This window comes from Pocillopora verrucosa, chromosome 8, assembly GCF_036669915.1.
Source record: "Pocillopora verrucosa isolate sample1 chromosome 8, ASM3666991v2, whole genome shotgun sequence".
Taxonomy (NCBI): domain Eukaryota; kingdom Metazoa; phylum Cnidaria; class Anthozoa; order Scleractinia; family Pocilloporidae; genus Pocillopora; species Pocillopora verrucosa.
The window spans coordinates 22,899,012-23,168,172 of record NC_089319.1 but is presented as its reverse complement, the minus strand read 5'-3'; the positions used below and the strand labels follow the sequence as shown (position 1 = coordinate 23,168,172).

General features: G+C 38.3%; 27 protein-coding genes and 2 pseudogenes across 51 annotated transcripts in view; 18 read left to right on the top strand and 11 right to left on the bottom strand.

Moving 5' to 3' along the window:
- Positions 1-4,489: 4,489 nt before the first annotated feature.
- On the top strand, positions 4,490-5,458 carry LOC131792456 (carbohydrate sulfotransferase 11-like; annotated as a pseudogene).
- A 1,036-nt stretch (positions 5,459-6,494) lies between these two features.
- On the top strand, positions 6,495-11,633 carry LOC136282945 (leucine-rich repeats and immunoglobulin-like domains protein 2). 4 transcript variants are annotated; one of them, XM_066171092.1, is made up of 7 exons: positions 6,495-6,636; positions 7,608-7,725; positions 8,180-8,518; positions 9,291-9,617; positions 10,018-10,314; positions 10,433-10,581; positions 10,721-11,633. In XM_066171092.1, exons 2-7 carry the CDS (start codon positions 7,632-7,634, stop codon positions 10,838-10,840), a joined length of 1,326 nt encoding a protein of 441 aa, XP_066027189.1. In that variant the 5' UTR covers positions 6,495-6,636; positions 7,608-7,631; the 3' UTR covers positions 10,841-11,633. The 4 variants fall into 4 exon arrangements, with proteins under 4 accessions (XP_066027189.1, XP_066027192.1, XP_066027190.1 ...); XM_066171095.1 differs by having other exon boundaries at positions 6,619-6,636; positions 8,127-8,518; XM_066171093.1 differs by lacking the exon at positions 6,495-6,636 and adding an exon at positions 6,712-6,841.
- A 985-nt stretch (positions 11,634-12,618) lies between these two features.
- LOC131792455 (fibroblast growth factor receptor 4) lies at positions 12,619-23,754 on the top strand. Of its 2 annotated transcripts, none has more exons than XM_066171090.1 (16): positions 12,619-12,881; positions 14,686-14,765; positions 15,434-15,551; positions 15,995-16,333; positions 16,614-16,889; positions 17,678-18,004; positions 18,430-18,578; positions 18,955-19,273; positions 19,799-19,909; positions 20,396-20,583; positions 21,007-21,129; positions 21,619-21,686; positions 21,776-21,816; positions 22,497-22,596; positions 23,007-23,106; positions 23,530-23,754. In XM_066171090.1, the coding sequence occupies exons 2-16, from the start codon at positions 14,748-14,750 to the stop codon at positions 23,584-23,586; spliced, it is 2,334 nt and encodes a 777-aa protein (XP_066027187.1). In that variant the 5' UTR covers positions 12,619-12,881; positions 14,686-14,747; the 3' UTR covers positions 23,587-23,754. The 2 variants fall into 2 exon arrangements, with proteins under 2 accessions (XP_066027187.1, XP_066027188.1); XM_066171091.1 differs by lacking the exon at positions 12,619-12,881 and adding an exon at positions 14,159-14,217.
- Positions 23,755-27,007: 3,253 nt separating this feature from the next.
- Positions 27,008-36,146, top strand: LOC131792489 (fibroblast growth factor receptor 4). The gene is made up of 15 exons (XM_059109859.2): positions 27,008-27,089; positions 27,814-27,931; positions 28,375-28,713; positions 28,995-29,270; positions 30,057-30,383; positions 30,819-30,967; positions 31,344-31,662; positions 32,180-32,290; positions 32,777-32,964; positions 33,388-33,510; positions 33,957-34,024; positions 34,114-34,154; positions 34,835-34,934; positions 35,403-35,502; positions 35,926-36,146. The coding sequence occupies exons 1-15, from the start codon at positions 27,072-27,074 to the stop codon at positions 35,980-35,982; spliced, it is 2,334 nt and encodes a 777-aa protein (XP_058965842.2). The 5' UTR covers positions 27,008-27,071; the 3' UTR covers positions 35,983-36,146.
- Positions 36,147-36,808: 662 nt separating this feature from the next.
- Positions 36,809-39,980, bottom strand: LOC131792528 (dynein regulatory complex protein 10-like). The gene is made up of 5 exons (XM_059109916.2): positions 39,413-39,980; positions 38,873-39,090; positions 38,046-38,279; positions 37,730-37,801; positions 36,809-37,081 (listed from the first exon to the last, which is right to left on the bottom strand). The coding sequence occupies exons 1-5, from the start codon at positions 39,978-39,980 to the stop codon at positions 36,809-36,811; spliced, it is 1,365 nt and encodes a 454-aa protein (XP_058965899.1).
- Positions 39,981-44,803: 4,823 nt separating this feature from the next.
- Positions 44,804-45,742, bottom strand: LOC131792454 (uncharacterized). Its single transcript, XM_059109817.2, has one exon. The coding sequence runs from the start codon at positions 45,740-45,742 to the stop codon at positions 44,804-44,806; it is 939 nt and encodes a 312-aa protein (XP_058965800.2).
- A 5,980-nt stretch (positions 45,743-51,722) lies between these two features.
- On the top strand, positions 51,723-53,069 carry LOC131792453 (uncharacterized). The gene has a single exon (XM_059109816.1). It carries the CDS (start codon positions 51,723-51,725, stop codon positions 53,067-53,069), a length of 1,347 nt encoding a protein of 448 aa, XP_058965799.1.
- Positions 53,070-54,052: 983 nt separating this feature from the next.
- On the top strand, positions 54,053-80,638 carry LOC131792516 (histone-lysine N-methyltransferase SETDB1). 4 transcript variants are annotated; one of them, XM_066171404.1, is made up of 41 exons: positions 54,053-54,281; positions 55,680-55,720; positions 56,611-56,692; positions 56,851-57,534; positions 58,150-58,260; positions 58,649-58,725; positions 58,994-59,031; positions 59,199-59,313; positions 60,350-60,406; positions 61,040-61,112; positions 61,809-61,882; positions 62,449-62,522; positions 63,106-63,164; positions 63,597-63,639; positions 63,818-63,895; positions 64,348-64,498; positions 65,322-65,389; positions 66,107-66,401; positions 66,494-66,670; positions 67,086-67,204; positions 67,781-67,831; positions 68,538-68,760; positions 68,858-68,963; positions 69,367-69,436; positions 69,905-69,932; positions 70,047-70,135; positions 70,482-70,532; positions 70,624-70,755; positions 71,280-71,398; positions 71,967-72,071; positions 72,501-72,594; positions 73,068-73,116; positions 73,528-73,657; positions 74,224-74,356; positions 74,786-74,817; positions 75,280-75,351; positions 75,662-75,855; positions 76,355-77,230; positions 77,963-78,177; positions 78,463-78,551; positions 79,090-80,638. In XM_066171404.1, exons 1-41 carry the CDS (start codon positions 54,172-54,174, stop codon positions 79,205-79,207), a joined length of 5,502 nt encoding a protein of 1,833 aa, XP_066027501.1. In that variant the 5' UTR covers positions 54,053-54,171; the 3' UTR covers positions 79,208-80,638. The 4 variants fall into 4 exon arrangements, with proteins under 4 accessions (XP_066027501.1, XP_058965887.2, XP_066027504.1 ...); XM_059109904.2 differs by having other exon boundaries at positions 75,277-75,351; XM_066171407.1 differs by lacking the exon at positions 60,350-60,406 and having other exon boundaries at positions 75,277-75,351.
- A 2,561-nt stretch (positions 80,639-83,199) lies between these two features.
- LOC131792514 (homeodomain-interacting protein kinase 2) lies at positions 83,200-97,465 on the top strand. Of its 2 annotated transcripts, none has more exons than XM_059109903.2 (13): positions 83,200-85,348; positions 88,001-88,124; positions 88,413-88,538; positions 89,184-89,326; positions 89,742-89,870; positions 90,050-90,296; positions 90,710-90,838; positions 90,969-91,046; positions 91,722-91,778; positions 92,138-92,223; positions 92,502-92,595; positions 93,347-93,376; positions 93,964-97,465. In XM_059109903.2, the coding sequence occupies exons 1-13, from the start codon at positions 84,528-84,530 to the stop codon at positions 95,536-95,538; spliced, it is 3,639 nt and encodes a 1,212-aa protein (XP_058965886.2). In that variant the 5' UTR covers positions 83,200-84,527; the 3' UTR covers positions 95,539-97,465. The 2 variants fall into 2 exon arrangements, with proteins under 2 accessions (XP_058965886.2, XP_058965885.2); XM_059109902.2 differs by having other exon boundaries at positions 90,707-90,838.
- Positions 97,466-98,077: 612 nt separating this feature from the next.
- Positions 98,078-124,311, top strand: LOC131792521 (streptococcal hemagglutinin-like). 5 transcript variants are annotated; one of them, XM_066170551.1, is made up of 22 exons: positions 98,078-98,316; positions 99,671-99,780; positions 100,056-100,358; positions 101,233-101,517; positions 108,843-108,968; positions 109,284-113,983; positions 114,802-114,951; positions 115,462-115,653; positions 115,804-115,950; positions 116,189-116,395; positions 117,011-117,169; positions 117,464-117,682; positions 118,148-118,350; positions 118,702-118,954; positions 119,096-119,257; positions 119,625-119,860; positions 120,445-120,577; positions 121,078-121,325; positions 121,764-121,988; positions 122,109-122,208; positions 122,652-122,720; positions 122,955-124,311. In XM_066170551.1, exons 2-22 carry the CDS (start codon positions 99,717-99,719, stop codon positions 123,186-123,188), a joined length of 8,415 nt encoding a protein of 2,804 aa, XP_066026648.1. In that variant the 5' UTR covers positions 98,078-98,316; positions 99,671-99,716; the 3' UTR covers positions 123,189-124,311. The 5 variants fall into 5 exon arrangements, with proteins under 5 accessions (XP_066026648.1, XP_066026647.1, XP_066026649.1 ...); XM_066170550.1 differs by having other exon boundaries at positions 108,843-113,983; XM_066170552.1 differs by lacking the exon at positions 108,843-108,968 and having other exon boundaries at positions 122,955-124,310.
- Positions 101,579-105,753, bottom strand: LOC131792522 (protein NLRC3). Its single transcript, XM_059109910.2, has one exon. It carries the CDS (start codon positions 105,479-105,481, stop codon positions 102,173-102,175), a length of 3,309 nt encoding a protein of 1,102 aa, XP_058965893.2. The 5' UTR covers positions 105,482-105,753; the 3' UTR covers positions 101,579-102,172.
- Positions 124,312-124,766: 455 nt separating the features above from the next.
- Positions 124,767-127,954, bottom strand: LOC131792517 (uncharacterized). The gene is made up of 3 exons (XM_059109905.2): positions 127,793-127,954; positions 125,839-126,011; positions 124,767-125,443 (listed from the first exon to the last, which is right to left on the bottom strand). The coding sequence occupies exons 1-3, from the start codon at positions 127,848-127,850 to the stop codon at positions 125,174-125,176; spliced, it is 501 nt and encodes a 166-aa protein (XP_058965888.2). The 5' UTR covers positions 127,851-127,954; the 3' UTR covers positions 124,767-125,173.
- Positions 127,955-133,104: 5,150 nt separating this feature from the next.
- LOC131792524 (carbohydrate sulfotransferase 11-like) lies at positions 133,105-137,479 on the bottom strand. Its single transcript, XM_059109913.2, has 3 exons — positions 136,384-137,479; positions 135,464-135,504; positions 133,105-135,246 (listed from the first exon to the last, which is right to left on the bottom strand). Exons 1-3 carry the CDS (start codon positions 136,487-136,489, stop codon positions 134,368-134,370), a joined length of 1,026 nt encoding a protein of 341 aa, XP_058965896.2. The 5' UTR covers positions 136,490-137,479; the 3' UTR covers positions 133,105-134,367.
- A 150-nt stretch (positions 137,480-137,629) lies between these two features.
- Positions 137,630-141,583, bottom strand: LOC131792498 (uncharacterized). Its single transcript, XM_059109880.2, has 3 exons — positions 141,436-141,583; positions 139,048-139,271; positions 137,630-138,839 (listed from the first exon to the last, which is right to left on the bottom strand). The coding sequence occupies exons 1-3, from the start codon at positions 141,488-141,490 to the stop codon at positions 138,561-138,563; spliced, it is 558 nt and encodes a 185-aa protein (XP_058965863.2). The 5' UTR covers positions 141,491-141,583; the 3' UTR covers positions 137,630-138,560.
- Positions 141,584-143,530: 1,947 nt separating this feature from the next.
- Positions 143,531-145,418, top strand: LOC131792450 (dynein regulatory complex protein 10-like; annotated as a pseudogene).
- Positions 144,506-158,338, bottom strand: LOC131792527 (fibroblast growth factor receptor 4). Of its 2 annotated transcripts, none has more exons than XM_059109915.2 (16): positions 157,196-158,338; positions 156,279-156,359; positions 155,361-155,479; positions 154,684-155,022; positions 154,153-154,428; positions 152,466-152,789; positions 151,883-152,031; positions 151,184-151,502; positions 150,492-150,602; positions 149,806-149,993; positions 149,260-149,382; positions 148,074-148,141; positions 147,943-147,983; positions 147,179-147,278; positions 146,584-146,683; positions 144,506-146,175 (listed from the first exon to the last, which is right to left on the bottom strand). In XM_059109915.2, the coding sequence occupies exons 3-16, from the start codon at positions 155,452-155,454 to the stop codon at positions 146,113-146,115; spliced, it is 2,295 nt and encodes a 764-aa protein (XP_058965898.2). In that variant the 5' UTR covers positions 155,455-155,479; positions 156,279-156,359; positions 157,196-158,338; the 3' UTR covers positions 144,506-146,112. The 2 variants fall into 2 exon arrangements, with proteins under 2 accessions (XP_058965898.2, XP_066026651.1); XM_066170554.1 differs by having other exon boundaries at positions 158,172-158,338.
- Positions 158,339-159,298: 960 nt separating this feature from the next.
- Positions 159,299-163,729, bottom strand: LOC131792449 (roundabout homolog 1). The gene is made up of 8 exons (XM_059109812.2): positions 163,528-163,729; positions 162,425-162,542; positions 161,995-162,324; positions 161,569-161,844; positions 161,103-161,411; positions 160,625-160,921; positions 160,358-160,506; positions 159,299-160,223 (listed from the first exon to the last, which is right to left on the bottom strand). The coding sequence occupies exons 2-8, from the start codon at positions 162,531-162,533 to the stop codon at positions 160,104-160,106; spliced, it is 1,590 nt and encodes a 529-aa protein (XP_058965795.2). The 5' UTR covers positions 162,534-162,542; positions 163,528-163,729; the 3' UTR covers positions 159,299-160,103.
- A 2,167-nt stretch (positions 163,730-165,896) lies between these two features.
- LOC131792508 (uncharacterized) lies at positions 165,897-177,711 on the top strand. Its single transcript, XM_059109895.2, has 9 exons — positions 165,897-166,019; positions 167,176-167,461; positions 168,144-168,318; positions 168,826-168,938; positions 172,677-172,741; positions 174,770-175,052; positions 175,632-175,902; positions 176,241-176,368; positions 177,232-177,711. Exons 2-9 carry the CDS (start codon positions 167,210-167,212, stop codon positions 177,439-177,441), a joined length of 1,497 nt encoding a protein of 498 aa, XP_058965878.2. The 5' UTR covers positions 165,897-166,019; positions 167,176-167,209; the 3' UTR covers positions 177,442-177,711.
- Positions 177,712-179,725: 2,014 nt separating this feature from the next.
- Positions 179,726-187,315, top strand: LOC131792507 (uncharacterized). The gene is made up of 6 exons (XM_059109894.2): positions 179,726-180,639; positions 181,807-181,940; positions 183,497-183,776; positions 184,802-185,072; positions 185,422-185,549; positions 186,291-187,315. Exons 2-6 carry the CDS (start codon positions 181,831-181,833, stop codon positions 186,498-186,500), a joined length of 999 nt encoding a protein of 332 aa, XP_058965877.2. The 5' UTR covers positions 179,726-180,639; positions 181,807-181,830; the 3' UTR covers positions 186,501-187,315.
- A 590-nt stretch (positions 187,316-187,905) lies between these two features.
- LOC131792460 (fibroblast growth factor receptor 2) lies at positions 187,906-205,130 on the top strand. Of its 7 annotated transcripts, none has more exons than XM_066170556.1 (14): positions 187,906-187,975; positions 195,270-195,452; positions 195,952-196,254; positions 197,220-197,390; positions 197,909-198,057; positions 198,787-199,405; positions 201,220-201,330; positions 201,709-201,890; positions 202,388-202,510; positions 202,766-202,836; positions 203,518-203,558; positions 203,958-204,057; positions 204,177-204,279; positions 204,501-205,130. In XM_066170556.1, the coding sequence occupies exons 2-14, from the start codon at positions 195,332-195,334 to the stop codon at positions 204,552-204,554; spliced, it is 2,148 nt and encodes a 715-aa protein (XP_066026653.1). In that variant the 5' UTR covers positions 187,906-187,975; positions 195,270-195,331; the 3' UTR covers positions 204,555-205,130. The 7 variants fall into 7 exon arrangements, 6 of the variants coding, with proteins under 6 accessions (XP_066026653.1, XP_066026655.1, XP_066026654.1 ...); XM_066170558.1 differs by having other exon boundaries at positions 187,953-187,975; positions 195,275-195,452; XM_066170557.1 differs by lacking the exon at positions 187,906-187,975 and adding an exon at positions 189,136-189,652 and having other exon boundaries at positions 195,275-195,452.
- Positions 205,131-205,585: 455 nt separating this feature from the next.
- LOC131792458 (uncharacterized) lies at positions 205,586-209,347 on the bottom strand. Of its 2 annotated transcripts, XM_066170560.1 has the most exons (4): positions 209,209-209,347; positions 207,262-207,369; positions 206,228-206,590; positions 205,586-205,796 (listed from the first exon to the last, which is right to left on the bottom strand). In XM_066170560.1, exons 2-4 carry the CDS (start codon positions 207,365-207,367, stop codon positions 205,717-205,719), a joined length of 549 nt encoding a protein of 182 aa, XP_066026657.1. In that variant the 5' UTR covers positions 207,368-207,369; positions 209,209-209,347; the 3' UTR covers positions 205,586-205,716. The 2 variants fall into 2 exon arrangements, with proteins under 2 accessions (XP_066026657.1, XP_058965802.2); XM_059109819.2 differs by lacking the exon at positions 209,209-209,347 and having other exon boundaries at positions 207,262-207,415.
- On the top strand, positions 208,815-211,954 carry LOC131792459 (uncharacterized). Of its 2 annotated transcripts, none has more exons than XM_066170561.1 (4): positions 208,815-208,944; positions 210,162-210,353; positions 210,583-210,716; positions 211,384-211,954. In XM_066170561.1, exons 2-4 carry the CDS (start codon positions 210,218-210,220, stop codon positions 211,576-211,578), a joined length of 465 nt encoding a protein of 154 aa, XP_066026658.1. In that variant the 5' UTR covers positions 208,815-208,944; positions 210,162-210,217; the 3' UTR covers positions 211,579-211,954. The 2 variants fall into 2 exon arrangements, with proteins under 2 accessions (XP_066026658.1, XP_058965803.2); XM_059109820.2 differs by lacking the exon at positions 208,815-208,944 and adding an exon at positions 209,556-209,727.
- Positions 211,955-213,526: 1,572 nt separating this feature from the next.
- Positions 213,527-220,665, top strand: LOC131792447 (uncharacterized). The gene is made up of 3 exons (XM_059109810.2): positions 213,527-213,952; positions 215,127-218,304; positions 218,594-220,665. The coding sequence occupies exons 1-3, from the start codon at positions 213,535-213,537 to the stop codon at positions 218,976-218,978; spliced, it is 3,981 nt and encodes a 1,326-aa protein (XP_058965793.2). The 5' UTR covers positions 213,527-213,534; the 3' UTR covers positions 218,979-220,665.
- Positions 220,666-221,778: 1,113 nt separating this feature from the next.
- LOC131792546 (platelet binding protein GspB-like) lies at positions 221,779-244,837 on the top strand. Of its 3 annotated transcripts, none has more exons than XR_010718412.1 (22): positions 221,779-222,174; positions 224,407-227,061; positions 227,607-227,705; positions 227,981-229,548; positions 230,106-230,282; positions 230,757-234,068; positions 234,198-234,356; positions 234,796-234,999; positions 235,390-235,493; positions 236,061-236,259; positions 236,474-236,692; positions 237,359-237,454; positions 237,999-238,142; positions 238,531-238,565; positions 238,782-238,959; positions 239,144-239,254; positions 239,839-239,904; positions 240,128-240,263; positions 240,758-241,173; positions 241,292-243,153; positions 243,396-243,430; positions 244,189-244,266. XR_010718412.1 is itself a non-coding variant. In XM_066170548.1 (22 exons), exons 1-22 carry the CDS (start codon positions 221,913-221,915, stop codon positions 244,418-244,420), a joined length of 10,824 nt encoding a protein of 3,607 aa, XP_066026645.1. In that variant the 5' UTR covers positions 221,779-221,912; the 3' UTR covers positions 244,421-244,837. The 3 variants fall into 3 exon arrangements, 2 of the variants coding, with proteins under 2 accessions (XP_066026645.1, XP_066026646.1); XM_066170548.1 differs by having other exon boundaries at positions 241,292-241,708; positions 244,189-244,837; XM_066170549.1 differs by lacking the exon at positions 237,359-237,454 and having other exon boundaries at positions 241,292-241,708; positions 244,189-244,837.
- An 86-nt stretch (positions 244,838-244,923) lies between these two features.
- LOC131792545 (ferroptosis suppressor protein 1-like) lies at positions 244,924-249,396 on the bottom strand. The gene is made up of 7 exons (XM_059109953.2): positions 249,183-249,396; positions 248,133-248,315; positions 247,297-247,532; positions 246,869-247,073; positions 246,278-246,427; positions 245,676-245,879; positions 244,924-245,304 (listed from the first exon to the last, which is right to left on the bottom strand). The coding sequence occupies exons 1-7, from the start codon at positions 249,280-249,282 to the stop codon at positions 245,144-245,146; spliced, it is 1,239 nt and encodes a 412-aa protein (XP_058965936.1). The 5' UTR covers positions 249,283-249,396; the 3' UTR covers positions 244,924-245,143.
- A 261-nt stretch (positions 249,397-249,657) lies between these two features.
- Positions 249,658-250,347, top strand: LOC136283062 (putative nuclease HARBI1). Its single transcript, XM_066171229.1, has one exon. The coding sequence runs from the start codon at positions 249,658-249,660 to the stop codon at positions 250,345-250,347; it is 690 nt and encodes a 229-aa protein (XP_066027326.1).
- Positions 250,348-253,188: 2,841 nt separating this feature from the next.
- LOC131792443 (uncharacterized) lies at positions 253,189-254,393 on the bottom strand. The gene is made up of 3 exons (XM_059109808.1): positions 254,373-254,393; positions 253,660-254,116; positions 253,189-253,457 (listed from the first exon to the last, which is right to left on the bottom strand). The coding sequence occupies exons 1-3, from the start codon at positions 254,391-254,393 to the stop codon at positions 253,189-253,191; spliced, it is 747 nt and encodes a 248-aa protein (XP_058965791.1).
- A 1,193-nt stretch (positions 254,394-255,586) lies between these two features.
- On the top strand, positions 255,587-262,126 carry LOC131792526 (endoribonuclease endu-1-like). Of its 2 annotated transcripts, none has more exons than XM_059109914.1 (6): positions 255,587-255,698; positions 259,040-259,221; positions 259,885-260,045; positions 260,511-260,613; positions 261,013-261,146; positions 261,769-262,126. In XM_059109914.1, exons 1-6 carry the CDS (start codon positions 255,616-255,618, stop codon positions 261,988-261,990), a joined length of 885 nt encoding a protein of 294 aa, XP_058965897.1. In that variant the 5' UTR covers positions 255,587-255,615; the 3' UTR covers positions 261,991-262,126. The 2 variants fall into 2 exon arrangements, with proteins under 2 accessions (XP_058965897.1, XP_066027482.1); XM_066171385.1 differs by lacking the exon at positions 255,587-255,698 and adding an exon at positions 257,727-257,832.
- Positions 262,127-267,942: 5,816 nt separating this feature from the next.
- Positions 267,943-269,161, top strand: part of LOC131792494 (isatin hydrolase) — a 4,040-nt gene continuing 2,821 nt past the window's right edge. Inside the window, exon 1 of the mRNA XM_059109875.2 lies at positions 267,943-268,045. The gene's annotated coding sequence lies outside the window, so the exon portion shown is untranslated. The remainder of the gene's footprint in view (positions 268,046-269,161) is intronic.

The following is a 269,161-nucleotide window of genomic DNA, read 5'->3' as shown; positions in this document are numbered from 1 at the left end:
CTAAACTAGAACAAAGTCCTGGCCGTGAAACTAATAACCTGTCATTAACCGTACCTTCGTTCAAAGCCACTAATATGAACGACAAACAGCACGTACGTTTTCGCAAATAAAAACACCTTTTAAACTTTCAATGTTTAAAATGGATTTTGCCAATAACAGACCACATCCTATTAATATCAGGGACCGTATTTTATTTGACATTAAGATTTCCCTCAGCAAACTTTGCGTTGGAAAAGGAAGTCGGTTTTTTGATATGAGACACCGCTTATATCGGACCCTTCGACCTTGCTTGTGGGCAAATGTTTCGATATTGGACCGGTAGATGTAATCAAAAAGTTAAAGAACTATTGCTTTCTGGGTTATATGGATTATGAAAAGCACAGTTGTGTAATAAATATCGAGGAAGCATGCACAATATCTCCCACCTGTTCTTGTTCTTACACTTTGTACTAAAATAGACTCTGAATAAAAGGAGAAATCGAATAGCAATTGCTTAAAAAGATATGTTTTTATATCGAAGATTCTCGATCACATGATACGATGGCTTAAAGTTTGATAAAATATCGACGATTTTCAAATCATCGCCAAGTATTCAGGATTTCTAATGGAATTTTTCATTATTTTTTTAATTTCCCTCTTCACTTTTCGTGAAGAAAAAAGTTTTTTAAGTTTTGTGCCATTAAAATACGTCGAGGAAATGACAAGGGAAATATTAAAATCAATGAAATTACGCGTAAGCATCAAAAATTTTTCGCGAGTTTTTTCAATTTGTGTCTGGAGAAGATTAAAAAAACATTCTTCATATTCATTTTGGTCCAGATTATTTATACCCACTGCGTGAACTCGATTTTAAAGCAACAGATAATTCCTTAAGGTAGTAAACCTTGAAATTCTTAGATCGCAGAAACAAAATAACGAGAGAAAGAGAACACATTGTTGGTAAAAGTTTGGTTTTTCCTTTTACACTGATTCAATAACATTCACATACCTGAATGCAATTTCGTGTCTGTCTGTCAGAGGATGAGAAATTTTCAGCCTAAGATCCCCGGTTATTCCTTGGAAGAGCAGAATTCAGAAGGCAGGGCTTGAATTTAAAGGCGATTACTAACTGCTTTGGATTGGCCCAAATAACAAACTGATAGCCATTCAGTGTTTATTTAGACAATTGCCTTTTAGAAGGTGTTATGAGACCAACGTAGGAGAGCTGTCAATATTGCATAATTATTCTATTATCTCCGTACCACAGCATCAAAAGCGCAAGAATTGATAAATTTTATGTTTCCTCCCAGATCCATTTTGCTGTCAAAGGCTAAACAATTATTGAAAATGGTTGATGTGAAAAATGATCCAAAATTGCCCAACCATCTCAGCTGGCAATAACAGTTTTAAATTAGAATCTAAAACGCGTATGAACAAAAACGTTGGGAAATTAAAGTTTTATTTTGTGACAATTGTGATGTTGAACGTTTAACGACGACACATTGACGAGGTTGTGGCTTTGTGTGCAATAACTCCAGAAAGTGTAGAAAAGACTCCTTTCCGCAGCTGTTAATTTTCGAATTAAGAAGGAAAGCAGGTGTTTTTTTTTCATTTCCTTTTTTCATTGTGCATTTTTGAAAACATGGAGACAGATATAATTCGTTCAGCCAACAAACATATCTTCTGATGGAGATCTAATTTTTTTGGCGATCCTCGTGATACTGGTTTAGCACTTCTAGTGCCGTTCACACACAATGTATTGAGGAACCTTTGAATGCCTGGCCTTTGATAAAATATGAAAAAAAAATTACTACATGCTTATCACATATTTGCTCGTCAGCACTTCGTATATATTCCTCCAGGATAAAAACTCGCAATCGCATTGATAGATAATCCTCGATAATGTGAATATCATACCCTAAAGTCGGCAATCACAAACTTTCAGAAAGTTCCAGTTAAAATTCGACCATGAATGTTAACGGGTTAATTACGAGCAACTTTGAAAGATTATGGACTAGCATGTACAATTTCACAATTCATGGCCAATTTTCTGAAAATTCAACCGAATATGGCATATCAATAGCCATTACTACGAAAAAGATAATTTCGACCCAAATTCACAAGCGAATATAACTATCTGCGGTAAAACATGATCAACTGCTGTTAAAAATCGTTCTTCAGCATGTTTACCTCAGTAAAATTAGATTTCTTCTCTTTAATTTTCGTTCTGTAAAAAAAAAAAGTCGGAGTATCTGTAATTAGCGTTGGCCTGTCCCATAATCGTAATGCCACTTTGCATTTTTGAATAGGTGCGAGAAGAACAAAAGGAAGAAATCTCATTGGTGCTTCGACTGTCCCGAAGACTTCCATGAGTTAATTTCAAACAATTGAAGTCGAAAAAATAGAAATCCGATACCAAAATTGCACTCCGACAGAGAATACAACATATCTCGGGAATAACGATATATATTTCTTTAAGGTCGGCCTTAGTGCTGCTCTCCCATCAGTTTCATCTTGTTGTTGAAAGCTTTCGCTTTTCTTCATATCGGTTCACTTCAATGTGATACATGTTTTAAATCAAGATTCTCAAAACCAATCAGCATGTTTTTCTTTTATCATTCATTTGATATTCGCAACTGTATACATATTGGAAATTTTGGTGCGGTAGAAAACCAATTGCATCATGTTTCTCAAAAATTATATTGAATCGAAATTTCTCTAATGCAGTGAAAATTACCAATTACTTTGCTAGATATGTGTGAGGCTTCCGACGCATTCCTATCTTCAATATTTTGAAACGGTTTCTGCAAAGGTTGAACCTACCTTTTTGGCGACACTTTTCACTTTCTTTAGATTTAGACCCTTGCCTCCCCCTTCGCTGGAACATCCCGGACTGTATCCTAACCATCACGGTTTCAACTCCTCTTTAAGTCCGAGGGATAACTTGCAAATTATGCATACCAGATGAGAAGACTTTTAAAATCTGCGACAAAGCGTCCGAACAGGTAGAGGTAAACTGTGATGCTCAACCTCCACCAGAGATTCTGACCCAGCTACGGGAAAACCGGATCATATCAAACTCATGGGGTACAAATAGTCTTAACATGAATGTAGTGACCACGCCCACTTCAACACCCCACTCATATCGAGTGTAATTTTCGAATGTTTTACCATCGTGCGGATTCTCTACTGAAAAAGCACTCAATGTACCTCTGAAATATTGAACTATAATATTGTGGCTTTCTATTTCGCTAATTTTCTAACTTGAAGATAAAGTTTTTCCCTCGTCATTTTTACCTTTTCTACGAGCGGTTGCCTGAAATTAACAAGGCGTTTTTGATCAAAACACGACCGAGCGAAGGGTCTCAGGCGATATCTCTTTTACGCAGGCGCACATTAAAAATGTACCGCCAGAAACAAAAAGAGGAACAAATTTCCTTTGTTTTGATATGTAAAGTGTCGAACAAAAAGCAGATTTACCTTCGTCAAATGGCGTTTCAAAACAGCTGTATCTTCCTCCTTTTGATTTTTTCCTGTTTTTTAAGCGTGAAAGCAGCAGGAGAGGGATCGGGAAACTCAGAAAGCGCTTCGGCAATTAATCTGCCATCGTTTACTTACAAGATTAACAAGTAAGATTTGTGAAGTTCGTTGAAGTATGAAGTCTAAATAAATGCCTTTTTTAAAGCTTGTTTGCTGGATTTTTCGTAAACTTCCCTAATTAATTTTTCGTTTCAGCTTACTAATCTATACTATTTCAAAGCAATGTAAAGACGAAGACGGAGAACCATGAGTCGGTCCTTTCAACAATCGTAAACAAAGTGTTTGAGCAATCAGGTATAAGAGGTGTAATAATCAATAGCCGCATATCAGAATTCTTCAGAAAGAAAGTATTCTGTCTTCAGAAAGCTGTCAACAAGGCTAGTAATCGTGGCGGAAGGCACTTCTTAGCAAGTTGGAAACGGGCCCTCGGTATCGATTTAATATCATATCGATCTTAATATCATACAGTCTGGTATCTTTCTTCCGTAGATTCGCCTTTCTAACGAGGGTGTATGTTGAGTATTGATTGGAAAATCGCTTTGTTTTTTTTATTTACCTCTTTAGCCTGTCCGCCATTTTAACGAAGGCCTATTACGATGCAAGTCGTATTATATCTTTCAAAATTTAAAAACATTAGGATAAAAAAGAAAACATTTTCATAGCTCTAAGTTGCATGAAGAGCAACAATTAGCAATTAGATTTGCACCCAGGACGTGTAAATCTGCATTGTCAACTTTAACTGTTTTAATTGAGTTATTTCTGCAGTATTTTTCTTTTTCTTAAGTTTGTAACGAATATTTTTTCAATTTTGTTGAAATAAGAAAAAAAAAATCTTAAAACATAAGTCTGGCCATGATGAATCTTCTTAGATAAATTCTTAGTTCAAATGTTGATGCATATAAGTGAATAAAGGGAAACTGAATTAATTCTCCAACACTCGCGTTGCCAAGGGAAAGTGAAACTTGAATAAATGGAGCGTGGTACCAAACAGTTTGTCGATCCCTCTGGTCAAGAGGAACGAACCCATTTCATAATATTATAATAAAATATAATATACAAGCGAGCCCATCGACAAGATTAATGGAGGTTAGTTTATCCCATTGCAGGAAACGTTTGATGGGTAGAAATCAATATCACGAACTCCTCACGACACTCAGGAAGCAAGAAAATGATCAATAAAATTTTACTGCCTCAAACATCCATCCAACAGGAGACTAACCGACCAGGAACTTAGATCTGTGATAATGGAAGATGCACATAAAATCATTTTCTGTTCTATTCCGAAAGTGGCTTCCTCAACGTGGAAAAGGGTGTTGGTGGATCTTCAGGAACTCAAACAAAAAGTATATGTTCACCAACCAAGGTTATGGCGTCGCCTTGGCGAATACAGTGCGGAGGGACAGTCACATCGACTTAAGAACTATTTCAAGTTTATGTTTGTTCGGGAGCCACTACATCGGATCCTTTCTAGTAAAAATATTTGAAAAATGATCGTCAATAGCCTTCATTCTGAGGATTCTGTCAGATATGGACAGGATATGAAGGAGTTTTCGTGGAAGCCAGCATTTGATAAAGATAACAATGTAAGTTTTCCTGAGTTCATCCGAAGATATACCACGCAACCTACACTGGCGGCAATTTAAAGATCAGTGCCATCCGTGTTTCTCTCTTTGATTACGATGTCATAGGTAATTTGGAGACTTTGGCAGAAGACGCCGCCCTTGTGTTAAAAATGGCGGGAATTGGCGACCGTGTAAATTTCCCGCCAATACAAAACGCGACAGGCTCACGTGATATGGAACATTATTATACCCAAGTTCCCCATGAAGACATAAAAAGGCTTGCAGAGTTATATCGAGACGACTATGAACTTTTCGGGTATGAATTTTTTGGTCCTGTGAAGCATTTACTAAATCAGTCTTCGAATATCGGTGTTTGAGAGTACCACAGAGTAAATTATACTTAGTTCAACATTGGAAATTTGAGTTCGGATAAAGCCACACCGCAATGTAAACGTATTGATCAGAAAAATATGCTAAAATCTTTTGGAAGTCCAACTTCCTATGTAATCCTTGAGCGAGCGCCCTGGGTTCGACCGAGAGTTTCCGAAAGTTTCGAACAATTTCGAAACACATGGATTTCACTCGGCCGAAACGTTTTTCATTTTTTATGCAAAACAGAGACAGAAGATAAAATTATGTAAGGGTCAGCATGGCCAGGGCTCTCTGTTAACCAGTGTGAATAATTAATGTGCAACAGATGACTATGCAAAACTAGTTTCCACGATAATTGACAATCCTTGTTCATCTTAGCATTGAAATACATCCCTACGCACTCTTTAGAACTTCCTGTTATGCTACAGTTAATTTGTCCCACTATGATGTATTTTTGTCGGGACCATGATGGAAGGAATCTACACTTCTCAAGAGAACCACGATGGGTTTACCATGGTTCACGAGTAAACTGAATAAATATTATCTTTTCTTCTGGTTATAAAACTAACCACTACAAAAAGGCGAGGAAATTTTACGATATTCATACAGTTTTGCTGCATAATATAAATTTTTGTTGCAACAATCTTGCTGTAACGAGGTAAACGAGTGACGGCCTCGCTGAAAACCCAGCGGAAACAAATACTTTCGTGGATGCACCCTTTTAGTCTTTAGACCTGTGGGAACAAAAGAAGGGCCGGAAGCTTTATAGCTTCAATAACAAGGTTGACACAGGAAGTTTGTGCGGGTTGTCAATCGTGATATTTGCGTCAATGAAACATGAGTGTATGAATAATTCTATCCAGTTGACGTAAATAAAAAAATATTCTTTACATCTCCATATTCAATGCACAATACTCTTACTTGAATTTATGTTAGATGGTTAGAAACTGTTATTTATGGCTATTCCAAAGTCTAATTTTACATGCCACAGGAAGTCTTGACCTTTTTTTAGAAGTAATAATGAAATCCGCATAGCTGACACTGAATAATGATTAAATTTTCAAATAACAATATAGACAGTTCAAAATTATTTTCATATGCTCGAAGAAAAATTAACGGAGGGCATTGTTCACAAGCAGTGAGAGGCACAGGAAGCCAGTAAAACGAGTGAAAGAACTGAAAGGTATTCCACAAAAAACTCATCAATTTACACTCTTAACAGCTTTAACAGATCGACAAGGGATGAGAGCAGTAAAGTGGCTTGTACTTCAGCCCATTTGTGTTTTAGCAATTATAGTGCTGGCATTCACGAACTCGCTTTTTTAATAGTGAACAATAACCTTAAACAATTTGACGGTAAAGCCTTCACAGACAAGAATATTGGGAATGTATGTAAGAAATTTTGTACTTGGAAATTTGTCACTCTCAAGAGCTAGAACATTCCATGTCCCACCAGGGCACAAAACACAAGTTTAATATGAACTTACAGTGAAGTCAAACTCAACCCAAAACCGCATGTGCCATGTGGCCAGTTGTGGTCTGCTTAACATTTATCTCTGAATAGCTGCTTCTCTTCGATGGAAAATGACGTTTTTTGCCTTTTGTGTTTCCTTCCTTCAAATCCAAAGGATTAGAGAAGCTCTCAGTTTTAGACATTTAAATTAAGAGCATGATACCCTCAGGCCATGCCGTGCATGAATCGATAAATGCTATCTTTGAGAATATCTTGCTAGAAAACAAAAAACTTCTTACGCTCTTCAAGGGGAGATAAAACGCAGCTGAAACCGAAAGGGAGCATTTACCTGGGACCCTAGCAAGCCGTGCAGGGGCTATTTACTGACTGACGAGGCTAGGATTAAGTGATTTAATTTCCTTCTATATGTTTATTTCGCAGTTCATCTGTTTGTTGAATTGTTTGTTGCGATATGAGTTTCTCAATTGCAATATAAGTTTACTATAAGTCAAAACTTCACTTCGCTTTTTATAGAGGCGAGGTATCTCGGTTGCAAAGAAGTAAGATATAGAAAATATGCTTAGTAATACCCCAACTTGTACACTACTTTTAACTCGTTGTCGACCACAATTGGTACTACTTTCGTGCTTATGTCTGTGAACCACTTATTACCGAACGAATGTTATCTTTGTGGCTTTCAGGATTTGACCTTAATCAGCTGTAAAATGCCATTGGTTATCTGTGTAGTTTTATTCTTACTTGAAAAACAACTTGGGGCTTTGGGAAGCAGATGCTTATCAGCTGAAGAAGCGACTAAGCGTGAGTACCTACAGTCTAAAATACCCGCCAATTTTTTCAACCGTTCTGAGCTTACTTAAAATCTCTTTGAATTCTCCTCGTTTCGATTGAATACAGCTACTGCTTGATATAATACTGCAGTCAACTTGGAAGAAACATGCTTTGAAATTCTAATGATTCATGTCTAGGTCAGTACTTTGCCTGGCTAAAACGGTAATAGAAAGAAATCAAAGAAATCTTAGTCCCAGTAATTCCTGACTTTATGGCTGGATATTTCCAAGGACTATAAGAGTAACCATTGGCCTTATCCACATATTTATATTCCGTTTATTGTCCATCTGACCATTAAAAGGGTGGTACTGGGTCATTCACACAACTGCAGACCACAACAGTCTTATTCCGTTTTCTTTTATTTTTGGTAGGTTTATCTTGGCATGGAGTCTTGAAATTCTTGTTTTACCTGCTTTTATTTTAGCAACCTCAGTCACGCCAACTGTGGAAATGAACAACTTGGAATTCCCGAATGAGCACGTTCTTCCAACTGGCTATAATATAACAGTCGTTTGTACAAGCAATCATCCAGCTAAATCGGATCATAAATTGTACTTACCCTACTGGATACAGTATTTTTTCAACGATGTCTACAAGAGAGAATTTAGTTGTGGTGGTGGAAATAGTGACTCACATTACGAACGTTCAAAAGTGTGCAAATACTTTATTCAAAACGCCACCGAGGATAACTCTGGGAATTATACCTGCATCTCAGCAAATAGTTATGGCTGCACAATGAAAACTATGGCGTTGATGTTTAAAGGTAACATTTCGTATTAGTTGTTTCTTGTTATACATTATAACAAAATAATGAAGTAGTTCACATTTAGTTTGGTATCTACATGACATTTCATGTCGGGTAAAACTTACATTGTATAATTTTTCGCTAAAAAAACCGCTGATAACAATTTCATATCATATCGGTCTTGAAGGAAAGTGTGTAATTCGACTTGTTTTCTTTAATTTTAAATTTTTAAATTTCTTTTTTTTTTTTTTGTTTCATCATAGAGCCATCACCTCCGCTTTTTACTCATCACCAGCCTCGTGAAGTCGACTTTCTAAAATCTAGTAAAGCCAAACTCAGCTGTAATGCATCAGGTGTTCCCCTTCCCTCCATCACCTGGTCACACCGGATTTCTATTTCTGAGGACTTACCTCCACTTTTTCTTCTATCTCGATAACTTCTTCTCCAAACAATTTCTCGAAGTATACCGATCGTAAAATATTCGAAGTTTGTTTCTGTCTATATCTCAAAACTTTGCCGTAGTTTTTGCAATTATTATTGAAAATGGATCTTGACCAATGAGCGTGCGAGAATTTCTACGGTTGTGGTTAAAGTATTCTTATGTCCCCCCCTCCCCCACCCCCACTCCCCATCCATCTCACTGGCAGTTGAAGTCAACTTTCTATAGTCACCCCCATTAAACTCTGTCGGTGGCAAATGATCCCCCTTCATGCCACCTAAAAGAACTTGATCCTCTGGTTGTCTAGACCGTTCAGTACAATGTTTGTGTAACCGTTGATGTTACTTTTAGTGATGTGGAAGCCAGCGTTCTACATTCATCCCCGAGACACAACTGTATATCTTGACGATGATGCCACCACCGTGACGGTTAATCTCTCGTGTGCAGCAAATGGCTCCCCACTTCCAGTGATCAGTTGGTTAAAAAACAACTCCAAAGTTGATGATGATGCAGTGATTCGAAGTCAAAACATCTCCATCCTCACTGTTGAAATCAGGGAGGGGACAGAAAAGCACTTTAGATATCGTTGCGTTGCTAAAAACTCGTTGGGAAACACATCTTCCCAGGAAGCCACACTGATGATCGCAAAACGCGATGAGGAACGTTTACCAATGGAGGGTGAGCTTACAGCTCTGATTCACAAATAAGATAACGGTCCATAGCGGAAAGTAATTAGAAAAGATCAAACCTCCTCTGTTTTAGTTATAGAGAATGTTTTCCAAATATTTCCTTAAAGCTTAGGCTGGAAAATCGGCTAGAATTAAGTTAGAATCTATTTTTTTTTTTTGCAAAGGCCATAATGCGAATTAAGCCACACGAATATGCCAAAATCAATGCGATCCAAAGCCTCGAGTTTGGATATTATTTATTAGTAGTGGACACTCGCTAAACGACTAATATACTGCTGGAATAATTTCGCAGTTATCTTTGTCTGTTATTCCTTTGTGATTTCGCCTTGTTTCTTTTCTACAGTTGCATCAACCCTAACATAGGCTAAGGTCTTAATTTTTGAAACTAGGTATTGTGGAGGGGGAAAGCCCTTTCTACCTCCAACCCAGAAGCATCAAGGCTATTGCAGGAGACCACGTTGATTTCGTGTGTGCCATCGAGAGTAGTCCTGTCTCACAAATCGTGTGGTTAAAGGATGGTTCAGCAAATGTGGACGGTAACACTGATTACTACTCAGGAGAACAAAGTGCCACCTCTGTGCTCAAGATCTACCCCGTGAGTGAAAGACATGTTGGTCGTTATTCATGCGAAGCAACAAGATTCGCGGGAACTGCAATCTCGCGGGAGGCAGTACTCGTAATAACAGGTAAGGATGAAAAGAGGCTGAATCGTTGTAACTTTTTGTGTACCTAAGGCCGTCATGAACTAGGTAATCCTGCATTATAGTGACATCGCACTCTTAACTTTATTTTTTTCCATTTTAGATAAAGAATCCTCTCGTTCCACATTGTGCATTTCCAAAGCTGTGTGGGTCCCAGTTGCTACAGGAGCTTTTGTACTACTTCTTATTGTCATTTCAATATTTTTTGTTCACGTCAGAAATAAAAATGCTAAATTCAACATCGCGAAAAAGGTAAGATGGTACAAATGTTACTTTCCTGTTGTTGTTGTTTTTTTCTTTTTGTGAAAAACTTATTTACAGAGACTGATTTATTAGATATACACTACAGTGCAGTCTAAAACGGTGATATCTGTTTATATTGGTCTTCCAGATGAGAGAAGATAACCAATTTCCACATCTTCACACTCAAGACGATATGATAAGTCAACAAAGAGGAGACAGTAAAGCCCCGCGATATCAGATGACAAACTTGGCATTTACAAATCTGTGAAATTTTATCCTTTGCACCGTCACATAGTTTGTATCTAACAAAAGTGGAATTGAAGTACTTCGATTCGCCTCCACGATGCCTTCATGTTTTTATTACTTATTTAGCAGACAATTCTTTAGGAAAAGGGACAATGCCTATAACTTGTAAAAAAACTTTTAAGCAGCTCAGAATCATCAAAAAGTGGATTGTCCTTCAAAAATTGTTTATTGGTGAAATTTCCCCAATTTAGGGAATTTACGATCTCCCGACATAAGGCCAGGGAAAACATCACTTAGAAAATGATTTTCTATTAAGAGTAGATCGATGTGTTTACCAGTTTAACGTCTCTAAAGACGCCAAACCTTCCATTCAGCATTAATTGGGATGCGGCCTAGAGTTCTTAATGAATAATACGTCGTCGGCATTCTTTTCTTAGACTGCCCTAAAAATAGGGCGATTTCAGGTTTTTATTTAGCATAGAGCTGTCAGGAAAAGGAAAGAGGTTTTAAGTACAGGCACTGAGCTATTGTTCTGTTCACTAAATCTCTTCTTTCGCCACCTCCCCGCTGCAGTCTGCATCGTGAGGCCCTATCGTGGTTTTTCTACATTTTCGTCATTGTAACAAACAAATGTCTTCGCCACCTTATTAATTGTTCGCTGTATGATATTATACCCTTTTTTGTTACTCGTTCGTTTAGCTGTTTTTGTTTTGCCTTTATCCATGTTCTTTCCTCATGTTTTGCATAATATTCTATTTGTATCAATCAGCTACCTCAAGCAAGCAAATGGTAAATAAAATCAGTTATAGAAGAGAGTTGTGGTTGGTGATTGACTTTAAATCTCAATGCATGTTATACTTAGGTTCAATTCCCTTATAACAAGTCACAGAGTTTTGTTCCTGGATTTTGTTATGAAAACCTTTCTGTTGCTTTGAGTTTTTAAAAGTTATGATATCCTAAACAATTGACAGGAGACCAACAGTCTGGCTGGAATGATAAAATAAAAAGATAATTATAACTATGGTTAGGTTTTGTTGAACTCTGTCTATCTTGAGTCATGCAACTTTTGTGATCCATTTTTAGAATCTTTAATGTATCCCAACGGGTGGCTCAGCCAGGCTGGCTAAATGGAATGGTCAGTTGAAAACAGGAACTTAAAAGTTAAATGGGGAAGGGGGAAATTGTTATTGCACTAGCGTCCGTCTTAATCGTGATGTAGGCTGATAAAACTTGAAATTCAACTGAAAGAGACATATATCACGTTAATCGAGTCGTCATGGTTTCTTCAAGGGATGAAGAGGATTGATATTTTATTAAGTTATTTGAAGAGCACAAGCTGTGGCGCTCTTCCCTTTAAAACATTTCGCTTTTACGCCAGCCAGTTTTATTAGCCCGTAATGGACTCGTAATGCAGCTTGTAAGCCCAATATGACGCGGCCATATTTTAAAATTAATACTTTTTATTTCTTACAAAAACATTCCAAATTGGTTAGTTGTATTTCCGGTCGTTTTATAGTTGAGATGAGGTCACTGCGATTATCATTTAGTTCCATAGTTGGTTTCTACTTCCACTTTATTTATGTTTTTGACAAGGAAAAACCAGCGAGCGTAGCTTGTCTGCAAAGAATATCTAACACTAGACTTCTTCTCGTATTGGCCGACATTTTCCATTTCCTAAATACTGAAGTTTGTTATGTCTATCACATATCATCGTTTTCCGCAATCCCCGTGTATTTCTTTACGTAGCTAAACCGGATGTAAATAAGCATATGTTTTGAAAGTTAACTATTTTCTATTTTCATATGAAATTATCGATGTTGGTCTTTTATTCGAATCCATTATAATTTGCTCATTCAAGTTTATTTAGCTTAGCTCGATATAGGTAACTCTACACTAAACATCACGCAAACCAGTTGCATAATCAAGGATCCGTGCCCGATTAGAGGCTGTGTCAATAGATTGACAGCACCAGTTCATCTCAGCAGCCATTTGCGTCATAAATGAAATGAAACTCGTGGTAGAAAAATGTATATACTGCTTGGTCAATGGAAGAAGAGCGTAAGGTAGGACTTTTCTCAGCTTTGTCACTTTTTTTCCACCTTATTGAAGTTTGTTTACGGTTGAATTCATGAACTTGACTCGAAATTTTAGCTTCCGCTGTCGCACCCAAACGTATGAAGGGCGAAGATTTCATGACATACTAGTTTGTTGTAGATATCCCGATTACCCTTTTCTAGTACTTTAAACCCGACCAGGCATTCGAGATTATTAGGCATTTAGAAAAGGGTTATCATCGTAAGATGACGTTCAACAAATACATAACCCTATGTTTTCCGACACGCTACAACAGTTGATATACTTCTTAGTCTATATAGAATCGTGAATTTTTATTCCCTGGAATATTCTTTACAATTGTGAGCTATAGTTATTCTCCTATGGAAAGCAAAGTGTTGTTTTTATCGATTACATAGTAAAATTAAATGGGTGAGTTAGCCAAGGATAATGGCCGACATGCAACTGAACCGGAACTCGTTGGCACGTAGTGAAGCGTGACGCACGTGAACCACTTTCAAGATTTATCGATTACACGTCATGTTTACTTATGAAAGGTGAAAGAGAGCCGTTAACTGTAATTCTGGAAAGCATTGGCAGAACAACTTTTTTTTCTTCTAACGGAATGAAATAAGTCCAATGATATTTCAAGATCGGTAAATTTCAGTTGGCAAAAAGCCTCACATGTTTACCTCTGCGGTAATGAAAATCTTCGAGGAAATAAAGGGAAATAATAGGACAGATATCAGCGGATTACCGGACTTGCAATAAAACAAATATGATCTGAATAAATAAAATTTTATTATTACGGTGTAATATTCGCTTGGACGGCTTCTAAAATCATGTCCGGACAAATACCTTTTAAATGTAATTTCGGTACCTCTCCAATGGTAATAGTTGCGAGGACCTTTGCGACAATTTTGTATTGAATTTGCTTTATACGCTTACTTTTTTTAAGTGGAGATTTGGCTATTAAGCACTAGCATATTATTTTCTTGGTTAGCTCTGAAATAAAGGACTTTTTCCTTCTAACACACGTCTTAGTTATTTTCAGCTTAAAACTTCTGTACCCGTTTTTCTTTACGCGTCGTTACGAACTATTGTACTGTAGAAAGAAAACATAAACATTTAAAGTTCCTTGATGGGTCTGTAACTTGTTTCGCTTCAAATTGAATTCTGAGAGTGTTAGACAGGTGGTTGGCTGAAAAACAAATAACATCATGGAGTAGCACAAATACAAGTTGATTTGCATGTGTAGTTATGGTCTTTTGTCCTTGGAAATCTCTAAAGTGATGTGTATATTTTCGCAATTTTGCCAATGTCAAGAAGCACATTCAAAACTTAAAGGTAATGAATAATTTTTTTGTTAATGATCCTTTTTTTCTTTTTTCAATTGTTGATGTCAATAAACTTAAATTATTGGATCCTAGAATCTATTAAAAATATATTATATTGTATAATTTTCACTAGTATTCTGCCGAGTAAATTTAATTTGATCTAAGGGCAAATAACTCAATATATCTGTCCATTCTGTTTAAGACAACAACGTTATTGTCTTCCTTTTCGCTCATCAATCAAATTGGGTCCTCCAAAATGTTTGTCGCATGTCTTTCAAAACTTTCAATCGTCAATCTGACTCATTGATCATAGGAAAGAAAGACATCACAGATACTGAAAGTGTAGGTTAACCACAAAGGTAGCCACAGCAATTATGCGCAAGATACCTTGCCAAAATTGCCACTCCAAAACAAACAGATACACTAAAGAGTTTGATGTGGCTGGGGGAAAAAACCGTTTTGTATTCTCTTTCCACAGCGTGAAGACGCAGATACTTGTGGAAATCTGACTAAAGCATACAAAGACAACAAAGCTTTAAGATGCCAATGCGTCAAATGGTAAGTCAAATCGTATTCATTGTGATGCGACCAACTGCAACGGATTAGCAACGAGTGAAGGCTATCGTGGGGACCATATTAATTTGATCCACTTGTTTTCGTTTTCTTTTGCATATTTAACTGACCACCTTTGCCTTAGTAACTTACGAAGCTCAGCTTTTAATCTACATGAAACAGTAAATTGATGGACCCCTGTCCTCACTCTCTTTCTCAATCTCTCTCAAACCTGGTTAGATTCCCTCGGTTGTTTTGCAAAACTCGTATCAATAAATACTTCATTTGCTTTTAGGGAAATGATCTTGACAGGTGTACCCGTATTAAGTGCAACGTCAAGAATTCATTGCTTCTAGGCTTTTCACAAAAAAATTAGACTGACACTTAACAGCTCATTTCCTATCCACTACTTCCTGCCTCAGTGATGGGTCTGAAATGCGATACGAGTTTCTAAACATAAGTTATGGGTTAAAAAATTCACTTCGCTTTTTATAGAGGCAAGGTATCTCGGTTGCAAAGAGGCAAGATACAGAAAATATGCTTAGTAATACCCCAACTTGTACACTACTTTTAACTTGTCGTCGACCACAATCGGTACAACTTTCGTGCTTCTGTCTTTGCACAACTTCATACAGAATGAACTGTATCTCACATCCGTAGTTTGTGGTTTTCAGGATTTGACCAAACTCAGCTGTAAAATGCCATTGGTTATCTGTGTAGTTTTATTCTTACTCGAAAAACAACTTGGGGCTTTGGGAAACCGATGTTATTCAGCTGAAGAAGCGACCAAACGTAAGTTCCTACAGTTTAAAGTACCCGTCAATTTTTTCAACCGCTCTGAGTTTACTTCAAAGATCTTTGAAATCTCCTCGTTTTGATCAGGTCCAGCCATGGCTCGATATGATACTGCAGCAGTCAACCTGGAAGCAACATCATTTGAAATTTTAATGATTCATGCCTAGGTTAGCAAACGGTAATAGAAAGAAATCAAAGAAATCTTAGTACCAGTAATTCCTGACTTTATGGCTGGATATTTCCAAGGACTAGAAGAGTAACCATTGACCGTAACCACATATTTATATTCCGTTTATTGTCCATCTGACCATTAAAAGTGTGGTACTGGGTCATTCACACAATTGCAGACCATAATAGTCTTATTCCGTGTTCTTTTATTTCTGGTAGGTTTATCTTGGCATGGAGTCTTGAAATTCTTGTTTTACCTACTTTTATTTTAGCAACCTCAGACAGGCCAACTGTGGAAATGAACAACTTGGAATTCCCGAATAAGCACGTTCTTCCAACGGGCTACAATATAACAGTCGTTTGTACAAGCAATCATCCAACTCAATCGAGTGATAAATATTACTTACCCTACTGGATGCAGTATTTTTTCAACGATGCCTACAAGATAGAATTTAGTTGTGGTGGTGGCAATAGTAACTCACATTACGAACGTTCAAAAGTGTGCAAATACTTTATTCAAAACGCCACCGAGGATAACTCTGGGAATTATACCTGCATCTCAAGAAATAGTTATGGCTGCACAATGAAAACGATGGCGTTGATGTTTAAAGGTAACATTTCGTATTATTTGTTTCTTGTTATACATTATAACAAAATAATGAAGTAGTTCACATTTAGTTTGGTATCTACATGACATTTCATGTCGGGTAAAACTTATATTGTATAATTTTCACTAAAAAACCACGAAAATGCATCAATTTGAATTGACGGGAAAATTGAAAACCGCTGATAACAATTTCATATCATATCGGTCTTGAAGGAAAGTGTGTAATTCGACTTGTTTTCTTTAATTTTAAATTTTTGAATTTTGTTTTTCTTGTTTAATCATAGAGCCATCACCTCCGCTGTTTACTCATCACCAGCCTCGTGAAGTCGTCTTTCTAAAATCGAGTAAAGCCAAACTCAGCTGTAATGCATCAGGTGTTCCCCTTCCCTCCATCACCTGGTTCAAAGACGGTAATAGCCTTTCCAGTTCTTCTGTGATAGGGTTAAAAAGTTTTTCAGTATTGAATTTCGAATCTGTACACCCTCATGACCAAGGACGGTATTGGTGCGACGCAAACAGCACCGAGGGGCAGAGCAGATCAGCTCCTGTAAATCTAACAGGTATTGAAACATTTCACTTTTTTGAAAGACCATAATAATGTTCAAATAATGAGATGTTTTTAAAGATAATGATCATATCCTGTATGCAGGACATAACTACACGTGTACTTATGAATATAATTTTGCGTTTGCTGACTATCTTCATATCTTTGTAAAGTGGGACAATTACAAGATGGAGTCCCTGATGGATTCTGTGGACCGTCGAATGCTTGGGAACATTTTTTTTCCAGTAGCTTACGGTGGTTCTTAAAACCATGATATAGTGGTAATGCTTCTGAAAGACCACATGTAACGGTTGCCGAGAGTGTGTATGTTAAAATCTCGAGCTTAAGGGACTGGTCATAAGCTATTGCCTAAAGGGGAGGGGGAGAATTTTAGTTGTGTCATAATAAAATTTACCTTATTCACAGGGGACATCAAAATGTGGTAAGAACATCAGTGACACACTCGGCTGCGCCTCGTGTGCCACTTTTTTGTTCTTACCACATTTTGGCGTCATCCGTGATCTATCACTGAACAGACGCACGGCAACTTGGAATCTATTTGTTAAATTGATAATAGCTCTCGGCCAACGAGCGCACATGAATTTCTAAAGTTAAGGTAAAAATATTCTTATGTTCCTCCCTCCTCCTCATTGGCAGGTGGCTCGAGGTGAATTCTCTATAGTCACCCCTCTCAAACTCTTTTGGTGGCAACTGATCCCCCTTCCTGTCAACTAAAAAAATGTGATCCCCGGGTGTCTGGACTATTCAGTACAATGTTTGTGTAACCGTTGTTGTTACTTTTAGTGGTGTGGAAGCCAGTGTTCTCCATTCATCCCCAAGACACAACTGTGTATCTTGACGATGATGCCACCACTGTGACTGTTAATCTCTCGTGTGCAGCAAATGGCTCCCCACTTCCCGTCATCAGTTGGTTAAAAAACAACTCCAAAGTTGATGATGATGCAGTGATTCGGAGTCAAAACATCTCCATCCTCACTGTTGTAATCAAGGAGGGGACAGAAAAGCACTTAAGATATCGTTGCGTTGCTAAAAACTCGTTGGGAAACATATCTTCCCAGGAAGCCACACTGATGATCGCAAAACGCGAGGAGGAACGTTCACCTATGAAGGGTAGGCTTACAGCTCTGATATCGGACCATAGCGGAAAGTTACGAAAAGATCAAATTTCCTTTGTTTTAGGTACAAAGAATGTTTTCCAAAACTTCTTCGAAAGCTTAGGTTGGAATATCGGCTTGAATTAAGTTAGAGTACTTTTTTTTTTGCAAAAGCCGTGACGCTAATTAAGCGACATGGACATACCAAAATCAATGCGATCTAAAACCTAGAGTTTGGATTTTATTTATTCATAGGAGACATCTTGAACATCCTTGTTTTCAGTTTTTTTATCTAAGGGCTACTTCAGTGACTAGGGGCATTTTTTTTTTGAAAGAAAAATCACCACCCTTTTAATTAACCGTGTGCTTTACTTGTGCTTTATATCTAGCATAGTATTTTTTATACAATTGAACAATTTTTGCTAAATCTCGCAATTTCAGCTGATAACGGAACAGTCACCAAAGAAACTTGGTCCGCAATCATTTGGTCCACTGCAATAACCGGGGCTTCAGTTCTTATTTTCATCATAATTCTGTTCGTTATCAAGAGGAGTATGGAAAAGAGATCAATCTACCTACTAGACAAGAAAGTAGGTATTTAAATCGCTAAATCATCGCCTTTTCCTGTTTACCCAATAATTATCCCGAGACTACACAGGTTTTTCCTCACTAAGAGCTGGTCCTGCCATTGATTCGCACCAAATTTTCAATGAAATGCAAAACTGAGTAGACAATCTGGACTTGTTCAGCTTTATTTTCTCGCATTGAGTTTGCACACATTTATTTTGCTCTCTAATAGCCTTCTTTCGATTTACCTTTGTTGTGAAATTTGTTATTAATTTAGTTTCGGTTTTAATGAGGTCAACAGAGATGGGCACGATAAAAAAATCCGCCCTTTGGTGTACACATTAAGGTCTTTTAAAAGCATACTGGTGTGATGTAATCCTTGTCATTTGTCAAATTTAGGTTTTTAGAAGGACACAAGAGGCTTTTGAGATAAAAATCACGAGCACAAACGATACGATAAATCAGTTACGAAACAGCCAGTCTGCATTAACCGATGATGGTCAACACATGGATCCATCTACTTTTGACGAAAACGAAGTGGTTGGAAACGAAATTTATTTGCAATTAATGGCAGTTGACAGAAACTGGGAGATCCCCCGGGATAGATTGACTATTTCAGAGGAGAAACTTGGCAAAGGAGAGTTTGGAGAGGTTAAGAAAGGAGTTTACCTAAGAACTGATGGAAATGAACTTCCAGTGGCGGTGAAAATTCTTAAAGGTTGAAAAATTAATCCATGTATTTGAGATTAAAATGATCGAAGATATATCTTTCAGAGGGTGTTTACGGAAGATAAATCTCACCTGTCCTTAAATTTCCAGCCTAGGATTAGTATTATCGTTAAGCATGATAGCCTATACGAGTAATAATAATAATTAAATATTTTATGAACTTACAAAGCGCATGCTACATGAAATTAAAGTAATTTACAGTAAAGGTCGGAAAATGAAGCGCAGCAGACATGTTGACAACAATCAACCTTAAATTGTGTTAATAATGTTAGTGATGACAAAGGACACGATATCAAACTGGACAGCAAATGACAGAATTGAAACCTAACAAATTGGGGACATTTTTCAAGATTTGTGTTTTGCGGCGTGCCAACTTAAACTTAACGTCCAAGCCCTAAGTGATAAGAACGTCATACATACCTTTTGGTGGAAAAAAACTCTTAGAGCAGAAGGGAACCAAGTATTTGGCCATAATATCATAAAGTTAGTTTTCATACCACGTCTTCTTTGACAGATAACAAAGACAGACAGCAGCGAATGGCGCTAATCAAAGAACTGGAGACACTCATCCAAGTTGGTCGCCATCCGAATATTGTCAGTTTGGTCGGAGCTTGCACCTTTGAAGGTAAGGGATCGGCGATTCAAAAAGTTACGGCGAACGTTGGAGGGCAAGTTGTGTCAATGAAAATTTGTGTAGCGGAGATGGAAATAAGATTTAACAAAAAACAAATTGTACTGTGGGTGCAGAGCCTTCGTCTTATTTCGATGATTTAGGGAAAGTCTTCATCTCTAGCCCAGAGGTTTTAAAAACTATGCAGTAAGATGAATTTCGATAAACCGATTTCAAATTCACTGAATCCAAATTAAACTTAATTAATTCGTTTTTGATTCACCGGCACACATATCTTTAAATGAAAGATATTTCCAAGAGACTAGTTTTTCCATGGTAATGTAAAAAATGATGTATCGATTTATTAATTGATTTGCGTTCATTGATGAAGGGATCATTTTGGGCCATCACAACAAATCCAATGAAGTTTTCTGGAGTCAGCAGTGCAGTGTGATGTTTCAGAAGCACTGTAAGTTTTCAACGTTTCTTTTTCACCTCCAGAGCCTCTTTGCATCGTCATTGAATTTGTCTCTGGTGGAAGTCTTGATAAATTACTTCGAAGCAGTCGCGTCCATAATCAACAAGTTGATCCAACTTATGTTAACATATGGTCAAGGCTGACAGAGAGAGAATTATTGAGGATTGCTTCAGACGTCGCTAGTGGCATGAGCCACTTGGAAAGTAAACAGGTTTGTTCATGGATTCGTGAGTGAGGCACATTTTCTTGCTGGATATACTTTTGGTAACAGTTTTATTTGATATCTTGTCGGGAAATGCAAACTAAATAGTTGCGGACTGTAAGCGGCGAAATGCAGATGGTACGTACATAGAGTGGTGCGAAGGAAAAAAAATCCCAAGAGAAATGCGAGTGAAAGAGAAACGAGATTAAAAAAGGTATAAACGGAACATTACAAGCCAAAAAATGTAAACAAAGTAATACAAAATCCAACTAAGTTAACAGAAATAACAGAAAAAAATGGTTTCGCACAATTGACGGATTAGAATTGAGGAGAAACGATTCCTGATGATGGTTATAGAGATAATGACACTTACATAGGTCCGCATGGCATGACTAGATAAGTAGTACTTAATTTCGTTTATCTGTGATTCAGTGCATTCATCGCGACTTGGCGTGCAGAAATGTTCTTGTTGGAAAAGGGTTGGTAGCCAAGGTGGCTGATTTTGGAATGGCACGTGACGTATCCACAGATGGGCAATACATCAAGACAACAGAGGTATATATTTTACTTATTGCTCAGAACGATCTTAATGACTGGAACTCCGACAGCTGAGTGGAACTCTACAGAATTTTAAACTCACGCATTAACTCACTTTGGGTGGAGAGCTGGTTTGCCAGCATAACTCACAATCCTTAACAAAATATCTATTGGTTCCCACCTTTTCACAACAGTCATAATATAACCGACGAACCACACTGAGAGACTTCACTACATTGATGAATCTTCTCTGAACAGTCAAAAGGAAAGTCAAGTGATTACGGTACTACAACGTTCGATATCACCATTACGACGAAACTGAGATGGGACTCAGTTCTCTCAAAGCAGACTTGCCACAATAAGATTACAATGAATTTTTCTGAGGGTAGCCAAACCGCCAGTCTGTGCTCTCGACAACACTTATCGCGATCAATAAAATTGTATGTCATAAACAATTTCTTCCGAGAAGTAAGCATTTGTTAACTAACTTACGAAACTTTATCTTAGGGACGAGTTCCATGGTTATGGATGTCTATGGAGGCGTTAAGGGGAACTTGTACAATAAAGGGAGACGTGTAAGTTATCGGTATTTCCAAGCTGAAATTGGATTACGATAAAGACTTAAAATTTCCGAGCTTTACTATTATATTATACTCCTTTCTAGGTGGTCATTTGGAGTAACCCTTTGGGAGATAGTTACTCTTGGTAAGTAAAAGCCCTATTGATAAAATTATGTTTAAAATTAAATTATTGATATCGTAACCAGGAAGAAAAAAAACTAGACACTCTCCGCTCTCCCTCAATCCCAATTTTCTAAAATAGTTTAGCCTGCGAGCAGGTCGTCATTATGTGCGCTGCAGGACGCGCCTTTCTCCTTCCTCGAGAATACTTGAGACGAGTTAGGGAGAGGTTTACCGGGGGTACGGCATCAGTGCAAGACAGTTTGTAGACCTCTCGCCGATTTATGTTTCTCAAGGTCTTTAACTTTCCCAAGGGCGAGGAAACGCACGTGCTTAAGTTCTGATAACAAAGGCTTGCCTTTAGGCTAAAATAGGTATGGGATTGGGACCCTAGTTTAATGCCATCGATCAGTGATGCAAGTGGCAGAACATGGTGTGGAAAAATCGAAATAGAATTATCAAGATTCTGTGATAAAATTTTCAAGCATCCAAGTTACATCAAAAAGGATTTTATTACCTAGTAGTTTTACTTAAGGTTGGCCATGACGTTTCTAGGCACGAGAGTATCTTCTTCTGATTTTAGCTGACGTTTTAATTGCATATAAATCCTTAGTTGAAGGGTACTAACTTATACTGATAGACCTTTTTCATCTTATGAGATGGAGGGTATTACCATCCAACTGCATTTGATCCTTCTATTTCTAGGGGAACTACCGTACACGGGTATCAAAGGCATTTTAGAGCTTTACGAATTGCTGGAGGATGGAACAAGATTACCAAAACCACTGCATTGTTCGGATGAGCTGTAAGTCTCTCATTCTGCATCTTGTCTTAATGTAATAAGTCATAATGTGCTTTTATTTCATCTATCATCTTTTTTCCCTTCAAGTGACTAATCCACGCAAAAATTTTATTCTGAATAACTCCTTAGTGTCTTTATCATTCATTTGCGGAAGTGGAGATAACAATCCCCATTTTTGATCATTTCTATGAAGACCACATATAACCATATTTGACTGTCAGCAAATGCTTGATTTCAGTATTTCAATGCAACCACACGATCAAGCGTACTTTACTGAAAACTTCTGTTGCAACTGTAGATTATAAAAGCAAGCTTTTATTTTTTGGGGTCTAAGTTTGGTACAACAAAAATTAAGAACCGTTTTGAGCTTTAAGCCATTAGGTTGATACAGTGTTTTCTGTGTTACATTTCAGTTATAGCATCATGTTAGGCTGTTGGCAGAGGAACCCTGTCGAGCGTCCATCATTTGAACAGCTTTATGAGATGTTGGAGGAACTTTTACAACAAGAGACTGTGAGTGGGCCCATAAAGCTTAGTTGATATTGATGTTTTTCTTCCCGTTTTCTGAATTTCATCGCTGTTTTGTTTCCATTTCCAATAATGAGAGGGGACATACAATAATTAGCAAAATGATAACGATAGCTCATTTGTCTGAGGTTCCTCGAAGGAATGAAGCAAACTAACATGGTTAAGTATTGCTTCCAAAATTTTTGGTTAACCTACGGTCGACTTCCCATTTTTGTCGACAGTTAAGCTACAGAATGTGTTTTAACATTCAATTTGGGCAGTAGGAGCTTCCTTTGATACCATGGGAAAGGCATTATCCTCTCATTCCAGGCCTTGTGTATCGAGGATGAGGAAAAACCAAGTCTGGTCAGTCGGAATAATTTTTAAATCATGCATTTCAGAAAGTCTTTGTTCTCTTTACTTTTTCAGAGAACATACATCAATGTCACTTACTTCGAAGAGCAAAACAAAGAGGAAGCTAATTGAATACGAGTTTACTTTACGTTCAACACAAGTGGAAGACGTTGCCATGAAAGAGCAAAATCGAAGATCGAAGATTTTGTCTCCTATTAAACGTAGATGGACTTAAGGCACAAGCCGCCTGTTAACCCTGCCATTATGGGGAGAGGTGTGTAGTGGGGGTGTGTGTGTGGGAGCGTGTAGTGGGGGTGTGCGTGGGGGTGTGTGTGGGGGGTGTGTGTGGGGGGTGGTGTAGAATGACAGTTTGGCTGTTCGAGTAAACACTTATATGATAACTTTTCCTTGTGATTTTTGGGTTAATTAAAATCCAAGTTGCATAGTTGGCTATGCATATACTTTAAAATGTAGATGTGAGTCAATGAAATTCGGCGATCTTTAGAACAGTCAACCAGTACAGATTTAATCAATTTGGGGCTCCGAACTGATTAAATCGATCTGTTTTGTACTTTGAGGTACCGTCCCTTGGCGATGATAAACTCGTAATTACAACGGTGTATCCTTGTTTTAATTTTAGTTGCTAATTTTGCTCATTATCATACAAAATAATATGAACAATTTAAAATTCAATTTCAACGCTTTATTATCTTCTTTTCTTGAACACATTTTTTTTATATGGGAATCAGAAGTATGACTTATGAAATTTTTATTAATTTACACAGATTATCTTCAAAAAGATGATCATAGCTCATCGTTACATAAAAAGAAAAACGCGTAGATGTGATAGATGATGCAAAATAATGCCTCTTTTTTACATTATTGGAAATTTGACCAGGTGTATTACAATCTACAATAAATCTAAATAAAAATTAAATAACGGTCTGGGCTCTTAGAGGTTAGTTAGTTCAAATCACTTTCCACCTTTGCCTTTCTTTGTGGATTTCTTTGATTTTCCTCGCATGAGTTTTCTGAACTGGTAACTTCTCCAAACAGTTTGTATAACTTCAGCGGCTTGGTTCTGCTTTCTCTCCTCTTCCATCTTTCTCGCTTTCTCCTATTCCGCGACACGTCGCTCCTCGATAATGGCGTCGTATTGTTTTTCTAACATTGCGAACCGCTCTTGCAGTGGCACAAGTTGATCCTTGTCAGCTTCATACATGCGCGTGTAAAGGTCGTATTCGTCCTGGAATGAAAATTCTCAAGGTTATAAGTGTTAGGGTGACGGTTATTAATCAGTAATTTTTATCTTGATCCCCGATACTTAATCTCCATCAAAACCGACGGGAGGTAACCTATCGGCAGGTCTTTTTGCTAAAAAATTGTCAACGATAATAATAATAAAGTTCGGATATAAAGCGCGCTGTCATTGGTTGAAAGGGCGTGCTCTATGAGAGTATAGAGCATAGAACTGAGCTAAAGCTGTCACGCCATTTGCCAAATTATACTATGTTCGACCTTTTCCGGAACTTCTTTTTAGCTTTTTTCCGGTAAATGAAAGTGAAATTTCGGAGCAAGCGGGCCGGCAAGTAGCAACAGAAGAACCAAACAAAGGTTTGTAAACATACCATATATCATGTTCATCAATTCGTCATTTTACAGTTGTAACTTATTTGCTTCGAGTATGGTGTCAGGTATGGGATAATCGTATTGGCCGACATTTTCCATTTCCTCAATACTGAAGTTTGTTATGTCTGTCACATATCATCGTTTTCCGCAATCCCAGTACGTAGCGAAACCACATGAAAATAAGTATATGTTTTGAAAGTTAACCATTTGCTATTTATTTATTCGAATCCATTTTAATTTGCTCATTCAAGTTCATTTAGCTTAGCTCGATATACGGGTAACTCTAGACTAAATATCACGCAAACCAGTTGGATAATCAAGGTTCCGTGCCCGATTAGAGGCTGTGTCAATAGATTGACAGCACCAGTTCATCTAAGCAGCCACTTGCGTCATAAATGAAATGAAACTCGGGGGTAGAAAAATGTATATACTGCTTAGTCAATGGAAGAAGAGCGTAAGGTAGGACTTTTCTCAGCTTTGTCACTTTTTTTCCACCTTATTGAAGTTTGTTTACGGCTGAATTCAGGAACTTGACTCGAAATTTTAACTTCCGCTGTCGCACCCAAACGTATGAAAGGCGTAGATTCCATGACATACTAGTTTGTTGTAGATATCCCGATTACCCTTTTCTAGTACTTTAAACCCGACCAGGCAGTCGAGATTATTAGGCATTTAGAAAAGGCTTATCATCATAGGATGACGTTCAACAAATACATAACCTTGTGTTTCCGACACGCTACAACAGTTGATATACTACTTAGTCTATATAGAATCGTGAATTTTTTATTCCCTGGAATATTCTTTACAATTGTGAGTTAAAGATATTCTCCTATGGAAAGCAAAGTGTTGTTTTGATCGATTACATAGTAAAATTAAATGGGTGAGTAAGTCAATGATAATGGCCGACATGCAGCTGAAGCGGAACTCGTTGGCACGTAGTGAATTCGAAGCGTGACGCACATGAACCACTTTCAAGATATATCGATTACACGTCATGTTTACTTATGAAAGGTGAAATTTGAATTTGAATTTGAATTTGCTTTATACGTTTACTTTGTTAAGTCGAGACTTGGCTATTAAGCACAAGCATACTATTTTCTTGGTTAGCTCTGAAATAAAGGACTTTTTCCTTCTAGCACACGTCTAAGTCATTTTCAGCTTAAAACTTCTGTACCCGTTTTTCTTTACGCGTCGTTACGAACTATTGTACTGTAGAGAGAAAACATAAAGATTTAAAGTTCCTTAATGGGTCTGTAACTTGTTTCGCTTCAAATTGAATTCTGAGAGTGTTAGACAGGTGGTTTGCTGAAAAACAAATAACATTATGGAGTAGCACAAATACAAGTTGATTTGCATGTGTAGTTATGGTCTTTTGTCCTTGGAAATCTCTAAAGTGATGTGTATATTTTCGCAATTTTGCCAATGTCAAGAAGCACATTCAAAACTTAAAGGTAATGAATAATTTTTTGTTAATGATCCTTTTTTTCTTTTTTCAATTGTTGATGTCAATAAAAATTAAATTATTGCATCCTAGAATCTATTAAACTTGAGACTCGACCGAATCTCAAGGATTCGTAGTATTCTGCCGAGTAAATTTAATTTGATCTAAGGGCAAATAACTCAATATATCTGTCCATTCCGTTTAAGACAACAACGTTATTGTCTTCCTTTTCGCTCATTTTGGAATCAAATTGGGTCCTCCAAAATGTTTGTCGCATGTCTTTCAAAACTTTCAATCGTCAATCTGACTCATTGATCATAGGAAAGAAAGACATCACAGATACTGAAAGTGTAGGTTAACCACAAAGGTAGCAACAGCAATTATGCGCAAGATACCTTGCCAAAATTGCCGCCTAAAAACAAACGGATACACTAAAGAGTTTGATGTGGCTGGGGAAAAAACCGTTTTGTATTCTCTTCCCACAGCGTGAAGACACAGATACTTGTGGAAATCTGACTAAAGCATACAAAGACAACAAAGCTTTAAGATGCCAATGCGCCAAATGGTAAGTCAAATCGTATTCATCGTGATGCGACCAACTGCAACGGATTAGCAACGAGTGAAGGCTATCGTGGGGACCATATTAATTTGATTCACTTGTTTTCGTTTTCTTTTGCATATTTAACTGACCGCCTTTGCCTTAGTGACTTACGAAGCTCAGCTTTTAATCTACATGAAACAGTAAATTGATGGACCCCTATCCTCACTTTCTTTCTCAATCTCTCTCAAACCTGGTTAGATTCCCTCGGTTGTTTTGCAAAAATCGTATCAATAAAGACCGAGTTCGAGGGTTTATATCAACTACCTTCTGGTGTGACAGGTCAAGATAGAGAAATACTTCATTTGCTTTTAGGGAAATGATCTTGACAGGTGTACCCAGGATTAAGTGCAACGTCAAGAATTCATTCAAGGCTTTTCACAAAAAAATTAGACTGACACTTAACAGCTCATTTCCTATCCACTACTTCCTGCCTCAGTGATGGGTCTGAAATGCGATACGAGTTTCTAAACATAAGTTGTGGGTTTAAAAATTCACTTCGCTTTTTATAGAGGCGAGGTATCTCGGTTGCAAAGAGGCAAGATATAGAAAATATGCTTAGTAATACCCCAACTTGTACACTACTTTTAACTTGTCGTCGACCACAATCGGTACAACTTTCGTGCTTCTGTCTTTGCACAACTTCATATAGAATGAACTGTATCTCACATCCGTAGTTTGTGGTTTTCAGGATTTGACCAAAATCAGCTGTAAAATGCCATTGGTTATCTATGTAGTTTTATTCTTACTTGAAAAACAACTTGGGGCTTTGGTAAACGGATGTTCTTCAGCTGAAGAAGCGACTAAACGTAAGTTCTTACAGTTTAAAGTACCCGTCAATTTTTTCAACCGTTCTGAGTTTACTTCAAATATCTTTGAAATCTCCTCGTTTTGATCAAGTCCAGCCATGGCTCGATATGATACTGCAGCAGTCAACCTGGAAGCAACATCATTTGAAATTTTAATGATTCATGCCTAGGTTAGCAAACGGTAATAGAAAGAAATCAAAGAAATCTTAGTACCAGTAATTCCTGACTTTATGGCTGGATATTTCCAAGGACTAGAAGAGTAACCATTGACCGTAACCACATATTTATATTCCGTTTATTGTCCATCTGACCATTAAAAGTGTGGTGCTGGGTCATTCACGCAACTGCAGACCATAATAGTCTTATTCCATGTTCTTTTATTTCTGGTAGGTTTATCTTGGCATGGAGTCTTGAAATTCTTCTTTTACCTACTTTTATTTTAGCATTCTCAGACTTGCCAACTGTGGAAATGAACAACTTGGAATTCCCGAATAAGCACGTTCTTCCAACGGGCTACAATATAACAGTCGTTTGTACAAGCAATCATCCAGCTAAATCGAATCATAAATATTACTTACCCTACTGGATGCAGTATTTTTTCAACGATGCCTACAAGAAAAAATATAGTTGTGGTGGTGGCAATAGTGACTCACATTACGAACGTTCAAAAGTGTGCAAATACTTTATTCAAAACGCCACCGAGGATAACTCTGGGAATTATACCTGCATCTCAAGAAATAGTTATGGCTGCACAATGAAAACGATGGCGTTGATGTTTAAAGGTAACATTTCGTATTATTTGTTTCTTGCTATACATTATAACAAAATAATGAAGTAGTTCACATTTAGTTTGGTATCTACATGACATTTCATGTCGGGTAAAACTTATATTGTATAATTTTCACTATAAAAACCACTAAAATGCATCAATTTGAATTGACGGGAAAATTGAAAACCGCTGATAACAATTTCATATCATATCGGTCTTGAAGGAAAGTGTGTAATTCGACTTGTTTTCGTTAATTTTAAATTTTTGAATTTTGTTTTTCTTGTTTAATCATAGAGCCATCACCTCCGCTGTTTACTCATCACCAGCCTCGTGAAGTCGTCTCTCTAAATTCGAGTAAAGCCAAACTCAGCTGTAATGCATCAGGTGTTCCCCTTCCCTCCATCACCTGGTTCAAAGACGGTAATAGCCTTTCCAGTTCTTCTGTGATAGGGTCAAAAAGTTATTCAGTATTGAATTTTGAATCTGTACATCCTCATGACCAAGGACGGTATTGGTGCGAGGCAAACAGCACAGAGGGGCAGAGCAGATCAGCTCCTGTAAATCTAACAGGTATTAAAACATTTCACTTTTTTGAAAAACCATAATAATGTTCAAATAATAAAATGTTTTTAAAGATAATGATCATATCCTGTATGCAGGACATAACTACACGTGTACTTATGAATATAATTTTGCGTTTGCTGACTTTCTTCATATCTTTGTAAAGTGGGACAATTACAAGATGGAGTCCCTGATGGATTCTGAGGACCGTCGAATACTTGGGAACATTTTTTCCAGTAGGTTACGGTGGTTTTTAAAACCATGATATAGTGGTAATGCTTCTGAAAGACCACATGTAACGGTTGCCGAGAGTGTGTATGTTAAAATATCGAGCTTAAGGGACTGGTCATAAGCTATTTCCTAAAGGGGAGGGGGAGAATTTTAGTTGTGTCACAATAAAATTTACCTTATTCACAGGGGACATCAAAATGTGGTAAGAACATCAGTGACACACTCGGCTGCGCCTCGTGTGCCACTTTTTTGTTCTTACCACATTTTGGCGTCATCCGTGATCTATCACTGAACAGACGCACGGCAACTTGGAATCTATTTATTAAATTGATAGTAGTTCTCGGCCAACGAGCGCACAAGAATTTCTAAAGTTATGGTAAAAATATACTTATGTTCCTCCCTCCTCCTCATTGGCAGGTGGCTCGAAGTGAATTCTCTATAGTCACCCCTCTCAAACTCTTTTGATGGCAACTGATCCCCCTTCGTGTCAACTAAAAAAATGTGATCCCCGGGTGTCTGGACTATTCAGTACAATGCTTGTGTAACCGTTGTTGTTACTTTTAGTGGTGTGGAAGCCAGTGTTCTCCATTCATCCCCAAGACACAACTGTGTATCTTGACGATGATGCCACCACCGTGACTGTTAATCTCTCGTGTGCAGCAAATGGCTCCCCACTTCCCGTCATCAGTTGGTTAAAAAACAACTCCAAAGTTGATGATGATTCAGTGATTCGAAGTCAAAACATCTCCATCCTCACTGTTGTAATCAACGAGGGGACAGAAAAGCACTTTAGATATCGTTGCGTTGCTAAAAACTCGTTGGGAAACATAACTTCCCAGGAAGCCACACTGATGATCGCAAAACGCGATGAGGAACGTTCACCTATGAAGGGTAAGCTTACAGCTCTGATTCACAAATAAGATATCGGACCATAGCGGAAAGTTACGAAAAGATCAAATTTCCTTTGTTTTAGGTACAAAGAATGTTTTCCAAAACTTCTTCGAAAGCTTAGGTTGGAATATCGGCTTGAATTAAGTTAGAGTACTTTTTTTTTGCAAAAGCCGTGACGCTAATTAAGCGAAATGGATATACCAAAATCAATGCGATCTAAAACCTAGAGTTTGGATTTTATTTATTGATAAGAGAATTCTTGAACATCCTTGTTTTCAGTTTTTTTATCCAAGGGCTACTTCAGTGACTATGGGCATTTTTTTTTGAAAAAAAATCACCACCCTTTTAATTAACCGTGTGCTTTACTTGTGCTTTATATCTAGCATAGTATTTTTTATACAATTGAACAATTTTTGTTAAATCTCGCAATTTTAGCTGATAACGGAACAGTCACCAAAGAAAATTGGTCCGCAATCATTTGGTCCACCGCGATAACCGGAGCTTCAGTTCTTATTTTCATCATAATTCTGTTCGTTATCAAGAGGAGAATGGAAAAGAGATCAATCTACCTACTAGACAAGAAAGTAGGTATTCAAATCGCTAAATCATCGCCTTTTCCTGTTTTCCCAATAATTATCCCGAGACTACACAGGTTTTTCCTCACTAAGAGCTGGTCCTGCCATTGATTCGCACCAAATTTTCAATGAAATGCAAAACTGAGTAGACAATCTGGACTTTTCCAGCTTTATTTTCTCGCATTGAGTTTGCACACATTTATTTTGATCTCTAATAGCCTTCTTTTGATTTACCTTTGTTGTGAAATTTGTTATTAATTTAGTTTCGGTTTTAATGAGGTCAACAGAGATGGGCACGATAAAAAAATCCGCCCTTTGGTGTACACATTAAGGTCGTTTAAAAGCATACTGGTGTGATGTAATCTGTGTCGTTTGTCAAATTTAGGTTTTTAGAAGGACACAAGAGGCTTTTGAGATAAAAATCACGAGTACAAACGATACGATAAATCAGTTACGAAACAGCCAGTCTGCATTAACCGATGATGGTCAACACACGGATCCATCTACTATTGACGAAAACGAAGTCGTTGGAAACGAAATTTATTTGCAATTAATGGCAGTTGACAGAAACTGGGAGATCCCCCGGGATAGATTGACTATTTCAGAGGAGAAACTTGGCAAAGGAGAGTTTGGAGAGGTTAAGAAAGGAGTTTACCTAAGAACTGATGGAAATGAACTTCCAGTGGCGGTGAAAATTCTTAAAGGTTGAAAAATTAATCCATGTATTTGAGATTAAAATGATCGAAGATATATCTTTCAGAGCTTGTTTACGGAAGATAAATCTCACCTGTCCTCAAATTTTCAGCCTAGGATTAGTATTATCGTTAAGCATGATAGCCTCTACGAGTAATAATAATAATTAAATAATTTATGAACTTACAAAGCGCATGCTACATGAAATTAAAGTAATTCACAGTAAAGGTCGGAAAATGAAGCAGCAGACATGTTGACAACAATCAACCTTAAATTGTTATGTTAGTGATGACAAAGGACATGATATCAAACTGGACAGCAAATGACAGAATTGAAACCTAAAAAATTGGGGACATTTTTCAAGATTTGTGTTTTGCGGCGTGTTAACTTAAACTTAACGTCCAAGCCCTAAGTGATAAGAACGTCATACATACCTTTTGGTGGAAAAAAACTCTTAGAGCAGAAGGGAACCAAGTATTTGGCCACTATATCATAAAGTTAGTTTTCATACCACGTCTTCTTTGACAGATAACAAAGACAGACAGCAGCGAATGGCGCTAATCAAAGAACTGGAGACACTCATCCTAGTTGGTCGCCATCCGAATATTGTCAGTTTGGTCGGAGCTTGCACCTTTGAAGGTAAGGGATCGGCGATTCAAAAAGTTACGGCGAACGTTGGAGGGCAAGTTGTGTCAATGAAAATTTGTGTAGCGGAGATGGAAATAAGATTTAACAAAAAACAATTGTACTGTGGGTGCAGAGCCTCCGTCTTATTTCGATGATTTAGGGAAAGTCTTCATCTCTAGCCCAGAGGTTTTAAAAAGTATGCAGTAAGATGAATTTCGATAAACCGATTTCAAATTCACTGAATCCAAATTAAACTTGATTAATTCGTTTTTGATTCACCGGCACACATATCTTTAAATGAAAGATATTTCCAAGAGACTAGTTTTTCCATGGTAATGTAAAAAAATGATGTATCGATTTATTAATTGATTTGCGTTCATTGATGAAGGGATCACTTTGGGCCATCACAACAAATCCAATGAAGTTTTCTGGAGTCAGCAGTGCAGTGTGATGTTTCAGAAGCACTGTAAGTTTTCAACGTTTCTTTTTCACCTCCAGAACCTCTTTGCATCGTCATTGAATTTGTCTCTGGTGGAAGTCTTGATAAATTACTTCGAAGCAGTCGCGTCCATAATCAACAAGTTGATCCAACTTATGTTAACATATGGTCAAGGCTGACAGAGAGAGAATTATTGAGGATTGCTTCAGACGTCGCTAGCGGCATGAGCCACTTGGAAAGTAAACAGGTTTGTTCATGGATTCGTGAGTGAGGCACATTTTCTTGCTGGATATACTTTTGGTAACAGTTTTATTACATATCTTGTCGGGAAATGCAAACTAAATAGTTGCGGACTGCAAGCGGCGAAATGCAGATGGTACGTACATAGAGTGGTGCGAAGGAAAAAAAATCCCAAGAGAAATGCGAGTGAAAGAGAAACGAGATTAAAAAAGGTATAAACGGAGCATTACAAGCCAAAAAATGTAAACAAAGTAATACAAAATCCAACTAAGTTAACAGAAATAACAGAAAAAAATGGTTTCGCACAATTGACGGATAAGAATTGAGGAGAAACGATTCCTGATGATGGTTATAGAGATAATGACACTTACATAGGTCCGCATGGCATGACTAGATGAGTAGTACTTAATTTCGTTTATCTGTGATTCAGTGCATTCATCGCGACTTGGCGTGCAGAAATGTTCTTGTTGGAAAAGGGTTGGTAGCCAAGGTGGCTGATTTTGGAATGGCACGTGACGTATCCACAGATGGGCAGTACATCAAGGCAACAGAGGTATATATTTTACTTATTGCTCAAAACGATCTTAATGACTAGAACTCCGACAGCTGAGTGGAACTCTACAGAATTTTTAATTGACGCATTAACTCACTTTGGGTGGAGAGCTGGTTTGCCAGCATAGCTCACAATCCTTAACAAAGTATCTATTGCTTCCCACCTTTTCACAACAGTCATAATATAACCGACGAACCACACTGAGAGACTTCACTATATTGATGAATCTTCTCTGAACAGTCAAAAGGAAAGACAAGTGATTACGGTACTACAACGTTCGATATCACCATTACGGCGAAACTGAGATGGGACTCAGTTCTCTCAAAGCAGAATTGCCACAATAAGATTACAATGAACACTCATCGCGATCAATAAAATTGTATACCATAAACAATTTCTTCCGAGAAGTGGGCATTTGTGAACTAACTTACGAAACTTTATCTTAGGGACGAGTTCCATGGTTATGGATGTCTATGGAGGCGTTAAGGGGAACTTGTACAATAAAGGGAGACGTGTAAGTTATCGGTATTTCCAAGCTGAAATTGGATTACGATAAAGACTTAAAATTACCGAGCTTTACTATTATATTATACTCCTTTCTAGGTGGTCATTTGGAGTAACCCTTTGGGAGATAGTCACTCTTGGTAAGTAAAAGCCCTATTGATAAAATTATGTTTAAAATTAAATTATTGATATCGTAACCAGGAAGAAAAAAAACTAGACACTCTCCGCTCTCCCTCAATCCCAATTTTCTAAAATAGTTTAGCTTGCGAGCAGGCCGTCAATATTTGCGCTGCAGGACGCGCCTTTCTCCTCCCGCGAGAATACTTGAGACGAGTTAGGGAGAGGTTTACCGGGGGTACGGCATCAGTGCAAGACAGTTTGTAGACCTCTCGCCGATTTATGTTTCTCAAGGTCTCTAACTTTCCCAAGGGCGAGGAAACGCACGTGCTTAAGTTCTGATAACAAAGGCTTGCCTTTAGGCTAAAATAGGTATGGGATTGGGACCCTAGTTTAATGCCATCGATCAGTGATGCAAGTGGCAGAAAATGGTGTGGGAAAATCGAAATAGAATTATCAAGATTCTCTGATAAAATTTTCAAGCATCCAAGTTACATCAAAAAGGATTTTATTACCCAGTAGTTTTACTTAAGGTTGGCCATGACGTTTCTAGGCACGAGAGGATCTTCTTCTGATTTTAGCTAACGTTTTAATTGCATATAGATCCTTAGTTGAAGGGTACTAACTTATACTGATAGACCTTCTTCATCTTATGAGATGAAGGGTATTACCATCCAACTGCATTTGATCCTTCTATTTCTAGGGGAACTACCGTACACGGGTATCAAAGGCATTTTAGAACTTTACGAATTGCTGGAGGATGGAACAAGATTACCAAAACCACTGCATTGTTCGGATGAGCTGTAAGTCTGAGACATTTAGCCTAGATGTATGTTTGTCAAAAGATGTCAGTTTTTTCTCTCATTCTGCATCTTATCTTAATGTAATAAGTCATCCTGTGCTTTTATTTCACCTATCATCTTTTCTTCCCTTCAAGTGACTAATCCACGCAAAAATTTTATTCTGAATAACTCCTTAGTGTCTTTATCATTCATTTGCGGAAGTGGAGATAACAATTCCCATTTTTCATCATTTCTATGAAGACCACATATAACCATATTGAAGAATTTGACTGTCAGCAAATGCTTGATTTCAGTATTTCAGTGCAACCACACAATCAAGCGTACTTTACTGAAAACTTCTGTTGCAACTGTAGATTATAAAAGCAAGCCTTTATTTTTTGGGGTCTAAGTTTGGTACAACAAAAATTAAGAACCCTTTTGAGCTTTAAGCCATTAGGTTGATACAGTGTTTTCTGTGTTACATTTCAGTTATAGCATCATGTTAGGCTGTTGGCAAAGGAACCCTGACGAGCGTCCATCATTTGAACAGCTTTATGAGATGTTGGAGGAACTTTTACAACGCGAGACTGTGAGTGGGCCCATAAAGCTTAGTTGATATTGATGTTTTTCTTCCCGTTTTCTGAATTTCATCGCTGTTTTGTTTCCATTTCCAATAATGAGAGGGGACATACAATAATTAGCAAAATGATAACGATAGCTCATTTGTCTGAGGTTCCTCGAAGGAATGAAGCAAACTAACATGGTAGAGTATTGCTTCCAAATGTTTTGGTTAACCTACGGTCGACTTCCCATTTTTGTCGACAGTTAAGCTACAGAATGTGTTTTAACATTCAACTTGGGCAGTAGGAGCTTCCTTTGATACCATGGGAAAGGCATCATCCTCTCATTCCAGGTCTTGTGTATCGAGGATGAGGAAAAAACAAGTCTGGTCAGTCGGAAGAATTTTAAAATCATGCATTTCAGAAAGTCTTTGTTCTCTTTACTTTTTCAGAGAACATACATCAATGTCACTTACTTCGAAGAGCAAAACAAAGAGGAAGCTACTTAGATATGAGTTTACTTTACGTTCAACACAAGTGGAAGACGTTGCCATGAAAGAGCAAAAACGAAGATCGAAGATTTTGTCTCCTATTAAACGTAGATGGACTTAAGGCACAAGCCGCCTGTTAACCCTGCCATTATGGGGAGAGGTGTGTAGTGGGAGTGTGTGCGTGGGGGCGTGTGTGGGGGTGTGCGTGGGGGTGTGTGTGTGTGGGGGGTGGTGTAGAATGACAGTTTGGCTGTTCGAGTAAACACTTATATGATAACTTTTCCTTGTGATTTTTGAGTTAATTAAAATCCAAGTTGCATAGTTGGCTATGCATATACTTTAAAATGTAGATGTGAGTCAATGAAATTTGGCGATCTTTAGAACAGTCAACCAGTACAGATTTAATCAATTCGGGGCTCCGAACTGATTAAATCTGTTTTGTACTTTGAGGTATCGTCCCTTGGCGATGATAAACTCGTAATTACAACGGCGTATCCTTGTTTTAATTTTAGTTGCTAATTTTGCTCATTATCATACAAAATAATATGAACAGTTTAAAATTCAATTTCAACGTTTTATTATCTTCTTTTCTTGAACACATTTTTTTATATGGGAATCACAAGTATGACTTATTAACTTTTTATTAATTTACACAGATTATCTTCAAAAAGATGATCATAGCTCATCGTTACATAAAAAGAAAAACTTGTAGATGCGATAGATGATGCAAAGTAATGCCTCTTTTTTACATTATTGGAAATTTGACCAGGTGCAACACAATCCACATTAAATCTAAATAAAAATTAAATAACGGTCTGGGCTCTTAGAGGTTAGTTAGTTTAAATCACTTTCCACCTTTGCCTTTCTTTGTGGATTTCTTTGATTTTCCTCGCATGAGTTTTCTGAACTGGTAACTTCTCCAAACAGTTTGTATAACTTCAGCGGCTTGGTTCTGCTTTCTCTCCTCTTCCATCTTTCTCGCTTTCTCCTCTTCCGCGACACGTCGCTCCTCGATAATGGCGTCGTATTGTTTTTCTAACATTGCAAACCGCTCTTGCAGTTGCACAAGTTGATCCTTGTCAGCTTCATACATGCGCGTGTAAAGGTCGTATTCGTCCTGGAATTAAAATTCTCAACGTTATAAGTGTTAGGGTGACGGTTATTAATCATTAATTTTATCTTGATCCCCGCTACTTAATCTCCATCAAAGCCGACGGAAGGTAACTTATTGGCAGGTCTTTTTGCTAAAAAATTGGCAACGATAAATAAGGCCTGTTGTTTGTCACATGTATATTCAAGATTTACATATTTGGCGTCCTCATATGGGAAATGCATTTTCGCAGTTTCGCGGCGTAACAAATTCTGCCCACAGAAGGGATGGTATGGTGCTATCCAGTTCAAGTCACCACCTATTTCTTTGGTGAATGGAGAGTTTGGATAGGTGTATGATAAGTATGCACACATGTAATCGAAATCATCTACTTGTTAAGCCTTATGTCTCCGAGCAGACGTCTATTAGTCATTGCAATAAGTACGGACAACTCGTTATCAACAACTGAGATCAATAAAGCTCGGTATTCCTCTCGAGATGAGTTAAGAAATGAACGCTGGCCCACCGAATAAATGCAAGGGTGATATCACTAAGGATACATAAACTTCCTTAATTTAGAGCACCTCAAAGATGTGACGAATCTTGTATGGTTAAATAAAGTTGAAGGAAGATCTTTTAAGGAGGCATCTTACATTTAAAACAAAGATCACTCACTTGTCTACTACTTAAATCTGCGTCGTATTTTTGAACCCAGTTGAAGACTTCCGTCGCTATCTTGAATCTCCTCTAATAATCACAAAAGTGAAGGGGTGTCATGAAACAGGTCAGATATTTATCAATAATTTTCTCACAGGAGCTTCCTACTAGGAGTTATAATATCCCTAATATCACGACTTTTGTTACTTCATTCGTCTTATTTCTTTCCCTAATTTCTAACAGTGATCGTGAAAGAGGGAGATTGCAATTGGAAGGGTGAAAGTGAAGTAAGAAACATCCACAAAGGCTCTGCAAGTATACATTAACATCCAACCTTTCTCATGAGGTTTTCATTTGCTCGATGTTCCTTTTTATCTTCTTGGATTTTCTTTCTACACAGGTTTATATCTTCATAACATTTTGCTATTTTAGTCTTTGACGCTTCGCTCTCCTGGGAACATTGTTTAAAGGCTTCTGTCAAAGTTCGTCGCTGTTGTTCAGAATGAATCTTTTCGATCAGTTGCAAGTCTAGCTGAAGCCGCAGAATTGTTGTATCTCGTTCAGAAATCTGAAAGAGTTTATAAACTTTGTATTTACTGTAGAAATTCAAAGAAGGGTAAGAACTCCTAAATCTTGCACTCTACATGTTGACATCGCTGATCCTGACGATATGCGAGACTCCCAAGGAACTCATAGATAGAGCATCCTAATCTGAAGTCGCTAACCTCGAATCTCTAAATGGGCTGAGACTTTTAATCGACCCCTTGATCATGACACGAATTTTACATTTTCGCAATTTCATGACCGAGATAAGGTTTGCCACCATGCTATCCTAATCACCACACAGGACTCTTTCGATATTGCTCGACGATCATAGGTCATCGATATGTATGTCAGGATCCGCATGAGACAAAATAACTCACAATACTGATATGCATTCTAGCTCGCCAAGAGTTCAGTTCGGCGCAAAGTATTGCAATATCACCTTACTGGTCGTCGGGACTTGAGGAAGATTGTTTCCTTAGATTAAACCAGATACATTAAACAACTTTCATTTTTCCTTTTGTGTTACTATTATTATTATTATTATTATTATTATTATTATTATTATTATTTCTGTTTCAATGGACTTACACCCAGTACATATAACCGTGAATTTACCTCAGACTGCTTTGCTTCTACAGCCGCCTGGTAATTTATCTCAAGCTTTTCTCGTAATGCAGTTGTTTTCTTTTCTCTTTCAATAATATCCGTTAACTTTGATCTCATTTCTTGTTCCTCGAATGGTGATGTCATTAGCCTCTCTTTCATGATACTTTCTACCGATGTCAGCTTGTTCAATAGAGCCGTATGCTCTTGGCTGCGGACTGGTTTGCTCTCTGTTTACAAGAAAACAAGCGAATGGAAATCACTGCAGCATGAAAATAATGTTTTAAGGAAAAAACATAGAGGTTTATCTACCTGCAAAAATTAAACATTTATGACTTTACTGAGACGCAAGGCAGTGAGTAAGAGATAAACATATAAAGAAAACAAAAATAACTCAAAGGATTTTTTATTTACAGGTTTCAGAAGGAAGATTAGAATGTAGAAATTAAAACTTAATGGCTTTGGTACGCTACTCTAGGTGGTAAGTGCAAGAAAACACACATCTTGTGGAATTACAAATAACTAGCACCATTATTTACATCCTTTTCTCACCTGTGACTATTTCAATCGCTTTCGGATTCTTTTTAAAAAACCTGAGTATTTCCCTCAATGAGCTTTTAATTCCTTTTTCCAGAAATTCCACTTCCATCTTAAGATCATATCTTAACTGATTTCGATTCGCCGAAGTAATGCTAACAATGAGGTTATTACTAAATTGTACATTGCCTGATCCAGTCTCTGTCTTGGTATCTCCTTCTTTACGAGATTCATGCTCGACATTCTGCCTTAAACTTTCCTCCAACGCGGCAAGTGCCTCTTTGTAAGCATGTTGCAAGTGTAAATGGCTGATTAAACGCGATGTCAAATCCTGGCCGAAAATAATGGAAAATCGGGTTAATGAATTGAGTATATAGGGGAGAGCCGTAGTGATTTCCATTCGCCGAACTGTTTCTCGAAAAACGGTCATAATTCTTTCAGCCTCTAGAGACTGTAATTTCTTTCGTTTAGGCTCCAGGATTCTGCATGGATCTATGCCACTTTTGCGAAGATAATTAAGATTTGACGAAGGCTTTCCTTTAAGCCAAATGTCGGATTGTCTCGGGGTCTCTATTGGCACCATACTTTCCGTTGTTGATAGACTTCAAATGACGAAACAATGCACTGCTCGTCATTAATTGAAATTACGTAATATTGTGTTGCGTGCATAATTTTACGCACACACGAAGACAAATTTGAAGTATTCAAGCAAATGAGGGCTTTATCCATGTTTACATATAGCTTCATCTAGAAAGAAGAGAGCTTGGGGGTTGCTTCTTTTTTGGTTTTGTTTAGTTTTATGTTTTGTGTGTGTGTGTGTGTGTTGTTGTCATTATTTTCTATTATGTAAAAAGTTCGATGGGTCTAATTTACCTCACTGACAGACTTAGCTGCAAACTTTTGGATTATTCTCTAGCCGTTATCAAACGAAACAACAAAATTAATCCCGCCTTGTTGTTACTAGAAATATGACATCGATGACAGTCACAACTGAATGCTGAATCGCATCAATTTCCTTTTTTTGTTATAAACTGAAACATGAAATTTTGAAATTTTGAATAACAAACTTGTTTTGTATCAAGCCAGGATAATTCTTATTCAAATTAACGTATTGTGTTCAATGACGTGGAACAATAACAAACATGGGAAGTAAATAAGCGTTTTTAACAGGGAAGGGTAAGATAAGAAGGGAGTTTAAACTACCTGTTTAAAAACCCCCGCTAATGGAAATTTAGTTCGCGCATGTCAGATTGACATTTTCAAGTTGAAACCGCTGAAAATTAACGGCTCAACAAGAAAGAGCCCACTGATAACTAGGTCAAAAATGTATATGCACAAAGCCCGAAGAAATAGCTAACTTGTGCGCAGACATTGCGTTTTGCTTCCCTAGTAAATGTTCTCACACAAAAGATTGCATTTGCGGGATAGTTAACCATACGACGGCTTAATGGCATCTTGTTTTGACGCGAGATGACTTATCGCCTTTCTGAGTTCTCCTTATTTTTAGGCAAGATTCTGATTGATTCGAATTTTTGTTTCAATAAAGGAACGACTCTGGCTTTACGTCTCTCCTTTGCCCTTAGTTTCTGTACCATGACGTTTTAATCCGAATTGTTTTGAGCGGTGTAATCTGCGATTACACTTCACCACCGATATAGTAAATATGGCGTCCACCTCCACTTTGACCTCGAACTAATACCCCCAAACAGCGCGAATTTATCCTCTTAATGCAATCATGCTTACCCATGGGCTAAACAAAGAATACACGATGTATGACAAACTGCTAAAATGTCCATGGCCTTCTGTTACGCGCAAGAAAGTCGTACTACGCACATGCGGCCCAAGCTCCAGCGCTGTGAGATGATCATCTTGCACAATGACAGTTATGGCGGAATTATAAGAGTTTGTATGAGAATATTTACGACCGCTCCATGGAATAAAACAATACGTCAAATTCACAATAAAAATACCTCACCTTACTTCCACAGCGTATCACGTGTCATCTGACCGCTTTCTTTGATGAAAAGAACCCATTTTAGCGAGTTGTCCATTTCGAGGTTTGCAACGTACATAAGAAAAGCCCTTTTTTTTTCTTTTCACGGCCTTTGAGAAAGCTAATGGACCACTATCAGTGCCTTCGGATGAGGTTCTCAAGGAAATTAATGTCGAGAAATAAGCTTACCATGGAAAATCATTCTTTGGTAACCATGTACACACTTGATGCAGGGTAACACAAATTCTACCCTTAGAGAAGGAATTTGTCGAGTCACAAAATTCTATTAAATTGTTGCGGTTTTTCTATTGGGTAGGAAAGAAACATCTTTAAACTATATAGTACTGTGGTGACAAAAACAGAGGAGAAATTAGTGTTAAATTTAAACAAGTTTTCAAGTTATTTGTTATTGATGGCAAGATTGATAAGCTTGGTAAGAAAAAGAAAAAACTTGACTTTCAAGGAAAACATGAATACATTAATAAGATCATGTCTTAAGTCTGTTCCACCTTTTCTTGTTTTCTTGTTGCAGAGGAAGATATTACAAATTTTCTTCAGCTCATTAGGGAAAAATTCCCAGACATAATGATCACACCAAAGCTCCATATGTTAGAAGAACATGTTTGCACTTTTCTTCAACAATGGCTCATGGCCCTTGGATTCTATGACGAACAAAGGATTGAAGGAATACACTCCTTCAACACGAATTCAACACCCAGTCCCAGCATTTTGACCATGTGAAGAAAAAGGACACGAGATTACGTCAAATCCTTGTTAACCACTACATTGCCACGAATCCGGAACTAGCAGGGAAAGCTCTCACACCTAATGAGAGAAATTTAAAACGAAAAGCGAACGAGTAAATCTCTTCCCTTTTCTTTTGCAATGTATCAGTTCGTTGACTAAGAACGAGGGTAAAATTCCCGCACAGCCCCATACTATTGTTAAACAAGTAATTTAGTGTTAACAACTGGGTTGAAAACGTAAATTAGCCACCGTAAAGAGTAAAAAAGCTGACGTTTCGAGCGTTAGCCCTTCGTCAGAGCGATTGTTATACAAATCTGTTTTCCCAATAGCAATGTATTGTTTTTGTCGTTGTTTTCTCTAGCCAAGAACTGAATGCATAATGAGTATAGGGCTGTGCGGAAATTCTACCAGAACGAGCACTATGTATGTAAATCTAGTGTAATTTATTTGCTCAAGTACTAGTTTAGATGAATAAAAGTGTTGCACCCTTTGGAACCAAAACTAAAGCTCTCCAGTCGTTTACAGACTGTTTTGCTCGATATTCAGTACCTCCGAAATTCAAAACGGAGTCGCATAATGGCCGATCTTAACATATTAAAAGCGCCTCGAAAGGAGCCTCAGACAATTCTGATTAAAAAACTTACCTCTATCAGTTGTTCAGTAACGTTTCAAGTCTTCTCTTGTGACTCTTGCTTTGCTGGAAAAAATTCGGGCCTTTTGCAAATTGAAATCCAAGTTTTCAGTCGACTTCATAGGGTGTGCTTGTTGGACTCCACCATAGCAACGTGTTTTCGTCGAATACAGGCAAAATTTCACCGATTTTACTCAAATTTTCCCCCTCCCCTTTCCTCTCCTCTCTCTCCTCCCGGTAATGTTTTAAAAAAATTTGAAAAGATCACTAGGTCGCATAGGTCAAGAAATGTACTTTCGTTGATGTGATTTGCGTAATAGCACACTAGGAGCAACCTTTCTCTTTTTTTACCAAAGTTTTGACTTCTTTTGTGAAAGTAAATGAAAATTAAGGAATAATTTTGAGCGTAACATCATCCAGATCGGTGTTTTCAATAAAGTTTCCCCTGTTGTTAATCACTCGGGCGTGATCAATGCTGCTTTTCTTGTCCATTTAGAAAATTTAGAGAAGCAAATCATAGCCATTCACTGTGCAACCGTGCAAAAATAATCTGCTTATTCATAAGGTTCTTTCGGTTTTGAATATTTTAGCTCATTGCAACCTATAGGTTGGATCACAATACTTCTAGGTGAAGAAAGCTTGCCATAAACTCTATTCCAATGTCTCTTCAATAGATCATAAGCATGAATTACTCCATCGCCTTTGTAGTGGCTTCGATGTCGTGCTCTTTGCCAGGAGGTGAGTTCATCCAATGTCATTTATATGTTTACGCTGTATTCAACCTTTGTGCACTTCAACACTATCAATAATTTCACACCACAATGATCGCACCATTTCAGTCATGCACATACGTGATTATGCACTTGTTATCCAAACGTAAAGAAACATTATAAATTAAAAAAAAAGACACGGTTAAAACTACATTCAATTATTTTTTATCAATATCTCCGAAACTACCGCAAGGAAATTATTTACTTACCTGTTGACGGTTTCACAACTTGCAAAACTAACCGATATAGATCGGAGCACCTTTTAAGCTTCTCGAGTACCCTGAAATTTGATTTGAAATCTCACTGATAATAGACTTGAATTACATTGCTTTACTTTTATTTTTATCGTTATCTGTATAAGACGAAATCCTCTGCACTGCACGTGTGCAAATATTTTAAATTCCGTATAATATTGTTTTCGTGGTGAGATATGTAATGTTCAATTTTTATGTTTTGTTACAGTATGATCGAACCGACAGTCCCACGAATTCAACTACTTCATCAAACAGTGAGTAATGTTCTTAACAAGGAGCGACTTCTAAAAGCAGTACAATACTTATCGTTAATAAGGAACAAGTCATCATTCCGACAACAACTCTGTGACCACTACATAAGTGACTCTACATATATTCACAAAGTGTTCTGGAACGTTCCAGATGCTTATATAAGTACTATTTGTATAGGAAATCACAGGATTTCGAGTGCAATTTGGAATTTACAAGTGCTTATTTATTCCAAATCGTACGGAAAAATTCGTGTGATTACGTACTTATAATAGACATGAAAAATACGATGTAGCTTATCATAATTATGCAGAAGCAAAGCGCACGCAAGTGCACAAACAGTTTATTCAAACCCTGCAGGTGACATTGTGCGTTCGGTCGAAACAACTGATAAGATGAAATGAAAAAATCAAAGGTCAAAGTCCAGCTAAACAGTTCAAGAATTTTCAGTCTGGTTTGCTATTTCTTTCCACTGAATTAACCCTTCTGCATTTAATTACCTGAAATTTATCTTATTATGGTAGTAATATATAATAAATGTGTGACTCGATGAAATGTTCTGTCCAGCAGTCTGGAAATTTCTAGAAGCTTTTATTTACAATAATAACTAATGACAGTTTGGATAGTAAATTAACGCTTGCCAAGAATAACATTTAAGTCGTAAACTCCTGATGTATGTGATACGTATATACATTTTAAGATAGCCACACACGAAGGCAGATGAGGCATACAGTTACAAGCACCAATCATGAACCTTGGACATCACGACCTTAAAGTTGGGAATTTGGACCTTTCAGAGCAAATGCTTTCAACTGCCTTTTCTAGGAGACTCGATGATACCCCCTTGGGAATTTTAGTCGACTTTGTAACTTTATTTACCGCTCTACGATTACTGTTTGCCCAATTGATGTAGGAATGATCTGAAAGAGTTGCTATTTTCCTCATGTGCCAGTTAGCTGATTGTAAATCATCATTAAACATCTCTACTACTGCTCCGCCTGGTTCCATGAAAATAGAGAATGCATGAGCCGCACCATGCATTCCAAATAATATGTCTGTATTGGCAATTGTTTCCAACTGTGCTTTTAGTGGCCATAGATCTATCTGAGCAGCAGTAATGTTTGCATGAATGAAGCTGGTCTTAATTTCTCGTAAAACTTCTGCCTCATTGGCAATTTTTCTGTCTATAACTCCGGCCAAATTCCGAGGATGACTCTTGTAGTCTCTCCTCAAGATGATTAACACATTCAACTTTTTCTGATTACAATTTCGCAAATGTCTACTCGTTGAGATTCCAAACTGCCCTAATACAAAAGACCTAAATGGTTGGACATGTCTTGAAGACTTTAGGTTAATGTCTAATAAAGGACACTTCTCGCGTGAATATCTCCAAATAAGATTTTCGAACACAACGCTATTTGAGTTTGTAAAAAAATGTTTATCATTTAGTTTTATTAGCCTTTGGAACAACACAGTCCAGAAAGGGTCCAGCGAGGACTTTGGATGAGCATCGATGAGAATGATGTTCAAATTTTCAGGTTGTATACCCAAACTTTGAGACGAGATGAAAATATCCAACAGATCAATGATAGTCCAATAAACATTGGCAAATTCAACCCTTTGGATCGCAAAGTAATGGCCATCTTTAAATGATTTCCGCCCTCCAATTTGCAAATATTGCGAAGGACTTGCAACGTCCATGGCCGCCTTCCATTTCATCAATGTGTTGTCCTTGTCTGCAAATAGTAACTGCCTTTCGATCTCGACAATATTCCCACGGCAATATAGTGTGAAGAAACCTTTATCTAAGACAAAAAACTCATCCTCTTCGCTAGGGAATTCTAAATGGGCCTCGAGAACCCTGGCGTGTCCAAACTTTGGTTTAATGAGAATAGACCTGAAGACCACTACTCCATCTTGCGTTACTTGAACTCTTCTAGTACATGAACTGTTTACTAGCGGAAGTTTCCTTGCCTCAGAGGAAAGGAGACTTGTAACTTTCGGTGGATTTGCCAACGTTGCAGGCTTTTTTATCCGGTTAAACGATTTCGTAACAAATGCCTAATCCTTGGGCCAATGTGTTTTGTTATTTGCTCATCATTAACTGTTCTGGTTTTTTCAATCGTTGAATATGAGTTTAGAAAATATATATTAATGGAAACTACTATTATGCCAAATAATATCATGTGTGAGTATTTGGTAAGGTTTACTAGTTTTGAGGCAACGAAGCTTTTTCCAAGACCGGCCATGTGATACTTGACTCGTTTTTGCTGTACTCGTTTTCGCCAAACTGGAAGGGAAATGCAAAATTTTTCATAATATGATAATTATTACTCTCATTATTATTAATACCATTTTGATTTTTATCATCTTTTTTTCCATTAGTAGTCTAAGGCCCCTCATAACTTTGTATTTTGGTCAGGTACAAAGCTCTTGATTTTAAATGCTCGTTCTATTGATGCTCATGATCAAATGAAACAGAAACATTAATCCCACCTTGTTGTTACTAGAAATATGACATCGATGACAGTCACAACTGAATGCTGAATCGCATGAATTTCCTTTTTTTTGTTATAAACTGAAACATGAAATTTTGAAAGTTTGAATAACTAACTTGTTTTGTTTCAAGCCAGGATAATTCTTATTCAAATAAACGTATTGTATTCAATGACTTGGAACGATAACAAACATACATAGTAAATAAGCGTTTTTAACAGGGAAGGGTAAGATAGGATTTAAGAATTTAAACTCCCTGTTTCACTCTATTGGTACCATACTTTCCGTTGTTGATAGACTTCATGCGTTGCGTGCATAATGTTACGCACGCGTGAAGACAAATTTAGAGTATTCAAGCAAATGAGGGCTTTATCCATGTTTAAATATAGCTTCATCTAGAAAGAAGAGAGCTTGGGGGTTGCTTCTTTTTCGGTTTTGTTTGGTTTTATGTTTTTTTTGTATGTGTGTTGTTGTCATTATTTTTTTATTATGTAGCGTCTTTTTTCAAATAAACATATTGTGCTCAATAACGTGGAACAATAATAAACACGGGAGGTAAATTAGCGTTTTGAACAGGGAAGGGTGTTTCTTATTACAGATTTAAGCCAAGCACCGTACTCTCATTCATTGATAATTTAGTTTAAACACGAGAGAAAAACTCTATATTACCCTCGAAAATTTCGTTTGAGGAGGATGGAACCTCCTCTCTACCCCCCCTGCTCTCTCCACTCTCCCCTCCTGGTGATGTTTTGAAAATTTTGAAGAGATCACTTAGGCGCGTAAGTCACGAAATGTACTTGCGTTTATGTCATTTGTGTAATAGCACACTAAGAGCAACCTTTTTTTTTTTTTTACCAAAGCTTTGACTTCTTTTGTGAAAGTAAATGAAAATTAGGGAATAATTTTGAGCCAAATATTATCAAGATCGGTGTTTTCAACAAAGTTTCACTTGATGTTAATCACTCAGGCATGTGAGCCATTAGTAGTCTAAGATCCCTTATAACTTGGTAGTTTGGTCGGGCACAAAACTCTTGAATTCGAATGTTTGTTCTACTGATGCTCATAATCAATCCTGAACCAGACAGGATGAAGGTTGTACATTCTATCAAATAAGCTTTGTTGCTCTCTGACACTTGGTGTCTATATATGAAGCGACTCTTTAACAATCTTCACCGAGCCTGTGAAGACTCACAATTAAAAGTTATTGTTTTTATGATCATGCACATTGCGTTCATCGGCTTTCTTACCGGCGTCATCCTCTCGAGAGGCTTGCGTGGTAAAAGAGGGCTGCGATCATTGTTTAAGAATTATTTGACGGAAGTTGAGCGAGTTTTAGTCTTCTTTTGTTTGTTTCTTTATTTGTTTTGTTGAGTCATTAGAACTGAATAGGAAATGACACACGAAGTATTTTTTTGCTTCGAAGGGAAAGCTTCAAACATCAACTAATCTTTATTTTACCGCAAAGTACTTCAAAACTTCAAAAGTGATACAGTCCAATCAACTAAGACCCATTCCAGCTTAGGGCTGATCACTTGATTTGTGAAATGTTCTCGATTAATGGAAGATGTGACGTTCGTTTGGCTAAGGTTTGAGAAAATGTTTTAGAGATCTACTCATGAGATCCATTGACAACTATCTGACCATTTGAATTCAAAACGTTTGAGCGCCAGAAAAGTGTTGAATCGCTTGTTGCATCTTGCGGTCAATGAAGAAGACAATATCACTTAAATTTCCACCGCTCTTCTGGCCTGCCACAAAATCGCTTTAGTTTAGATAGTCTGTCACTCAAGACTAGATCAAGATTAGACACTCAATTCCAAGAGAGGGTGGCGAAGGTGTTTTTTAAGGTCCTCGTTCATGTGCCATTAACAGGCTTATGTAAACTTACACCCATTCATTTTCTGCCCGATGAATAATTTATTTCGCACTAAAAATGGTTCCATCATGCACTGAAAAAATGAGTCGTTTTTGTTTTCGTTTTCGACGCACTTCATGCACTGCAAGTATTAAAGAGGTTTCTCAAACAATAGCGTCCGAAGCTAAGAATGTAGAGGTACGTTTGTTCTCCCTTTTCCTTGCCTCTTGGCTTAGACATACAGGACAACGCCTGCTAAGCAGGCCAAGATTCATGGTAAAGAAAAAGTGATCAATATTAGAATAGAGTGAATTGTCACGAAGCTTAATAATAATTACTCAAAGCTCCCCTCTCCTAACCAAAAATCTAGGAAGCAATCCATATGCAGCACATTCCTCAGGTGTATGAACCTTGGGGGGTTAAACGAAGAGGAAACTTTCTTTCTGGAGATGCCTCTAGCGTTTTTACTGAGTAAACGCGGAAGACCTCATTTCGGTCGATTGGCTGCCAACTTTGACTTCAAGGTCGATTTTCAAGCACTCTGCCCTCAAGTTTACTGAGTTCGACGTACAGATCTTAATGAAGTTACCTGGGTTTTTACAGGTAGAAGTTAACTGAAAGCGTGACATAAACTAACCATTTAGGAAAGCGACTCTTAGATTTTTTAGTACGAAACTTATTATTCTAACAACCTTTTTAGTCATTAACTTAATTTTCTTCTGAATTTTGAAAGCTTACCTTTTTCTATTTCCGCTGGTCTGTGCTTGGATCTCGGTGAGTTAAAAAGAGCCACGTGAATTATAGCTGGGATCAGGCAAAGAAAAATTAAGAAAGAGAGATTGTAAGAATTATGTTGAATAAACCCCGTTCCACCCAGTGATCTCTCCACCTCCGGAGAAGCTATCTTCTTGTCAACATGTCAAACACGTTTACAACTCGAGGTATTGTTGAGAAATTAAACTCTTTCCTATTCCACCCACTTCCAGACAACCTTTTATGTTGTTGACACGTCAAATAATTTGACATTCTTTTAAAAGCATAACACGTCAACGAAACGGGGAATAATTGAAAAATTGGACCATTTTTCTCGACCTATCCCAAGAGGAAGACACATCGTCTACTGTCTTAACTCGCCTTAACACAACTCTTTTAGGGATGGAAAGTCAAAAAGACATTCAACAATATTTTTGGTAAACTTTTGAGTTGGAGAGACTCCAGTTAAGTAAATACCATTCTAGCTTCGTTTAGCCTCCGCCAAGTGAAGGCATGTGATTGACTAAAATGCCAGTGTTGATGAAAACTGTCAATCAAACAAGTCTTCCGAAACCACTCCTTCGGGCTCTCATTCCACAACCAGTTCCCGGGTTTGTCTCTCATTCGTTCTGCTGATCTCTTGTCACCACCAATAGAGATGTCGGATTAAAGAATTAGCGGACTGAAAAAAAAAAAAAAAGGATTCAAACCTTTGGAAATACAGCAATTGGTATTTCGCTAAACATTCTTCAGTTTCCATTCCATTGGGAAGTCCAAAGCTGAAAATTCATTGCTATTTTCCAAAGTGGACTTGGACTGACGAAACTAATATAGTCCAGTAACACGTTCATCCCGCTTTTGATTTTCGATCTTTCATTCGACCTTCAACTCTTACACGTGTACGTTGTTTCTAGTTGTGGCTCAAATAACTGCAGACATAAAACTGATAAATAAACTTGTTACTCGAGTGAGTTTATGTCCAAGCTACAATGGGCACGCACGCACACATGAGGAAAGACGCCATTCATGTAGTCTTACACTCATCTTTTAGCGCCCTGAGAAGGGAGAGTTTTGGAGGGAATCACTCGGTTTTCAGGGGGAAGGGAAGATTAGTCGTCACAAACAGAATATTAAGGGGGGAATTACAAAATTGACTACGAACGAGGGGGAGGGGCATAAGAATGCTACAAAACCCTGTGGGGGGATCAAATAAATTTTATCGTGACACGACCAAAATCCTCCGACCCTCCCCTCCCCCCCAGCGCCTCAAGTGACAACATTTAAAAACGAATAGCAAATTTTCCAGAAGTACGAAACTTAAGGTAACTCCCTCCAACACTTTACTTTGTGCTTTTAAATACGTGAATTAGTAATTGAAAACTTCGCGCTTCAGTGCAATGTTTACATGGTAACGTTCAATGATAGTTGAGTGAAGAGGTTCAGGTTTTTCAACTTATAACATCGCCAATCGTAAGAATTTGTAGTACTTGAAAGTCTCTATTCAATAATTTGGTTCCTCTGGTGGGATTACTTTTCGCTACACTGTGATCCTTAAAATATTATAAGATATATATACAGATGATTAACAAACAGCGTCAGTCCAAAAAGGTCACAGGCTCTCTATAAAGTTTTTGACCACATGCATTGTTAAAGCAGCTGCTTGAACTGAGTTAAATCTATACATATGTTAAAAATTGACATAAATTATTTGAAAATAAACCAATGCAATGAAAAGGGCAAAAAAAAGTATTAAAAATGCTAGAAGTTTCATAATTTTCTGAAATTTGAATAGATACCACATCAGTCAATATCTTATAGCACGGTACGTTTTTGCAGTTTCTTCGTAATTCATATCTGTAATCAACCAACGTTAAATGTAAGGCTGTAAGATAAAATTTTGAATGACTTGAAAGTAACAGTCATCGAATCTGAGAGATTCATGTAAGATGGTTCACAGGAATCAAGGAAGAAACTTTATCAATTTTCCATTCCACCAAAGTTCTAATTTCAGCTAGCTTTTTCACTGACAGCGATAACGATTTAACTTTGAATTAATCGCATTGTTTCATTGTTTATTTATACAGGCCTGTAATGTCGATGTCCACTTCTCCGTGCGGCGGTTAGTGAGGAGTTGTCTTACGTCAGGATCGATCACCGATTATTTCTCTTCTTGAACATTGACTTGGTAGGTACCGAAGTCATAAGATACTCTCTGGAAGTTTTGGTTCTCCCTCGCTATGTTTCCAAACTTTGCTGTTGTTCATCATAAGATGCCAGTCACTCAAAATACATTTGCTTATGTAAGGATTGAACTCGATCCTCTCTTCCGAAAAAACAAGCTTACCCTATTAGACCTAAAAGATTCCTGAGTACTTATAAATTCACACTATCCATATACATTATATATGCACCAAAGCTGCAGAGGACGTTTGAAAAACTTAGAGTAACAACTACGAAAAGCAGCAAAGATAATGATGGTGATATATAGTGAATGCTATCAATGATAACAAGCTAACATCAGCTTTAATGTATTTCAGCTTGTTGAAAACAAGACTGTCAGAGGGTCTCGTCTATCTCATGGCCAGTCCTGGAACATGCTTCATTTCATCAAGACTAGTAAAAATCATCAAGTACTCAGTTCTATTGATGGTCATGATCATATTTGTCTCCATCAATCTTTATGTACATAACACTTTGTCGGCAAAAATTTCCAGTAACCTTGATTTGGAGACGATTAGACTAAACATTTTTAGCAGTTGTCCAAACCGATTAAAGATAACACAAGATGGAATAGTTTTCTTCAAGTTTATTGCAATTCGACCAAAGCTTGGACACGCCAGGGTTCTCGAAGCCTACTTAGAAAAACCCAGGGCAAAAGATGAATTGTTTGTTCTCTCGAAGGGTTTCTTCACGCTTTATTGTCATGGGGATGTGGACGAGGTTAACGGAAAACTATATAAAACAGACATGGATTACACTCTTATCAAATGGAAAAAGTCCTTTGAAGTTGCAGATCCTCGGCAATTTTCACGTATTGGAGGGCACCAGTCTTTTCAAGCTGGTCATTACCTGGCGATCGAAAGGAATGAATTTGCTAATGTTTATTGGACTATTGTCGATCTGTTGGACGTTTTTATCACATCGCAAAGTTTGGGCATAAAACCTGACAAGCTTAAAATTATTCTGATAGATGCCCATCCAAAGACCTTATTGGACCCTCTTTGGACATTTTTGTTCCAAAGCCTCATAAAGCTCACCGATCCTATTTTTCTAGAGTCAAATGGAGTTGTGTTCGAAAATCTTCTTTGGAGATATCCGCGTGCGAGGTCTCCTTTATTGGACAAGAGTCGCAATTCCCTGAAATACATTCAACCTTTTAGGTCTTTTGTGTTAAGAAGGTTTGGCATCTTATCTGGAACACATTTGCGAAAATGTAGTCAAAAAAAGTTAAATATCCTTTTCATCTTGAGGAGAGACTACAAGAACCATCCAAGGAATCTAGGTGGAATTATAGATAGGAAAATCGCCAATGAGGAAGATGTCTTAAAAGAAATTAAGGACAGCTTCCCTACTGCGGACATCACTCCTGTGCAGTTGGATCTTTTACCATTAAAAGCACAGCTGGAAATAGTTGCCAAAACAGACATTTTGTTTGGAATGCACGGTGCAGCTCATGCCTTTTCTATATTTATGCCACCGGGTGGAGCTGTTGTTGAAATGTTCAATGATAATCGCAAAACCTATAACTGGCATATGAACAAAATAGCAACTCTTTCAGGTCATTCCTACATCAAATGGGGAAACACAGATAAGGGGGCAGTTGATAAACTTAGAAAATCGATCACAATTCCTGGTGGAGTGTCATCCAGGTTGCTAAGAATGGCAATTGATAGCATTTGTTCCAGTAGTAAGCACCAGCCCTGACGCAAATTGTTTAATGATGTTTGATTCTATTGGTCTCACGGTTGTTGAATAGGAACTTGATACGAACTTAGGTGACTGTTATTAAACTCATTAAAAGTTTCATCCCGAAGACATTGCATTGTAAAATTGTCTGTTTCGCGACTTGTATTAAGATCATCCTAGAATCAGTGACAAGTCCGGCAAAGCCTTATCGGGGAAACTAATTTGATAGATCAAATTAAATCTATGAAAACTACCTTTAAAATTTGTGTAATAGTGTAGTTTGATCGTTCGGGCGAGTGTAGTCCTGAGAAGGACTGTGGTCGGTAGTGGTTAAAATTTGTGTTACATATGCACGATGAGAATGATTCTTTTGATGATGGTGGCTAAATCTCATAAAGTTTCTTATATATATATAACAGTCATCATTACTCTCAAGACTAAGTTTATGAACTTCTTGCGACGTCCGCTTTCAATGGACTTACCCATCAGTTGACTTTAGTGAACAATTAACGATATGCGATGTAACAAAAAGGTTTGATGACCAATTGATACTCACAGGTAAACTGCTATCAAAGTGGAAGGATAAGAAGTCTAGAAACGTTCAGGCCTCCGCTAGGATTAAGCCATGCCCTGCCGTTAGTATTTAGGTGCAACTATTAACTTAGAGACAAATGAAAGTCTTCAAGATGCCCAATGTTCGTTATCAACTCAGTTGAAAGAAAACTGAAAAAACAATAAATTGACCTGATCTCCCCCATAAGGCTCGGTAATATTCTCATGATCCCCCCTCATTGTAAGTCAATTTCCTATATTCCCCTTTTATGCTCCGCCGGCGACTAAACCCCTCCTTTCCCACTGAAAACCATGTGATCCCTGCTAAAATCCTTTCGGCCCCTACCCCAGTCACTAAATAAGTGCCCAACAATCGCCTGACAGTCAGTCCTAACCAGCGGTCTTCATCATAGGAAAATGCGTTTAATTTTGCTCATGAATAGGGTCGCTTTGCTTTCACGCGACACGCTACTTAGGATTGATTTTTATCTCTCTGTCAAAACGATGGAGGCTTTTAGAAACAACGACAGATAGCAGCGAAAGAAAGTCTTAACCTTTTTTCAAGTTCATGGGTGAGATTGGAATAATGGTTTCGCGGCTTCAGCAAGAGGGGCTTGATTTGGAAGACATGATCGACGAAGAATTACGAGCTGCGGGGTTTTTGGAGTTATGTGAACGGTGAGGCTCTCATTTAAAGCGGATAATTTATTCGTTAGTTGCTTCAGTTTCGTCTGATTGCAAAGCTGTAACAATTCATTTAAGCGGGATTTTGATGGAGTAAAAAATCGGATGTTTGATAATCCTTTACACGAAGTGGTTATGCACTCTTCTACTCCAGGTGTAAATAAGCGCGAAGAATGGTCGATAATTGCACTCGAAGTTAGGTTATAAATACAACTTTAGTAACATAATGGAGCCATGCCAAGAGAGCAACAGGTTACAGGTTTTGCAGGAAAGTGTAACTTTTGATCTGAAATTGTGTGATCCTGAATTGATCCCACCTCTAATCAACAGAGTTTATACACAGTTTTAAATGCTTTTCAATGGAGCCTACTGTAGATGCATGCTTTACTTGTGAGTCTGACGGGAAATAAGTTTTACTTTTATAATGAAACGTGAACAAAAATTCCTTGAATGTTTGTGCTGAGTTAACTGTACTTTGAAAATTTAATAGAAAAGCTGCTTGATAATTTGTACTACGAATTGATCTCTCCTCTGTTTGATGGATTGATTCCTTTGTGATTACAGTAAACAAATAAATGCATTTCAAGTGATGAATTAACTCTGTTACTCCCACTTCTGACCAAAAAAGAATTTCTCTTTATGTCATCAACACATTTATCGGCATGCAGGTTGTGAGAAGAATAGAATGCAATACATTGTGATTATTATTTATTTCACACCAAGTTTCTGATGTTTAACCCTTTCACTCTCAAGATCTCATTAGTAATTCTCCCTACTGTCTGCCATTCAATTCTTATGATGTTAGTTCTGAGAATTTGATATAGAATCAACTAATAATCCCCTAACTGATATTTTTCTTTATTCTCATCACTTGTCTGTTTGATATTGTATTGATTTGGTGAGGAGAAATGTTGTTGTGGTCACTCATGGGAGTTTAAAGGGTTAGACAAAATCTCCTTGTTAGTTCTATAAGAAATGTGAAGAGAACAGTATGGAGAATAACCATGCTGATGTTAGTGCATAGAAAGGGTCAAGCTACATGCCAATGTCTTTATATATAGTTGAACTGAAACTCTGAAGAGTACGTATGCAAATAAGCTACAGTACATTGCAGTGAAACTTATTATCTTTCAGTGTTTGTAAGCACAGTCCTGTCACAAATACTGTAATGATAACTGGCCTTCCTAAGCCCAGTTTTTCAAAGGGAGGATAATGCTATCCTATGGATAAATCACTATCTAGTAGATAAGTGTTCCCAAAATGTACTGTTCTATCCACTGGATAGATATTTTATTTAGTGAATAGCATTATCCATTCTTTTAACAACTGGGGCCTGATCCAAACTAATCATAACAATGATTTATTGTTTTTGCAATGTTTCAATTGTTAAAGGACCACAAGAACCCTTTTACAGAGAGCAGTTGCTGTTGAAGGTCAGAATTATGTTTTTTTGTGTTATTTTCTTCTTTCTTGTCATAGTATGTATTTATTAAACTACAATAAAGAAAGGCAAGGGAAAAAAACTAGGATTGCTAAAATCATCTTGTGAAGTTACTGTAATAAATGAAGAAGAATTTCACTTACAGCTGTATTTCCTGTAAATCTGTATTGTTCACCAAGTGTGAGGTCAAGATGGCATGACATTGACCCAGTTTAGATATTTTTTGTGATCTTAAGTTTCATAGTATCTTTAAAATCTTGTTATTTCAGTATTTTAAATGTCTGTAATTAGAATTATTGTAATTCAGTTTCATAGGACCATAAGGGAGAATACAGTCTTGACTGTAATTGTACATCCTATTCAAATAAAGATTTATTTACTTTACTTACTTACTTACTTGGGCAAGATATTTATTTTACCTGGTCACAAGTGTGGGACAAAGAAAAAAATTCTGAGTCCCATGTGGAACTGAACTTCAGAAGTTCAGATTCTGTGCTCTAGGCTGTTCCCAAGCAACATGTTTCCTGCATACATTAATAATGTATCAGCAGTTTGCAGGATTTGTGTCACACAGGAACTTTGTAGTAACCAAGCTCAGGGAAGAGTCTCTGCCATTCTTAGTTTTGACCACTGACTTATTTACTGCATAAGTTGCTAATTTGACAACCTGTCTGCAGCAGCTATGCAACAGGTTGTTACGTCTTTATCATTTGGTTATAACTTAGAGCCAATAATGCAATCATGTATATAGTAGCATAATGGGCTATTTTGCTATACCTGAGGTAGTTCAGTGCAAATTTAACTTGTGTCATTTACACACTCTGGTCACCTTTTTGTTTTGCTGAGAAGTATACTAACTTTAGTGTTGTGTCTTTTTATCAGAAAGCCACTCCACTTTGAGAAGGCTATTGGACTCCATTGATGCACAGTTAAAGGAATATCAAGGCACTCTGCCAACAGTAAGGTGAGTCCTTCAATAAAAACCCGCTCTTTTGGTCAGCAGTAGGCTTGAGAATACATCTACATTGTTATGATGTTAGTGACTGTGAGGCTCAAGTAGCATGTGGTGAGACACAGTCATTTGATTCACTTTGTTCATTCTTGATGTCATCATGATTACAGGACATCAGAAAAAGAAGCTCCAAGAACTACTCTGGGTAGCAAGGACCAACAGGATCAACAACAACAACAGCAGCAGCAACAACAACAGCAGAAGAGTGCGACTGTTATTGTTATTGATGATGATGAGACTGAATATGTTGATGTTGCTGATATGTCTTGCCAAGCCACTGATGAAGACATCAAGAATGAGACTCGTGAAAGAGAAAAGGAAAGAGAGAAGGAAAGAGAGAAGGAAAAAGAGAGAGAAAAGGAGAAGGAAACTAAAAAGGAAAAAGAAAAGGAAAAAGAAAAGGACAAAGCAGAGACAGTTAATCTAAATCAAAATCTCTCAGTACCTCCATGGCAGCAAGCAGCTCAAACAAACATTTTACAAAATTATGTTCCAATCAGACCTGCTCCACCTAAGGAAGTAGTAAACACCTTCACTTCATCACAGACTGGAACTATGTCACTAACTGTACAAAGAACAAAACAATCAGATGTTTCTTTTTCTCCGTTAAGTCCCATTAAGTCACCCCCTCCGATTTACAAGACATTGAAGCCACCAGTTGGCAGTGGAGAGCCATTTTTACCAGAACGTGTTGCTGTGATGTCATCTCCCCCATCTCTTCCTGTGCAGCAAACATTACCTAATCTTGAGTTGCAGACAGGAACACCACCTCTTACGTCACCTGTCAACAGCAGGTTTGTGATGTACACCAGAACATGGTTGTTTGAAGATTCGATTACACCACTCCTGAATTTAATGTCTCGCACACATTTACATGTGCTATGGTATAAATTCTTGTGCCCATTTGATTTTCAGCTTTATTTGTTCTTTGCAGGCTTATTAAGAAACCAAAACAACATTAATAAGAAACCAAAACAACATCACTGAACTGTAAAATATCAGAGCTAGGCTAAAGTTGAAAATTAGTTTCAGAAGCTTTTCACTCTGAGCAAAACAAAGATAGAAAAATGAACAGACTCTTCTGCAAGAATGGTTCAAAATATATTTTGAACATCACAGTTTCATCATCAAACATTTTACCTCAATTTACATGTACATATAGGTGCCTAGTATTAGCCATGAGATGTAATTTGATCATGTAAAAGTTGATAGCTTTTGAAGATTGCACAACAGATACGTCAAGATGCCTGTTGATATGAGCTTATTTTGACACTGGTTTGAACTGCTTTCTTGTGTTGTAATCTTTAATTACATTTTTTCATTCATTAGATATCTAAGGGTGAGTAACATGATTGTACATGTAAATGTTGACTTGTACTCTTATTGAGTCATGTCTGGTTTTGTTTTAGACCAAGTACCACACCCTCTGTTCCTCAGCTGCCCCTCAGGCAGGCATCCTTACCTCAGCCTGGACCGTCTTCTCTTGGGAAAAAAGAATCAATTGACAAAGAAGTAAAAAGGTTTGTAGACTCTGAGATAACACAAAATGTTGTTGGTCGATTTTGTGTTAGAACTTTCAGTGTTTAAAAAAAGTGGTTTTTGATATCTTTTGAGTCCAAATCTGCAAGTATGCAAATATTGCTTTTGAGTTTCTATGCACTTTTGATCATTTTGTGACTTTTATGTGAAACTTCTCTGTATTTGAGAGAAGACTAAATCTGCTGGGTCTGCTCAACTGGAAGAAAACAGTAGTTTTATGATACTGTCACATAGCAGAGAGTAGCACAGATTTGGAGAGAGAAATCACATGCAAAAAAGGAGCTGATGAAACCCTCAGTCAGAAATTCCTACTTTTAATTGAAAGTTTGTAAAAGTAAATTAACTGATTATAAGTGTTTTGTTACCCAGTCCCCCAGCAGGGCCTCCTAAGTTTGAGGTTGGGACTCGCGTCATAGGTCAGAGGGCTGATGAACTCTGGTATCCAGGTAAGTAATATTCATGTACATTGCATTTTGTTAAAAACTGTTTAATTTTCTAAAGCTCTTGTTGATTACTTCAACATTTAAGCAGGATGTTCAAGGAATTTTGCATTTTCCTAAAACTCAGTGGTGGAGGGTCAAAATTACATGTAGTATTGGCAAGATTATAGGTTTGCAATTTAACTCCTGTTGAAGGCATTTATATCTTTAGCTTTTGTTAATCTGTGTGAAAAGACAATTATATGTGTTGCTCTCATTTGTTTTTGTTTCAAAGGTATAATAGAGAGGATTTTGACAGACAAACACAATCAGGTAAGATTTTGGTATCATTAATTTCAAAACTTTATTTTTTGTGAATTCAACATTTTGAGAAAGCATATAAATTTGAAGATGAAGTAATTTGAACTTCATTTATTAGTAATCTTTACTGGAATATGTAATATGCATGTATAACTTAATTTCTTAATTTTATTGCTCAGATCAAATACAAGGTGAAGTTTGACAAAGGCACAAGAGGAGTGTTGTCATCCAATCATATTTCTTTGGAGACCAATCCTAACCCATCAGTGCTCAATGTTGGCAGTCGTGTTGTAGGTGAGTCTGAAATGTTTCTGTTCTATGACAAAAATTAGCCTGTGTTTAGTTTCTAGAGTGCTTGCATTAATATTTGTAACTAGTGGGTTTATATGATAGAGGAGAGGCTTGTTTGCACTGATGTCCTACAGTTTTGAGACCATGACATGTAGATGTGGATTTTTTTGCAGTTCTTTCCTCTTACTTCCAAATTGTATCCTGAAACAACTGACCACCTGTTGAATTTAAACACTCCAGTGGAGTCTCAATATTTATTAATTTACAAACTGCAAAGGTTAAAAGATCTTGCAGGGAAAGAAAAAGAGTGATTTTGAATTTTTTGAATCCTGGTCTAAACTGTCAGTTTTTTGGATTAGAGGTTACTATCTCTTTAATCACTGTTATATAACACTGAGAAATCTTGATGTAAAATTGATAACTTTTTTTCACCTAAGATTTATAATGTAAATCACTCACAATCCTAGATAAAGGTTTTCAAGGTGGAAGTTATGTCTCCTTTTAAAAGTTGAACTGGCCTTAAAAGGTGGTAACATTTAGCATCATTCCTCTCATTGGAAGATTCTATTGTCATGTGGAGTCATTATGACAATTTTTTAAAACACTTTCCTTTATTTTTGGTTTACTCTTATTCCTTCTCAAGTCTCCAGCAAACTTACTTTCAGATTAAACTGTAAAAATTTGATTGCAACACCCTCTAAGAAGAAACTTTTGCCTACTGTACTTCATAATGCTTAGTAAAATCTGATGTGAACGAGCAGCTCACATGGCGTCAAAAATTAAACCTGAGGGCTTGTGCTGTAAAATGGCTGTAATAAAATTTAATAGACCAGGAAAGATCAAGGGTTTCTCTGCGAAAATTACTTCTTACTGTATGCATGATTGATTGTTTCGTCACCTTCACTTTTTCACACCTTGAGCTTGTAACCTAACCATGATAAAGCTGTTAATATTTTGTTGATTTTTTTTTTGCTCTTGTCCATAAAGATCTGTCATTCACACTTTAATTGACCCATGCTCCTCACTTTTCTTTCACTAGCATTGAGGCCTCGGGATACAGCAGAAGAGAATGCGTCTTGGCGGAAACCTTCCACAGGTCATAAACATTTTCTTTCTCTTGTTGTTCCCAAGGCTTCATGTTTGCTTTTGTTTCCTTCTTGTTGTAACATAACATTCTAATGTGGTGGAATTAATGAGCTAAGTCATCCAAGAGGACATACATCACAGGGCTCTCTTGACAAATACTTTTAACTCTACATGTATATCACATTAAATGCATGTAAATTGTCTGTCTTACAGAATGAAAGGCTTTAAACAGAATGAATAACAGTAACAAATAAAACAAACCTAACCAAGTTACAGTTGATGTGTTTTCTTTTAGTCACAAGGCAAAAGACATGTAAGCATCATGGTACAAGAAATTATGTACATTACATGACTGTATTTTGAAGGATTAATGGTTGGAAGTGTTGGAAATATTGGAGAAGTGGAATTCTTAAAGTAATTTTAAATTTTAATGTAACTTTCTAGACCTTGGAAAAATGGAAAGGAGACTGAAGTAATCTTTCAACAATTAGCACAATTCTGCAATTAATCAACTTACGTTTTCATTTCCAATGGTCTTGTTACTCTATGTGTAAATAAAAAAAATTCAGTGATCATGTATTCTTTAAAAAGAGGGACTCGCATGTACACTTTATTTCAACAATAGAGAAAATCTGTTTTGCAGGAATATATGGCAAGTTAGATGTACTGTATGCTGGCATTGTTGCTGAGAATGCCTGTGGTGAAAACAAAAACAGGTTACTCTTTATATATCGTTGTTTTATGATTAATTGTTTTATGTTGTAGTTGTAATTGTTGAAGTTTTTTTTGTGTTCTTTTGTTTTTTGCCCTCTGATTTTCAAACTCGCTTTGCAAGATTTGTACATGTTTTTTGGCAAATGGCCATAGTATACGTTGATTGATTATCTCACCAGCAAGAATGACCATGACAAGAAGCAAAAATTTGAAGAAAAGGAATAAAAATTGGCTCTATAGAATGTTAAATACCCTTTGTCAAAAGAAAGTCATTAACAGTAAACCTCTAGACTGTAGGTTGGCACTTGTGCGATGAGCATTCACACATCTATTCATGCACAGTATATTGTGCAAAACTAGTGTGAGGAATAGGCAAGAAATTTACTCTTGGATGTTGCTTAAATATTTGAGCAACAATTTGGGCGACATTCATTTTGCTGGGACAAAGAGTGAAAATTTGCTGAATTTTCAAAGCCAGAGGGAAAAATCTATTCTCAGAAGCCTAATTTCACACAACTGACATGACTTTTCATGTTGTAGTTTATTTCAGCAAACAAACAACTTTGTCAATTGCCAAATCATTATGATGCTGTGTTTTGATAATTTAATGATGTCATGTTGGTGATCTCAAATGCATGTTGTTTCACTGCTGATTTGTTGTGATCCTCTTTACTCATCAAGAAGCCCTCTTGTCCTAGATATCTGGTCTTCTTTGATGATGGATTTGCTCAATATTTACCAGTCAAGAAACTCCATCATGTGTATCATACAGGTTAGACCACCACAAATTTTATAGCCTTCTTTTAATCAAAGTAACTGAAACCTGATTGAATTTCAGTTGCTAAAGCTGACAATAACAGGTAACTGAAGGCCTCATTGGCCAAAATTTCATATTTAACTATCACTCCCATAAATGACAATTATAACATAGCTGGTAAATTTGTCTAATCAAATCCAATTGTGCGAGCGTGCTTCATATTCCTATTGTGCATGCTCATGATGTCAGCAAGCAAATTCCTCGAGAAGTACAATTTCCCATTAGGTTGAAATGTTAAAACAATTGGTTCATACGTCAGCTGTGCGTTCATCAAGATATGAAGCACTTGGGAAGTTTGGGGAGCACTCAAGAAGCTAGAGTTGCTCTCAGCTATGCCTCGAGCGACTCTTATGCATCTTTCGTGCTCTCCAAACTTCTTGTGTGCTTCATATCTCAATGAACACACGCTGATATATGAACCACTTGTTGAGTGATCTATGGGTGAGTTTTGTTGACAGTGTGAAAACACTGAATAGATTGAGTCCAGACAGTCTGGTTATTTTTATTTTTCATCATGGCAGGCAAGAAAGTCTGGGACGAGGTAGCTGAGCATTCCAAGGAGTTTATACAAGAATATCTAGAAGAGTTTCCTAATGTATGAGACAACTGTTTACTGTTGAATCATAATTTATTATAACTATTTGTTTCCGATACATACGTTATAATTTATAATCACTATTCGTTTTATGATACATGCATTATAATTATTATAACTATTTGTTTCTGATAGATACATTATAATTTATTATAACTATTTGTTTTATTATACATACATTATAATTTATTATAACTATTTGTTTCTGATACATACATTATAATTTATTTTAACTATTTGTTTTATGATACATACATTATAATTTGTAATAACTATCGTAACTATTTGTTTCTGATACTTACATTATAATTTATTATAACAATTTTTTTATGATACATACATTATAATTTATTTTAACTATTTGTTTCTGATACATACATCATAATTTATTATAACTATTTGTTTTATGATACATACATCTCCTTGGCAGTGTAACAAGATGAAATTGTGATTGCCGAGGAGAGTTCTAGATCGTAGGAAAGTACTTAATCAATTTTAGTTTCTGTATTTAATAAGATGTAATTCATTCGTTTATTTGTTACAATATAATTATTTTGTAAATTTAGTTCTTCTTGTTTCGTAGCGACCAATGGTAAAACTTAAAGTGCATCAGTGGGTTAAAACTGAATGGAGAGGCCAATGGTGAGAGGAATCAGTGTTTATTTGTTTACAAGTATTAATCATGCATACAGATAAGTGAGTGCTTTTGAGTTTTGTTCACGTAACTGTCAAATACTAATTTATTTCCAAATCGTTTTGGTTTGTTTATACGCACGCTAACTAGGAAATGAGTGTCATATTCCTGTACGATGAGTACTGTCTTTCTTTTTAAATCACTATTTCTTTATGGGGTCATGTCATAGGCAACTCTCCATCTAATTTCGAACAATACCGAACGGTTCGGTCTGATTTGGACACTATCGTTTGATTTTGGAAAGCCGTAGTCCTGATTATGTGGAATGATTTGATCCTGCAAGGATCTGATCATCGAATAAACTGACCTCGGAACAAAGTGAATGTAAAGTTTTGGACTTGTCTGTGATCAGTTTTGAAATGTTCTTGCCTTTTTTTTAGGTTGAAAGCCAAAGTGATGCAGCTAGATTGCAGTTTGGTGAAGGTCAGCTGAATCTGTTTCTTGTCGAAATTCTTGGTACATGTACATGTACATGTAAATTCTTTGGTACATGTGTGAAGCAAATCTGTGTCTGTATACATGTACATTGTTCATTTTTCATTTCATTTAGTGTTGTATCTGACATGTCAAAGCAAACACCGTTTTTGTTTCGTTATTGCAGATGCTGTTTCAGATTGATAATCGATCTGAGTGGCTGTATAGAGGCTCAACAAGATTAGAACCTTTATTTAGTGCCTTGGTGAGGAAAGCACCGTTATTATTAGTTTTGTTATTGTTACGTTTATCTTGTAAAAGGAATCTTTCCAGTGAGATAATCGTCCGAAGATCTTCAGTAGTTCCCAGTTCAACTGTTTCTTTGTGTAGAGGTGATGGTAATTGGGAGATTATGTGACCTTGTGGCTTTTGTGGTGATCACTCAAACTCTAGATCAAGAGGTCTGGGCTCTAGCTTTAGCTGGGTCAATGTGATGTGTTTTTTTGGAACAACGTACCTCTCAACTCTGAGGTGTAACTGGGGAACTTAAAAGAGAGTCTCCAATTTAATCGCTTGAGAGGAGTTGGACAAGCGCTTCCTAAAGAGAGACAAGGAATACAACCCGGTGTTTTGCTGGTAAAACATCGGTAGATACATGTACACGACTCTTTCTTACGTGCACGACTCATTCTTACTTGCTCAATTAACTATTTTCAGGTTGATGGAAAGATTTCCACTGCAAAAAAAAAGAGGTCTCGTAAACTGACGCGAGGCGCATCATCAGGAAAACCCCAAGAACCGTTCATCGACTACAGTATCACTAAACCTTGTTTTGGTATTTCACCTTACAGCAAAAGTGATCCTCTTGGTACGTTATTCATATGTGACTGATTACATTTTAAAGCCTTACCAGGGCGTGAAATTAATTTTTTTTTTCTGATAGCAACTTGGCTCCTAAATTTTTCAAAGTGGTAGCCAATTCGAAAAAAGTTGGTTTGCGCCATTTTTAAAGACAAACAAAACCTTTTTTCCCGCTGTTAGCGTTCTAGATAAACCCTCCAAAATTAAGTAAGGAAAAAGATCTTTCACGTGCCACAATGTGGACACTAGGATGGATGATATACAACGTTCAAGCTCACCTAACTCCAAGGTGGCATCTATTCATCGATCGAGATGCACGTGCTGCGTGTTGGAAACAAACTTAACGAGGGAGTTTGCCGCGGATTTATCTTTGCAAATCTTTTTAACTTACTATATCTCTAGTTAAGGTTATGATGAAGCATTCTAGTCGCCAATTTGGCGACTAATTTTCAGGATTTGGTCGCCAAAGAGAAAAATTTAGTTTAGTTTTAAACTTATAGGTCTTAAAACAGTTGCGCAGGTGGAAAGTGAGTCTGGGGAGTTAACTCAATTTTGGTAAAGAGACACGATTCTAGAATTCCGTTCTATTTTTCTATATTTTGGAAAGATGATGTGAATGTGTCAACACTATTACTGGAATGGGGATCCCTTGTGAAATCATTCCTATCGACGAAAAGGAAAATCGGATATATTTTTTTAAGGCGTAATTTTGAGCTTAGGCAAATTTTTTAACTATTCAGCACTACCTACTAAGTTTAGCTTTTTCTTTATATTCTCGGGGTGTGTTCCAAAAGTAAGATTTCTGTTTTGGTTTGGTTTTAATTTATCAGGCGAACAACAGCGAAAACTGGAGGAAAAACGACAACAAACACAGCTTGAGCAACAAAGACAGCAAGAGGTTTGTGTGCTGTGATAAACATTAGTTTGTGTGATTTGTAAATTCGTTTCCAGTCTGACTGAACAGTGAAACTCTGAAGACCATGAACACCAGATTATTTATGAAGTGGTCCTTCTTGGAGGCGATGAAGCCAATCACATGATAGATAACTAAATTGTAAACAGCAAGGGTAATGAGATGTTTTTGTTTGCTCACCTGTCTTGATCTCCACTTGGCATTCCTGTTCATTGTGATCCTCGGAGTTTGAGAAATAATTTCTAAAAAGTTAGACAGACGTACATGTCGAGTGAAATGATGCAGAACGTGGTTCAGGGTAAATATTAACCGAATGTTTCAGCTGCTAAAATACCAGCCATTCCTCTCTCTCTCTCTTCCCCCACCCTACGCCGCCTTCAGGGGAACGGGGGTCATTTAGTTAGAGTCCATCTTGATTTGGTGTCCCTTTGTTATGAAGCCCAACCAAAAGTAGTCACAACTTGGGAAAATGCCACATTGGAGTCAAGAAGACGTTATTCTACGTCACCCGCTTCAAGTATCGGAAAATATGAGAGACTAAGTCACGATTGGTTTAAGTTATGCATCTGATTGGTTTGCGATATTTCTCCATCAATCATAGCCCAAAGTAAAGCGTATCAAAATATTTTTTTTGCGTGTGTGTCAGTGAACATGTTTAGTGACCTCAAATATTTGTCTCTTTGTCTATCTTTCTCTCCAAAGCAACAAGAACAATTGAGACAAGATAATAGCAGTTTCATTAAAACATCCACTGGGAAGGTTCCGTCGATTAATAACAGTCGACCAACCTCAACCGTAACAGGAGCTGCAACCACAGGGGCTGCAACCACAGCGGCTGCAACCACAGGGACTGTTAGGAGTTCGTCGAGCGATTCAGGCTTTGTGTCTACCAACAAGGGCACGAGTGAATCATCTTTATCGAGAATGGAAACTTCTTCTGGACCCAGTGGAAAACAGAAGAGGGACTTCGGAGGTGCCTCTGGAACTCAGGCAGCAGGTGAAACCTGTTCTATAGAGGTGTTATTAACAGACTTAATAGGTTGGTTATGTTAAACCGTAACTTTAACTTTATTGTGCCCTTTCTTCCAGGATCGCAACAAACAAACTCGGCAAAACTTATCCCAGGCAGCGCTTTTCAATCTAGCACTGCTTGTGTTGGCGGCGGTCATTGTGTGACACTCCCAGCGTCTGGACGAAAGAATAATTTTAGTACCACATCAGTCACTCAAGCGAGTATTGCAAGGAAAAAAACTAGTGCTGGACTTGGTGAGAGGAAGAAACATGTTCAAATAAATAATGAAATACAATAGACGTAATATTAAAAGTTAAACCAATTGTGAGGATAATTTGTGTTACGTTCCACGAATTCTTTTGAATTGCTGTTTCAACACACCTTCAATTTAATCCTCATCACTGAAATTGTTATTGGATTATTGACGATATTAGCTAGCCTAGTTCATCTTTAAAGCTGGTTTAAATGGGGACCCATATGAACAATAACGGGGTCAGACCACAACACCGGGAGCCACGTGTACTGTTTGCCAGAAGATGCAGGAGACATGAATGTCTAGAATAATCAGGCAGGCAGCATATTCTCCTCAGTCTCCTCCTCCTGTAGAGCAGTCCGGAGCTCTTCAACATGAGATAATCTTACTTTGATTATTTACAATGCTGTTTTTAGTCACTTCAAGAGATCTCGCACAAAGATCGAATGGTATTCAAGTGATTGACTTGGATGGAGATGGTACAACAGCTGTGCTTCGTGATCCTATGGAGTCGAATCAGATGATGAGTCCCAAGGTAAGAGAATATGCATATTTCTCGCATAAAGCGAAAGAAAAACTTTGCAGAATTTGAGCAGTTCAGCTGGCAATGGTTTTACCTACTGTACAGAACTGCGCTTAAATTTATCGTCGGTTATTTCTGATTCAGGAAGATACTTTGGTTTTATTAACTGAGTTGATAATGTAACTTGGTCACCGGAAAGAGATTTTAAAGCTGACGTTTCGAGCGTTAGCCCTGCGTCAAAGCTTAGTACTATTGTTATTCACACTTCTAACGAGGCTAAACTTGTATTAACAGCAGTAAAAATTCCCTCTTTCTTTTCAATCTTTCGTATAACATGAATAGAATACTTAAGTTACAACATTAGTTTAACAACAGTATCTTCTATCATTTGGCTGACGTAAGGTACAAAATGCCGTTTAAAATTAACTAAACATTGTTGCATCATCATTTTTCAAAATTTTATTATCCGTTTCAAGAAGGTCAAGAAAACAAATTCATAAAGTTTGCTTCCCTAAAGAGGAAACGAAAAAGGAATGGCAACATTCCTTGACATCCATCCTTCCTTATACTTCTAACTTTAACTTTCAGTACCTAGTTCCTTATAGCTTGGATGGGTCAAATCTGGACGACCTTTACAACGTTAGTATTTGTATTTTGTAAGGGAATTGATTCGATTGAATAAAATTGTTCACTATGCACCGACTTGAATGCACGATGCACCGTAGTAACAATCATTGACTAAAACACTAAATGTAATTAATCACCATTTTCTGGTTTTTCACAGTATTTTTTCAGTGTTTTCTGCGAACTTATGTACGCAAGTAGTTTGCAACCGTTGATTAAACTGTCAGTATTTGAAACATCAATAACAAGAATGTTGGTGGCTTTGAACCAGTAATCGCTCAAGGAAAAATGAATATAACAAAAACATAATCAAGCCATTTCTACTCAACGAATAGAGCTGTGAATGATATAGTCTTTAATTCAAATTTTCATTCTCAGTATTGTGATTTAAAGTTTCTTGGCCAGCCCTACGAAGAATTATCTTTTTCTTCTTTAACGCACACTTAACAAATCTATGCAATTCCATCTATGCAATGTGTGTTACATATTGCGTGCAAAATTTAAGTTCAAATCTGCTGCCGCACTACCCTACTGCCGTTTAACTCTGCTACTGTTCGTCAAGTCCGCAAGTCAGAGGGTAACATGTGGCCATTAAAACTAGTTCCTTTTAAGCGGTCATTGTCATGTGACCTGGTGACTAACTTTTCAAATACACGATCACAAAATATCGTACACTCTAAAGCAAATTAATTGTTTCGCTTGTGAACTGTTTTCACGCTAGTCTCAGGCGTGGGAGGCACCCTGGTTACGAGCCAAAAACCGTGACGTCAGAAGCGTAGATTACAGTCGAGTCCCAGCCTTCCAAATTCCCACAAACGACCGGCATAAACAGGACGCTGCAACGCTAATCGCAGAGAGACTGAAACAGTATGAACCAGGTAACATGCCTGAGGGACAGGGTGTTCCTGCTGGTCTACCTGTTCCTAGAAAGCCAGCACCTAGAGGTGAGCGACTCAGAATTCTTTTGAGAAGTTTTAGAATTTCACATTCTACTGTTTTCTATACCCTCCATTAATGACAACGAATTACTTTCTGTTCCAGGGCCTCACAAATGCAGCAAGCCGTGCAATTTGTCGCTTAGTCTAGAACCGAGTGAATTAATAAAACACAATCCAAGGGCAGTTCCTCTTTTACTGAGATGGAAAAGGTGAAAATCCTATGATTGATTAATTACTCATGCAGGTCGAATAATATTTTTCGCTCCTTATACCGCTTTCTAGCCATTCAGTTGCAGACAACTTACCGTCGCTGTATTTCTTACGAACCTTTTAAACACTTTACACCCAAGCATCAGTATGCAAGTTCTCCATACTGTTCATTATACATTTCCCTTAGTGCTTTCACAGAGAATGTGTCAAAAAATCAAGAGCTTCTTGAGTTTGCAATCATTTCCCTTTTTCCTATGACTTTCATGTTTGATTCAGGGGTGATACATTGAGAGAAATTAGATTTCAAGGGTTAAGAAGTGCGCTTGCCATCATCATAATCATCGTAGATGTATTATTAGTAAATGCGTGTCACAATATTTCACCATTATTTCCTGTTCACAGAGAGATAGCACAGCGTCACCCAGGCAACAGGAAAACTGTTTACTACCGAACACCGTGTAACAAGCGACTGGTAAGCGACCTGATAAAAACGTTTTTTGTGTCTAGAATTAAAGTAGAAATTAGCCTGACTGCATAACTTGTCCAAATTGTGCTAAACAGTCCCCAATGGATTGATTATTTCTTCATCCTCTTGTCACGGTTTCCTTAACATGAAGCGACCACGCGTATCACTACTCCCTCCTGGATGGGATACCAGTCCATCGCGAGGACCCCCCCCCCCCCCCGCCCCCGCCCCTAGCAATTCACCAGGCTTGACAGCACCCATTTATACACATACACCTGGGTGGAGAGTCAGACACCGAGGGTAAAGTGTCTTTTGCCAAAAAACACAACGCATTGACTTGGTCAGATCTTGAATTCGGCTCTCCCATTGTCCAGTGCACTGACCATAAGGCCACAAGAAGGATAGAGATATGATAGATCCCTTCATCTACTCTTTGTGGTCTGAATACTCACTTACCTGCTCTGTCCTTTTCAGAGATCAATGGCGGAAGTGGCAAATTACTGTAAGTTCATTATAGAGCACTGTTCTGTACTGTCATGGACACTATTTGTCTACGTTGATTTGGGATGTCTGGAGGGTGGACAAACTACTAACTTGGTCTTCATTCAACCTTCAGTAACGATCACAGAAGCCACCAACGTGTCGATCGACCAGTTTATTTTTGATCCAGACATATCATGTCAAGACACTGTATTTCGTGATGTGGTGAGTTACGTAGTCTGAGAGAGAGTTCTTGTGAATTTTTGGATGAAAAAAAAGGCACAATTTTTTTTAATATGTGAGTGATGCAATCGAAGCATCTATCAAAAAATTTAACATATCCTGTGAGCTCTTTTTTAACCTAAGTGTCGTTCATTGAGTTTTTGGAATCAGTGTCCGTAGCAGAGCAACTACGCACATACCCCTCCCCTAATCTAACATTAGCATTAACTTGTTTTCGGGTGACTGTTGTTGAGTTAGGGGAGGAGTAGGTATGCTGAAGAGCTAAGCTCTCTAGGATGATGAAAGTCCTAGCGAGAGTTGTGGTATTAATTTTTTTCTCTTTCTTTAGGAACCAATTTGTCCTGACATATCATGTGGCGCAGAGGCTGTCCCAATCTCGGTAAGCACTTGTGAATTGTAAATCGCAAACTCTCATCAATTGCTCTTAATGTTATTGACATGAATGAAATGCTCTGATTGACACCTGTCAGGTTGTAAACGAAGTAGACACGTGTTATCCCCCTCCCATCGACTATGTACCTAAGAGGCTTCTCGCGGAAGGAGTTAACATGGTCCTCGACCCAGGCTTTTTGGCTTGTTGTGACTGTACGGACAACTGCCAGGTAATTTTTCTTCTTGTGACCGAAATCAGTTCTTCCTCTCAATTCGTTGGTTAAACGCGTGTGAAATTAGCATACAATATCACGAACGGCAATTTTAAGGATGTTTTGTATTGAGATCTGAACTCCGAGGTGAGGCCCAGAGAGTGACGAGAATTTCGTCCCCCGAGAACTTAAACTACTTTAGACCAATCCACTTTCTAGTACGCCACTTAAAAGAAATGCGACGCAAAGAATTCTTTATGAACTCAGATAAGACACAACACAAATGTCGTGAGCAAATTTTCCTTCTTAGTATTTTTATATTTCTCCTTTTTCTTTTACATTGTAACCCTTAAATATAGTAATCACTGGTTACACCAGCAATTGTCAGATGTTTCCGCTGACCTCACTCTTGACTAAACTTAAGGTACTAGTATCGTTAATATGCAGTAAGGCGTCTTGAACTTGGGTTAAGGAATTCTTTAGAAGAGATTACGATATATCCAAGAATGATACGAGTTTGATCGCATTTTATTGTGTTTTAGGATAAGAGCAAATGTTCCTGCGCACAGCTCACCATCCAGGCTTCTGCTGCGGTGGGAGGAAAGGAGGATCCAACAATTGGCTATGAATTCCGTAGGCTCAAGGACTGTGTACAAACAGGGTGAGTAAGTGAGGAAAGGGGTGAAGGAGGGAGAGAGCGAGTGAGGGAGGAAAGGAGGGATTGAGAAAGGGAGCTAGAGAGGGTTGGGAAGGAGGAAGAGAGAGAGAAAGAGAAGGAAAGAAGAAACGGAAGAAAAGAGAGTGAAGGAGTGAGCGGGATAGGGAGGGAAACAGAAAGAGAGTGTGGTAGAGAAGGAGGAAGGTAGGGAGGGAGGCAGGGGAGATAGGGCAGGGAGGAAGTTAGAATGGGAGAGAGGGGGATAAAGGGAGGAAGGTTGGAAGGAGGTTAGGATGGGAGAGCAAGGGATAGAGGAAGAGAGAGAGGTAGAGAAGAAGGTGGGATTGAGGGAAAAAGGGAGTAAGCGACTTAGCAAACTGCTTTGCACCCTTAGTTTTTGCCCTGGGAGAGATAATTAGCGTAATTGTTGGTATAGTTCTACATGCGCCCACGCCCATGGTCAGGCAAAGTTTCTTGTAAACTGGCCCACGCTATTGTTCGTTTAAAATCATGATACTGTTGTAAGTACATGTACTTGCAGCTAATCAGTCTTTGTATGGTATCTCTCAAGGATCTACGAATGCAATCAGAACTGTGCTTGTGCGAGTCAATGTTTTAACCGAGTGGTACAGAATGGTATACAGCTGCGATTGCAAGTATTTAAAACGGAAAACAGGTACATCATTGTTAGTTTGTAAAGTCAGATTTTATCAACTATCTGATAGAACCCTTGAAATGACTAAACTCTCTTTTCAAATCCTTTGGAACTCGAACGGCTGATGTTTTTACTTGCTGTTAAGCCTTTAACACCCTAACATCAGTATGCATATTCTCCGCACTGTCCTCCACACATTCTTTAAGTTGCTGGCGATGAGAATTTGCTTTACAAAAGCCTCTTTAATCGGTGATCATTTCCTTCGTTCTCGTGATCCTAATGAACCACTCAGCTGCTATACTGTAAGTAGAAATTAAATGATGGTCACTGCAAAAGGTCAAAGGGTCAGTAGTATCATGAAACGAATGAATGTGTTCATATCAGCGTAATAAACTGATACTCAGTAATGCTGATTGCATGTTTATATTTTGCTGCGTGTTACGTTTTCAGAGGATGGGGACTCAGAACTTTGGATGACATTCCCTCGGGTACTTTTGTCTGTACATATGCCGGACAGATTCTCAACGAAGACATGGCTAATAAGGTTTGACTAAGGCAAATTTGTCAATCTCATTGAAGGGGGTTGTTTTTATTTATCGTATTAAAATACAGTGATGATAACGTGTTACCGTATGTCTCACGATGTAGTCACGTCCGCCGGAAGTGAAACGTTGCGATTCACATCGGAGGTGGTGATGACGTTTTGATTACGTTCTACCAGTCTTCTGGGGACGGGGTCAGCTGATAGAGGCGTAGTGCATCATTATATTATCCTAAGGAGTCAAAATCGTCGCCTGAAGAAGATTAGCACTATGCGGTCGAAAAGTCGCGATCCACTTCGGAATAAACTACATTGTGAAACAAACATTTCACAATTACTGCCTTTGTCAATTTGTTCTTGGCAATTATACGTTACTAGTTGTTTTCTAATGAAAAAAAAAGAAAGTTCTTCAAACGTACAACCCGCGATTTTTTTCCTAAAATGTGTAGCATTTCGGTCTTTGTTCTCTTTCGCAGGAGGGAAGAGATTTTGGAGATGAGTATCTAGCTGAGTTAGATCACATTGGTGAGCACGCTTGTATTTTGGTTCAAATTGAGTTCAGATTTGAAAATGTGGTTTATTCAACTATTTGTTTTAAGTTTCATAGCCTCAGAGGAACGACTTTAGAGTTTTTGCATCATCATGTTCATCGTTCTTAATCCACTGAGATCTTCTCCATCCCTCGCCATTATTGTTTGATCTTGTTTTTTATTTGTGTTTGCCTCTTCATGTTTCCCTTTCCTAGCAAAATAAAATCAAGGCATAGTTTTACATTAAGATAGCTGCCTGTATATTTTTCTCTTGTGTTTTAGTAAGCCTTCTTAGTCTGGTAAACAGGTTTGAAGAAAAGAAGGATTTACACTCAAAAAAGTCAATCAAGGCACGAAATTGTTGAAAAGCTAACTTAACGCTGTTTACTGTGCACTCTTATTATAGAGGTAGTTGAGAAAGCAAAGGAAGGCTACGAGTCTAACGTATCAGACCTAGAGGATGACAGTGTGATTTACCAGACGCTTTGTGCAGACAGCAGTTCTTCAGGGAGTGATTCAGCAAATAGTGGTGAAAGGTAACCCGGCAGTCGAGCGTCGAGCGTAATCCAGATTGCTTTGATTTATACTGAACTTTCCTCTGTAATTGGTCCAGAAAATTCGCGCCTTTCTCTCAACCAATCAGGTGCAAAACTCAAAGCAATCACGGCTTGGTTATTCTCGTTTCCCGCGCGTCAAGCAGCTTTGTTGTTTTACTTTGAGTTCTCATGGGCTAATGATAATCTAAACCTTTGTTCGGATTGGTCGCTTGGATTTCCTAGGTTTTGGTTATTTCGACATTTAATTGAAAACTGCTCCAGAACCAAATTTTCTCAGTTAGCCTTTCTTCGCGCAGTGATTAAAGTAAAAACCCAATTCAGCTTATTAAATGGCAGTGCAAATCAGCTTGGTTCGGTCAAACGCGCTGTCCCCACCTAACCCACTCCCCCTCGACGGTGGTCACGTATGTATGCTGTAAGTTTTGATTGGTTCATCTTCATCAAGTGTGTATGCTGCGAATTTAAAATGAAAAAGTGATGATCACTCTGCTTAGTTATCTATTTATTTATCTATCGAGCTATTTGTTGATTTTTCTTTATCGTAGTTCGTTATCCGGAGATGAGTCTTCTGAGGTGGATTCTCTGATAAGTGAAGAAAGTTACAGCTCCGAACGAAACTCGAGACTTGGTGACGGTGAAAACATTCCCCATAAACCATCCAGAAGAAAAAAGAGGAAGGTACTGAGCGGACAATTTTATGCCCCCTTTAAATCTAAGAAAATTGTTGTAAAATAAAAGTTTTTCGAAAGATGTTTACAGCGCGATTTAAAGCTTTATTCATCTGAACCGTTCTGTTTGCCTGTCATACTGTTTTTGAAACACTTAATTTCTGATTGACTGATGTTCCTTTCAGAAAAATTTTTCATGCAAGCAGAATTGCGCAATGGTAACATTAGACCTTTACAATTTTAGTGTCAGACAAATATATTTAATGTCAAATGTGTGCCAGGCAGTGAGAAGAATTAAATTCCCAGTAATTTAAGGGAGCCTTGTTTCAAGTCAACACACATGAGTATCAGTTTGACGAAATGTTGAAACCGGTTCAATCGTACAAGTACACGCTGGTTTTGTATGAAAATCTGCTTTTCTCTCTCTCATTTTTCACAGAGATCAGATAGGAAAAGTGAAAAGAGGAAACGGTAACAGCAGTTCCTTAAGTTTCTCAGTTTGCTGTTTGTGTGGTTTGCTTTCTTTTGTATGAGGTCTGTCCAAAAGAAATTTTACAGTGTTATCTGCTAACATCTGCGCCATATCTGCTATTTGATATGAACCGCCTTCTGTCCTTCGCCAATACCCCTCACCCCCTACCCCCCTCAGTTTTATCTTGACCCTCTTCTACTTCGAAGATACAAACTATTCTAATAATTGTTTTAGCTTTATACGACTACATGATGTGACACCATTGCTATAGCTACTAGTTATTGTGGCCTTTGATACACCAGCTTCGTTATCGCTCTCGATGTTATGAAATAGTGATAATTGTGAAACGCCACTATTCCATTTTAATGTGTTTGTTGTTGGGTTTTTTTTTTTTGCAAAGAAATTGTGATAATTTTTACATTGAATCATGATCATTTCACATTTTACGTTCATTTCAGCAGTCTACAAGGAGAAGAATCGTTAATGGTCGAATCAAAAGCCGGAGGGTTGTCGAACCTTGCTGACGAAAAATGGTAAAATTTTAAACTTACAATACACTTACAAATCCACTTACAATAAAGAGTTAAAACTCTTTATTTTAATTGGATTTGACATTTTTTTCTGAGGAACAGCTCCGGTCACATTTGAAGACATATCTTTTTTCATCTTAGTTATGTGGTGTGGCCCTTCTTAGCGGTTTCCGCTCATGGCGCCGAATAAACTTTATCTTGCGTGCGTATGCCACGAAAAATGCGGAGACGCCCTAACTGTACTGGCCCTAAGACCTTCAGTTCACCATTTTAATTGACAATCTGTACTTAAAATTTGCCATCTTGTTTGTAGGTGTTACATAGCTTTAAAGCGTAACCATGACAATCAAAAAGACGCTGCAGCTTATCTGAAAAAGGTGTTGAAAATTGAAAAGACTGATAATACTGGTGTCCAGGTTGGTGTGGACAGCCTCTCAGAGGTGAAAGAAGGTGAAGTGAGTGTCGAGCGAGATGAGAAAGAGAAAGAAGTTGGCAAGCTAATGAAAGGTGAGCAAAGGGTTTACGAGATGTGATAGGCCTATGCCACTTTGGGAATTTAGCGAGGGTTAGAGTAGAAATGACCAAACAGCCCCTAGAGCAGCTCAAGTCTTTAAGATTGACTTGTTAGACATGTGAACTTCGGGTAACTGATTCGCCATCAGCATGAAAAAGGTATCTGCCGTAAATACTAGAATTAGATCCCAGCTTCAGATGAGCGCTTCCTTCATATCCGCACTTCCCCACCCCCAAGGCTTGAAATATCAAATGAGCGTACATGCCACAACGACTACGAACTTCAGAATCACCGAGTAATTGGAAGACTTTGTACAGGTTTTCTGCAAAATTTGGGAAGGGAAATGCCTACGTTAGTGCGTAGTAAGTTAGTAAGTTCCTCGTAGAGCCGAAGGATGGCGACAGAGAAATTACACAGGGATAGGTGGGGACTTAGTGACACGAAAGACGGCGAGAATGAAGGGAAGGCTCTTTCTTTATTTTATTCCTACAGATGACGAAAAGAATGTCGGTCAAAGTAGCGACTTTGACTTTGATGACGTAGACGAGACGTTTTGCCAGAAAATGCGGAATAACACTTTACAGGAAATTCCAGTGAACAGCGAGACAAACATCCCAGGTCCCACGAAAGAAGAAAATATCACGCAGCAGCACGGACAAGAAAACAATATGAATATTATTGACTTGACGAGTGATAATGAAATTGATAATGAAGAAATTTCGCAACTCAAAGAGAGTGACTTTCCCCTGAATTCTTCTCGAAGCCAAACTCTGCAATCACAGATCAAACGTGAAGTGCTTACGCCTGAACCCGAAAAACTAGGTAAGCAGGAAAAACTGAACTGTCCTGCAAAACCCGTTGAAGACACGAATTCGGATTCTGCACCGTCGCTCATCTCTGCTGAAGATCTTTCTAAACTTGCAGCCAAAAATACCACCGTCGCTGATGAACCTCCAGTCTTAACTAAAATGAATCCTGGAATTCGCCGGGTTCCAAACCAGCTAGACGACATGATTTTGCGCTTACAAAAACGCGTTTTGACGGCGCAGCCGTCCTCGTCTGACTCCGGCGTAAATAGCGTAGAAGGACCAACTGTCGTGGACTTTGAACGGTCGGGCTTAGACGTTCTCGATAAACGTTTAACAGAAAAAATCCCCCTTCTAGAAACGTCTTTAGGAATTGGGGCAGAACCTCTATCTGAACCATCTTCTCCAGAAACAGAAAACATGGAGTCCTTTCCTCCTTCACCGTCAAGTTTACGATCAGATGTATCAAAACCCGAATCGCTAGATCGGAAGTCGGAGATTTCTACCGGAAGTTCAAAGAGAAGCACTGGAGTATCAAAGCAACCAGCCAAAAAGCTAAAGTGTAAGTATCCCGCGCAAAATTCTTCTTTGGAAGGGGTAATAGTTAACTCAGGTAGGGATGCTATGTGTGTGTGTGTTGGAAGGAAAAGGCGACGATTAACGTGGTTGTGGCATAATAATCGAGTTTAAATAATTCCTCGAATCAAACGGTTTTCTTGGGCAATTTTCAATTGAGTGTTGAAAGTAATCCGGGATTGCTTTGTTTTTGCTTTACTTCGCTGTGTGATTGGTCCTGAAAACTTGCGCCACTCTCTCTCAACCAGTGTGATGCAAAATGAAAACTAGTCATGATTTGGTCGTCGACGTTTTCCCGCGCCTTAGGCAGTTTGGTTGTTTTCACTTCGAGTTCTCATTGATTCTTAAAGGTATTTGCCTTTCTTCTGATTGGTGATTAGTTTGGTTTCGATTTTACGACACTCGATCGAAAAGCTCTCTAATGATAAACTTGTGTTGTGCTTGTTCCTTGGGTAAGGCACTCTACTCTCTCGCAGTGCCTCTGCTCAGTGACTCTACCCTACCCAGTATCTCTACCCAGAGCCTTCACTCAGTGCCTCTACCCAGTGCTTACCCTCCTAAGGGTTAAAATAGATAAGCTGTCGGTAAAACACAGCGGGACAGTGCGACGGACTAACATTCCTTGCAAGGGCAGCAACAACACTCTTATTCGCCTTATGCTTTAGATACCAGTTCTTCCAATTTTTTGTTTCATTTTGTCGTCTGTGTTGTTTTATAGCAAACTATCAAAAGATCCATATTCATCCGAAACCCACCATGAACAGTCCTCCTTCACTAAAAGCTTCGCCCAACACACCCTCGCCCGCACGCCCGTCGCTGTCTCGTCAGTCCTCAGTTAGCAGCAAGAGACTGAGCACTAGAGTGATGTTTGGAGAAGAACATTGCTACGTCATAGACGCCAAGGGTTATGGGAACTGTGGTCGATATTTAAATGTACGTATTATTGCGAGCCTATCGTGAGATCATCGATTGAATATGACAAGTTTTTGGAAGGATAGATTTAAGGTTCTGCATCGAAAGAGTCAATACTACTCCTGGTAGTTTTCCTTGATAAGTGTCACTGAAAAAGTATCTTTGTTAAGTAATGTCTCCTTTGCAACTTCATGTGCTATGAACAACCTGACAGTTTAAAACCGGCTTTACCGGCTGTAGTTCGTTTGAATAACAGCTGATCTTCAGACTCGTCTAATGATTCATGGTTTGATTTTGTTTTAACAGCATAGTTGTTCGCCAAACTTGTTTGTCCAGAATGTGTTTGTAGACACTCACGATCTTCGTTTCCCGTGGGTGGCATTTTTCACTCAGCAGTAAGTAACCGTGAATTTTAACAGTGTTTAAGGCAGACTGGGAATCATAGTGGACCATTAGTTAGCGCGCTGATATCCTATTCCAGGCGCTCAACTAGTTAATCCTTTGACCCCGAAGAGTTACCAACACCTAATTTCTCCTTACAACATCCCCTGAATTTCACACATAAATGTCTCAAGAATAAAGAAAAATGATCATCAGCTGAAAAAGCTCTTGATTGTTACACAAATTTCCCTTTTCAGCACCGTAGGAAATGTATGAAGAACTGTATAGAGAATATACAGACTGATGTTAGGGTGTAAAGGGTTAAAAAGAGCGCGACAGTTAACGGCGCGCTAGTGGCAGCTGGACGTAAAAACTGAGGAGGAATGGGTTGTGTCGCCGATCTGAATATCGGATCGAGAAAACCGAATTTGAACTCCGGCAAGTTGTGACGTTGTTGAGTGAGACACATTTGCATTAACCCTGGTTACGGTGGCTGTGTTTTAGGAACCTCTGATTTACTGAAACCGCGAACTGTGTTCCATTGCTTTACAGGAACGTTGCAGCCGGAACTGAACTGACCTGGGACTACGCTTACGAAGTAGACAGCGTTAAAGGCAAAGTTTTACATTGCTATTGTGGGTCAGCGGAATGCCGTGGGAGACTTTTGTAAGCTCGCTCTTTCTTGCCCAATGGTAAACTGATTTTGAAATTAGGTGTCGGACACAAACGTAATGAGAAGTCTTACACAAAACCTCCTGAATACGCACTAACGATGTGGCTTGAAAGTCCCAGGAACTAATGGAAAAAAGTCGCGACATCAATTACTGGCATTCCACAGAGGACTTATCAGCTCACCGGAAGATCCAAGTCAGACTTGTAGTGACACTATTCCAAAGCAAGGGAGACCAAGAATTTCAGGGCCAAGGGATGAATTTTTCCTCACAATTTGCCGACTAAGGCCAGGGTTCAAAGAGGAATATCTAGAACATCTTTATGGTGTAATCCAGACTTCGGTTAGTCGCATGACAATTTCATGAGTCAGTTTTATGTTTTTGAAATTCAAATACTAGAATGCCATCATGCACGTGTCTTTTTACACATTAATGTCTGTCTAGTCATCTTTTTCCTTTTTGATATCATGATTTAAATTGTTATGGTTCGAAATTGTTGAGCCTTCAATTAGGGGCCGTGGTTGGCGGCACATTCATCGTAGTGTTTTTGTGCGATGAATTCTTTGTAAGTGTTTGTACAATTTCCGTCGCAATTTTAAGCAGAGACTTCACATGCAAATGGTCATAATGCAATTACCGTAACCGGGGCCACCCAGGCAATGAAAAAACCAATCAGAGGGCAGAACTGAACTGAGTCTACCATTTTCACCTCACTTAATCAATTGTCGAGTTGACCGCAGAAATTTACCGGTGATGTTTACGCGACTACGGAGTCAGTTAAATGTCTTGTTCAAACCGCTGGTGATTTAGAATTTACGTTGGCTTGCGGATTGTGAGAGTTCAAATTGGACGAATTTTTGCTGCTTTTAGCTTTTACTGAGTCGTTGGCGGGTTTTGGATTTTAAAGAAAACAAACACTGGAACTTTAATGGAGACGAAGTGCATGCCGGGATTGAATTGTCGAGAGCCCCTCAAATGGTGTCTTAGTAATGTGGCCAAAGGTTTCAGTAGATGCTCTTCCGAGTGTTTGTTGATGTTCTTCTTTCATTTAAGTTGCCGTTTGGTTACTTTTCCGAACAACTCTTGCTAATGCTATGTCGCACGAAAGTTTCCAAGTTGGGTAGGTTTGTCTGCTAAATTTTGCGCACATATTACAGAGCGAGAGACTTTTAAACAGTTTTCATGACTTTTCTTTGTATGTGAGAAGTGCCACTTTGGATGTATATAAAATCGCCTTTTTTGAATTTGATAAAGAAACACTGATTTTGTTACCGTACTTTGGATGTCGAAGACTTATAGCTGGACATTTATTTGATTATTGTATCAGCAATTAATATGGATGTGATTAATACTAGCCTGTGTTTAACGAAATATTCTGGACATATTTTTGGATTAAATTATGGACACGAAAGTGTTGAATTTATTTACAAGTAGAGATTTCTTTTGATGTGATCCGGTGCATTTTTTTCCTCTATCTGAAGTAACTGCAAACTGTCTCCTCTTCGCTCTTATGACTGGGCATGAATCCACTATTCCCACCCCCCTTTTCTCCCCTAACCCTACCCCCGGGATAAGTGACCTTCCTTCCTTCCAAAGCGACTTTAGGAGGCGGCATCGAGGCGTACATTGACTGCCACCAGTCTGACCGCAAAGAATTATTCGCGAAAAATTCAAGTCACTCGCATGTTATACCTTTGAGGTCAGCCCCCATAATGTTCTTATTTAGAATATATTTGCTGTGCTGTAATTTCCTCTGCAATTCTGATTTAATAAATTGCTTTTTCCCCTAAAATCACCAAGGTAGATGAGTCAATTATTGTGTTAAATTTGTGGTGATATGCTTCTTTCTCTGTTCCTTCGCGGCTGAGGTAATTATTAAGTGCAAGCAATCGGCACCCGGATATTTTCAACTTGTTGGTCATCACTTGTTGTTTGTACCATTCAGATGTTTTATCGATCATTTCAACCTTGGGCAAAAATGAAGCTCTGTTTCTGTTTCGATTCCTTCACATCACGTAGACATTGGATATACTCCCAAAGAAACGAAAGTATTTTTATTTTGTCACTTGATTCTGCGCCAAGCTAAAATAAGACTTGGCAATATGCCAATGAGTGTTACTCTCTGTTGCAAGTATACATTAAAAATATTTGCAAGGGCATCGGTTTCACTCGCCAGATGGGCGGGGTATTTAACTCAACCTGCTGGGGGAATTGTCATATGCTATGAAATTTTTCGGAACATGAGCGGGATCAATTACTTTTCGGATTGATATTTCAAACCAAGTTTTTCTAACGAGAACATTTATGTAAACATAGTTGATGACGTATTTCGTTTCTTAATTCTAGAAAAAAAAAACAAAACGCACACCATGATCAGCTGATAGACAGACGCGACACGGGTAAGCTTTTTCATAAGCGGCTGTCGGTGGTGCAACTGACGGCTGTGACGCAAGGCCGAAACCCAAACTCAAATGTTTTCTCGGGCGCAGGCAGAACAGACAGCGGTGAGAGGTCTTACAGGCGACAGTGGACCACCTTCAATTGTAATCCCTGGATGGGATAAAACATGTAACATACTATCTAAATGTTAAACATTTATTTCTCTTTTCAATCATTCAAGACAAGTTGAGTGTCCCATCAGATAACGATTTTCATACTTGCGCTCAAAATAACTGATCTGAAGCAAATTCTCCTTACTTACGGCAGTTTACTTCTATATCAGTAAGTGCTACGACATTATTTGATCTGCCTGCATCTCGAAGGAGCCTTGATATTCAAAGAAGAATTTCCACATTGATCATTTCGGGAGTCAAAGGTTATTGAACCGAACCGGTCGGAGACTATGGCGCGTCATGTGTAGCAAAATTACCCTTGCGACATGTTTTAGGGAACAAAACCTTCTGCCATGTCCGCTGACGTGTGTGGTCTCCAAATCTCATGTAGCGTAAGCTCGATTACCAGCCGCTGTTCAGGAAATGAGCCTTGGTACTCATGGCTGAAAGCAAAACACTGCTCTTTATTTATTTTTGTTTCTCACTGAGTGCAAGGGACGTCATTGAGTTATCCAATGTGTAGGAGAAACAACAAAGATCCTTTTTCCTTTACACCTCAGTTTCCAAATTTCCGGAAATATTGTGGGTAAAAAAGAATTTGCCTTCTGAAGATTATCGATAAGTCTGTTTAGATCTACGTCAAATAGTCGGATAGGAACCTTGCGGTTTATGTGCAGCTTTCGGTTGAAAATTTGCCATTCTGTTGCCTAGTCTGTCTCAACGCAAATACCGAAAACCGAAACAACAGTGCACGGGGTCATGAATAGCGACGAACCGAATCGAACCGACCAAAGCTCCTAAACTGAATTAACCCCGACTGTAACTCGAATCTCATTGTCTTATGCTGGTTGTTGACGAAAACAGCGAATGTCTTTCTTTTTCAACATTCTTAGATAATTTGATTTTGTTTCTGAAATTTTAAAATGTCTTACAGCGATAAATCTAAATAATGGTGCAATTCCGGATTAAATTTATTTTTGCTCCTGCGTTGTTTGCTTCTTGGCAATATTCAATAGAGAAAATTAATTGAAGTCTATGATAACAGCCGAGTCTTACCTTGCTGCTAATTTAAATATTCCAGAATACATGTGTATTGGTTTCCCCGCACAATCGCTAATAGCTATTGGTTAACGCTAGAGACCGAATAAATTTTATTCACTCTAAGACATTAAAAAAATTTTAAGCATTTTCAGTGTTTCCTTTTTTGTGGTTAGAAGTTAAATTCGTCACAAGGAAGAGGGTTTTTCGTGTCTTCGCTCTTTTTGAAAGCTCGATTTTCCTTTAATTTTTCTTTCAGGATTTTAAAAACTGTGTGCGAAATTTCTTACCCAACAGATCTTATCCTGGCAACTATTTGACGTACTCTGTGACGTCACTGACCAAAACTTGGGTATCAGTCTCTGATTGGTCACACAGAGACATCAGTTACGTCATAGTAGCAAACATGGCGCGCGCTTCCCTGTACTAACAATCTTAACACCATGCATTGAGCGCATTGAGGATGTAGTGAATTTTGGTTGTTGCCGCAGATTTTGTACGGATCTGAAGGAAATCTGCTGCTTTTCGATCTACGATTGAGGGGATGCAACTGGAAACTGAAAGTTCTGAAGATTTCTCGGGTCTTTTGCGGTAGCGTATCAAATTTGGCTTTATCGCACTTTCCTGGCCTCGTCGAAATCTTCGTTGTTCGTGGATTATTTACTGTGTTGTCGTGCTGCTCAGTTCATCAGGGGCCTATGAAAAATTTTTTGATCTTAAACTGAACAGCAGAAGAAATCGTTTTCGTTCACTTTTCAAGGCAAGCTCGGTGCTTGGTACTCGAACAACAAGAATATTTTCGAACAAAACAATCGATTTCAATTTTGTTGCTTCTCGGAGCTGAAATCTCTCCGCGTATTGAAACCATTTCTGGCCGCGAATTCCTCTGAAGAAGTAAATGATAGTCTTGAGGGAAGGATTGTTAACGAGGAAAGTGTTTTAGCATTATTGAGGAATAACAAGAGAACTGAACTCGCAATGGAAGCAAACTATCAAGTATTTATGAAGATTGCTTAAATATTACATATGATAAACTGGTAGACCATTTGTGAAGTTTTACGATTCAAAGGAAGTGAACACTAGTACTCAACGTTTACAAACACAAAGAACTGAAAGCATTGGTGGCAACATCTCATCGAGAAAATATTTTGAAGATAAAAATTTCTTTGAAGTCTTAGAGATCGTTGTTGATTCAGTTGCGAGAGCAACCTTCATCGTTTCTCGTTTTATCACAGTTTGTAGACGATCGAAGACCTATCGTGGCAATATTATCGTATTGTATTGGACTCGAAAAAGACGGTTTCACTTCGCTGGAAGTCCTGTACACTTGCATTGCAACTCAGCCAAATCGTCATGGAATTCTTCTCGTCAAACCCGCTGATTTGGACTACAAATATGGTGTTCTGTTGCTGGATGCGCGCGCTATCAGAAGGAAATCACTGACAGAACCCAGCCGATTTTATTAGGGTAACACTAATATCGCCAGAAAAATTTAACTTACAGTTGCTTGGATAGTTACTTTTCAAAGGATTGTTTTCTGAGCAAGGAATCAAGAAGCTAATAGCACATGGGACACATTGAAGGCCGAAAGAGTCATTCATTACGAGAAAAGCAGTCGTGGTGAAATCCTCGTGAATTGATTTACTTTCGGATGATCAAGACACATTTCTTGTGGTTTAATGGCTTCTAGGACGAGGCCGTCGCAAAGAAACGATCGAAACCTATTTTAATGTATATTGAGTGCAGAATGGCTCAAGCCGAATTGATAACCCATTCTTCGAGTGCATTTAGTTCTTTCAATAGGCCCAATGGAGCAATTTACTCGGGCCTTTGTACAAGTAAAATCCATGTTGATTCAGCCACAAACGTACTGAGAAGTCTTACACGAAACCTCGTGAATACGTACAAACGATGTGGCTTGAAAGTCCCAGAAACTAACGGAAAAAAATCGCGACAGAATTCCAAAACCGCTGGGAACAGTAACAGCGAAGGGGATTATAAAGTGGTTCTTCATGAAGAGCTCAGCTCCGCAACGTCGCGGTACGAGGTTCTCGAATTTCTCGGTCGTGGGACATTCGGACAAGTGGTGAAATGTTGGAAAAAAGGAACGAACGAGCTTTACGCCATAAAAATATTAAAAGATCATCCCTCCTATGCGCGTCAGGGACAAATCGAGATCGGCATTTTAGCGAAACTGAGCGCTGAAAACTCAGAGGCTTTTAATTTTGTTCGTGCGATCGAATGCTTTCAGCACAAGAATCACACATGCTTGGTATTCGAGATGTTGCAACAAAATCTTTACGATTACCTCAAGCAATCGAAGTTTAATCCTTTGCCTTTGAGACACATTCGACCGATAGTTCAGCAAGTGCTCGTGGCTTTGTCAAAGTTAAAATCCCTTGGACTTATTCACGCCGATCTTAAACCCGAAAATATTATGTTGGTTGATCCCGAAAAACAGCCTTTTCGAGTGAAAGTGATTGACTTTGGCTCAGCTACCCAAGTATCCAAAGCAGTTTGCTCATCGTATTTGCAAAGTAGATACTACAGGTAAGTTGTAAACTGATTGGACTTTTTTATTTTACTTACGCGAGAAAGCAGAACTGAGAATTATTTTACTTTTCAGAGATTGCAAAATATTTCACCCTTGAATAACATCAAGAAACTAATTGCTTTTTCGTGCATGTAGTTTTTGCAGATTACCGTGAATACTTTCATTACGCGGTTTCTTTTGATTTAAATTTTTGTAATAAACAAAAGTTTAGACGTGATGTTTTTCTTGTTGATCAGTATTAGACCTTGCATGCATATGAGTCAGATCATATTTGTAGTGACCATAGCAGCTAAAGAAATTCCTACTAAAAAGCACAGAACGAAATTTCAATATTATTCTAAATATTACTAGTTTTTTTTAAGGGGGGAGGTGGGTTCCTTCAGTTTCCTGTAACAAAGGCAAAAATTAAGCAATGGTTTTAAGTTTTTAAATCTGTAAAAATGAACTGTGAGGTGCATTTCCCTAGAGATAAGGGAATATTTGAAGGAAGGTAAGTGAAATTTTTTTTTATAAATTTTGCCAAAACAGGTGAAAGTATCACACACATTGTTCACACAAAGATGACACATTTGGTCATTTACCACACTTTGCACCAAAGATAATAACAATAATTTAGAAGCTTCTTATAGGCATAAATTATCTAGAAATTCAAACAATGCCTGCAACATCATTTGAATAGGAAAAAGAGACATTAAAAATGTTGTTCTTGAACTTGGGAAAATATTGGTGTTCTCTTACAAGAGAGTCACCCCAAGGATTGAAGCTGGCTACAGATTGCCTAGAGGGTTGAAAGCTTAAGGGCTGTTTAAAAAATTTAAGTTAAGACATCGTATTGCTTACAGGAAAAAATATTTTATTTTAATCAAGGAGGTAAAGATTCTGACCTTTTCCTCTGTAAAATTCTGTTTTGGACTGCTGGCCTCTGAAAAAATCAATTTTTGTTATTTCTTTGAGATTCATTGGGTTGGGGCATTGTGTAGTAAGTTGGACACTTAATATCAATATTTTTAAATGCATTAGCCAAGATAGGAAAAAAAGTTTAACCCAGACTTGAATTAGTATCGTCTAAACATAGACAAGTTGAGAATAGGTGTGGGAAAGATAGCTGTAGATTTTTATCTTGATGTGTTTGTCCATGCAGATTTATCAATGCTTTTATTTTTTGTTAAAAGCAAATTCTCTCTAGGGAAGAGACCATAATTGTGATGGTGTTTGAAACTCATAAAGGGATACCTTAGCAAATGAAGCTGTTTCACAGTTTTATTGTTGAACCAATCAAGACCAAGGTGTAATACATTAGAAATGGAGTGGGCAATCCAATCAGATGTATATTTGCAACATATTAGTCATGCATAATTTTGACCAAGGTGTTTCTTTCTGCTTACCTACTTTTATGATGTGAGAGAAATCATTTAGTTGACAAAGGTGTATTGAATATTCAAGCTTGTGAGAAAGGCTTCTTGGATAGTCATTATTCAGTACACTACCGAAGCTGTTAGTAAGAGTCTAATTTTATAATTGGCAGATGTAGATCATGAAATTCTGATTTTCAAACAATGTGGAGTAAAATTTAAACTAAGAGGCTCACAGAGAGATTGAGCTCAACTTTTTTTCAGCTGCTAAAACAGGAGTTTCTTAGCTTCAACACTGCAGATGCTCTCTCTTAGTGTTCTTGGCCAAGTTTTGTGCTATACATGCAAGAGAAATTGATCTGTTTGTTGCCTTTTTTCTTATTCCAAGAAAACATGTTTTTTGTGATCTGTGGTTTGCCATGTTTTTCCACCATCAATCATCCCTTGGTCACCCATTCCCCCATACTTGAACCAAAAAACAACAAAGAAACACATTTAGCTACGGATGCAAAGGAATTTTTCACACTTGACATTTTTACCTCTTTAGGTTACAGAATAGCACGATATTATATCTCTCATGACTTTTAAATGTAACTGATGTTTGTAAGATCTAACCATGGGCTTATTTACTTACAAAGCACAATCTAATTTCTGATAATGTTCAGATTTAAATCTGTCAGCTTCAAAACTATCTGACACCTGGTACAAATCAAGTGGTAGCTTTACAAACAAATCTTTAAGGGTGATCAATGCAGCTGGTGTATGTTTCTAAAATTATTTGTGATGTACATTGTTGCCTTTTATTCAAGCCAACCACTTTTCATGTACAAATGTTGTTGTTGTTTTTTTTTTTATTTCTCAAATGTGTTGACGACCAGAAATTTTTTGGAGATGGTTTGATAAATTTCAAGATTAAATTGGTTTTAAAATATAGTGTAAGACAGAGTTGTTGAATGTTTTCTGATTAGTCTGGCAATGACAGATAAAAGGCGATGTTTGGTACCAGGGATTACAAATGAGAGAGCTTTTTACAGATCTACGTGATATAAATGTGATCACATCTGTATATTAACCCTTACAATTTATCCTTACAATATCAAGACAATATCAAGCTGACAAGTGATGCGAATAAAGAAAAATATCAATCAGAGGATTAGTAGTTGATCTAACATCAAATTCTCCAAAGTAGCATCATACAAATTGCACAGCAGACATTAAGGAGAATTACTACTGAGATCTTGAGAGTGAAAAGGTCAAACAAGAAGTGAGGATTGATGTAATCCATTCTTTCATCAGAGCACCAGAGGTCATTCTTGGTTTGCCATTTGGGGAAGCCATCGATACCTGGTCACTGGGATGTGTAATAGCTGAGTTGTTTCTTGGTTGGCCACTGTATCCAGGCTCTTCAGAGTATGATCAGGTAAGTTACCATCAGATATAAAATATTAGGGGGGGTGGGGGGTGGGGTGGGGAAGGACTTAAACAATGTTATGGGAATTCAGGCTGATAAGAAACTTTTTCTTCCTTAGGAATTGTTGCTTCAAGTTAGTAAATAACCGGGAATATTTTATACAGCAATGCTATCTATCCTAAATGGTAGCAGCAGGAGTAAACTAGCCACTTCTGATTGTGATGTTTCCCTTTCCTGCAGACACTGCACAACAGTTTCTCATGCTTTACTTAATTATGATTTTGTTTAACTTTCCAGATCCGCTACATTTCACAGACCCAAGGTTTACCAAGTGATCATCTCTTAACAAATGGCTCCAAAAGTTTAAAGTTTTTCAAGAAAGCTGTGAACACAACAACAGGATTGTTAGAATGGAAGATGAAGGTGAGATGTTTATTAGTGATACAACTGATTTAGCACAGTTGTTCCCAGTGAATTTGTAATTTCTAGGGTAATAATAAATCCTGTCACCAGCTCTTGTTTCTGTGTTTACAGTTGCAAGGGGACAAAATGCAAAGAGCACAAATATTTCTGTTCAGGAGTTAATTTAACAAAAATTAAAAATCTACCTTTAACTATTGCTGTTTTAATTTTTTTTAAATTAATTCCATTATTTGTGATTTTTTTTTGTTTTTAGTTATTTTTTTCCCTCCAGCTTTTACCTTTTCCATGAACATTTTTTGTTATTACTTGCCATTTCTTTAATTTTCGAAGTTTCAGTGGTCTTTGCTTTTTTTGTACTTCCCTTTTCTTTCTTTGTGTGATCTTTGTGTAATATTAACAATCCTGTCCATGGTTCCCTGTTAATGGCAATAAGATTCTTTTGCATAATTTCAGTGAGAGGCATCGACCAGCAAAATTTGCCTTCTTGGTGAAGCAAAATCGCTGCCTATTTCCTCTGAAATTAGCAACCTTAGGATAAAGATCGAACTTGCATAAGCTGCCTACTTTGCAGTTTTTGTTTTAAATCTTATTGGAACTTCTGCAATTAGTACATTGGTGAATTTTAACAGTAATTGTTCTTAACAGACTGCTGGTGAACATGAAAGGGAAACCAAAATCAAGTCACAAGAAGCTAGGAAATACATTTTCAATTGTTTGGATGAAATAGCACAAGTCAACTTAGCCAGCAGTCTGGTGGGGAATGAACGTGTCGCTGAAAAGATTGACAGGTACTGAAGACTGTTCAGTTAATTCAAGACTGCTGAATTAATTTCTAATGTACATAGTCTTTTGATGTATGTAGTATGATCATTACAATTCAAAACCTTTAACTTAAGTAAAAAACCTAGGAGATTTTTTATCCCTTTTTGAAAAATTACTTTAACATTCCAAAATTCTATGCTGGAATTTTCATGACTCTTGCTGGAAAATGCTTCACTTGCAAAAAATTTTGAACAATTTATAGCTTCATTATGGTTATCAATCAGGTACTTTGAGAACTGCATTTAAAAAATGGAAATGGAAGATAAAATCTTAATTTAATTTACATATAATTGCACAGCATTCCAAGGCCTTGTAGTTCATGGTAATTCTTAACGACTGTTATTTTTTTAATCAAAGCCGTTCATTGTTTCTTTTTTGAAGGTATGAATTTACAGATTTGCTGAAGAGAACTCTGATTATTGATCCAGACAAGAGGATTACTCCAGATGAAGCTCTCAGACATCCATTCATTACACTGGCTGGCTTGGTTGACTTTGCTCACTGCAATACGTAAGTAGAAATATGAATAGTGCATTGTTTGATCAATAAAAGCAGTCTCCTGCTCTGTTTCTGAGATACAGAGAGATCATCATTTAAAATTGGGGGCTTACACTGGTGAGTCTTAGTGGCTACTTACCACTGAAGTCAGTATTTTTTTTCTGATAATGGTAACTGTTTTGTGACTTCAGGTTTAACATGGCTGTGAAGAGCATGCAAGTTTGCAGATTTAACAGAGGAATTGCTGAACAAACTTCATCGCTGCCATCAAGTTCTTTGTTTGGTATTCCACGAGCTTCTACAAGTTCATATGTCCATCTTCCAGTGGTGCGAAGTGAAAGCATGTTAAACCAAGAACACATCAGTGGACTTCCACAGCCCACAGTAGATCAGTTTGCACCACAGGCTGGAGTACCTGTGGCTCCTCTTCAAGCTGTGGTAAGATTGACCAAATTTTGTTTGTAATTTGTGACTGTTTAAACTACACATGTTTTTGTTTCCAGAGCCTGTGATCTATGTCTTCATTAATGACTTTACTCTCAGTATATGTATATATTAAATTATATATATATATATATATATATATATATATATATAAGTTAGAGAATTAAAGAGGAAACATCGATTCTCTGAGAATCGATGCGTCCTCTTTAATTCTCTAACTTATGTATACTTAGCTCTGCTAATTCATTCATTTATATATATATATATATATATATTAATGCAAAGTGTGCTTAGTACTTTACTGCTTTGTCTAGCAGCATTTTAGAAAGATGTAACTAGCAAAACTATCACTTCAAATTTGTCAAAACAGCTAAAAATCCCTTTCTTTTAATTGTTTACTTCAGCAGCCAAACCTTCAGACAACTGCATCAGACTTCATTGGGTCTCACTACATTCCCCAGCATGCTGTCCTCTGTCAGCCAGACAACTCGTCACCTCAGAAACATCTGTTTCCTTCTCAAGCAGCTCCACAGCAGGTACGGTATTTACTCATCCACAGTTTGCAAAGTTTACAGGCCAGACTTGTCCAAATTCTTTCCAATGTTTGAATTTGGTCACAAGTGTTACAGTCTTAGTTCTTACTGTTTTTATCTGATCTTTTTCTAGCCCAGACCAGTTGTTGTATCAATGGCCATTCCTCAAGCAACTCTCACGTTGCCAGCCTCGTCTGGACTTTATGCTAAAGTGAGTTTTACTTAAATTGTACCCAACACATAAAGCAAAACCTTCAGTATAACAAAATTTAACCCTTTCATTCCCAAGAGTGTCATAGACATAATTTCTCATTGCAATATCAATACAATATTAAGCAGCCAACTGATAAGAATGATGAAAAATATTAACGGGGGGGATTATCCTTTGATCCAACACCAAATTCGTAGAACAAACTTTACAAGAATGGTATGGGAGACAGTGAGGAAAATTTTCATTGAGTTATTGCGAGTGAAATTGCTCACTGACCATGTGATCAGATCGTCTGGATGAGAAAAGTCCTAACAGAATGTAGTCGATCAGATTGACGGGAATTTTTGTCTGTTATGCGTTGGAAGTCTGGTTCATGAAAACTGATTCATCATTTTTTCCGTGATTTCACATAAAAATTCGATTGACATACAACTCTTAACTTGCCTCTGATAATGACTTCCTCCCTAGCTGTGGAAATATAACTGTTCTTTTCAGAAGTACTCTCACCTGGACGATCATACTACACGTTCAACTGTTATTCTTGGTAGCAAACCAATTATTTTACATTGGACTATACGTGTATGTGGACAAAATATGTGATTTCTTTCAAAAAGAGTACACATTGTGTACTTTTGAGTCACACAACTAACTTATATTTTTCAACATCACTTTCAGAGTGTTCCTCTTCAAACGTGGACTCATAAGCGGTTTGGCTCCGATCCCGCATTACAGGTAAAGTCAGTTGGAGATATGACAAGCATTTAGCCACATTAAAAATCTCGTTGTCGATCCCCATATGTTTCTTGAACGACCTGATAGTGGGAAGAATATACTACTGATCAGCTTCCCAAGAAGGACATATCTATCTTTCCGGCGGGATTACTCTTGGTATTGTTCGTTTGTTGCTAGCAAGCTTACTCATGGACTTCTTGACAGTTTGCTTTTTGTTTCAAAATCAGTAAAAAAGAAAAAAGGAAAGGCGGCAGTTTTGCAACAGAGTTACAAAAATCCTGTATGGAAGAAACTCTTTTAGTGGAAATGACTTAACCTTGCGCAGGACCAGTCTGTAACTCATTTTTCTTCCTTCTTAGCTCCTACCCCATTGGAGTGGTGCTGTAGGTTTGTCAACTGTTCAGCCAATAATTCCTGAGAACCTGCAAGGAATGGACAACCCAAGGTATGATGAAAATTTTTTAAAAGGATATAAGCTCGAATCCTATTTGGTGCTCTTGAACCGCTCTTTTTCAAAATGCCAGTGAATGACTGACATTACATCACCTTCTACTTTCCGGGCAATAATGAAAAAGTAACTGGGCTCCTTTTTGTCCGAATCCAATCACTTAGAATTTTAAAGAAAAGCACTTAAATCACGAATTGCTTTCGAGTCTCATTTGAGATTTCTTCTAGCATATCTGAAAGTGGTAAGTAATTTTACTCATTGGTGTTATATTTTAGTCGACCAATGAACCCACCTCCTGTTGGTGCATGGCGGGGCTCTGATGACAATGGTTATATATCAGCTGAACCCAGCCCTGGCATCTATCACTTGGTGAGTACTGCATAGTTTGACATCTGTTGAAATGCAACAAACAATAAGGATAATTTTTTTCCCTTCAATTTGAAGAGATCTGTCAAGAAATGCAGCTTCTTATACGTTTCCATCTTTTCTTGATGCAGAACAGTCTTTCTGAGATTAAAAAAAAGGTTTAAAAAATGAAAAATTCCGGCGATTCATATAAGGGCATGAACTTCAACCCTAACGATTCACTAGATCAATGTCAATATTGGAGCAACCATACACCTACCCCTCCCCCTAGCCCAACAATGGTCAACTGACAACAAGTTTAGGTTAATTTTGGGTAAGGGGAGGGGAGGGGTTGGTGTGTAGTTGCTCAGATAATGACGTTGATGCGATTCACTCAGATGTAACATGGACATCACTACTAACAGTTCGCTTGAATCAGTTCCATTTTCGTGTGGGTTTGTTGTCTCTTTGTTTTTCAATGAGTTTTTTCACATGGTCTTTTTTCGGAACGAGAGCCCAGTTTTTCATCTTGATATGTTTGGCTTTCATCTTAAATTAGAAAGCAGAAGGTTGGGGGATATGAAGACGGAGTGAGGTGCATTTCGTCCTTACCCACTCCTCCCCCCCCTCCCTTTTCCGCTTGAACCCTAACAACTACTTGGTGAATGTTTGCAAACCTCTGAAGATGACTCGCTTTCCAGAAAGGACAACTACACTGCAAGCTAAACAGTTATTTGATTATACTGTAAGTAAATGCCAATTTTTGTTTCAACAGGATGGTGATGCATTTGAACGTCCTCGTGAGGTTAGTATAAATTGCGAAATAGGTGTTTGATCATGAGGAAATAACTGAGCAACATGATACTGACTGACGACAGATGAGTGAAGTAACTATTAAACCTGTGGATGATTAATAAAACAATGATTTTCCCAAGAAAACTAGAGTTGAAGCTATTGTACAAAGCATAGCTTCAAAAATGATTGCTGGCTTCCAATGAATTTGAACCTGTTCCTCCCAGATACTAATTGGTTGCGGCAACCAACTGAGCTACCAAGCGAACTGTTGAGAGCCTGACCCCAACCCTCCTTAATGGAATTGAAAAGCTGATACATTTGTAATAAATCATTACACCTCAGGTGGTGTCAAGTTTCGTAATTTACCCTCAGTGGTAAACTTCATCCAAGCATTTGATTTAATCGAGGTTTATCGGTCATTATCTATTTATCACCTTACAGGAAGCTACATTCAGTAAACAATAAGTAAGTCCTAAAATATTGAATTGCTCATAAGAAAATGTCTGCAAAGGTAGTTGACCAGCAGCTGTTTCCCCCATTAGACATTCTGTATTCATTCTAAACTAATTCTGTTCCGTTTGTGTTTTCCTTTTGTAGCCTCGTCATGTAATCAGTCACGAGTGGTCGCGACCTGCGGGTTCTGTTTTGTTTTCTGTAATGCCCGTGATGCAGCAACCAGTCGCGCCGCCACCGGTTTGGAGTGGACCTCACATTCCAGCAGGCTTGTTACCATGGCAGCTGTCATCAAATACGTTTCAAAATGGCCCGAACGCCCACGTACCAATAGGACTGTCCAGCGCGCATGTTCCACTAAGACGTACGGTGTCCTCTCCGGGAAGGCGAAGGGTCAGTGAAAGGACATTTCTGTTCGGGGAGTTCAACCAAGTGTCGAGCCCTCTGGGATTTGTTCGCCAGGAAAGCGAGCCCTCTGGTACAGTAGCTAAGCAGACCTCCTCTCCCATTGAAATCCCAGACTCTCCCTCATCTCCGAGCGTAATTACAGTTTCAAGTTCGAGCGATGAAATGGAACCGAATTCCCTGGATACCAACAAGACTGACATTAACTCGCAAGAGATAGAGGATGATGTCGACGATGATGACGTCGAAGACGAGGACCCCGAGCGGTGTGACGTCACGGAGCACGATGATCACTGTGACGGATTCGGTGATGACGAAGAAGAAGATGACGACGATTGCATTGTGACGTCATCGTTTTCCCTAGGAAGTGCAAGTCCCGGATTGAACGAGTCCATGGATCACGCCCATAGTAATACTGCGTATGCTAGCGGTGTTGCTAATGAGGAAATGGTGTCCTCTACCACCGCGTATGAAAACATTCGAGACATTGAGCATCAAAATGAGCATTTAAGAAACTTCAATGATCATCGCAACGGAAAAGACAGTGCAATGATATACTGCTCTGATACTGAAAGTGCGGACGAGAAAGGAGAAATTACGGAAGCTTCGGGCAATTATGGCTTGATAGCCAACATTGGAAACTCCTTAGATGGACGGTTGCATCATGGGGGATTTCCATCCTTCCTCGGTGGTGATTCAATGCGGGGTGCATCATCATCGCATCTCTTTGAGCCTGGGGCACCTCATCGTAGTCCAACCAAAGTGACTCGTCCCAGCTCCCTTGGCGTCATTCCTCATTACGGTCAACACGTTGGACCTTCTTACATCTCGCCAACACGACCCTACCCCCCTTCACAAACTCTACTCCTCCCGGGAAGTGAACCTCGCTGCTGTGCCAACGATTCTTTCCAGGACACGAATTCATTAGTAATCCTACCACCTTCGCATGCGCAATTTGTGTCACAACCGCTGTACACAGGTGTTGCAAGAATCTCTACTGCTGGCCCAGTTTCAGGTCACGTACCATACTCTTATGTTACTTCGGCGGGTGGTGCTGGACCATCGTTTGTGAACGCAGGCCTCCAGCAAAGGCAAGTTCTTTCACGGGGAAGCTGTCCAGCACCAGTACAGCCTAGCCTTGCTATAACAGGCGTAGGCTACCAAGCACCACCCTCTTTTGTCAATCAAAGGTACCAAACGCCAGTGGTAGGTGCTGTGAAGACTTTTAATGTTGTGCCTAGCGGTGCTTACAACGCTTACGGCAGATATGTTTTAAATTCGAGCCCGACAAAACAACGGGTGTTTTATCCTTGATTCCACACAATCGATGTTTTTGATCAGACCATAAAATTGTAAAGATTACAGAAAAATACACATCGAAGATAAAAAGAAAAAGAAAATAATTTTGTAACCGTAGCCAAAGAGCAGTGAAATTTCATTTTTCTGTTCAGGTGTTAGGAGTAGTGTGGAATATGGGGGACAAAGCAGTACTATATGAATGCAAAAAAATCTCAGCAGCGAGTTTGATTTTTAACTTATTGATGTATGCTATCGAAGGTTATAAATAAGTGTTTTATTTTAAAACCAAGTGTGCTTATTAATTTATGATGTTAAGAGGGGTGACGTTTTTGTCGTAGAATAGTTATAAAATAACTACGGCTACTAGATTCTGAGCTTTTCAATGTATATTAGTATTTTAAATCATGCGATATTAAGCAGGTAAGATATTTATATTACGCGCAAGAGGGTATGTACTTTTAAATCGATATTTCCGCCAAATGAGTGTAACTGAAATAACACGGTTAAAATTATTGAATTAATGATGGTAAGCATGGTGAACAACCTAATATTGTGGCTGAATAGAAAACGTGGAACCTTGAATTATGATTAGAGCTCAGACAATTTGAAATACTTTTATTGCTTTTTCAAGATGAGTGATGATTTTGACATATTCAGAATTGGGTGGTCAATTAGCAGCACCATATTCCATGCAGTGGTTTTTAAAGAGAGTCAAACCCAAACTTGGAATATACCTTAAAATATGTTAACTGATTTGATTGCTTACCTTTTAATTCTCCCAAAATGCGACTGCCCTTGGCAAATTCTTTATTTCATCAATGTTCCCAGTGGAGTAAATTTGCCGATACTGTGAGGTGCGATTTGACGTTTCAGTCATTCAAAAATGGGCGATCGAAGCCCAGAAGAAGTGTTGCCTTAGCGAAGTTTGAGTGTCAACTTGATCTGAGAGAAGGAGAAAGTTTAATTTTTCAATTTCAAGCTTTGATTCGTATAGTGTTTCCAATTGGTATTGTTCAAAGATACATTCTTTGACTTTTCTAGTGTTGAGAAGTGATGGCACAGTTTGAGAATAACATCTTAATTATGCGAATCAAATTATAAATATAACATAATTTTGAGTTGTTAGAGCAGTGTTGGAGCAAGTACTTTGTTCTTCATAAGAATTGCATGTAATTTCAAGAATATTGTTTGTCTTGTTTTTATTGAGGTAACTCAGTTGATAAATGTACTCACGTTTTCCGATGTGTGGGGTGTAATTATCAAAAAGCCATTACAATTCGCGTTGGTTGGTAGTATTGCTAGAGTCAGAATATTATAGTATTAGTACCATCAAAACAATTAGTTCACTGTTTCCCATTGCCTTAAACAGAACAGCTTCTCGTCAGTAGATATTTTTTCAAAGAAATTCCTTCATATTTTAAGACAGTAATTATTATAAACGATACAAAAAGCATCGTATATTCGATCCTTGTCAAAGCTCAGCGTTTTTTGCAGAAATTTAACCTTATACAAACAATCTTGCCACGAGTTTTTATGAAGTAATGTTTCTAACTTTGGGAAGTTGACTCTAATGGGATGGGTATTGATATTAAAAGATTATCTTAATGTTATTTATAAGCAATACCTTGATTATCTACGCAGATTCAACCTGAAGGCTCGGTCACAAGGGACCTTTGATTTAGTCTTTTCAATCAGATATTGCCTTTTATAAATTTTTTCTTCCTTTAGGAAGTCTTATCCGTGACAGAGCTCTTGAAGTGACAATTTGTGTGTAGCAAGTGTAAAAAGTATATTTTATTCAATACTGGTGATAAATCACGAGGAGTCTTGGTACGACTGTTTTATTAATGGTGTTCTTTGTAAATACAGAGCATTGATTGATTTGGAGGCCGTTGATGAAGGCTGAAAATGTTCAATAAACTTATTTTTTATTGGTGGGAAACTTGTGTAGCGTACTTTGTTTTCTTTTCATTTTTGCTTTTCCTTCCCTTTGATTATCTTTCAGTTTCTTTGTGGTACTGCAAACCGACGTGCTAATGAAGCATAAACATTGCATAATATATAGAGTTAGCCAAGCTTGTGAATGTCTTTGCAAAATGGGAGCTCCTTGGTAATTTACCTTAGGTCAATTCTCTCGCCATTCATCTCAGCCTAGCAGCGAGCAAGAAAGAGAAGGAAAGCTGGCAATCAATAAGTTCTATGAGAGGTAATGGATGAATTCGAGATAAGAATTCAATTTACTGTTAGACTTCTTCCCATCCCAGTTACGTTGTAGGCTGAAGTACCCACAGCAGGTCCCCAGTCCTTTGCTCGGACTTACTTGACGGCGCAAGAACTGATTCTTTCAACAACAAAAAAATTAACCAGTGTGTTTAGCTAATTTGCGTCAACCGCCGATTAAGTTTAATATGTAATGAGGGCAAGCCACGCCGATTTGCTAGCTCACTGACAGAAGGTATCCAAGTGATTGATCTTCCTTTCAAACTGAATGACGCTAGCGTGATGTTTGTTTACACAAAGCCAGCTGTAATTTTGCCAGCCGAGGTACAGACAGTCTATTTTGATCACGATTTTGAATTGCATTTTTGTTCTGAGCTGGTTTCGCCTTTATCTGACGTCGGCGAATCACAATCAATTGTGTATAGCTGCTAAGTTTAACCATAGACAGGCGATTGAACAGCGAGCTATTGTGCTGTGGTGTTGAAACTGGTTTCCTTTTGCCTTTTTCATGTCCGAACATTGTATCATCGTTTATTTCGATGTGAAAGCTTTGGTAGCTGCGGCTGGTAATAGGTAAGTACTCTTGTTCGCTTTATCCCTTACAACCTTACTTTCCTTTTCTAGATCTTTTCAATTCAGATTTATGTAATTTATAATAATTAACCGCTCGCAGCTTTACTCAGGTTAAAATAGACTATGGACTGGAGCTCAAATGGTCGATCGATCGATCGCTAGTCCAAACTTAAGAGTAACCTGAAGAGAAATCCATTTAGAACTGTGTAGTGTACTTTTGAATATTTTAGGCCATATTTCAAGACATATTTTACGTTTTATGGTGAAACTCAACAAAAGAATACGTCTGTAAAATCTTCTATGTTTGTATTTGACACATTGATTGCCGTAGCAACACCTCCTTTGCTTGTCTCGCATATGATTCTTTTCAATCAAGCCCTATCTGTGACACATCTCAGTTGGAGATGCACTCTAACTTTTCAAAGTCGGAAACTGCGATAGATTCAAAACAATATTAGAATCTGCCGCATAAGTTTCAGCTTTTCGAGTTTTCTTGATCTAAACTGTACTTTTTTTATCTCAAAAATACGGGTGCTTTGTACAGAAAAAAATTACGATTAAGCTCGAGAACTATTTCCAGACGTTGAGACTACAGTTCAAAATATATTTCTTGTTTCTTATGACGATGATCTATCGCAATTTGTCAGAAAATTAATCAACTTTCCTGATCTAACAGGGAAAATTTATGGCCTTTCTCTGATTGTGATGAGCCTGCGATGTAGTACGGCGTTGCTAGGTGACGGGTGTAGATTTCGTGCGTTGATGCGAGGTTGACAAGTGTTTCTTAAGAGTTTGCGAAATAACCGACGAATCGCCTTTAATTTGCTAATCGATTCTCTTACATTAATTAAATAGTGGGTTTTAATTCCTGCATATTCCTGTATATTCGGAATTGTTTTTGCTGGAATATGTGACCTTTTTTCGAATTTTAAAAACAGAGGCCAGAGAGATTGAAATCCAAATTTTTAGTGTATTGATGTCTCCGGTTTCATTACTTGAACATAGCTGTCCTGATAATTCTTCTATTAAGGATTCTGTCTGATTATCCCTCATCCTCTTGATGAGTGCTGTTTCTTTTTCACATTTCACAATCTCAAAACCATGTGCGAAACTTTCCAGAGACAACTAATTATTGACATACTGATTGAAACTGCTATTGATTGGCTCACTGATTGACTAACTTATTCATAAATTCACAAACTCACTGACTGTCTGACGGCCGTTCTATAACTCAAACCAGTCTTTTTTTTCCAAAAAGAAGTTTTCCTCAAGGGAAGCATAGTCCTGCCATAATGTCAGAATGACCTGACTATCTGCCGGCTTTCTGTGACTTGTTTCTGTGTTTTTTGGTCAGGATGATGTTTTCTTGAAGAGCTGCCTACTCCTATGGTATTGTCAGCATGTGTTTCGTCGATGAAATAATCCTCACCTTGTTGATGATAGTAATGAATTTACACCAACATGGTGAGTAAGATAAAAGATCGTTGTTTAAAAAAATTGCTAATAAAGAAGTTCTTCATGCGTTGTAAAAAATATCCTATTTACAAATATGCCTTTTGGGAAGCAAAATGAAAAAGGGGAAATTGCATGTAATACAATTTGATGCAAACTCAAAAGCTCTGTTTTTGATTTTATCATGCCGAGCTCTCCTTCGATAAAAAAAGTCATTTCCAATTGTTTCAATAAAATTTATCATTTATTAACTGATTTCAAGATAAAGACGTCATGTTCCCTCACAGGTGCTGTGCTAAATCTTCCTTTTGAAACCAGAACTGCTCAACAATTTCGTACAATAAGGATTAAATGTGAAGTAAAAGGTGAGCGTTTTATCGCCTGGGAAACACCTTCCAGGGAAGCAAGTTTTGGGCTTCCCGCTATTGAAAGCATTAACATCACGTTGAATCAGGAGTCTGGTAGATTACGGGTACAAGAAAACGATCATTACTACGTTCTGGTGATAGAAGACGTCAAAGTTGATGATGGAGGTAATTACACATGCTGGGGATCTGAGGAATCAAAGAGCTTCACTCTGGAGGTCGATTGTAAGTGTTAAGAAATAAGACTTAAAATATAACCTGTTCAGGCGTTCGGTTAGTACAATGACGAGCGATTGCACGAGCACGATACTTGCGAGTGAGTGAAAAGGCGAAGGTGGCTTGGGTCGAGCTGGGCCGGGTACCCGACCCAAACCTCCCCCGCTTTTCCCCCCCTCCGTTACTATACTACCGCCGTTTACTATCGCGCTTTGTGTCACTGACTGGACGCCTGGACCGACTACTTTAAATACGTTTAATTCAACTTAATGTCGCATCTGATTCAGAGACTTTAGATAAAGTGCTTGGATCCTTTTCGTTTTGGGGTAAACAGTAATTCGACCTCATGCACTTCATTAGGGTTCATATCTCGGGGGCGTAAACCGGTTTTTTTTTTTGAGACACAAAATAATGTTAGAAGTGGTGCTTTAAACCTGTTCATTTTCCACACAAGTCATTGTTTATACAAGCCGCAGCTTTTGTAATACGAGGGGTTTTGGTGAGTCTTTAGTCAGCTGTGACCTCTGTTAGATGTGAAATCAATCATACAAATGCATCGCATCTTACCGCGGCTCACGTTACACACAATCACACCGCGCAAGCCCACATTTCACTTTTCTTGCGCTTGCTCATGAAGGCTCTGAAGGTAAATGGTTAACTGATGTATGCTTTATAACTCCAGGCAATTTAGGAAGAAAAAACAATTCTTACGATTTAGCAGAGGTGATAAATGAAAGCAGTGAACTTATGTGAGTCATTTACGTGAAAATTTTTTGCGTCATGTTTGAGAAGCGCTGGTATCACTAATGGCCCAGTTCACGGCTTGTCAACGTCACACCATAATTTTCCTCTTTAAAGGTCCCTAACCTCACCTTTTCACCAGTTTTTAGCCATGGCGTCAAGACACCTCAACGACTGAACTACGGCCAAAATGGTACTATACAACTAGAACTATCCGCTTACCCACCACTCAAATATCATTGGACAAAAGATCGCGAGGAGTTGACTCTTCCCACGGACGGGAAGGTCATGGATCCATATAGTGGCTCAATAAGAATCACCAGGGTAGGGAGGGACGACGCTGGAATGTATGCATGTAGAGCGGTTTGGAAGGAGGGAAGACCTATGGAGACTGAAGACTCTGTTGAAATTGAAGTCTTTGTTGTGGGTGAGTTTTTTAAACAAAGAATCCTTTGCTTTTGTTCTCTGATTAACCCAACTAATATCTTTTAATAGCCCACACGTTTGAGATACTTCTTGGATCTTAGCCAATTATAACATCAAGACAGTCTCTCTTTAAGGACACGTCCATACTTAATTTGTAAAAGCATTTTTTTTAAAACATAAAACAGATGAAAAGTTTGCGTATTGACACCAATCATTTGCATTTATATTAAAATGGAAACGTCGCCACGATCCTGGATGAAGAGAATGACGTGCACAAAAAGTATAGCACCTGCCTACTTTATTGACACGTGGTTCATGACACTGCAAAGTTGTTAGCCAGAAATAAACGAAATTGAAATTGTAATTTTCTTTCTTATCATAGCAACCTGTCTTGTAAACCAGTGACAGTTTAGTAGGCCTTGTTGACACCAAAATTTTTGCTTAAAAATTTTAAATTGAAGTGCCAGTATGAAAATTATCACAACAACAAATCTCTCTGATAGCATGCAAATTTTTAAAATAGAACCTAACCTTAACCCATTAGCTTTTACATTCAAAATACGCGGATGTGTCCAGTTCATGACAACAAAAGCAGCGCAAGGAAGTTTCTCGCTGCTTTACTTTCTTTAAGTGCTCACTGGTCCTCGTTTGGGGGATTAAAATGCATTGACGTATCGCACTTGCAGCTTTGAGCGTTTTGTGTCCGCAAGCTGTGAGCGTCCTAGACTAATAAAAAGCCTGTGCAGGTTACAGCTTGAGTTTCTTAGAGCGTTGGCCAACATTTTTACTCCAGTGTCTGTTATAGGATTGTTGGCCAGGGACAAAATCTTCAAGTTTATTTGATCAGTAGGCAGTGCCTGCAGCAGACTCTTGACACCTTTGTCGGTGATGAGGTTGTAGCCAAGGTAGAGCTCTTGGAGCCTGCAAGACTTGTGTGCCAGAGCTTTTTCCACGTACACAATCCCATTGTCAGTGATTTCGTTGGAGCTGACGAACAGGACTCTTAGATTGCATTCTCCTATGCACAGAGACTCGCAGAGGTCTTGCATTCCAAAGTCAAGGATTCTGTTTTGCTGAAGGTACAGACGTTTCACATTACAAACAGGATTACTAAGAGCCTTGCTCAAGTGGTAAACACCATTGTGGGTTATTCCATTGGAGCTCAAATCCAAGGTGTGAATTTTACTACTTCCACAGCAAAGAGCTTCACTGAAATACTCTACTCCTTGGTCACCGATTCTGTTGTTGCCCAGGTGAAGCTCCTCCAATTGGCACCAATCGTTGAAAAGCACGCAGGCAAGATATTTTGCTCCTTCACTGGAAATGTCATTGCCTCTCAAGCCAAGGATCCTAATTCCAAGGAATGAGTGGCTTGCAGTGCTTTCAAGGAACGATAACATGGCGCCATCAGTAACACCAGAATTTGTCAAACTCACCTGGTCCAACTTGCACGATTTGTGGCAGAGCGATGCAGCCACTTGACGAAATCCGTCATCTTCCATGCAGTTGCCCTCAAAAATGACTCTCTTGACGTTGCAACCATTGGCCTCTTTTAAGCAAAATAAGACAGCCTGCGTCTCTAGCGGGTTATTGCCCATCTCTGTGAAGACAATCGGCCTTAACGGCGATATGGAAGAGGTCACCTCTTTAGCAAAAGGTAGGCCCAGTTTTGTCGGGTTCTCAGCGATGCATTTACAAAGAAAAGCAATCGCTTGGTTATCAACCACTGGTTCGTCAACGAAATGATTGTTAAGTTTAATCGATTGGGTTAAATGTTGCATCAAGCACACAAAAGTACTCTTTCCTTTTTGTCCATCTTTGCACAACCCAGCCACAAACTGCAGTGTTGCACAATGGTTCTCGTTTGCCTTTTCCAGAAAATCACGGAAATCGGCCGTAGTACTGGATTGAACAATTCTACTGGCGGCGAAGTACTCTTGGAGGGACAGACAACTGAAACAGTACATGTTCAGTTTAAAGCCTCTTAAGCGACTTAACAAGCCGGCTTCCTCAAGAATTTCTACCTCAAAAGCGCTCAGTTCAACTTGAGAGAACTCTTCCTTTCTAAAAACGTATCTTTCGTTTATTATTCCTTCTAATGCAAGACATGATAGTTTTTCCAAGACTTCTTTAGAGCCCTTTGAAAAGTCATAATGATCTGATGGGAATATCTCGTGGTTGCTTTCATCCGATTCCACCGCTGTTACGGTTTCAATCATTCTCTCGAACAATTCAGTTGTTGTGGCAGGTAGTTTGAGAGAGCCGATCCCCTTAATGGTTTTCTTTGAAGCAAAGAAGTCAACATACAGACAGAACAGGCGGCAGTTTTGAGGTAAACGACAAAGGACTTCCAGAGCGTTGTCACTGGAGATGCGTTTTTTGACAGAATTCCTGACCTCTTCGTTGTTCTGGAAACACTCTTGGATGCAAGTCTTCAAATCTTCAGGCTTGAAACAGGCCAGCTCTGCATATCTATCAAATGTTACCATTTCGCTTATCTCTGATAGTAAGGGCGTTGGTCGGGAAGTTACGATGATAGTTGATCCTGATAAAAGGTCCCCAGTTAAAAGTTTCAAGACAAGAGAAGCTAAAGACATCTTCAATCCGTTTTCTTCCACAGATCTCACAGACCACTCATTGAGGCCATCGAAGATAAAAAGCACTTCTTCCGGATTTCCTACAATTTGTTGATAAACAACGTCACTAACATTTGAATTGTAAAGCGAAAGATTTAGAAACGCTTGTAAAGTGATCGATTCATCGACTAGATTGAGCTCCTTGAAATTGAAGACGAAAACAAAATTTAGATTACATAGTTCGATTTCGACAGCGTTGAATTCTTCGACAATCTGGGCAACAAGTTCAGTTTTGCCAATACCCGGAGGTCCTGTCAAGAGGATTATTTTCGGATTTTGCGTGTCTCTATCCGGCTTTAAAAAATCCTGCAGAGAAGTTACGGGAATTTTTTTGGTTCTGCTGTAGGTCCTGAACAATTCTTGCTTGTGTTTCTGCTTCTTGATTCCTTTAAATTTTAATTTCCTCTGTGAAATGAAGATCTTGCGAGGAATTCTATGTACTAATGAACTCCAAGATTTGATGAAAGGGTGTTGATTTACAGGTCTCTTCGCTAAGAGTATCTTATTCCTCTGTTCTTCTAAAAATAATTCTTTCTCTATCTGCATATTTGTAGCTTCGGTCACGCTATTGTGTCGTAACAGAAACATGCAAAAATAATAATCGGAAGTTTGCTCTAAGGCTCGTGTCTCTCGCCAGGTATAGACAAGTTCTGTCAAATTCAGTATACCGCAAAACGTTACAAAGCTCAACAAACCGACATTAAAGATTGATAATTCGAGGGCTTGATCGGCGTAACAAAGAGCTGTAGTAGAAATCGAGCTACGCTTCAGGAGAGATGATGGAGTCCAGTCTATTTGGTACTCCTTTCGCGAAGGCAAAACAATAGAGTGCGCGAGACAGTTATACATAATGAAGATCGCGGAAGACACAAGCTTTGTTGCCAGTTGTATGACATGAGCCCTAAACACGGCTGTCGATGTTTTCAGTTCGGTTACGATTTTTCCGCGCTGTTTACGAGTCTTTAGCTTGAACCAAGAATTAAATCTTTCTGACACGTAGGACATGTATAAATGGATGATTGAAAGACTCAGTAGAATGAAGATTATGAACATACCCTGTGAAACACCGCTGTATTTATTTCTGTAATCCTCGACAAAGCGAGACACAAGGTATTTCTGTTCGTCTTCGTCGAGATCTCCATCTCCTATATCACATCGAAATCCAGAATATACACTCTTTTCGTTTCGCTGCCATGCGACTCCCTGCAACACTGGCAATATACAGAACACGCACGTTAGAAGGCCACGTTGAAACTTTCCCACTCGAGTTAGACTCGGCGATTCGAAACTTTCTGGAAGAGGAATCCTAATGTCCTTGAAGATCTCCATTATTATGTTGACACAGCTCGCCGGCTGAACGGTCGATGCCTACTCACAACCTTTCGATTTAAGCGAACCGAGGGCATGTTGTTGTAGGAAATTGATATCATGGTTTCGTTTGAATGCTGATTATCGTGTCCATGCTGATCAGAAAGCACTTGTGCCGTAAGAAATCTGTGTAAACATTTATGTTGGATGAGGCAGGTGTAAATCAGCTCATACATGGAGTTAAGTCACGCCACCTGTTCACTTTAGCTCTTTCGCTGGAGAATGATCGTGATGTGGTTCTGTGAAAAATATTCCAAATACGTGGCGTGACCGTCGCGTCAGATGGTGTGAAACAAAAGTATTATCATACTGCTCCATGAAGGAGATTAACATTTTTGAAAGTGTATTTATATTGTGCCTGTTATTATGGAGTTAGTTCTGCGTGATTAGGTGTCCGTTGAATCCTCAAGGGCCTGTCTGATGTTTCTGAGTACTCGTGCAGTTAATGGAACCAACTATAAAAAAATAGTATGTCTGGCACGAAACAATAAGAACTCTAAAATTTCTCAGTTTTATATTTTTTGTTTATTAAGGAAGGGAGGACTTAGAGAGGTGACATTTATTTCCGTAAATCTATTTGGTAAGTTATGATTAAAATTATAAATTTTTTCAATCTGTAAATTTAGAAATATTGAATTCATTTTTTCATTCCCAGACCTCTAAATGATTTACCACTTTGTCACGCAATAGTGTTCGAAAGCTGTATTGTGTGACGAGTCAGTTGAATATTTTCGAGCCTTTTCTGTCCACAAATCTTAATTAATTAAATTTCTAAGATCCTTGACCACTGTTTTGTCACTCCAGGTAGTAGGACTGACATTTTCAGTGAAGAATATTTTCAGAAAGATAACTTTGGAATGAGCACCTCGGAATTATCACATGACTTTTAATTATTCCAACAATCGCGTCGTTGAAATCGATCAACATAAGCTTGTTGTCATGGTTTTATGGTAATGAAGTCTCATAACAGCCATGAGCAAAAAAACCGAATTTTATAAGTGAACGAATGGTTGTAACACCAATCCAGACGAAGGGAATAAGAAGTCAATCGTAATTTTGCCGTCTGTGAATAATATCAGGATGCGTATGGAGTCATTATGGATGAATTTTGTCTTGGTTATCGTTTTCGTAACGTCGAAATCGTATGCCGCTAGTTCGAACTCTGGCTTCGTCTCAAGCGTGTTGCCAAGCACATCTACGAGTATTCTGTACCAAAGCATCCAAAACATTACATCGGGTAAAATTGGTGGATTTACTACCACAATAAAATCGTCGAATTCGGGTAAGTTAGCGATTTATATTGTTCGTATGTGGTTTATTTATAACACGGTATCTAACCGTGCCCTCCTTTCAACTCTTAAGCGTGTGAATATAACTTTAAGTTTGCCTGTTCATATGCCTCAATCGTTTATTTTTTTTAGATAATTTCTCACGGGAATAGTCTGAATAATAATACCGGTGATTTCTCAGACTACTTGCACTCGTATCTATAGTTCATCTTGCGCGTAAATTGGAGGTATTGTCGAATTCTGTATTCAGAAAATGGTCAATGTTTCCTCTTTCTTGTCGAGCGAATATTTATAATTGCGATGTGTGAGGCAAGGCTGCTACAGATTGTAATCTCGACTTGAAATATTCAGCTGAAAGAGACAGTTACAGATAGCACTTCTTTATTAACTAATTGAACCCTTGGAAATGAGTTCTTTAAAGTTCCGAAGGCCTGTCAAATTTCGGTCTTAAAAATACAAAATTTCACTCATAATTTTGTTACTTAAAATTTGTGATACTTCATTCCCGATATCATGGTTTTAAGTTTTTTAGTCTCTCAGCCTAAATCAAGCTGTAAGAACTCTGCGATCAAAGCTGTCTAAGTGTAGATGTCGTGTAACAGTTTATTTACCACTTCAAATACGTGTGTCTATCCGACGAGTCTGCCTAGTAATTAGTATTCTTCGTTCGAGATACTCTCCAACTACATATCAGTCATCTAGCTTTCATACGCACATTTAATGCTCAATAGTTAATGAGGCAATCCTCGATCCTTAAGATTTTGGATCAAATGAGACGAAGAAAAAATCCTATGTTTTACAATGTGGGTTTATCCAATATTTACATTGGGTTAGCAATGTTATGAGTTGTGTAACTGAAACAATCCAACAAATTATTTAAATTTTCCTCTTTAATACCGTCATTGTCTTGAAGGATTTTCTTAATGAATGAATTTCCAAAGACAGCTTTTTCTGTTTATTTATTTTTCACTTAGGTTTTTAATCGTGTTATTGAAAGTAAGTGAATAACTATATACTTGTACACATTTCCTTACAACTGTTTATTATATTCGTAAGCAAATACTTTTTTCGTGACTTTATTGAAACATAGAGTCCCTCAAATTTGAGATTTGTGATGCAGATCTATGGTAAATTTTGATCAAGGTTTTTACATGGTATCTCCAGTATTATTGAAATTTTGAGTTTATAAAATTTGCACTTATTGCACGAGCAGCACAGAAAATTTCAAACTAAGAAATGAAAGGGGTAAGTTTCTAAAGAAACTGTGGTGCTGTGTTGGTGGGAGATTATAACAAGGTAATTTACTGTTATTAACTGAGTTGAAAATGTAAATTGGCCACTGTAAAGAGTTTAAAGGCTTATTTTTCTAGCGTTAGCCCTTCGTTAGAGCAAAGTGCTCTGAATCCAGTGTTCATGCAACCGCTCTGACAAAGGGCTAACACTCGAAACATTGGCCTTTAAACTCTTTACAGTGGCCAATTTACATTTTCCACTCAGTTGATAACTTAAAATTACCCAGTTAAGTTTAAACTCATTGTGTATATGTTTATGAACATGGCGTTTGCAAAATTAAAAATATTTCTTAGTAAACTAACAATGTTTAGTAACAGTTGTTTTTAAGGTCATCTTAATTTAGCCATTTTTTAAATCAATATTGTAGTTATTTATATCCCTATCAGCTTCTGGGATTTAATTTAAAGTACAACAAAATGCTTGCAAGAAGCCTGAAGAAATCTTCCAGATCATTAACTTAAACTTGAAATTCTTAAGAATTAATCATAGAAATTTTGTAAATAAGGGTCCATCCTGTTGTCTTTTACTATTGATTGACAGGAAGTTATGTTTCCTTTAAAAATGTGACTGATTGTGTAATTGCAGGGTCTTAATTATTTGTTTGCATTTTAATAAAGGGCATTGTGTAGTTTAAGCTAATACCAAGAGCAGCAGCTATAGTTGATATGTTTATTTGAAAATTAGAGGCAATCTATACTTGAATTTATTATTCATGACTTTTTAAAATTTGTTTTTTACAGCATATAATGTGACAACACATGGTGAACTGACCAGCAGTGCAACATCAACTACATTATCCAGCAGTATTTTGAGGACAGAAACTCACACTTTACAGAGTTCTAAAAGTAGCAGTCTCAATTACACTGGTATTGGAGCTGTTATGACAACACTGAGTTCAAATCATTATTTAGGGACTCCATCGTTAAATGGCTCAAGTGCGAGAATGGTTTCTGATATAAGTGAAACAAAAATAACATCTTCTTCATCCTATCTGCAACAAACATCCACACTGTCAAATAAGTCATACAGTACCATTGCTGCCTCTTCTGTGGCAAACCTATCAAATGATATTTCTTCTACTAGGACATCATTGTTGCCGCAGATGTCATCACCTATAGCAAAAGTAATACCTAGTGAAAGCCAGTTGTCTCATACCATAACTACTAATAATTCTTCAACAGGACTGCCTAGTCAATCAATTAGAGAATCAACAACTGTTTCAAATCTGATGGCAACAATATCTCCAACCACCTTAAGCAAAAGCATGGTATTCAATGCCACACAGCAATCTGCAACTACCATGGGACATGGCACCACTGTCACGGAATCAGTTAAATCCAGTGTTCATGCAGTAAATGCTACACTTGCAACAACCTTTCCAGCTTCAAATGCAGCAATAACTGCAACCATCCAAACTCAAAGTATTGTTGTAAAGTCAACTCAGCAAACTGCAGCTGTATCAAGCTCAAAATTACATGCTCTCAACCAGTCGGTTTCTGATACATTGGCTATGTCACCTTCAAGGGGTGTTAATCAAACCTCAGTACTGATGTCATCTAAAAGTTTTACTGTACAAACTGTACCTCTGCTGCCAAGTTCTGTGGTCCTAGAAGGCAACCTATCATTGTCAACAGTTCAAGATAAAAGATCAAACTCTGCTTTGCCCAAAACTGTCAGAAGCCACTCATCATCAATTTTACTGTCTAGTACAGGTGGATTTACATCAAGTTCAGTGGCCTCAAAAAGTACCACAGGCCAGTCTTCAGTGATTGTTCTGCATAACACTTCAACTGTAACTTTCCGTCAAAGTTCAGTGAGTGTTGTTACAACTGATGGATTATCAAGTTCATTTACTTCATTTACCTCAAAAAGTGTTCCTTCAGTGACTCTTGAGGCTTCCTCGAGTTTAGCATTCTCACAGAATGATACAAGTCAATCAAAAAAGCAATCAGCGGTGTTTCCCTCAGCATCTGTATCTCTAAAGAAGTCATCTCCGAAGGACGAGTTTGTGGTCACCTCCTATGCCACCCCTTGTTATATATATTACGTGGTGGAAAAGACTGTCCTGCCTGTTGCAACAAGTAATAACACTGCAGCTCCATCAACGCCAACAACGCCAAGAATTACAATGGAGATAGGAAGTCCATCCAAGATGCAGTCAGGATTGCCAACAGTGACATTGACACATTCTCCTGCTATGACAACTCAAGTACAGACCCAGGCATCTGTTTCTACTGATAGGGTAATTTCTTCAACATGGTTAGTGGGAGTAACAACAAAAAGCACCGAGAGAACTTCAACGAAGTTGCCAAGTGACGCCTCTCCTTCAGACATAGGTTCCATACCCACTTCTACTGCTGGAAAAATTGTAAACACAGTCAGCTTGACATTGCCATCTGTGGTGACTGTGGTAAAGCCTAATAGTACCTTGAAGGATATAGGGACTGCTATGGTGGCAAGCACTCCTGAAACAGAAATCTTTTCAACTTACTCTCAATCTAAACCATCTAAACCTGGTACATCAACTGCCTCGGTAAGTGACTTGCATGTTACACCCACTGCTAACGAGACTCTAGCCACTGAAGTCACATCATCTGTTAGCATCACACCAGTTGTTACCAGTGCACGTATTTCAGTTCCGAGGAACATGTCTTCTACGACTGTAATTAGAGTGTCTTCAAACAAAACTCGTGCAACAAGTTCACAGACATCATCAATTAATTCCGACATATCTGGTGACAGTTCACCATCAACTGCTCAGTCATTTAATATCTTTGTTTCTCCATCAAAATCCGGGACAGAAGGAATAAGCATCAACACAAGTCAGCATGCAATCCTGCTTTTATCAAAATCTGGATCGTCAAGCACGTATATGGGAAGTTCAAGTCATAGAAAAGTTGCGTCAAGTCCGTCTAAGATAATAAATATTACTGGATCTTCAGATGTTTTGAAGAAAAATGCGACAGCATTAACGCCATTGCCATCTCCAACGACAAGTGGAAATCTTCAGTCTGTTGCTTCGAACAAAACGTTATCCACCAACCTTAATTCAACACCTGTGTTCATTGGTTCACTAGCCATCTCAAGTAGTCAAACTGAGACTCTCTTAACGAAACACCTAGATCTAAATTTGAGTGTTACTACTAGTGCCTCACATGCAATGGGGAAAGTATTATCAACTGAAACTCAGGTGAATGTTACTAGTTCTCTTTTGAGCAGCATCCCACCAGTAGCAGCCTCAAGTTTGTCGGCTGTTAAAGACAATAAAACCGTTTCTACTGTCGTAGAGAATATCCCATCCGCCTCGGAAATGCCTGTGCCGTCTCATACCAGTACTAATCTTGAAGCTCCGCAGTCTTTTGTTGGAATTGGCGGCAGTATTGTCGGGGTAAAATCAGGATTGATAATATTTCATGCTACGACATCACTTCAACAAGGTGGAGTGACTCTTGCGTCTGGTAGCACCACTCAAGTTCCTGCCTCATTGCCGGTTTCGCTGATAGAGGGCACATCTTCGGCTGGAGAACAATTTTTGCCGTCATCATCAGCTATTTTGGAGGCTTCGGCATCAATACTTCCTGGTGAAAAACGTAGAAAAAAACGAGCTGCTGGAGAGTTTGGTTTTGCAGCATCAGGTAATCAATCCTTGTCCTCCCTCACACTAAATCACTCAGTAACGGCGACTGTGGCTTCCACAACTTTACATTCTGGTCAAGCAGATTCAATTGTACTGTCTTCGCCTATGACTAGTCAAACGCTTCTGAAAGCCAACAGTTCGTCACAGTCAGCTGAAGGTGGAATTACGATTTCATCCTCTTCGGAAACGCATTTACCGTCTCTTACCAGCTCTAGTGTCGTTGCTCCACAGTCTTTTGTTGGTATTGGCAGTGTTGTCGGAATAAAATCAGCTATAATAAAATTTCCAACTACGACATCGTCTCAGTTAGGTGGAGTGACTCTTGCATCTAATAGCAGCACTCAAGTTGCTGCTCGAACATCGGTTTCGGTGGTAGACGTCCCTGTTCCTATGTCGGTGACGAGGTCATCCGTACAGCCACAGTCAGTCTCACTGGGCAACAGCTCCAATCTAGTGGGTGCATCTCACTCATTACCTCCAGAAAACTCGACTTCTACCGTTCCCACCCTTGCGGCTTCACTCAGCTCTAGTCATTCCTCATATCAAGAATCCGCCGTCAATGGCACGAGTGTTCCGACCTCTGTTTTGATCTCACCAAGTAGCGCAACGAACAGCTTTTATCTGTCACCGTCAGAACCTGGTAATAATATAGGCAGCCACTCTGTCATGGCTACACGAAGCCTTTCCTCAGTTCCTGAGTTACCCTCAAAATCATCACCAGGAGCAGTGGAGTCCTCTTTACCTCGTTCAGTGACAACTGAGCCTACGATGGGTACATTGATCTCATCCACGTTTGTGTATAATGGAACTCTGCCTCCAACATCATCCTTGGATTTGAAAATATCGTCTTCTGCCATATTGGTTAACACCTCATCCATGGAAGGTCACTCATTCACAAGTGTGTCGTCAATCGTACAAAATGTCTCAGCAAGTGTGGCTATCTCGTTAATGGTTACTGATTTTGTTAGGAGCTCTCAAACACTTTCCTCGGATTTCAAGTCATCTTCAACTGCATCGATTGTTGAAAGAACTTCATCTCTCATCTCAACATTTGATGTTGATAAAACTTTTTCCTCCACTTACACCTCGGATATAAGGACTTCATCTGCTGCTGCGGGTGTTAGTCAACCATCTTCACTTGCCTCCTTGAGAAGGAGCCCGACACAGCAGCCATCGAACGCAAGTGTAATATTTTCTTCGACATCAATGGTCGGAAGTTCTTCAGTAACAGTCGCTTCATCGGTGTCAAATGTAACCAAGAACGTCACCGTCTCATCCTTCTCGTCCCAGTCTCCATCATCCATTCCCTTTCCAAGTGAAACTGTTGGGGTTATTTCAAGTTCTGTCATGTCTCCAGCACCAACGTCAGTAATGAAAAGCAGTGCTGTAGTTAGCCCCTCTATGACTATAACCACAAATTCACGTGTTTATAAACCACCTTTAGTTACTATTTCGAGTCTTGGGATGTGCTACGTTGTGTATACCACGAGGATAGTACAGCCAACTTTGGTAACAACACAATCATTCACTGTGTCATCTACAGCTACAGTGAATGCGAACTTTACATCGGGATTTTTGGCAAATGCGACTGCTAGTCACTTGTCAACACCCGTATCACTTAATGTCAGCACCTCAGTAGTTGTCCGCCCAACCCTCCAGGTTAATTTCACAAGCACCGAATTTTCCCGAATGGATCTTTCTACCACAATGTTTTCGAATTTTACTTTAAAACCCAGCAGTACTTCTACCGTTGTTTCTGGCAACTCCAGCGTACTTTCCATCAAGACAACTACGTCACGTGCTGTCTCCACTGTCATCAAATCAAGCTCTGTGTCTGAAACGCTCAACGTCTCTCAGTCAGTATCCAAAGGGACCATTCATGTCATCAGCGTTGAGAAAACAGCCATTCCTACTTCTTCATTTCAATCAAAGAGTCCATCTGTGGTCGGCACAGACGTCCTATCCTCCCCGGGGTTATCATCTTCCACCCCGCCACCAACAACTCAACACCTTTCGCCCACAGCAGCAGCTTCCCAAGTGGTGTCAAGCTCTGTGGCTGTACCCACGCCTCAGCCTTTAGATCCATCTCTGTTGGTAGAAACGATCGTGAAAGTGCCTAACGACAGAGATATTCAGTCACCAGAATTCAAATCGGAGCTGGAAGTTAATCTCGCAAAGGCATATTCCTTCGCTTTAGTGACGACCAGAAGGCAAAGAAGGGCAACACCCGAAATCAATGTAACTGTAAGTACTGTGGGTTTCGTTACTTTTGTCCTTACGCAGGACTAATGCTTCACTCTGGAAAACGGTAACGCTCGAAACGTTAGCTTTGGAAATTCTTTACGCTGGCTAATTTACATAATCAACTCAGTTGTTAAAACTAAATTATAACTCTATGTTTGATTGGTTTTCTTTATCTGGTCATCACTCCGAGATTTCGGCAAATGTATATCAATGTGAAATTATTGTTTCGTGCCAAATCCCCCCTTTAGTAGAAGTTTACTTGTAACGGACTGAACCTATATGTGTGTTTGAAAGTGGCAATTGAAAGAGGGCTTCTTGTAATCTTGTGATATTTCAGCAACTGGTTAATTTCTGCTGTTTCATTGGGAACCAGCTGCGTGTATCGTATCGGCGTTCACAATGTTAGTTCCAAGACAAATAGGGGAAGGCACCTGGGGTGTTATCTGTAACTTTGTTTGGCTCATTGAGCGAGGGAATACTTAACCTTATCTCGCGTAATTTACGCGTACATGTATGTATGGTTAGATGTACACGAAGACATTCATGTTGAGCTTCTTAACAACCTAAATGCAAGTGACGCAACAGATCTTGTGGATCATTTCAGACTCCCATCAGACTACATGATTGTTCTGTTTTATGATGACTACAACTCTTTTTTTTTATTACGGCTCTAGTGCACAGTAGCATATAACCGATACCTGGGAGACATTGGCTTAAGCCCCTTGGAACGCTGATTTCGTTGTTCAGGCTCTGCAATCTGTAATTGTGTTCATTATTGCTCACCTTTGAGGATCATTTTTCCTTACTTTTTCCAACAGATCGACAACATGGAGCGTGTGAACAATGGAGAGGTCGTCAATGTAACTTTTTTCGTCTCTCAAGACGATAGGAAGGTTCCTGCATCCGAGGCTGTTCAAGCCTATCAGAGGTTAACAAAGGCCGAGTTAGGAAACTTCATCAACTTCGAAGTAAGTTAGAAAACTCTCTTTTTTCAGTTTAAGTGTATTTCAACTGAGTGTCTTGAATGAGCTACAACGGCCAGTCACAATAAAAGAGAATATCATGAAAAGCTGGTGAGCTAATAACCAAGTCGCGGTTAGCTGAGGTTCGCAACTGATCTGTTGCGTTGCATTTTTCGTCTGAACGGTTCACTCAAAGTGCTTGCTTTACGCCACACAAAGGTATAGCTGAGTCCTAGCAAATTGCCATGTGACCCGGAAAAACATTGACATGTCGTCAATCTTTGCCGAGTTATGGCACAGACTCAGAGCGGGCGTCAACAGTTATGTGAATGTTTTCTTAAATATTTGCCATACTAGTATTGAAGCAGCAATGCCATGTAGGTCTGTTAAGGGAAAGAGGGAGGAAGGTAGGAGGGAGAAGGGTAGGTATGAATTTGAATTTGAAGTAACTGAGAGAAGTTTTCCCAAGGAATCCTGTTGAATACTAACCGTGCTACATGATATAATCTCTTTTAGGTTGTTAACATGCCTGAGGCCTTGGTAGTACTACCAACTACATCACCTCCATCGTATATCCTTGTATCCTTAATCATTGCATCGTCTGCGAGTGAGAACATCTCCGCTCCAGCGAATAAAAAGAAGCTGGAAGATAACCTGGCTGCCTATTACGGAAAGCAGAAGCAGTTAGCAACCCCTGTTACCGCTACAGTAAGTCACTTCTCTGGGATTTAAAAAACAAGGATTAAAGTAAACATCAGCGTGATTTTCTACAAGCACAAGAAGGGTTCAGTGTCTTTGGCCTGGAGGTTTAACCTTGATTTGTATTTTTGTTAAGTTGATGATTATTTCTGTTTTCAGATCAAGACTATCATCCATGAACCAAATAACATTGTGTACCTGGAATTTTACATCTCTGTTGATGGCACTCCTGTTAATGCAACTGATGTGGTCGAAACCTTTAAAGTTCCTCATGTCAACTTGCTCAACACAGATCTTGAAGTTGAGGTATCTAACGATCATGTACAAATTATTGCCTTGGGGTCGACTTTCTCGCTTCCTCTACCTCTTTTGATAAGTTTGACTCCGGAAAAGGTGAAGCAGTTCCGCTTTCCACAGTTTAAAAACAAAATTATAGTATTTTGCTCTTCTCTATTCTCCATTTCGAGTCGCTAGTTTTTGTAATCAGGAGAATAGGGATTGTTAGTAGTGCGTGACTAGATTTCAACTAAATTGTTGTTCACAGGTCTTGGTCCAGGTTTACATTCCTGACTCGCTCACTGCTACTGAAGCGGATCACGTCATCATAGGTGTTAGTGTATCGGAAAGTGTGGATTTAACCAGCGCCTCGTTCAGAAGTGACCTAGCGAGCAAACTTGCTACGGTGTATCAGAACGCTAAGGGCAAGATCAGTTCGCGGAGAAAGAAACGCAGCGGAAGCACAAGCGCAACTGTAAGTTTCAAAAGTTACCATTACAATCGAATAGTTGAAGAGCTACGCGGTGACCTGAACTGTAGCCTGAAACAGTAGCCCACTGTACTCCGGATCTGGAGGTTTGGGGTCTAGCCGTAGCCCGGCCATTGTGTTGTGTGATTCGGCAGGACATTTGAGTCTCATAGAGCTGAATGAACTGTTGAGAAACCTGAAGACATGCTTAGGTGGTCGTTAGGGGAGGGGGGGGGGTGGTTATTTACGACTGACTAGCATCCTACCCGGGAATATAGAAACACTTCTGGTCGCTTCATGGTTTGGAACTCGGAGATGGGTCAGGTGTTGTGAGTTAATTGGCTCACCTCTAAGAAGTACTTTGGGCCTTTTTCGTCTCTTACAGAAGTGGAGCTAGGACCATAGCTTTCGTGAACCTGTCGGGTATTTTTATCATTAAGGTGTTGATAGGGTAGATATTCGATTCTGGTTTACTCCACGGCAAAGGTCTTCCAAAATAAGACTTGTTACAAGTACTGCTCTTCAATGATAATTCTCATTAAAATTCATCCAGTTGTAGAGGGTGAGTATGTGTGAGTGTTAAGTGGCAGGCTAACAAAGCGTCTGAATTTTTTTTATCAGATTAAAGACGCTGTCAGAAAAACTGATTCCCAGGCCTCTGAAGTAGATGTTACGTTTTTCATGTTTGACTCTGGTAAAGTTGTGAACTCCAGTTATGTGGTGTCTGTCATGAATCGACTGAGCACCAGCCAGATGACCTCATTAACCAGACCATATGCGGTAAGATTTACTTACATAGCACAGACCAGTTAAATGTGTACTTACGTACGCGGTTGTTCCCTACGTATATCGCTATACACCAGGCAGTAACATCTTCTTCTGGCTGACAGCGCATTCCCCTTTGTAAGTAGCGTGTCCTTGCTCAGAAACAAACAAATGGGACTGCTGAAGCGCCTCATTTGAAATTGGGCCCATTCCGCGCCCCACATGGAGATTTCCCGTGAGCCTTTGTCTTGGTTTACCCGAATATGTGTTTTTGAAGTCGTGAATTGTGACATTCTTTTACTGATTTAGGTCCTAACTGCTCCCAGACAAGCAGTAGTGCCGACCACTGAAATACCGCCTACCGTGGCTTCATTACCAATCAAATGGTGGATTATTCCTGCGGTCATCTGCCCAGTTTTATTGTTTATTATTATAGTGGGGTTAATCTGGTGCCGATGGAAGAAAGGAGCACCGACATCCAAGGTCGATCCACATAGGGTTGAAATGTTGGAAAAAGACAAGAGAAGGGTAAGAATTTTTTGCTTATAGCCAAGTGACAGCTTATAGCCAAATGAACCCGAAGAAGAGGTCTGCAGGGCTTCGTTTCAAGACCTCTTTTAGCTTGAGTTGTTCCTTCTCTGGAAGGATTCCTGGTGTTGAAATTCTGTTTTCATTGATGGTAAACACGAGACTGTTAAGCGAAACGAATACATACACACATTATTTGTTTATGTTGAATCCCTCGTTCAATGTTTCTAGACCCAAAGTATAATATGTCCTGTAATGGACCGAGGAAGATGGAATTGTAAGGTTGGAAGAGATTCAAACGGATTGAGAATGACGAATTTACCAAGACGTCCAAACTCGGCCATAGCTCCTTGAAATCTCTTACAGTTACCAAACCACAGAATTGTACCGCACATATAATTTCTTCCAAATCATTCTTGGAATGCTATACCAATTCTCATTTAATAGTTTTTCTTCAACCCTCAGCCTGTCCATGGGTTTGACGTAGCTCGTTACACCGAACCAGGAGTATCTAAAGGTACGAAGACAACGGCTTTTATGGCGCGTTCCCCGACCTCTGGTACTGATGATGAGGAAGCTGGGGCAAAATCCACAAGACGAGAAACTTCTTTGCGGAGAAAGGTTCCCAAGCGACCAATACAGAAACTACCGGTTAGGGAACAAAGGCAGTAAGTGGCGGATGAAAGATTCTCTGTTCAGTTTCTTGTTCTTCGGACCAGTCCTATAAATACTCATTCACTAAGACTCAATCGCGGTACCAAAGTATCTTATAGTCTCGTCTGTTGATCCACCCCTCCAAGAAGTTGTAGACTTCATCACATGACAATAAATGAATTATTATTATCTTCACCCCTGACAGTTATTGATGCTAACGAGCCACAGAGATGGCATTCTTGACTCCTATGAGTAGTAATGAGTATTATCATTTTCGCCATAACTGAGGCGATGGCCGTTTTTGAAGTGTGCATTGTGACTGTAATTTTATATAAACAACTTTGGTTTCTTTCCCCTCTTGCCAGGACAAACCCCGCCTTTGAGGAAGAGGAAGAAGAAGAAGGCGAAGAAAGCCCAGTATCTGTCACACCTACTGGAAGTACTGAGGCGTTAACAAAAGGAAAAACGTCAGCAAAACCACCACCGTTCTCCAGAGAGCACCCTCCGGCCCAACCTCAGAGGCCTGTGGAACGATCTGAACTGGACAGCGAAGAAGATAGTCAGCTCTCCGAAGAAGAGTCCGAGTCTGAACCCGAAAGTGTAGCGCCACCTGAAAAGGTAACGATAAACAATCGATTTTTACATACGAAACCAGCCTTCACGAGGGCCTCTTTCAAAGTTCAATAATTAATTTTTCAGGAAAATTATTTTTAAAAAAATTTTTTGTAATTGATTAGGGTTTTTTATCTTTATTTCCAGCCAAGCCATTCACCGGGCCAAATACCAACTGTTGCCGTAATGAGTGAGGCTAGCGGTCCTCCACGTTACCCCCCTGTGCGGTTCCGTTCCTCAGTGCATCCCGCCCCAAGCCTTCCCCCATTAGATCCGAAGCAGAAATCTTTGGTTGGAGTTAAAGTAGAGGTAAATGTGAAAGAAGAAATAAAACTTTTGGCCCTCGATAACTAACCGAGGAAGTTTCCTGACCGTTGTCATTTCCAATTTCAAAAAGCCGTGTTCAGTAACAGTTACAATTTTTTGTATCTAAACAATCACCTGATATGTTTAAGTTCTTTATCTGTAATTTGAATCTGTCTCTATCAGCAAGCATAATCGTTCTCTGTGGTGTATGTTTACTCTTTTAGTTTTAGGCTTCCCTCTGTTGATCGTCAGTTCTCAATGTCGAGATTACTAACTCAATTTAATTGTAATCGCTTTAAACTCTCTGCCGAATAGCTACTGTAGTTAGTAAGGCAGTGCCCTTGAGCCAACGCGTGATTTTGTATCTTAGCCGCCATCCGAAGATGACTCTTCAAGAGGCCGCCGAAAAGGCAAAGGGAAGAGAAAAGAGTTGGAACAGAGAGCGGCCTGGGAACGGCAAAAGAACAAGCAAAGACTGCGAGAAAGGAAGCGTAATGATTCTCGAGGCCCAGGAAGTGCAGTTGTTAGCGAGAGGAGAGCCTGGGATAGAGCTCAGCATGACATCGACGATGCTCTCGGAGACGATGATGCGGAGCGAGTGATCACGTGAGTATTTGTGTACAGAATATTGGTTTACCACGGACTATATCTGCTATGATACCCCTTTGATTGTTGGTATCTGCGATAATGATCGAAACTTCTGCGTAGGAGCCTGTCAGACATTTGAACTGAATATGATTTCCTCTTGACATAAACCATGCATTCCTTCTGAGAAGTGGCATTTGGGAGTTAAAGTTGATCATGGGAATGAAGGACGTTTTGAAGAAACGATGGCTTCGTATTTGTGAAATTGTTTTGACTAAGGCTCGTTTGTATGACCAAGAATATTGCTTTTGCCCTCAGCCACTGCAGGCATTTTCCTTGCTGAAAAGTCACAAGATTAAACTGAAAAATTTTCCGGCGAATTTTGATATTCAGTTCTTTGATTTTCAATTAGTATCTTGTAGAATGTATGTTAAGGAAAAGATTGGAAGTATGCTTTCACGGTCGCTTAAGAATATATGATCGGAGTCTAAGGTATTTTTTGTTGTGGGAAGTCTTCACGTTCATTCCTTCCTTCCGTTCCATTCTCATTGTTCTAGATGTTTGTGATTTATTTGGGTCTTTAAACAAAAGATTTTCATTTGCAGTGGAAAGAAGCGAAAACCACGAAGAAAACGTCCCCCAAGCAGTTCAGTGGCTACGGATGAAGAAGGAGTGCCGCATCTGAAGAGTTACCGCAAACTGAAAAGTCCGAAAACAGCATCCTCTACGAGTACACGGGTATGATTTGTATTCTTCGTTTTCTTATTGATCATTAACTTCATAGCCGGCGCCCCATAGAATTCTGATTTGGCTGTCAGAATTAAGATTGTTTTAGCCCTGTGAAAGCCAAAAGCGTGTCAGAAAGCTAGTGATAAGCCGTCGTTATCATTATTATTTGTAGCTTTCCCAGGCTGCCCCAAAGGTGTTACGTTATCGCATCTTTCAAAATTAATGTCAGTTATTTCTCAAAGAAGCTGTTTCGTCGACTATTCGCTCTAACATGATCTGGAGCGAGAAATGAAATATTTCGTACGACAAAGATAAACTTTGAAAAACTGCCAGGCAGAACTGTTTAAGAAAACTTGAAATTGAAACCCGTTTGAATTATTTTATCTGTCTCTCTACTTCACGGTTTCAAGCGTTAATTTTGAATTTCACGCCTTATCATGGCAAGATATGGATGGCTAGATTTGACCCATTACAGCTTTTAAGGACTACCCTGTAATTTATTATTTCAGGACCGTGACAAGAAGCGCGGGAATTCTGTGGACTCGGCCTCGAATCCGTCAAGCGAAGAGGAATCCGAGATTGACATGAATGAAACACGTAGACGTATGCACGCTATGCTTGATGACGCTTTCTCCCTATTAGGACCACAGTCCGCGAAGAAACCTGAAAAAATACCCGAGGGACATCCTTCGCATCCCGTCCCCCATCCCACACAGGTATATTCCTCGACCCCAGCTCGTCCAGCTGTTATTCCAAGGTGAGTTGATTTAATGGAAAGTCTGCTGTCTCGTTTTGATTTTTACTCAGCCTCTTTGTCTGAGAACTTAATATGTGCTGCCGTTGTACAAAAATTGTAGGATCTTATATCTTTTCATCCTTAAATGGAGTTGCCACACAGTCTGCTAATTTGGAAAAATGAGCGCAGATTTTTCAAGTTTGGAATTTCCAACCCGTTTTAATCTTTCTCACTATTATCATGCTTGTTCCTCCGAAGTTTGTCAATTTTCTTTTTCATTATGCCATGATACCGGTCTGACATTTTGAAGCCTTTTTAATGTAGAGGAGAGTTATTGCACACATCTTTGAATATGAATCCAAGTATGGTGACATAGCTCCCTCGAAATCGGCCAAAGATCATAGATTACTTATTAGATTGAACTTGTTAACGATGTTAAATTTAAACCTTCATGTATAGATACACCGGAGGGCAGCCTGCTTTGCCAGAGCCACCCCCAGCCCACGGTCGAGCCACAGAACCGACACCTGGACAGCGGAAGCGCGTTCAGCCAACAATGCCTGGTTACCCAGTAGGTATGCCTCAGACCCCTCTTGGTATGCCGGGTTACCCAGGCCGCCCTCCTGTACGACCGGTTGTGACACGTGATCCAATAGTAGTCTGGGACCCTGCAGATAGACAACGGTGAGCTATTTTGTTTATTTGAATTACTATCATGCGTTCCTAATTTTTAAATCGAAAGGGGGTGTGATCGCAATAAAGTCATAGTCATTTTGAGTGCTTGGTGATCTTTCTAATCTGCAGAATTTTGAACCAGCGGGCGCCGCCTCCGACGTATGCGTACACAGACCCTAGTGGACAAAATGTCTATATAACCCCAGTCCAACAGCAACGAAGTGATATGGTAAGGAACAAACGAGAAAATAAATTTGCTTAAATTGAAACTGGTGGGACACAAACGCCAGAGCCGTTTGGCAATTTCCGACAAAAAAGATTCTATAGGATTCTACAATTACTCAGCATGAATAGAACAAATTTGATGAGCATGTGAATTCGTTCCGTGCAACATTTGAAAGCTAGCTTGGCTTGTATCAGTATAGAAAAATCCTCTTACGGAGACTTAACAACCATTGTTAGCTTTGGCTGAGACGTCTCAAGTATGAAAGTTTCCCCTGAGTCAGCAGTCGGCAAGTTTACTAGAAAATTGGAAACTGCTGACTAACTATGGCAAATAGAATAACCACAGGGTTTGGAACTGAACCTGTGCAGCAATGTCATTTATGTTTCCCTATCGAAGCTTTCTTTATGTTTAATTTGTGAATGACGTTTTTTTTCTGTTTACATCAGGGTGGTCTTGTATGGAGTCCTTACGCCGCTGAAGACTCAATGGATGCTCTTTATCCTGATTTGGCTCAAGTAAGTTAGAGTTTAAAGGAACACTGCCAGTATCTGGGCAACTGTGCAACTTCTCGTTATCTTTTGACTGTTGCTGGGTTAGGGGAGGGGTGGGTGCGTAATTTCTCACATACTGAAATTGGTCGGTAGATCAGTAGAAAAGTGTTATAAAACCACATTAAATTCAAAGAGTCAGAGTAATTATTTCGTGATCTTTTTTTATTAATCAGTTATTCTTCTCTTTTGATGCTTTAGGCAAGTTATCCAGGCGCGCTAGGTACCAGTCCTCCTAAGGACGCAAGTTTCCTATCTCATCTCCAGGGCATGCCACCTCACGACACCGTACTCAACATGTCAGCCAAAGGTACTTTTAACCAGCGGGGATCTACACTCGGACAATCTCCACAACCTTTAATTAAATCAATAAAAGACGAACTTTTTAGATTGTCCCAAGGGGGCTCTAGAAAAACACCCATTACAGAGCTTTAGCATTGATATACGATTTTTTACCCTAGGTATTTTAATAATCACTGAATATTTTATTTTTGAGGAGAAGCAGTGAGGATATTTGTCAAGCAGCTGTTTCAAAAATTTTTACAAGAGATCAGTTTAAATCCGTTAAATTGAGTTAACTCACTCAAGTTTACCTACGTTTTCTTTATTACATTTACAACAGAAAACATGATTGTAGATATATTTAATGGTGGAATGTCATTGAATAGTATTACTGAGAAAGCAAATGGTGTTAATAATTCCATTGGATTGGGACTGGCATCCCTTTTTGCCGATGGCCACTTCTTGAGCACAATAAAACTATTTTTGTGGCGTTAGGCGCCGAAGGAAGTAAATTTTCTTTGTTGCGACCAAATTGAGAAAGATTTGAAAGGAAGTACTTATCAGAGCCATTGTAAATTGGGTGTAAAAAGTGATCTTGGCTCGCATTGATCATGCTTTGATGCCGTCTGTGATTGGTCCTGAAAACTTATGCCACCCTTTCGACCGATCGGATGCAAAACTAAACCAATCACCACTTTGCCACTTGCGTATTCCCGCGCTTAAAAGAGGTTGTATACTATGAGTTTCTATTTTCCTCTTGTGGTTTCCCCCTTACTTTGATTGGCCTTTTTGTGGTGTTCTCTTTGTTATGATTGGCCACTGTGGTTACTCTGCTTTGGTTTACGATGCAATTAAAATACGCTCCATCGTCCAGCAATGCCGACTGAATTCTTGAACTGCTCTACATGGCATGAAAGAAAGTTTCTATCCCCTTTTCATCGCGTGACCAGACTTTCAAAGCACCATTTTAAAGAAAACACAAAACACCAGCCCCAAGGAAGACCAATAATACAAGTCGAAATATTGGTCAATTAAAAGTTCCCTAGCCGGCCTTTGTGGCAGCCCTCTAATGTTTAAACTGATCAAATCTACGTGATGAGATCTGTCTCAGAGGTAATGAGGTGATTGGTCATAGTTCAACCAATCGCAACCTAACCACTGGTGTTCCCTCTCGCTTTATGTAGTTTGCCTGTTTCAGAACAATGAGTTCTTATCGGCTACATGTAATATTTTTCCTTCCTCTGATTGCCTGTTGTGATTGCTTTCGTTTTACGACACTGATGGAAATGCCTTCTTGTTATTATGGCTAGGTGGCACTACAGCACGAAATATAAATTCATATGAATGCCCATGTTAGTTTCCACTTGAAATGTTATTGATTTTCCATCAAAAAGACACATCCAGCGTGAGTTATTCAATAAAATGAAGATATCGAGTCAAAAGAATATAATTAAAGGCATTTCAGCTTACAGTAAGTTTCGATACAATTCTCCGCACACTCCCCCTCTCTCACCCCTTCCCACCCCCAGTTTGGAAGCCTTGGATCTAGTATAAGGTATGAGTGATGACACTAAGAGCAATGTTAGGTTCAGCGTTAGCCATGAATTTTGAGAAGTTACCAAACGAGAGGTTCAAATCGGTATAGATAGAAATATAAATGTTCAGTTACCATTAACTGTTTTCTTAACAGTGAGGCTCTCGTATCACCGAAAAAAAACTGCCATTCCAAAATGAATGCAACGAAACAACGTGCTTTATTGTCTTGAAGGAAATGTTTACAAACGTCTGTTTTATATTTCCATCCAAAAACAATAGTTTAAGAATAAAAAAATTAAAAACAATTATGAGGCGCTAAGCTATGAAGTCTAGAGTTGAAAATTTTCATTGGTTATACAACTGTGCCAATTATATCCGAAAGTATTGATGTTAATATTAAATTCAAAAGAGATTTTCACACTCGTCTAACTACATCCATTCCCATCGTCTAATATAAGCAGTAAAAACATGTACATCGCGAACAGATTCAAAGAAACTTTATGCGCGACTAAAAGAAATGAAAAATGTGCTTTAAACTTTTAGAAGCAGTTTGTGAAGCTGCTGTTTCTCGGCAAGTTGTTGCCTAAGGTGACCTCAAGACTTTATTGCTTTCCAAAGTATAGGGCTGAAAGGTAGGCAGCCAGCAAAGCAATGACCTTAGGTGCAAAGAACTCAACTCCAGAGGTGGGAGTTGTATCGTTGGGACCTCCAGATGTTGCGATCGTGGTTGGTCCTGTCGTGGGAAATATCGGCATATTACACCTCTCCTCATTACAGCAATTTGTTGAACAAGACATAATAGTTCCATTGCCTTTCGATATAATCTCACTGCATACTGTCGCATTGTATTCAGAACAGGTCTTGTTAACAGTCTGAGGAAAGAAACGAAATGAAGCGTTTTAACACACAAGATCTAATAGTTGAAAAGCCCTTTGATCTGCTATGCTCTGTCTTTCAACATTTACAATTGCGTAACTTTCTTAGCGTTGACGCCTTGCATGTATATTTTTGTTTCTTGTTTTAAATAATAATTTTCCTTATAAGATATCTTTACGACGTAATTTTAACACGTTTAGATATCAATCTCCCGGCTGTTTATATCTTAAAGTTATTCAGTTATGTATGTAGGCAAACCTTTAAAAATGAAAAAGCAACAATATTCACGAGTAGAATGTAACGGGTGGAAATAGGTTGATCAATGGAAGAAGCTGAAGAGCTCGATTTAAAAATAGCACAACAATTCATATAACACATTTATTGTACTTACAACACATCCCACGATATAAACCATAACACCGTTCACCGTGACCTTAATCACTGCGCAATACGTTGTGCCATTACTGCAGGATTCATTCATGTAAGCACTTCCCTCCATGCATTGTAGACTTGGAGTGTTATAGGGCTCCGTGGCATTGCAGCTGTAACACATAAACCCAAATGCTAAAAGAAGAAAAAAATATCGGTTATAATTCAGTTGAGGACTATCAATTGATTGCAAAACTGATTTGGATCGATTTTCTAAGCCTTTAAATTCCTTTCTTTTCAAAGTAAGGTCATTTTATCAAGGTCTTCTCATGCGCAAAAGAAGATCAATTAATAAGTATTTGACAGTCTCACTGAAACTCTTTAATCACTTTAAATGATAAGACCTGTCGGCTCTTCTCTCAATTTTGATAAATTATCCTAGAAAACAGGTATGAAAAACTTATGAGTAAATTAGGTTGGCATCGAGTATATCGACTTTAAATTTCGGTAATTCGTCACTGTCTACATTTCAGAAACTTTCAGTCTTTTCAACAAAAAAAATTTTTCCTCCGACATGGCGAGGGTTGCTTGGCGTTGCGTCTTATTTATCGTCGATAACCTTAAGGACGATGGTTCTCGACCAACGAGCGCACGCGAATTTTGAGAGCTATGTCAGTGGGTGTAAATGAGGGAAACAGACCAGAACCAAGGAACAAAAGCATAAAGCAGTCATTAAACACAGCATTCGAATTCCTATTGAAAAATCCACGCCAATATCACGACGGTAAGTTACCGTGAGAAATGATATTTCTTAATTAAAAATAGACCGAATACAATCTTGGTATAAGTTCATTGTGCCACAACTCTCCGAAAACAATCGCTAGCTCAGAGTTTTAAGGTTTGTTTGGACTTTCATCCATTAAAAATATCGCGTGAGTGGAACCAACCAGGCTTGCCCACAGAAAGGTGCGAGTAACTACTTGTGCCCACGAGCGGTTTTAAAACTGATCATCGAAGGGTAACGAGAAAATAGCCGACGGAAACAGTCGAGAAATTTCTGTATAACACACGCCTAAATGCATTAAAGAGCTGTTCGAACTCAGAAATAATAAATACAACCTGAGAGGAACTGAAATCTTAAAGCTGCCGAAGACCAACACATAGACTTAAGGCTAAGTATATTACACCGGAATTATCATCTTCTGTGTGATACCTGAAAACTAGCTTGCGACTGTTTCCCACTATAGGTTTGTGTATATTCATGTCAGCATGTTATGCTGTTATGTTATGTAAAAACGCCGCAGACTCATGGAATAAATTTCTTTAAGAGAGTTATTCATACAAGCGAAACACACCCGCGTGGTCTGTGCCAAATGCTCTGTTTTGCAGAGAGTAGTAAATGAATCTATGTCAAGGTGTGCATTAGTAGTTAACGAACGAGAGCTGGAGATAACCTATTCCGATCGGTTCATTCGCACGAAATCATTCGTTCAAACGACAGACTTCTAGCCATGAATTTGGTGATGTCCGCTACTCAGTGATTGCAATTCAACGCCGAATTTCAAAGTTTCCCAGACGAAAAGTTCTGAGTAGAGTAAGGAACTAAATATCAATGCCTTCTTTGCCGTAGAAGCAAAGTTATCATAAAACCAAGCCGAGCAGAAGTTTCAAGTGTGACGCAGCCTCTATATATGACTGAGATTCAAACGGCTAAACTTTCGTTTTGTGTTGAGGAATCGTCAGAAATTCTTGAGTAAAAGGACTAGAGAAGGAAAAATAAGAAAATATGGAGGTATTTCAATCGGAAAGACACAAAGAAGGAAAGTAAACTTTGAACTGATCCAACATTCCAAATTGCGCCCCTATTTTGCAATTTTGCGCTCAAGGAACCGCTCGGGCTTTTTCATCAAAAATGCTCAATGTTTAAAAGGTGAAAGTAAAAATGAACTTAAATGTAAAACCTTGAGATTACTTACCACCAGGCAACGCGAAAATGGCGAGGGTACTAACGACAAATATGATCTTGTTCATCATGGTTGAGATCTTGAGTTAATGGTTCAAACTGACTCGAGGCAGCGCCTAGTTGAGGGACTGATTTTAGTTGAAGGCAGCGCCAGCTTATGCTAATATACTTGTGTTATATTCATGAGTGAGCTACGCCTTTTTTTTCTAAATAAGGCATTAGCCCGCAGCAGGTTTTGGAGGGAGAGCGAATATAATTGAAGCTCTGCAAATAATTGACAGCAGCTGGAACCTTCTCTGCATGACAAATTGCTACCTGAATAGAAAAATAGCCGTGTGCTCGATTGAATATTCAATGTTTTATCATAAAAGGTTTTGTCGTTTTCGTAATGTTAGCTAGGCCCAAAGGCCACATTTTGCATATAACTGCACGCTAGCTGTCCTTCGCTTTCCTTAAATTAAATACTATGGATGCATCTTAATTGTTTGTCAATAATACCTCGGTATCGATATGGTTGTGCCCATTTTAAACGACTGAGGACAGGTCGGTGCTTGTTATAATTCTTGCATCGTTATCCGCTGCTTCTTCGCAGCAAGACTCCCATGTGAAGAAGGCAGTTTCATTTCCAATGATGAATATTTCATGGTAATCATTTCAATTACAGTTGAACCCCGTCAACTTAAATTACCATGGGAACGTAAAACAGTGCAAGATAACGGAGAGTTCGTGTTGGTGGATAGCAAATATCTCAAGTTAGGGAAGATCATTTAGTTCACATTCAAAGAAAGTTCGAATGAATCTGCGAAGTTCACTGTGTAAATGAAAACAGGTGAATTTTTAGAGTTTGGGTTACAACACAACTCTATCGAATGCAAATATGAACAGTATCTGCATATCAGCATCTGTATAGAGAACTTTGAACCTCTCATGTGAAGATGACTGTTAGGTGAAATTAAAAGTGCAAAATATCAGCAAATAAAGTGAAGGGGGTACTCTGCTAACCACTAATCGGGTCCAATAAAACGTTGAGCATTCTAACGCCCGTAGCCACGGAAGCCAAAATATGTCGTGTTTATTCATACAGGCTGAAATGTTGTTAATACAAAGAATGGGTACCACTCTACATTGAAAATACAAATAGTAAAATTTATTTGCGCTTTCACTTTCGAATTCGTTCTAAATGGAGGGTCCAGTTGTTAAAGAGAGATTAATGATCAGTTTGTTTGAAAACGCCAAGGCTTAAATAAAGCCCTGTGAATTCACTAATTCGTTCTAATCCTTGATTCAACATGGATTAGATCTCATATTCGCAACGAGTGCAAATATTTTCAAAATGTTGAAGCAGTGGCATAAAAAAGAGAGGCAAAGCTAATTTCTTGTCGTTACGTTTGAATATGGAAGCTCTATGGATTCTCTCTGATACCGTTAAGTTCTTCTTTTGCTAACTTCGGCTTCAATACTACGTACACCAAGATTAAATTGAAGAGTAAGCTTTTACTTTAACCAGCTCATATAAAGTTGATGTTCTAACAAAAAGATAATTAACTCAACGGCACTTCACTTTCAGGAAATTCTTAATTCTTCAGATCTCAGTATTAAAATATTCCTACCTGTAATTAGAGCCGTACTGTCTGTTAAAAGTTTCTCATAATTTCAGCTAAGAATTCGATGCTAAATCAACTAGTAGTTTTTAACTTTATACATCACCTTCTTCTTTTCGCATGCAGGTTTTACAGCGTGTTCACATTGCAAGGAGAAATTATCTATTTGTCTCAATGAAAATGTGATATATAACTGACAGTTAATAGCAAACCATTTATATTGGTTGCATAATTATTCAAGTTCAAGCACGCGCGTTGATTGAAACGGCAAATAAGATTCAGAGAATTTGAGATAAAAATCCTCGAAATTTATAACCAGCGTAAATGTGTTTGCTAACACATCTTGACGAGAGGTTATGAAAATACTGTTCACGGAAAGAACAATGCTCCCCCGATGATTCATTCCATGTGGTTGAATTTTTCAGTTTCAGCTCACTTGTGTTACTTAAGGAGTACATTTACACAACAATGAGTGAGAGCACCTCAACTGAAACGCATCGGTAGAAGCTATTGGAGCTCCCTCGTGCAAGAAATTACCGGTATTCTAAATCATATCTTTTTTTTAAGAAAATAGCCTCTGGGCACTATGCTCCACCTACAACGTTTCAGTTCAAAGGTACCTCTCAAAGTTCATTGACACACGTGAATTCACATTTTACATCGAAGAAAATGGACCTTGCCTGCATATTCCAAAACATACGAGTCACATTTGATTTTATTAACACAAAAGCCCCTATAATGAATTGTACACACTTAGAGAAGGTATCATACGTGAGCAAACGTGATTATCCAGCCTAAGCGATCCGTATAAAACGGAAATAGATTGATATGAAAAAAAAGAAACGTGGGTGATGCAATAATGATGGCCCGAGTGAAAGCTTGTTGTTATTTTGCATCTGGATGCTTTCCGTGTTCCAAATTTTTTTGCCTTTGTTTCAAAGTTATTTTTATGGATGACGGTAACCAAAGAAAAAAAAAGAAACTTCAAATCAGGAATGACTATTACTTTAACTGCAGTGTGGTTACAACGGTGCTGCTCGTAATATAAGTTTGTGGTACGGACTGTCAAGAGTTATTTTTGACGAGAAATATACCACTGACTAACAATCTATCAACTTCTTAAAGTTTACCACGTGCATAGCAGATGAACTTTGGACTTGGGCAAGTGAATGAAAATTACATAACTATTCCATGCCTTCTATATTTGGAGTCGAGTGCGTGTTGGTTCTTTTACAGCACCTCACTCTCCAGAAATGTTTCCCGAAATGTTATGTGTCTTCGGAGTGTCTTCAGGTAATCCTGTCTTCTAACTATTTCACATCGAACTGCGGTGACGTGCGCTTCAAAGCTCACAGTTCTGATATGCTTGAGAGTGACCCATAATTCAAATAGCAGAGCTTAATAATATTATCACATATTGCTTATTTCTTAACGATATTTGCGAGTACTAATTTACACAATTTTTGTGATTTCAAAACTTTGTGGAATTTGATACACGCGAAGAAAAGAGTGTGCAAAGTTCATACACGCGAAATGTAATACTATACTGCAAGAGATTATAATCTATTGAATATTGTTTAACAGAACAATTATGGTAATTTTAAAAAAAGTTCCGGCCGAGTGAAATCCGCGTGTTTTGAAATTGTTGGATCCAAACCCCTCTCGCTCGAACCTAGGGTGCTTGCTCAAGGGGCGACTTCGAACCATCATATCATCGAGCTGGAGAGGTACTTGTCGAAAACGAGTTTACCGTGTGAAGGTGAGAGTGATCTTCGTAGTAACAAATATATGACTTTCAAATATTCACAGTCGCTCAGTTAATTAACTGCGTGTCTATTTACTCCTGAAGTTATTCAAAAAAACGTTAACTTCTTAATTCTATCGCCAAAACCTTTTATAAACCTGGGCGAGGGAACAAACTAGATAAAGAGCACGTGGAAGTTAACATCAACAATTTCCAGATCAAGATTTCGTGTATTTTATATTATTATCTTTGTTAGATGCTGTCCAATAAAAACTTCCAAAAGATTGTTCAGTCTTTCAGAGTCGTGAAATGCTTTAGTTTTGCGTTGGCACGAATGTTGAGTTCTGAAATAATAGTAAAATAATCGACCTAATTTACTTGAACACATTTGTTCCTTATTCATCCCCACGCGGGTTGCGGATTTGTGGATGTGTTACTCTGAGTATGCTCCTTCCCCTGACTGATACAACCGTAGCGCTTCAATGGCGAAGAAGCAAAATGATGGCCACAAACTGGAATTCGGTTTCGCATCGGACCAACTTTTGCAGTAGAAGACTGTCACAGGTACATATAATGCTACGCAGGCAAGGTGTACATTTATTAAAGAGATCAACTAATGATTTTTTTTTTGTTTTCATTTTCTAATTCATTCGATTAAACACCTGTGACAGCTTGAGTTCCAATATATGCTTGTATTTTAAGAAACAATTTTATTCAATATTTCTACTAAATTCGTATGTCCTTAAAATTAATATTGAGGTATGGAATTCGAAGAGCCTCAGCCGATGTCGGCCGAACCAAAGCACTAATTTTTCTGTTGTTTAAAAGCTATCAAACGGCAATTTCCGAAGTAATTAAATCCAAATGAAAAGCCAGTATTTTTTGGAGATTAACAAGAAGCATTCAGTACCCTTACCTGGCATTGGCAACTCGATGCAGAAGAGCAAATAAATTATTCAATGTCACATTGAAATGAAGCGCCGAAACAATATCGTTGATATCAATGCTTTCTCATGCTACAAAATGTGCACAACACTGACCTACCAAATAAATGCCAAATTGTTTATTCACTTGGTACATAGCTTAGTCGCTGTTTCTAAAATTGCCACTAATGTTAAGATAATATAATAATTGAATAATGTTAAATTCTTGCATTACTCTTGGATAAATTTAGAGTGTTTTTTTTAGTTAAAATTTTCACAAAATTAAGAGCTCAGTCATCAGATCATAGCTCTATATTAATAACAATTAAACAAAAGAAATAATGAACATATAACCAAAATCTAAATCTGTGTATTTGCATGCATGAACATAATAATAATATTTCCTTTTTAATCATTCTTTGGTTCTGCCGAAGAAAGCCGAAAAATACACCTGAACTATGTTATGTATGTATGTTTTTAGTCATCTTTGTTTGTGATCTGAATACATCAACCATTTATGGTATAAGCCTATGATAATTCCTAAGTAATGAATAATATTAATGATATAGATGTTGATAATTACAACTTTTTTAAATTCTGATGGTAATAGTAATAGAGACAGCAATAATAATAATAATATTAATAATAATATGGAGAATACCTAGATATCAATATTTATTTGACATTCTAATACTGATGATTACAATAGTAACACTTCGATTCTGCATTAATTTGGAAAAAACACACCAAATACTCAATAATAATTATAATTATGAAAATATTAGTTATTTAGAATATATAAATACAATAATTATAATGAGATGACAATAATGATGATGATAATGCCAGTGATTATAATAGTGCCTGTGGTATTTTTTCTGATGGCAAGGGTTTTCAAACTGGCTTTCGATTCAAGGAGCTGTTAATAGATACAGTCACTACTTTATTTCAATATAAAATTTTAGTTGTATGTGTGTTGTAAAGAGTACTTTTATTTAACGAAATCATAAATTTCCACCGGTTACAAGCGAACTTAATGAATGGTCGGCCGAATAAATATCCCGAAAAATAAAATGAACTTAAACAACCAGGAGGTCGATGTATTTAGCGATAATGCCCAGGAAAGAAGTACTTCTTATCGGATAACATTTATATCCATAGCAAAGGATCATCTTTTTTTGGAAATCATGGAGACTTCTATTTCTAAAGGATCAAATTTCAAAAGAATCCTATTTGTTTCAAAGGGATCAAGTATCGTTTCGATTTCTGAATTCCTAAAGTAATTTACCATAATTGTATTTCGAGAGGAAGTTTTTTCGTTTCGAAGGTGTCCTATTTTGTTCCCAGTGGATCTCATTTTGTTTCAAAGTTATTAAAATATTTTTAAATGTCCAAAAGTAGTACTTCGATGTCTAGAAGATGTTATTTTGTTTCGGAAAGGATCCTATTTTGTTTCGAATGGATCTCATTTGGTTTCATGGTAAAAATGTTTTTTTTGATTTTGCCACACTTGTCGCGCCACAATGGCCCTGGTAAACTGAGATACCCGAACAACAATGGCTGGTTTAAATACTTGTGCCAGCTTATGCTACATATGCCATTGTGGCTGCCGACTCTTTGTCTTCTTCACCATACCGAACAATGCTCTGCATGCGGTAGGCTGTTTTTGAAAAGAATGAAAACTTTAGACTGCTTTGATTGCAAAAATTGTGGTAAGAAATCTATTTTAAAAAATTTCAGAAGAAGTTGAATTCGCCAGAGTGCTGCTCACTCGTTTATCATCAAAATTCTTTTAAATTCGATTCATCATAGAAATCGATTTTTGAATCGAGATGCACCGGACCGCATTTAGAGAGACTGGCTCATTGGGTCTACTCACCCCCGACCATCTATCTTAAGTTTATCACTAAGTGCGACAGGTGTTATTACAAAGTATGACAGCATAGTTTACCACTTGCTATTAGAAAGAGCGACAGCTCTTCTGTTACACAGTGCGACAGCTTTTTTATTTTTCAATAAAAAGTGCAGCATCAGCATCTACTTTGGATTATAATTATGTTTCGCTGCAATTACAGCCAAAAGATGTTTATGTGAACATGTTGCATAGGAAGTTGGATTTCCAAAAGACCTCTTCCACAGCTTTTATTATCATTATCATTACTACTATAAATATCGGCGATTGGTCCCTTAATCAAAGCCAGAAAATGAAGTTCAGCTCAGTCTCACACCAGCTTTTATCACAGAAGAAATCTATAGAATTTTGACCCGACCTGTAGAGTTTTCCAATGCTGAATTGAGTATAATTTACTCTGTGGTACACTCAAACACCGATATTCGAAGACTGATTTAGTAAATGCTTCACAGGACCAAGAAATTCATACCCGAAAAGTTTATAGTCATCTCGATATAACTCTGCAAGCCTTACTACGTCTTCATGGGGAACTTGGGAATAATAATGTTCCATATCACGTGAGCCAGTGGCGTTGTGTATCGGCGGGAAATTTACATAGTCGTCAATTCCCGCCATTTTTAACACAAGGGTGGCGTCTTCTGCCAAGGTCTCTAAATTACCGATGACATCGTAATCAATGAAACAAGGATGGCACAGGTCTTTAAATTGCCGCCAGTGTGGGTTGCGTGGTATGTCTGCGGAGTAATACCGGATGAACTCAGGAAAACTCACATTGTTATCTTTATCAAATGAAGGCTTCCGCGAAAACACCTTCATATCCTGCCCATACTCGACAGAATTCTCAGAACGAAGGCTATTTACGATCATTTTTCGAATATTTTTACTAAAGTCACGATTCTTCCCGATGAACTTGTCTTTGTAAGCAGAAAGGATCCGATGCAGTGGCTCCCGAACAAACATAAACTTGAAATAGTTCTTAAGTCGATGTGACTGTCCTTCCTCACTGTATTCTCCAAGGCGACGCCATAACCTTGCTTGGTGAACATATATTCCTTGTTTGAGTCCCTGAAGATCTGCCAACACCCTTTTCCACGTTGTGGAAGCCACTTTCGGAATGGAACAGAAAATGATTTTATGTGTATCTTCCACGATCACAAATCTAAGTTCTTGATCGGTTAGTCTTCTGTTGGATGAATGTTTCTGGCAGTAATTTTTTATTGATCGTTTTCTAGCTTCCTGAGTTTCGCGAAGCGTTCGTGATATTGATTTCCACCCATCAAACGTTTCCTGCAATGGGATAAACTAACCTACATTAATTTTGTTGCTTGGCTTGCTTGTGTATCATATTTTATTATAATATTACGAAATGGGTTCGTTCCTCTTGACCGGAGCAACCCACTTAACCAGAGCAACCCATGGCTAAAAACTAATTTAAGATGTGAACATCAAATGTTTCAAAGACGAAATCTTTGTTCTTGCACATCCATTTTAAAGATGAACCTACCTTTAGTCCCCTAGAAACTGATACTATCCGTGGTATTATGACTGGAGATAAAAAAAGAGAGAGAATTTGTCATTAGTTACTGTAGTTGTACACGTCTTAAGTTGTTTAGTTCCCAAAGGAATTTATTAATATATGACAGAATTGATACTTTGAATGATGCGAACAGTGAATTGTTGAACATCAGCAGTTATGAATATATTGTCTTCATTGCTCAGTGGACACTTGGTCCGCAGCAAATAAGGATCAAGTTTTTATAAGGTAACCTTTATACAAGATTATTCATAGTTCGTAATTGTCTCTCCTTTTTAATTTTGAGTTTTGAAAGAAGATCTCAATGAAGTTGACGGTTAGCTGTAAAACGGCAAAAAAAAATTTGCCTTAAGGAGTAAAAATGGCCAACATTTTAACCGTTAGTAGGAAGAGCCTTCACCCCATTGAGAACCTCTTGAAAGCCGAGTAAAAGAGGTTCCTCTTTTATGTGGTCACTGCGGGGAGTTTGTATCTACTTTTAAGAGTATAGCATCGTTTGCTGTAAAGGAAATGTGTGCTTTGAGAGGTCGGAGTGTTAAAAGAAAAAACAGGAGATGAAAGGAATAAAATTCAAATTGATTCACTCCTTTAGAACACGCTCAGATTTACCACGAGGTGGCGACTACTTACCCCCGATTGTATCTTCATATAGATGTCAGTAGTTACCCTCAGGCTTGTTATTAGCATTTTCCCAACAACAGTAAACCATATGTTTTCTTGATTAGCAAAAGAGAAAAACTTGAACTTAGACGTTCTTTATTGAGTCTTTGGGTCAACAGAGTTGGGATATCGGCTAAAAATTGGGTTCCAACCTTTTTTAAAGAAGCCATAATGTAGTAATGATTTCAAGTACACGAAGACTGTTTAAGATTAGCAAAGGTATTTCTTACCAAATTGTCCACCTCTTTGATCGAAGATCGTCACAGAACTCCAGTAAAATAGTAAAGTTAGAGTAGATACGAGGAGAAAGACAAAGACTGATTTCCACTTCATCATAGAAATCACTGAAACAAAAGCTCAAAAGTGGTTTTTCTGTAAGTTTAAACTCAAGATCCTAATGAAGAAACTTGTCTCAGGCAGATGATTTTGATTTGCATCATCGGAGTTTTCGGAGAAATACTGCCAAAGGGAAAAGGCCGTCTTGTTGCTAGGTAACTGACACAATTAACACAACCTACAAATTAAAAGGCACCATCTTCCTTGAAAACAAAACGTATTGGTCAATATCTCATTAACAGCTGTTGACGCACCTCATTTATTCCGTAAAACCAACCGCCCACGTGGGGTTCATAAATTGTTTTCGCCATAATCTGCTAAAGCTATTAACACATAAAGTTACATACATTGTTATCAGTTAAGATTAGCTTTACCAGAATATGCATGAACTGTATGCTCACAGAGGTTGTGCTAGTTGTGACATGGTTTGGCGTCATTTGATTGCACACTTAGATAAAAGTAGTTGGACAAATGAAAAAAAAAAGAGGGGAAAGCCACAAAATTTTAATTCAGTTATTGTTTAAGAGTCTCTTGGAAAAAATTGCCTTAAAACATCTCTGATTTTGTGGGAATTTGCTCAACAGCTGAGTTATCTGGGAGACGGTTTAGAATAGGAAGCGCTTTAACCACTCACAGTTTGCTGGTTGGACATTGCAAAAACATGGCAGTATAATTTATATATAATTTCCAAAAAGTGTTTTTTAAAAACTACTCGTTAACCCCTGCGGTTAGGCATCATGCAGCTGTAAATGTAAACCCCCATTCCCCCTCCTCACTCAAGCTCAAACATGTGGGCCTTTTTTGGAGATTAAGTGACTAACTAACAGCTTTATTTGGCCCAAGCAGGTCGATGATGGACGCGTTTTGGCAAGCCTGGGTATATGGTATAACCTGTCTATACAATTAAGTTGGCATGTGGTGTATCGATAGGATTCGTTTATACGAAGGCAATTTAGAACTCAAGATGGTGCCCCTTGTTCCCAAAAGGATCTGTTGGTAGTTTGATGTGCACGTGTGAGATGGCGGGAATACATGTGACAATTTTTTTTTCCTTTCTATTATTGCTGACAGAGCGCCTGCATTAGTTCCTGGCATTCAACATAATTTTAAACACAGGAGTCGATAAAAGATTTAAAACTGTTTGGTACTAGGCCACATTTAATTCAAGTTTTTTTTTTCTGTTAGCAATGCGAGAATCGAAAGAATTAATCCCGTTTCTCTTTATCCACTAGTAAGCATTAACGTTTGAACTAAGTGTATATATATTTATCTAGAGGATTTATCATGGCCAGACTTATGTTTCAAATTTTTTTATCTTATACGTAAAAAGAAAAACCTGAAACAAAATTGAAAAAATATTAGTTATAAACTTGAAAAAAGAAAAATACTGCAGATGTAACTCAATAATCTTGACAATGAGACAATTACCCCCAAAAATGCAGATTTACTCGTCCAGGGTGCAAATCTAATTGTAATAAGTGCGAGTGCATTTTTCAGTTGCTCCTCGTGCAATTTAGAGCTATGAAAATGTTTTCTTTTTTTATCCTAATGTTTTTAAAATTTAAAAGATACAATATGAGGCCTTCGTTAAACAATATATTCATCCACCATCCAATGAACGAGTTAATCAATCGATCGATCGATCGATCAATCAATAAATCAATAGACCAATCGATCTATTAATCAATCAATCAATCAGTTAATTAGTCAAACAATCAATCAAATAATCAATCAATCAGTCAATTTTAGGATATGAAACGAAAAACAAAAAAAAAATTGCAATCGAAATGAACTTAACAAATACCCATAATTGTCCCTAAGTAGTCATCACATGCAAGACATGGAGGAAAACTTACCAGACCTCAAAATTCGTTTATATGATGACAAAGTTGTGAGTCATACCTTTAATTTCTAATGAACTGTCCCTTACAGAAATTCATTGTCAGCAAGATTGTAATATATTCGAAAACAGACGAATTTCAGCGCTAAATAGTGATGCACCAATTGCGCTTTGAAACTATGCAGCAACAATTACACATTAAAATGATCAAACGATGGTTCGGAGAGGCAGTTAGGCTGATTGAAAAAGACTTTCCATGAGGTAGACAAGAAATACGAGAAGAAACCCAAATCGGGACGATCGTGCTTGGTCTGTGCCGCCTGTAGGTGTAATTGTGGCCTTAGTTGTGGATGGGGCAACGGTGGGGTGAGTATTACATGCTTCCGTGTCACAGCATTCCACGCTGCAGGATTTGATCTCCGCTAATTGCCCTGCCCTTGCTTTTGCGTCTGCACAAACGTATTTTTGAGTTAATGAGCAGTTCACAACCGAGGCACTGGAGGAATTCACCTGAACAAAAGAACAGTAGTTATTGCAACACAACCCCTGGAGAAAGGCAAGTGACTGCTTGTAGAGGTTCGTTAAGGAAAGAAACTTCGAGATTTACAGTCATAAAATGCAACCATCCCATAACGTCAAATTTATATTCTTTTGTTTTTTTTGGCGACAGCTATCTGATAACAGGTTCCTCAAATTACAAATTATCACTTTGATTTACCTTAACACCACAGCCAAAAACAAAGGTCTTGAATGTTTTCCCCAAGGCGAGTGCTTCAATTTGGGCTGTATAGCATGCATCATATGTCCGGTTTTCCCATAGCTGGGTCAGATTCTCTGGTGGAGGCTGAACATCACAGTCTACTTCTACCTGTTCGGACGCTTTGTCGCAGACTTTAAAAGTCTTCTCATCTGGTATGCATAACTTGCATGTTATCCCTCGGACTGAAAGAGGAGTTGAAACCGTGATGGTTAGGATATAGTCAGGATGTTCCAGTGAAGGGAAAGGCAAGGGTCTAAATCTAAAGAATGTGAAATGCATACCGGTACGCATTGCCCACAAATCCTGCACGCTCAAAGCCCTATCCCACACCCCCAAGGAGCGCAAAAGCACTAGAGACAAATGCCCCATCTCTAACACCGGATTGTGTTCACGACGAAATGCAGTATATCAGCTCACGTGTTGCAGCTGCGATCAACGATATACACACGACACGCTTCATCTACGACCGCGTAAAAAAACATCTAAATAATGAAAACTCGTCTATGAAAAAATACATCTATTTCTGCCAGAACAAAGACTATAAAGGCATTGATGTCAAGATTATTATGAGCGAAAACGACCCCGTTAATCTACGCCTTTATGAAGCGTTTACATTAGAAAGTGCAAGCTTACATTCAATTCCCGGGAGGAATGTTGTGAATTCGCAGACCTTCTATTGTAGTATTTTATTTTAAAGACCATTCTTTTAGTACTTTTAGAGGTCCTTTGTCTGGAGACAGTCTATCATTGGAGCCTTGTGTTCCATTCACAGTTTGTTTCTCTAGCTTTCATACAGAAGTCACATCTTTTACACATTTCACCCTCCACTTTGTTTGCAGATATATAGCGCGCCCGGAACATTTTCCTATCCCTGATGATGCCGTTGATCGGCGAAAGCTTGGATTTTAGATTTTACTTTTTAAACAACAGTTTAAGGCCTCATTAGAACAGTTTTACAAAGTGAAAAGTGTCGCCAAAAAGGTAGATTCGTCCTTCGTAGAAAATGTTTCAAAATACTGAAGATAGGAATGCTTCGGAAGCTTCACACATATCTAGCAAAGTAATAACTAATTTTTCCCTGCTTTAGAGAAATTTCGATTCAGTATAATTTTTTGAGAAACATGATACAGTTTTTCTTATACAGCACCAAAATTTTCAACATGTATACAGTTGTGGATATCAAATGAATGATAAAAGAAAAATATGCGAATTGGTTTTGAGAATCTTGACCGTGTTTTATTCTTAGCAAGCGTTAATTTATTATTAAAACATAGATGTTGAACATCACAAATCTCGCCACGAGAACAACGTTGGGCGGCTAGGGAATTTAAAATATTTGTACACATGCGATGCAAAGGATTTCGTTTAAGAAAGTAACGATAAAAGTGAAAGTAAAGGGTTGAACTTCAAGTTTATCATGAGTGAGAATTCAAATCAAATTTCAGGGCGCTCGAGAAACTTAGAAGGTGCTCCAATCTATAGCGGTTATTTTTGTAAGTTGTGGAACCGTCGACGAATAAATAAATAAATAATTTTCTTGCGGTAGTTTCGGAGATATTGATAAAAATAATTGAATTTAGTTTTAACCGTGTCTTTTTCTGAATTTATGATGTTTCTTTACGTTTCGCTAACAGGTGCATAATCACGCAAGTGTATGACTGAAATGGTGTGATCAGCGTGGCGTGAAATTATTGATTTTTGATTGGTGGAGTTTGTGTGGCATGACAACATGTGCCGTAGATGTTGAAGTTTATCACAATTTCCTTTTTTGGTGATGAACATGATCTCTTGTACGATTTTACCAAAATTGTTTCAATTTTTTATCACTATCAAATTGAAACTTGCCTTGGAATAGGATAGTCTTTATCCCGACAAAAAAGCTTTTTTCAAGAGAAAGAACAATTTCTGCGAATGTAGAATGCGACGTATAGTATAATATAAAGCAGTAGCTGTACGAGGGTCGCAATATTGTATAGCTTACGAATAAATGTTTTTCGAAGGACACATTTCGTTATTTTGATTGAAAACAACAGCCTCCCTGAAAAAAAAAAACTATGCTTTCTACGGAGGAATTCGCAGAATTCGTATCCCGTTTACTCCACAGCGTCATCTATTAGACTATGAACGTATCCGTTAGTACAGAGACGATTTCCAATTTTCATGATATTTTCGCACTGTAGCCGCCGATTCAAATAACCATTCGAAGAAAGAAAAATAGATAGGCCTAATTTCAATCGTCAGCTTAAGTAATGATACTTTTCTTGTAGAGTTTAGGAGGAGTCTAGTGTTGAAGTGCACAAAGGCCTAATACAGCGTAAACGTGTAAATAACATTGGATGAACTCACCTCCTGGCAAAGAGCACAAAATCAAAGCCCCCACAAAGGCGATGGAGTAATTCATGCTGATGATTTAGTAAGGAGACCTTGAAACAGAGATTATGGCAAGCTTTCTTCGCCTAAAAGTGTTGTAATCCACCCTGTAGGTTGTAATGAGCTGAAATATTCAAAATCGAAATAATCTTATGAATAAACAAATTCTTATTGCCCGGATGCACGGTGAATGGCTATGATTCGCTACTCTAAATTTTACTAATGGAGAGAAAAAGAAACATTAATCACGCTGACTGATTAAGAACAAGGGAAACTTTATTAAAAACACCGGTCTTGATGATATTTCACTCAAAATTATTCCCTACCTTACCTTGACTTTCACAAAAGAAGTCAAAGCTTTGGTAAAAAAGGAAAAGGTTGCTCTTAGAGTGCTATTACACAAATCACATAAACGCAAGTACATTTCGTGACTTATGCCCCTAAATATAAGTGATGTTTTCAAACTTTTCAAAACATCACCAGGACGAGAGAGGGGAGGGGGGTAGAGAGGGGATTCCAGCCTCTTCAAACGTAACTCTCGAGGGTCATAGAGCGAGAGTTTCCCTTGCGTGTTTAAACTGAAAATATCAAAAAAGGTTTGATTCTGCCGGGAAAGCTGTGAGAAATTTGAATGAGGGTACGGTGCTTGGCTTAAAGCAGTCATGAGAGGGTCCCCACTAACCCTTCCCTGTTCAAAACGCTGTTTTACCTTATATGTTTGTTGCTGTTTCACGTCAGTGAACACAATATGCTAATATGAATAAGACTTGTCTTGGCTTGACAAAATTTCATGTTTGAGGTTATAAAAAATCAAAGTGCTCTGTGAGCAAACTCGTGAATTGACATATGATTTTTTAGATTATGTTTAATGTTATCTGGTTTAGGGAATTTTGTGGTTGATTGTCATATCAAGAGTACGAGCAGTAGTTCAGTGTTCGCTAATGTAGCAAAGAAACAAAGTAACGTTGGGATAAGAAGGCATTACAGTTGAAATGATCATGCTATTACATTTGACAAGGGTGGATGATGTCATGTGTTTTAAACGTCTATCATTTTTGTTTCTTGTTCAAAAGAAAAGGTTGAAAGTAAATGTGGGTGAAAAGTGAAATTTACTGTCTTTCATTGTAAATATTAGAAAATCAAGGCAATATTGTCTTAATGAAAACATTAACGATTCCCTCTTTATCAAATGAGACAAACGGGAACGAGTTTTGAGTGATATAACTAAGCCAAGCCTGCCACCGTCATTTTGGATCTCCGCCTGGGTAGATTTAAGTCACGTGCTAGGCAACGTATAATCAATAACAAGATAGAATTTCATTTCAGGCCTATTTATCAATTTTGTGGTGTGTAACTTTCGCATTTTAGTACGTTGTATGTATGTTGAATCTTCAAATTGTCTTGAAACTTAAAAGAAAATTGTTCTTTAAAAATTCACTGAAAATCGGTAGCTAAAATTGTTTGTTTAGGTGTTATTTGATTTTCGTGTTAACTTGTAATTTTGTCAGTCGCCGGCATCTTTTGTTGCTTCACACAGGAAAAACACACGCGACGAAACGTAATAATCAATTTTGTCCTCAATCTCACGCCATAACAGAAAAAGCTTTTGAACATCTGTTAACTCCGAGCGCTTCGCAGTAAGTGATATTTTCAATGAATCTTCGGATTGTTTTCAAGTTCAAGGATTTTAAATTACAATTTTATGAAAAACGAAGGTTGTTCTGTTATTTCAGTGTGAATCCTTGAATGCCTGCCAGTCGCTGGCGCCGCTTGTTGAAACTAAAGGAATTTTATGCGATTCAGCATTCAGTTGTGACTGTCAGCGATCTCATACTTCTAGTAACAGCAAGGTTGGATTGATTTTTTTGTTTTATGTTTTTTTTTTGTTTCGTTTGTTAACTTCTGGAGAATAATCCAAAAGTGTGCAGGTAAGTCCATCAGTAAGGTAAATTAGCCCAAACGAACTCTTCACTCAAAAAAAAGGAGAAAACAAAAAAAAAACGAAACTGCAAAAGAAGCAACTCTCAACCTCTCTTCTTTGTAGCTGAAGCTATGTGTAAACATAGAAAAAGCCTTCATTTTCTTCAATGCTCTTAACTTGTCTTCGCGCGCGCGTAAAATTATGCACGCAACGCAATAACACGTAATTTCAATTCATGATGAGCAGTGCATTGTTTCATCATTTGAAGTCTGGCGACTACGGAAAATATGGTGCCAATAGAGACCCCGAGACAATCCGACATTTGGCGTAAAGGACAGCCTTTGTCACATCGTAATCATTTTTGTTAAGTAGCATAGATCCACGCAGATTCTTGGAGCCTAAACGACAGAAATTACAGTCACTAGAGGCTGAGAGAATTATGACTGTTCTTCGAGACACAGTTAGGCGAATGGAAATCACCACGGCTCCCGCTATATACTAACTTCGTTGACGTAATTTTCCGTTATTTTCGGCCAGGATTTGACATCGCATTTAATCAGACATTCGCACTTGCAACATGCTTACAAAGGGACGCTTGCCGCGTTGGAGGGAATTTCAAGCCAGAATGTCGAGCTTGAATCTCGTAAAGAAGGAGATACCAGGAAAGAGGCTGGATCAGGCAAAGTACAATTAAGTAATAACCCCACTGTTAGCATTACTTCTTCGAATGCAAATCAGTTAAGAGATGATCTTAAGAAATAAGTCGAATTTCTGGAAAAAGGAATTAAATGCTCATCGAGAGAAATACTCAGGTTTTTTAAAAAGAATCCGAAAGCGATCGCAATAGTCACAGGTGAGAAAAGGATGTAAATAATGGTGCTAGTTATTGGTGATTTCATAAGATGCGTGTTTTCTTTTTCTTGCCACCTAGAGTAGCGTACCAAAGCCATTAAATTTTTCATTTCTACATTCTAATCTCCCCCTGAAACTTGTTAATAAAAAATCCTTTGAGTTATTTTTGTTTTCTCTGTATGTGTCTCTTTCTCACTGCCTTGTGTCTCTGTAAAGTCACAAACGTTTAATTTTTTGCAGGCGGATGAACCTCTATGTTTTTTCCTTGAAACATTAAATTTTATTCACTTATTTTCTTGTAAATAGAGAGCAAACCAGTCCGCAGTCAAGAACATACAGCTCTATTGAACAAGCTGACATCGGTAGAAAGTATCATGAAAGAGAGGCTATTGACAATACCATTCGAAGAACAAGAGATGAAATCAAAGTTAACGGATATTATTGACAGAGAATAGAAAACAACCGCATTACGAGAAAAACTTGAAATAAAATACCAGGCAGCTGTGGAAGCAAAGCAGTCTGAGGTAAATTCACGGTTATGTGATACTGAGTGTAAGCCCATTGAAGCAGAAATAATAATAATAATGATAATAACAAAAAACGAAAAATGAAAGTTGTTGAATGTATCTAGTTTAATCTACGAAAATAATCTTCCCCAAGTTCCGAAGACCAGTTAAATGATATTGCAATACTTTGCGCCGTAGTGAACGCTTGGCGAGATAGAACGCATATCAGTATTATGAGTCATTTTGTCTTATGCGGCTCCTGGCATACACCGCGATGATCTGTGATCGTCGAACAATATCGAAAGAGTCCTGAGTGGTGATTAAGATAACATGGTGGCGAATCTTATCTCGGTCCTGAAATAGTGAAAATGTAAAATTCGTGCCCAGATCAAAGAGTCGATTAAAAGTCTCAGCCCCCCTTAAAGATTCGAGGCTAGCGACTTCACTAATTGGATGCTCTGAGTTTCTCGGAAGTCTCGCATATCGTCAGGATCAGCGACGTCAAAGTGTAAAGAGCAAGATTTATGAGTTCTTACCCCTCTTTGAATTCCTACGGTAAATACAAAGTTTATAAACTCTTTCAGATTTCTGAACGAGATACAAGAATTCTGTGGCTTCGGCTAGACTTGCAACTGATCGAGAAAAAAATGTTCCTAGGAAAGCGAAGCGTCAAAGACTAAACTAGCAAAATATTATGAAAAATAATAACGTATAAAGGAGGCATTATTCTAAATCACCTATGCATCTATATGTTTTTTTTCTATGCAATGATGAGCTAGGATCATCTTTTTGAAGATAATCTGTGTAAATTAATAAAAAGTGAATAAGTCACACTTGTGATTCCCGTATAATAAAAAATGTATTTAAGAAAAACAAGATAATAAACCAGCAACTAAAATTAAAACAAGGATACACCGTTGAAATTATGAGTTTATCATCGCTAAGGGACAGTACTTCAAAGTACAAAACAGATGTAATCTGTTCGGAGCCCCGAGGCTACGTTAAATTGTGCTGGTTGACTATTCTAAAAATTAAAAAATTGACTCACATCAACATTTTAAAGTACATGCATAGCTACAACCAACTAAGAGTGGAAGCTCAGTAGATTTGAATTAAACCAAAAAATCACAAGGAAAGTTATCATATAAGCGTTTACTCGAATAGCCAAACTGTCATTAAATGCCAGTATTCTACACCATCCCCCAGCGCATCCATTCCTGAAGTAACGAACTTGTTATTTCTCCCCATTATGGCAGGGTAAACAGGTGGCTTACGCCTGAAGTCTATCCACGTTTAATAGGTGACAAAATCTTCGATCTTCGATTTTGCACTTTCATGGCAACGTCTTCCACTTGTGTTGAACGTAAAGTTAACTCATACCCAAATAGCTTCCTTTTTGTTTTGCTCTTCGAAGTAAGTGACATTGATGTATGTTCTCTGGAAAAGTAAAGATGACACAGACTTTCTGAAATGCATGATTTAAAAATTCTTCCGACTGATCAGACTTGTTTTTTCCTCATCCTCGATAAACAAGGCCTGGAATGAGGGGATAATGCCTTTCCCATGATATCAAAGGAAACTCCTATTGCCCAAATTGAATGTTAAAACACATTCTGTAGCTTAACTGTTGACAAAAATGGGAAGTCGACAGTAGGTTAACCAAAAATTTAGAAGCAACACTCTACCTTGTTAGTTTGCTCCATTCCTTCGAGGAACCTCAGAAAAATTTTGCTCATTATTGTATGTTTCCTCTCTTATTATTCGAAATGGAAACAAAATAGCGATGAAATTCAGAAAACGGGAAGAAGAACATCAATATCAACTAAGCTTTAAGGGCCCACTCACAGTCTCGTGCTGTAAAAGTTCCTCCAGCATCTCACAAAGCTGTTCAAATGATGGACGCTCGTCAGGGTTCCTCTGCCAACAGCCTAACATAATGTTATAACTAAAACGTAACGCAGAAAACACTATCAACCTAATGGCCTAAAGCTCAAACGGTTCTTTATTTTTGTTGCACCAAACTTAGACCCCAAAAAATAAAACCTTGCTTTTATAATCTACAGTTGCAACAGCAGTTTTCAGTAAAGTACGCTTGATCGTGTGGTTGCATTGAAAGACTGAAATAAAGCATTTGCCGACAGTCAAATTTTTCAGCATTGTTTATCATCATCTTGATATATATGGTCTTCATTAAAATAATCAAAAATAGGGATTTTTATCTTCATTTCCACAAATGAATGATAAAGACACTGAGGAGTAATGCAGGATAAAATTTTTGCGCGGATTAGTCACCTGAAGGGAAAAAAAAGGTGATTGGTGAAAAAAAACCTTTGAAATAAAAGCACATGATGACCTATCACGTCAAGACAAGATGCAGAATGAGAGAAGTAACTGATATCGTCTGACAAATATACTTCGAGGCTTAATGTCTCGGACTTACAGCTCATCCGAACAATGCAGTGGTTTTGGCAATCTTGCTCCACCCTCCAGTAATTCGTAAAGCTCTAAAATGCCTTTGATACCCGTGTACGGTAGTTCTCCTAGAAACAGAAGGATCAAATGCAGTTCGGTGGTAATACCCTCCATCTCATAAGATGACAAAGGTCTATCAGTGTTAGTTAGAACCCTTCAACTAAGGATTTATGTGCAATGAAAGCATTTGCTGAAATCAGAAGAAGATCCTCTTGTGCCTTGAAACGTCATGGTCAACCTTTTAGTAAATCTACTGGGCAATCCTTTTTTATATAACTTGGATGCTAGAAAATTTTATCAGAGTATCTTGATAATTCGATTTCGATTTTCTCTGCCATTCGCATCATTGATCGATGGCATTAAATTAGGGTCCCAATTCCTTACCTATTTTAGCCTGAACGCAAACCTTCATTATCAACACTTAAGCACGAGCGTTTCCATGCCGTCAGGAAAGTTAGAGACCTTGAGAAACGCAAGTCGGCGAGAGGTCTTCAAAGTGTCTAGCACTGATGCCATGCCCGGTAAACCTCTCCCTGACTCGTCTCAAGTCTTCTCGCGGGCGGAGAAAGGCGCGCTCTGCGGCGCAAATGATAACGGCCTGCTCGCAGGCTACACCAGTTTAGAAAATTGGGATTGTGGGAGGAATGGGTGTGTCTAGCTTTTTTTTCTTCCAGGTTAAGATCTCAATCATTCAGTTTTAAACATAATTTTATCAATAGGGTTTTTACTTACCAAGAGTAACAATCTCCCACAGGGTTACTCCGAATGACCACCTATAGAGGAGTGTAGTATAAAAATAAGGCTTGGAAATTGTGAAGTCTCTATAGTAATCCAATTTCAGCCTGGGAATACCGATAACTTACACGTCTCCCTTTATTGTACAAGTTCCCCTTAATGCTTCCATAGACATCCAAAGCCATGGAACTCGTCCCTATGATAAAGTTTCGGATATTAGTCAACGAATGCTTAGTTGATGATTATAGATATATGAAATTCATATATTTGCACTGCAGTGAAGAAACGAAATTAAGAGATCCTCGCAGCTAAGAATACTACTGAAACGAGTAGTTGAAAAGAGGACCTGAAAAAATTCAGGCCCGTACTGTGAAGAAACTAAATTAAGAAACGAAATTAAGAGATCCTCGTGTCTAAAATCATTATTCATCGCTTGGATGGTTTATTTGGACCAAACACATTGACCAGCTCCCAGTTGGCTTTTTAGCTCAGTTGATAGAGCACTGTACCGGTATCGCAGAGGTCATGGGTTCAAATCCCGTACGAGTCTGAATTTTTTTCAGGTCCTATTTTCAACTACTTGTTTCAGTAGTGTTCTTAGCTGCGAGGATCTCTTAATCTCGTTTCTTCACCGCAGTGCAAATATATGAATTTCATATATCTAAAATCATCATTCATCACTTGGATGGTTTATTTGGACCAAACACATTGACCAGCTCCCAGTTGGCTTGTTAGCTCAGTTGATAGAGCACTGTACCGGTATCGCAGAGGTCATGGGTTCAAATCCCGTACGGGTCTGAATTTTTTTCAGGTCCTATTTTCAACTACTCGTTTCAGTAGTGTTATTAGCTGAGAGGATTTCTTAATTTCGAATGCTTAGTTCTTACAAGAAATTGTTAATTACATACAATTTTATTGATCGCGAGGAGTGTTGTCACGAGCACAGACTAGCGGTTTGGCAACCCCCGGTAAAACTCAGCACCAGAGTCAAATAAAAAGTTTATTATAATCTTATTGTCGCGAGTCTGATTTGTGAGAACAGAGTCCCAGCTCAGTTTCGCCGTAATGGTAATATCTAAGGTTGTAAGATTCATCAATGTGGTGAAGTCTTTCTGTGAGGTTCGTCGGTCATGTTATGAGTGTTGTTAAAAGGTAGGAACCAATAGATATTTTGTTAAGGATTGTGAGTTATGCTGGCAAACCAGCTTTCCACCCAAAGTGAGTCAATGCGTGAGTTAAAATTGTGTAGAGTTCCATTCAGCTGTCGGAATTCCAGTCATTAAGATCGTTCTGAGCAATAAGTAAAATATATACCTCTGTTGTCTTGATGTATTGCCCATCTGTGGATACGTCACGTGCCATTCCAAAATCAGCCACCTTGGCTACCAACCCTTTTCCAACAAGAACATTTCTGCACGCCAAGTCGCGATGAATGCACTGAACCACAGATAAACGAAATTAAGTACTGCTGTTCTAGTCATGGTATGCACACCTATGTAAGTGTCATTTTCTCTATAATCATCAACAGGAATCGTGTCTCCTCAATTCTTATCAATTGTGCGAAACCATTCGTTTTTTTCTGTTATTTCTGTTAACTAAGGTGGATTTAGTATTACTTTTTTTTCATTTTTTTCGCTTGTAATGTTCCGTTTATACATTTTTTTAATTTCGTTTCCCTTTCGCTCGCATTTCTCTTAAGACTTTTTTTGCTTCGCACTACTCTACGTGCGTACCATCTGCATTTCGCCGCTTTTAATCCGCAACTATTCAGTTTGCATTTACGGACAGTACGTAACAAAAATGTTACCAAAAGTATATCTAGCAAAAACATGCACCTCACTCATGAATCCATGAACAGACCTGTTTACTTTCCAAGTGGCTCATGCCACTAGCGACGTCTGAAGCAATGTTCAATAATTCTCTCTCTGTCAGTCTTGACCATATGTTAACATAAGTTGGATCAACTTGGTGATTTTGGACGTGACTACTTCGAAGCAATTTATCAAGACTTCCGCCACAGACAAATTCAGTGACGATGCAAAGAGGCTCTAGAGGTGAAAAAAGAAACGTTGAAAACTTAAAGTGCTTCTGAAACATCACACTGCACTGCTGACTCGAGATATAAAACCTCTTTGGATTTGTTCTGACGGCCCAAAATAATCTCTTTACCAATGGACACAAATCAATCAATAAATCGATACATCATTTTTTACATACATGCTTACCATGGAAAAACTAGTTTCTTGGAAATATTTAACATTTAAAGGTATGCGTGCCGGTGAATCAGAAACGAATTAATTAAGTTTAATTTGGATTCAGTGAATTTGAAATCGGTTTATCGAAATTCATCTTACTGCATAGTTTTTTAAAACCTCTGAGCTGAAGGTGAAGACTTTCCCTAAATCATCGAAATAAGACGAAGGCTCTGCACCCACAATACAATTGTTTTTTCTGAAATCTTATTTCCATCTCCGCTACACAAATTTTTATTGACACAACTTGCCCTCCAACGTTCGCCGTAACTTTTTGAATCGCCGATCCCTTACCTTCAAAGGTGCAAGCTCCGACCAAACTGACAATATTCGGATGGCGACCAACTTGGATAAGTGTCTCCAGTTCTTTGATTAGCGCCATTCGCTGCTGTCTGTCTTTGTTATCTGTCAAAGAAGACGTGGTATGAAAACTAACTTTATGATATAATAAAACAATAGCAATCTTTAATGAGGATGCCAACGTCATGAAGTGGTTTACAGAAGGGTCCTCAGAAAAATACTTGGTTCCCTTCTGCTCTAGGAGTTTTTTATCACCAAAAGGTATGTTTGACGTTCTTATCACTCAGGGTTTAGACGGTAAGTTTAAGTTGGCAGGCCGCAAATCACAAATCTTGAAAATTTCCCCAATTTTTTTAAGGTTTCAATTCTGTCATTCGCTGTCCAGTTTGATATCCTGTCCTTTGTCATCACTAGCCTGACAATTTAAGGTTGATTGTTGTCAACATGTCTGCTGCGATTCATTTTCCGACCTGTAATGTAAATTACTTTAGTTTCATATAGCATGCGCTTAATAAGTTTATAAATTATTAAATTATAATTATTACTTGTAGAGGCTATCGTGCTTAACGATGATATGAATCCTAGTCTGGAAATTCAAGGACGGGTGAGATTTATCTTCCGTCAACACCCTCTGAAGGATATATCTTTGATCATTTAATCTAAAAAATATGTATTGATTTTTCAACCTTTCAGAATTTTCACAGCCACTGGAAGTTCATTTCCATCAGTTCTTAGGTAAACTCCTTTCTTAACCTCTCCAAATTCTCCTCTGCCAAGTTTCTCCTCTGAAATAGTCAGTCTATCTCTGGGAATCTCCCAGTTTCTGTCAACTGCCATCAATTGTAAATAAATTTCGTTTTCAACAACTTCGTTTTCGCCAGTAGTAGATGGATCCGTGTGTTGACCATCATTGGTTAATGCAGACTGGCTGTTTCGTAACTGATTTATCGTATCGTTTGTGCTTGTGATTTTAATCGCAAAAGCCTCTTGAGTCCTTCTAAAAATCTGATTTGACAAAAGAAAAAGATTATATCACGTCAGTATGCTTTTAAAAAACCTTAATGTGTACCTCAAAGGGCGGATTTTTTTATCGTGCCCATATCTGTTGACCTCGTTAAAACCGAAACTAAATTAATAACAAAGTTCACAACAAAGGTAAATCAAAAGAAGGCTATTAAAGGTCAAAATAAATTTATGCAAAATTAGTGCGAGAAAATAAAGCTGAACAAGTCCAGATTAGTCAACTCAGCTTTGAATCTCATTGAAAATTTGGTGCGAATCAATGGCAGCACCAGCTCTTAGTTAGTGAGGAAAAACCTGTACAGTTTTGGGATAATTATTGGGAAAATGGGAAAAGGCGATGATTAAGCGATTTAAGCACCTACCTCCTGGTCTAGTAGGTAGACTGATCTCTTTTCCATTCTCCACTTGATAACAGATAGAATAAAGATGATAATAAGAATTGAAGTCCCAGTTATCACGGTGGAAAAAATGATTTCAGACCCATTTTCGTTGGTGATCGTTCCGTTATCAGCTGAAATTGCGAGATTTAGCAAAAATATTCAATTGTATAAAAAATACTCTGCTAGAGATAAAGCACCAGTAGAGCACACGGTTAATTGAAAGGGTGGTGAATTTTCTTTCAAAAAAAAAAAAAAAATGCCCAAAGACACTGAAGTAGCCCTTGGATGAAAAAAACTGAAAACAAGGATGTCTCCTGCCAAGAAATAAAATCCAAACTCCAGGCTTTGGATTGCATTGATTTTGACATAATCATGTTTCTTAATTTGCATCATTGCTTTTACAAAAAAAGATTTTTAAACTTAATTCTGGCTGATCTTCCAACCTAAGGCTTCGAAGAAGTTTTGGAAAACATTCTTTGTAACTAAAACAGAGGAAATTTTATCTTTTCGGTAACTTTCCGCTATGGTCCGATATCTTATTTGTGAATCAGAGCTGTAAGCTTACCCTTCATAGGTGAACGTTCCTCATCGCGTTTTGCGATCATCAGTGTGGCTTCCTGGGAAGATATGTTTCCCAACGAGTTTTTAGCAACGCAACGATATCTTAAGTGCTTTTCTCTCCCCTCGTTGATTACAACAGTGAGGATGGAGATGTTTTGACTTCGAATCACTGCATCTTCAACTTTGGAGTTGTTTTTTAACCAACTGATCACTGGAAGTGGGGAGCCATTTGCTGCACACGAGAGATTAACAGTCACAGTGGTGGCATCATCGTCAACATACACAGTTGTGTCTTGGGGATGAATGGAGAACACTGGCTTCCACACCACTAAAAGTAACAACAACGGTTACACAAACATTGTACTGAATAGTCCAGACACCCGGGGGATCACATTATTTTAGTTGACACGAAGGGGGATCAGTTGCCACCAACAGAGTTTGAGAGGGGTGACTATAGAGAATTCACTTAAGGCCACCTGCCAATGAGGAGGAGGGGGAACATAAGAATATTTTTACCATAACTGTGGAAATTCTTGTGCGCTATTGGTCGAGAACTCCTATTAATAAAGTTATAGACGATAAAAATGACGTATCATGTAACGCAATGGTCGGTAATCCTCGCCACGTCGGATAAGATATTTATCGCGCAAAAACAATTGCAAAGTTTTGAGATATAGACAGAAACACACTTCAAAAATTTCCAGATCGGTATACTTAGAGAAATTTTCAGAAGAATAACTTGTCGAGATAGAAGAAAAAGTGGAGGTAAATCTTCAGAAATAGAAATCCGGTTTTCAGTGTACAAATACTTGCCGATGCCGAATCAAACGGCACTAAAGTCAAAACTGAGTGGGCAATAAAAAACGATACAGGGTAACAGTGTCTATTGCCATCCATCTCTTACTGGTGTTTCATTGTAGAAGTCATTCAATAACACAAATGAAAACAAACAACAAAGCCACGATCGATCATGTCCTGTGCACGTAATTTTACAAAAAAAAAATTCAACTTGCATGGAAATTCATCGTTATTGTAAAGAAGTAAATCGACCACCATTTTTCATCGTCGATATCCTTATCGATCATAGAAATGTTCAAAGGTTGCAGTGAAGCCACTCCGCTGCTCCTCGTAGTTTCACTTTAATTTTGTGCATTATCGACGTCATTTCTTTGATCATTGAGGTTATAGAAAAAAAAAAATGGAAAATGGAAAAATTATGGTCAATTTGTGAAACGGAGCCTTATGGGGGAATAGAGTAAATTTCATTGTAACACAACTAAAATTTTCCGACCCCTCAACCCCATCCCCACCCCCCTCCCCTTTAGGCAATAGCTTATGACCAGTCCCTAAAGCTCGAGATTGAAACATGAACACTCTCCAGCAACTGTTGCATGTGGTCTTTCAGAAGCATTATCATTATATAATGGTTTATAACAACCGCCGTAATCTACTGGAAAAAAATTTACAAGCATTCGGCGGTCAATGGAATCCATCAGGGACTCGATGTGGTAGATGGAATATTGTAATTGTCAATTTTATGAATATATGAAGAAAGTCGAAAAACGCAAAATTATGTACATACGTGCACGTGTGGTGAGTTTCCTGCATACGGGATATGATCATCACCTTTAAACACATCTCATCATTTGAACATTATTATGCTCTTTCAAAAAATTGAAATGTTTCAATACCTCTTAGATTTACAGGAGCTGATCTGCTCTGCCCCTCTGTGCTGTTCGCCTCGCACCAATACTGTCCTTGGTCGTGAGGGTGTACAGATTCAAAATTCAATATCGAATAACTTTGTGACCCCATCACAGAAGTACTTGAAAGGCTATTACCGTCTTTGAGCCAGGTGATGGAGGGACGGGGAACACCTGATGCATTACAGCTGAGTTTGGCTTTACTAGATTTTAGAAAGTCGACTTCACGAGGCTGGTGATGAGTAAAAAGCGGAGGTGACGGCTCTACGATTAAACAAGAAAAACGAAATTTAAAATTAGAGAAAACACGTCGAATTACACACTTTCCTTTATGACCAATATGATATGAAATTGTTGTTTACCCGTCAATTCAAATTGATGCATCTTCGTGGTCTTTTCACGAAAAATTATATAATGTAAGTCTTACCCGAAATGAAATGTCATGTAGATACCAAACTAAATGTGAGCTACTTCATTTGCTATATTGTATAACTAGAAACAAATAATACAAAATATTACTTTTAAACATCAACGCCATCGTTCCCATTGTGCATCCAACGTGACTGGTTGAAATGCAGGTATAATTCCCAGAGTTCTCCTCGGTGGCGTTTTGAATAAAGTATTTGCACACTTTTGAACGTTCGTAATGTGAGTCACTATTGCCACCACCACAACTAAATTCTCTCTTGTAGTCATCGTTGAAAAAATACTGTATCCAGTAGGGTAAGTAATATTTATGATTCGAGAAAGCTGGATGATTGCTTGTACAAACGACTGTTATATTATAGCCAGTTGGAAGAACATGCTCATTCGGGAATTCCAAGTTGTTCATGTCCACGGTCGGCACCATTGAGAATGCTAAAATAAAAGTAGGTAAAACAAGAATGTCAAGATTCCATGCCAAGACAAACTTATCAGAAATAAAAGAACATGGAATAAGATTGATATGGTCTGCAGTTTTGTAAATGTCTAGCCATAAAGTCAGCAATTACTGGGACTAAGATTTCTTTGATTTCTTTCTATTACCGTTTTAGCCAGGCAAAGTACTGACCTAGACATCAATCATTAAAATTTCAAATCATGTCTCTTCCAAGTAATAGCTGTATTTTATCAAAACGAGGAGAATTCAAAGATATTTGAAGTAAGCTCAGAACTGTTGAAAAAATTGACGTGTGTTTTAAACTGTAGGAACTTACGTTTAGTCGCTTCTTCAGCTGATGAACATCTGTTTCCCAAAGCCCCAAGTCGTTTCTCAAGTAAGAATAAAACTACACAGATAACCAATGGCATTTTACAGCCTGATTTTAGTCAAATCCTGAAAATCACAAACTATGGATATGACATACAATTCATTCTGTATTTAATTGTTTAAAGACATAAGCACGAAAGTTGTACCGATTGTGGTCGACGACAAGTTAAAAGTAGTGTACAAGTTGGGGTATTACTAAGGATATTTTCTATATCTTGCTTCTTTGCAACCGAGATACCTCGCCTCTATAAAAAGCGAAGTGAATTTTTAACCCATAACTTATATTTAGAAACTCATATCGCATTTCAGACTCATCACTGAGGCAAAAAGTAGTGGATAGGAAATGAGCTGTCAAGTATCAGTCTAATTTTTTTTGTGAAAAGCCCCGAAGTAATAAATTCTTAAGGTTGATAATTGTATCTGAGGCGCGAAATCCTGGGTACACCTGTCAAGATCATTTCGCTAAAAAGCAAATTAAATACTTCTCTATCTTGACCTGTCACACCAAAAGGTTGTTGATATAAACCTTCTGAAAACACACATTTGTAAGGGGGTTAGAGGAGAACTCAGTCCTTATTGATAAGATTCTTGCAAAACAACCGAGGGAATCTAACCAGGTTTGAGAGAGATTGAGAAAGAGAGTGAGGACTGTAAGAAAGATACAAATTCTTATAGGGTCCATCAATTTAATGTTTCATGTAGATTAAAAGCTGAGCTTCTTACGTCGCTAAGGCAAAGGCGGTCAGTTTAATATGCAAAAGTAAACCAAAAGGAGCGAATCGAATCAATGTAGTCCCACGATAGCCTTCACTCATTGCTAATCCACTGCAGTTGGCCGCATCGCAATGACTACGATTTGACTTACCTTTTGGCTCATTGGCATCTTAAAGCTTTGTTGTCTTTGATATGCTTTAGTCAGATTTCCACAAGTATCTGCGTCTTAAAGCTGTAGCAAGAGAATACAAAGCGTTTATATTCTCTTGATCGCGGGCAGGACAGTTTTTTTTCCCGCCAGCCACATCAAACTTTTTGGTGTATCCGTTTGTTTTGAAGTGGCAATTTTGGCAAGGTATCTTGCGCATAATTGCTAAGGCTACCTTTGTGGTCAACTTACACTTTCAGCATCTGTGATTTTGTTTTTTCTATGATCAATGAGTCAGATTGACGATTAAAAGTTTCGAAAGACATGCGACAAACATTTTGGAGGACCTAATTTAAATCTAAAATGAGCGAAAAGTAAAACAATAACGTTGTTATCTTAAAGAGAATGGTGGGTTATTAATTTTGGCAAATTCTAAAAGAAATGTGCTGCCGGATTTGAAAATAAGCTGACATTCAAAACTGATGTATATTTCTATAGATATATTGAATTATTTGCCCTTAAATCAAAATTAAGTTTACTGGGCAGAATGTTACGAATCCTTGAGATTCGGTCAAGTCTCAAGTTTAATAGATTCTAGGATTCAATAATTTTAGTTTATTGGGGCCTCTATTAAGACATCAAAAATTGAAAAAAAATTAAATTAAAAAAGGATCATAAAGAAAATTATGTATTACCTTTAAGTTTTGAACGTGTTTTTAGACATTGGAAAAATTGCGAAAATATTCACATCACTTTGGAGATTTCCAAAGACAAAAGACCATGCATCACTGCAACCACCATGACTACACATGTAAATCAACTTGTAGTTGTGCTACTCGTTGTTGTTATTTGTTTTTCAGCAAACCTTTTATCCAACACTCTCAAAATTCAATTTGAAGCAAAAAAAGTTACAGACTCACCAAGGAACTTTAGATGTTTATGTTTTCTCTCTACAGTAACGCGAAAAAAAAAACAGGAATAGTGCTCAATAGCTAAGTCTCGACTTAAACAAAGTAAGCATATAAAGCAAATTCAATTCAAAATTGTCGCAAAGTTCCTCGCAACTATATTGCCCTTGGAGAGGTACCGAAGCGTCCAAGCGAATATTACACCGTAATAACTAAATTTTATTTATTCAGACCAAATTTGTTTGATTACAAGTCCGTTAATCCGCTAATATTTGTCCTTATTATTGCTCTTTATTTCCTCGAAGATTTTCACTACCGCAGAGGTAAACATGTGAGGCTTTTTACCAACTGAAATTTACCATTCTTGAAATATCATTGGAATTATCTCATTCCATTAGAGAAAAAAAAGGTCGTTCCGTCTATGCTTTCCAGAACTAGAGTTAGCGGCTTTCTCTCACCTTTTATAAATAGTACACGACGTGCAAGTTTTGAAAGTGGTTCACGTGCGTCACGCTTCACTACGTTCCCACGAGTTCCGGTTCAGTTGCATGTCGGCCATTATCCTTGGCTAACTCATCCATTTAATTTTACGATGAAATTGATCAAAACAACACTTTGCTTTTCATTCATATTCCAGATGAAAAATACACGATATTATATAGACTAAGTGGTACATCACCTGTTGCAGCGTGTCGGAAAACACAGGGTTATGTATTTGTTGAACGTCATCCCACGATGATTGCTGATGCGTCAGCGAGATGATATGCACATGTTTCATAAACCCTTCTCTAAATACCTAATAATCTCGAATGCATGATCTAAAAAAATCGGTTTAAAGTACTAGAAAAGGGTAATCGGGAAATCTACAGCAAATTACTGTCATGAAATCTATGCCTTTCATACGTTTGGGTGCGACAGCGGAAGTCAAAATTTCTGTAAACAAACTTCAATAAGGTGGAAAAAACGATGAAGTTGTGAAACGTCCTACCTTACACTCTTCTTCCATTGACCAAGCAGTATATATATTTTTCTGACGCGAGTTTCATCTTTCTTATGACGCAAATGGCTACCTAGATGAACTGATGCTGTCAATCCACTGACACAGCCACCAATTATCTAACTGGTTTGCGTGATGTTTAGTCTAGAGTTACCTGTAGCGAGCCGGGCTAAATGAACTGGAATAAACCAATTAAACTGAATAAGAGACCAACCCCGATAATTTCATTTAAAAATAGAAAAAAACTAAGTTTTAAAACATGTGCTTATATACATCCGGTTTCGTTACGTAAAGACTGGGATTGCGGAAAACGATGATATGTGATAGACATAACAAACTTCAGCACTGAGGAAATATATATACCAGCGAGCGTGGCTTGTCTGCAGAGAATCTCTAACATTAGCCTTCTTGCTCATTGCAAATTTAAACTACGTCCATAAATGAAATTTTTAACAACAATGACCACTTCATATTGGGCTTACAAGCTTCATTACGAGTCCATTACGGGCTGATATAACTGGCTGGCGTGAAAGCGAAATGTTTTAAAGGGAAGAGCACCACAGCTTGTGCTCTTCAAAATAACTCAATAAAATGTTCAAAGCCGAAGTTCAATGCCGAAGTTCGTTGCAATCATCGGCAGCCTTGTCCTCTTTATCCCTTAAAGAAACCATGACAATTCGATGAACGTGAAATTGGATTTCAAATTTTAACAGCCTACATCATAATTAAGACAGACGCTAGTGCGATTACAATTCCCCCCTTCCCCGTTTAACTTTTAAGTTCCTGTTTTCAATAGACCATTCCATTTAGCCAGCCTGGCTGTGTAACCCACTGGGATACATCAAAGATGCTAAAAATGGATCACAAAAGTTGCACGACTCTAGATAGCGAAAGTTCATCACAAGCCACCCTTACTGATAGTTATCTTTTTATATTACCATTCCAGCCAGACTGTTGGTCTCCTGTCAATTGTTTAGGATATCACAACTTTTAAAAACTCAAAGCAACAGAAAGTTCTTGATAATAAAATCCAAGAACAAAACTCTGTGACTTGTTATAAGGGAATTGAACCTAAGTATAACATGCATTGAGATTTAAAGTCAATCACCAACTACAACTCTCTTCCATAACCGATTTTATTTACCATTTGCTTACAGATGAGGAAATTGATTGATACAATATAGGGCATCATGCAAAACATGCGGAAAGAACATGGATAAAGGCAAAACAAAAACAGCTAAACGATCGAGTAATAAAAAAGGGTATAATATCATACAGCGAACAACTAATAAGGTTGTTGTTTGTTACAATGACGTGAATGGATAAATGTATGTACAGGTAGAGAAATTAGGGGCCTGTAGAAAACCACAATGCAGACTGTAAGGAGCAGGTGGCGAAACAAAGGATTTAATGAACAGAACAATAGCTCAACTCCTGTTCTTAAAACCTCTTTACATTTCCTGAAAGCTCCATGCTAAATAAAAACCTGAAATCGCCTATTTTTAGGGCAGTCTAAGAAAGGGATGCCGATGACCTATTATTCATTAAGAACTCTTGGCCGCATCCCAATTAAAGCTGAATGGAACGTTTGGCGTCTTTAGAGACGTTAAACTGGTAAACACATCAATCTACTCTTAGTAGAAAATAGTTTTCTTAATGATGTTTTCCCCGGCCTCGTGTGATCGTGAATTTCCTAAATTGGGAAAATTTCACCATAAACAATTTTTGAAGGACAGTCCATTTTGATGATTCTGAGCTGCCTAGAAGTTTTCTACATGTTATAGGCATTGTCCCTTTACTTGAACAATTGTCTGCTAAATAAGTAAAAAAAAAAAAACATTAAGGCACCGTGGAGGCGAGTCGAAGTACTTCAATTCCACTTTTGTTAGATACAAACTATGTGACAGTGCAAAGGATAAAATTTCACAGATTTGTAAATGCCAAGTTTGTCATCTGATATCGCGGGGCTTTACTGTTCCCTCTTTGTTGACTTATCATATCGTCTTGGGTGTGAAGATGTGGCAATTGGTTATCTTCTCTCATCTGGAAGACCAATATAAACAGATATCACCGTTTTAGACTGCACTATAGTGTATATCTAATAAACCAGTCTCTGTCAATAAGTTTTTCACACAAAAAACAACAACGACAGGAAAGTAACATTTGTACCATCTTACCTTTTTCGCGATGTTGAATTTGGCATTTTTATTTCTGACGTGAACCAAAAATATTGAAATGACAATAAGAAGTAGTACAAAAGCTCCTGTAGCAACTGGGACCCACACAACTTTGGAAATGCACAATGTGGAATGAGAGGATTCTTTATCTAAAATGAAAAATAATAAAGTTAAGAGTGCGATGTCATTATAATGCAGGATTACCTATTTTATAATGGCCTCAGGTACACAAAAAGTTTGAACGACTCAGCCTCTTTTTATCCTTGCCTGTTATGACGAGTACTGCCTCCTGTGAGATTGCATTTCCCGCGAATCTTGTTGCTTCGCATGAATAACGACCAACGTGGCTCTCACTCACGGGGTAGATCTTGAGCACAGAAGTGGCACTTTGCTCTCCTGAGTAGTAATCAATGTTACCGTCCACATTTGCTGAACCATCTTTTAACCACACGATTTGTGGGACAGGACTACCCTCCACGGCACACACGAAAACCACGTGGTCTCCTGTGATAGCCTTGATGCTTCTTGGCTGGAAATAGAAAGGGCGTTGTCCCTTTGTAATACCTAGTAACAAAAATTAAGACCCTTAGCCTATGTTAGGGTTGATGCAACCGTAGAAAAGAATCAAGGCGAAATCACAAAGGAATAACAGAAGAAGATAACAGCGAAATTATTCCAGCAGTATATTAGTCGTTAAGCGTTCATCTTTATACATAACAGGATAAAATACAACCCAAGCAGGCACCTGAATGTTGAATCTGTTCACGGACTACCAGCACTCCCTCTTTTGATGACACTTCTCCGAGAGAGTTCTTGGCAATGCATTTATATCTTGCGAAGGTTTCCTCTTTTGTCACACTTTGAAGCACAAGAAATGAGCTGCTGCCATTCTGAACCACCATGCCACCAGTCAAGGTAGAGTCGTTCTTTAGCCAAGTTATAGAAGGACGAGGGAAACCAATGACCTTGCAGAAGAAGATCACCTTTATATTTGTTTCCTCCAGGTTTAAGGAAACGTTGCTTGGGTGAACCAGTATGACTGGCATTGAGAGAACTGCAGTGAAAGGAAAGTTGATATTCATTGGGTTACAGTGAAGATACCAAGAAAACACTTCAGCTGATGATGAAGCATGCAACCAACACCTGACCGCTTGAGAAAGCAATGAAATAAACACGATGATTAAACGGTGTCTGAGCCAGAAATAACTAACCCTTAATAGTCGTATTGTTGGATGTTCTCCCTCCTTCTGAGTTTTTTGCCTCACACCAGTACTCGCCCCCCATATATGATGTAACGGATTCCAAGGTTAGCTGTGAAATTCCCTGTACGTTCTGGATGTTCCTTCCAAAGAGGGGCCTGCCATCCTTATACCAAGTGATTTTAGGTTTGGGAGATCCTCTTGCCTGACATGTAAAGTTGACTGTACTTCCATAGGAAACGTTGAAATCCTGAGGTGGGTTTAAAGTTACGGTTGGAAGTGTCGGCTCTAAGCAGTGAAAAGGGAAAGAAACTCGCTGTGTAAGTCTTAGTTGCAAAATCATTTTGCTAATTTTAATTTAACTTTTTGGCCCCTAGTGCACAACTAAAGCAAATCAAGGGCTAAAAGGACAAAATTGACAAATAACAGCAAACTTACTCTCAAACTTGACGGGTAATGTCCCAATAATGCACAACAGCTGGTTGCGTGCCACACAGGTATAATTTCCAGAATCAGCCTCTACGGAATTCACAATGGGGTACGTACATATTTTTGAGTCTTCGCTGTCGCTGCTTCTACCACCGCAACTTCTTACGTAGGCATCATTAAAGAAAATCTGCATCCAATATGGCTGACCATAGTATGGGTTTCCATATAATTTTTCGGAAATATTACTGATGCAAATAATTGAGTGATTATAGCCTGTTGGTAACATCCCTTCATCTGGTGCTTGCGAGGTTTCGATCGTTAGTGATGGGGAAAAAGGATCTGCCACAAGAAAGAATCGAAAGTCGTTGGTCACTAGAGGTATATTCAAAATTCTGTCTGAATATTACTATAATCATGGTAAAAAAAATCAGTCACTTACAGTGATGCTGCATTTGCATAGAGACACAGCTTGCTTGTGTAAGATTTAAAGAAACAAGCAGTGAGCCAAATCCTATAAGCAAAAGATGACTTATGCTCCCTTGTTTCATTTTACTTGCCTGGAATCGGAAAAAGTATATTTATTAACATCGAACAAATTCAAAGTGAGAACTGTCTACGTTAAAATACGATTGAAATGTTAATGAAAAGATGCACCTGTCGAAAAATGCTTATCCTGATGGGGCAATTCAATAACTTCCTCGAGAACAGAAATTTCTAAATAATGGATTAAAAATTTACTATGACAAACTAAAGAAAGCCATGATAATGTTTCTACAATGCTCCCTTGTTCTTTTTGTTTCACCGGGAGAACGCAAAACAACAAATAAATAGGACAACAAACGATCCAACAAACAGGTGAACTGCTAAATAAACACAAAAAAATTAAATCACTTGATCCTAGCCTTGTCAGTAACCCATACACGGCTTGCTAGGGTCCCAGGTAAACGCCTCCTTTCGGTTTTAGCTGCGTTTTATCTCCCCTTGGAGAGCGTAAGAAGTTTTTTGTTTTCTAGCAAGAGATTCTCAAAGATAACATTTATTGATTCATGCACGGCATGGCCTGAGGTATCGTGCTCTTAATTTACATGTCTAAAACTCAGAGCTTCTCTATTCCTTTGGTTTTGAAGGAAGGAAACACGTCATTTTCTATCGAAGAAAAGCAGCTGCGAGGAGATAAATGTTAAGCGGACCACAACTGGCCACATGGTACATGCGGTTTGGGGTTGAGTTTGACTTCTCTGTAAGTTCGTATTAAACTTATGTTTTGTGCCTTGGTTGGACATGGAATGTTTTAGCTCTTGAGAGCGACATAAATTTCCAAGTACAAAATTTTCTGCATACATTCCCAATATTCTTGTCTGTGAAGGCTTTCTCGTCAAATTGTTTGGGGCTATTGTTCACTATTAAAAAAGCGAGTTCGTGAATGCCAGCACTATAATTGCTAAAACACAAATGGACTAAAATACAAACTACTAGGTTACATCCCCTGTCTATCTGTTAAAGCTGTTAGGAGTGTAAATTGATGAGTTTTGTGTGGAATACCTTTCAGTTCTTTCACTCGTTTTACTGGCTTCCTGCGCCTCTCACTGCTTGTGAACAACACCCTCTGTTAATTTTTCTTTGAGCATATGCACTTAATTTTGTTACTGTCAAAATTATTATTTGAAAATTTAATCATTATGCAGGGTCAGCTATGCGGATTTCATTACTACTTCTAAAAAAAGGTCAAGACTTCCTGTAGCATGTAAAATTAGACTTAGACTATTTCTCACCATCTAACATAAATTCAAGTAAAAGTATTGTGCATTGAATATGGAGATATAAAGAATATTTTTTTTATTTACGTCAACTGGATAGAATTATTCATACACTCATGTTTCATGGACGTAAATATCACAATGGACAACCTGCACAAACTTCCTGTGTCAATCTTGTTATTGAAGCTTTAAGGCCTCCGGTCCTCCTTTGTTCTCACAGGTCTGAAAACTAAGACGATCCTTTGTCACGAAAACAATCTTACAAAAACATTTCAACTTGGGTAGTCATTTCCGGTCGTTTTATGGTTGAGATGAAGTCAATGCGATTACCGTTTAGCCCATAATTGGTTTCTAGTTCCACTTTATTTGTTTTTGATAAGGAAAAACCAGCGAGCTTAGCTTATCTGCAGAGAATACCTAACATTAGCCTTCTTACTCATGTAAATTTAACCTACGTCCAGAAATGAAATTTTAACAACAATTAAGACCGTAAGCCTATGATGATATTGGGCTTACGAGCTGCACCACGTATGAGTCCATTACGGGCTGATATAACTGGCTGGCGTAAAAGCGAAATGTTTTAAAGGGAAGGGGCGTCAGCTTGTGCTCTTTAAATAACTTAATGAAATGTTCAAAACCGAAGTTCAATGCGGAAGTTCGTTGCAATCATTGTCAGCCTTGTCCTCTTCCTTCCTTAAAGAAACCATGACAATTCGATGAACGTGATATATGTCTCTTTCAATTGAATTTCAAGTTTTATCAGCCTACATCATGATTAAGACTTCGTCTCTTGGAGATATAAAATAATTTTGAACTGTCAATATTTTTATTTGAAAATTTAATCATTATGCAGGGTCAGCTATGCGGATTTTATTGTTACTTCTAAAAAAAGGTGGAGACCTCCTATGGCATGTAAAATGAGATTTTGGAATAGCCATAAAAAATAGTTTCACACCATTAAGCCTAAATTCAAGGAAAAGTATTGTGCATCGAATATGGAGATATAAAGAATAACTGGATAGAATTACTCATACACTCTTGTATCATTGACGCAAATATCACAATGGAAAACCTGCACAAACTTCCTGTGTCAATCTTGTTATTGAAGCTTTAAAGCCTCCGGTCCTCCTTTGTTCCCACAGGCCTGAAACTAAGAGGGTGCATCCACGAAAGTGTTTGTTTAGGCTGGATTTTCAGCGGGGGCGTCTCTCGTTTACCTTGCTCACAGCATGACTGTCGCACCAAAAATTTACATTATGCAACAAAACTGTATGAATATCGTAAAATTTCCACGCCTTGTTGTAATGGTTCGTTTTATAACTAGTAGAAAAAATTACAATATTTTATTCAGCCTACTCGTGAACCATGGTAACCCCATCATATTTCTCTTCAGAAGTGCGGTTTCGTTTCATAATTCCCGACAAAAATACATCATTGTGGGACAAATTAAATGTAGCACATGTAACCGGAAGTTCAAAATCTTCCTTCCGAATTCCTGCTCAGAATTGGCCAAAGTATAAACGAGTGAGTAGGGATGTATTTCAATGCTAAGATGAACAAGGATAGACAACTATTGTGGAAACTAGTTTTGTATAGTCATCCGTTCCACATTAGTTATTCACACTGGTTAATAGAGAGCCCTGGCCTTGCTAACCCTTACATACTTACTTCTGCATTAATTAACAAGTTCCGATTTGATATGAAGGCTGGCAGTCACGAAAACGTTGGAGCCTGAAAAGCATGACAAATTAATATGTGTTTTGATTTAGAATATTTCTCTTGTGTAAATATGAACTCCCTTGCAATATATCGAGCATTTTCGATTACTCCTTTAAGTGACTGGTACAGGAGTTTTGCGTGGTGGGGTTCCGCAATACTGAACAAGTTCCGCTCGCTTACCATTCTGATAACGTTACCTCGAGGCTCTGAAACATCGTATCTTATAATAGGAACTACTCACAAAAGAGTACAAGTCACAATTTACACAACACATATATGTAATTATCTTAGGTTCCAAATTTGCGTGAACTGATGCATTGGAATAAATATTCCATGCAATAGTTTTGAAATGAAATAAATCTCAACAGGAGTAGACGCATAACATTAGGCCTGTCTGTGTTGATGGCGTAATGTGGAGTGGATTGTGGTGAATGAGCCGTGATACATCAGTCACTAAAAGTGTCTTAAGATTTTCTGTTAAAGGTAATTAACATTTTGTTATTTTGACAAAAAGCAGTCGCTGAGAGGGTTTACAAGTCTTGAGTTCCAGAGTCCCAGGTAAGTTATACAAACATTCAATGACTTAGAGAGTATCTCTTGAGTGAATTAGTCATAGACATGAGACGAAAACATCTGAATTACCTTATATCAATGCAAAGCGAGAGAAAGCAAGAGGATTTTTTTAAGGGATGACCATGCGAAAACACAAGCATAATTTATAAAAGCCTGTTTAATGCACACACATACAGCTTGTTTGATAATCCAACCTGTTGAATCAATTCCGTCAGTGTGAGACACACGCCTTTCTTCTCGTGTTTCTCTCCGCTCGCATAAAAAAGCATAAAATGACGCTTATTCTGAAGGCTAAGGAAGCTCGATAGGGTTTTTTGACCGCGCGAGATCTGGGTGCGAACATAGTTGAACACAATACAGTTTTTATGTGATGGAATCTAGAGTTTCTAATTGGTGAATCTAATAGGGGAAAACTGTATATCTGAAAAGAGGGAAGATTGCTTTGTACGAAGCTACCAACAGTGATCTATGGTAAAGGTGTAAACGTTAAATTTGCAGTAGCGCTTGTGAATACTATGCTAAAGAACGGAAATTCCGTGACCTCTGTGGTGTGATAAGATCAATGACAAAAAGAAGGTAGATAAATTTAGTAACGATGTACTGTATTCACAAAGGGAAACGTGAAGCAGCTAGTGGATTATTCATGCTAACCAGTGAGTGTGATGAAGCACTGGCACAAGTCGACTTAAAAGGCACACGTGTGGCCCAACAGTTATGGATCCAAAACGGGAATTAGCGATATTTTCAATAACAATTTTAGTCCAGTATTTAGGTGCCAGTTTCGCATTCGCATGACAAAAAATTAAGAAACGCAGCGTCCCAGCGAAAAAAGGTCTGACAAAAAATAGTCAGTCGAAAAACCACTCCAAAAATTGGTCTAAAAACAGGTTCAAAAAATGTTCCAAAAAATAGTCCAATAGTCCAAGAGTCCAATGGTCTAGTCCATATTTTACCCTATATCGACAAGGGACAATTTATCGATATCGACTGATAGCTATTGCTAGCAGATGTACAACGTAAGTGCAACAACGACGCTACTAAATAAAAACACAATGCTATCCACACCCAAAGGATCCAGCAAAGATGAAAACATGAGTAAATTGAGAGTTTAAAACCCTTTTCAAACTCTTCTCTTCTACAGAAATCACGAGACATCTAAGAAATCACATGATAAGATGATAAGAATCCATGTGACTTATGACGAAATCAAGCGGATTATTTCCTTTCCGAAGGGAGAAGAAGTTTATAAATTGCGCCCTCATTTCATCCTGGCCTTCTCTGATGTGTTATCGGGTGATATTGCTCCTGAGCATGTCACTTTTCAAGAGTTCCATGAGGACTTTAAAGACTTCGCGGAACTTCGTTCAGATGCAACGCTCGACAATGACATAAAAATCCGAGCCATAACATTAAAAACGCCGAAAAAGGTACTTTCTGTCTACAAATGCATTGTGCAAAAAAAGCATGTCACAATAACAATGATTAAATAAACAAACAAGCAAATTATGTGACTATATCAAAACAGGCATGAACGGCAAAAAAACTATCCATGTCCGATGAAACCGTCAATTTACTCATGAATGAGTGCTAACCTGTTATTATTTATCTGTATTTAACACATTTAACTCATTCACTAAATAACTAAAATACCTGTACATCAGGATTAATTCAAGATTAGTGAAGTACTTTCGATCTACGTTAGGTCCGGCCAAAACGAGAAAATATTTGCTTCTTCATGACCTCAGCCAAATATTTACACATATGTCTCTCCTATCAAGTCAACAAGTATATATTATTTTACCGACGATAAACAGTACATGTACTAAAAGTAAGACGGAAAATAATCAACATCATAAAGAAAACGATGGGACGTACATCACATTGCTCAAAGCTAACGTCAGCAAACAACAACTAACTTTTGAGGCCCTTTTCTTTCCGGTGAAAAAAATGAACCGTGATTTAAATCAAAGCGCAGGATTTGGATGTAAATCTATGAGGAACTAATCGACTGCTGTTCAATAGTTATAGGTCCTTGCTTAATAACACCTCTTTAACATTTCTAAGTGTTGGGGTTCAGATATCCATTCTTGTGTGACTCGCTATCCCCAGGTGTCTGTGTATTCGATATCATCAACATTACCCCCTGAGGTAAAGCCTCATCCCATTAAGCAGTACGTACGTTACCGCTTCTGGAATCTGGTCTGTAACGGTTTGATTCGAATAGATGTATCGACTGGAACACCAAGGGTAAAAGGAAATGGTAGTTTTGGAAACAACCCAGACAGTAAGTAGTTGTAAAATTTTTGCTCTCAAGCGGTACTGCTCTTCAAAGGACGGATAAATCAATCCAACGGATAATTCGCTGTACTTTGGATAGGTTTTAACAAAACGTACTGTGCTATTCACCGGATAGAAATCTACCCAGCGGATAACGTTATCCACCCTTTAAACAGCTAGAGCCGGGTATTACGAATAGCAAGTATGTATCCCTTTTTGTCTGAATTCTCATTAGATAAAAATACCCGTACAGGACTACGCAGCGATGAAATCTGGAATAAAAATGGAACATTAAAACAACAAATAGACCAGCAGGAAAGTGAAGATAAGAAAAAGACTGACAGACCAAAAAAAAAACCAAATGGATGGTTCATAGGAAGGAAGGAATATAGACAAGAGTTTTAGTAGGCTATTGTATTCTTTTCAAAATATTTGGCTGGTACTAGAACCTGTTGCAAAAGAGTTTGTCGACTCAATGGAGCAACCACTAATTGAATGTCACGTTCCTTTCCAGCGATTGTGCAAGCTGAAGCAATTGGTTTTGACTTATTTCATATATATTTCAAATATGGTGAATTGAAAATGTACATTACATCACAGGGTGAAGGAAAGACAATCACTGCAGAGGTAAGTAACTTTCCTCCTCAAACTAAATTTAAATGAAATCTGATTATCCATTCAGAAAAAAGCTTTAATCCCTTAACTACTAACTCCACTGAGAGGGGTCCTATGCCGGTAACCGGTCAAGTCGCCCGAAAGTCATCTCGCCCGAAGTCATGTCGCCTGGAATGAGAGTCGTGTATCCCGAAATTCATAGTCATGTCGCCCGAGATTTCATCGAGTGTTTAATCGTGAAGAAAAGTAACAATCGCAAGGAATAAACTCGTAAAATGTTGACTCGTGATATGTTTTCGTCCGCTAACCTATGCAATTATGAAGCTAAACAAAGACTCAAATACCGCGGTTAATTTCAGCGTTAATCGTTGCTACGGAACTAAACTGCTCATTCTACAGTACAGATTGAAAAAAGTAACAATCGCAAGGAAGTGAACTCGAAAAATGTTGACTCGAAAATGTTTCCGTCCGCTAACCTATGCGAATGTGAAGTAAAACAAAGACTTAAATATCGCTGTTCATTTCAGCGTTGAAAGTTAACCTACCGAATTATAGATGATGGGATAGACCATCCATCGAAAAAAGAAGTTAATTGACTCAAGGGGCTTCACCTACAATGTTTTTTTTATAACGAACTTACCTTAAGTTGACATTTGAATTTGTTTTCAAGGGGCGGGTGTCACTTGGACAACCCACACATCCTCGCGTGTAATTAGGTTTAGTAACTATGTTGCTATATGTTTGTATTAATGTGTGTCTGAATTTACCGCAACGTCACAATCTTGCTTAGCAACCATTTGATGATTCTTGAGCACGTGCTGTATTCAAGATGGCGGTGTTTTCCAATGTTCCAATCGTAGTGATGTGAACCTTCGTTCGAAACAGAATGCTTCCACAGATAAACAACAGTTAGAACCATACTGTAACTGATATTACTATTTTTTTTATTTTCGTGTTCTATTTTAGGATTACTATCTCCGTGATATCAAAAACAACGAAACGAACAACCTGAGTTTCACAAGTCAACATTTTACGAGTTTGTTCCTTGCGAGTACTTAAGAGAGTGTCTCTGTAAGAGCGGTCCGGTCGATTTTGCTTGAGACACAGATTTCGCTCATTTCTTGTGTGTTGTAAGACATTCATGTACCTATACTAAAACCACAATCAGTTTGATCTTGTTCTTCAAGTTTAAACACTCGATAAAATTTCGGGCGACATGGCTATGAATTTCGGGCAACATGACTCTGGTTTCGGGCGACATGACTTCGGGCGAGGTGACTTTCGAGCGACTTGACCGTAAATCCCTATGCCAACCCAAATGGATTTATCACTTTTCAGAGTTTTAGCTTGTTTTGAGTTTTAGAGACCGGTTTATTTTTACATCTCCGGGGTCTGACATTTGACTGTTGCTCTCTAACTTTCGACGTACTAAGTGCGTCATGAAGGTGCACAATATGCAAATTTCGTGGGGACGCATACCTTTTGCACACAGAACTAATGGTCATGAACTTTAGGCGACCAGTACAAATGGAGAGAAACACTGAAAGTACTTCTTTCAAATTGGTAACGAAACATGCAGCTTCCATGTGAATCACAACAGAGGGTTCTACGTCATGTATTTGAGTGTAAAATCAGCTGTAACTAAAAAAAAAAAGGTCTTGTGAATTCTAGTAGAAACATCTTCGCAGCAATACACAAAATGTTGGCAAACGTAAAAATTAAGCCCGGTAGTAGACGGGCTCGAGTTCATGAGTGTCCAAAGATATACCTGACTCTCGCCAACTGAATTACGTATTCGCAAGGTACATTGCTAAAGAATTGGTCTCATTATTTATCACTTAGAGAAGGGGTGGAGAGGGGGGAAATTTTTTGAAGGGGGGATCACACAAAAATCTTCCATACCCCCAGATGATAAATTATGACAGGTCACTTCCCCAAGTGATGTCTTTTTTCCACATGTTCTGTCGGATCTCATTAAGAGCATTTTAGAGAGCGAGGAGTTCTGACCAAGAGATTTTTTTTTTTATAATCTCTTCTTCTGACATACCCTAAATGGTTGGTTAATATTTTCTACTGATGCAAATAGTTTAATATTCTAATGAACGTTGTTTACAGCCGAGTCCAACAAAATATTCAGAGTTTACGCCTGACTATTACTGGAGCTACACACTTTTTAAGAGCATGGCACCGGAGAACGAAAATTTGTACCTCGGCTGTGAGAAAAACCAAAATATGACCCTGGTGCGCATGTCCAGTGTTCAATACCCAGTTCCACAAGCTCTGTTCATTGTCACCCAAGAATGATATTGAAAATAAGCCATGAACGATTACGTTTATTTCTTTAACCAAGTTATAGCAAGTCTTTAATAAGCGAAAAATGTATCAAATCTTAGTGACAATTGTACTTGTAATTAAGTTCAGCAAGATGCACCCTAGTGGTTTTTAAAAGGAGGCAGTGAAACCGCAGTAAGTTTTCCGAAGTCCTATTTCTACATTTAATCGTTTGCATTGTTGACAGGAAGTGAGGTTGCCGGCTACTTTCGCAAGTTTGAGGTCTCCTCCTATAGGGCTTTCTTGATTAGCTTCTGATTTAGTTTAGTTTCAAAACAAATGAATGAAATCATGGTTCATACATCTGCATTTGATCTTTTCTTTAAATTAGTCTATTATTCATTTATATTCATTATATTAATTACTAAATTGTTTTCTAGCTTTAGAAGTTCCTTGATGGTATGTAAATCAGGGCGTTATCATGCAATAAATTATCTGTTGTTTTAGAAAGCTGATTTCTCCTGGCTTTTGATGAAGACATGTTGACCTCTGTTAGATAGATACCTTTCATTAAGGCTGTTTTTTTTTTTTTTGGGTGGAGAGGGGAGGGTCTCAACTCATTCTTAACTCTTACTAATTACTGGAGTGCGTCATCGAGAGAGAAGTTCCTGGTTACAAAATCTTTCAATCCTTTCGATAGGAAATTTTAGTCTAACCGAAAAAAAGGGGGGAAACAGGAAGACAGTGTTAAAATTCCGAAATGTATTAATGGCATCAAGCAATATTGCAATGTAAACACGAGTTCCCTTACCTCTATATTTCTCTTATAAAATTACCGACAAAGGGCAGAAAGTTAAGAACAGAAAAATGATCTTTACTTCGATCAGTACATGTTGAAAAATTTTCACGGTATATTTTCCATATCGCCACAAAACGGGATGTAGAAAGAATATCTAGTGATTTCCTCTGCATTGTCACTGATGTGTTATCAATACACAGTCATATAATGAAAAGCTCATGATCGCCTTCGAGCATTCCTTCTCTACACGTAAAGCGAAAGGAATCGGTGCTCTTCTGATTAATATCTGTAATATAATCAACCGCGATAGCCATATGGAGAGAAGATGGAAAAAGGTGGCAACAGTTTGAAGGAGTAAAAGCAGATATATCATGGCAAATGCAGTTTTCTGCAGATACTAAATACTGCAGACACTTGAACAAGATACTACTCTCAAAATCGAGCAGTATTGTACAAATCAAAGACGTCATAATGAGGAGTATTCGCTGTGACACTGCTCAAGGAAAGCAAATGTGAATATTGGAACGAAAGTTCCGTGTCATAACATCACTTTCCGGTTTTTCTAGGAAAGCGATGTACCTACACGGAACTTCCGTTGAACCCAACTGTGTCAATAGCTTCCGGTCAAGTTATTTACAACTACAGCTATTTAAACGTAGCAGACCAACTCGTTTTTTCAGATTGAGCAGTGCCGGCAACCGACCTCGCTTGCCAAAGGATCCCGGAGACCAGCGAGTAAAGAAGAGTAAGTATACGTATGCGTTAACAAACATTGCACAACGTCTTCTTCCAGCTACCATTATACACGTCAGATTTAAGTTAGGATTTGACATTTCTGCAGTAAAAATTTCAACTTTCTAAGTTATTATTTAGTGTTATCAGTCATTATTTTCTCCATGAAGCGGTTGAGAGCTTCGTATATACATAACTTCGTAATTATTACGAGGTGTTCGCATAGGGTTTAAAAAACTTATGCTTATGCTGCCTCAGAAACTGTTCCTTATTTCTCCGGTGCTTTGTTATGCACGATCAGACAGTCACGCGCGAGCAGTCAGTAAAGCGCCACTTTTTACGATACACACAACAATGTCACACCCAAAAAGGAATTAATCTTTAAAATTGCTGAGAGGTGTTCAAATTTCAACGAAGTAATGGGGGATTAGGAGAGAGATGTTCGTAAAATGGAATCATCTTTTAGAATGAAATGTTGGCTTTTCTGTGTTTTTAACGTGTATTTTACCGTGCTCTATGAGAAATGCGATATTACTGAACAGATTACCTATGGTAAACGTGTTACTCATGCTGTGAAAATGGTGGATAGTTGTTCAAGAGAAAATGGAGTTTTGTGCACTGTAGCACGATCATGCTTATTGTTCCTTCACGACGAGAGTGATTGGAAAAATTTTGAATCAAATATTGCTTGAGGTGTTGATGAATTGCACCAAACATTTTGATTTGAGCAGTTCTTTAACGGCAAGCTGTGTTGCAAGATTCATTATTTGTTGAGTGTGCCGATTATATTTTTCTGGATTGGTTTGCTCGTCGCGATCTCCAGATGAATGTCTGATTAAAATTAACTATGGACGATTTTGTGTATGTTTTGGATGCCTGGGGAAAGTGATCTTGTGGAGTCGTTTGTGTTTGGTCAAGGACGATTTCAGATACCATCTTTAGCATGTTTATCTGATTTTGTTATCTGGAATGAATGAGTTACGGAGGTATGTTAATATGACGTGTCTACTAACGTCGAAAATATATCAAGTCGATGGAACAATTTTGGTCTCGGTCCGCATTTTTGTCAACAAAATAAACACACCGCTTACAAAGATGATAATACGGACCACGTGCAAAGCCGTTCTCGAATGTTGCGTGTGTTTAACATTCAATAGTGACATCTCGTTTACATCTACGTCTACATCTACTTTTATTACGTTGGTAAAATCGATACAGACATCACACCAACCAACTCGCATGAAAATTGAGAAGACTATATGAAGGCTTAAAATTATATTACGATCGATTTTTATCTAGAAATGGGCCAGGTATATTCCAAAATAGTGCAAATAATCGTGAAAGCTGATCGCGGAAAAGCGATTGCGTGACGCTCGGTAAGTCGTAAGATGACATGTTATCACATACCAGACGAAAACACTCTTTAGATTCTTAGTCTGCATTTTGTACCCACTCTGCTGTCTAAATTTTGTACCTAGTCTACAATTTGTATCCGGTCTGCAGTCTGCAGTCTGTATTTTGTACTAACAGGTATCCGTCGCACCAATACAGTTTATTTTTGGTTACAGTTCTTCGCACAACACACAATCTACCACAAAATACATGTGTGTAAGTTAATTCGACATTTTCGTTCTTTTCCGCGTTAATACTCTTCTTTCCTTTTGTAAGAATGTAGACATCACTTACAATGTTTCAAGTAATCCACCCACCCCCCAAAAATAACTCTTGCATGCATAGCATGCCTATGTTTACCTGTTGTGATCAATCTCACGATAGAACACGCATTAAGTGTTTGAGATTTAAGACAATTGATATCACAGGTTACCTAATCGATATCGACTGATAGCTGTTAGTTAATTAATATCGATTGGTATTAGCAAATCGATATGACAGTTACAGGAACTAAATCCATTGCTAGCAGATGTACAACATAACGCTACTAAACAAGAATGCAATGCTATCCTCACCCAAAGTTCCAGCAAAGATGAAAACATGAGTAAATTGAGAGTTTAAAACCCTTTTCAAACTCTTCTCTTTACAGAAAAGAGATGCCTAAGAACTCACACGATAAGATGATAAGAATCCATGTGACTCATGGCGAAATCAAGCGGATTATTTCCTTTCAGAAGGGAGGAGAAGTTTGTAAATTGCGCCCTCATTTCCTCCAAACCTTCTCTGATGTGTTATCGGGTGATATTGCTCCTGAGCATGTCACTTTTCAAGAGTATCTTGGGGACTTTAAAGACTTTGTGGAACTTCCTTCAGATGCAACGCTCGACAATGACATCAAAATCCGAGCCGTAACATTAAAATCGCTAAAACAGGTACTTTCTGTCTACAAATGCAGTGTGCAGAAAAAGCATATCACAGTAATAATAAAATAAAGAAACAAGTAAACTATGTGATTATGTCAAAACAGGCATGAACGGCAAAAAAAACATCCATGTCCAATCAGACCGTCAATTTGCTCATGAATGAGTGCGAACCTGTCATTATTTATCTATATTTAACACATTCAGCTCATTCACTGATAAATATAATACACAAGGATTAGTGAAATGCGTTCGATCTATATTAGGAATAATTTCCAGTTTTGATCCAGTAATTTCGGATTTTCATCTCTTCTGTGGGTTTATCTCGTGTATTATCTCTCAATCAGTAAATAATGCGTGAAGATAGTGTGATACAGACAGAACGTCACTAAAAGGTCTTTCATTTCCTTGGATAAAATAGAGACGGTTACAGATGGAAAATGATTGGCATACTATTAATGTTTGTTGTACGTTGGCTTCACATATTTATCTGAGTAGTTAAGCTTTAAAAGTACCTTAATAACCTGTCAGTAGGTCATTTTTTCGTATCTTTAAGCATTAATTAAAATATTTTGCCACACTCCTCCCTAGGCTGCACAAATATCTTCCGCTGAGATTCAACAAGACATGGAACTCCAACGGTGGCCCCGATTGTGGCCCCATTGTCACTTGGTGTATCCATGTTTTCCAATACATGATTTAGGGCCGGGTTCGCCGATGTTTTCAAGGCTTCATCCAATCAAAATAAATACTACATACCAACTTTGGAGCCCAGTCAGCAAGATAAACGATGGTTGCATTGAACGTCATTCGCACAATAATATAGTAAATTGTAAAGGGAATTTCAACAATGGAATTAACAGTAAGTTTGACGTTACGACTTTTAAGCAGGAACAAAGAAATAACTTGGAAATCATCATCATCATCACCATTAACATCGTCGTCGTCATTGTCTCCGTTCTCGTTGTCACTTTAATTGCCCTATCTAGATCATTCTCATTATAATAGTTATCATTAACATTATTACATCATTTCTATTATTGCTGTCATCTTCATTACTATAGTCTGTCATTGCTCGGCCTGTTTTAACTAAATTCTCCTCTGACTTAACACGTGTACATGCTCAAGTAATCCATTGAATCCTGTCCATGTCTGCAAACAGTTGGTCATTGCAATTGTTTTTTTCTTCACTTCCTTTAGCTGTTATGGAAGCTATTGATGAAACAAGCATTTTGACCTTCTACGTGGCGCTTCAGTTTAAAGATAGTTCAAGTGGTAAGGATTATGTACTGACTGGAAATGCAGAAGGAGAGGATATTACCTCCACAGTAAGTAACAGCTTTAAGTTTAACTCTTTACGGTAGCCAATTCACATTATCAACTCAGTTGATAAATCCAAATTATCTTGTAATACTCCCACCCCATCGACGAACAACATAGTTGTTTAGCAACTTACGTTCTTGATTCTAAAGATAGACTGACCGACCAACCGACTGACTGACTAACTGAATGACCAACCGACTGAATGACCCACTGACTGACTGACTGACCAACCAACCAACCGACTGACTGACTAACAGAATGACGGACTGACTGAATGACCGACTGGCTGACTGACTGGCTGACCGACCGACTGACTGACTGACTGACTGACTGACTGACCGACTGACTGAATGACTTACTAACTGAATAACTGAGTGACCAACCGACCGACCGACTGACCAACTGACTGACTTACTGATTGACTGAATGACTGATCGACTAACTGAATGACCGATTGACTGACTGACTGACTGACTGACCAACTGATTGACTGACTGACTGACTGATCGACTGACTGACTGTCTGACTGAGATTGTGCTGCGATCTTATCAATGAAAGTTGGTCTGTTGTAATTATTGCATCTTAATGTTTGGACCCAGCTTAACTCTACGTTACTAACATCCGTGTCACAACCACACATGTTTTGACATCGATAGATGCTTAAGGCACGGGTCCGTTTTCCGCCGGGCCTTGAATTTCCTATTTGTAACAACCAAGTTTTATGTTGAAACTAATAACTTATTTTCAAATAATTCACAAGGAAAATGGTTCCGCTTTAAGTTTTGATTACTTTTTCTGTCATCTCAGTAAGAGTCTAACTATAAAAAAAGGGAATAAGGTTGGATTTGCTGGTCTTCTACCTTAACAGGAGGTACAAAATGGAGTGCCACTCAACGATAAATGTATCTTTTTGCCCCTTTACTACTGGAGTTACACCATGTTCCAAAACAAGAAAGATAAGACCCTATACCTGGGTTGCGATCACACTGGAAAAGCAACATTAGTGAAAAATGCTGACCTCGACTATCCCAACCCTCAAGCTCTGTTTATTTTAAAAAGAGTTGTTCAAGTTCAGTAACTCCCTTGTGAATAAAACTGGCTTCAGAGCCCAATAAAGATCACGACTTTTCCCCACTTTGCCATTTTATCATAATCTTTAGAGGCATATGTTAGCCATGTTTTGTAACAGACTCATCAGATTCGATGGAATAAAGAGTTAATTCGACGTTTTCAAGCCTCCGAGATAGGCGTTCATTTCCCTCCGTTTGTAATGTAGAATAAGGTAGAATACAAGCATGACGCAGCTTTAGATAAAAGAAATGTAAATAAAAACTTTCCAACACTTGAATTCAATTTCTACTTCAAATAACAACAGAAAGAAAAGAGAAAGGGGAGGGGGATACAGGAAAAGAAAAGGGCGATATAAAACTACACAAGGGAAAGAAGACGAGTTAAAGGTAGAAGGTGCGAAGAGTTAATTTGAAGATTAGTCTGCAATGCCCACCTATCACTAGTAAGTCTGCTTTGCAGCTTGTCTAGAGGATGTCACGCGCCGCCCCCAAAGAAGAGACTAACGTTTGATGTACTCAAGGGTACACCTGTTAAACTCGATCGAGTACATGAGGTCGAGGCTCATGTTCGCTAATTGGGAAATTATTTTGAAATGAGAATCTTGTTTTCTTCAAATGCATGGTCCTCCCTCACAGCTGAAAACTTTCCTCGTCAATAGACATGAGCCAAGTCAAAGAGGACAAGGGAAATGACGATAAATTTTCTTTGATGTGCGTGGAAAAAGGATTGATTTCCTCTGAAATTCTACATCAGTCTATCGTTCAATTTAATTAAACAATATTCTACCAATCGAACACCTTTCATGTCCGTGAAATATACCAAAGAGTTTAAAATGATAGAAAACAATGGAAATAAAAAGAAAAGAAAATTTATGATTTCATTCACAAGCCAAACCGAACTTGCAGGGAAATGATTTGCTGGTCAGGAATCTGCCAACTGTACTAAGCAATGTGTACAAGTAACATAACATAACAAAAAGTAATGTGACATGTTCTACACTAAGAACACGGCTTAGAAGGCCAACACAAGATTACTTGAAATTTAAATTTCCCTGATTTCTTTTGAAGATGTATTTTTCCCCGACTCATAGTAAAATTCCCTGACTTTTCCCTGACCTGGAAGTAACTTATTCTTTTCTGACATTTCCCTAACCTATGGCAACCATGAGTATATCCACTGATTTGTTCAGTGTAAATATTTTTTGTCTCGTTAAGGATTTTACTCCAAAACAATTTCGGCCTGTGGTTGTAAGTCAATCGAAGTCGGACTTCCTACGACCAGAGAGATTCATAGTCATACGAACACTTCTAATCCCCAGGGGGAATGTCACTTGTACCCTTTAGTCCTCCCCCCTCCCCCTTCATCTAATCCTTGATTCTTTTGACACTGATGGTAAGGGGTAGGATCTTTGGATGGCTTTCTGCTAAAATGCAAATTATTCGTCCTAAATGATGTAATGGATCGGGTAAGACATCCCTCTTATTGACTTCAACTGGCTTTCCCACACTGTACTGGTATTTCAACCATAAATTTACCTTCAAGTCGTTTGAAGTTGTGAAAAAATCAATTTTCATATTCTCATTTCTATAGGATCAAATGCATTTACGCCCTATCGTATCTTTGTGGCATCTGTTTGTCTCCTCTTCAAATATCATCTTCTATCAATCCCATCATGTAGTCCAACTGTTTCTCGGTGTTACTTCGAAGAAGAGAGAGATATCACTGGTATAAATGGTGGTTTGCTCGATCTTTCCACTGGAAAGCCGCGCAGAAACTCGCGTTAGTGGTGTTCGCGTGGTCGCAGTCGCACTCCAGACCCAAACAGACCTCTGCCCCAACAGACGGTTAACTTGAAACTATGCTCTCGTTATTTATGACTCTGTTTGATTTTTTTATTGCATTACTTCATTAGCATAATTTTGCGTGATTCTATGGAGTTATTTATTACTTGCAATCCTTGTTTCACTGCCATGATATAGCACACACAGTACATAATCTTGGACGAATTCTCAACAATTTTTGCAATTCGTAGACCTTTCCGGTCAATTCATCTGTCGTGAGTGCGGAACAATAATAAGACAATACAGTACTTACTTACTGCTTCAATGTTTATTTGATTTATCCCACTAAATTTGATATCTATTTCGCAAAAGTTAGTGATCATCTACAACATTTATAAGTAACCATTCGGTGAATGTGCTGACATCTAAACACTCATCAACGTAAAATTTGACGTAAATCACCTACAGCTAAATATGACCCCGCATAACCTTAAAAAGATTGGAATATTCCCTTGTGTTTTCTTTCCCGGAATCGAACTATAAAGCAACCCTTCTCCAAGACAGTATATTTTGTTACCTCTCAAGAAAATTTCCCGGTGAAAAGACAGGTTGTGCCGAAGAAAACTCTACACAAATGAGGGAAGCATTTCAATTATTCACGACCTCTAACTACTGTATTTACATGAGGTAAAAATGAGTACAGTTCTGAGAGACAAACCCCGGACCGTGCAACGCAGCTGTAACGCATAAGGCATTTTCAGGAAAGAAAACGAAACCGGACGACAATAACACGTCCTCTTAAGGAAAATATTAACAATGGGGTTCAGCGAACAACGCTTATTTGAGTTTGTTACTGCTTATTTCTTGATTGGTAAGCGCACAAAGGGACAAAGCGTTTCAAGACTTCTACATATTTAAACATACATTTCAACGCATCGTGAGGAGTGTTGTGGATTGACCGAGAAACTACTGAATCTACTTCTAACAGGGCTGTTTTTAATTAAAGCTGGTGACTCATTCAAAACGTTAATCTCAAACTTTATCCGGTTTTAAGATAATAATAAGGTTTGAGGATCTGTCCTATCTCTCTGGCACTTTCACATGAAAGAAGTATTCGCTGTGGTACTGCTCAAGGAAAGAAAATATGAATATTGGAACAAAAGTTCCGTGACAGTACATGGCTTTCCGATATTTCCGCAAACTAGAAAATTTCTGTTGGGGCCCAACTGTTTCCATGACAAATCAATAAGCACGCGAGCAATGTCGGCGTCGGAAATTGGGTCAGAAATGGGTCAATAGCTTCCTGTCAAGTTATTTACAACTACAGCTATTTAAACGTAGCAGACCAACTCGTATTTCAGAATGCGCTGTGTCCGACCGACCTCGCTTGTTAGAGTATCCCGGAAAACAGCGAATAAAGAAGAGTAAGTACACATATGCGCTAACAAACATTGCAAAACGTCTTCTTCCAGCTACCATTACACACGTCAGATTTAAGTTGGGATTGGACATTTTTGCGTAAAGATCTCAGTGTTAGTGTTATCAGTCATTATTTTATTCACGAGGCGGTTGAGAGCTTCGTATAACCATAACTTCGTATAAACATAACTTCGTAATTATTACGAAGTGTACGTCTGGGGTATACCATGCACCAAGTGAGAAGGAGCTGAAAACGAATGCAAAAACTTATGCGGCCTCAGAAACTGTTCTTTATTTCTCCGGTGCTCCATTATGCACGATCAAGTGAGACACGAGGAGCGATACGCGCTCGAAGGGTGAGACTCGCGCCCTTCTTCTCGTGTGTGACTCCACTCGTCTAAAAAAACAGAAAATGACGCTTATTCTGAAGGCTACCTTAACACAGGTTATAATTTCTGTCCAGTTTCTCCTCGTGTTTATATAGGGAATAAAGGAAAGTGAGACAAATCAGTAATGTCTAACCGGTTCCCTTTAAAAGACAGATAAACCCGAGTTAAAGATGGCGATGTTTTATTGATTGAGGGGAATTATACTTACCGTTAACTTTTCCTTGTGCTCTTCAAGCTCTTCCAGCGTCAGTTCGTCTTTCTCGTGAGTTTTTCTTACGAGCGAGATTCAACCAGGTTGCATAAGAGGATCAGCTCAGTGAACTGTAATGAATCTCGTTGTCTGAGGTCTGAGGGCTTATCGCATGTGATTTCCTTTTCTTTAGGCGAAAGAAATTAATGTAACCTTAAGTAAGCTTTAACCCACCTCTAAGAAAAACTGTCACCGAAAAAACCCGGCGGGCAGAGTGGGATGGCAACAAGTGTTTCGTAAAATTCGCTTCTCTGGTTTTCAAAGTGTAAATGTTAACTTTCACGTTCTGATTGTCCACGCTCTGCAAGTTTCGCTATAATTTTTTTTGTCGCGTAACTGCTTATTTACCACATCACTCCCATAAATAAGGCATCAACGTCGTGCAAGTCGTTGTAAACTATTGGTTACACTGGATTCAAGGTCTGTTGTAGAAATAAATGTATCTGGAGTGTCTTTTAGGCGAATTTTACCATAATTATGATCATTGATCAGATGTGCTTATTTGGTATCGCTATATGATTTGTTACCGACAGTTCTTCTGAAACTTCCACAGTAGTATGGCAGTTATTACACGGAAATCTTGGGTGTTTCAGGGTGCCAGGGCCTTAGGAACCCTATATGGAAACAAATCATTGCGTCACCACGATGGAATTCCGGTTCTGAAGAGGTAAATCAAGTGGCTATAAATAATCTTTCTGGCGGAAAATAAGAAAAATCCTGCTATTGTATTAAGCCAGGAGCCATGATGGGCTCCTGATTAGGCTCAAAAATAATACTGATCTTCAAACATTCTTTCTCGTATCCAAGATGATTAAGAAACTAAACCCCGTGATTCTAAACAAAACAAAGCCTTAAGGCACCCCGACCCGCACCGGGTACGGGTAGGGCGCCATATTTGACCATATTTGGTAATGACATCATCTCACTACAAGATAACCTAGCCGTTTATCCAGGGTAGATGGCATTTAACGCGTGGTTACTTACGGGAAAGACGGGGAAGCTGAGAAGACCAGCAAAAGACGTTCAGAAAAGTGTGAAAGTCAAAAGAACGAAAGTGTAAGTCAATTTGTGCTGCCTAATCGGTGTTATACCAAGAAAAATTTACCGAAAACCAGCTGACTGGTCATTGGAAGCAACGAATGGTGGAGACTGGTTCGAAGTCGAAAAATTCCTTTGGCAGACAATATTGTACCAACCATTTTTGTGAACTTTATCAAACTTACGTGGCCAAAAAGCCGCCATGTTTACCAAAAGTCAAGAAGTTATTCCCAGTCCTCCCATGTTTAGTCCGGGTTACTTGAGTTGATCTTCCCGCCACATTTCACGCGTACGGCTACCGGTAAAAGCCGTCTAACGGAATCGGGGTATATTAAGGTCCCTATTTCTTTATTTCTTTTGATTCGCGTACGTGGGGGAGGGGGGAGGAGGGAAGGGAGTCTTAGAAGAACGATTGTTCGTTGAAAAGGTTCTGTTGAATGTCTCGAATATGCCTAATGTCTCTAATGTTTAACTCACTCTTAGAACAAAACGTGTTTCACTTTGGCGTCTTTAAGGGATCGTAAAAAAAATTAAGTTTCCTGTTCAGCAGGCTCAATTCAAGGTTGAAACCAATACAAGGACTTAGTCTCCGCCAACAGTTCCTGTGTCCAAAAACTTAAGTTGGGAATGGTTTCACAACAGTATCGAGATAAGAGAGACACTGTCGTACAAATTGCCAAGTTTAGTCACACACATCCATGTAATCTTTAGATCCGACTTCGACAACTACAAGCTATCTTTCTTACCTTGGGACTCTTATGCGATTGCACTGCATAAGAGTCCCAACACATTTCTTCAGAATGTATAACTGGATAGCTCGCGATCGATAGGCGCGCTGCAAAGTTATGATTTGCGATTAGCAATTAATTAAAAAGATCAGTTCCCCTCGAAATTTTTTCCTTAAATGTGGCTGACCTTTCATTGTTTTGGTTCTAAAACACGGCGACGGATGGTGAACGGTCCTTGGGATGGAGATTGCGTAATCATACCCGTGTAACGGTTTGCCTGTATCTGCAATCATACCCTTTTTTTCATATTCCTTTCATCTCCTTTCCATGTCACTTCTTTTCAATAAGAGAAATTCAACGAAAGTGGTTATCTGAATAGGACTAGGGTACGCGAAAGTCTTACGCTACTGACAATTATCTTACCAAACTTTTCAAACAAACTTTTTTTGCCTCACAGGAAATTGAGCAATGGAAAGGAGAGTAAACTTGAAGCTCTAGTGACCTTTGGGGAATCTAAGCGCATTATACGCTTTAAGAAGGGAGACGATTTGAAAACCTTTCGTCATCATTTCCTAAGGGCCTTCTCTGATATTCTCTCAGAAGATGTTGCTCCGGGGAATGTTAAATTTCAGAAATTTGATCACAACTTCAATGAATATGTGGAAGTCAAACATGACCTAGGGTTGGAAGAAAATGACAAGCTGAAAGCCATAGTCATTCTAAAGAACGAGAACAAGGTATACACGTTTTACAGTAATGTCCTTAATCTCAGCTCAGTACGGCCGAATAGCCAGAAACAGGAGCCTATAGGCATGGAAAGTTAAAAAATAAATAAATAAAATACTGCTCATTTGCAGGGTACCTCATGAGATGTTCTAGTGAAGCAACATTGTGTCAGAAGACCTGAAATTGACGTTCTTTTAACTTGATTCATCTTTTCGGAAGCATCTGCGCGTGCAAAGGCTTTTATTGAAAGATTTTAAAAAATCCCCGTAAGAGGGCCGTACGAGATGGTGCGGGAGGGTCCTAGAAATTACGCACGTACGGCAATGCACGATGCAAAAGGCAGGAAGCAAATGTAAAAAGACATAACGTGGCGGTCGTATGATATTGAACGAGTTAGGTCCGGGCAAAAAGAGAGAATATTTGATTCTTCATGACCTCAGCCAAATATTTACCCTTACGTCTCTCCTATGAAGTCAATAAGTACATATTATTTTATCGACGATAAACATGCAGTAAATGTACCTAAAGTAAGAAGAAAATAACTAACATCTAGAAAACTGTGTCAAAACAGGCATGAATGGCAAAAAAACCATCCATGTCCCATCAGACCGTCAATTGGCTCATGAATGAGTGCGAACCTGTTATTATTTATTTGTATTGAACACATTTAGCTCGTTCACTGATAAATATAATACACAAGGATTAGTGAAGTGCGTTTGATCTACCTTAGGAATGCCGAGATATTTTTGTCTCGGCGTAGCAAAATCCAATGTATAATTTCCAGTTTTGTTCCAATAATTTTGGATTCTCATCTCTTTTCTGGGTGTATCTCGTGTATTATCTCTCAATCAGTAAATAAAGCGTGAAGATAGTGTGATACTGACAGAAAGTCACTAAAACGTCTTTTATTTCCTTGGATAAAATAGAGACGGTTACATGTGGCAAATGATTGATATACTATTAATACTTGTTAACGTTTATTTTAAACTTTTACTTTAAGCACTAATTAAAAATATTTTGCCAAATTCCTCCCTAGGCTGCAGAAATATCTTCCGCTGAGATTCAACAAGACATGGAACCCCAACGGTGGCCCCGATTGTGGCCCTATTGTCACATGGTGTATCCATGGCTTCCAATACAAAATTTAGGGCCGGGTTCGCCGATGTTTTCAAGGCCTCATCCAATCAAAAAAAATACCACATACCAACTTTGGAGCCCAGTCAGCAAGATAAACGACGGTTGCATTGAACGTCATTCGCAGACTAATATAGTGAATTGCAAAGGAAATTTCAACGGAGGAATTAACAGTAAGTTTGACGTTACGACTTTTTAGCAAGAACAAGGACATGATTAGGAAATCATCATCATCATCACCATCACCATTACCATAGTCGTCGTCATCGTCACTGTCTCCGTTCTCGTTGCCGTTTTAATTTTCCCTATCTACACATTCTCATTATAATAATTATCATTGACATTATTACATCATTTCTATCATTACTGTCATCTTCATTACTATAGTCTGACATTCCTCGGCCTGTTTAACTAAACTCCCCTTTGACTTAACACATGTACATGCTCAAGTAATCCATTGAATCCTATCCATGTCAGCAAACAGTTGGTCATTACAAATGTTTTTTTCTTCACTTCCTTTAGCTGTTATGAAAGCTATTGATGAAACAAGAATTTTGACCTTCTACGTGGCGCTTCAGTTTAAAAATAGTTCAGATAGAAAGGACTATGTACTGACTGGAAATGCAGAAGGACAGGACATTACCTCAACAGTAAGTAGCAGCTTTAAGTTTAAGAACTCTTTACGGGGCCAATTCACATTATCAACTCATATGATACTCCCACCCCATCGACGAACACTACAGTTCCCTTAGCACCTTACGTCCTGTTTCTAAAGATTGACCGACCGACCAACCGACAGACTAACTGAATGACCGACTGACTGAATGACCGACTGACTGAATGACCCACTGACTGACTGACTGACTGACTGACTGACTGACCGACTGAACAGCCAACTGCCTGAATAACCAATCGACTGACTAACTGAATGACCGATTGACTGACTGACTGACTTACTAGCTGACTCACCGACCGACTGAATGACTGTCTCACCGACTGACGGGCTGACTGACTGACCAACTGACTGACTGACTGACTGACTGACATTGTGCTACAATCTCACCAATTAAAGTTGGCCTGTTGTAATTATTCCATCTTAATGTTTGGACCTAGCTTAACTTTACGTTACTAACATCCGTGTCACAACTACACATGTTTTGACCTCGATAGATGCTTAGAGGCACGTGTTCGTATCCCGCCGGGCCTTGATTTTTTTATCTGTAACAACCAAGTTTTATGTTGAAACTGATAACTTATTATCAAATAATTTACAATGAAAATGGTTCCACTTAAAGTTTTGATTACTTCTTCTGTCATCTCTATGATTAGTAAAAGTCTAACTTAAAAAAACAGAGAATAAGGTTGGATTTGCTAGTTTTCTACCTTAACAGGAGGTACAAATTGGAGTGCCACTCGACGATAAATGTATCTTTTTGCCCCTTTACTACTGGAGTTACACCATGTTCCAAAACAAGAACGATAAGAACCTATACCTGGGTTGCGATCACACTGGAAAAGCAACATTGGTGAAAAATGCTGACCTCGACTATCCCAACCCTCAAGCTCTGTTTATTTTAAAAAGAGTTGTTCAAGTTCAGTAACTCCCTTGTGAATAAAACTGGCTTCTGAGCCCAATAAAGATCACGGCTTTTCCCCACTTTGCAATTTTATCATAATCTTTAGAGGCATATGTTAGCCATGTTTTGTAACAGACTCAGCAGATTCGATGGAATAATCCAGCTACTAAAGAGTTAATTCGACGTTTTCAAGCCTCCGAGATAGACATTCATTTCCCTCCGTTTGTAAGGTAGAATAAAATAGAATAAAAGCATGACGCAGCTTTAAATAAAAGAAATGTAAACTTTCCAACACTTGAATTCAATTTCTACTTCAACTAACAACAGAAAGAAAAGAGAAGGGGAGGGGAGGGTACAGGAATAGAAAAGGGCGATATAATACTACGCAAGCGAAAGAAGGCGAGTTAAGGGCAGAAGGTGCGAAGAATTAATTTCTTGATTGGTTTGCAATGGCCACCGTTTGATAAGTCTGCTTTGCAGCTTGTCTAGGGGATGTCACGCGCCGCCCCCGAAGAAGAGACTAACGTTTGATGTATTCAAGGGTGCACCTGCTAAACTCGATCGAGTACATGAGGTCGAGGCTCATGTTCGCTAATTGGGAAATTATTTTGAAATGAGAATCTTGTTTTCTTCAAATGCATGGTCCTCCCTCACAGCTGAAAACTTTCCTCGTCAATACACAGGAGCCAAGTCAAAGAGGACAAGAGAAATGACGATAAATTTTCTTTGACGTGCATGGAAAAAGGATTGATTTCCTCTGAAACTCTACATCAGCCTATAGTTCAATTTAATTAAACAATATTCTACCAATCGAACACTTTTCATGTCCGTGAAATGTACCAAAGAGTTTAGAATGATAGAAAACAACGAAAATAAAAGAAAAAGAAAATTTATGATTTCATTCACAAGCCAAACCGAACTTGCATTACGAAGGGAAATCATTTGCTGGTCAGGAATCTGTCAATTGTACTAAGCAATGTGCACAAGTAACATAACATAACAAAACGTAATGTGACATCATCTACACTGAGAACACGGCTTACAAGGCCAACACAAGATTACTTGAAATTTAAGTTTTCCCTGACTTCTTTTGAAGATGTATTTTTTCCCCGACTCAGAGTAAAAATTCCCTGACTTTTCCCTGACCTGGAAGTAATTTATTCTTTCCTGACATTTTCCTAACCTTTGGCAACCATGAGTATATCCACTGATTTGTTCGTTGTTAATATTTTTTGTCTCGTTAAGGATTTTAATTCAAAACAATTTCGGCCTGTGGTTGTAATTCAATCGAAGTCTGACTTTTCTACGACCAGAGAAATTCATAGTCATACGAACACTTCTAATCCCCAGGGGGGATGTCACTTGTACCCTTTAGTCCCCCCCCCCCTCCCCCTTCATCTAATCCTTGATTCTTTTGACACTGGTGGTAAGGAGTAAGATCTTTGGATGGCTTTCTGCTAAAATGCAAATTATTCGTCCTAAATGATGTAATGGATCGGGTAAGATATCCCTCTTATTGACTTCAACTGGCTTTCCCACACTGTACTGTATGGTATTTCAACCATAAATTTACCTTCAAGTCGTTTGAAGTTGTGAAAAAATCAATTTTCATATTCTCATTTCTATAGGATCAAATGCATTCACGCTATCGTATCTTTGTGGCATCCGTTTGTCTTCTCTTCAAATATCATCTTCTATTAATCTCATCATATAGCTGAACTGTTTCTCGGTGTCATTGCTAAGAAGCGATGAGATATCACTGGTATGAATGATGGTCTATGTGATCTTTCAAGTGGAAAGCCGCGCAGAAACTCGTGTTAGCGGTGTTCGTGTTTGTGGTCGTGGTCGCACTCCAGACCCAAACAGACCTCTGCGTCAACAGACGGTTCACTTGAAACTATGCTCTCGTTATTTTTGACACTGTCTTAATTTTTATTGCAATACTTATTTAGTACGATTTTGCGTAATTCTATGGAGTTATTTATTACTTGCAATCCTTGTTTCACTGCCATGATATAGCACGCACAGAACGTACTCTGAAACGAATTGTGTAAAAATCTTAAAAATTTTTGTATTACGTAGACCTTTCCGGTCAATTCATCTGTCGTGAGGGCGGAACAATAAGAAGACAAACCGAGAAAACATTTAGTTGTTTTACACGTCTTCTAAGTATTTAATACTTGTAACGCTCTACATTTCTAGGATTCTTGGTAGTATGTACGTCGTGCATGAAAACTCATTTTCCATCGAAGTTTTCGTTCTCTGGCTCAGATAAATTGGATTTCGTACGTGATATTGTTCGTGGAAGCCGGCAACTACAAGGGAAAAAAGTTTCTTTGTTCTCTTTCCCAGAATTCAGTGCCTGAATTGAATTGATTTTTTCCGCTTGTAACACTAACCTCGTAACTGACTGCTTGAGTTTTATCAAAAGTACTTACTGACTCAAGGTCTATTTGAATTATTCCACTTGATTTGATATTTATTTCGCAAAGGTAAACCATCATCCACAGCATTAAGTGTTACTCAGAACTACTGACATCTAAATACTCATTAACTTAGAACAATGACAAACGTCAATTTGACGTAAAGCACCTTCAGGTAAATATAACCTCGCATAACCTGAAAACAATTAGATTATTCCCTTGTGTTACATTTCCCGGAATCGAACCATAAAGCAACCTTTCTCCAAGACAATATATTGTGTCACTTCTCAAGAAAATTTCCCAGTGAAAAGACAGGTAGTGCCGAAGAAAACTCTACACAATAGGTCTTAAATTAGGAAGCATTCCAATTATTCACGACCTTTAACTACTGTTACATGAAGTAATTTTGAGTGCAGTTTTGATTGATGATTGAAAACGGAAATGACGGGACAAACCCCTTACCGTGCAACACTGTTGCGTCTGAGACATTTCAGGAAAGAAAACGAAACCGGACGACAATAAAACGTCTTCTTGAGGAAAATATTAACAATGGGGTTCACCGAACAACGCCTATTTGAGCTTGTTACTGCTTATTTCTTGAATGGTAAGCGCACAAAGGGACAAAGCGTTTCAAGACTTCTACATATTTAAACCTACACATCGACGCATCGTGAGGAGTGTTGTGAATTGATCGAGAAACTACTGAATCTACTCCTAGCAGGGCTATTTTAGAGCTGTTGACTCACTCAAAAGGTTAGTCCCAAACTTTATCCGGTTCCAAGCTAATAATAAGAAGGTTTGAGGATCTCTTCGCTCTCTCCGACATTTTCATACGAAAGAGGTAAAAAGGCCGGCTACCAGTATCGTAAATTATGACAGCGGGTCCGAAGAATTTTTAATAATTCAGTTTAAGTTCCTGTTTGCGATACTTTTAATTCGTGATTAGTAGAGAGCGGTATAACAGCCTGACAAATCTGTAATAAAATTAAGCACACTTTGTTTAAATATATTTACAACAAATTTCTTCTACTGAAAGAAAACGAAATCTGTTGCTGTTTACGATTTGTCAGGTCCCTTGCTCTCCTTTGAACGATATTTTAGGACAGGAAGAAACTGAAAGCTTTAGTTTATTCAAACCTCGTGATTCACGGAAAAAGCGCTTTACGAGTCTGTAAAATACCATTCCAAGTAACGTCCTCCTGCACCAGCCGTTCCGCGTCACTGAAAATCAGCAGCTGATTTCTCAGAAAGAATAACAAAATAGGTTTCTGAAGTATTCACAAGAGAAATGCTACAATAACAAGGTTTGTCAGGTCTGTCTCGGTGGAAAGTTCAAAGCAACTCTGGGGAAATGACTGTGTTTCAGGCCTAATAACCAAATTGGTCAAATACAGATACAGTTTAGTGCAAAATATTATGTCTCACTCTGAGTCAAGTAGTTGGCCTTTTGGCGTAAGCCGTAAGGAATTCATAACTTGGCATCAATTAATTTCACAAATAGGTTGTGGAAAGCTGAATGTCTCCTTCACCATTCATCTCTCATTACATTAAAAAAAGTCTCATTTAAGACACTTCATCTCTCTCTCCCCCTCCCTGACACACTATTTTTCATCATAGTTACCGGTATTTAATTTTGAGAGCCTCAAGAATTTTCTTATGAGACAAATAAATATCAGGCTGTACACAAGTATTGGGGCACAAGCAATATATAGGCAATCCAAGAATACTGAAAGCTTTAGCATATGATTGATGGACAAGATTATCCCTCATTTGAGGTTGACAGCAAAACAGTAAGTCAATTGAAAGTAAGCTGACAGCCTTAAGCCCTTAGTGAGCTGTTGGTTCAATGAGGAAACTGACAAACAAACAAACCCTATCATATGGCGATAACTATTTGCCACTAGAAACTGGTGTACAACAAATTCACAGTTAATGGCCCCTGAAACCTGCTCAACAGTTTTACGTGTACTTTTAACTACAAATTATTGATCACCAAAAAAACAATGATAACAACAATACCAAGAACAACAAAAATCACATAAAATAAATGTTGGTGTCAACCAAGCATAGGAAGTTAAAAGATGTTCCACTGATTACCACACCTTACACTACAGTCAATATGACGGCCTATAATGATCAAACCCACAATATTTGACTATCATTCTGGTTGGATACTTTCAAATATGGAAAAAAGCAATTTGACTAAAGAATTCATATTCAATTGAACAAAACTATTGAATCTTCTATGAAAGTATTTTCCACTATATTTTTCCCCTGGAAACGTGTTCTGACTTTTAAAAAGACTATATGAAGATAATTTCTGGCATTTACTGTAAAAATAATTACCCATTGTTGATGCATAACTTAAAAGAGCATCATATGAGCTTTTATGAAAGAATACTCCATCACAAGTCATACATAATGCATAATCCTAAGCACCAACCCTTGGCTTCTAAACAAACTGATTGACATATTCAAAACTTAATTTATTTCATGAGGAGATGCTACAAACTGTTTTGTCACTGACCAGCAGTGAGAATGAGGAAATAAACCTCGTGCATAACATTGCTGTTCCCTTCATATCTGATTAGACTGTCACCAACATTTCCTCTCACAATGTTATGTGGGATGATAATTGGACATTCTCAAATTTGGACTAACTCACTCCATCCATCCACCTAGAACAAGCACTTCTGATGTCTTTATCTGCTTTGAACTCATCAGCCACACTTTGCCTAAATTATACTAAATTGATGCAGCTTATGAGTACAACTAAATCATATACATTGTGAATGAGATTTGTGATTATAATACTTCACCTTTTCCAAGAGAACTTCATAAAACCCTCTATAAATCTCGCTCAAATACACAATTGAGAGATGATGTGTAGACCTTAGGTAAAAATTAACAAAATGAGGAAGTTGAGGTAATGTTCTGTAATTGTGACCTTGCCACATTATGCATGTGGAAAATAATTTACCCCTGTAGGTTAACTCTTTCTTAAAATCTGCGTTTATTTGTAAATTACTTGATAAAAGATTGTGTAAATATGAAAATAAGGATTTAAGGAGTAGCCAAAAAATTTAAAAATAGTAATGAGATCGATTGATAGGTAAACAAATGAAAACCTATTTAAACAAATAAAAAATAGAGTAATAAATAAACTGCAACTGAAGGAAATCGCATTTAACTGGGATAAATCAGGAAAAAAAATTAATTGATTGACTATCAGACCTCAAAGAAATATATTTTACCTCGAAATTTTGCAAGACAAAATGCAAACGCCGAGCTTGTGCTTAGCTTCATTGCATTATTTAAGGACCGTGTGACAATTGAAGGTATCAAAGACGCATGGGTGATCACTGAGAAGGACAGTTTCTTTTAACCCCTGAGAACTGAGAGACAAACATGGTGATCGAGAGTGGAGAACCTCTGGGGAAAACTTCGGTTTCCATTGCTTATTAGTGTTCATTGTTCAGAGGCATTGAGTCTACCACAGAAATGGAACAGAAAGAATGCAACATTTCCTTTCAGCAGCGCTCGCAAAGGGAGTTTTTTTAACAGCAGCTGATCGTGACTCTCAGACAGCTGTACAAACTAAACTATCTCGTGCTCTGAATCCAGAATCTCTTGAGGCGTGATGGTCCAAGGGACTTTCTTTGTTTCTCAAGTATCTACCCCAAGAAATACAGTGCTAATGATTTCAGTTGCATCAAATCAAATGACTGATTGCATGCTTATTGGTATGACTTTCAAAGTTGAATCAGTGTCAAATTAAGACATATTATATATGACAGCTCTTATTTTCCTTAAGTTTTGGAAATGTTTTCGATTTTTGCAACTGGTAATATTCTTCCACAAATATCTGAGCATATTTGCACAACAGATGGAGGCTACAGTTTCTCTGTTAATCATGAATCAAAGCTTAATGTTTCAGCTTTGTACTTCAGACGAATAATATAGATGAGTAGCACAGTCACGCCGCCATTTTGGACTCAAGTGCCTTTGCTAACGAATATCTTCGGGAAGGTTTAACCTCTAAATCGCACACTTTCCACAATATAAGCTTAGTTATCCTACTTCATTTTGGTGTAAAGAAAACAAGGTTTGCGACAAAGTGAAAATTGTAAAAAATAAATATTTCCTGAAAATGCGTGAATTTCTGGGTGTAACGCGTAACATGAAATGTATCAGACGGAAGAAAAAAAATGAAATATCTCAATATAGAACGCACATGGGGCCACTATTTTTTGGCCGTTAGTAGTTTATGACAAAAGCAACAGGCAGTATGATTTGCAACAGGAATGGTTTATTCTAACGCAAGTTATAAACGTCTGTTTTTATCACTGAACAATGTAACGCTCGCAACTATTAAAACAACCATAGTGTGCAAAACTAGCAATAATGATAATTTCGACTGTGTAAGCAACAAACTAATAACAAAAATGTAATGGGCATACATCATAATATTTACAAACCAACGCTGAAGTTGAATCGTCAAGTAGAATGTTTTCCAGATCAAAATAAAACGCGTAGAAACACATTTCGTAACGGCCATATTGAGCTTAATTCCATCACATATCCACCAGTAGATCCGTTGTCAGACGCGATTCTTGTTAAGTTGAGTAAACAAGCTCACCTCTCCTGGAATGGGCTTGTATTAAGCTAAATTTACAGAACGTTCCAACCCATTTCGTTAGATCTAACGCTAGAAATTTACGTTTGGTCGACGCAGAAACAATTTCCGCCATTGTTTCCGTGTTCATGAACCGTAACGAAGGAAAGTGACGAAGGAATATGGCGAAAAACACCACCAAAACTTTCACGAAATCCGCTCCTTCGCAGCTTCTCTTTGAAAGCACATGGTTTGTTTACACAGACAATAACATGGGAGTCCATACAGAGTTTGCAGGGGCAGATTATTGCATAACAGTGAAATGTTTTACGCGATTTTCAACACTGAGGGAATTCAACCGCAGCAGATGGAAACAAAAGAGTCCAATCTAAATTCAGGTATTTCGCGAAAGAAGGCGGCGCTAGAAAGAAAAGCAGCGGCAAAAAGAGAAAGGGACAAGGCCTATTATCAACAAAACAAGGCAAAAAAGATTGCTCAAGTTAAAGAACGGCGAAAGAAATTGCAAGCCGAGAAATCAATTCGGCCGCACACACGAAGCATTGCCGAAAAAAACAAACGCCAACAAAAAGCAACGGAGCACAGAAAAGCTTCCCGTATCGCAGCACAAGAAAAAAGAGAAAAGACAAGGCAGCAAACAAGAGAAAGAGTTAGAAAATACCGTGAAAAGAAGCGAACAGAAGCACAAGAATTTAATAATAGCGTGGATTCTCCAGGTTTCGCAAACCGGACGTCGAAAAAACGTGCTATAGATAAAGTCAAGAAGACACTCCCTTCCACACCCCTAAAGAAGGCGGAAATTGTCCAAAGCATTGTCAAAAGCCGTTAGTAGTTTATGACAAAAGCAACAGGCAGTATGATTTGCTCATGTTACTGCATCAGTTGCATTGTGAATGATGAGGAGAATTGCACTAACAAGGCATGGCTTGATGAATGGATGATAATGACACTGATGATGACTATCAGTGTCATTATTACAGAGGAGACAGAGTTCTTAAGGGGCACTTTTACATAAGGGAGAACATTCATGACATGACCTTCACAATTGACGAAAAACGGAAAGCGTTTGTACATGCTGCTACTGTCCGTCACATTTGCGGTGACCTACCAGTCAGAAAGAGAGGACGAAAGTCTATTTACAAACTCCCTTTAAAAGAAAATGAGGAAATCATTGCTTCAATGTGAACTAATGATTACAAAACCTCTTTTTTTCCATTTTTACATTGATTTTCTTAAGATTTTATGAAAAACCAAAAATGTGCCATGCCCACAAGGGATTGTGGGTAATACCAAAATTAGTGTTATAAATGCAAAATAATAAAAATATTTACAGATATTGATTACAATGTACATTTTGATCAAAATTAAAGTCAAAAAGTGATAAAAAGTGAAAAAATAAAAAAATAGTTATTTTTGAACTATGTTACAGCAAATGGCTATGTGACTGTGCTACTCATCATATTAATAATCCAATTTGTATCATCATTCACTGAAATGATGTCATTATCTTCCAGATGTTATTGTGTGGCTGAACTCTACTTATTACTAACCTTGGTTGGAGATGGGGAAGGGAAGAGTGGGCATAGTTAAGGAGTTTTTAAATGTAGAGGTGGCAAATTTTCTATCCTTAACTCTGTCTCTAAATTTCATATACCCCTCGCTAGAGTACAGCTTGACTCTTCACCCACACTTTTGTTTGCCTCCTACCAGCTTGCATCTTTAAATGTTTGTTTTTAGCACAGATTCTTTGGACCAAGGACTGGCCCAACTTTCCTGGACTGTAATGCTTTACTCAAGAGATGGTAGCCAACAAACCGTGGGTAGAAAGCACAACACAGTATATGCTAATATTAGTTGCTGCTGCCTCAGTATTCTTCCCTTCCATCATGTGCCAAGTCTGTCATTATAAGCCAAGGAAAAGTAAGTTTTTATACATATTTAGACATGAGAAATTATGTTATGAATGGCAAAGAAAAATGTTTCTTTTATTGTGTTATATTCATCATACATTAGCATACACTGTCCCTTTTTGAGAGGTTAATAACAACTTTTCACCGTAGGCAAAGAGAGTACAGTTGAATTATCCCTGAGACAAAGCTGAGGGGATTATTTAACAATATTCACTGAGCCTGAAGTGCATAATTGTTTTAGTTTTGAAAATCTGCTCAGGTGCTTTTGAATTCTGTGGAAAATTCTGTAAATAAAAGAAGCATTGTGCATAGTTTGTCACAATTGTGATGATTACTTGTATCAAGATGAGCAAAAAGTTTGAGCAAGTTCATGTAATTCAATCAGCAAAAACTTCATATCTTTCTTTTGAAAATCTTTTTTGATCCAAGCTCTTCTTTTATGGGAAGATGCCTCTTCACTTTTTTATTTCATTTAATTTGACTGCTTTTTCTTTTTACCTCTCCTCAAGCTGAACCTATCATTGAAATAACAGCCAGTGAATTGCGTCTTCGCAAACCTGTCAATGTCACTTGCATTGCACGGGAAAATGAGGTCTATTCGCACAAGTATGATTCCAAGCCAATTTCAATTTACTGGTTTTATAATGGAAATGAGGTCAAACATAAATGTTTCATGGGTTTACCAGTTACCTCTCTGACATGTTCTTTGGTTATTGACTCCCTGACATCAAAGGTGCTGGGTAACTACACTTGCAAAGCAAGTACTTCTGATTTTCACTGCAGTGTTAAACACTATGAAATTGATATTGATGGTAAGAAAGATTACTTTTAATAGTGTGATTATAATCATCTATAAAATGAGCAGTTGCAGTAATATTGTATTGGAATATCACCAACTAGTAATAAATAAAAGTATTGGTTATTAAACCACACAGAGCACATGGATGACATTGAAGAACACTGCCATGCTTTAAAGAAACAACCTGAACAATTGAACCGAGAAAACAAAATGATAATATGTCAACCAAACATCAGTCAACACCTAACTGTTAAGTTATTCCTCAGGAATATGAACCACCTGTAATAAAATTGATGTCTACCAGAGTGTTAGAGAGGGGGGGCAAAGCATTGAACAATAGCTGGGACACAAACTCTCAACAAGTTTTTTTTAAACACCCTGCTCCCTCCTAGTCTTGAGTTTTTTACAGGAGGTCCAGATTTCTCATTTTCATAGAACATTGACATTGAGTTTAAGGAGGATATGTTTAACAGGTGTGATAAGGAATGTAGTAGCTGAAAGTTTAAATATACCATCCCTTAACAATCGATACATGTATACAGCTTTTTTGAGAAACCTTTTTGAAAACCTGAAAGAGCACAAAACAATCTTGAAAGTTAAATTCTGGGTATCCAGTAATCAATAATTTTTTACATTTCTACAAGTCAAAGAAATATGAAATAATTCATGAAACCTACAGTGTTTTGTCCTTACAGTGATGTTTTCTCACATTTTCCTGAAATGGTGAGGTCAATAAATTGTAACCTGAAACTATCAAAAGTATCTTTCAAAGTTGTCACACACACACTTTTACTGTTTTTTCCTCCAACCTTTCTCAAAACAGCTGTATGTGATATGATAATGTTGTGGACTCTGTAATGAAGTTATCTAACTTATAGTGCTGTCAGTAGTTGAAAGGGTATGCATGGTTGCTGTGGACTAAAAGTAATCTTAAAAACTGACTCTCAAAGTCAAGTGCTCCACCTTCCTCCTCTCTAGATGTACTACCTGCAGAGACAACTGAAGCTCCAACTTACCAGGGTATTGTCCCTGGGCCTAATACGACAAAAAACTGCAGTGATTATGGCAAAGACCAGTGTGTGAGCAACAAGAATTCTGCAAATGAGACATCACAAGGAGGAGGAACCAATTACTCTCCAGAAACTGCTAGTAAGTATTTGCAAAGAAAACCTGTTTTAACCCGTCACACCCTAATATCAGTATGCATATTATCAACACTGTTCTCTATACCTTTTCTAAGATGCTAAAAAGGAGAATTTGTTTAACAATCAAGGGCTTCTCCAGTTGATGATCATTTCATTCCTTCTCTTGATCTTAATGTTTGACTTGAAAAATATTGTAAGAAGAAATTAGACGTAAGTCACTCTTAGGGGTCAGAAGGGGTAGCAGATATTTTTTTTAGCAAAAATGTTGTATTATTCGTTTGTTTGTGGTTGCTTTTCAACTGATTCCTGTAAAATGTTTCGTTCATTTCTTAACATAATGTTGTATTATTCGTTTCTTTGTGTGTTTGCTTTTCAGCTGATTCTCATAAAATCTTCTATTCATTTCATAAAAGAATGTTAATAGCTGTCAACCAGATCCAGCAAATGTAATACAAAATGCATGAAAAACAAATTTGAAACTTTGAAAACTGACGTATAGCACGTCTATGTATTCCTCTTCAGTTTTTAGTACACCGGAACCACGCAAATTTTTAAACGCCAGTGGAAGTTCAGAACAAAGCATGATCGCAGTCGTGGTACCCAGTGTCATCTCGGCTTTGGTAATTTTAAGCATTGGAAGTTTTCTGTGGTTTCGTCGAGGAGCTCGACGGGTGAGTAACGAATTTGTAACATTTTTTTTTTACACAATTGATCTTGGGTTCTTTGTGCGGATAACTACAGCTAGGTCGTAAGGGACTAGGGCGGAGGGGTCAAAGGGTGTTCGTTACCTCCCCCCCTTTCTGCTTGTCCTCTTTCTCTTGTTTATTCTGAAGACACCCTGGCATGCTTGCAAATGTCGGTAAAGTACTGTCGAAGAACGCCTCTCCATCTGCAAAATCATACCGACATGCACCCACTAGCATACTGTATGTGCATCTGTCATTTTACTTGACAATTGTGATGAGGAGGGGGCGGTGGGAGGGGGGATGGGGCAAACCCGGAGGCATGAAAGACAGTATTAGAAAATGAGAGAATTGGTGTTCCACAAATATTTCGTTTTCAGACATTTCGGCTTAATTCAGATGTTGATGCCAAGCTATGTTTATCCTCTCCGCTTCAAGCATACTTGACAGAACTTTGTTGAGATAATCACTGTTTGTGATTAAGGCTAATGTGTAGACTTATGTAAATGAGATTAACAATTCCAAGCACCACTTGCCAAGCGCCAAAAGATGCGTAATGTCTTACATCTGCTAACTGTCAAAATCCAGGCAGAGTACAAGTACAGCTTCTTTGCTTAATTTTCTGGAGGAGAATCACTATAGATAAATGTTTAATGTCATTTTAAACTTCAAATCCCACCCAATATCAAAAAGGACTTCTTTTTTTCTTGGATGTAGAGAAGGGACAATGAAAGTCCTACTTCTGCCACTGCAAGTGAATATCTTTTGGAAGTAATACCACTACATGATAGGTCCTCATCCCATGGCTCAACCGCGCCATTACGTTTGCAAGAAGAATGCAAAACTACGAACAACTCGAACCATATTGAGACGTCTCTAGTACCAGATATAGAGCCTGAAACTTTGCCTCCGAGTACCTCGGTCAATCCTGCCGGGTATTCATTGTTAACGGAAATATGGGTTGAGAATCCTAATAAAAAATGTTTCCATGGTACAAAGTGGAGCTCAGAGCGAAACGGTTCAGACAATTTCCGTCCAGAAAGACCACCAAAACCCTCCAAAAAAGATAGCACAGAAAAGCAGATGAACTGTTTATGCATGACAATGGCAGAAAACTTAGGAACTACGCAAGACAATGTAACAAGTAAAGACAGTGGTTATAATAGCGCAGAGAGCAGAGAGAGCATTCCCGAGATGCCTCTGGAGAACAAGAACACCTGGCAAATCGAATTGGATGAGCTAAAAATCCTTGATAAAGTGCTCGGAAAAGGAGAATTTGGAATCGTTAAAAAAGGGCTTTATCGTGGTAAAGAGGTGGCAGTGAAACAGTCTAAAGGTAAGAAACTGATAACGACTTGTCTTATTTTCCATATCTATTGTTTGTTCTTACGTGTAACAGACAGAGCCACCGCAGTGCAAATATGTGAATTTTCATATATCTAAATCTTCATTCACTCGGATGTTTATTTGTACCCAATTCATTTACCAGCTCCCAGTTGGCTTGTTAGCTCAATTGGTAGAGCGCTGCACCGGTATCGCAGAGGTCATGGGTTCAAATCCCGTACGGGCCTGAAAAATTTTTTTCAGGTCCTACTTACAACTACTAGTTTCAATAGTGTTCTTAGCTGCGAGGATCTTCTAATTTCATCTTTCCACCGCAGTGCAAATATGTGAATTTTCATATATCTAAATCTTCATTCACTCGGATGTTTATTTGTACCCAATTCATTGACCAGCTCCCAGTTGGCTTGTTAGCTCAATTGGTAGAGCGCTGCACCGGTATCGCAGAGGTCATGGGTTCAAATCCCGTACGGGCCTGAAAAATTTTTTTCAGGTCCTACTTACAACTACTAGTTTCAGTAGTGTTCTTAGCTGCGAGGATCTTCTAATTTCATCTTTCCACCGCAGTGCAAATATGTGAATTTTCATATATCTAAATCTTCATTCACTCGGATGTTTATTTGTACCCAATTCATTTACCAGCTCCCAGTTGGCTTGTTAGCTCAATTGGTAGAGCGCTGCACCGGTATCGCAGAGGTCATGGGTTCAAATCCCGTACGGGCCTGAAAAATTTTTTTCAGGTCCTACTTACAACTACTAGTTTCAGTAGTGTTCTTAGCTGCGAGGATCTTCTAATTTCATCTTTCCACCGCAGTGCAAATATGTGAATTTTCATATATCTAAATCTTCATTCACTCGGATGTTTATTTGTACCCAATTCATTGACCAGCTCCCAGTTGGCTTGTTAGCTCAATTGGTAGAGCGCTGCACCGGTATCGCAGAGGTCATGGGTTCAAATCCCGTACGGGCCTGAAAAAAAAAAAAAAAATTTTTTTTCAGGTCCTACTTACAACTACTAGTTTCAGTAGTGTTCTTAGCTGCGAGGATCTTCTAATTTCATCTTTCCACCGCAGTGCAAATATGTGAATTTTTCATATATCTAAATCTTCATTCACTCGGATGTTTATTTGTACCCAATTCATTTACCAGCTCCCAGTTGGCTTGTTAGCTCAATTGGTAGAGCGCTGCACCGGTATCGCAGAGGTCATGGGTTCAAATCCCGTACGGGCCTGAAAAAAATTTTTTTCAGGTCCTACTTACAACTACTAGTTTCAGTAGTGTTCTTAGCTGCGAGGATCTTCTAATTTCATCTTTCCACCGCAGTGCAAATATGTGAATTTTCATATATCTAAATCTTCATTCACTCGGATGTTTATTTGTACCCAATTCATTGACCAGCTCCCAGTTGGCTTGTTAGCTCAATTGGTAGAGCGCTGCACCGGTATCGCAGAGGTCATGGGTTCAAATCCCGTACGGGCCTGAAAAAAAAAATTTTTTTCAGGTCCTACTTACAACTACTAGTTTCAGTAGTGTTCTTAGCTGCGAGGATCTTCTAATTTCATCTTTCCACCGCAGTGCAAATATGTGAATTTTCATATATCTAAATCTTCAGACAGAGCTTTGTTTCAATTTTTTAGAGGCGTACTCCTTAGTTCCAACACAACCTCATGGAAATCCTTCACAAGGGAGCAATGTCTAGATTTCCACAATGATTCAGTCCTTAAAACAACAAGAGTTTGTTTGTGTGTTTATATGATATATCGTTCTTATTTTTTATTTATTTATTTTTAATCTTGTCACGTGGTTTAGTTACGTTTTCAAGGTGCAACAAGGACGACCTACTTAATGAAATAAAGATGCTGAAGCAGGCTGGAAGACATCCAAACATAGTCAGTTTTATTGGTGCCTGCACTCAAGAAGGTATTTGTCCTTTTTTCCAAGCACGATCTGGGAAAAAAACACTGAGTCACGATATACGATATACAATATATTTTTTGCTGGACTCCTTTCATTCAACAGAATGTAGTACTACTTGTACTTATTGCACCGGACTTTACGTTTTCCCCTTTATCATCATTGCAAATACCTAAGATACAATTAACGCAATTGTAATCAAATAGATGAATATAACCACTTTTTGAAGCAGAAAACAAGCTAAGTACTTGCAAATCGAGCTGTGATCCCTTCAGGGAAAGTACAAACAAACGTTGTTTTTCAGTGTGTTTGTTTTATGGAAACTAACACTCGAATTTGGCTCAAGAGTTTGAAGTTCAACAGATCTATGTTTTTAACCCTCAGATAATATTCTGCTAATAACAGAGCTGGTATCTGGAGGTACCCTTGAAAGTCTGTTGAGGTCTAAACCTCGTAATGGGGGGCAAAACCAATATGAGAACTTAAACTGTGGGCTAACTGAGCGAGAGCTGTTGCAAGTTTCTCTTCAGGTGGCCTGTGGAATGCAACATTTGGAAGAAAGAAAGGTACGACAAAGGTTAACTAAGAATAAAATTTACTCATTGGGGGTGAACTTTTATTTTAGCAAGCCTGTGGTGGCGTTTGATGCAAGATCAGGACGACAAGGCCCAAGCCTTGGGCAGTTCACTGTGTTGTGTGCTGTTCACTTCACAGAGTCTTTCTTCTATCAGGAAAATAAATGAAAATCACAAAAAGACATCAGGGCAATGTTAGGAAATGCTAGAAGTTTGCTCATGATGGTGACACAGTGAAGCAAGAAAAGGGTATTAATAGTCACCACAAGCTAATATAGACTCAGTGGAAGCGAAAATAGAGCATCACATTTCCATTGAAATCTAAATTTTACTAGTGTGATTCACAGCAAGTATGAGAAAGCGAAACAGTGCTTTTTTTGAACACGCAATGGAGGCTTGTCGCTTTTTTGATCCCCCACTTTTCATTTCGTCAAGTGCCTGCGTGTGAATCATAAATCTGTTGACACGTGTGTCTTTCTCTTCATCAGTACATTCATCGCGACCTTGCGGCGAGAAATGTTTTCATTGGTAAAAACAAGGTAGCAAAAGTAGGAGACTTCGGATTAGCGAGAGACATTTCAGATAGAGGCATTTACACCAAGACTTCTGATGTGAGTACATTTATAAGATATGTAGAGGTCGACGCTTATCGTTTCACTAATCTTTTTAACTCAGCATATCTGTACTCTCTTCAACAGCTACTATTAGAAAGCTTTTTCCAGCTTTTGTAAGGTAGCGTCCTAATAGCTGAGCGCGGTTGGAAGTTTAGATCTTAAACAAATAAACAGTTAGAAAATTTTTAGTTTTAAAAACCTTGAAATGATAAAACATTGTATCTACATTTTAATGTATCTTTGTTTTGTCAGGGCGGAGTTCCATGGAGGTGGTCTTCTTTAGAATCATTAAAATGTAGGGTTTACACCTCCAAAAGCGATGTGTAAGTTTATGATAATTTTGATGTCTTACGCGCTTTGAAAGTTTTTATAACAAAATATCGAATCAGCACCCTTTTCGAAAAAGCAGACTCCCCCCCCTACCGTTTTCTGTGGACACCACTCTCAAAAAGGGAAGGTACCATATAATTGTAGGTATAAGTCTGGTCGATCACTCTCCTTTCTTTCTTTGTTTGTTTTTTTTTATCCAATATAATCGAATCTACATGTAACTTTATATCATTGCGAGACAACATTACATTACTTACATTATCCAAATTCACGAAATGGTGCATTCGCGCTAGCCCTGTTTCAGTTTGAAGACAAGCTAATTGGGAAAATTATTACTAATTAACAGAGCTGCTATCAAAACCTTTTGGACAAGCTTTCTATCGTACAGTTTTGGTTTTATTGTTGTTTATACCCCTTTTTTTTTGGGGGGGGGGGGGGTGAGACCATTTAAATAAGCGTCTTCTCAGAATGAACAGTTCCTCCCATGTGAATACAAAGTAATAACTAAAAACGTAGTGTTTGAATTATGGGACAAACTGCGTCAGGTTAGCTTTATGGAACTGTTCGCCGCAATTGATGGTGGACTCTCGTAGAATTCTTTTGTAGTTAATTAGAGTCGCAATCATTTTAATAGGTAAAATAACTCAATTATACAATTTTTTTCTTAATGATAGATGGTCGTTTGGGATTTTGTTGTGGGAAATTTTTACTTATGGTAAGTTTGTGTAAACAATTTTTAGAAGATATTACATACCAATTGTTCCTTTGAAATCAAACTGAAATTATTTTTATGCATGTCGTCAAAATTAATGTCACTCCCATCGAATAGATAATATGGCGAGACTGTGTATTTCATTGTTGTGCAAGAATGTTCTTAGATGTGCCTTTCAAATTGCTCGCTTTGTTCCAGCTCGAGCAAAATTCTTTGATGTAAGATTTTGGCCATACAGTAGGAAACGTGCGTTGTTTAGATGATTGTTTATGAGTATCGGCCTCGTTCCATTTTAAGGCTCTTAGTTCTGAAAAAAAAAAGAACAAAACAAAAAGACAACTTTGCACAAGGAAACGAATGCAACCATTTCTTGACTTTAACACTTACATATTATCCTATCAGGTGAGGTTCCTTACCCTGATATATGTGCAATAGAGGCCCTCATTACGTGGCTATCCTCTGGTAGCCGGATGCCTTGTCCTCTAAATTGTTCCAATCAACGGTGGGTTAGAGAACTATCTGTAGCGTCTTCTCGACCTTGGTCATTTTCAAGCAGTCAATTTCCTGAAATGTTGTTAACAGACAGATTAGGATTTGACTAATCTCTAGTTGTATTTGTAGGTATAAGTTGATGAAGTCCTGTTGGCAAGAAAATCCATTAAAGAGGCCCACGTTTGCATGTATTGTAGAACAACTGGAAAAGATCTTAAGCTTAGAATACAAGGTATGTATTCACGTCCAGAATGAAACTTTCCTCATTTTCATTTTATTTGCTTGTACAGAACGATTTTCCTCTTTGGGTTGTCTCTGTTTACCGCAGTAATTGTACTCATTGACAGTCTCTTCGGTTGAACGGCTAACTAGTGAATGGACAACAAACTATATGTTCAACTTTGTTCTACCTCGCCCTTTTTTAGTTGATTTGTTCATCTTTTTCCGTTTCAGAGTGAGTATGCTAACCTTCAGAGTGATGACTCCGGTAACCAAGAAGAAGTATAGAAATTCGTGACAGAGAAGACGTTGTATTCATACAAAACTGCATATAGAACATACCCATCAAGTTACCACCAAATGTACGTGTTATACATTTACCGTGTGGAGAGATACACACAAGAGGAAACATTAAAACCTTTAGAGAAAATAAAAAGTATATAAATAATTTTCACCAAATTATTTTATTTAATTTAAGTCTGTTAAAATAACTTCTCTGAAATTTCTTTCGCTAAAAAACGTTTTAAAGTCTTACATATGTAAAACTATAGTTGTAAAAATTACGTTATAGACAGAGAGTTGGAAATTTAGGCTAAAACTATTATAACAATAGAAAGAAAATTCAAGACTGTAAACTGATTCAAAATTGGATAGGTAAAATCAGAGAAATCGGAATATTTTTTATCTTTTATTTCTCCTGTTAATAAACTTTTCACTTTTCTTCGGTGCAGTGCTGAGTTACTTTTCTATAGCAATTGACAACTCGTGTATCATTGCATTTTCGCAGAGTAAGTAATCACCAAGCTTTAATTAGTTGTAAATCGTATAAAACATCAGCTAATAAAATTCAAGTTGATCCGTTCACTTTCGGTGAAAAATTACGTAGTTGCGCAAATGTGGAGAATCTTGAGAAAAGACAGGTGCCAATGTAAACCAGGGAAATGCACATGATGACATGGTGTGTAACTTGTAATGAAATATTTTAATCAGTTCACTCCTTGGTTAAATCACAGTTTTTACACCTAGGTAAGCAATATTTAGTGGCCCTTGAAAGGAAACTCTTACTTAACCGAAGTTTTCGTAAAATGTTTACTTATTAAAGACGATGATCGAGACATTGTCAATTTCTCCAAATAAGGTCTAGGTTAAGGCTCATAAATTACGGTTGATTTTTCCTTTATTCTGTTTATTCTTGGAAAGCTGGCAGCTGCTACTTATTTAAAAAATAGTGACTCATAACAATCTGCAAAGAGTCAAATGGCGAGAGATAATTTGTTAGCGCAGGAAAACGAAACATTCGTTTTCGTGCGCCAAGGTAATTCTTTGAAAAGGAGTGTGATACTAGATAAAAAGGCAAAAATCCTGGGAAAACTAGCATTTCTTTACAAGAAGATTTCCTATATTCCTTTTACAATGAGAGTTTAAAATACACAGGTGGAACAAAAGTGTTTCATGCCAAACTTCGCTTGAATTTGCTCAGAATGTTTTTCCGGCCTTGGCGAATTCCAGGCTCCTGCCCTTCTTGTTCACCTGTCGATGGCACAGAACATATGATAACAATGAACACCTAAATCAATTTTCCCTACTTTTGTCTAAAAAAAGGGGTAATAAAATATCTAAAGAAAATGGGCATATAACTTGGCTGCGTCAAGTTGGTGCCTGGCGTCACTTGGGGGTATTAACGAACTGCTAAAAAAAAACTCAAAAATCAATGGCGTTTTTGGTCAACTTTTCATATTTATTTATTTTCTTTTTGGATAGTTTTGTCTCTAGTTTCATTCTCATTTATGTTTATTACGTTTTACGTGCGATCCTACCCAAGTTTAAAAAGGTGATCATATTCTTGCTAAAGATTGCAGCCTACACTTTTCATGTGGGAAAGTATAGGATGTGTCACACTGAAAAGACAAAAGACAGACTTTCTGTAGAAGGGAAAGATGACTAAACATTGAGTTACCTACCACCAGTGATGGCGACTTTCAGCTGTTTGTAGGTACATCCCAGTTCATTGACTGCCTGGCAGAAGTACTTGCCTTTGTCTCCTGGTTTCGCATTCACGAGCGACAAAGAGCACGTTTTGACCCTGCGAGGCTTTTTATCGCAGTTGAATTCGCGAATGAAGGAGTAGTTTACGAACAACTTGATCAGATTAGGCTCCAAATAGGAGCGAAGATATGGTGGGAATCCCAACGGCATTTTTGCAGTGCATACCAATGTTACATTCGAGCCGAGCTGTACGGTGACTGCTTTGTCCAAGTGTTTCATTTCAGGTGTATGAGGCGATTTGTCAGGCGTTGTTACATAAAAGTCCACAGATGGTGAACCTACAGCACAACATTGCGAGATTTTTAAAACACTGTCAAAATCCTATGAGGGAAGCAGTTATAGGATATTTTACAATGAGCACTTGAACGCCCAAAGCGTTTCACTATGTGCTCTCAGCTCTAGCAAAGTCTAGTAACTTATGTGTTTTAAAATTATTTCGAATGAGGGAGTTTAAAAATCGATTGGCATATAACATTGTAACCTGTGTTACTTTTGATCTTAATTTACTAGTGTTATGCTGAGCTTCCTTAACTGATTTTCTTCCAATTTGAGTTTCCTCAATATTAACCAATTGTATTTGTACTTTAACAGCCTGTTGCACACCCGGCTTGGTAAAGCAGCAATTTAGGCTCCTTTCTCTTCTAAAGCAGCAACTAAGGCTCCTTTCTCTGCTTCTGACCAGAAGTAGACGATGGGTCAATGATAAAGAAAGGGCTCTCCTAAGAAACAACAAAACTAAGAAGAACGTTTTTAACAAAGCTATGCTATCTTTTAAAAAGACGAGTCCAATTTGATAGCTTTGCGACCCTTTTTCTATTCCTTTTCTTGTATTCCATGGCGTGGCATGTGCGACTAGTCAGAGCCTATACGTCTTACTTGCCAAGTATATCTCAACATTTAAAAGGAAAAATACCGATTCATTAAAAAAAAGGGGGATATTTTTTCTTACCTCCATAAGCCTCTGTACCACAAGTCTGGCACCAGATAGGCCTGCCAAGGGATGCAATGATAGCAACTGCAACAATGACGGAGTACGATGCATAGGCAACCTTCATATCTGTAACGAGGAAGATAATAGAGAACACAGACCCCAAAAGTTTAAGTTTGACCGATTTGGTATACTTATCAATCCGACAGGTATACCTTTTATAGGATATCTCTTCTCCATATTAGTAAATTCTTGACGTAACGTTCTTTCCAAAAATATTTATTACTCGATACACAACATAGGATTAAAGGAAAGTTTAACTTGGCCGTTAAAGTGAAACGGGGTAGCACCAATAGGAAACTCAAAAGTTCTGGCGTGTGAATGAACGAGAACTGACAAACCGAGGTCCATGTACAACCTCCTGATTCGTTGAATTGCGAGAATTAAAGTTCAGAAATATAGTTTGCACGTGACAAATCTTTCTCTTAACTGACTTTTCCGACAAAATAAACAGTGACGTCTTTCATTTTCTACGTCAATCAACATCAATGTGATGCATTTGTAATGAATCACAATGACAAGGTTGTGATATGTGCTTGGAGGCTTTCAGGTAAAAACTGAAACTTTGCTCATATAACCAGATCCATCAATTCGCAGAAACTAGGACTTACGTAAAAATGGTGATTACAAAGCTTACTTAGTCACTTTTCTTATTTGCCCTATGCATTTAAGGTTTTGTATCCATTTTGTTTATTATCTCTTTGACATTTCCGTTTCCTACGCCAGATGATATGCACTCATCGACTGCGAACATCATTATCGAGAGCAAAAATACTCTCCCGTTCGGCCCAACCAGGCTCGCATAGAAATTATTTTTACAGCCAGCACATACAAACTTATAAACCACATGTGAACGGAGCCCGTCAGGGACAGGATCTTTCACTCCAAACAAGTTACCAATCTTGAAAGAAGAGAAAACTAGCTTGTCATTGCCAAGTCATTGCAATAGCGCTTAATAAAATGGCGAATCTTATTCAAAGAGAACAACCCTCTTTGAATCAACAATTACATAATGTAAATCTAAAACTATCCTTTTAATTCTGACACTTTCATGCTTTGCCTTTTTCTCGTTGTCACCATTTGTCGTATTAGCTTTTTTCTACTTATTCTAAATTCAACTTCCGACGCTTTGTACATTAATTAACTGAAGATGACAGAAGTTTCTGTGGAAACGTGTTTTACAAACTCAAACGTTTTGTCGTTTTCTTCAAATAGAAAATTGTATTTAAAAGCAATTCAAGTGTATTGTCTTGTTCTTTCTGATATTCTCTGCCACGTTCTGTATACATGTATAATTGCTTGTGTGAGATTTGTATGAGGAGCATTTTATCTGTATATTTAATTTTCTTTCAGCAACACTAATTAACTAGCAGTTTTATGGCTTATCTTTCCTTTGCACCAAAATGTTACAATTCCAGAGTGTGGTTTATTTTCTTAATTAACTGCGCTTCTTAGTTTTTTTTTTTTTTCCATTTATATGTGTATGATGTACACCTTTCAGTTTTCAATGATATCGCGGTTTCAAGGTCACCAGTTCGTATTACTTTCGAAAATCGATAATATGTAAGTTTTCTAAGACACGAAAGTTCTGAAAAACTGACAAAGTGGACATTTGCATCGGTAAAAAAGAAGTCCTCCATCAAGGTACGCACAGTATAGTTTCATTTGTTAACCTTCCAATGTACACGTAGATGATCATTGATGACGATTTACGCAGATGTAAAAGAGCCATTCTATCTCGCATCTAGTTTCGAAACTATAACCATTAGAAAGTTATAAATGTATAGGAGGGAAGGGGACACTCGTCCAATTGTTTCAGTGTATGGTTAAAATAATAACAAAGTCGTGCTTCGAAAAAAGAATATAATACTAAACAAGACTAAAAAAAGCCATGGAAATACGAAATACCTGTCGGTCATATGCTCTTGTGAACGTAGATAGTAGCTAGGAAACTGAAAGTACTGTCCTAAATTACGTCCAAGGTCAGTCCACCTGAATTGTATGAATATCAAAAAATAATGCAGATATCATAATTATTCATATCAGTTACACTATGGACCAAATTACCACAATGTGTCAGATCGAATGTGTGATCTAATCATTTGATTGAAAGAAAGCTGCCATTAAACCATTCTAAGACGTGACGACAAAAAAACTTAAAACAAAACAAACATTGAAAATCTACAATATCAACGGTTATATGGACAAAGCGGAAGTCTTTCGAGTTGAGTTGCGACCCGGATGTAATTAAACTGAAACGTCGTGGACGTTTTTTACAAGCAAAAAATGTAAAGTGTCTAGTCAAATGCGAGCTGTTTTTTACTTTAAATCTTCCGGTCCATCGTGTATAAAAGCCTGTGAGTAGTAAAAGGGACTTTCATTTCAAATTACCTGCTAGTCAGAACAAGAGTTCCTGCCATCCTAAAGGTATTTATGATTCCTTGCTGTGCGTGTAGATTTAGTGGAAAGGTTTTTTTTTTTATGTTGTCAATGTTCATTGATTACTTAACGCGCTTAAATGGAACATGTTAAGTTACACAATGCAATAACAAGAGGAAAACTACAGCTATAATCCTCATCGTTTCAATATTTTGTGTTATAAACGAAACAATTAATCAAGTAAGTACAATGCCAGAGATCACGATGCGAGCTCAACTTTTGATGCTAACTAGCGTAAATTTCTCGGGCAATCAGTTATTTAGCAGTCTTGATTTTCTGCCTTCGTTTAGTGAAAGCATCCTCAGGATTTGGCAGCGAACCAGATTGACTCCTCTGCACTAACGACGAAAACACTCCAATCTACGGTGTTTAATTTCCTTTTATTCGATGGTAATTACTTTTTTATTGGTTTTTACTTTCAGCTTTCTTTCTGGGGGAGAATCTTTCAAAGTAGACTCAGCCTTACGCATCAAGAAAGATGACCGAAAACATGAATAATGGGTTGAGATTTCGTGCTTGGTCTTTGAGTCGACAAAAATACTTGGTCTTAACTGAAGATGGTGGAGAGAAGACTCCTAAAATCAGAGCAACAGGCGATGATGAAGGAAAAGAAAGTAGGTGTAACTGTTCCTTAATTTCGTGTTGGTTTTAATTGGTTACAAATTGATAAACTTTGAAATACCTTGCAGACGGTCCGACCTTTCTGAAAGAGTGGCGGTGATGTTCACCGGCTTAGCCATGGTAAAAACTCTTACAACACAGCGGCTAGGCCAATAAATGTGTTCGAACTAAATTATCTCATAGATGACACAGGTTTTAGAACTGAATATTATTTTTTTTCAGGTCAATTCACAATGGTACTGAATACCGCAAACCTAACTTTTAACGAAAATTCCGCCCACTTAGTGTTTACAGCACAGGACGGTCAGAATTATGCTTTGATTGCCGACTTAAAAGATGGAACTGTTTCGTTTACGGTCAGTATAAACACATGTAACTTTAAAGGAAACCAAGGTGAAATTAACGAATGTTTATCTAACTCCGATTTCATTAAAAGCGACTCATTAGTGTGAGAGATCAGTTAAGTGCGTGTGCGGGCCTGAAAGAAATTAAACTAGTTACAAAAAGGGCGCCGCTTCAAGTACACTTACAAAGATACTTTGAATTTCAATGCACTGTATTAAGTTCAGATCGCAAGTCTAATGAAGATAATCTTATAGTGTTTATGAAAATAAGATAAATATCGAATTTGGTACAAAACATAAAGTTTCGAAGCTTGGTAATGATTTTGATAAAACGAATTTGCAAACTTTCGTATCCTCTATCGTTTTGCATTTTTCGTAACTTTGTACAGGGGCCTTTTTTTGAAACAGAAATCAAGAAGAAACAACTATTTCTGTATTGGTTAAAAATAGAAAACTGAGTAGAGAAGCTGCATTGATCTTTTACGGAAACTTGCCAAATTAAACAAACTTTTCCGTGAAAGAGAAACTTCTGTTCAAACCAGATAGCACTTTTAGTTCACTGAGGTGGTTCTTTTACATATTTAAGGTGTTCCACTTCAGCCTCAAAGCATTCTGTAAAAAAACTGCTCTAAAAAACTATGATTTTTTTAAAATTAAAAATGTTCTTTCCTTCACACAGAAGTACGAAAAATCTTCAGAACATATTGGAGCCTTCGTTAAGGAGTCGTTGGGTGAGCAAGGACCAACCTATGCTCTTAGGGTTGCACAGAGTCAGAGTTGCATTGCTGCCAACAAAGATGGCTTTCTGTCGCTGAGACCATTTGAGCGGATTTATCCTCATCCAGACACCATTTTTGTTCTATCTAAAGTTTAAACAGATAAAGTAATGGTTAGGTCGAAACTGAGTTGATGCCATTCGTAATAAGGCAATAAGGACGCTTTTTGGCTTTCAATGTTTTTGGCAGACACCATTTTTGTTCTATCTAAAGTTTAAACAGATAAAGCAATGGTTAGGTCGAAACTGAGTTGATGCCATTCGTAATAAGACAATAGGGACGCTTTTTGGCTTTCAATGTTTTGGCATTCAGTGTTTTTGGCTTTAGTGCTTTTGGCTTTCAGTGTTTTTGGCACTAAAAAGAATCTCATCTCAATAAATGATAGGGAACTTGTTGTATTCTTTCTAGAAACCATTACTCTCTTTGTGTCCTCTATGAGGCAGCATAAGTAACTGTTTGTAACAGCAAATAAAAGACTGAAATGAAATGTCTAAATGGATGTTTATGGGTAATAATTTATATTGTATCTCTTGAACAGGATTCAGTATCGCCTGACTGCGAAGACAACTAGTGTAACCTCACTATAACATTTAAGCTTCAGCCTTCGCTTTAGTGAGCTTTGACCAATCAACAACACTTTCTTTTTTCGAATTAGAAAATAGAGTTAAATCATATTAATTTTTTAGTAAATGGTTTGAACCCGACCAGAAGTTGATCGTGTTGTCAGATCATCTAGGTGAGAGTAGTCATACAGAGGACAGTTATCGGTAGTACTGCATGGTAAGGACTCGCGTTTCGATAACTGTTACGGAGGGCATTACGAGGGTCACTCTGATTATGACCTAAACTCAGGTATTCATTAAAAAAGTCAGTCACTTCTACCGAAAATAGTCTTTTTCAGGACTACTCTCAATGAACCCAAACGATCAGACTACGCGATCAATTATGTGTCATTTGGTGTAGGATGCAATAGGTCGCTAAAAACGCTTTGGTCTGACTTTTTAACAACTGCGTCCTAAACTATCCCCAACTTAGCTGAAACTTTTATCTGAACATTTATTTTTGTAAAAAGTGTCAAGATTGCCGAAAGCTAGTGGTGGAAGGACATTTATTTAATTAAATAAACCCTCTTGTAAAGAAAATTTGAGGCCCACTGATTACGTAAAACTGTGGTAACAGATAGACTTCGTGTAAATGACCACCCACTGGGTTTATTTTCAAATTTAAAAGGACTGTCTTTTTCTTACTTTGCTTTTTTGTCGTTGTTTCAGTCAACCGATTCATAAGTATTTCAGTTAAAAACTATTCAAAAAGTGGCCCAGACGATGACGAACAAACATGCCACATGGATCATAGCTATTAGGTCTTTTTTATTTTAGTTTTCCAGGGAAGAAATTAAAAAAAAAACTTACATCGCTTTCGGCACAGCTCAAATTAAATTCTGTGTTCGAATTGGATTGTATCCTCCAAGGAACATCCCCTTTACACCAAAAGGCATTTAGCGAGCCCAAGGGCCTTACCTAAGCTTTGCATTAAGGTTGGCGTCCTAATCAAAAAGGTGTTTCGTTATGACCTCTAATATCCAGTTTCGTCATTGAAGGCTGCTCTATTCGTTCATATTTTATCTATATGACGTGTGGATAAACCACATTTGTATAGGTAATCACATGATCTCGAGTGCAATTTGGAATAAATGAGCACGAATAAATTTTTTTAAAGATTAACATAAATTTTCTGAAGCAATATGAAATCACTTTCTGATTATACCTTAATACTTATATCTTTCTTAAACAACGATAAAAAATAAAGGCTTGTTGTAAGAGACTTCATTGCGTTAAAGCTCACGTCTATCGCTATTAACTTTCTTTCCCCTGTTTGACGCCAATTACTTTGCCACCTGCACAATTCAATTGAGGAAACAGCTCCTCAGGCATGTTTATCACCTTTTATGATAGGTGACACTTTCGTTACCAAGACAACATATGCCGAAGCTGAACAGTAGGTGTCAAGCACTTCACAGCAGTTTGGAAGCCAGCAAAGAAAAATTTTTTGAAATGGCTGAAGCAAAATCGGTTCGCTTTTCTCCCATAATAGAGGAAACTATAGACGATATATCTACCGCAAGCTCTAACATGGACTTTTTCCCCAGCGGAATGAATTTCGAAGATGCCTATATTGCCAGCTTGTCAAAGAGCGCCAAAAAATATCACCTGCCAAATGAAAACGAACAAAGGCTACTACAAAGGCGCAAAAAGGGTCTTCTGGCACTCGGTTTCGTTCTTCTTCTTGGGATTACGGGAGCTGGAATTTATTTCGTTACAAGAGAACTGTCTAACCAGGAACCATACCATTACAGTGGAGCAGCAGTGAGAGGAAGCAAACCTGAATTTGCAACAAAGAATATGACGTTGCATTTCTTATCCTACTCAACTACAATTTTGAGCTCCTCTATCACCAAAAAGCCTTCGCTTGGTAAGTTCACTCTTGACTCTTTTTTGCCACTTTTTACAATTGCGTATCACCCATGGTCAGTATGGTTATATACATACTCAAGTTGTCCATTGAAGTCTTATTTTTTGCGTCCAAAATTGAAACTGAAGGAGAGATATTACGATGTAGAAAATAAAGCAAAGGTTAGTACTAGACAAGAAAGGTTCATTGAAAATGTGTAACAACGAATACAAAGGATATTCTTTGTCTCAATGAGTAAAGTTGATATTCTAGAAATATCTAAAGACGCCTGAAACCTTATTTTATAGCTCTTTTTCGAGCGATTTTAATTGGTACACGATTCGTGTGTCGATTGAAGAGTAAGGAACAACATAAAATGTATGTAAGAACTTCGAATAGATAGAATATTTAGTAACAGCATAGGATGGCCATCACTTCGTGCAGGTGTTTATTGAACAAGGGCCGATAAGCGATTGGTAAGAATTCGCGATACAGAACTTCAAGATTGGTGTAAACCTCGTTTTGAAATGCGCCTGTCCCAGGTATAAGTTTTGTTTTCCTTTTAATTTTCACTAAATAAGGTACGTGACAATTTTCCTCTTCCAAAATGGGTTAATTTGGATAACGGATAAATTTCCATTCTTGTGGTTCTATCAATGATGGCCACCTGCCGTTAGTAACTAATGGACACTTTATAGCTTTAACGCCTTCTAAAGCAGGACATATAATTAACGGTTTCAATAATAAAAGCAAATTTTTGAGAATTAACCAGACTTCAGTTATCACGAAGAGCCGACTTTTACGGCGGGTGAATTGAAACCATGCAGTGCTTGGTTTGGTCACTCTAATTTGATATGTATTGCACCCCTATGCTTTTGCACTCGAAAAGAGAGCAGACTTCATAGGCTTTAGTGTGAAATAATTTACACTGAAAACGGTCTGATGAAGCAGCGTCAGTCCTCAAAAATCCGGCTGAACGAGGTCAATAACGAAGTTTTAGATTCCGACATAATTCACAAAACTCAATTAAAAAAACTCTATTATCATAAATTTTGAAACTCTTCACAATAGGCATGGAAATACTGAGCTTAAGTCCATTTCTAACACTAGTAATTTAATGAAAATTTAACTACTCGATGAAATTATTATCTTATGATTAATTGAAAATTCAATTTTCAATTTAATTTTTATACAGAGTACGGCAAGACCCAGGCTTCAGTGCCCTCGGTTAAGGCATCACGCATTTTACGATCAAAGCCAAGAGGTCCCATAACCGGAATGCTTACACCAACGACCATCACTGATTCATCAAGCCTGAAGAAGATCACTGAAACAAATCAGTGGAATACATCATCTTTTTTGACACCAAGCTTTGCATTTGTAATAGAAAGATCTTCGTACTTCGTTATGTCACAGGACTCCGTTAGATTGATCATCAGAGCAAATACCATAACGTCACCTTTCGTCACACAGGGAAGCTCTTGGAAAGATTACAACACGAGAAAAAGTATTCCATCCGCTTGGGCAAACTCGAAGATAATCTTTCTTACATCAACTGGGTCATCTGTAGGTGTCAATCGGTCTTCATTACCTGACATCAGAACTAGTTCCTCTTTTGGCCATAAGGCCGGCAGTGAGGCTTTATCAATTACGCCATATTCACCCCTGCGAAATTCAACTTTGGTTAAGGAATCGCAGCGATCATCCTATTCCAGGTTTACCTTTCCTTGGTATTCGTCTCAAACCGTAAATTCATCAGATATTGTAACCTTCAAATCGGTCTCTAATACCAAATTTGCGTCCAATGATTTTCAACCAGCAACTGAGAAAGGCGAGTTATCAACATCCATCCATTCAAGACTCACCTCTCATCCACCTGAGTCTTTTAGCGAATCGAGAAACCCCACAGAGGTTGCTATAGGTGGAATATTATTGGAAACCACTCTAGAGTTACCAAACACGAAAATCAAAGTATTTTCTTATCCAACCAGCTCTCGTATCATAAACTCTCCTGGTGAAGACCGACCAATAACCATTTTAAATCAACTACAGACGTCCTATTCAAGGAACTCTACAGCTCTGACAAATGATACAAGAGAAACTTTTACATTGTCAAGCTCTAACCCTTCCTCATCTCTTGTTCACACAATGCACTCTAACCAGTACAAAACTTCATCAAAGATGCGCAGGCCTTTTTCTTCAGAAGTATCTCAATATACTGATGTACTCCTATCGTATACTTCAATTCATCCCGTGGCTAGTGGTTCTGTTTTTCAGGAGCAATCTTCACAAAAGATTTTTAAAGGAAGTATTCAGAAAACAATGTTTCCATCTTTAAGTTTCATTGGTATTCACACTGTATCAAAATCACCTCGAGAAATTAAGAAAAATTCAAGGCCTTCGTCAACAATTTTTTCCCGAGAAAGTGACTTGCTTTCTTTACAGGCTACCTCAGACTCTTGCTTTCACTCTGTCTCGTCGGATAAAAGCCACAATATACATGCAGGCCATAATTCTGAAGGATCGACGGTTGTAAAGATTTTGTCTCTAAAAAACACTGGTGCACTTCCCAGTGTTTTGCAGCCAAGCCCATCACACGGAAACAAAACATTGTTTGACACTACTTTGACTTTGTCGCTGATGACGAAAATCTCTAGCAGTAGATTTTCAGCATCGCAACCATTGTCCAGTTATTTTCATTTTCCGGCAGTTAAACCAGTCTTACCCTACGCCTCGTCTTCGATGAATATGCACCACGGCATTACTTCCACTGTTGTCTTTAAGAAAACCATTACAAACCACGTTTCATCTCGGAGCGTGGATAGAAAAAGCTTCAACTTCTCGTCAACTCATGGACGTATTTCAGCTTCCATGGACGTGAATTCCAGACATACCGGGAACATTGGGTTTTCAATCATCCCTGTCCGCTCAATATCTCTGACTTCAGAGGCAAGCTCCCCAGAGAGTGTTTCAACGCCAAACCTTTTTATAGGTACGACTTTAAGCGTGTCCATGCAGACCTCGACCAAAGGCACTGGCGACAAACCAGTCAGATTAAAAAGTGCGAGTACCTCTGCCGTGCCAGTTTCAGCTTCCAATCCGTCCGTTACATCTTCGAAAGACGTTTGGCATTTTTCACGATCACTACCGACTGGTGAAAAAGATGAAAGTTTAACAAGTTCAAGAGCAGAGGAAAGTAAACTTGTACTCTCAACTATGATGTCCTCTGGTAGACACTTGAAAATGAATGTACCATTTGAAAAATCTCAGTCCAGGACGCCTAACACACCTGTAACAAGATTCTCCACGACCAAAACATCAACAGCGGCACACTCTCTAATTACCGCACTGTCTTCGTCTGAAATGTCGATTTGGTCAACTCTAAGGAAAACTTCAAGAGGAGCAGCTTGGCAAGGAAAGAATAGTTGGGATTTCAGAGTTAACGTTCGTACCTCCACATTTGAACACGAGAGCTGGAAGTCCAGCACTGGCTCATTTCGAACCATAGCTCTGACTGCTTATGTCTTTCCACCCCTTAAGACAATTGCAAGCTCACCTAGCAAAGACTCAAGTAACAAGGCGACAATTAGGAAAGTTACAAATTCTACTATCAGCACAGGTCTATCCTCAATGCACTCAACGGCACTGTCCCTTAACCTGTCCACAACAATTAGCATTAATGTCACAAGCAGGTCAACGAGCGAGACACCCTGGAACATATCTGTCTCGATGCAGTGGCTAAATGCCACAGCGCATGTGACCTCAAAATTTCCATCAAATGTGAACTACACTCCTACTTCGCACCTCAGATGGGTACATCAGATTACGGATCAGTATCCTTATAGCTCGGTGAAGCCCACAACCACTGCAAGTTGGAATTCTTCAAATCAGTTCGAAATTATGAACGGGTCTTTAGTAATAAAGAATAGAGATTTTCATGTAAATCTGTCAAATCCAAACTCCACAATGTTCAAAGTCCTTGCTGATAAAGTCGAGTTTATAATCGAGGACATAATTTCCGTGGATGCGAAAGTGACGTCCTTTGAGGAAGGAAGTGTCATTGCTCTGTTTTACCTTAAAGTGCCACATGACGCACTGCACAAAGATTCAGATTACCTTGAATTACTGAGAGCTGCTAATGAAACATTATGGCAAGGTCTTGTAGTAGTGAACATCACTGTTACATTACGAGTTTACAGGGAACGTGCTGAATCACAGGATACTGCGACTAGACGCTTTAAAAGGTTATCAAATGCTGCTTTCATTGCAATATTTACAGTCTTCTTTGTTTTGCTGATAGCTGTTGGAGGGTTTGGACTTTACATTTGTAAAAAGAAAGGATACTGCGAGAGATCAACAGTTAAACCTGCTGAGTGAGTATAAGGACGTTGATATATGAATATGTACACCTACTACTAAATTTGCCGCTTGCTTCTTGTCGCGTCTAATTATCTTGTCATCCGTGCTTGTATTTTTGTTTCTTGCTTCTATGTTTATGAATCTGTTTTTCATCCAGCCAATCCTACATATTAAGTCTCGTAACGAATTTTCACCATAAATTAGCCGTAGCACTTTCTTCATTTTACAGCGTTTTTTATCACTAAAGAAAAAAGGAGAGAAATGAAGACAAAGCAATTGAATTTTTCTTTTTCCATCTTTCAGCTCTTCAATTCCACTCTCTGAGCCTCAAAATATTCAACCTGTTCGTCGTGATACTTGGGTTATGAGTGATGAAATTTTTAAGGATCACGACCAAAGAAGTGACGAGACGTTAAGTATGAGAGTCCTGGAGAGAAAAGACACAAACAAAGAGGGAGGTTGTAATCCTGATCTGTTAAGAAAATATGCTAAGAGCCCATTTGAACCAAATTATTCCAGTGGTGAAGTAGGTAACTTTACAACTCGAAACACCTTTCGTTCGACATCACGATGCACGTCAAGCTCACATCTTGAATTAGACGACTCTGATCGTCCAGTTAGTGGTTCATCAAGAGATACCTATTTGAATAGCGCTAGGCAATCTTCACATTCCGAAGACGAGTGTTAAAACGTTACCCGCTGAAAATAACCAAAAGAGCTCTTAGTGTTCAACAAAAGAATCGACAGAAAGAGAACGCTTTTCAACTGGTTATTTTACCTAACTAGCTTGTAACAATTTAGTTTACTTCTACCCACGCTCATACAGATTCCTTGAAACTGTACATAGTTTTTTTTTTATAATTAAATAACTCCTACTTAATTTGTTCATGATGAAGTTATAATCCGGGCTTATAGGCAAATTTAGTCGCGCTTATTATACGTATGATACTTAACTTTACAGCGGATTTGATAAGACCCTTCACAATGTGTGCATCTATGGTGATGCTCAGGCCTAAACTTAGCTATAAATAGACATAAGGTTCACATAAGCTTGTCTCTAACAAATTTAACTGTTAGCCTTATCCGTTCATCTTAATATTCAATCGGCCTTGTAATTTTAAGTGTATGATACGACAAGCTATGGCATTGAATAAGGAGCTAGAGACCATGCTTCATGTTCGAAACACTCATTTTTTCAGAACCCTGACGGAACTGAGTTCACCAAATTCGAGTTAGTCTACTTAATTTAGCTAACAACCCTTAGCTGTACTCTTTGCAACGAGCTGAATGCTGCATGGTCGTTGCGAGGACCCGTCATACGGAAAGTGATTGCCGCTTTACTGTGCTCAACTTGGCGTGCATTTTTGAAAAAAAAGTTTGCCAAATTTCTCTACATCAAGCAAGTACCCGTGGCGGAATATCTATGTAAAGAGTTACAAACGAGGCGCAAAAAGAAGTGACTCGATTTTTATACCATTTTTTACACACTAATCCCAATGATTTATCAGAACTCGAGAAACTTAATACTTTCGAAAGGACGAAAGAGTTGCCGGTTCTTTAAAAGAATGCATAAATTATAATTTCAATGTTCTGTCGCTATGGTAACACACGAAGCTGTTCGTAAGAAGTAGAAAGAGAAAGGGGCCATGACATCCGTAGGGTCTTACACAGAGAGTCATGTTGTAGCACTGGTAAGGTATGGAATTAATTTCCTTCAAAAATTGCAGGTTGACAAAAAACATTTTTACGCTTTGAACAGAGTAAACGCCAGTGGATTTTATACAGAATCATAACTGTGTACCAATTAGGCTGTGTACCAATTTGCAGAATTGCTATATGGAACACATTACCTGGGAGAAAATATTTCGCTGGCGTAAGGATAAGAAAATGTTCAAAGATAAGAGAGACCGAGCTAAATTGCGAAAAAATATGTGTTCTATGAATATGTGTTGACTAATTAACAGTCAGCCCAAGTTAGCTTTTCAGCAAATGTAATGCGACTACTTTAACCGCCTATTTTTCGTGAACGGTTTTATGTCTACGACAAATTATGAAATGTAAAGTTTTCCTCAGTACTTCAGTTTGTTTAACTGATCCCTGTCGCACATGTCATTAATTTGTCGATGTAAATTGTGCTCTTCGAATCTGACGGTGAATTTGCCAACTAACAAAAGCTAACCATTTTTTATGCACGGCTCGAAGTCATTCTTGAAATACCATTTTTTGCGAATGACTGTTCCCTGTTATCGCATTTTGACAATCACACTTGTAACATGAGTACTTTCTTTCTTTACCTCGGTCATATAAACTGACACAGGTTGATTTGTACGCAATCATTCTTATGTTTCTCCGACACATTGTTATGATACAGGTGACGTATTGTCTAAACTAATCTAAAGAGAAGTGAAAAAATAAACTTGAAAAAACATATGTTAAAATGGGAAGGATTAGTTACTCCAAAGGCTTCCAGATGAAGGGCTTATTGGATAAAAAGGGGTTTTTTAACAACTCATGAAGAACCAAGACAGTCTTGAGCTTTAAGCTAATTATCACCCAATTGTCACCTCTTACTCCTTCTTGCAACGGAAAATTTCAAGGTTCATTCGTACGGCGCTGTCTCCCTTATTCAAGAAGTACAGCTGACCGTGACAAAGGTGTTTCTTAAAAGTTCTGCACAAATTTGTTACATTTTGATGGCGCTAAAAAATAGTCATGCAATAATCAAACACTGATCTCTTTACAGAGAGGACTGAGATCATGCAGTATCGGATTATCGCATGATTACATTGTAGCCTTTACAATGGGGTCGTCTTATCTAAACTTTATTGAAACATATTACCTTTTCTGATCACGTCTTTTCACGATAAACTTGACCACTATATACTTTTATCGACCTTAAAATCACGCTGTTTACATTGCTATGATAAGATGATGACAGTAACAATTCCATTCAATGAACTCCTCGACGGAGCAGACATGACTAGAAATACTGGATCTGAAATGTTATTGGATTTCTGCGAACAAAATAGTGTTTTCATCGTCAATCGTTAAGCAATGTTCGCATTCGTATGTCTGTGGCGGCTTATTTTGTCACATAAAGAAGACAATGGAAGTGTTTGAAACTTGCGTTGCTTGGTGACTGAAATTTAATTTGTACTCACACTCTAAAAGCCACTCTAAAGTGGAAATTAAAGCAGCTCTCGATATTGTCAGGTTACAAGATATAATAATTTCCTCTAGTCATGTCCTAATTTCTTGAATTGTGTAGCGTTTTCTTAAATCCCCCGCTTGTTTGGACTATAATAATAATCTCATTAGCGAATTAGATTTTAGATAAAAACCCGTTTACCAGCGTGTCAATGGCCTCAATGGTGTTGGTCTCAGAGGAATAAATTATGCTAATCAAATATTGATTAACATCAAAGATCAAATTAAGGACAAGGTTGCTATGAGGACCGTTTCTATGGGCTCGAAATGCAACTCACGAAGCGTGATGCCATGTTTAATGTGTTTAAAGAGTACGATTCTTTCCAGATTTGTTCCTTGATCAAGAACGTTTCCTGATGAAACGCTACTTCGACTTAGATAGAAATTGTGGCTCACATCGCAGCCAACGGAATACATGAAGAATAAGAAGACAAGGACATTTGGTACTGCAGCTGACAGTTACAGAACAATCCTGCGTTTTCAGAACTCAAACGCGGCCATTCCGCCGCTTCGAATATTATTTACCTTGTGGGTTTTATGTTGTGGCTTCGTTGCTGCTCAGAGCAATGACTCGTCGATTATTAGTGCAGCTAGATCAAACTCTACAGGGTCAACTAGTGTTTCAGTGCCCGCTTCTTCTGTCTATCCTGCGTTGGTAAATTCATCCTCCGACAATGGTAAGTCGTGGTTATTTTGTAAACCGCTGTTATGAAGATTTTATTATACGATTTTCATCAACAGTTACTAATTCTAAAATGTCCGAATCATATCTCTTTATTTACAGTAAATCTTACACATATGGCGTTTTAACCGTTTAATAGTTGTTTCTAGAAATAAGTCGACTGGCGGTCAATAATTTTCATAATATCTAACTATGGGGTCTTTATCTGAAGACGTAGTAAGTGTAGTTTTATTTACGTCAACAGAATATATTTTCCGCTAACTGGAAACAAATTGAGATTTTTTGTTCCACAAGAGACGATATATCTTTGAGTTGTAATCGATCGTGTATTTAGAGCTTTGAGAAAGATTAGTTGATAATCAAACTGGCTTCTCATATCACCCCGACGTGATATTATTGTTTTAATTTACCAAACTATAGTTGAGCCTCCGGTGGGTAATCACAACAAAACCATATAATATCGACATCTGGACCTTTAATGGAAATACTGAAGATATGCGGGAAAAAATAATTTGAATTGTAGTGAACGTTTCTTTGATTGAAATATCGCGCACTGAAATGATGAATTACAATCAAACCGAATTTTAGATTTCAGTATTAAGTTCTAGGTTTGTCTGTCAGCTCGAGGGAATCAAATTGTCATCGCACGATTGAGCTGTTTTAAACAATTCGCACTTTAGCGATTAACAAAACGTTTTATTTCCAGCCGTCTACTCTGACCGCTTGACTTTCAGATGCTGTACCGAGCCAACGGAAAATATTTTATTTAACTGTTACTTATTAACCAGCAACATTGATATTCATTCAATGATTGGACATCAAAAGTAAACTACAAAACAAATAGGCAAACATCTTCGTTAAATGATAATGGGCTGAGTAGACTTTGCAGTGACCCAGTGTTGCGTTCTAAGTATGGAAGGCTTCAGCCTTTTACAACTTTTATAGCGGAGATTGAGAGCCAAGTAAAATTTAATCTTCATGACGGGCTTAGCCGATATGTTTTTAAATTCCCAAGGGTATTCGTGAACAGGCCTGTCACGCACCTTATCAGGAGAGTAGAATAGAGTCTCGTGGCATGATAACTTCCTCCATCATAACAGAATAGAATAGTTTGCTGTACAAGACAACACAAAGGCGAACTCACATAATTTGATTAAAGAATATTTTCGAAAGTCGTGCAGCGAACAGTTGAGAATACAGGAAAACAGACGGTTGCCAAGAGCCCCATTCTGTGGTCATTTTAATACTGAAGAATTGACAATGGAGCGTAAATTGCATGAGAAGAGAGCATGAGGCAGGGTTTTGTATTTACTTCTCAACACTGCATGGTAAAAAGTCTTTGGTTTTGTGCCAAGGAGTCGACAATTTGGAATGACCACGTTTCTTATTTTTCTCACTGAAGAGTTGAGCAGACATAAACATGTAAGGGACGATACGAAAATGAAGTGATCGCAAGTGCCGTAAAATTTTGTGTATTTCTATTTACCTCCTATTGATTTATTTTCATTTTTCTATGAAGGACATTCATGCAATCGACCGAACTTTCTATCGGTTTACCAGCGTGATTAAACGTACGTGATGTTGGGGGAACACGAGAAAAATTTGTAAATTACGAGCCCGGGAGCCAATGATTTAAAACCTTTTTCAGTGTTTTCCAACATCCCAACTTGGCCATTACGCCGGCGAACCGATAGAGATTGCGCTCTATTGCTTTTTTTAAATGAATATGGGTTTAGCGGTGCAATAATAGATAGCTTTTTGACCAATAAGGGCATTCGTACTACCTCAGTTGTTATACAAATGTTGTTAAAGTACTTTGCTGCTCTGTATACCTTTCACGGCGTAATGGCAATTGTTTCTGTATCACTGAATCGTCTATTGTTTTCTCCTTTCGAGAACCAACCATCGTACTCACACGTAATCATTCCATCATCTTCCACCAGCATTATTTGCTCGACTAGTATATTTATGCAATTTAATTTGAAAAGCGTGTTAACAAGGTAACGCCGATGATCAATTGTGTTTTTTGTTCGTATGCACAAGCAATTTATCATCATCTTATTTCTTCTCCTGTATGATTAATAACTTCATACTTTAGCGATGAATTATAAAGGCATTTTTTTCATGAATTATTCAGACTAATCCACTCAACAACGTAGACTAATGTAGTTAACATCTAACATAAACTTGAAGGATTAACACACCAAGTATAACTTCCTCTTTTCAGTTAATATCACCAGCACCGTTACATCCCATTCGTTACGCAACAAGACCAGCATTCTTAACGTACTTCATTCTTCTGGCTTTCCTATTGTTGGTTCAACCGAGCCTATTACACTGGCAATTTCTTTCGTTACAACCGCGACACCTAACACGCAAAGCGGCGCGGGAAGTGTGCGTTCGTTGTTCGACGCGTCATCGTTTTCAATTCCCGGATTTACCGAGCCGCTAATACTGGCAATGTTTTCGAGAAACCCGTCATCTCAGGTACAGAGCCAAAGCAACTCCTCATTGTCGTCAAGTAGCATTATCAGTGACTTCGTTTCTTCGGCTCAGTCGAGCTCAGTGGACTTTGGCTTCAGTGCATATACAGCGACGCCATCACTTTCTGTTCAATCATCGTCATATATCCCTCCGAATCAATCTACAGATCAGCTCAGTAGTATCACTGTAGTTATAAAATCTTCGCCATCTAAGGGACAAACTGACACCTTTTCGTCCGTTTTCTCAGTTTTTAAAAAATCGAACACTTTACTTTCGATGCAAATATCGCCGATCACTGCTCAAAGTACTTCCACAAAAGCTGGAAACTCGTCAGGCATTTCTGAGGCTTTGAAACCTGCATCAACGGCAAATAGCTCAGCTGACATTTCGCATTTGAGGACAACTGCGTTAAGTGATTCAACTAGTGTCACTGAAAATTTACATAGTACTCAACTACACATTTCTTCTAGAGGAAGGTCCGCTGTAACTCCTTCATCGCAAACAATCAGTCGGATGTATACTTCAATTAACGCACATCTGGAAACCTCGCAAAACAGTTCAGTCACCCACTACTTATCGAAAACCTCCGACGTCAAAGAAACTGTATTATCTTTACTTCCGGGGGGTACCACACCCACAGTGACCGTTCAACACTCTGGGTCCACCTCACCATCCATTCAAGATGCAACAACTAGTATAAAGCACATTTCCTCCGTCGACTCATCCTTCCAACACACAGTCAACGATTCCTCTGCAATGGATTTATCTTCATCGAAACGTGAATCAAACACATCTTTAGGTTCGTTTGATGGACTAAATTCCACTATGACTACCATGAGCTACACCAGCCCACTGGAAAATCCTTCAAGTTCAGTTAGTTCAACATCGCATTCATCGATGCCTCTAGAGACTTCAGCAATCCAAGCAAGTAAAACACAACTGAGTACAGTGATAAATAATTTACACGTTTCATCTTTCAGTTCAGTCGACAGCTCCGAATCAGCTGGATTTCCTTCGTCACTCAGAATTTCTCTGCCAAGCAGCTCTTCTTCATTCAGTTTAACAGGAATGGCGTCAAACACTTCTTCGAAAACCTCAGAAACACATGGTTCACACCTGCAGAAAAAGACATTTACTATTTTTGTAACTGCCACGGAAGAGATGCCTAGCAGATCTATTATTTTGGGATCAAACACTTCTACTGAGGCTTTATCATATTCCGATAATCTTTCATACACTGCTTCATTGGAGTCGAAAAGTTTGGTTTCAACCCAACTTGTAGCTATTAAAACTAAACAGCTTTCTCATGTCTCCACTGTTGCATCGCTTGTGTCTTCTAAAAGGATTAGTTCTGTTTTGACGTCACCGTCTGAGTATATCGAACCCTCGATTTCCGTAACTACAAACAAGAGTACATTTGCTACTCAAGACTTAAGCGTAGGTTCCACGACCATGTTGCAGTCGACACTGTTCGCACCAGCCACAAAAACACGATTACAAACAGATAGCTTGACTTCGCTCCCCACTATGACTTCCCTTCGACGGTCGCCAAGCTCTTTGAATATAGTCAGCACCGCTCATTCATTGTCGACACAATCCGTTGGTGAATCTTCAGCCAACCATTCCGTGAGAGGGTCAAATTCTGTTTCAGGTAACAATTCATTCGTGGACAGAACTACAACGTCGTCCAAATTTAAAACCGAGACACCCTTCCTTTCATCTTCTGGTGACAGGACTGACCTACCATCATTGCTTCAAAGTACTACTTTGAGAACAATTTCGACGCAGATTTCGTCCTCTCTTGGTTCTGTTGCTAATTCAACCAACACAACTGATAGTCGAACGATTTTTGTATCTTATGACCCATCCAGATCGTACCCTAGTCAGCATTTACTTCATTCCACGTCAAAACATTTGGAAAATGCTACCTCACTATATGCTGATTCCGCAACTGCGTCACTTAGAACATCACCTGCTTTTCCCGTATCAAATAAAATTCACACAGTGACTTTAATTGAATCTTCATTATCTCCAACGGAACTCTTTTCAAACAAAACCTCCTCAGTGATCGGATCAAAGTCACTTAGTGGAAACTCGAGCGAGTTGTCAATAATAAGGACGTCGTTCTCAGTAGTAGAATTATCTTCAGAGATCCTTCCAACTCTACCACTGTCGGTAACTGTTTCTTTTTCAAAGTCAGATTCTGTTGTTTCCGAACTGATATCTCAAAATCTGTCCTCTCTCCTTGATTCTTCTCCGTCTTCCAGTTCAAACGTAAAGCAAACTTCTAGCAAGAAGCAAGAGGTAACATTGGTCACCATAGCAGAGACCTCTTCAAGGACCACAAACCAATCGGTTTCAGTGCATGAGAGTTCGTCTTATTTACATGTAATATCAAGTAAGTTTCATAACCTTGAAGTAAATACCCACAAAATACAGTATCTACTGACATGCAATAGAGACTAGATGATGAAACGTTCAGTCGCCTATGGAAAAGAAAATGATGGGAATCAAAAAATTAGAAAAACGCAATTCATAAAAAAACTTGACCATAAACTATCGTTTCGATTATTTTAAAACTATTTGAAATTGTTCAATAAAATAGAAAATTAAGAAAAACAGCGAGCCTGTACGTTCTACATAGATTGTTCAATGTTGGCATAATGAAGGAATTCTTATAGATTGAAACTGTTTTTCGGCCCTTCACCAATACGATGAATTCGTTAAGACGACGTTATTCTTATAGATTGAAACTGTTTTCGGCCCTTCACCAATACGATGAATTCGTTAAAACGACGTAAATTTAAAAATCCTACTTGTTGTGTACGTCCGTCACAGGTAAGGATGCTAGGTAAGAATTTGCTTGAAATAAGTATTGTTAGTCGTTCTTGCCAACTTTTGGTGATATGGGATAACATTTGTTTCGTTCTTTAAATCTCATAGGCTTTACGACCAGAACGCTGTCTACTTCACACGCGCGTCTATCAATAGCAACTCTTCCATTTGGAAATTCTACTCCAGCAAGTTCGTTTGCTCCTTCAGGTATAGTCTCCTCCTTTTTTATATGTGACGTCATACACAGTATTTATTCCATTTTAACTGTCTGTAACGATCCCGATTACATCGGTAGAGATGCCTTTGAAAAGGCCAGGCATTCTCAACTGTACTCCTGGTGAAATTTGTTAATGCACTAGCCACTTAGTACTATTGCATAAAGCCCTTACCCTTTATTAATCGTGTAACATATTAGAAAGAAAAATTGGAAAAAACAATTCGATTACATTGATGTACAGCCTTATACCAATTCCTTCAAACAGGATCTTCCTCTTCCTTAGTTGAAGTCTCCAAATCGACATCTGTCAATTCATCAAGGGCCTCTGAACTGGCTCTTCCGTCTTCATCAAAAACGCCAATGGCATCTTTAAAAAAGCAAAACTCATCGTTATTTTCCGCCCTAACATCATCAGCTACCGAACGTATTACTTCCAGCTTAGAAACTGTCTTAAAAACCTCCGGGAAGCTTGCCTCGAATTCAAAACTGCAGCCAACGCCATATTCAACGCAAACAGTCTCATTGTACACCAAGATGGCTTTGGTTAATTCCACGATGAATCCATCACTTCACAGTCATTTTTCGAGTGACCTTCTTATGGTGACGATAAGTTCGACAGTGATTATGTCATCCACGCAACAAGTAAGCGAGCATCTGTCGCAAACAAAGAGCTTGAAAACATTCTCGCCTCAGGAGCCATCAGAAACATCAACATCATCTACTAATGCATCATTAATACTTTCAACTTACCTTAATTTATCAAACACAGTTCTCGAGTACACATCGAGTAAAAGTACAGGGCTAACTGTGTCCGCATCATTCAGTCTGCAGCAGAGTGGGTTGTTGTCGCAAATATCGAGTTTGGAGGCCTCGCGCAGCCTGCAAGTTTTAACAACAGAGGTAACTCTCAATATGTCAGAAATATCTGCCTCTCGAATCCAATCACTGAGCGAAGTTTCAGTTATTCAGACAAGTTATTCTGTGTTACCATCTGCACCCTCACAAGTTACTACAGAACCTAACAAGTCACTGACACAAATAAGAAGTCTAGAAACGTCACGAACTGAGCGGTTGACGCTTGTTAATACATCAGTAAGATCCTCACAAGTCCAGACATTTGGTAATTTTCATGTCACAAGCTTTACGGCGCTGTCCTCAGCCTCCAAAACAACAATCTCAAGTCTTTCAAGCGAGGGAAGGCCTGTTAATACTACCAAGAGTTCTGTAGAGAAATCGAGAGCAACTCCTGCACTCAGTGTCTCTTTCCAAAGTGTACCACCGACACAAACTACACGTTTAGCTGCGTCACAAACTTCAAAGTATACAGCAGTGACATCTATAAATGTGTCAGCGACGCCTTCCTCTAAAGGAAATCTTTCAAGCGAATTTTTAGTGATAACCACTAGTCCACATGTATTAGAATCATCACTTACAGGCCAAAGCACTTCGTTGACGCATGCCTCCTCTAGACTAGAAACTTCGCAGAATTTAACTTTTACTTCACGGAGCATGCAAAACTCGCTAACACTAACAATGGCGTCATTAGACGTGGCAACCACAGCCTCGAGCCAACTAAATATTTCGAGCAATATCTCGATTTTCTCTGCAAGCGACACAGAAACCTCGACTCTAATAAAGCCTTCCCCCACAGAACAATTTGTTTCCAGTTCCGTCATTACGATACCGTCAGGCGTCTTTGTGCGTTTTGCTGTGAACGTATCTCTGAGTACAAACATAAACAATGATTCCTTTAAGGCGCAAATGAAGACAGGAATTCTTGCAACATACGAGAACGGCTCTTCCGATGGAACATCAGGAAACATTACAATAGAGGTAGGTGTATGAATGGAATAGGATTTGGTTTTTGGAGGCCCTAGAACGTAAAATACGAGTTCTTTGTTCTCTTGTTTGAAAAAGGAACCTTCTTTGAACATAGGCACTTCTCCAGTCATGAAAAACTTAGATAAAGGTACTCCGCATTGCCTTCAAATAATTTTTTTGTCTTTTTCGTCACCTCTCTCCGGTGATTTTTTTTTCTTGGATATAAAAGGAGATGTGGGAACCGTCTCTGCATTTGGCAAGTATTCTCAAAAATTAATAAACTTCAATTTTTCTTTCTTTTTAATTGTTTTATTTTTTGAGAATTGAATTTGTTTCCGTCTTTCTTTTGCGTGTCTGTTGCGTTTTGTGCTAAAACCTCAGCTTGACATCCATCCATATGTTAGGGTACATTCTTTACAAACAACAGCAAACAGATTTGACTAAAATAATTGTGTTAACAGTGTATTCTGTTGAGTAATTCTTAATAGACTACACGAAACTACGAGATTGGGCTAGTACACATTTATACTAAGATTGTTTCCTTTACTCTTTATCGTTTCTTCTTGAAGATCATCAGTATCGCGAGAGAACCAAATGACACTAAAGTGAATGTAACTTTTAAAGTTGTCAATATAAGTGCCAGTGCCGGTGCCGGTGCCAGTGCCCGTGAGCCAGTTCTTGCTTACAACGTTATTCAAACTATGCTTCGAGCAGGTTTGAGACTGGGGGAAGCCGTTGGATTTGAGGTATTTTCTTCTAGCACACCACGATTTAGTTTTTTGTCTCTTAAAGGAACACGATTGGGTAGGGTGATTCGCATTTACCCTACATACTTCTCCTCCCTACAATATCCGATAGGCGCGCAAATGTTCAAGAACCAAGCTCTTATCAATTTTAATCAGAAAAGTGTCTACAACATGTATTGTGGGGAAAGATAACCATACAAGAAAAATTGTGCTCAGTTATACTGCTTTTGTATTCTGTACACAAGTTTGGTCGGGGTTAGTCTGTCAAATATATATTGTGAAGTTTGCTCTGTGATTTACATCCTTGTCAGTGATTATCGTATCATGAAACTCCCTCATATTCAGTTTGTAGATCTGGCGGCGACATTTGACGTTTGCTCACCGATTGTTAATTAAATGTTAAAATACATCTGCATGCATTGCTCGTAAATGTACGATTTTTTTAACATTTCTTTTCATTTTTGTTATCTCAAGGTTGTAGAGGAACCTGCCATCTTTTATCCTCCTTCAACCTCGTCGTTTTCAACCATGGTGATGATGTCAACGCTATCAACGTCTTTAAAATCAATAAATTTCACTTCGGTGGCGAGAGAATCAAGTGCTAAATCAAGCTTTGAGTCAAGCCCACATTCAACTGTAAACTCCACATCGAAGGTTTACACGACACCTTTACAGTCTTACTTGGTAACATCAACAGACATGCTACCAAGTACGACTTATGAAACTAGTAACTTCTTCGGTGTCACAAGCCTATTGTTGCCAGCAACCTACATCTCTTCTTCGACCACAAGTCTTCCTTGGTCAGTCTCAATTGATGGAAGTTCGACTTCAAACTGTTCAAAAGAACTGACAATTATCTCTTCATCTTCGGTCATATTGAACAAAACTTTGTTTACCACTACCTCAATTTCGTTTCAGTCGGGAAGTTCCAGCTTTCGGGAGACGCCCTATTTGTCAAGCGTCGATACAGTTCACCAAAACTCTACAGATTCGATTTTTCCATCATCATCAAGGATCACGTCAAGTCCAACTGTGACTTCATCCACGTTTAGTGTTCTGTCGCTCATTAGGGTAAATGCTAGTGCCCAGTCCAACTCATTTACAACCTCCCCCGTGAATAGAACAAGAACTTCAGCTGTAACGAGCTCTACTGAAACGGCAAGCTCTGTAATTCCAGCTTTTACGACGGTTTCATTGACGCAAGGAGCCTCTGCTTTCAAGAGTATGAGTTTCAATGACAGTTCGATAACATTGGGCATAATTTCTCCGTCCCCCTCGTCTACTGCAGTGATGTCGAGTACAACGGTGTTTGGATCAATGATATCTCCGTCCTTGTCTATTACGGTGAGCGCCAATTCAACAGTGGTAATGATGACCAAATCGTTGTCGCCGAAAGCAAGTTTACCCACGCAGTCTGCAATCAACCAAAACATGTCATTTCTTTCTTCGACTCTAGCAACTACGGACGCACAAGTAACAACCTCGTCACAAGTTGCTATGTCAAATCACTCAGAAAGCAGCTCTCAGTCATCAGTGTTCCTTACCAGAATACTTACTTCCAGCTATTCAGTGGGAAATGCAAGTGAGACCACATTGCCCAAGTCTTCGGCGATAATATCTAGCAGCAGACTAATAACCATTGCTGTAACCTCCTCGAAAATGTCCCTTCCAGCGTCATCATCCACGAGATTGCGTATAAATTCCAGTCACGTTGAGACACTTGTTATAGCTTCGAGTAAAATGTCGTCAACTGCACTCAGCACCACTAGCTTTCCCCGTCATTCAACCTCTCCTTCTTCTGTGATGGGAGCAAGTCAAACTAAAAGTATAGTATACAGTTTACCATTACCCACATCAAATGTATCAGCCATTGAATCAGGCACAGCACACGTTACCCCACCGTCATATTCAAGTGAGATCCACAGCTCAAGCGTTTGGACACTTCTGTTCTCGTCAGCGGAGGCTGATACCACAGTCATTCGAGTGTCAACATCTATATCGTTGTTAGTCAACACAACTCGTTCCTTAAAGTCTTTAACTTCAAGCGCATATAATACTGCATTCATCACTTCAAACAGAAGTATCGAAGGTAGTACTACCTCTTCACATGACATGAGTTCAAGCCCATCGATGGTAAATGTTTCCACAACACGCGGTGTCTCGCAAGTGTCAACGGTGCCAACAGTGACCCGTGTGAACTTAACAACAGAAGTCACACAAGGCAGCTTTAGCCTCTCCAGTCACTTAGCACAAGGAAGCTTATTGTCTCCTTCGAGAAGTTCAACAATCACGACACTTTCAATTAGTAGTGCTAAATCAATGACCTCACTAAATGGTACACAAACTGTCACGCGAGATCTATCGTCTGTGAAACCAGCAGTAACGTATGCTGTTTCGAAATCCATACCAGAGACCTTGTTGAAAACTAGCACAATGGAAAAACAGTTCACAACGGTTGTCACATCGATGTTTAGTGACTCGCTCGGTTTTAAATCCATTCGGTCCACGGTGACTTTATTAGCCACCTATTTAACTTCAGATGCTTCTGTTGTCGTACCGACATCCACGCTGCTTATTCAGCCAAGCAGTAGCTACGGGTTAATAACGTCAACCGCACAACTGCAAACCAAGACAACGACTGAGAGTAAATACGTCTTATCTTCTACCTATTTAGGTTCAGTTTTAACAACAGAATCGTCCATTTCCACTGCGATTCCTGGGACACGCTCTCTCAGCCTGGCAGTGACCACAGATGTCGTAGAATCAAGCCTCATTGATACTATGGTTCGTCACTCTGTGAATTCCTTGTTAACCTCAAAGAGCAGTTTTATTTCAGTTCAGGCTACATCTTATCATTCCCCTGCTACTACTATCAAAGTGTCTTCAGAAAAGGACTTCATCACTTTATCTCCTATGACTACAAGTAGTGTCAGTAAGCAGGTATTGTTCACAAGTGCTGAAGTTTTGTCATCGACCGAGACTTTCATTACTTCAAGACGTGTAACACTCAGCTCAGCTTCAATAACCGCGACGGATAGTAGTTTGGAGACGTTGCCGCCAATGTCTGTAAGAGGTTCGATGTCTTCCCCTATGAGGGACACAAGCACTTCAAAGAAATCTTCCATTGCCACCTCGCTTCCCCACGGCTCCTTCTCGGACCTTTCATCTCCAATTCAGGGAGCATCCTCTCTTAAGATCGCCACAACAAGGAGAATCACAACGTTAATCACAAAGATGGAAACTACGACAACGAAGAGTTTAATCACCTCTGAAAAGAATGCGAAAGCCACTTTAGTGACAGAGACCCCGGCAAGTTCGCTTTCCTCAAGTTTAAAAACACCAGCACTGTCAACGGCTGGACTTTTGAAGAGTACCATACAGAAGAAAACATCAATTACACCAGACGGAAGCTATTCACCCTCAAAAACTGTTATGATTTCCGCAAGTTCAACCACAGAGTTGCCCACTGAACCTGTTCGCCCTACTGCCAATGCCAATGATACTGAAGGGCTTGTTGGTATTCAGATACTTGTTCCAAAGAACGAGGATGAAAATGTTGACTCCTTCCGCGAGAAAATCGAATCACGACTTGCAGAGGCTTTCAGGTGGGGTCAGCGTAAAGGAAGTCAGCGAAAAAGGAGGGACCTGCAACACTTTGACAAGCCTCGTCGTGTTCACTTTAACGCCAGAACTGATTTTCAGTTGAGAAAGAGAGGGAATTCGTTTCAATTGGACAATGAACGAGGAGAACGGTTTAGGAGAGAAGTTGATAACATTACTGTATTGGTAAGAAGCATAGTTTCTTCTTTAAATCTTCTGTTGTTTTATTTCTTGCACTTCTACACTTCAACCTTACTCAGATGGCAGTAGCCAAAACCGGAGATTGATAATGTTTTGTATGCTTTTTTGCTGCAGGTAGAAACCATTAGAAGAGCGGAAGCAATTGTAGGAGAGGAACTCGTCGACATAGAATACCGAGTTTTCAATGGCCCCACTATGTTATCTGCGGAAAGTGTTGTGGAGACAATGAACAGACTAAGCGAAGCTGAGATGGTTTCCACTCTGGAATATGGGGTACACGTCTTATTTATTTCTTTATGTGTTTATTTCTTGTCCTTGTTTGTTTGTATTTTTTTCCAACGGTAACTTGAGCTCTATCTTGTGTTTTCTAACCATGATCAGAGCGTTATGAACCCAATATTGAGTACTATGAAAAATCACGGCGAGAAACTGACTCATAAAGCTGCAGGATTCTGTAGCATGACGCGACTAGCAATATTGCTTCCCGAATTGAACGGGATACAATTGCATGCACGCTACCCTCAGAATTTTCCTTGACAATTTGTTGATACTCGTATGTACTCCTTTCTGTCACTGTAAGAGTTAAATGTCTGATCAAAGACCACAAAAATATGACAGTCGCCTATACTCGAACTCGGGCCTTTCCATCTGGTTAGTCGTGCTATAACCATCGGGTCAGTGTGTCTACCTTAAAACTATATATTTTTTTCAGGTCACGTTACGACCTTATGTAATTAAAAAGACACAGACTGCAGTGCCTACAGTACCACCTACTGAAGCCGACTTAGACTGGGCCACTATCATTCCTGCTATTGCTGTTTCTTCAGCAGTTCTGCTGTTTCTTTTATGTGCCTGTCTATGGGTCAGGTGTGCTGGAAGAAAGAAAAGACAGCAGAAAAAAGTAAATCCTTTTAAGGTAATTATATTCTGCTACATGACATTACATGCCATTACATGAATTTAAAAGTAATTACATTACTTTAAATTCCCCTATTAATAGTTAATACATGTCAAACTTTTTCAGTATCTGCTTGCTACTTACATTGTGTAAACTTGGGACTGAACTTTTCAAAATCAATCTACCAAAAATGATTATTTCAAATAAGTAAAGTCAGTCTTCAAACTTTGTTTGTAATATTTGTCAAAAGCGATACTTAGTTCAATCTTCAGACCTCTCATGGCGTTATGATAAAATCCAGTTTCAGCAAATGAAATGCTGGTTTTTTTTTTTTTTCATTATAAAAGTTACAATACGCTCATTTGTGTCATTTCTATTGATCTCCACATTTTCCTCCTCAACTATAAGCCGAAGGAGGCTTCATACGAAAACCTTGAAGTAAAGGTCCAGGCTTCTCACGATCCGATTCCTCCCAAAAATCTCTACAGCGCTCCAAAGGTGAAAAGACCGAGGTGCGTAAAGTATCTTAATTTTGAGAAATTTGTGTTACGAAATTTGACATCCTTAGCTACATGTATGGTACACCTCCATTCAAGAAACGTAAACTTTGGTTCCGTTAAAAAAAAGCGTTCCCGCTACTATTGTTTGTTTATTGTCTGGTTGATCCTGAGTATCTGCCAGGCTTTTTTTCTTTCCATCTATTTTCTTGTTTCTATTTGACTTTCGTTTTGGTATTTATTTATCAAGTTGATAGAACAAGAAAAAGTCGTCATTCATGAATTTCTTTATTTTAGTGCGCCGACAAAGCACCTGTCCATTTGTGTCACCTTGCGATCTTCGACAAATGTATCGGATATCGAAATACAATTCTTTTCAAGATTACACCCCCTTCACCCCCTCCACCCCCTCCACATCCTCTCTTATTACAATGTCGCTTTGTGGTGGATGCGTTTGTCTAGTACTGTCTCTTTACGCTGATACCCTTAACATTTTGTCGAAGGTTGTAGGTCAAGTAAGTAAAGCCATCTCACTATTCTTCTATCGAGTTTAAGCTTGTTTCATTCCGCTGTTTTGAATAGCATATCCAGTTCAAGCAGCAGTGAAGATTCGATAAAAGGCCCCAAACTTCCTGATACGGATTACTCTCCATATGTTACTCTAACGAAACCTAATCAGGAAAGGATAAAAGATACCTCCAAGGAAGTTACAGTGTCAAACGGACGCGTCAAAAGAGAAAACCGTGTTAAGAGTTCAAAAGATACCCACGAAACAATAGAGGTAAATGTACACTCAAAGTTCTTTACTTATCCTTACTGCATTGACATAAAATTGTTTTACCGTGGTCTTTGCCCAAAAGTTTTTTGATGCAAGGAACGGGAGCAGAGATAACGCGGAGGACTCGTAGCACACTCGCATCCCACTCGAGTGGCTTGGGTTCGAGTCCAAAAACCAGGAAGAGTCTGTTATCTTTCTTTAATTTATCATTATGTAGATGGAGCAATTAGCAGGAGTGATAGAGAACATTCCACAATTCAGAGATGAGAAGCTTCTGTACGGCAGTCATGGTCGCCAAGAAAAGTCTTTACGTTACACGCAACTCCCTCCTCTCGTGAAGACACCTTTGGTTGGAAAGGATCCCTCTGATCCAGAGAAATTAACAGAGCTAAAAAAAGAAAAGCAAAAAATCATTGATGAATCAGGAGTACCGCAGGTATAGCACTATATAACTAAATAACAAACTGATGAAAAAAACAAAACAAAAGAAACGAAGCAAATTCCCAAATTACCCCGTCGTTTTCAATTCTCTCCTCATTCATTTAATTATGTAGATGTTTATAGGAGATAGGTGTAACACCATTCAATTAGTCAGTTACAACACTGCTAAGACTTAAATGTCAGTACATCTCATTTAAAATCGTGCATTATGCACTTAAGTTATACGATCTAATACTTAAACAAAGTGTGAGTGTCTTAATGCTACCATTTGATTTCATGAAAGTTAAAAAGTTGCTTATAATATAATTTTTTACAACGTTTACTCTCCCTAACAGGTGAAGTTAGGCATCCAAATCAAGTATTAAATTACAACTATTTGTAATTTGAATCAAATTTTCCGGCAATACTTAAATATCATACCCAATGATTTTAAAAATGATCATATAGAATTAACGTATGATATTTTAAAGTTGATAAATTGAAGTGACAGTCTTTGAATCGCACTCCTCTATCAAGGAAAATTAAATTAATGGATCCAGATGCCTGAAAACTAAATAAAGTTCTGTAGTGCATGTACTGTTAAGTTAATTGTGTCACCTTGAATGTAAAATAGATGACTATATAAAAACGATAGAATTTTTCACGCATCTATCTACTACAGGCGTGGTTGGATAGAATGCAAATGATTGAACTTCAAAAAATAGTTGGTACTAACGACGCTGAACTTAATGAAGATGAAGATACACTAATGCTAAAGGTAAACACCAAAGCAAATAGTTAAAACTAAGGCCTGTACACACTTTACATGTCACCTGTAAACAAAGGTAGATGTTTAATACTTTCAAGAATTTTAAAACAAGCCAGACATTTCCCTGCAAAGAAACAGGATTTTCCAAGTAAGTCTAGGTCTAAACTTGATATAAGAGCCCAACTTTTATAGGAAAGAACGTCATAAAAATGTGCACACCCCTGCACACAAGTTTATCCGGGTCTTCTCGAAATCAAGCCAACAGGATTATGGTTACTCTCCCTGGATGGTATACTTCTCTTTTCAAGGTTACCCTGAGTAATTCGGTCGGCCTCCTTGACAATTTAATGTTATTGACGTATGCTTTAGGGTATAGAGGCTGGTCTTACAACTTCACACAATCACCAACCCGCGGCTTGAAGCCGGATTCTAACGGAGTAACGACAGTCTAGGTCAAAGCGTCCCTCTCATAATTATTTATGCTGATTCTCAGGCCCACTCATGTAGACGAGAAGTTGTAATTGCTGTATCTGCCATTTTATAACCAATTTAGGCAAACGTAGAAAGATGGAGAAATAAAATGCTGCATCGAGAGAAACTCCGTCAAGACATGAGGGAAAAAGAACGAGAAAAGGATAAAAAGTTGAAGAGACTGGAAAAAGAAGAAAGACTGGAACCGGATAAAGAAAACTCAGAGGTCTCGAATCTTTAAATTTATTTTCATGATATTTTAAGTGATAGTTGGTAGACAGCAAATGCTTGTGACTTTATGCCCCACAAAGTGGAAACGCGACGGCCCCGAAAATGAAACAAATTTTAGCTTGCACAAAGCTCCACCAAATTTACCTTGCGAGGGCTGTTCTTGCGCTGGTTACGCAATACCAGTCACTTACTGAAAGAAATAGTGGATAATAAATTATGAATTTTACATATGCCAAACTCTCTGTCATCAATGATAAGGTGAAGGCGTCCCCATAAATTGAGTCCTAAGCTATAAGCTGCCACAAATTCTTTTCCTAAAAGTTTGTGTATGGCATCAAAGCCTCATGATCAGACTTACTCGACGTTATGCGCTTCTTTTACAGGACCGTCCAACAACACCTCGAAGTCTTACAGCAGAGTAAGTCATAGTTCTGTTGTTTATCGTTATGTAGAACTCTATTTTGTTACCCGAACAAAAGAGAGACATAGTATATGCCTATTTCGTGTTTTAGAGTCATGCTAATTCGCTCTTCCGTTCATTGGTCTTCGATACCAGACCTTACCTGTGGGCTGAAAAGTGATACCGGTAAATTTTCAGTCTTAAAACGTACCCAATGACAATTGATTTTCACAGACGTAAGCGAAGATCTCGTGTAGACCGTTGGCGAAAAAACAAAGTTGGAACCTCAAGCTCGAAGGGCACGAGCAGTAGCAGCAGCAGCAGTAGTGATTCAGAGGAAAAGAAGAAAGACGAGAAAGCCGAAGAAAAAAAGAGGAAACAGAAGGAAAAAGAGAAAAGAAGGAAAGCAAAGGTATCCCTAAACTTGCAGATTTAAGTCAAGCCATTAGATCTATTTCCTTAGGTGTTATTATCACATTTCAACTTTTGTTCCTCTTTTAAATAATACTGATTTCTTGGACCACCGTTTCGTCAAGACCAAAAACTTTGCTTATCGTAATTGCTAGTCTTCTCATCAATCATCGTTTCATCACTAGGTGCCGCCTCTCGCGATTGGCCAAGCTGCTCGAGAGGCAGCACGAGAAACAGCTTGGACAATCAGAGAAACTCCTGGTGTTCGCCTCGTGTCTGTCAGGCCGCACAATGAGGTAAACTTGCGCCCGAACTAAACATACTTTTTTACAGGTTTCAGTGGTCATTCAGTGGTGACCATTCTTTGTTCTAATATTTCCTTCAACAGAAGTTACGTTGGATGGTTCTAGGACACAAATGGCTACTGTGTTCCGTTGTTTGAATAAGGACACCTCTTTCAGAGGTGTCTATTTTGAAAAACGAACAAGCCATTTTTGTAGCAATAACGAAAAAACAAACAAACTAAAACAAGAATGAGAAACCAGTTTTTTCAAAGCAAAAAGCGCTAACTCAGGTTAAAAGATAAATATATTTAGCATCATCATTATCATTTATTTGCTTTTTTTAACAATAACAAAAAAAATTAAATTTACAGCATTATAATCGTAAGGCGAGGAGACCTCAAGAAACCACCGGATTTATAAAAGAGGCCACTCAACTTGGAGCAATTTATTTAACGACTGCGAATACTGAGTTATCTTTTCCATTTTTCTTGTTCAAAAATTGGTGGATAGTCTTTAATTGTCCGTCATTTTGTCTCCTTCTCGCCTCCATTATTTTTATTGAAAAACTATTTTATTCATCTATTCAAATGCAACAGGAATGGCAACCACAAGCACCTGAGTCCACGCCCACGCCGGTGTATGAAGTGCCTCAGACACATCAGGTAGGTGGTGAAGGACAATCCTCCTTGACGATGAAACCGGACATTAAATTTGAATCATTAATTAAACTGATATAGTTTGTACAATTTTATTAGGATTACCAATATAATTGCTACGTTTTTAAATTGAGTTTGATCAGAGAAGTGGCTTGAAAACCAAAGGAAAATATATATTTCCAAAGCTCAAGTCATGATTCGTTACTTTTCAACTGTTCATTTTCGCCAGGTTTCGCCCCGCCGTCAGCAAAGAGATCGAGTCCATTATCTGCTGGAAACAGGGTACCCAGTCTGGCCCCTGATGACAACTCCTCTTGTACAACCCGAATATCCAGAGGAAGAGGTTCAGTACGAGGATATGGAAGGTGGGTTGGGAATAAGAATTAAACAATGAGAAGAGCCTGTAACCACATACTAAACAGTAATTTTCAGAAAATTGGTTGTCATTCTTTCGCTTGTTCACTCCCGCGATTTAAAAGAAATCTAGAATACTGGACAGAATAGAAAAGCATCAAACCTGAAGGAAGTTGAAAGTGAAAACACGTCACTGTGGCACCATTTATGTTGGTTTAAAGGGTAATCTGCAACTCTAAATGTAATATCTATTTTATCCGAGCTTGTAACTCAAAAACACTCAAGTTTGTTACCAAAATACTCAATGGAGTATTTTGGTTGTATGATCCCCCATAAGGCTCTCAATCATCCTTATGATACGTTCCCCCTGTCATTGGCAGTTAATCGGTGATCAGTTTTCTATATCCCCTTCTTTATACTCTGTTGGCAACGACTAATCCCCCCCTCTCCGTCCCCAAAATCAATCATAACAAGAGAAGTGAAGGCTTTTGTTTGTCTGGATTAGGTTTGGATCCATATATTCCTCAGTATGATCAAGAAATACATGTTAATGGAGACACCATCCCAAGCGTTCGCCCACCAGAACCACTGGAAGCCTTTGGTGACTCAAACTTTTACGACGACGAAGAACACATTTACACAGAACCAAATTTAACTCCTGCGTCACTTCCCCATACACGCCTTGTGAACCCTCGTCAAAATCAAACACGTCCACTGATTCCTACACAGTATGCGCATGGATATGTGGCAAGGCCGGCAGTGTCTAGAGGCCGTCCAACGTCCGCTTCACAACAACCCGGAGCTTCCAGGTCTGTTGGATTAGGAAGGCCAACTTCCGCAAGGACAGACCCTGCAATGCCTCGTTATACACCTTCACCACTGCGCTCGTCGCCGCCCAATCGCAATGTGGTTTTGTTACCGGTACGTTTCAGCCCCCTTTCTATAGTGTTCAAGTTAAATATTGGATGATTATTCAGACAGAACTCAGGATTTACCGTCTTTCTTATCTTATGTGATAATTATTTTCCACGTTTTGCAGGGTTCCAGATACTTGCCAGGTAATCGTCCTACAGTCGCCAACGCAGCTCAACCCAGCATTGGTACGTCTCCGCGTTACATGGTTGATCCTGAACGGAGACAGGAACCTCCCAGCTCCTTCGACAGTGCGCGTATGATCCTAGCTAGAGCTAAATCGAACCTCGACCGTTTCGAAGAAGACAGTAGAATCAACGACTCACGTGAAACCGGTCCACCACCTACTTCGGAGCCTGTACATTCCACACCGCAAAAGAAGATACAGCCTCACGCTCAACCAGTCAGAGGGCAACGTCGATTTCCATCGCAGCAGGAAGTTCATCCTATTCGTAACTCCCGAATGGAGGTGTCTGCAAGGGAACGTGCTGAGCTGGAGGCGCAACTGCTGGTGTCTCGCGCTTTAGCTCGGGCCAGAGCAAACGTAAGAACTTAGCATTCATTCACTGCAGTTACTATCAATCTGGCCAACTAGGAAGGTACTCGCATTTTCCCATCTTACAGGCCTATGCTCACATTGCAGCTCCAACAAGGAGTTGCTTTGGTGTATCGTTGAATTGCTTTTTAAAGAATCAGACAGTTGTGAGAGTGAGTTGAGAAGTTCACAGCGCAAACAAACTTATTTAAAAATTTTCCGTATAGCTGTTTCAATTGCCATAGCCATGACATGGCGACAGAAAAACGGAAAAATCAAACTTCCTTCTAGTGTATGGTCTACTTCAGGTTTAGATATTTTAAACTGCAGCATATAATCTCTTGTCCAAGTCTGCTGTGTTCTATGAAACGCTTGCAAATCAACTAGTAGGATGGAAAGATTGTAGTCGACCATGTAAAGTTTTATCAGATATATTTTGTAAGGTATTTGCTTCATGGATAATAGACCTCATTAGTTTTAGTGCCCTTCTAGATATCCATGATGATACTCGAGGTTCGTTTTTTTTTTCTTCTCAAAATTATTCGTATTTAAAGGGAGGGTAAAACCTGTTGAGTATTTCATGTGATCTCAAAATGCAATAAGCGAACAGCACTGATAGGGGTTATTTTGATTTTGCTACATTTGAATTGGTTGGGTACCCTGTTTTTTGTTTGTGTTATGTTTCTCATCATGGGAATGTTTAGTATTGCTGACATTTAAATGCAAGTCCGTGTTGATGTAAGTGTAAGCTTATTGTTCAAGATAAAAAATGACAAAGATATAGTAAATATTACAGCTGTAAATTTCTTAATATGCCATCCAGTCTTCTTGTGAATAAGATGAAGGAAATGAATATTTGCAGACGAAAAGCCTGTTTATATATAAAAACTCCTATGTCTAAAGATATTTTATTGTTCATAACATTGATTAAAATAAGTTGTATAATATGTATGATTAACTTTAAGAAAACAAAGAGGATACAAATAAACTTTTATAATTTGAATGGTGAATTTGGTGACCATATTTTCGTCTTCCGAAGGAGAGCAGGAAACTCACGACCTATGATGAAGACTGGTTGTTCAGAAGTTTACTAATTAATTCTAACCGGATGTTTATCATCGCATTCTATCTTTCCTAATGTCTTAACCATAGTATTCTTTGTAATCCATAAGTTTTGATTGCCTCTTTTAACGAGTCGTCACATGCTGTTGAGAAAGAAGTTATCATTACGCCCCATTGCGTATTATCATAATCTAGCCATTATAACAGTTGCCGGACTAACCCTGATTAATCAGTGGAGAAAGTAATCAATCTTCTTAATTTTTAGCATTTTAATGTCTGATGTAATCAGTTAATATCATTCTAAGTTTCAAGCACTAATAAACAAAGCCTAACTTGCTAAATTAGAGTGAAACTCAAAGATGAAAAGCGAAACGTCTAAAGCTGCTTTTAAGGTGAGATGACATACAAGCTTAAGATTTGTGATGTCCAATTGGTTATTTATTATTTTTACGAAATTCGTGAAAATGAGCAACCACAATAGAAAGGTAATTTACTGTTGGAAAGGGTTCAATTCAGTTTTTTTGCAAATAAAATAATATTGTCCTTACTCTGTTCTTTTCCGTTCACAAAGTAAAGGCTGTTCGTTATCCTTTTGGTACTATTATCTCTGATTTTAATTATTATTTATTTACAGAAAATGACGACTGCAAAACAACAAGGAAGCACCTTGTAAGTAACTCTGATTTGATTCCATTTTAGTCGGCTGTTTTATATGTAGCTCACTGGTTGTGTTTTCGAGAAGACGCAGCATTTTTGTGACGCGACCGTCCGAGTAAAAAAACTCTATTAATATCTCTGATGATTTTTATTGCCAACGTAAACGTTTTTGGATTCTCTTACTGAAAAATATATATCTTAACAGACTTTTTTTGTCTGAGTATTTTTACGAGTTGCGATACTACACACCAAAACGTGTAATAAATTCTCTATTGTCCAACTGCTTTTTTTTCTGCTAAGTCTTTCTGCTCGTTCTTCATAAGGCGGGAAAAGCCAAGCGGATAGAAAAGCATAGCGCGCGCAGCCAACTGGCTAAACAAGTGTTTTTTTACAGTACAAATAACCAACTGTCGAAATAACCGTACAATATCGCAGGATAGTTGTACTCTATTCGAGCGTTATTTGCATTCTACTTTGTGCAGTTCGATAATAGATACGAGATTGACCATTTATTGAATTTTTGTACATCCGGTTCGTCTATGTACGCGTGACTTACTCCACACTTTTATTCTTGTTTACTGCTTACTACAGAGGGTTCCCCCTACATATATCAGACTTTTCAGTAAGTTAGTTAACGATAATTCTCTCACGAATGAAACTCTTCCCTCTACGTTGTGTTCGCTCTGCTCTCCTCCTTTACGTCTTGCGCATGCACCAGCTGGCTTAAAAGGAAATCTTTTGAGATGTTCTTTCATTGTTATTTCTTGCAGAAATATGCTTGATCTTGTCAAAAAACGTATCACCCATCATGCAGTCAAACCGAAATACAAGAAAAAGACCAACAAAGATAGCAGTAGCAGCAGTTCAAGTAGTTCGGTAGAGTCTAAAAAGAAAGACAGCAAATCTAAAGATAAAATGAAAAAGAAGTCATTCGACAAACAAGCCATTGTGCGACCTCTTCCGTCTACGCCTCCTGGTGCTCAAACAAAGATTTGTCTATAGTTACAGAATATCCACCTATGATAGATAAGATAAAGAATATAATGCTAAGTTTAGAGAAAAATGGATATTATGAGGCAAAAATATAATTATTATAGACTAGCTATTTGTTTATACATTACGTCGTTCATCTGTTGGCTTCTAGCTTTGTGCCTCTAGTTTGAAAAATCGATCATGGATAAAAGTTCTATCTTCCATCTCCTGCACCCTTAAAGGAAAGCTAAAAGGGTGTTAACCTGTGTTTTGTTATTGTTGTTGTTTTTTTCTCAATGTCCGTGCTCGTTCTGAAAACAACTTTTACAGCGGCTTCCTCTGTTAAGTTACCCTCTTCCCCTACAGGAAAGAGTTGTAGCAAATGCGGTCTTTGGCAGAGAGGTGAATTGTGGAGTATAGACTATTAAATATTTACCCTTGACTGCACGATACCTTAAGTGTTTCCTTTTCCTTTTCAGAATCCATTAGGTACTCCATACATAGGCGTTTAAACTCTCTATTTGTCAACTCATGATCGTGGATACAATTGGGCTAACACATACATACTTTATTTTGTAACATAAGAAAAAACTACAAGTGCTTTTTGTGAAAACCTCTATTTTTACTGACGAGACTGTGTAACACAACCAGAAAAATATCTTAGCAGTGAATAATTACTGCAAGAAGACGTGTCATCAAATGAGAGTCTATATCTATTAAGAGTTTCAACCATGGCCAAACGAAAATGAAAATTTAATCTTCAGGCATTTTCTGCCCCATATTTTTCCATTGCATCGGAGTGAACACGCTTTGACCTTTGATCTTTGACGCAAACCAATCTCCAAACACCCAGCCCCTCCACACTTGGGCGGCACCCCCTGATCGTCCGCAGCACAGCACCATGAATACACTCTCTAGAGTGAGGAACGGATAATAGACATTCTGAGTAATTTCTAAATGTTCGACCTTCAACCTAGCTAGAAGGAAAAACCAGGCCGGTTTGTGTTTTTATGAATTTTTTTCATTATTGTTCAAACTATCATCTGTGTCTTAGACAATGAATATGGCTCGATCAATTGTAAAACTGTAAACAGCGTATTTGCATGATGACAGAGAATGGTAGTAATCTATTGACCCAGTAAATCTTTAAGTTTTTACACCTCGCTTAAGTACAATCCAAATTTTTTATGACCATTACTTTGTAATCCATTTAAAAAAGGTCAACATTGCCAAATTTTTCATCCCCCCGCAGAACGATTACGTCACATTGATGCCGAATACTTACTGTTAACGTTGTAAGGTTTCATCGCTTTCCCCTCATGTTTGAGCTTTAGGTTGTCAGCAATGTACTTTCCTTGTGTCTCAGCTCCATACGCCAGCTTGATCTCTGGAACATCGTTACAGTCCCCGATCGCGTACACATCCGGAACATCTTTCACTTGGAGAAAGTCATCGACATTTAGACGACCAAGTCGATTCATTTTATCTCCTGTAATCAAAGGCAAAGTATTTTGGCCTTATTCACTTATTTATTGCGTTTAATCCCCAGTGTGTGTATCCATTTACAAGAGCTTCATCTAGTCATGTGGTGTTTTTGTCCAGTTAAATGCAGTGGAGTACAGTAACTGGCGTTTTTACAACCTGAGCACAAATCATCATAGAAACATCTAGAGTCCTGTTAAGTCGCCGAAACGTACGTCAGAGTCTGTCACCAACAACTGTCCTCGGATAATCAGACTACACGATCGAATGAATCACGTATACTGTTCTGTTATATTGATCACGACCGGTTAACCTCGTGGTCTTCCACTACATGTACATGAGTTCCTTCTTAAGTCAATTGCGGACGTTCAGTTCACCAATATTCGCCAATAAAATAAGACTGACCTAGACTTTTCCTGTAAGCTTCGGTGTTCACTTTTAGACCAGTGCAAGGAATGACCAGGTCTACTTTCATTTGCCTCCCTTTATCGGTGACTAGCATGACGTTTTGATATCCCTTTTCTTTTACTTCGTCCATATTCATCACTCGCTCCCCTACATGGCAAAAGATAAATCATGTTTGCTAGAACCAAGAAGAAGTATCCAACTCATTAATATTAAGCAGACGAGTTGACAGGTAAGCTGTCATTAAGCTAGCCAGTCAGCCACCAACCAGCTTTATAGACAGACAGACGAACAGACCTTACAGATAGATTAACTGACTGACAGGTTGTTAGACAGGCAGGCAGGCAGACAGAAGAGCGGACAGATAGACAGACTGGCAAACAGAAAGACATTAGACAGAGGCTGAGAGGCAGAACGGCATAGACAGACAAGGGTAGACACACACTGCCTAAGTTCCCTGTCCCCTACATTCTTGCAACGTTTTTGTGAGTGTTGTTATTTTCATTTTTTATTCTCTGTAAGATCGAGTAGGAAAAGACTGAGAGAGTTAACATAAACAAACTGTATAGCATAAATGTAGCAGCGACATACCAAGAAACATGGTGACCCCTAAACTTTCAAGCTTTGCCTTGATCGTGGACTGAAAGGTCTCGTTAACTTCATCATTGACTAGATTTTCCCTGGGATGTATGAGATACACATCGGCCTTGTCTTTGTAATCCTCCATGATGTCTCCAGCTATTTCCACTCCAACAGCTCCCCCACCTACAACCCCGATCTTCATGGCGTCTTTTACCTGAATAGCAGCAAAGAATATATGAGGATTGAAGCTTAGAAGGTAAGGACTGACTGTATTGTACATCTTGATTTAACTGTGAATGTTCAAAAGTTGCAATCCACACTAATCTTGTTCATCCTTATATGTTTGACTCCCTTTTCAAACAAGCAGTAAATAGCAATAAGGCCTAAATCGGACATTCCGCATCCTCTGAGCTTCATTCTCTCGTGGTAACACTTACTAGCTTGGTATACTTCTCGTAACGCTGAATGGCTTTGTCCTTGTTTGTATCCAAAGGAATTTTCGCAGGAAATGGGCCACCAGTGCCAGTTGCAAGTACGAGGTCATCATAAGCAATTTTCTCTCCAGTTTCCAGCATTATCGTCTTCATGGATAGATCAATATCAACGACTTTCCCTTGCTTGAAGCTTTTGCCAAATGTTGGTCCGTAGGGAATGAAACACTTTTTGGCAAACCCTGTGTTGAAGCAATGTTTTACAAATACGCGTGATCTGTCTAAAAAATAATCTGTCCTTACTGAGTCATGAGGCTAGTAATCCATCTCACTGTTAGCAAACGGAATCACTCATCATTATACGGCTGTAAAATTAAATGCATTACGTAATTATATTTAAGAAAAACCTATGGAAGGAAATAGTAAAATACCACATTAGTGTTTTTATGATACAGTAAAATCAAATGTTTCAAGGGAATTGTTTTCATTGCCTTTTAAATCTTCACTCAATCCTAAATTTCTCTTCCATCGTTTTGGTCTCTGTTCCGATTTTATACAACTTAAAAACTAGTCCTCTCCACGAAGCTGAAGTCTGTTCTCCTGTCCATATGACGTATTTGTTTCACTTCCATCATTTTAGGGGAGACCACAAAAAACAACTCCAAAAGAAATGAGGCAATGATGAAATAATGTGATGAGTGGATGGCGAAGGATAAAGAAGAACCAACCAGATTGCATAGCTCGACGTATGCATGCTCGAGTTTTAATAAGAAGCTCCTCAGAGACCAGCAGTTACCTTCATCTTAGTAATTTGTATTTGAGCTATGATTAATAAAGCCTACCTGCCTCCACAGAAGATCTCTGAGCACCCATGTTATGATGAAAGGCATCTCTGGCGTCGATTAATGTCACTTTGCATTGATCCTTTAATTTTTTCGCGGCAGCAATTCCGCCATATCCACCGCCCACCACAACTACATGGGTGTCCTTTAGACTTTTAACGTTTTCATCTCGAGCATGGACAGCTTTTGAATTAGAAGGAAAAAATATCATTGACACTACTGAGAAAATCAATCTATCAGGTAAAGGTAAAGAAATATGGTAATTAAAATTGAGTATTTGATATTATAAAATTGTAAACAACACCATACAATTCCAAACTGAGGGATACAGTCGTGCGCTTGTTAAGGAAATCGCTCTTAGCGAAACACAGTGGTTCAGAAAACACAGAATTCGTTGTTGCTCATATTGGAAAGCAGTTCGACTTTGCCATTTGCACTTCAGTATAATCCAAGCACGTGTTCAGTTAAATGAAAGACAAAGTTAATCAAAGATTTAGGTAATGGCAGTTCGTCGAATAGTGGAAAGACATAAAACGTATGAAGTCATGTAGAAGAGTTAGTTATATGACAAACTGAAGTTATATACAACTGAAAGAAGTCGGCCCGTTTGCGTGACATAGACTACTGTCAGAACAAGGTGTTCCTTACTCCGGCGCTAAGTGTCAAAAGAGTCACGCTACGCTTTCTTTATTAAGGCACACACGATTAGGTAAAAATACATATACTACGATTGAAGGAACGAAATTAAAATTTTATTTTTAACGTACAATTTGAAATTTCATGCATGAGCTAAAGCAGACATGCTAAGAAAATGCTTTTGCTTGTGTACAATTGTCTGGTAAAGAAAACGCGTGAACGATTTGATTATTTAAGCACATGCAAATTACAGTCACTTAAGCTTGCTACAGTGCGTCTATTTTGGTTTGTTTTCGATCAAAAACGCTCAATTTATGTCTTACTAAGCTGTTTAACTATGTTTACTGCAAAAAACATTCATACTCGCAAAACAAACATAAGCGGTGAAAGCGAAAACATAGTTCGTATCATTACCTGTGCCATAACAAGCGTGATATCCAAGCAAAACTGCCGATCCAGCCGCAATACCAGCGCTTAAGAAAGGAGCTGCATTTCTTAGACGAACTGAAAACATTTTCTTACAGTAGAGAAGCTAACGAAAGCGCACGATCTATGCAGATAAAAGCAAAAGCCGACAAGAATAAAAGCTCAACACGCCGATCGGAGCTTTATCAAAAATACATGAATATTCAAGTTGTGTTACATGGGCGCTGATAAAATCAACAAATGTCCGCGGGCACATGTATCGTCCATGGGTGTTGGCGGAGGTTTTCAATCTAATGCCCTGTTCACACCAATTTAAACAAGTTTCATTAAACGTAGTTTTTTTAAACATGGTTTTATAAAACATGTGTTGCTCAAGAACCGTTCACACTGCAGACTGGGTTAGGTATTACGCAGCCTCGTTTTGATATTAATTGTTGCCAACAAAATTAAAGACGCAATAAAAATGGCGGTCAGTTTAAATCACAATATCCTGCTGTTGTTGACGCAGTCACGGCTGAGGGAAAACCTCAGAATTACACAAAACCGACAGAGAAACGCAGAGAGACGGTTTAATCGCTATGTCCGTCGGAGACGTCTCGTTTCATCATTGTTTTTCCGTTTTTTGCTTCGATTTCTTCTCCAACATCTTCCTGTTCGCCGTATTTGGCTAAAACCCCGGTCGCAGATATTTTGGGAAGAGACTTGCCAAGATTGGGAAGAAAAGGACTGGAATGAGAATTTTCGCATGTCTAAAGAAGCATTTAATCGCCTTTGCCGAGAACTTTCGCCACATATCTCTAAAAGGGACACCAATTACAGGAAAGCCATTACAGTGCGTCATCGAGTTGCCATAACATTATATTGGCTTGCGGACACGGCTCACTTTCGAACGATCGGAAATCTATTTGGTGTCGGAAAATCCACTGTTTGTGGTATTGTGCGACAGGTATGCGAGGTGATAGTGAACGTTCTTCTTCCCAATTATATAAACGTTCCCCAAAATCAACATGAAGTCCAAGAAAAAATTGAAGGTTTTAAAAGTCGCGCGGGTTTTCCCCAGGTGGTTGCAGCAGTCGATGGTTGCCATGTCCCAGTCATTGGACCTCGGCAAAGTCCAGATGATTATGTTAGCAGGAAGGGATTCCACTCATAAATCCTTCAGGGGCTAGTAGATTGTAATTATCTATTTCTTGATATATGTGTTGGATGGCCGGGTAAAGTACACGACGCACGTGTCTTCAAGAACTCTTCATTGTTTGCCTTGTGTTGTGCCAGAGCTTTTCTTCCGCTCGACATGTCGGTGATGATATCTGGTGTACAAGTTCCTCCCCTGATATTAGGTGACTCAGCTTATGCTCTCAGCAATTGGCTGATGAAACCATATATTGATTGTGGAAATCTGACCCCGGAGGAACGCAGTTTCAACATGTAACGATAGGATTTTTAGTTATCGAGTTCTTTCATGCTTGCGCTTAAAAAATACAGTATTCAACGTAGAAAGCTTAGTTCAGCAAAGCGTAAACACTACCAGTTCTCCTTCAGTCACCCGTAAACAGTTGTTATTAGTGTTGAACTGTAACAGCCACCTGTCATGTCCTTTTGTGTAACTGTTATCCACCGGAACTCTTTAAAAGTAATTAGTGTTGTAAAAGGCGAAATTCCTGCTTAGCCAATAGTATAGTAGATTACATGATTCCTTTAGATTATTCATGGCATTACGTTATCCATGTACGTTAGGCTTAAATAGGACTGTTCTGTAAAGCTTAAGGGAAGAGAAGGAGGAGAAGAGAGGAGAAAAGAGGAGAGAGAAGAGAGGAGAAGAGAGGAGAAGAGAAGAGAAAGAAGAGCAGGGTCGAACCAGCCCTGGCCAGGTCCGTTCTGGTCAAAATTGTAGTAGAGCTTGCAGAATAAATCTACGTTGGAGCCAACCCTGTTGTTGTTAGTCATTCTCTCAAGGATAGTCAGCAGCCGTAATAGATTCCGGTTACCTTCCCGCAGCCAGCGAGTGCCCCCAAGGAAAGCCTTTACCCAGAAAGAGTTTTTAAGAGTTGTCCCCGTCCGTCCGTTCATTTGTGAAGGCAAAACCCTGTTTTCACAAACATAAAACACAGCACGACTAGAGTAGTTGTTGAAAATGCCTTTGGTCGATTGAAGGGAAGGTTCAGAAGCATTGGGAAGAGACTGGACTTAAAAGTTGAAAATGCCTGCAATGTCATCGCAGCGTGTTGTGTTTTACATAATTATTGTGAGATGCGAAACTAGTCTTTTGATGACCAATGGCTCAATGATATTCACATTCATGCTGGAGTTTTTCCAGGTGATCCAAACCAAAGGCAGAGCACAAATGCTGTTGCAATAAGAGATGCAATTAAAAGAGTCTTAATATAAATATTCATTGTCACATGCATCACTTGAACATGAGTGTTCAACATAAGCATCTCTCACAGGCAAATAATCCATCAAAGAGTTTGCATCTCTAGCTCAAAAAAGTCGTTTATATGAATAATTTCTCCCTTTAAGCTTTATTGTATACAGTGCAAATAGTTTCATAAATAATGGGAGAGTCAAGGTCTTTTGAAGGACACTCCTCTAAGAGGGTCAAGCAGTGTTCCATTTGTAATTACAGTTGTATAAATGAGATTTGAAAAGTAAATTGTCAATTGTGTAAATTAAAATTACTGATGGCAAACTTTGATTGTCTGTGGTATTCTTTGAAACCCCCACATTTTTTTTGAACATTTCAAAACCTGGACACCATCTGAGAACAATTAAAGATGCAGTCATTGCAAGTTTGCCATTTCACATGTGAAATAAACATATTAGCACTGAAATTATGCTAAAAAATTAGGGAGTAGTTTGAAACCCATGGTGTGACATATGCCAATTTAGCCATGCATACTACATGTTCACATAAAATACTAATTTGAGTGCAAGACTTGCATCTTCCTCTCTGAGTATTAGATGTAGGCATAAAGAAGGAGGGGGACAATCTCAGCTTTTCGATCGAAGTGTTCAGTTCGAATAGCAAGGAGATCTACTCACTCAGTGACATGGCCTCAGCTGGCATTAATGTCAGCAAAACTAATTTAATTCACTAACTTTTTGCTCTTGTTCCATTGCAAGTGACTGTGTAATTATACACCACAATTTTTTGGTTAGTCCCTTACAAGAAAGAGTAATTAAGCAAACAAACACACAGAGCTCTCTGTTGTAAATTTATCAAGGAAACTTAAAAATACATCATTCATATGACCCCCTCTCTCTGAACAACTGATGGAACCTCAGAAACAAATTTCATCATTTTAAAGGTGGATCAAAACTTTATTTCAAATATTAAATCAATTTTTCCAAAAGATCCTAACCACTGTGCACAAAAATATTCATTTATTTCATTAATTTTCTGGAGCATTTTTTAAATACTCTGGGCCAGGCCGTTCAAAGGTGGCTTAACTTAACCCAGGGTTAGTGTGAAATTTGATTTCAAATATGAAAATTTAAAAAGGAATCCATTTTCTTTTTTTTTTTTGTCTACAATTTGATGATTAGATGGTCTAAAAGGAATAGGGAAAATTATCCCAAAAAAGACTCCTGAATAAAGAAATGAAGAAGCTGAATCAAAATTTAACCCTGGGTTAGTGTTAATCGGCCTCTGAACAACTAGGCTCTGCCGGAAAATTGAAAATAACACTTAAAGGAAAAAAACGATTTTTATTTTCTCAAAGAAAAAAAAAAAGCATATTCAATTGAAGACAACTATAGAAGACAATTAGTTCAAGTAAAGAAAAGTTAACCAGAGCATGTCAACATCAATGATCTAATCGGTAAGTTCAATATAGTTTTCTTTTTTTTCTTGCACCTTCTCCAACGACTGGGAATCGGCCATTAGATTTCGTGAAACATCGTTCAACTTACAGCATAAATAAAGCCGAAAACTAAACCAACTGAAACTGTCGCAGGTACGATCGCAAATTAAATTGTTGAAGACACGTACTTTTTATTTTCGAAGTACCTGCGCCAATTTCAGCAGAAAATCCTGGTCTTCCTTCCTTCTTCTCTCCTCCCTTTCTTCTTCTCGTCTTTCACAAGCCTCCTTTGCGGCAAGAAAACTCCTATCAGCAGCTTGTTGATAGGAAACAAATGCCTCGAACGCCTTGTCAATTTGTGTTAAGGCATCCGTCGTTGACACCTTCCGCTTCTTCGTAGCGGGTTTGAAAAATGGCTTGCCAGCATCTGTTGTTCTTTCTGTGAAGGAATACAAGAAATCTTTAAAGGCAGAAGTTAAAGTTTGAGCCAATACTTATCTCAATATTTTTGTTCAACTCCACTCATCTTGGAAGTAAAATTATCAAGAAATTTTGTTAGAGATTACAGACAACGTAGGCGCCGATATTGAAATATTTTCTTGGCTTATTGTTTGACCCTCCAATCAGCGAAAGCTTTCAAAGCTCACCTGTCAAACATTCACCCTTGTTTGGTTGAGGAAATTTGCCGGCTGTTTTGTTGCTGCTGCCGACGCTGGTGCCGCCCCTGAAGGAAGGCAACTCTTCGTTTGGTTCATCGTTCTTAATTTTTTCATTGTCTTCTTCTTCGTTGTCCGCCTCAATGATAATTTTTGAAGAATTTACCACAACCTTCGGTTTGGTACATGGTTTTTTTGAGAGAAATTCATCGACTTCGTCGAAAAACGCCGGCTTCCTCTTTGGAGTCCCGTTTCCGGTCTTATCACATTCGTCTTTGTAGGAGCGATACGCACTTACTAATGTGTGTACTCTTGTTTTGCAGGCATCTTCATCACGGTCTTCGTAGCCTGCCGCTCGAATAAAATCACTTATTTCTTGCCATATAGGCCTCTTTCTGGTACAAGATATTAACTTCATTTGTATATTTTCGTCCCCCCACTTCTGTAGTAACAATAACGTTTCCTGGTTTTCCTAATTCCTTCCGCGGGTTTTTTTGGCAACCGCCATCTTTAATGTGTTTAGTTAAACACGAAAGTTAAACAACCTCATTTAGGTAGTTTTATTAAACACGGTTTTAAACATGTTTGGCTACACGCACCCGCGGTGTGAACAGGTAGTTTAATAAAACCAGTTTAGTAAAACAAGATTTAAACATGTTTAAGCTTTGGTGTGAACGGGGTATAAGTTAAAAACAATTGTATGCTCTGAAAAGACATACATCAGTAATTTTTCCCGTCATTTTAAAATATATGCTACGTTTCAGAAGTATGGAACATTACATGGATGAGAACAACCCCGTTGATAGTAGGCACAACAAAATACTTTTCTCACTAGTAACCACTGATCAATAACAAACGCCCCGAATTCCCATGTAATTTCAGTGCATTCGCCAAAGCTTTCGTTTCACTTCCGGTCCAGCCTCTTCCCATAACCCACCTCTTCCTCGGCGCGTTGGAGGGAGCGTTCACAGTGTTAATTTTTTACCATGTTATTGGCTGCGAACATTAGGGAATTACAAGGGGAAGGTTATTTTGAACTCAATATAACAATTTTTTTACTCCGCTGGGAAAGTTTGTTCAGTTCTAGTTTTGTTATGGCAGGAGTAATCAAGTGTCTTGGGCAGATATATTCCAAGTCTTCTATGTAAATAACTCTTCTAACTGTTGCACATCTATCTATACTGATAAAATGGATGTTGCACCATTTGTGTTCCAAACGTATTTTTCAAAAATCTTGTTAATGACTCACTAAGCGGCGACATCACTTAGGTACTTCTGTTGAACATTGAACGTTTACGTGTCAGGTTGTATTTACAGTGAAATAACACTGTTGAAAGTTCGGGAACGTATGTACCTACTCCAAAAGGGTTCAACGCCTTCTCAATATAGGTGACAAACAAATCGGTGACATGACTTTGGTTACAGGCGATAATGTCATTGCTTGCCTAATGTGTTTAATTAGTTATATCCCACAGGATATAACTCATGGCCCATGAAATTCAAGCTATAAATTATAAATGTTCAAAATTTCTGTCTTGTGCATCTGGATTTTCTTTCAACTTCCTGCTAAGGCCAACGTAACTAGAAACAGAGTTAACAGTTTATATTGACAACGTTTAATATTAGCATGAGACGGAGGGTTGAATTTTGCAGGTTTGATAATATTCAACCTGCTTAATCAAGAATTCTGTTCTTTCCTTACCTGTAAGGGAAGGACTTGTAATTTAACCGAGTGTAGAGGTAACACGGTAATAATTCAGTGAAAGGTACTTTTAGCACCTGGCTAACCAGTTTATGCTGTTAAATCTTTGTTTCGATTGCAAATGTTTTATAGATGTTGTAATCCTTTCAGCCAATCAGAAAAAGGCATGCAAATCGATTACCTAAGAATCAGATGATTTCGTGCCGGTGGCTAAACCGTGCCATAAATTAAAGTTCACACTGCTGACAAAGGACGACTAGATGACAGCAAGAGTCTCGATGAAAATGTCCGTGAAAACACGAACCATTTGGTTGTTGTTTTATATTTCATCAATACAAGCACGGTATGTAACAAATTTCCTTATGTTTGTTGTAAAACAGTCTATATTTTAGGCTATTATCTTGTACTCATCTCTCTCAGCACTTTCTTGTTACCAAAACATCCGAATCACATGATACAGAGTTAACTCAGCGACTTAGGGTTTCTCCAACGTACAAAGACACAAACGTAGTGTAACAAGATAAAAAGTCATGTCTATTTGCCTTAAGCTGATGGTAACCATATTTATTGTTTTTTTAGAGGGCACGGTAACGAATCTTGCAATCTGATTGGTTCTTTACCCGGTCAGTATTTTCCTATCTCTGCCCACGGGCCACGGTAGCGCTTTCGTGAGTCACCGAGAACATCCCAACTTTCGTTGTCATTTTTCATAAATATACCTCGTTCTCCGGCTGGGCAGTATTTTTAAGCAAACACGTCGGTCTCTACCTCAAACCGATAAATAACTTATGAATCCTCCCTTTTCTCTCTATCAAATCACTTTGGTTGACAGAAAAATATTGGTTTCAGAATGAATTTGTTTAAACAATAGTGTCATTACGTTGGTTGACAAGCGGCCTAAAAACCGTCTGCAATTAATTTTAATCGTTCACAAAAAGTACCCAGAAAGTTGAAAGTGAGGTATTTGGTTACAGTTAAACTGAACGATGGAACTTTCATTCATTTAATATCTGAATTTTCTCGAGCAATTTGTTCATAGTTAAAAAAAAAAAGCGAGCGAAGTTTTAATTTAAGTTCTACAACAAATATACGCTCCTGGTGAGTCTTTCCAATTCCGTTCAATTTGGACATTTGTACCTTAAATTGCACAACAGAAATTGAAGGAATTGAGAAAAGGCTGCATTAAATTCCCTTGTGTCTCGTTGGAGTGTGCCGTTCGAATTTAGTTTTTTTGAAGGAAAGATCAGAGTTAAACGCGCCATTACAGCAAATAAACGAGCAAACTCCCACAACTTCAAAATAAAAAATTGAATTTACTCACAATTACTTTCCTCGCCGTTTACTTAATGAACAGAGGTAAATCTTCGTACATGAATGAATGGTCGATGAGAGTAAATAATACTTTCCGTTAGATCATTAACTGATTTTTAAGAAAACATTGTCGTGACAGTCCTTGCCAAACTAGTTCTGTTGGTTTTCAAATTTTCCTACGATTTTTTTTTTCTTGCACGCTCTCTAATTGACAGGTGTCAGATTGTGACAGATATTTGTAAAAATAATGTTTCAAAGTTTGTTTGGAAGCCTTTTAAATCACCTTTATCGTTACGGAAATGAAAATATTTCGCTGAGGCATCTCTCTTAAATTTGCGTCACCTCTATTTTAACTACCATTTACTCACGCAAAAATTGTTCAGTTTATGGAAGATCTTGCCGTATTTACGGCCATAAGTCATTCAGGTTCTTTCGGAAAGAATTTCGTCACGAATTTCGTCAGAATTTGGTCGGTCCGTATGGTGAAAACTGTGACCGAGGTCTTGAAAATGCTGAAAGTATTTTCAAGACCTCGGTCACAGTTTTTCACCATACGGACCTCCCAGCCGGCAAATAACATATATATATCATATGTTAATTGTATCTGTCAAGCATCGGAGGAGGTTTGAAATTTATCAAAAATAAGCTGCTGACTATTTTTTAGTAAGCAAAAAGTCATGTCCTCAGGAAGACTGATCTTCGTTTAATTCTAATGTTTTGATTTAATGTGTTCTGAGGTCGTTTTGGTTTGGAATTTTTTTAAAGAATCAAAACGTGTTAAAACTTTTCACTGTGTTCTTTATTCTAATCCAGTACTAGTCTAGTACAAACGTTACCGAGCTGTTTTGAAAAGGTTAAAAACCAAAAGATTTTGTGATGAATTTCTTCGAAGCGGGAAGGGCCTCTTTCATCAAAAAAAAAAAAATGTGGCAAAACTTGTAGATATTTGCCACCAGTGCTACTCAAGACTTAAAAAGGAAAAATTGATGAACTTTTGCAGGTGCTAGTGAAAATCTCTTAACCCCCCAGATAAAAAATCACGTAATCGGTTTATAAATTGGTAAACTTTAGGTGAATGAGTAGGCCACATTTAGCTGTCGCCCGCTCTCCAAAATACTATTGTAGGTATACGAATAACAAAGACGCCAAGGATTGTTGCTGCATGGGTATGTGTGTTCCGGAACAAAGACACGAACGAAAATATATGGTAAATTATCAGAGACCCAATGGCCGATCCATCTGTTTTTTAACAGAGTCTTATTTTGCATCTTATTTAAATACGAGATTGTTAACAACAGGCCTGGGATAATTCGGATCAGTGTAACGATAGGATTTTTAGTTATCGAGTTATCAATATTCAACGTAGAAAGCTTAGTTCAGCAAAGCGTAAACGCTACCAGTTCTCCTTCAGTCACCCGTAAACAGTTGTTATTAGTGTTAAACTGTAACAGCCACCTGTCATGTCCTTTTGTGTAACTGTTATCCACCGGAACTCTTTGAAAGTAATTAATGTTGTAAAAGGCGAAATTCCTACTTAGCCAATAGTGTAGTAGATTACATGATTCTTTAGATTATTCATGGCATTACGTTATCCATGTACGTTAGGCTTAAATAGGACTGTTTTGTAAAGTTTAAAAGAGAAGAGAGGAGAAGAGAAGAGAAAGAAGAACGGGGTTGAACCAGCCCTGGCCAGGTCCGTTCTGGTCAAAATTGTAGTAGAGCTTGCAGAATAGATCTACGTTGGAGCCAACCCTGTTGTTATTAGTCATTCTCTCAAGGATAGTCAGCAGCCGTAATAGATTCCGGTTACCTTCCCGCAGCCAGCGAGTGCCCCCAAGGAAAGCCTTTACCCAGAAGAGTTTTTAAGAGTTGTCCCCGTCCGTCCGTTCATTTGTGAAGGCAAAACCCTGTTTTCACATCAGTCAGTAACTTTGCTGATCAAACCTGAAAAGTAAGATGTTGACAAAGAAAGCATCAGAAGAGAAATTTGTATCTGCTTTGCCTCCTGGCCAAATAAGTTTTTTCATTGCCATTACACGGCAACGACTTGTATCTTTGTAAGAGAGGGGAGATACATTTTTTTAAAAAACTCTGATTAAAGTGAAACTCGTCCGTTAAGATAATTTATGTAATGATATACTTATACACTACATACTTTTACTTTGTCTTAGACCTTAAGAGGATGTATGTCCATCGAAGCATTCCTTTCAATTTTAAATTACAGGGAAACTCCTGATAAAATTTTGAGTTTACTTTGACCAAAGTTTTGAAGATACTTCAGTATACCCTGCAATTTGCAGTATTATGTAATGAACGTCTTTGTTGTTTTTTTCCTGTTTTGTTTGTTTGTCTGTTTAATGTTCCTCATCGAAGTGGAGTAAGAGTTCGTCGTGATTTGGGTGGAGTTTGCCAAGATATGTGGGCAGCGGCCGGCAATAACATGGTTGTTGGGACGGATCTGGCAGTAGACACTTCAGCCACTGCCACGCAATTGTTTAGTCTTACGCCACCGGGTATCACCAAGCTAAGTCAACCTGTATACACAAAGTTCAAAGGTGAGGTTGATAACAGTCTGTGCAAGGGTGTATCTCATTGAGAGAGGGTTAATATTACAGCCTTAGTCTTTTACAAAGTTTTTTTTTCCGTGGTAATCCTTTCCAAACTACTTTTAGACAGGAGGTTTTTGGTGTCCCAGGGGGAAATGATAGATTGCGTTCTCTGCAAGCTCTTTAAATTTTCATGTGGAGAACAAATCGAAGCTGCATGAAAATTCACAATAGAGGATTATAGTTATTTCTGGGTCCTTTAGGACCTCCAAGAACAGTTGGAGAGATCTAAAAAATCCGAAATTTAAATTTAAAATAGGGAACGATGTCTCTGGTCCGACACATTCGTTCTTGTAGCTTGAGACCCTCTCCAATCTGCAGATCACTACTCTTGGTCTTAAACAGCAGAAGCCTTGTTCTTGGACAAGCCAAGTTAGGAAGTTCCGTTTTATCTAACTTGCGAAAGATCTTCGACCTTTTTTCTTAAGACATGATTGAATTTTCAACCAAGATTTCTCAGCGAAGTAATCTATTCTTTTGGCCTTGGCCAAGTTTCCAAAAGCATAATCAGCTCTATTTCAGATCTATAGGCATTTAAAGTCAACATTTGTGATCATATTTAGAAAGCGATATTACAATACACTCTAGTAATTTCCTCATGTCTTTGGAAAGCCCTTCTAGACAACTACATTGCAGACGAGACCAAACCAGAGAAGAGCGATGCGAATAAAGTGAATGAAGAAGATGACTTTATAAACACTATCGCTGTCCCTGGCGGGCCTATGCATTTCGCCTTTCAGTACCTAAAAGCAAGCGGAAAAACCACTGCTGTTGTAAGTTATCTAATCATTCCTTATATCAATTTGGTAAAATTCATTCGATTGTGGGTAATGCACCGGAATGGCATTAGATTTTCTTGACCTCTGTGTAATTTACACCCTGCTTGGTTGTAGCCCGCGTTGTGGTGTGGCCGGACTGCCATGCAGGAAGTCTTTGGTTTAAGCCTCAGAGCGGACCAATACCTAGGGTCTTAAATTAACTGAGAGGAATATGCTGCCTTTGCTATGACATTCCCAAATGGCTAGACATTCTAATCTACTCGGATAAGGACGATAAATGGTGGGCCTCGTCTCGTGCATTTTCTCTGTGCTGGTTAGCAGGGGACGTTGAAGAACCCGCGCACTTATCGCACAGAGTGGAGGACGTAGCTCCCGGTGTTGTGGTCTGGCCTTGTCCTACGCTCGTGACAGGACAAAAAAACCTGTCTCTGAACAACAATTATTTCCGTGCTTTATTAGGACTTAGACGCTTTCAAGCCAATACTGAAGACCATGTGGTTCACAAAGTACCCAAAAGGAGGAGACGTGCCGACCTACTCTGGATTTGAACACACATTTGTTGGTAAAACAAGGAAAGACTACTGTAATATCAAGTGCACATGCTGTTGTTTAAGTATTAGTTTGCCATCGCCAAGTTTCTTGGGGATAGGACGGGATGGATTCAGTACCCTCCCCTCTCTCCTTTTCATTTATTTATTCAAAAGATGTTACTTTTCAGCGTTCGTCTTATACCCGTCAATTCATAAGGTTCAATGAATATTTGTTGTAAAGTGTAAGAGACCATAGTCAAATACTGCTTGTGGCATTTGGTCAAAATAATATTTCTTCCTAGAGATACTAAACATCAGCTCAGTTTCGATTAGTAAAACCAAGTCTCGTTGGTTAAATATTGTTTTCACAGGGAGAAAGTGAAGCTGGGAATCGATATCTAAGCCATCTTACTTTTTTTCAAATGTGGCAGGTGAGATTGGTCTTGCGAAAGGAACAACAGTTGTCAAGGGTCTTCACAACTGGTACCAATTCCATCTGGAACAACAAGCACAAAGACTGACTTATATGCCTCCAGTTAAGAATGTCGTTGATTTGAACAAGAAGGTAACGTCTGATTTTCTCATAATAAAGAATAGATGACAGAACTTTACTCACCTCCAATTTTTTATATTTTTTCAAGTAAACTAAGGTTCGTTTCCATGATGTAACCCTTAAGCTTGATTCAGACATTATTTTCTGGCGAGCAGAAACATTAAAATCGAGGATAACAAGGGAAAAAACAAGGAAATTCTTGGTTGGAGAAAAGCAAACTATATTGTATAGTCGTTTCAATATGATAAGTATAAAAATATAAAATGACCTCACATGCTTGAAAGAGAAGATTTTCCAAGTACCCTAAATTAATCCTGATTTCAAAATGATAAGTGGTGACACTAGGTGATATAGAATGATATTAGTTTTTTATTATGATTGACAAGAAGGAGGCAAGTATTTCTAAAACAGTATCATAGAAAATTAGCAGGTCTACTTCCCAAAGATTCTTCTTCACATAAATTTAAGTGTGAAACTGCGATGGCACCTTGAGGAAATTTTGATCATCATTCATGTGTACTCATATGAATACCTCTTCTTCTCTCTCTTTACAAGGTGAGTGTGGTGGCCGCATACCCTTAAACCCTCCCCCCAGCCACGCCAAATCTGACTAACATTCACTATCTTATCACAGCCCCCGCTTATCAATGTGGCATTTACGTGGAAGGGATTTAACAAAGCTGGCAGCAGTTTCTATATCGGAACCAGCCCAGCATTTGAGATGGCTCTGTATACTGCATGTTTCTTTGGAGAGCCTGGTGACTGCACGTGTAACATAGACAGTCAGCCGCTCACGATAAAGACCATCAATTTCGAAAATGCGGGAATGGTTCTCACTTCATATCCCACAGCATAGACGTTTGTCATGGACAGGAAGTTTCACCCCTCTCCATCTTACGCGTTGTTTGCTTTATCCATGTATTCTTTATTTAGCTGTTTGTTATTTTTGCTGGAGGATTTAATTACATTGTTAATTTTATCTTTTGTTTACCCGCGTGTAGCTAATTGGTATGATTGACATGTTATTAATGAATAAACGTTAAACTTAATTCACATTGATAAGCAGCGTTTGATTATAAAGAACGTGCAGTTTTTATTTTTAAAAGACTGAGGTGGTCGACTTCTTTTCATAGAACGTTTAACAAGGCTTCCATTCTAGTGTCAAACGTTAGTGAATTAAATCGAAGTGATGATAGGTCACCATGTACGGGTATAATGTCGACATGACTTTCAATTGGGGCGAGTAACGTTTGAAAAGACTCCAGAGCATCGTGTCCACATGGGCCTAGAGGGACACTGGCCTCTTGGTGAAGTTGACGCGCCATTCGTGCTTGTTAGGATTCGTGAAGTCTCACATTTTCGTTATGTTGTTTGGTGTCTCTATTTTCATCTTTGTGCAGCCAGGTTTCGTGACACAGAAAGCTCGTGCACAGCAAAGGATTCATGATTTCATCAACATCAAAGTGAACCGAATTATCTCCACGTGTAGGATTTCGCTTTTGATGTAACATCGATTGATATCTCTGATTATGCACGGTATTTTTCCAATGTTGGGGGAAACTACTTTTTTGGAATTCAAACTCAAAAAGACTCCCACCATGTTGCTCTTCTTCTCCTAATTCATCGAACACAGAATTCAATATTTCGTCCGAAATATTATCATCTTCATACACCCTTTTAGTCATGGTGACGTCTTCAACAAATGATCCTACAAAACACGAGTGAGACATAAATGTAAGTCCAAAGACAAATTTTATTGAATAAAGGGGTAAGTTTCTAAAGAAACTGTGGTGCTGCGTCGGTGGGAGAGTATAGCAGGTAATTTAGTGTTAACAACTGGGTTGAAAACGTAAATTAGCCACCATAAGGGTAAAAAAGGCTGACGTTTCGAGCGTTAGCCCTTCGTCAGAGCGATTAGAGGAATTGTGGGTTGTGTGTGGATTTATATGCAGAAAGTGGAGCTACGCCATTGGTGGGAATATGGTGACGAGAAAACAGGAATAAATTAGTTGAATGAAAAGCGCTCGTTGATTCCGTGGGGATTAAGGGTGCCGATTTGGAAAATAAATTTTTGTTCCAGTGTTTTACGGCTTTCTGAACTGCCTAGATGTAAGGAAAGGCCGCATACTGCCATATGCTGTTTAGAATGATTAGGAAGATTAAAGTGTCTAGCGACTGGTTTGGATGCGTCCTTGTCATTTCCTTCCACATCGCGAAGGTGTTCTCGGAATCGGTCACCCAGTCGTCTTCCTGTTTCGCCGATGTATAACTTATTGCAATAAGTGCAAGTTATGCAGTAAATAACATTGGCGGAGGTACACGTAAAGTGATCAATGATCTCAATGGATCTTTTGGGTCCCGATATTTTCTCTACGTTGTGAATGAAAGGACAAGTTTTGAATCGTGAGCGAGCGCATTTAAAAGTTCCAGATTGGTCATTGGTTTGAAATGAACTCCTGACTAAAAAGTTGCCTATGTTTTTGTCACGTTTGAATGAAATAAGTGAGGGTTGCGGAAAGATAGTGCCAGTCTCTGAATCGTTTTGGATTAATTTAAAATTTTTAAGAACGATAGATTTAACTGCGTGGTTGTGAGGGTGAAATGTAAGAGTAAATGGAATGCGGTCAGTGTTCTCCTTCTCGGCCGTTTGTAGTGTTGCCTGACGATCGATTTGTTGGGCACGGTGGTAGCCCGCTTGAACGACAGAAACAGGATAGCCACTTTTATCGAAAAACTGGCACATTGCCTCTGATTTTTCGGAAAAATCAGAGTCGTCACTGCATAAACGACGAAGTCTGAGAAACTGTGAAAAAGGTATGGAGTTCTTGACGTGTGATGGATGTGAGGAGGAATGCAGCAAGTAACTATGTGAATCTGTAGGTTTTTAGTAAACACTAGTATATAAACCGTTTCCTTCAATTGAAATTTTGATGTCTAGAAAAGCCAAAGAAGTGTCGGAAATTTCCCAAGTATATTTAAGAGCCGGATGAAAGAAATTGACAGCGGTTATAAATTGAGTGAGCTCCTCTTTGGTAGAGGAGGTAGCGCCGATGCAATCGTCAATGTAGCGGCCGTAGAGTTCAGGTTTTGGGCCGTGGTTTTGGCTAAAAAATTGATGTTCGATAAAACCTACAAGAAGATTGGCGTATTTTCATACCTTTCTATTTCTTCTTCTTTCTTGATATTTTCATACCTTTCTATGTCTTCTTTCTTCACAACTTTAACCCACAATTCTTCTGCTGTTGCTGCTGCTTCTTTGTTTTGACTCATCTGTACTTCTTGTTCTTCGTAAAACTGTTGATAATACACGGGTCGAGAACACCGTCTCTTATAATAAAAGCAAAGTTTTTCGTTTGTCTCACGATGTAGTCACGTGTGATGTAGATCGCGACGTTTCGACTGCTTACTTCTAGTCTTCTTCAGGCGATGAGATCGACTGGTCATGCGTGATCTTATAAAGCATGATGCTCTGCTGTGATTAGTTGTTATTCAACAGCTCTTATTGGTGCATTTCGATCCTTGCAGTTCACTCAGTGATTTGCTCCCTCGGCGGTCCGCAGTCCCACGGCCCTCCTGTTGTTGTTTTTTTTTGATCGTGGGCATCCACGCTTCTGGAATTTCTACTCCAGTATCCCTGTTGATGTTGTTAGGGTGAAGTCTTATATGAATTGCCTCTTTGACCCTGCGCGTGCAGTAATAAGGGTCACGATCAATAAACTTTACTTCGTTCCAGAGTGGCCTATATCCGGTGTTGTGGGCATGCTCCTAAACGGCGGAGGTCTCGGTAAGGGCGAGTCGAATATCTCGATCGTGCTCCTTAATTCTGTCTTGCATAGGTCTTCCAGTCTCTCCGATGTACACCTTGCCGCATTCACAGGGAATCCTGTAAACTACACCATCTTGTTTAACCGGGTCGACAACGTCTTTTGGTCGCACTAACTGAGATCTTAGCGTAGTCTCCGACTTGAAAACAGCGCGTACGCCTAGTTGTTGTGGGCAACGGCGAAGCTGTTCGGACAGCCCTTTGACATAAGGTAAAACCGCAGTAGCTTTGAACTTGTCAGCGGGTTTGGCACTGTTGTTTGGTTTTCCGGTCCTGGTAAGTTTCTGCAAGAAAGAAAAAGGATAACCATTAGAAACCAGAACAGATGACAGACGTTTTTTCTCCTCGGGGATAACGGAGGGTTTTGTTACGAGACGTTTGGCGCGCTCGTAAAGGCACTTAACAATGCCGCGTTTTACTGATTGAGGTTGGTGCGAATCATACGCTAAGTATTGATCGGTGTGCGTGGGCTTCCTGTATACGCTGGTGGTGAGGCGGCCGTCAGGTTCTCTTAAAACTGCGGCGTCTAGGAAGGCGAGTTTGTTGTCTTTCTCTGTCTCCATGGTGAAGCGGATGGAAGGCTGCTGTTTGTTTAGATGCTGTAAGAAGTCATCTACGTTTTCGTGATCCAGGATGGTAAAGGTATCGTCCACGTAGCGTTTCCAGATCCTAGGCTCGTTTAATTGAAGATGTACGAAGAGCTATGGCGTATCACAACATTTTACATGAGGATCTCATTCTCATTGAAATCTATAAGCATCCTGAATTTGACGGATATTTTAATGGATGATTTGAAAATATATTACCTGAGAACACACACGAATTATTTCGAATGAGATATTTTCCATTTGGTCCATTTCTAAGACACTTTTTTAATGCTTCCGTATTTTTTCCTTTTATGAGATTCAAATTACGGTTTCCTATTATTTCTAGTCAAGAATCGCTTCGCTATACTCACTGTATTTATCACATTCGTAACTTTTTCTTACATGCCACTTAATTTTTTCTCCGAATGAATCATCCGCACCTACACCCACTTAGCTTCACGAGCCGTCTATTGTATGGGCGCTTATGCACTGAAACATCAATAAGTGTTATCTTTATCTTTTTACTGTTTAAGAACGTCAACTTTTTCACTTATGTCAATGCTTACATGCTCAATCATTCAATAATTCAATATGGTTTTACTAATCATTAAGACCCACCCGTGATTGTAAATGCAGATTGGTTAACTACGTTTAATAATAGACATGTACACAATTCCATCATTCATTTCTATTCGTTACTCATGTAACTTTTTTATTTTTCAAAAATTGATGTATAACTACAAAAGTATAATAAACAAGTGTCTTAATAGTCTTTGTCATGATATGCAGAATCCAATCCGGCTGCGATTTCTTTATCCCATGATGCGCCATAGACCCATCCCTGTCTCATCCCTGTCGGTTCGTAGATGTGATGTAAAGCCACATAAAATACAAGTTCACGATGTCTCTCTCGTAATTTAAGTCTTCAATAATCTTTTTATATTTTTCAATGTCTTGAGCATGTTCGGAAGCTTGCAAACGGATCCTTCTCTTTAAGCGACGAATTTTTTTCGCATGAGACGACCCCGCCATGTCTTCACATGTAAACAGTCAGTGATCCAATGTTTTCCTCCTGTTTCTTTCAAGAAAATTATACCATCGGGGTTAATATTTGACATTTGTCAACGCTTCCAATTGTCCGATCAAATAGACATCTCTCATCAGCAAATTGTTATTCGGATATTTGTCATTCATCCATTTGTGATAAGTACTGATGACATCTTCGAAATCGTGACCATGCGCACGGATCTTTTTTCTTTTTTCCTATCTCAATAGAATGAAACCCGTGTGTAAACAGATACAGCTGCATGTTTACATTTTGGACACCACATCATTGACAAGACAGATTCAGTGGTGTAACGACAATGACTGCATTGAAACGTCTTGGAAGAACCCATTAAAAATTTTGAGTGATGGTTAGGCACTTCAGACGTATAACGTGTTTTCCCGTTAAACGAATAATAAATAAATTGATAACTCGGAGAAGAAAGAGACGGTTGATGGCGCTAATGTCGAAGACGATCCATATCGAAATGAAAGAAACAGACCCATGTTTACTTTTATTTCTAGAAAGGACGCGTTCATGTGGACCTTGTGTTCCATATTGACCTCAACTGACAAATGCGCGCTTTTCGACAGGACAAAAATGCAAAGACATGTATGCCCTTACAGACAGCTGTCACATCTCTCCCGCAGAGATGGTTCTATCCACACAGGTACAAAAAACTTTCCCGCTCAAATTCTATCTGGGTTCTATTATCGCCACGCCGGAGGAAAAACTGTTTTTAAGCGCGTGACACTAGGTATTGTGTGACATTCATATACAATTTACATTCTTTACATTTTTCGAATTCTTGACATATTTCGTCGTAGTCTACAAATACAAAGACTACAAATACAACGGGTGACCTTAAAAGCTGGAACGGTGGAATGGTGGAATAGCGGAATGGCGGAAAATGACTCCAAATCCTAAAACATGGAACGGCGGAAAATGACCCCAAATCTTAAAACATGGAACGGCGGAAAATGACCCCAAATCCTAAAACACGGAATGGATGTCAGGGCATGTTGCACAAATTTTGTACAAAGACACCAAGCGCTTGGCTCATTTATCCCCACGACGATAACGCGCGTGACTAAAATTAAGCGTTATTAATTTTTTTTTTCTTTTACTGAGTGGTATAAATAATAATTAACCAAGACTACTCAGGTATAAATCGCATCTCTTTAATAGTACTCATTGGGAATAGTGTTTGTAAAGGTAGTCCATTTTAGGGTGGTCCATTCGGGTAGTCCATCCGGTATTCCATCCAGTAGTCCATCCGGTATTCCATCCAGTAGTCCATCCGGTAATCCATGGACTGGGGGTCAGTGTTATGTCTACGACCGGCCAAAACAAGCCTAAAGAATTGTTGATATATGCAAAAGCTCAACGCATAATTTGAATAATGAAGTCACGGGTTTAGTTTAACGGCTCAAAGCTATTTGGTTGATTGCTTGAGGTAAGAAATCTGTCTTTGTAACATTTATAGTTTACCAGTTAGTATCCGTAGTGCTTGGATCCAAGATTTCACTCATAAACTGACTTTAACGGTGTCATTTGGCTCAAGTTGAGCTAGTATTTTTCTTCTTCTAACCGAGGCAAGCGAGTTGCGTGCGGCATCGTGTAGAGCACGTGAAAAATCAAGAACGCAATACACGAATTAGACGCGGCCTTTGCCAAAGCATAAGTACAAATCAGAAAAGAAGCGTAAAGCGATGTACCTCTAAAAGACTCAACTTTTGAAATAATTTTCTCGAGTCTCGCCGGGAATATATATAACGGGGTAATATGTAACTAACGGCGTAATTTCTTCCAGTCAGTTGTCTTATATGTACGATTTTACGCCAGTAACTAACGGCGTAATTTCTTCCAGTCGGTGATATATATATGTAAGATTTTACGCCAGTAACTAACGGCGTAATTTCTTCCAGTCGGTTAATTATATACTGTAAGATTTTACGCCGTTAGTTAACAGCTTAAAATCTCCATTTATATACACCGTCGCACATAGTGGCGTAAAATCTTACAATCTATAGACTGTGTTAGTCACATATTACGCCGTTATCTAACTACCACTCTGAGATACAAAAAAGATAATCTGTTCCCAATTATTCATTTGTCTAAAATCACCTCCAAATCGTCGGTTAAGCGCCATTGCTTTTGTTTCCCAGTTCGTTTTTTCAAAATGAAACTTGCTTCACTTCTTTGTTTTCCACGACTGAAGCGTTACAACGAGTAGATAGGTTTTTGACGTAAGTATGGAAATATGATAGGCAATTTATAAAAGTGAGTTGAAAGAATAAATAGCGTACATGGAGGCAGTGTGATTGTTTCTTGCGAGATAATTTTGACGCTTTCTAGGACTGTGCGAGGCTGTACCAGTGAGGTCGTAACGTATCCAAAACTTATCATTAGAGAAGTAATGTTTGATGAGTTTCGGTTGCTATTATTCAAACCAGCTGGACCATTGAGACAACGAGTTATTTTGAATTCATTACTCGCATATCACATTGACGTCTGTTGTCCTCATGAACCCCTTGCGAGACTCTAGTACAGAAATAAGTTGATTTGTTTG

What these genes read in the sequence shown, in the direction of transcription:
- LOC131792526 (XM_059109914.1), top strand. Translation starts at nt 255,616, where the DNA reads ATGACAGCAAGAGTCTCGATGAAAATGTCCGTGAAAACACGAACCATT. An exon ending in ATTTGAACACACATTTGTTG is followed by an intron (nt 260,614 to 261,012) that starts GTAAAACAAGGA and finishes CAAATGTGGCAG; the next exon opens with GTGAGATTGGTCTTGCGAAA. An exon ending in TCGTTGATTTGAACAAGAAG is followed by an intron (nt 261,147 to 261,768) that starts GTAACGTCTGAT and finishes ATCTTATCACAG; the next exon opens with CCCCCGCTTATCAATGTGGC.
- LOC131792454 (XM_059109817.2), bottom strand. Translation starts at nt 45,742, where the DNA reads ATGGACGTTGCAAGTCCTTCGCAATATTTGCAAATTGGAGGGCGGAAA.
- LOC131792507 (XM_059109894.2), top strand. Translation starts at nt 181,831, where the DNA reads ATGGCAGTTATTACACGGAAATCTTGGGTGTTTCAGGGTGCCAGGGCC. An exon ending in TTTCAACGGAGGAATTAACA is followed by an intron (nt 185,073 to 185,421) that starts GTAAGTTTGACG and finishes CACTTCCTTTAG; the next exon opens with CTGTTATGAAAGCTATTGAT. An exon ending in GACAGGACATTACCTCAACA is followed by an intron (nt 185,550 to 186,290) that starts GTAAGTAGCAGC and finishes CTACCTTAACAG; the next exon opens with GAGGTACAAATTGGAGTGCC.
- LOC131792455 (XM_066171090.1), top strand. An exon ending in TTGGGAGATAGTTACTCTTG is followed by an intron (nt 21,817 to 22,496) that starts GTAAGTAAAAGC and finishes TTCTATTTCTAG; the next exon opens with GGGAACTACCGTACACGGGT. An exon ending in CTGCATTGTTCGGATGAGCT is followed by an intron (nt 22,597 to 23,006) that starts GTAAGTCTCTCA and finishes GTTACATTTCAG; the next exon opens with TTATAGCATCATGTTAGGCT.
- LOC131792528 (XM_059109916.2), bottom strand. Translation starts at nt 39,980, where the DNA reads ATGGTGCCAATAGAGACCCCGAGACAATCCGACATTTGGCTTAAAGGA. An exon ending in ATGAAAACCTCATGAGAAAG is followed by an intron (nt 37,802 to 38,045) that starts GTTGGATGTTAA and finishes TGTGATTATTAG; the next exon opens with AGGAGATTCAAGATAGCGAC. An exon ending in CAGATTTAAGTAGTAGACAA is followed by an intron (nt 37,082 to 37,729) that starts GTGAGTGATCTT and finishes TTTTAATTCCAG; the next exon opens with GACGAATACGACCTTTACAC.
- LOC131792508 (XM_059109895.2), top strand. Translation starts at nt 167,210, where the DNA reads ATGATAAGAATCCATGTGACTTATGACGAAATCAAGCGGATTATTTCC. An exon ending in GAAAGACAATCACTGCAGAG is followed by an intron (nt 168,939 to 172,676) that starts GTAAGTAACTTT and finishes TCGTTTTTTCAG; the next exon opens with ATTGAGCAGTGCCGGCAACC. An exon ending in AGACCAGCGAGTAAAGAAGA is followed by an intron (nt 172,742 to 174,769) that starts GTAAGTATACGT and finishes TTCTCTTTACAG; the next exon opens with AAAAGAGATGCCTAAGAACT.
- LOC131792524 (XM_059109913.2), bottom strand. Translation starts at nt 136,489, where the DNA reads ATGATGAAGTGGAAATCAGTCTTTGTCTTTCTCCTCGTATCTACTCTA. An exon ending in TCAAAGAGGTGGACAATTTG is followed by an intron (nt 135,505 to 136,383) that starts GTAAGAAATACC and finishes TTTTATCTCCAG; the next exon opens with TCATAATACCACGGATAGTA. An exon ending in CAGTTTCTAGGGGACTAAAG is followed by an intron (nt 135,247 to 135,463) that starts GTAGGTTCATCT and finishes ATCCCATTGCAG; the next exon opens with GAAACGTTTGATGGGTGGAA.
- LOC136282945 (XM_066171092.1), top strand. Translation starts at nt 7,632, where the DNA reads ATGCCATTGGTTATCTGTGTAGTTTTATTCTTACTTGAAAAACAACTT. An exon ending in GGAACGTTTACCAATGGAGG is followed by an intron (nt 9,618 to 10,017) that starts GTGAGCTTACAG and finishes TTTTGAAACTAG; the next exon opens with GTATTGTGGAGGGGGAAAGC. An exon ending in AATTCAACATCGCGAAAAAG is followed by an intron (nt 10,582 to 10,720) that starts GTAAGATGGTAC and finishes TTGGTCTTCCAG; the next exon opens with ATGAGAGAAGATAACCAATT.
- LOC131792459 (XM_066170561.1), top strand. Translation starts at nt 210,218, where the DNA reads ATGACCGAAAACATGAATAATGGGTTGAGATTTCGTGCTTGGTCTTTG. An exon ending in CGATGATGAAGGAAAAGAAA is followed by an intron (nt 210,354 to 210,582) that starts GTAGGTGTAACT and finishes ATTTTTTTTCAG; the next exon opens with GTCAATTCACAATGGTACTG. An exon ending in ATGGAACTGTTTCGTTTACG is followed by an intron (nt 210,717 to 211,383) that starts GTCAGTATAAAC and finishes TCCTTCACACAG; the next exon opens with AAGTACGAAAAATCTTCAGA.
- LOC131792449 (XM_059109812.2), bottom strand. Translation starts at nt 162,533, where the DNA reads ATGAAACAAGGGAGCATAAGTCATCTTTTGCTTATAGGATTTGGCTCA. An exon ending in CAACAATACGACTATTAAGG is followed by an intron (nt 161,412 to 161,568) that starts GTTAGTTATTTC and finishes CTTTCACTGCAG; the next exon opens with TTCTCTCAATGCCAGTCATA. An exon ending in TGAACAGATTCAACATTCAG is followed by an intron (nt 160,922 to 161,102) that starts GTGCCTGCTTGG and finishes TTTTGTTACTAG; the next exon opens with GTATTACAAAGGGACAACGC.
- LOC131792517 (XM_059109905.2), bottom strand. Translation starts at nt 127,850, where the DNA reads ATGATGAACAAGATCATATTTGTCGTTAGTACCCTCGCCATTTTCGCG. An exon ending in CATTTTCGCGTTGCCTGGTG is followed by an intron (nt 126,012 to 127,792) that starts GTAAGTAATCTC and finishes TTCTTCTTTTAG; the next exon opens with CATTTGGGTTTATGTGTTAC. An exon ending in TTTATATCGTGGGATGTGTT is followed by an intron (nt 125,444 to 125,838) that starts GTAAGTACAATA and finishes TTCTTTCCTCAG; the next exon opens with ACTGTTAACAAGACCTGTTC.
- LOC136283062 (XM_066171229.1), top strand. Translation starts at nt 249,658, where the DNA reads ATGGCGGTCAGTTTAAATCACAATATCCTGCTGTTGTTGACGCAGTCA.
- LOC131792458 (XM_066170560.1), bottom strand. Translation starts at nt 207,367, where the DNA reads ATGAAGGTTGCCTATGCATCGTACTCCGTCATTGTTGCAGTTGCTATC. An exon ending in TGGTACAGAGGCTTATGGAG is followed by an intron (nt 206,591 to 207,261) that starts GTAAGAAAAAAT and finishes GTTGTGCTGTAG; the next exon opens with GTTCACCATCTGTGGACTTT. An exon ending in GAAAGTCGCCATCACTGGTG is followed by an intron (nt 205,797 to 206,227) that starts GTAGGTAACTCA and finishes TGCCATCGACAG; the next exon opens with GTGAACAAGAAGGGCAGGAG.
- LOC131792545 (XM_059109953.2), bottom strand. Translation starts at nt 249,282, where the DNA reads ATGTTTTCAGTTCGTCTAAGAAATGCAGCTCCTTTCTTAAGCGCTGGT. An exon ending in TCACGCTTGTTATGGCACAG is followed by an intron (nt 248,316 to 249,182) that starts GTAATGATACGA and finishes CTAATTCAAAAG; the next exon opens with CTGTCCATGCTCGAGATGAA. An exon ending in GAAACCTTACAACGTTAACA is followed by an intron (nt 245,305 to 245,675) that starts GTAAGTATTCGG and finishes TCCTCACTCTAG; the next exon opens with AGAGTGTATTCATGGTGCTG.
- LOC131792522 (XM_059109910.2), bottom strand. Translation starts at nt 105,481, where the DNA reads ATGGAGATCTTCAAGGACATTAGGATTCCTCTTCCAGAAAGTTTCGAA.
- LOC131792527 (XM_059109915.2), bottom strand. Translation starts at nt 155,454, where the DNA reads ATGCCATTGGTTATCTGTGTAGTTTTATTCTTACTTGAGAAACGACTT. An exon ending in TGTACAATAAAGGGAGACGT is followed by an intron (nt 147,984 to 148,073) that starts GTAAGTTATCGG and finishes ACTCCTCTATAG; the next exon opens with GTGGTCATTCGGAGTAACCC. An exon ending in GTGGGAGATTGTTACTCTTG is followed by an intron (nt 147,279 to 147,942) that starts GTAAGTAAAAAC and finishes TTCTGTTTCTAG; the next exon opens with GAGAACTACCGTACACGGGT.
- LOC131792489 (XM_059109859.2), top strand. An exon ending in AGCTGAAGAAGCGACTAAAC is followed by an intron (nt 27,932 to 28,374) that starts GTAAGTTCTTAC and finishes CTTTTATTTTAG; the next exon opens with CATTCTCAGACTTGCCAACT. An exon ending in TTGGGAGATAGTCACTCTTG is followed by an intron (nt 34,155 to 34,834) that starts GTAAGTAAAAGC and finishes TTCTATTTCTAG; the next exon opens with GGGAACTACCGTACACGGGT.
- LOC131792447 (XM_059109810.2), top strand. Translation starts at nt 213,535, where the DNA reads ATGGCTGAAGCAAAATCGGTTCGCTTTTCTCCCATAATAGAGGAAACT. An exon ending in CACCAAAAAGCCTTCGCTTG is followed by an intron (nt 213,953 to 215,126) that starts GTAAGTTCACTC and finishes ATTTTTATACAG; the next exon opens with AGTACGGCAAGACCCAGGCT. An exon ending in TCAACAGTTAAACCTGCTGA is followed by an intron (nt 218,305 to 218,593) that starts GTGAGTATAAGG and finishes TCCATCTTTCAG; the next exon opens with CTCTTCAATTCCACTCTCTG.
- LOC131792514 (XM_059109902.2), top strand. Translation starts at nt 84,528, where the DNA reads ATGTATATTGAGTGCAGAATGGCTCAAGCCGAATTGATAACCCATTCT. An exon ending in TTGCAAAGTAGATACTACAG is followed by an intron (nt 85,349 to 88,000) that starts GTAAGTTGTAAA and finishes TTCTTTCATCAG; the next exon opens with AGCACCAGAGGTCATTCTTG. An exon ending in CAAGGAATGGACAACCCAAG is followed by an intron (nt 92,224 to 92,501) that starts GTATGATGAAAA and finishes GTTATATTTTAG; the next exon opens with TCGACCAATGAACCCACCTC.
- LOC131792498 (XM_059109880.2), bottom strand. Translation starts at nt 141,490, where the DNA reads ATGAATTACTCCATCGCCTTTGTGGGGGCTTTGATTTTGTGCTCTTTG. An exon ending in TTTGTGCTCTTTGCCAGGAG is followed by an intron (nt 139,272 to 141,435) that starts GTGAGTTCATCC and finishes CTCCTCTTTCAG; the next exon opens with TCCGAGGGATAACATGCAAG. An exon ending in TTTTTGGCTGTGGTGTTAAG is followed by an intron (nt 138,840 to 139,047) that starts GTAAATCAAAGT and finishes TCTTTTGTTCAG; the next exon opens with GTGAATTCCTCCAGTGCCTC.
- LOC131792516 (XM_059109904.2), top strand. Translation starts at nt 54,172, where the DNA reads ATGGGTGAGATTGGAATAATGGTTTCGCGGCTTCAGCAAGAGGGGCTT. An exon ending in ACACTGTATTTCGTGATGTG is followed by an intron (nt 70,136 to 70,481) that starts GTGAGTTACGTA and finishes CTCTTTCTTTAG; the next exon opens with GAACCAATTTGTCCTGACAT. An exon ending in AGCTGAGTTAGATCACATTG is followed by an intron (nt 73,117 to 73,527) that starts GTGAGCACGCTT and finishes CTCTTATTATAG; the next exon opens with AGGTAGTTGAGAAAGCAAAG.
- LOC131792443 (XM_059109808.1), bottom strand. Translation starts at nt 254,393, where the DNA reads ATGACGGGAAAAATTACTGAT. An exon ending in TGACGGGAAAAATTACTGAT is followed by an intron (nt 254,117 to 254,372) that starts GTATGTCTTTTC and finishes TAGGAAAACCAG; the next exon opens with GAAACGTTATTGTTACTACA. An exon ending in ATTTCCTCAACCAAACAAGG is followed by an intron (nt 253,458 to 253,659) that starts GTGAATGTTTGA and finishes CTGCCTTTAAAG; the next exon opens with ATTTCTTGTATTCCTTCACA.
- LOC131792453 (XM_059109816.1), top strand. Translation starts at nt 51,723, where the DNA reads ATGGCCAGTCCTGGAACATGCTTCATTTCATCAAGACTAGTAAAAATC.
- LOC131792460 (XM_066170556.1), top strand. Translation starts at nt 195,332, where the DNA reads ATGGTAGCCAACAAACCGTGGGTAGAAAGCACAACACAGTATATGCTA. An exon ending in TGGTGCCTGCACTCAAGAAG is followed by an intron (nt 201,331 to 201,708) that starts GTATTTGTCCTT and finishes TTTAACCCTCAG; the next exon opens with ATAATATTCTGCTAATAACA. An exon ending in AACATTTGGAAGAAAGAAAG is followed by an intron (nt 201,891 to 202,387) that starts GTACGACAAAGG and finishes TCTCTTCATCAG; the next exon opens with TACATTCATCGCGACCTTGC.
- LOC131792521 (XM_066170550.1), top strand. Translation starts at nt 99,717, where the DNA reads ATGTGTTTCGTCGATGAAATAATCCTCACCTTGTTGATGATAGTAATG. An exon ending in CACCCGAAATCAATGTAACT is followed by an intron (nt 113,984 to 114,801) that starts GTAAGTACTGTG and finishes TTTTTCCAACAG; the next exon opens with ATCGACAACATGGAGCGTGT. An exon ending in GTGTAGCGCCACCTGAAAAG is followed by an intron (nt 118,955 to 119,095) that starts GTAACGATAAAC and finishes CTTTATTTCCAG; the next exon opens with CCAAGCCATTCACCGGGCCA.
- LOC131792546 (XM_066170548.1), top strand. Translation starts at nt 221,913, where the DNA reads ATGAAGAATAAGAAGACAAGGACATTTGGTACTGCAGCTGACAGTTAC. An exon ending in CGGATAAAGAAAACTCAGAG is followed by an intron (nt 238,143 to 238,530) that starts GTCTCGAATCTT and finishes CTTCTTTTACAG; the next exon opens with GACCGTCCAACAACACCTCG. An exon ending in TCAGTACGAGGATATGGAAG is followed by an intron (nt 240,264 to 240,757) that starts GTGGGTTGGGAA and finishes TGTCTGGATTAG; the next exon opens with GTTTGGATCCATATATTCCT.